This window comes from Leptodactylus fuscus, chromosome 1 (genome assembly GCF_031893055.1).
Source record: "Leptodactylus fuscus isolate aLepFus1 chromosome 1, aLepFus1.hap2, whole genome shotgun sequence".
Lineage (NCBI taxonomy): Eukaryota > Metazoa > Chordata > Amphibia > Anura > Leptodactylidae > Leptodactylus > Leptodactylus fuscus.
Window position 1 is genome coordinate 142,883,940 of NC_134265.1, and position 288,358 is coordinate 143,172,297.

General features: G+C 42.4%; 2 protein-coding genes across 2 annotated transcripts; one reads left to right on the forward strand and one right to left on the reverse strand.

Annotated features, from left to right (window-relative positions):
• Nucleotides 1-115,838: 115,838 nt before the first annotated feature.
• On the reverse strand, nt 115,839-243,172 carry LOC142208944 (growth arrest-specific protein 1-like). Its single transcript, XM_075277836.1, has 2 exons — nt 240,934-243,172; nt 115,839-115,848 (listed from the first exon to the last, which is right to left on the reverse strand). Exon 1 carries the CDS (start codon nt 242,773-242,775, stop codon nt 241,990-241,992), a length of 786 nt encoding a protein of 261 aa, XP_075133937.1. The 5' UTR covers nt 242,776-243,172; the 3' UTR covers nt 115,839-115,848; nt 240,934-241,989.
• Nucleotides 243,173-252,908: 9,736 nt separating this feature from the next.
• LOC142208835 (growth arrest-specific protein 1-like) lies at nt 252,909-254,777 on the forward strand. The gene has a single exon (XM_075277590.1). It carries the CDS (start codon nt 253,280-253,282, stop codon nt 254,063-254,065), a length of 786 nt encoding a protein of 261 aa, XP_075133691.1. The 5' UTR covers nt 252,909-253,279; the 3' UTR covers nt 254,066-254,777.
• Nucleotides 254,778-288,358: the final 33,581 nt, after the last annotated feature.

Consider the following 288,358-nt stretch of genomic DNA (forward strand, 5'->3'; position numbering starts at 1 on the left):
TAACCACTGAGCCACCGTGTGGCCCCTATCTTTGCCAGATATCTTTGGAAACTCTTGCAATCGTTTGAACAGAGCATTCTCTATTGCTTCGGAACTGCCGTAAGTTTTCTCCAGTCTTTCCCAAGCAGCAGTGAGGCCTGCTGTGGGGTTGTGAATGTGGACAGATCTGAGTCTTTTTACACGTTCTGCAGACTGTGGACCAAGCCACCGAATAAGCAAGGCTGCAGTAATGCCGAGGTCATTAGTTGTGGTTTTAAAGGTGCATTTCCATCCTCTGTAGTTCTCAGGTTGGTCATCAAACCTTATAAGTCCAGTTTTCGTAAGCTCACGGCGAGCCATGTACCTTGCAAACTCAGACATGTCTGTTCTCTCTGACTTTACATATTGAATCGCTGGCTGAGTAGCGGTGCTTACATTTTTAGTGGGGTTCTGGTTAACAGACATGGGTAGAAATGGTTCTGCATAGGCATTCAGCCTAGGAGCTAGCTTAAAGTCTATAGGTTTAGCCACATGTGGGTGTGAAACTGGATGGTTACTTACAGTCTGGTGGTATGGTAAGACATTGGTATTTGTCTGCGTATCAGTATATTGAATTTGCTGAGCTGTAGAGATTTGGGGATCCATGAAAGAAGAAGAAACTGTATGCTGGATAGGCAGGACATCATGTTGAGCTTGAATGCAGTGTGCTGCAGAAGATACTGTGCCCTGTTGCTCTGTGGAGATGTCATTCTTGACAGGAACATTTGTGGCAAATAAGGGTTCACTGTTTTGGCTTAGCACATAGTCTCTAGTGCGCTTGAGAGGATCCTCGGCCTCCACATCACTCAGACTGATGCTGTCGCTTTCACTTCCGCTGGCGGCCTGCTCAAAGACCTTTAACCTTGCCATGGCTGTAGCGTGTTCACACTGTTTTTCTAGAGCTTCTAACTGTGCCTTCTGCTTAGCTGCGTTAGCTTCCATCATTGCCTTCTCTTGCGCAAAGGCTGCCTGTATCTTAGTAGCTTCTGCCTCTGCACGTGCTTTTATAAGTTGCTCACTGAGTGTGGAGGATTTTGAGGATCGTGACTTAGATGTATGTTTAGAACGTCTGGTGGACTCAGAAACATGGGATGCCATTTCTTGTAGTTGCGCAATTCTTGACTCTGTCCTTAGCTTCATGCACTAGGTGGTCTCTTTCTGAACAGAGGTGTTGGAATCTTTGCAATTCTTCTAAAGCAGCGGTTCTCAACCTGTGGGTCGCGACCCCGACGGGGTCGAACGACCAAAACACAGGGGTCGCCTAAAGCCATCAGAAAATACATATTTCTGATGGCTTTAGCAGCTGAGAAGCCGCGCTACTTTTTGCAGCAGGGTAGATCCTAGTGGGCTGAAGGACCTGTGATGATGTCATGACCATGTGATCGGGCTTTGGTGTGGGCGGAGCTATTCAGTACAGTGCCGAGTTACACAGAAAGAGAAGGCTGCAGTGAATGGAGACTGGAAGGTAAGATGGAGAGAAGAGACAGCATGTGTAAGCAAGAGGGGGGGGGTGCAGGCTGTGTGTGAGTATGATAGTGGGGTTCAGGCTGTGTGTGAGCATGATAGGGGGGTTCAGGTTGTGTGTGAGCATGATAGGGGGGTTCAGGCTGTGTGTGAGTATGATAGTGGGGTTCAGGCTGTGTGTGAGCAAGATGGAGGGGTGTTTCAGGCTGTGTGTGAGTATGATAGAGGGGTGCAGACTGTGTGTGAGTATGATAGTGGGGTTCAGGCTGTGTGTGAGCACAATAGTGGGGTTCAGGCTGTGTGTGAGCATGATAGGGGGGGTTCAGGCTGTGTGTGAGCACAATAGTGGGGTTCAGGCTGTGTGTGAGCATGATAGGGGGGTTCAGGCTGTGTGTGAGCATGATAGGGGGGTTCAGGCTGTGTGTGAGCATGATAGGGGGGTTCAGGCTGTGTTTGAGCATAATAGTGGGGTTCAGGCTGTGTGTGAGCATAATAGTGGGGTTCAGGCTGTGTGTGAGCATGATAGGGGGGTTCAAGCTGTGTGTGAGCGTGATAGGGGGTTCAGGCTGGGTGTGAGCAAGGGGGGGGGTTCAGCAGATTTTGTGGAAGAGAGCTTTTATGATTAATCACTATGTTTAAATGATGTTTGATTTGTAGCAATGAGAATACATAATGCATATCAGGTATTTACATTCCGAATCCCAACTGTAGCAAAATTAAGGCCCGTTCACACGGGCACAGAGGGGGCAGATTATGGCGCGAAATCCACATCATAATCCACCCCCTCACAATGGAGGTCTATTTAGACCACCAGGCTTGTTTTTTGCGTGAGCTGCATGCTGCCGCTCATGGAAAAAAAAAAGCGGGCTGCCCTTCAGGCGGATTCCGCCGCTCGGTGAGCCGTGGCGTCCACCTGGCGGCAGCAACCTCCGGTGTCGGCCCATTAATTTGAGCCGACTCCGGGGGGAAAGCCGTGACAGTCGTGGCAAGCGTGTTTTGACCCGAGAGTGACGCGGCTCCCCGCATCACTCCCAGTGCCTAAATCCGCTATACCACCCCCTGTGTGAACTAGCCCTTACAGTTGTGAAGTAGCCACCAAAATTAATTTTTTGGTTTGGGGTCACCGCAACATGAGGAACTGTATTGCGGGGTCACGACATTAGAAAGGTTGAGAACCACTGTTCTAAAGAGTCGTCTGTAGCTAGTGCTTTCAATACACTTTGATATTCGCCAGCTATTTCCTCATAATGTCCATGCATAGCACACAGCTGTTGCAGAGCTCCCTCTAGTGGTGATGCACTGTGTGCAGGCAAGCACATTGCAGACATGTGAGACTGTATTTTCTGCCACCATTTTGAGAGTTCAGAGGAAAGTTCATGCTTTACACATTCTAGATTCTCTCTAACTTTCCAAGTAGGTTTAACAGGGCGTTTAGTCTTCACACTGGGCTGCAGATCCTTGTCCATGCTACTTTCAGGGTTGCCTTCAGCCATGATACAATACAGGATGAGCTATACTGGAGTGAATAGCTGCTTGCTAGAAAGTTCTATGGAGAGGGGATGCAGGTTACACACTGCTATTTCCTTCAGAATCTGCAGGTAACTTGCTGTGACTGTCTCTTGAAAGTTAGTGAACTGTCTCACAGCTGAATCTGGGAGTCTTTATACATCATTTTTTCACTATTCTGACTCAATAGCTTGACTGTAAGTGTGAGGTTGTTGTGAGAGTCCTGTAGTCCTCTGTATTAACCAGTACTCACATCAGATACGTTGTCAGACAGTGTTCAACTCAGCTGAATAGGCGTAGGTAAGATTCCAGATGTTTTATTCCAGATAAATCTTGTTAAATCCTTATTACAGCAGGTGAAAAAATGATGAATTTCCAGAAGCTTTCCTGTCTGCATGACTCGTGTGGACACCGCGCGGAAAGCACATGGACTCCATTATAGTCTATGGGATCCGTGTGCTTTCACTGCACACCACTTGTCAATGCATTCAGTATTCCGTTCGGGGGGTCCCCTTGCAGACTCACCGAATGGATTACCAAATGAGCTATAAATATGGCTCTGATAACATCCACTGTATTTCCAGAGATTTCTGCTTACAAAGGACCTTTTACTACCGCCATCAACTTGAACTATTTGCATCCTTTAATAGGTGTACCTTTACCGATTTCACTGCACCTAATAAGATCATGCTGATTTCAATTGGGCCAGCCAACCATCCCTAGATAATGATCATGCAGGTAGATTTAACTGCCAAAATCTCTTATTCTTGAGAAGAAAAGCTGCCACTAGAAGAGTCTGGCTATAACAGTATCCCCTTTTCTAATTGGACAATAAAAGACAATAGATCCTTAAAGCGATTCTACCATTGAACTGAATTTTTTTGGCGATCACACGTCGGAATAGCCTTTAGAAAGGCTATTCGTCTCTTACCTTTAGACGTGGCCCTTAGAAATACCGGTTTTTACCGGTATGCAAATTAGTTCTCTCGCAACGATGGGGGTGGGCCCCAGTGCTGAAAATGCGATGGGGCGTCCCCACTGCTGCTCGAAAACACGCTCCAGCGACGCCTCCATCTTCGACTGGATCCTGCCCTTCTTTTGTTGTCTTCCTTTGCGTCACCTCTGACACCTGCGCAGTTGGCTCTGCAGTTGGCACCCCTAAATAGAAGAGTGGCCAAAAGACATAGTAAAAAAAAAAAAGCATCATGTAATGTCCAATGCCATACAATAGGGCAAAAAGCACAATATACACACGTGGAAAAAAATTGTTGGTACCCCTCGTTTAATGAAAGTAAAACCCACAATGGTCACAGAAATAACTTGAATCTGACAGAAGTAATAATAAATAAACGTTCTATGAAAATTAACAAATGAAAGTCAGACATTGCTTTTCACTTCAACAGATTTAAAAAAATAAAAAAATAAAAATCATGAAACAGGCCAGGATAGAAATGATGGTTCCCGTAACTTAATATTTTGTTGCACAATCTTTTGAGGCAATCGCTGCAATCAAACGATTCCTGTAATGGTCAATGAGACTTCTGCACCTCTCAACAGGTATTTTGGCCCACTCCTCATGAGCAAACTGCTCCAGTTGTCTCGGGTTTGAAGGGTGCCTTTTCTAGACGGCATGTTTCAGCTCCTTCCAAAGATGAAAAAATAGGATAAAAAAATAGGATTTAGGTCAGGGCTCATAGAAAGCCACTTCAGAATAGTCCAATGTTTTCCTCTTAGCCATTCTTGGATGTTTTTAGTTGTGTGTTTTGGGTCCTGCTGTAAGAACCATGACCTGTGACTGAGACCAAGCTTTCTGACACTGGCAACACATTTCTCTCTAGAATCCCTTGATAGTCTTGTGATTTCATTGTACCCTGCACAAATTCAAGATACCTTGTGCCAGATGCAGCAAAGCAGCCCCAGAACATAACAGAGTCTCCCCCATGTTTCACAGTAGGGACAGTGTACTTTTCAAGATATGCTTCATCTTTCCATCTGTGAAATAGAGCTGATGTGCCTTGTCAAAAAGTTTGATTTTTGTCTCCTCTGCCCATAGGACATTCTCCCAGGAGCTTTGTGGCTTGCCAACATTTTTTACTTAATATTACTTTTGTCAGATTCTAGTTATTTCTGTGACCATTGTGGGGTTTTCTTTCATTAAACGAGGGGCACCAACAATTTTGTCCATGTGTTTATATATATCAAATTCTGCCTGCTGTCACTAGATGGATAATATAGTACAATGCATGAAAAATAATAGTAGCAATATATAAATCTAAACTACAATATAAACCAAACAAAGTACTTACATACATAGAGCCATGTTTAGAAGTCAAGGATGTAAGGACCGGAGTGCACACAGGGGGAGAATAGCGCAAACACCCTGACACATGTTTAACCAGACAGAAAATGGCTTCATCAGGAGATGACACAATACAGAGGAATTAGAGGGTATGTATATCCAAAATAAAACAGGTAAACACAGACACAAGTGTATATGTGTACATGTGTACACATGTGTCTCAAAAGAGCATAATGCAATATGCGACAACATCAGCACGTGCGCACCGTACCATCGTCATTATGTCAAGAAACTTTTTTTGGTTAGAGTTATGATATAATACTGCTAAACCGGGGAGAATTATTACTTCTTTACAGATCACTAACATACAAAACACATAATATAACGACTAGAGATGAGCGAGTACTGTTCGGATCAGCCGATCCGAACAGCACACTCACATAGAAATTAATGGACGTAGCCAGCACGCGGGGGGGTTAAGCGGCCGGCTGGCGTCAAAGCGGAAGTACCAGGTACATCCATTCATTTCTATGGTGCGTGCTGTTCGGATCGGCTGATCCAAACAGTACTCGCTCATCTCTAATAACGATCACTAGTACTAATAATATACAATATTTATAAGTCTCAGTAAAATACCTTGACACAGTGGATATCTCCATTACTGCTACATAGTGGCACAAAGACAATAGTATAGTACAACAAAGTTAAAAAAAAAAAAAAAAAAGGGAGTTGCAGGGCATATAAGCGTACTACAGAAGACAAATTTTGTCTGAGGGCTAGTTCACACAAGGCAAGAGGGGGTGGATTTTGTCACAGAATCCTCCTCAAAATCTGCCCCCTCACAATAGAAGTCTATGTAGACTGCTAGTGTTCTTTTTTCCAAAAAAGAAGCGAGCTGCCCTTTCTTCGTGGCGTCTGCCTCGCGACAGCACCCTCTGGACTATGCCCATTCTTTTTGTGACTGTCGGCTTCCCGCATCAAAATCAGGACAAAATATGCGGTCACTAGCCCCGTGTGAACTAGCCCTGAGAGTATCAATGCTAATTCAATAAGAGATACGCTTTAACCCTTTTCTGGCCAAGGACGTCAGCTCTACATCCTCCCAGAGAGGCACTTAAGTAGCAGAGGACGTAGCTAAAATGTCCTCCCTACTAATGCCAATATCTCTGGACTGCCTGAACATATCTTGATGTTTTAAAATTCATTTTAAAGATGAGAATCTCATCTTTAAAATGATACAAAGCACTTCATGAGAGAATTTATAGTTTTGGAGCAATTCACTGTTGGAAATGCTATTTGGCATTGAGATCCAACTGCAGATCTCAATTCCCGACTGCATTTCAACAGTGAATCGCTCCAAAACTTTAAATTCTATCATCAAGAGCTTGATATTATTTTAAAGATGATATTCTCCTCTTTAAAATGAATTTCAAAGCATCAAGCTATCTTCATGCAGTCCAGAGATATAGGGATTTAAATTGCCCACCCCCTTCTGTCTGGGGAAGCATTAGCGAACTGTAGCAGAAGGGGAGGAGGGAGGAGCAGCCCTGTAGCATGTACAGTGATGATGAATGATCATCATTATCTGTGCATAACCTGTATGTGACACCCGGGGGGGGGGGGGGGTGTTTATCAGGGTCTTACATCCTTCTTAACCCCTCTCATGCCAATCGGAGCACATACTATACTTTCGTACTCTCGCAATCTTTCGTACCTACCCAACACACATATAGGAACTTGCGTACTATCGACACCCAGCACCTCTCAGATACTCTACAGTCCTCTCTGTTCCCCATCTCTTCAATCTCCTGTCCCAATCTGGCCACCAGTCACTATAATGAAACCCTTAAAAATGCATTGGATGAGGTGGCTCCCCCCTCCACTCGTAAAGTCCCACACAGGAGGCAGCAACCCTGGCACACACCACAGACACGATTTCTTCAGGTCTAGGTCTGCCGAACGTCTCTGGAGAAAATCCCGTTCACCTGCAGATTTCCTCCACTTCAAATTTATGCTTAAAACATATTGCCACTTATTTCCATGATAAAATTGATAAGATCCGTCAGGAAATTACTGCCCAAGCCCCAGGTGGCATTGATCCACTCACCAACCGCACTTCAGATTGTCCATTCTCATCTTTTGAACCTGTTACAGAAGAGGAAGCCTCCCAACTACTTTCTTCATCTCGCCCTACAACCTGCAGTAGTGACCCCTTCCCCTCACACCTTCTCCAATCTCTGTTGCCTACTGTCACTACTTACCTTACTTAAATATTTAACCTCTCTCTCTCCTCTGTAATCTTCCCATCTTCCTTCATGCATGCTGTTATAACTCCGCTATTGAAAAAACCCTCCCTGGACCCATCCTGTGCTGCTAACTATCGACCCGTCTCTAACCTCCCCTTCATCTCTAAACTTTTGGAATGCCTGGTCTATTCTCGTTTAATCCGCTATCTCTCTGCTAACTCTCTGCTTGACCCCTTACAATCTGGTTTCCGTGCTCTGCACTCTACTGAAACGGCTCTCACAAAAGTCTCCAATGATCTCCTAATGGCTAAATCCAATGGTGACTTCTCTCTTCTTATTCTTCTGGACCTCTCTGCAGCTTTTGACACTGTTGACCATCAACTCCTCCTCACTATGCTCCGCTCAGTTGGCCTCAATGACACTGCACTCTCCTGGTTCTCCTCTTATCTCTCAGACCGCACTTTCAGTGTATCATTTGCGGGCTCTGTTTCCTCCCCTCTTTCCCTTGCTGTTGGGGTTCCTCAGGGCTTGGTCCTAGGCCCCCTGCCCTTCTCTCTCTACACAGCCCCATTGGACAAACCATCGCCAGATTTGGCTTCAGGTACCATCTTTATGCTGATGACACCCAATTATACACATCTTCCCATGACATCACCCCTGCACTCATACAGAACACCAGCAACTGTCTCTCTGCTGTCTCAAATATCATGTCCTCACTCTATCTGAAACTAAATCTCTAAGACTGAACTACTACTGTTTCTACCATCTAATAGATCTGTCCCTGATATATCCATTGTAGTCTCAGGCCTTGCTATAACTCCTAGGCAGCAGGCCCGCTGCCTCGGGGTCATGTTTGACGCAGACCTTTCCTTCACCCCTCATATTGAATCACTCGCACGTTCATGTCACCTCCACCTTAAAAACATCTCCAGAATACGCCCTTTCCTTACCAGAGATACACTAAAGACACTTATTGTCTCTCTGATTCATTCTCGCCTTGACTACTGTAACTCCTTACTAATCGGTCTTCATCTCCCTAAACTCTCCCCTCTACAATCTATTCTGAATGCAGTGACCAGGCTCATCTATCAGTCTAGACGCTACAGCGAGGCCTCTGGTCTGTGCCAGTCGCTACATTGATTGCCTATTCATTATAGAATAAAATATAAAGTTATCACCCTCATCCACAAGGCTCTCCATAATGCCGCACCTCCATACATTTCTTCCCTCATCTCTGTCTACCGCCCAACCCGTGCTCTCTGTTCACTCAATGACCTAACACTTACATCCTGTATTATCAGAACCTCCCACGCTCGTATACAAGACTTCTCCTGAGCTGCACCACTTCTCTGGAATGCTCTGCCCCGGACAATCAGATTAACTCCCAATTTCTACAGTTTCAAACGCAAACTAAAGACACATCTTTTCAGACAAGCCTATCACAATGTCTAACGTAAACCCTCAACCCTCCTCTGTCCCCGCTCCCACATTTCCCCACATGATATGATGTCATCTCATGCTAACTTTATAGGTCCAAGCTCCATCCACATGTTAAAGGGGTTGTCCCATCACAAGGATCCTATCTATACTGTTTGTTAATGTGAATGTAAGACTTTTCCTAAATACATTGCTTCAACAAAACTGCTTTGTTTGGCCGCTATATTACTTTATTCATTTTTTTGGGACACATCCCTTGACTTATCTGCTCATAAGTCAAGTGATGTATCTGCTGCTCTGAGGGGGGACGGAGGAGGGGCTAAGTGCACGGGAACGAGCCTGGAGGGGGGTGGTAGTTTACCCTTTGGGGGGAAGGGGCCGCCAATGCAGACCGGCAACCGCTGTAATAGAGAGGCGGATGCCGGGGAGGGTTAGAAGCTGGCACAGATGCACAGATGCCGGCACAGATGCCTGCAACATCGCTGTGCTTCTGCCCTGCATGAAGCCAGCAGCGGCAGGAGCGATGCTGCTATTCTGGGGGGCAGAGGAGTGGAATAACAGCATCGCTTCTGCCGCTGCTGGCTTCATGCAGGGCAGAAGTATAGCGATGTTGCAGGCATCTGTGCCGGCGTCTAACCCTCCCCGGCATCCGCCTCTCTATTACAGCAGATGCCGATCTGTATTCATGCATATGCGAGATGCCGCTGGCCCTGCGTGCACACTCATAGACCAGTCTAGCCTTCACAATGCGAATACAGACCCGACACCCACTGTAATAGAGAGAGGCGGATGTCGGGTCTGTATTCGCATTGTGAAGGCTAGACTGGTCTATGAGCGCGCACGCAGGGCCAGCGGCATCTCGCCGCTTGGCTTTGCATATGTGACCCCGCCCACCAATGACGCAACAAAGCCGGAAGACAGAAGATTTTTCAACAACGAAGACTGGTGAGTATGCGACATGGGACAACCCCTTTAAAGGACACGACTGTCGACGGCTCATAAAGTCTTATGCTTATGTAATGACAGTCACCTCTATTACAAAAGTGTCTGACCTATGCATAAGCAATAACGCCCCTGCTACCTCTTGTGTCACCCCCTCTACCTCATAGATTGTAAGCCCTCAGTCCCATTGTGTGAAATGACTTTCTTTGTAATGTATCGTTCTGTCTGTATTTGAACCCTACAAATTGTACAGCGCTGCGGAATATGTTGGCGCTATATAAATAAAATTTATTATTATTATTATTGTCACATACAGTTATAATGTAATTTCCCCCTGAGCTTTACTAGTGGGGTATTTTTATGTAATACCCTCTAAACATAACCAGGTAGTTTATTGGCTCTGTGACCCAGACGTTTACCATTGTCCAGGTAGCAGCGCCCAAACAAAGTCACACCAAACACTTACACAACACATACACAAAGTTGTGAATAAAGTTTACATTTCACCCAATCCCTGTCCTGTCCATACCTGAGCTTTCTAGAGTAAAATACGTCTCTAGTGATATCCGTTACACGCTAAAATAATAGTAATAACGATTATCACTAGAGATGAACGTATAGCTTGCTAAAATTTTTATAGGGGGATGGAAAATAACATTTTTATGTTAAGTCCTATTTAATTTGCATGCACAAAATGGGATGGCGCAGTTTTGCGATTTTGGCGTTTCTTTAACACCCGCCCCTGTAAATACATACATGTGTGGTATGTATGAACTCACATCTTGTAGATTTTTGGAAAGTACATTTTGTTTGCAGAAAGGGATTGCTTGAGCTGCACTTTCGTGACAAATTTGAATTTTTGTGAAAATTTTGCTTGCAATCTCTGTTTGCTGCAAAGTTGCATGAAGATTGTTGTATATATGAATTATTAAATTGTGTTTTTATATGCGGTATGCTGTGTAATATAAAAAAAGTTAGATTTTGTTATCACAGTCACAGTTTGGTAGGTGCAGTATAGATGTTTAACATATTAGTGAATAACAGCAAAATCCTGCCTGTTTTCTGTATTGGGGTTTTTGGGAGTCTGAGCTTTTGTTGTAGTTGATGTTTGCGGTACATATAGTATATATACGCATTGTATACACCATAAGCTATTATTTTAAATGTATTTTGTATATGAATCTGAGATTGAATATGAGTTGTAGGTGCAAATATGTGTTTGTATGCATTTTTTCAAAAAAATTATTGTGTTTGTCACAAAGTTGCATGAAGGTGGATGTGGCTATCGATGACCCATTAAGAAATTTGTAATCTTCAGGTTGTCTACTTTCAAAAAATATATAGGGTTTAGGGGTTCACTTACTTTTCATTTATAGGATAATACTTTTTTAACATTTCCAGCTTCAAAGCAGATTTTTGTTCCTTCCAGTTCTGGTGATTTTCTGAAGACTTGTGCATGCGGGTGTAGGCTATAGTGATATGAATGAACTCTGCACATGTTGAACTCTTATTTTTAGGATCCAAAAGGTAGAAAAAGCTGGGCACTCACTATTGGTAGAATGTAAAAAAGCGCTATCAAGCACGAAACGGCTGTCGCTCTCCTCTTCCAGGCGTGCCTCCTCCCGTACTGTAATTTAACATGGATGTTTGAAATAAAGATTTGAAATATTTTTACATTCTACTAATGGTGAGTGCCCAGATTTTTCTATCCTTTGGATTGTATATGGACTTTTTTACTTGCTGTGAGCACCACCAGTGAAGTATATGGAATTTATCCCTGATCTTTTGTAGCATATTCGTATACACACAGTAGTGCCACCTCATCTTTCACATTTTCTTATTTTTAGGATGTTTGGTGCATAGAATTTTTTGTTTGGTTTATGTTTTTAGCAACTAATATACATTTATTTGTATTTTTCATAAAACATTCACTTTAAATCAAAATTGCATGAAGGTGCCTGTTCATATACAGTACCAAGTGGCATTCTGACAATGCTGCAGGTGTCTACTTTAAGAAAATATATAGGTATGGGGGGGGTTGGATGCTTTTTTAATGTTGCAATTTAGGTTTGATTTGTCCATCTCAAAACTGTGAAAATTGCTCTGGCTACTGGAGGTGCAAAATTTCCAGAAACCCTTGGCAGTGAAAGGGTTAATATCCAACCTTAGACTATTAACAGTTCTATTTATAACAACCATTGGTAGATACCACATGGCATTCACCTTTAACGGGCAAGCAGTATAGATATAGATAATGTGAGTATTATTATTTTACTAGCTACTTATACATACATCTAATACGTACATTTTAGTATATCCTGAATAGCATAAAATATGAAAAAAACCATACATAAAATGTATATATTTTATTAGTGTCAAGTAAAAATACAATAGATACAAAGCAAGATGCAAAAAACAGCACAAAAGTGTCAAGCAAGTAACAGAGAACAGTATAATTTTCCTGATGTGTCAGTGTAAGTGTAAGGGCTCGTTCACATCTGCGCCCGGTGTCTCCGCTTTCAGGTTTCCGTTTCCTGCCTGAAACTGGGCAGGATACAGAGACCTGCTGGCATTTTTCAAACCCATTCATTTGAATGGGTTTGAAAAGTGTCCGGCCGTGAGCGCCGGTGAGCGTTTTGTGCTCTCTGCGGCGAAACCATTTTTTTTAACCGGACACAAAGTCGGACATGCAGGACTTTGTGTCCGGTTTTAAAAAAAAAACGGTTTCGCCGCGGAGAGCATAAAATGCTCACCAGCGCTCACGGCCGGACTTGGCATGCAGAAGACGGAAACTGAAAGCGTAGACCCGAACGCTGGTGTGAACCCAGCGTCAGTGTCAGTGAAAGTGTTCAGGAGAAATACTCACCTCCCAACTGCTGTTCTTTTATCACAGATACATTCCAATAGCGGCAGCCAGAATTGGTGTGTACATAATAATGTAGCCACGATACCCCCTTCATGATTACTTTATCAGCACTTCTCCCAATCATTAAGAAAGTGGCACCAATGAACCCCATTAACGTTGGACTATGTGGCACTGGCAATTATTAGCAAGTTTTTTCCTTGCTAAAAAGTGCATCTTATAGTCTCTGCAAACTATAGCAGCGCAGCACAGTACTACTATTCTTATCATGTATACTGCACATGGGCACTGCACAGTACCATTCCTCCAATTCTGTATACGGTATATTTATCACAGTACCATTCCTCTAATCCTGTATATGGGCACAGCACTTTTTCCTCTATGGTTTCGTCACACCACTTTTAGGTCAGTTGTCCTGATCCATAAGTGGATTACAACAATGGAAATTAAAAATGTCAGAATGCCAGATACATATGGTAGACTTTCCTTCTGAGTTTGTCATTATTTAATTAATAGTAAAATTAAAGTGGAAGAATCCTTCCATCAACTTTATGCTGGAAAAAAAGCACCGCCTGGAGTTTATGTAAAAAATTGAGGGCTGATGGAACAGACCCCTTTTTATCTATGAAGTAATATTTGTTCTGGCACTGTATCGGTAGTTCTGGTACGTAGTCACGAGGTAAGAGTCATATCCTCTCAAAAACTATACACAGGTTTATACCCACAATGGTCCATGGTAGCTTTAATTTACCCCTGTTACCTTAGTGTTCAGTTGGAACCACAGTTGTTAGTCTTTATTAGCCATCGTGCTAGCTATACAGTAGGTCATATTTCTACTGAGTCACAAAATATTTTTTGGGAAAAAACCACATATTTAAATATATAAAATCTTTATCACAATCTATTGAATACAATTAGAGATGAGCGAACACTAAAATGTTCGAGGTTCGAAATTCGAATCGAACAGCCGCTCACTGTTCGTGTGTTCGAACGGGTTTCGAACCCCATTATAGTCTATGGGGAACATATACTCGTTAAGGGGGAAACCAAAATCCGTGTCTGGAGGGTCACCAAGTCCACTATGACACCCCAGGAAATGATGCCAACACCTCTGGAATGACACTGGGACAGCAGGGGGAGCATGTCTGGGGGCATCTAACACACCAAAGACCCTCTATTACCCCACTATCACAGCCTAACAACTACACACTTTCCACATTCCAAAAAACCTCTATCAAAGTGGGAAAATACCTGGAAACCTTCTTTACTCCCCAAATGGATGGACACAAACCCCAATTTAAGCTCAACAAACAGTAACAACCACCCCTTTAAATCACGTTCCCCATGACAACCACGGATGGAATAGACAATGGGAAATCCAAAAGCCCTCACCCTTAACTGTCATTTTGAGTGTGTGTGTGTGTGTGTGATGTGGTAAGACCTTCCAAAATTCACTTTTCTAGCCCTTAACATGAGCCCTTCCAAACAAAATTACAGGACCTTAAGCTGAGCTACCAGCAGAGATTGAGGCCCTTGGCATGAGTAGAGCCTTGCACCAGCAGTGTTTTTGGCACTTAGGGTGAGTTGAGCCTTGTACCAGCGTGTGTCCCTTAACATCAGGCGGGCCCTAAGTTCTGCGCTTTGCACAAAGTTCCACATTAACTAGGCTGAATGGTACAAACCTTAGTAGGCCCGAGAACCAGGAACAGGTCTTGCAATGGCTGTCGGATAACGCTTAAAGCACATTGTCCACCAGCCAGTCAGCCTCTACCTCCTCTTACCCAACAGTCTTGTCCTCCTTCCACCCAAAATTCCCAATCTTCCCAGAACAATAACCCCAACTGTCCCTGCTCCCCAGAGCTGTTCTCCCTTCCTTTGACTGTACCGCAACCTGCCCCTCCATTTCGCGATTCCACGAACCTAACAGACGAGTATCTGTGTCCAGATGCTCAAACACTAGAGTCTCCTCCATCTCCGGTCGATATGGTGGCGGATGACCAGCAACCCACCCTCATCGACGACGATGAGACGCAGTTGCTGTCAGGGCAGCCAGTTGACATGCGCATTGTGCAGGAGGAGGAGGCGAGACAGGAGTTGGAAGAGGAGGTGGTGGACGACGAGGACACAGACCCCACCTGGACAAGGCGGATGTCAAGCTGGGAAAGTAGTGTGGTGTCGGCCAGGTATTCCCAGTCAGAAACTGGCACTATATGTCAGTGGCAGGACTTGAGTGTATTTGTAACCCCAATATATTCTTTGCATTCCCAGTCAGACAATGGCACTATATGGCAGTGGCAGGACTTGAAGGTATTTGTAACCCCAATATATTCTTTGCATTCCCAGTCAGACAATGGCACTATATGGCAGTAGCAAAAATAGTGGGTGTATATAGCCCCAATTCTATTGCTAGGGGACTTGCAGGGTATTTCTGGGGTGAAGGTGGGGGGGGCACACCGTTGGAACGGGGATTTGGGGTGTATATATAGGGTATACGGGAATACACTGTCAGTGTATTCCATTCAGGATCCTGGGAAAGCTGGGTTGCGGCGATTGAGCCCGTCAGTGCCACGTTACACTGACAAGCTTCTCCCTGGAATTGAAGTTATATGTAAGCCCAATATATTCTTTGAATTCCCAGTGAGACAATGGCACTATATGGCAGTAGCAAAAATAGTGGGTGTATATAGCCCCAATTCTATTGCTAGGGGACTTGCAGGGTATTTCTGGGGTGAAGGTGGTGGGGGGGGGGGCACACCGTTGGAACGGGGATTTGGGGTGTATATATAGGGTATACGGGAATACACTGTCAGTGTATTCCATTCAGGATCCTGGGAAAGCTGGGTTGCGGCGATTGAGCCCGTCAGTGCCACGTTACACTGACAAGCTTCTCCCTGGAATTTAGCTCTTACAAGAGCTGTTGGTTGTCTTCTCCTTCCTATCCTAGCCTGTCCCTGCCTACCCAGAATCTAAGCCCTAGCTAAATGGACGGAAACCTCCGTCCCCGGTGAATTGCAAGCTCAGAATGACGCGAACCTGGGCGGCGCTGTTCTTTTAAATTAGAGGTCACATGTTTTCGGCAGCCAATGGGTTTTTCCTACTTTTTTCAACGTCACCGGTGTCGTAGTTCCTGTCCCACCTACCCAGCGCTGTTATTGGAGCAAAAAAGGCGCCAGGGAAGGTGGGAGGGGAATCGAGTAATGGCGCACTTTACCACGCGGTGTTCGATTCGATTCGAACATGCCGAACAGCCTAATATCCGATCGAACATGAGTTCGATAGAACACTGTTCGCTCATCTCTAAATACAATGTAATGACTGAATAAGCAGTTGCTGTAATTGTAAAGATGTGACCAGTAGATGGTGCTCTTATACTGTATCGATCTGTAAAACACACAGTTCCATGAACATACCAACATACAACAGCTAACATTTGCAACATACAGTATGTGTTCTCCTTCACGTAAAAAGAGCAGTACCCATAACTTTTTCTAAAACATTCACCAAAAGTTCAGCTAAACTTTAAAAGAATTAAATGTATTACTTTATGATTTTATTTTCAGTCTCGTGTTTTTTTTTCCCATTTATTATGGTTGGTCATTTAAACAGCCCTTGGTGTGGCACAAACCCACTAGTTTACTCCAGTGAATCTGTATAATGCAAAACATGCACATTTTACTGGGGTTTTTAATCTTTGTATAGCTAATGTTATGATACTTGCATAAAACACGTTATTTACCAATTGCTGCACTGCCTACCAAGTGTCCCTCTTTTGGAGAAATAGTCCCTACTTTTGATGCAAGTTCCTTTGACCCGCTTTACCCCTTAAATGTCCCTCTATTTGATATTGGAACTAGATGTGCATTAATAAATGTAACTATATTGTTCCAGAAATGTATACAATATAAATAATATGGAGCATTTTATAATGTTCATATTCAGATATTATTTGTGATATATTTTAATAAAAACTATTTAAGTCTATAGATATGGAAATAAATGTTAAACCTACACCTACAGATGAGCCTCTTTGACAGTTATAACTTGTGACTGCTACTTTCATCCCGTGTATTTATTTATGTATTTGTCACACAGCAGTCACAAGAAAATGTAATGTGCATCGGACTGAACATATTGCGACACATAATCCTTGAATGTGGTATGAACCCAGGGACAGGTCATGTAACAACTGTTGTTGTTTGCTTCACCAGTAGCTGCTTTATGGGAATGTGGCATCTTGGCTATACTTAAAAGGAGTTCAGAGACTCTAAAATTAAAGAGATTGCTTAGTAAAACAGGGTCTGTTTTTCATCCCAGAAACAGGGCTACAACTGTGCAGATGTTGAGATTGAGACTGCATTTTAGTCCCATTCACTTAAATGGGGAAAAGCAGCAGTACCAAACATTACTCATGGACAAGAATGCTGCTGTTTCTGGAAAAAAAACCCAAACATTTTTACTAATCCTAAATATCCTTTTAAAAAGTGAATGGTTCAATGGTCTAGTGAGACCTAAATCTGAGTGTTTTTGGAATTAAAATACTGAAAAAAAAAAATTCAATAAATCATAATACCAAAAATACATCATTCTCACATAAGGCATGATTGTAATATCATCCAGCTGTGAGGATATGTAGAGTCCCACGCTTCTAACCATTCATTTGTATTGATGATAACTAGAGATGAGCGAACAGTGAAATATTCAAGATTCGATATTCGTTTCGAGTAGAGCCTCAATATTCGACTACTCGATCCAATATCGAATCCCATTATAGTCTATGGGAAAAAATGCTTGTTTCAGGGGAAACCACTATTCGACTAAAGGAGAGTCACCAAGTCCACGAGTAGCAGGAGGAGAGTGTGTAGGAGGAGCGCTGTGCAGTTAAAGTGCACGGACCCCATTATAGTCTATGGGGTCCGTGCGCTTTAACTGCACAGCGCTTGCAGTTGCGCTGATAAAAAGTCAGCTCCCTCGTAACAGCAAGCTGCCAGCTCTCCCGACTAGCAAAGACAAGCCTGTGGCAAATCAATGCTGGTTCTGCAGCAGGCTCGTCCTTGCTAGTCGGGAGAGCTGGCAGCTTGCTGTTACGAGGGAAATCAGACCACAATGGAGACTGCTGTGGTCCGATCTTAGACTCCACCTCCTCACAGACGAGCCTCCGGGAGAACCAGCGTTGATTGGCCGAATGCTGTACACTGGCCAATCAACGCTGATCAATTCATTCCTATGAGAAAAAGTCAGCTCACTCGTAACAGCAAGCTGCCAGATCTCCTGACTAGCAAGGATGAGCCTGCTGCAGAACCAGCGTTGATTTGCCAATCAACGCTGGTTCTGAATCTAATATTTACTGCGATTAGCTAGTAGTATTTGATCGAGTATGAATATTTTGAATACCGTAGTATTTGATCGAATACCTACTCGATCGAATACTACTTGCTCATCTCTAATGATAACCTATTTATAATGTAATGTGTGCACAATGTATATTGTATGTACTATATATAGAACATAGTTTTTCCCTTAAATGGGCTGTACCACTGCATACCTCTCAACTTTAAGGGTGCATTCACACAGAGGAAAATGGCACTGAATTTGGCACCATTTCCCTCCATGTTATTGCACTGTAAAACGATAGAAAGAGGGACAGAATGTGCAGGAAATTTTGCTCAACTCGCTTCTATATTGACTCCGCCCATTCACAGCCATTTTTATTTGTGCCCCCACACAGTATAATGTTCCTATAGTCACCCATTATATGCCCCCACATTATAATATTCCTCTCCAATTGCCCCACAATATGAAGTCATTCTCCTGGTGCCGCAGTTTAAACTGGGGGGAAATAGAGGGGGACATTAAACTGGGGCTGCTGGAGGGTGACATTAATCTATGGGAAGCTGGAGGGGGACATTAAACCGTGGGGGTAAACTTTTAGTTTTCCTCAAAGAATTGGTCTTTTAGATGAGTTTCACTGTATTAGTACATTCTGCAACCTGATCTTTACACTGTATTTACAAGCACTGCATACTGTAATATTTATGCATTTATTACACTGACATATGGAGAGAGCATTGAATTACTAACAATAATATTAAGTGTGCAGAGTTGATTTACAGTACTTCACTTTACTATAGCCAAAGTCAACAATAGGAAGTTAAATTTAACAAAGTGACCTTAGACAAGCAGCTGAATCTATTTACAGATATGTTGGTGAAAAGCAGATGTCCCGCTTGGGGGTATCACTGCAAGAATATACTCTAAGGGATGCACAATATTGGTTTAGGGAATATTTGCTTTAATGAAATAGGTGATGTTTCCACTTTTATATACAGTATGGATGTGTATATATACATTCAAAAAAATGAAACCTGAAATAGGTGATATCAATCTCATGTGGTAAGCTTTGTCATGTAAAACGTTTATTCTCAATAAAGAAACAACAAGCTTCAGAAAGCTCCATTGCGCCGTTTCTCTGCATTTCTCCTTGAACTGTATAAATAAATTAATAGTAACTGCAATGATTGAAGTAACTGTAAGGCTGAGTGCACACTGGGTATTTTAGTCAGGATTTTGAGGGCGTATTCGTTTCAAAATCCTGACCAAAAAGACAGCTCCCATTGAAATCAATGGGAACGGATCAGGTCTTTTTTCCGGGAGCTGGAATGGACATGCTCATTCATCAGGCCGATTTGCCTCACGAATTGGCCTTAAGAGACTCCCTCCTCCCGACTAGACCCATTCATTGGGCCTAATCCGGAGCAGAGTGCGTGACTAGATGCCGATGCAGTGCACCAGCATTCAATTGTGGCTACCGTTTTTCGGTCCAGAACCTGAGGCGGCCTCCACCTCAGGTTCCGGACCAAAAAACCCCGTGTGAACCCAGTCTAGTCCTTGTCATCGAACCCAGCCTAGTCCTTGTCAATGAAGATGTCCTCACATTTATCATGGTGCTGGCTAATTGGTCAGATCACAGGTAGACACCCTATCAATGAAAAGTAATGCCGTGTTGTCAGCTTATTCATATATTTCCAGGATATAAAACAGAGAAGGATAAGAACATTGAGACAAATGTAATGATGAGTTTATGTCAGATTTGCAACTTTTTAAATGCCATTTGCAACAAACATTGTCACAACTGGTATTTTTGCATCTATTGTACTACTTTGATGAAAGCTAAAACGGTGTTGTAGTTGTACTACATTTAGGATCATTTCCACCAATTTACTAGCGCAAATGATCAATAAGATCTAGATTCTCCTCACACCCCTTCTCACTACCCACCTCAAATACAGAAACAGCAGCAGGTAGAGAGTAAGAAGAGATGGAAGGTTCAGCGGCGTTAACCCTTTACCTGTGGTTAATAGTGACTGCACCTCTATAGGAGACTCCATCGCAGATTCCGTTTAAAATCAGCGGTGAGAAAATTCCTGCAAAGCAGTTACCCACGGAAATCCACAGAACCCATAGACTACAATGGGGTTGGCCAGGTATCCGCTGCTTTTATAATGAAACTGGAGGATACCTGGCGGACCCCATTATAGTCTATAAGGTTCAGGGGTTTCCATGGGTAACTGCTTTGTAAGTGGACAGGGTCTCTGTCTTTCAGGTCCCCAATGTGGATCCACATTGACAGAGAACCGAACGCTAGTGTGAAACTAGCATAACATGTTTCCATTTTGCAATATTTATTCCATTTAGATTGTACTTTTCATATACTATACTTATCACCAATCTATCAAAGTTATGTAAAATAGACAAATGTGTAAGCAGTCCGATAAAACCAAACTGAGATGATGTAAAGTCCATCATTCCCCTACTTCTAAAACGCCTCAGCCTGGAAAAATGTTTTCTGCATTATTGTCTGTGAATGCAAAATGAAATACATATCAGACAGCCTGTCTATTCTCTGTCCAGTGCTTGAGATTTAATTTCCTCCTGGTGACCTCTTACTGGGCCAGTAATGGAACATAGATTTTCTGTGTATTCAGCGTCCTATTTCTCAGTCCTTAAATGTCTCTGTCTGCAAAAGTAATATCCCTTGTCTGTGGTAGCATTTATTATTTTATCCCCACCGGGCTCCACTTCCTGTTTTCTGCAAACTGATGAAGTTCTTCTTCTAAAGCCAATTCTTTTTTTTCCTGAATATTTTGATAGGTCCAAGATTGCTGGAATTCTGCATGAGCACAGGACTATTTCCAGTCTCACACTATAGATATGTTTCCATAGAAAGTTTGCAACTTAAGGTTTTGGAGTAAAATGTTCCTGCAGGTCAAGAAGTCAAATCTTTTGAGCGTTATTCTACAGATGGTAACACTAAAGCTGCATTGCTGGGCCATAGCTAGCTAAAATATGGAGCCTAAAAACTCATTTTGTGATCTACATATTTAAACAAAATCAACTTGTTTGGGGGGTTGACTTATATTTAGTTCTATATGTGGGACCTAAAGGAGCCATTCCAGTTACTGATAACAGCAAACAGTAAGACAACGAAATAAACTAAATAAAAAGACAATTGTGAAAAATGTCCATGGTTCTAATAATGTGAAGGATGCATGCAAGTAAGGGAATATGTATGTTACCTGAGACATTTCTGCCTAAACACTTATGAGAAAATTAGCATATATGTACAGTACATACAGGTTTCCTCTGTGGACATCCGCTTCCATTACACCTATAGGGAAACTATCAGCGTTTCCATAGATATAATTGACATGCTGCAATTTTCAAAACCCCAACGGTTTTGGAAATCAGAGTGTGTCCGCAATGCATATCTTCCCAAAAAGTGGGGATGAGATTCGCTGTGACTGTAAAACGTTGCAGTTTTCTCCTGGTGTTTATGTTACGTGGGGCCCCAGCTTTCAACAGATTGAATAAAACAATAGTAGCGTCTGTGTGTACATTTTTGACCATTATATGCTCTGGTGCATAGCACACAATGCTGACTGTGTATGTAATTGAGGAGCCTGTCAGTATATCAGTATAATTTGGAGCAGCACACTGTGGGCTAGTGCGTAATATCATCTATTTGTGTGCAAATTTTGCCCTGAGGCTGTCTCTATAATATACCACTTTATGTGGGCAGATATATATCTTGATTTATTTTGGAAAAACCTGGGCAGAGATAAACTGATTTGTGAGGGTAGTATCTATCATCATTTTTTAACCTAGGACATTAGACCTGAAGGTAGCACCCAGCCTCACCCCCAGTGCAGTGAAATACTCTGGTGGTGGCACAGGTTACACATATACTCCCATTTAATTCTTGGTCATAAATTCCTAGTGCCTTGTCATCTCTGATAACTAAAACTCCTAAAAGCATATCATCTGTTTTAGCGAAGTACTCACTTATTGCTTCTGCCTTGATTTATTTCCTCTTACTGAACAGAGGGGATGGTCAGTACTATAGGAATCCAGAGTCCATACAGTTTTCACAGTACAGGAAAAATATTTTTATAAGTTTGTAGACGGGGTGTTTTGAGACACAAGTATACCTAATGTGTATGTGTTTCACAGTAATTTAATAGTTTTACAGGTATTCTAGGGAAATGGGGGTGATTTAGGGGCCTTGAACCTGCAATTGTTTGATTGCAAGTTCCATAGTCTGCAATACAACTGGATTACAGTCTATGGGAGATTCGCTACATTACTATTGAGGCTAGTCGTAGACCAACCTCAATAGTAAGATTCCTATGTCAAACCTGGCTCCAGAATGACAGGAACAGGTCGAGTCCCGCGATATCACCATGTGGGAGCAGCAAAGGTAAAGGGGCTGGTGAGGACTGGCCCTGTTTTTTTTTTTTTTTTTTTACTTTGGGAGGCCATAGTGCAGTGCAGTTATCATTATTTATTAAAAGTTACTTTTTAGATGTTTTTAGATGTCTGTGATGACAGAGTGCAAAAAGAGCCAATAATTTGGGATTGGCCATTCTGCGGAACATTTGTTTGCAATAATTTTTCCATGTAAATCCACTACCAGCATCTGATACTTTATTGGGTTATCCCATCTTTTATGCAACATAAAAGATGCTTATTTGCTGACAGCTCATTGTCATGTGTTATCTGGTCAATGTAATCTGTTTAATGTGTTTTCCCCATGCAGCAAATGAGTGGGCAGTGATTGGGAACAAATGTTTCTGGAAACTTGATCCCAATCATTATCCCACTAAATTGGCCAATGTGTGAAAGGGCCTTTAGATTATGCCATAAACTGGGGTAAACTGACTAGTAAATCCAATCAACAAACAACTTGTTCTTCCCCATATAACACGTGTTAACCTCATTGAACAGTTGCAGTATGCGGCGCTGTTTATATGTAACATTTATACTTTCCCTATTAATAATGTTCCAAGAATTCCTGAACTTGCCGTGGGATGATAGGTTCTGTTAAAACAATTTACGTATCTATGTTGAGATTTTGGAGATGATCTTGTGTTGTGAAATCCGTCTTGGCAGGTAGCCCAGCAGGTGGTAAAGTGTAGGCAGTGGTTGGTAGATTAAATGGGAATACAAAATAAACAGACCTCAGCTTTGTGTATATAGAAGCAAACCAGCCTGCATTATCTCATGCACTTGTCAGAGTCAATGCACACAATGAAACCTATGATATACATGTTGATAATCCATAAAAAAAGCTTGCTTGAATATATTTTTTATGGACGTAATGTAAAATGCACCTTTCTACACAAATGTAAATCAATATTATAAAATATATTATATAGTTATTATCAATCTATTTGGCTAACAGAATATATACTGTTCTAAATTCAGTGTAAAGTAAAGGGATTTGTGTTGAGTGAGGGAGAGAGTGTGTATAATAAGCAATGCACGTGTTACATGTGAAATTGTCTACATTAAATGGATTAAGCCAGGAAGAGTATTTATCCTCTATTAACAGCATGGACCAGTGGTCCCCAACCTTTTACGCTGGGTTCACACCATCGTCTGGACTCCATTATCAGGTTTCCATCTTCTGCATGCAGAAGACGGAAACCTGTCATGCCAAGTCCGGCTGTGAGCGCCGGTGAGCGTTTTACGCTCTCCGCGGTGAAACCAGTTTTTTAAAACCAGACACAGAGTACTGCATGTCCGACTCTGTCCGGTTTAAAAAAAACGGTTTCACCGTGGAGAGCATAGAACGCTCACTGGCGCTCACGGCCGGACACTTTTCAAACCCATTCAAATGAATGGGTTTGAAAGATGCCGGCAGGTTTCCGTCTCCTGGCCAGTTTTGTGTAGGAAACGGAAACCTGCAGAACGGTGTCCCGGGCGCAGATGTGAACAAGCCCTTACTCTACTAAGGACCACTTACATGTAGGTCAATTTTCTCGTGGCTAGGCAGGGGGCAGGGTTTTAGGGTGGGGTTCTGGCTGGGAGGGGGGATTGGCACTATTAGGGTTACTATAACTATAACTATAACCATTAATAACATTTCCCCCCACACAGATAATGTTATTAACTCGGGGGCACTATTTCTATATTATTATTGTTTATTTATATATATAGCACCATTAATTCCATGGTGCTTTACATTTTGGGGTTTACATACAGTACACAGAATATACAGGTAGATATAATACTAACAATGACCGAATAGCACAGTGGGGTAGAGGGCCCTGCCCGCGAGGGCTTACAATCTATGGGGGAAGGGGGGTAGAGACAGAAGGAGAGGGAGAGACAGTTCAGATGGTGGTGCGGTAATAGTGTTATTGGAGGTTGTAGGCCTTCCTGAATAGGTGAGTCTTCAGGGCCTTCTTGAATCCTGTGATTGTGGGGGTCAGTCTTATGTGCCGTCGTAAGGAGTTCCAGATTATGGGGGATGCACTGGAGAAATCTTGGAGACGGTTGTGTGAGGAGCGGATGAGAGCAGAGTGGAGTAGGAGGTCATTGGAGGATCTGAGGTTACGTGTGGGCAGGTAGTTGGAGATTAGGTCAGAGATATATGGAGGGGACAGGTTGTGGATCACTTTGTATGTTAACGTTAGTAGTTTGAACTCAATTCGCTGGGCTATGGGTAGCCAGTGGAGGGACTGGCAGAGGGGAGCAGCCGATGAAGATCGGGGGGAGAGGTGAATTAAGTGAGCAGCACAGTTTAAGGTGGACTGGAGGAGGGCCAGGGTGTTAAATGGGAGTCCATGGAGAAGGGTGTTGCAGTAATCTAGGTGGGAGAGGGCCTGGATGAGCGTCTTTCAGGGGTGAGGAAGGAGTGGATTCGATGGATGTTCTTGAGTTGGAGGCGGCAGGAAGCGTTGAGGGTTTGAACGTGTGACTTGAAGGATAGGTTGGAATCCAGGGTTATCCCAAGGCATCGGACCTGTGGGAGGGGGGTATGTGTGGTTGTGTTAATTTTGATAGATGGGTCAGGTGGAGGGGCCATACAGGGTGGGGCGAAAATGATGAACTCCGTTTTCTCCATATTGAGTTTGAGAAAGCGGGAGGAGAGGAAGGAGGCTACGGCCGCTAAACATTCTGGAACTCTGGCTAACAGAGAGGCAATATTCCCCGGCCTCAGCAGCACCATAGTGAAAGTGCCGGGATCAGCATAGACTATGCACACATCTTGTGTTTCAGAACAGATCTCGATATCTGCATTAATACTAGGTAAATGGAAAGTGTTCTACTGGTGTAGCTACACTAGCAAATCACTCTCTTAACCCCTTCCCGACCCATGTGGTACTATTACCACATGGATGTCTAGTGCTTCACGACCGATGTGGTAATAGTACCACATGGATGTAAACAATCCCCGCAGCGCAGTGCGGGCGTTCTAGGAGCGGGTGTTAGTTGTATCTGACACCTAACACCCTGCTCCATCACCCTCCATCGGACATGAGTGCCGATTTTGGGTTTTAACCCGTTGATTGCCGTGATCAAACATGATCACGGCAAACAACGGGTTGCCCGATCGTGTAGGGGTCCCCAGCACCCCCCGCTGCGAGATCGGGGGGTGCTGGTATCCCTACTAAGTGGCCAGGGGTCTGTTTAGTGACCCCAGCCAGCCCTGAGTCCCACTCACCTTTGTATCCTGGCCGGCGTCTTCTGGAAGTGAGTCTGTGCCGTCCGTACGACTCACTTCCTGTTTCTAGAGTGATAACACGCAGGCTGTCACTGCAGCCTGTGTCTCACTCTAAACTAGAGAATCAGTGATGCAATCATCACTGCTCTAAGTGTCCCATAGGGACACATGAAAAAGTTAAAAAAAAAAGTGGAAAAAAAAATAAAAGTGTTTTGAAACAATTAATAAAGTTATAAAGCCCAAAAACCCTTTTTCTCTATAGAAAATGAATTATATAGAAAAAAAACCTAAAAATTAATAAAAACAATACATATTTGGTATCACCGCGTCCGTAACAATCTGTACAATAAAACTGAAACAATATTTAATGTACACGGTGAACCACAGAAAAAAAAAACGGAAAAAACCCGCCGGAAGTAGTGATTTTTCGCCATCTCACCTTACAGAATGTGCTATAAAAAGTGATCAAAAAGTCAAATGCACCTCACAACAGTGCCAATAAAAAGCACACATTGTCCCGCAAAAAATAAGCCCTCAACCAACACTGTCAAAGAAAAAATAAAAATGTTACGCCTCTCAAAATATGGCGATGCAAAAAACATTGATTTATGTCTCCAAATGTGTTTTTATTCTGCAGAATTAGTATTGCATAAAAAAATAATATAAATGAGGTATCGCCGTAACCGTACCGACCCACAGAATAAAGATAATATGTTAGTTATACTGTACGCTGCATGGCGAAAAATTTAAAAGGTAAAACGCAATACCGGAATTGATTTTTTTTTTTAAATCCAGCAAAAAAAGAGTTAATAAATTGTATTCGGTAAGTTGTAGGCACTCAAAAATGGTGTCATTACAAAATGCATCGCATCCCGCAAACAACAAGCCCTTATATGGCCACGTCACCAGAAAAATAAAGAAAATACAGCATCTAGTAATGCAAGAACAAAAGCCCGCAAAAACCGCCAAATTATTAGAACACGACTGGCTGCATCAGGTAGAGAATATATAAGCTGTGCGAGCGTATATCAGGGGACACCCCAGATTTACAGCTTATGAACGAAAAGACACCAGAAGTGACCCCAAAGTGACCCCCCAGAGTGACTCCCCCAATCATAGGAGCTACTGGGACATAGTAGGCAATTTGGTGTTTGCAATGTTCTCCGCACTGCTTATATATTCCCTCTTCGCCATCCGCTGTGCAGTCACGTCTGGGATACTAATACTCACTACACCCCCTGATAAATTCTTTGAGGGGTGCAGTTTTCAAACTGGGGTCACTCCTTTGTGGAATCCACTTTTCCGGTACCTTACAGACTCTACAAACATGACATTGCATCCAGATACCAAACATCTGAATCTGTACTCCAAAAGCCTCATCGCGCTCCTTCTCTTCTGCGCCCTGCTGTGTGCCCAAACTGCAGTTTATGCCACATGTATGACACATGTATGACACTGGTGTACCCAGGATAATGCACGTAATGTCATATGTGGGAATAAACTGATATTAGGGCACAGCCAGACACAGAAGGGAAGAAGGGTTATTTGGTTTTTGTAGCACAGACTTAGACGGTTTGGGTTTTTTTTTTTGGATGCCATGACACTTTTGCAGAGACCCTAAAATTGCCCTTACAAAATGGGGTCACTTCTTGGGGAATTCCAGTTCACTGGCACCTCCAGGGCTCTGCAAAAACAACATGGCACCCAGAAAGTCCCTCTAAATCTGTACCCCAAAAGCTAAAAAGCTCAGTGCTCCTTCCCTTCTGAGCCCTGCTGTATGCCCAAGCAGCAGTTTACACCCACATATATAATTTTTTGCCCCTCGGGATCGCCCACTTAATAGTTTTAGGAGTGCAGGTCTCTGACAATACAAAGTGGGTGCAACGTATTGGGCACCGAAATGACATATTTCTTTAAAAATTAAAATTTTCATTTTGTACATTAATTTTTGGGAAGCATTTTTTAGGCTCAAAATGATAATACCCCTTGATTCATTCCTTGACAGGTGTAGTTTCTAAAATGGGGTAACTTTTGAGGGGTTTCCATTGTATTGGTACTTTAGGGGCTCAGCAAATGCGACATGGCACCTGAAAACTGCCCTCAAAAGCCAAATAGCCATCTTTCCATTCTGAGCCCCACCATTTACCCATACAGCAGATTATGGCCACATATGGGGTATTGCCATGTTCAGGAGAAATTGTGTAACAAACTGGGGGGGCTTTTAATTCTCTAACTACTTGCAAAAATTAAAAATATGGCGCTAAATGGACGATTTATTGGAAAAAAAGTAATTTTTCATTTTCACATCTCAATGGTAATAAAAATCTGTGAAACACCTGTAGGGTCCAAGTGCTCACTAAACCCCTTTATAAATTCCTTGAGGGGTCTAGTTTTCAAAATGGGGTCATTTTGGGGGGTTTCCACTGTTCTAGCACTTCAGGGGCTCTCCAAATGCAACATGGTGCCTGAAACAGATTTCAGCTAAATTTGCCCTCCAAAATCCCAATAGAGATCCTTCAGCTCTGGACCCTACAGTGTGCCCATACATCACTTTACATCCACATATGAGGCATTTCTGTAGTTGGGAGAAAATGCTTGACAATTTTTGGGGTGCATTTTCTCTTTTAACCCCTTGTGGAAATGCAAAATTTGAGGTTAAAGCAACATTTTATAGCAAAAAATGTCACTTTTCCTTTTGTTGGGCCAATTCTGTTACACTCCTGTAGGGTCCAAGTGCTCACTATACCCCTTGGTAAATTCCTTGAGGGGTCTAGTTTCCAAAATGGGGTGACATTTTGGGGGTTTCCACTGTTTTGGCACCTTGGGGGCTCTGCAAACAGGACATGGTGCCTGAAAAGTATTGTAGCAACATCTGGCCTACAAAATCCAATTAGCGCTCCATCCGCTCTGAGAGCGACCGTGTGCCCGTACATTAGGGTAACAGAACATATGTGGTATTGTCGTGTTCGGGAGAAACTGTGTAACAAAATTTGGGGAGCAATTTGTCCTTTAACCCCTTGTGAAGATGAAAAATTTGGGGCTACAGTGACATTTTATTATAAAAAGAGTAATTTTTCATTTTCACATCTCAACGGTAAAAAAATCTGTGAAACACCTGTAGGGTCAAAGGGCTCACTATACCCCTTGATAAATTCCTTAAGGGGTCTAGTTTCCAAAATGGGGTGACATTTTGGGGGTTTCCCCTGTTTTGGCACCTTGGGGGCTCTGCAAATGGGACATGGTGCCTGAAAAGTAGTCTAGCAAAATCTGGCCTACAAAATCCAATTAGCGCTCCATCCGTTCTGAGAGCGATTGTGTGCCCGTACATTAGGGTACCAGCACATATGGGGTATTGTCGTGTTCGGGAGAAATTGTGTAACAAAATGTGGGGTGCAGTTTCTCCTTTAACCCTTAGTAAATGTGTAAATTCTAGGGCTAAATGAATATATTAGTGACAGAAATTGAAAAATGTAAATTTGACCTCCATTTTGTTGTAATTGCTGTGAAATGCTGAAAGGGTTAAGAAACTTTCTAACTGCTGTTTTAGATTCTTTCAGGAGTGCAGTTTTTAGAATGGGGTGACTTTTGGGGGGTTTTATTAGAGAGGCCTTTCAATTTCCCTTCAGAACTGAACTAGTCCCTTGAAAAATGTGTTTTGGAAATTTTCTTGAAAATTTGGAAAATTACTGCTTGACTTGTAAGCCTTATAATTTCTGAAAAAAATGAAAGGGTGCTTAAAATTTGATTGCCACATAAATATGAGACATGGTTAATTATATTTATGAAAAAATTTGGGTAGTATGACTTTCTATTTGAAAGGCTTGCAATTTCAAAGTTTGAAAACTGCATTTTTTTCAAAATTTTCACCAAATTTCCTATTTTTTCATAATTAAAGACAAAACATATTGTCGAAAATTTACTACTGACATGAAGTACAATGTGTTACGAAAAAACAATCTCAGAATCACTTGTATAAGTTAAAGCGTCTCAAAGTTATTGACATTTAAAGTGACACATGTCAGTTTTGAAAAAAGAGGCCTGGTCCTTAAGTCACTTTTGGGCTGTGTCCCCGGCCTCAGCAGCACCATAGTGAAAGTGCCGGGATCAGCATAGATTATGCACACATCTTGTGTTTCAGAACAGATCTCGATATCTGCATTAATACTAGGTAAATGGAAAGTGTTCTACTGGTGTAGCTACACTAGCAAATCACTCTCTTAAACAGGTTCTGTACCCGGTGTCTGCCAATGCTCCTATGCTATGTATTACACGCAGCATAGGAGCTTCAGCGACACCTAGTAGCCAGACAGAGATTCCCAATGACCAGGCTGGTCCGGCACCAGGTGATAAACGCGGCCCCTGTCGTTGTGGACTTCTGGCATAGAGAATAAGTAGCTGATCAGTAGGGGGTCTGATTCCTAAGATTCCCACCAATCCTTAGAATAAAAGTGTTTTATCCCCATTGTGAATTCTGCCTGTCTGCAGCCAGACTGAATGCAAACATGGCAGAGCTGAACAGGATACAGCCACACTCCCATTTATTTCAATAAACTATATAGCCTCTGTCCTAAAATAGAGGATAAATATTCTTATAAGTTCAATAAGTTCCTATTGTGTGTTTGCTCAATATATGCAATTTTTAAAAGCAACAGGTCAACAGCAGGATATAATAGGTTAGACTATGCCTGCATATGGTACATTTTACTCTTACAAAATATGACAACCAGTGCTTGCCCTGCCCTGGCAAGTAGAAAACATGCGGGAGGAAGCACTAAAGCAATCACCCCGCCTGCAAATACTGCCATTGTATGGCAACAACAGAGCCCTTATTACACAGAGCAATATATTGGCAATAAATAATTATTTTTTTTCCCTATTGAAATGAGTCGATCACCAATATACCTGTATGAACACTTGTTTATTGGGTGACCGTTAGCACTATTAGAAAGACTGATTGGGAATGATCTAACTATAATACTGGGGCCCCACATGGCGGTATGTCAATTACCCTATAGGTGTAATAGAAGCAGAAAGTCTGCAGAGGTTTGCTTTCTTTGAAAAGCAATGTGAGAAAAACTGTGATGCATCTCTGCTGTGTTTTTTCCTGCATTGCCTTAGCCGAAAGCAGCATTTGTTTAAACTTTGTTGACTGTCAGAGCAGCCAGGAGGAGGTGAGGGCTGGTCCTGATCACCAGACAAGCCAGCACGTGGTTCACAGCAGTGTTTAGATTATGGGGATAATGTCACTCCTTAAGGAGAGACCACCTTTTCAGGTGTGTGGAAACTTATACAGCCATAGTTGCTCCACTGCAAGGGAACATGGGAAGAATATGCAAATCTGTCTCCCAAGATAACCCCACATTATGCAGTAAAGACTTCTGGGAAAGTTGGGCATGATGTTCAGGGTGCTTCCCATAGAGGGCAGCATAACAGAGGCACTGTCTCCTTGTTTACATCTTGGGAGACAGATTAGCAGTGTTTAGAGCAGCAGAAGTTAAACCACATGGATGGTACAAACACACAGAAAAGCTCTGTGGACTTTCTGTGACAAACGCTGCAAAAAAGACCACGGTGGAAATGCATTGCATTTTTTCCACAGCGTTTGTCACAAAAATTCCGTAGAGTGTTTTTCAGCTGCAACTCGCTATGTGGGGCTTTAACCTAAAACAGCTACTAGTTCAGCCTTTATTTAGAGTTAAAGTCAAACTTGGAAAAGATCAAGAATATTAAGTGCCTAAAATCATAAAAAAACGTGTTAGTCAAAACGAATGCAGATAACTTTTTGGAGAAATTTCCGCAACAATTCTGCCATATATAAATATATACCATATAAGCCCGCTATAGGACTTTGTTAGGCCACTGTGCAATAGCCAGCCATGACAAACACAATGCAGACACTAAGCTTTATATATGGGAAGCATTAATTTTAGTTCCCATGCTGACAAAGAGTACCAGATGTGTTTGACAGGCAACATATCCCAATCCCTTCTGAAACAGCGTACCAATTCAGTCAATACTGTGTTTCTGGGAGAATTGGGAGAGATAGTGAAACCCCTTTTACATAAGCCACTTATTGAACTAGTTATTGGGAAGAATCATTTGTAGGGGCGCTGATTTACGATGACTGGCTCCTGATCATGTGGCAAATGCTCCTCCATGTAGATCCCATTGTCCTATTTATAAGCCTGCTATATCATTTGCCCTCACAGCCCCTGGGCTGTCAATATTAGAGATATATTAGGGATATATTATATGTTTGGCCAGCTTTGACCCTGTGATTCATAAGTCGCTTGACATTAAATGAATATCAGAATGTAAAATGGTGCTACACAGTTACTATTGTATATCTCCTAGTTCACAGCGCATTCTGCCTGTCCATTCTTTGCCCTTTTGACTGACTTACAACCATTATGATGATGCGGATATAACCCTTCAAGGCCAACTAAAAGGTTAAGTAAACATGTCTGCTTAATTATACCGGTAACCTGAGCCAATTTCAGCTGGTAGTCAAGTCTTGCTTTAATGTTAGTAAAAATAGGGGCCTTCAATCAACCCCATGGCCATTACCTTTCTCTTACAGATTAGATTTCCAGAACCAGGCACTACGCATTTCTCACCAGCTGTACATTTCTGTCATTGATCTCAGAAGATGACATCACCAAGAACCAGATTTACATGTATGCCATAATTAGTCCGTGTACAGATGAATATTTCACAGTGCTTTCTGTATTACTAGTATTTACCTTCTCAAGCATTTTAGCTTAAAGTTTTAGGCTAAGTTCACACGTGAAAAAAGCTAGCTGATTTTGTCACTGATTTTTAAGCCTCGCTTTTTTTGGACGCTGTTTTTTGCATTGGACGCTGTTTTTGACGCTTTTTCGGTCGCTGTTTTTTTGAAGTTTTTTTTTCCCCCAGCCCATTTTTTAACTAGCCAGCCCACTGAGCATGGCCAAAACCAACCCCTTTTTGTCTGTAGGCGCCATTTTAGCACACATCTCCAACTGAGCAGAGCTCACTGCTACTTCATAGCAAGCTGCTATCTTTGATATCAAAAATGCTGCTGTATCCAGATGTGCTGTGCTGTGATGAGTACTGTCACAAAATGGCTGCAGGAAGCAGCCAACACCCATGGCCACTCCTCTGGGATGTCACTTCCAAAAGTGTGATAAAAAACAGCTAGCTGTTTCAGTCGCTGTTTTTGCCAAAACAGCTGCAAAAAAAAGCGACCAAAAACCGCTAGCTGTTTTTTCAGCGCCCAATAGACTCCAATTCATTTTTTCAGGCAGAAAACGCCTGAAGAAAGGTCATGTCGCTTCTTTTTCTGCTAGCAAAAAAAGCTAGCAATAAAAAAAGCTAGCAGAAAAAAAAAAGCTAGCAATTCACATAGGGCTCCATTTTATGGAGGCTGATTTGGCCGCGAAATCAGCTGTCAAAATCAGCGTCCATGTCCCCGTGTGAACTAGCCCTTAGGGAAACGTAACCACATGGCTGTGTTATACATAAAATACCTAGGGGAATGTGTCATGCAGAGTTCATACTATTGTAAACTACAGCTGTATTTCCATAGAAGCTCCTCAAATTAAAAAAAAAATCAAATAAACAACAATTAAAGTTCTCAACACTGAGATTCACATTTCACCGGCTGACTTGCTTAAAAAGGAAACACATAATCTTTCTCTGCATGTTATTCTTAGTTAATTCATTGCATCTTGCACCATTGGGTATACATATGTAATGTTTGGAATCAGCATCAGTTAACCCTTATTAGTACAGTCCTGGCCAAAAGTTAGGAGAGAAATCTTGTTTTTCACAAAGTTTGCTGTTTCAGTGTTTGTAGAACTTGAAGTAGAATTATAAACATTTCAGAAATTGTTAAACTTTTATTGATAAATACATCAAGTATATGCAAAAACTCATTATCTACAGGTTTCAGAACCATAGGTGACTTTTCCGTGTGGCTAGCTGCAACGGGATGCCGTCGCAGCATCCTGCTCCTGATTAGGCTCGAATGAATGGGCCCAATCAGGAGTGAGTCTCGAATTGGGGACGCCACTCCTGACTCATCCGTGGAATCCGCATGAAGATTGGGAATATTGCTTCCTTTTCCCACTAGCTGAAAAAAAAAAATCGCTAGCGGGAAAAAAACTGCTAGAGACTCTCATTGTAATGAATGGGAGTAGGATTTGCAGGTGGAATTTAAGGCAGATTCCATGTAAAATCCACCTGCAAAAACTCTGTGTGAACATACCCTAAAGATGCCTGACTAAAAGATCTAAAAATACAGAAAAAAATTTTGAAAACCAAAATGTGTGTCAGTCTCAAAATTTTTGGCCATGACTGTATGGTTCTGTATGGTAGGACTGTATTAGAAAGGTTGCTTTACTGCCACTTCAACAATTTTACACATAAAACATCTGAGAAATTAATTGAGAAAGTTTCAAATTTATCTTGATGTCCTCACAAGCCATGGATATTAGTTTAGTGAATCGGTCCACGCTGGCCATATAGGTAGCTAAACTGTGAGCCCTTCTTGAACCAGAGAGGGATAACCATATGGGTAAAGCGCTGTTGAATATGTTGGCACAGTATAAACTAGCAAAATAAATAAACTAGTCAATAATCAGCTACATCTGGTTGGACTTGGAAATGTGGTTCCTATTAAAATGCATTCCCATATCTGAAGATATTGGAATATTAGGGTATGCATAATTTTACATAACTATGCAGATCTTCCTAGTGTAGGAACACAGAGTAATAATTCTTTTTTGCAAGGTAAAATTGTAAGGAAACGAGTTAATCCCCTATTTGATCAGATTACCATGAATCTCAGTGATAGGATTAAGGACTGAAAGGATCATTGCAAGGAACTCAATGGCTATCTGTGTACTTAGGTTGGTAGAGATGATAATGTTCTAGCATACAGATATATGTTACGACCATGATATCTGTGCCCCAGGGCACAAAGCAAAGTTCTTAAGGGCATGGTTTGGTTGGTTTGAGGTGGAAGAACTTGAATTGGTCACACAGAACCCTAACTTCAATTCCTGTTCCTGAAGAAAAACATTTCCCCAGGCAGACTCTAAAATCTCGTAGCAAGCATTCACAGAAGAGTTGAAGCCGTTTTAAGTGCAAAAAGGGACCATCTCCATATTAATGCAAATTACGGAGGAGTGAACAAGATCATTTTGAGGCAGGTTCATTACAAATTCAAACAAATTAGAACATTATATGATTTAATTTATGTGAACCAACTAAACTTGGTGGTCACCATGTGAAAAGCATGAAAATGTAACCCCAGCTCTGAGCAGTCGTACTACTACTACCTCCAGCAGGCCTCGTCCCCAGTGGCGTAACTAAAGACTTGTGGGCCCTGGTGCAATCTTTTGTCCGGGGCCCCCTACCTTATCCCAAAAGGTATCCCAATTACCTTTAAGACAATTTGCATTTACAGTTCGTAACAAACCATTTTTAGTTTCAAAGATATTTATTGAATCATAAGACAAAAGGACAAGCATAACAGTATAAGTATATAGGAAAAGCTATGCTAGCTTTACAGGAAACTGTTATAAAGTAAGCATATTAACCAAAAACTGAGAACCTATGAAAAAGAAAAAGCAACAAAGCATTACAAATGTTTGTGAAGAACATATTGGAAGGGAATTTTTGAGAGCGCTATCTCCTGTGGCATGGACCTTGACATTATAGTGGAGTCAGAGTCACAAACTATGAAGTTAGGGTCTACATTATGCCAGACGTAGAAGGTTTGATCTATTGATCCAAGGGAACCCTATCTTATCAAAATGTTTCCTGGAATCTGTTATGATGCCATTAATCTTTTTGAACAACATAATAGTGACAATACGTCTAAGAACTTTGGCGATAATAAGGTTTGGTGTTCTCCACTTGGGGTCTATATGGATTTTCGCAGACATCAAAATATATTGAAGTAATTTGTAGGATGCATAACAGATTTTAAGATCAAGTAGAAAAAGACTGACGTATTAAGGACACGGATGGGTCGAAAGTCTAAGGAGCTGGCTCAGTTTATAATATTGCAGAGTTTCCTAGTATTATCTGAGCCTCGCCTGCTGGGGATAAAAAAAGCAGTGGGAAAAACACGGCGGAAATGCATCACGCTTTTTTCCATAGCATTTTTTGGCAGAAAGTCCACACTCTGCGGACTTTCTGCCCCTACAGCGTTTCTGTAGGTATGATTGACATGCCACAATTTTCTAAATCGCAGCATTGTTTACTGCAGTGTGTGGATGGGATTAACTAGAATCCCATCCACTTTGAAGATATTGTAAAACACAGGGTTTTTTGCAATGTGGGGCCCTGGTGTTAGAGTACATTGAAAGAAAATAACATATGAAATATATTAACCTTATGAATGATGAATTCTGCCATAATTGTGCTACAGATATTAGTATAAACCCTATCCTGAGGATCTAAGGTTTAGATAAGAGATTTTTCTACCTTTCTCTCTGCCTGCATGAATCTAAAAGATGGAATTAGTTTTACCTCCTCAGTGTTAGATGGCATGTGAAACATTGCTTGTCCACAGCACAGACATTAGTCTGATACTTCATTTCAGAATTTTTCATCTACCTAAACAAAAAGACATTTTTGCTCTTGTAATATTACACTTTCACTCCGAGGTCGTAATGCATTTTGAACTGAAAAGGAATTGTTTTTGAGATGATGAAGCCAGAAACCTGACAGCAGCAGATGGATAATGCGAGCTAATGGGATCATTCATCTTTAATAAAAGCAAACAAATGTCATTAGAGGTATTTTCTAATATTTTATAGGTAGAGTTATTATCATAGCGGTGGTCTGTACAACATAAGAGTGAGTGATGGTGTTTCTGTTTTAAAATTGCCAAGCAAACGACTCACATCTACAATCATTTCTGTAAAACGAGGAGGTGCCATGGACCTGTTAGGACCTCCAAAGCCTCAAGTCAAGACTTCCATTTCATAGCTCTTTTGTCATGATCTTTAATAGAGATAATATTTAGGATAAGAGTGCGTGATGATATGCTAAAAATTTAGTTTTTTAAAGTTCATGTTTAGGCTGATGCTAAAAAGTGGCATTTACTTCCGATTCCACTGATACACAAAAGTGCACGTGTCACCGCCCCTCTGTCTAGGCACTAGGCTTATGTCACCCCATGAGGGTCAATAGACACACAGAGTGGGACTGCCAACAGCAGCAACTGAATCTTGTATGGCTCTCAAAGATAACAGACCTTGACAAGTTATCGGTTTTTGGACTATAATGAAAAGGAGGACATATGTAGGATGTACAGAGCATACAAAGATTAGCTGTGAGTCTTAGCACCCAAGTGCTTCTCTTTGATAACTTTTCAGCAGAAGTGACATAAAACCGCAGAACCGACAATACGATTATGGTTCAGATGTAGTGCAGATAATAGAGTAGTGAGTATGCAAGAAAGAGATAGCAGGACCAGGCCAGACTACTATCAGTGATAAAAACCGCAACCAAAACGCACCACACCCAGAGTGAGTCAAAAGTAGCCTCCAGGCGCCCTCACCAGAGCTCCTAGTGGTGGAGTTGGACTTTGCAGAATCCTATGACTGGAATTGACACCACAGAGAAATGTACTGCAAATTGGTACACCACTAGCAGAAGTCAGATACCAGATCTACACAAGACTCATGGGAGAATAGTTGTCAAGCAAGTCAGCAAAAGAGCGGGCAGCAAGTTACAATAACGAGAGACAGAGACGTATCCACGGAGCGTAGCCAGAGGTCAGATGCCAAACGGGAGCAGGACAGCAGAATCACAACCCAAGCGGGAGGTCCAAGAAACATGCCAAAAGTTAAAAGCCAGTGACCAGTAATGAAGCAGGAAGAGGAGCCAAAACTAAGGGAAAACCTAATAGCCAGCAGAGAGTACAGAGATGGACAAGATTATGAAGACCAGCACATTGATTGAAGTACAATATTCTAAAGGGGCGTTTCTCCCTGCGGAATCAGCGGTCTTAAAGGGGTCATAGTAGAATTCACAATCTTAACAAATACAGTGTGCTCCACTTTGTAGTAGTGAAACATACACTTTCAACTGACATACTCAATATACTATAACATCACTGCAAAGGATAACCCCTTGAAAACATTTTCAGCTTGCTGAAAGAGTCAGCTGCCTTCTTTTCCATTGAAACAGATGACAGGGTGAGTAAGTGACCTTGCCGTCAAAATCACAAGTGACCACTTTGTCGACGGACAAATGCTCTTGGAAATCTGGGGAAGGCGAAGTCGAGTCCAGAATGTAGCACAGAGTGAACATTTGGTAAGTAACAGACAGAGCAAACCCTGGAGTAAAAGTAGAAATTAAAGTTGGTCGCTGACTTTATTACTTGAACCAGCTGTTGACAAATTAAGCGTGACTTTAGAAAGTTGAATACTACTTGGCGGTGACCACCTCAGACCATGAGTCCCTCTTCATACAAAAATACTCGGCTGATTACTAACCAACACTACTTTCTTAGTATGTTAATAATATCTTGGAATTTAACATTTCAAGATATTATTATCGTACTAAGAAAGTAGCGTTGGTTAGTAATCAGAACTGCAGTTACCCCCCAAAAAGAGGAATGGCTCTATGTCACCTTTAACTTTTGCAGGTAGAAATGCACCTGGATAAAGTGGCTTTTAATAGAATGTGGGTGGGTAAGGTATATGGTCCCCAACAAAGTTTTCCTATGCAGCCTTTCTGCCCCTATTATAAATATATGGAAAACTCCAGTTTTCCGCAGTGCGTGGATGTGATCACCTAGAATCCCATTTACTTTGCAGGTACTGTAAAATGCCACATTTTTGCCACAGCATTTCCGCTGTAGCCAAAACGCTGTGTTTTCGCAATGTGCGACCTCAATCTATGACTAAGTCAGGTGATAAATCCAATGCAATTAAAAAATGTTCTGCTGTGATCTTCTGTTGAACACAATACATGATAATAGCTGACCATTTTTATGTGTTTTATAAAATTGACAAGTGTTCAGTCCAGTTGTTTTTTTGTTTTTTTAATTTTGAAAGTGAAATATTCTGCAATGTTAACTTTGACTTTATTCTGGAATCCTTGGCATGCAATATACCAAATATTGTTTTATGTCTGGAAAACAGAAAGGTCATCCTTGTTTTGATGAAAGTAGTATTTTGCCTTGAGCATATGAAAAGCCCACATAAATAAAAAGAAAAAAACAAAAACTTGGATTGGTTCATACACAAAACACAAGGAAATATTTCTGCAAATGAAAATATTGAGATTTCTAGAATGCAGGTGAATAACCAAAACAACAGATTTCTGAAACAGATATGGGTAAGGTGATAGATGCCCTCATAAAAATATGCTAGAATGTAGAGCTGCATAAAATGGTGTACATGTTGTGAACTAAATGGTAAGTGTGCTCCAACAGACAGAAGAACAGCATATTAACTACTTCATAGAATGTTCCATTTGCTTGTATACATCTACAATAATATATGTCGCTTTTCAATTATGGTTATACATAACTTCCAATTAAGGCTGGGTTCACATCTTTGAGGGACTCTGTTGCAGCATCTGTCAAAGATAGCCAAAGGAAAACGTCTTGCAAGTTTTTTCGTTCAGTTTAAGGCTGAGTTCAGACGGAGTATTTTGGATCATAATTTGACACAGAGGCCGCTTCAGGTTTCAGTCCAAAATACGGGGCAGCCGCGACTGGATACCAGTGCAGTGCACTGGCAGCCAGTCGCGGCACTGTGATCCAGATTAGGCCCAAATGAATGGGCCTGTCGGGATTGTGCCTCACGAATCCGCCTGAAGAATGAGTATGTCCATTCTTTTTTTCGGGAGCCATTTGTTCTGAAATCAACGGGAGGCGGATACGGCCTCAAAATTCTGACCAATATACCCCGTGTGAACTCAGACTAAGGGTCCATACACACGGAAAAAAACAGTGAGGAATTTGTCGTGGAATTTCAGCGCTGAAAAAAAAGCCTTCCATTGACTTCAATGGGTTCCTTTTTCTGCTAGCAATGCGAGGCTTTTTTTTTTCAGCGCTGAAATTCCACGACAAATTCCTCACCATTTTCCTCCATGTGAATGGACCCTAAAAGAGCAGACACATGCTCCTGGTGCTCAGGCCTGGTCAATGTTGTACCCTGCACCGTGCTTAATGTAGCCATCAAGCCAGGGATTGTAGAGAAGCGCCATGCTGGCTGCCCCTCACCAGTAGCTATTGGATGTGCTGTAGCTTGACCGCAACCTTGCTCCCCAGCTGCATTTCCACGCCCCCGGCCTCGTCCCCATCCACGGTCTTTGCGCTAGCCTTGCACATTTGAGATGTATACAAATGTTAATTTTATTTTTTGTGAGTGAGTTGACAAACTGATGGATTGTAAACAAATTTATTTATTTTTGTATAAACAGAGGGTACATATATTGGGCCTATATACTGCCGTATACTGTATACTAGTATGACAGTATACAGAAATGAGTGAGTGAGTTGACAAACTGATGGATTGTATACAAATGTATCTTTTTGTATACAGAGGGTAGCTATATTGGGCTTATATACTGCCATGTATACCGGATGACAGTATACAGCTTTCTTATTACCCCTATGGGACAGGTATACAGAGTATACCATTGGTGGAGAATTTGAGCCCTAAAAAGGGCTTTTGTGAAATTTTAGGAGCTTAGTTTATGTAACTAGTGATGTATATACTCTGGTGAAGTAGTTTAGCTCTGAAAAGAGCTGTTGGTTTAAATTTTTCCTGCCTATCCAAACCTAAATTCTCTCTTGCCCTCAGCACAATGTCTCTCCCTATCTAACTCCAAACCACAAATGACACATATATGGCTGACACTATTCTTATAAATCGGAGGTCACCTGATTTCGCCAGCTAATGACTTTTTCCCATTTTTTTTCAATGCCTACGTTTTCCTGCTACCTGTCCCACCTTCCCTGCACAGTTATTGGTGCAAAAAAAGCGCCAGGGAAGGTGAGAGGGGATTCGAATTTTCACTGCGTTTACCACGTGGTATTCTATCGGAATCAAATATCTCGAATACCTTAATATTAAGGGTATTCATTCATCTATACCAGGGGTAGGGAACCTTTGGCTCTCCAGCTGCTGTGAAACTACAACTCCCAGCATGCTCCATTCACTTCCATGGGAGTTCCCAGAACAGCAGAGCCAGTATGCATGTTGGGAGTTGTAGTTTTGCAACAGCTGGAGAGCCGTACGTTCCCTACCCCTGATCTATACTCTTGAACAATATATGTTTGGGGTATAACTTCATCACCACATTGTCCTCTTTGCAGCCTATGTGCCGTGAATTAGCTTTTTTTGGGCGAACAAAAAGTTGGACATGCAGGACTTTGTGTCTGTCTAAAAAAAAGCTGATCCGTGGCGGAGAGGCTGCAAACGGACACCTGCGGATTGCTTTAAAAACCCATTGAAGTGAATGGGTTTTTAAATGGATCATTTGCAAACCATTTCCAATCTATTTTTCTGCAATTTTGGCAGATTCACGATGGATGGACAGCAGGTGCAAGTGTGAACACCCCCTAAGCCCAACCTGTATTGTAGTTGTTAATGAAGGGTTCCACAATAGCATTATGTCAAGGGACCAACTGTTTGTATTTGTCTCTCAAACAAGCTAACTTGATGACTCAGTCAAGAAATCCTTGTTTTCTCACTTGTAGACTTTACAGAAGGTATTCAACAGCATTTGGTCTGCACATCAAATTGCTACAAACTATAAGCTATTTTTATCTCCCCTTTAATAAAAGGGGAGATAAAAATAAAGTTCAAACCTTTAAAAAAAAACTTATAAGTAAATATATGAAATATTTCTGTGCCTGGAAATGGCCAAATATATATATTATTTATAGTATAGTATTTATCCCATTTGATGAACACTAGAGATGAGTGAACACCATTCGTTCTAATACATATTCGATCTAATATCAGGCCGTTCGAGGTATTTGATTCCAATCGAATACCACAAGGCAAACGCAGTAAAAATTCGTATCCCCTCCCACCTTCCCTGGCGCGTTTTTTGCACCAATAACTGTGCAGGGGAGGTGGGACAGGAAATACGACAATGGAAGCAAAAAGGAAAAAGGAATTGGTGGCCGAAATCAGGTGACCTCCAATTTAGACGAATGGTCGATTTAACATTCAATTAATTTTGGACTATGAGCTATGTGACTGTGAGACAGGGATAGATGTACAGGTAGGGTTAGCTAGGGATTACCTTTATTTAGGGGGGAATATTACTCACACAGCTCTTTGGGGCTCTATCTGGTCGGGATCCCTGTCAGCTTACAATGTGCGAGAGCTGACTTTTTCCCATAGGAATGCATTGACCAGCGTTGATTGGCCGAATGCCATACAGACTACAGCATTTGGCCAATCAACACTGGTTCTGCCGGAGGAGGCAGAGTCTGAGATCCGTCCACAGCAGTTTCCATTGTGGTCCAATTTCAGATGTAGCAGTGCTGACACAGCACTGCTACATGGAGAAGCGGCAGAGCTCAGCACACACAGAGATTTAGCAGAGCTGAGTGCGCAGCATGGTTCAGCGCACACTCAGCACTGCCACGTCAGATGCAGCAGAGCTGAGTGTGCAGCAGGTTCAGCTGAACCCTGCGGCACACTCAGCTCTGCTGCATAGGACTGCTACATCGGACACTGCTACACTGCTACATCGGGCCGTGTGCTCAGCTGGGCTACTCTGGAGATGCAGCCAAGCAGAGCGCACGCCCAGCACTGCTACTTTGGAGATGAAGCAGGAGCTGGCCGTTGGCTGAGCTCGGCTACTCCTGAGTAGCTGCGCTGAGCGCACGGCCCGTTGTAGCAGTGCTGGCCGATGTAGCAGTGTCTGATGTAGTAGAGCTGAGTGTGCAGCAGGGTTCAGCTGAACGGCCCGATGTAGCAGTGCTGGCCAATGTAGCAGTGTCCTATGTAGCAGTTCGATGCAGCAGAGCTGAGTGTGCAGCAGGTTCAGCTGAACCTTGCTGCACACTCAGCTCTACTACATTGGCCAGCACAGGTACATCGGGCCATGTGCTCAGCTTGGCTACTCTGGAGTAGCCGAGCTCAGCCAACGGCCAGCTCTGCTTCATCTCCGATGTAGCAGTGCTGGGCGTGCACTCTGCTTGGCTGCATCTCCGGAGTAGCCCAGCTGAGTGCATGGTTCGATGTAGCAATGCTGGCCGATGTAGCAGTGTCCGATGTAGCAGTCCTATGCAGCAGAGCTGAGTGTGCAGCAGGGTTCAGCGCACACTCAGCTCTGCTAAATCTCCGGTGTAGCAGTGCCAGCACTGCTACAACTCGGCATAGGAATGCATTGACCATCGTCAATGCTATAGCATTCGGCCAATCAATGCTGGTTCTGCCGGTGGAGGTGGAGTCTAAAAGCGGTCCACTGCAGTCTCCATTCTGGTCCAATCTTAGACTCCGCCTCCTCACAGACAAGCCTCTGGCAGAACCAGCGTTGATTGGCCGAATGCCGTACTCTGTATGGCATTCGGCCAATCAATGCTGGTCAATGCATTCCTATGGGAAAAAGTCAGCTCGCGCATATCGCAAGCTGACAGGGATCCCGACATAATACAGTGACTTGGGCATGTTAGATGCCCCCAGACATGCTTCCCCTGCTTTCCCAGTTGCATTCCAGGGTGTTGGCATCATTTCCTGGGGTGTCATAGTGGACTTGGTGACTCTACTGAGTTGAATGGTGGGATCCCCTGAAACTAAGCATTTTTCCCCATAGACAATAATGGGGTTCGATATTCGTTCGAATAGTTGAATATTGAGCGGCTATTTGAAACGAATATCGAATATTTTACTGTCCGCTCATCTCTAGTGAACACTAATGAAAAAATAATAAAAATGACTCATGACATACAGGAAGTGAGAAGAGCAAACTGCAGGCAAAACTGCTGAAACACTGAGATGGGAAAACTTTAATTTTAAATAAATAAATAAATCACTCCTCAGCAAGCTGTAGGTACAGATTTGATTCAGTGGAGTCAGAAATGCCATGTGTAATTTGGATATTTAAAGGTTTTCTACTTGCTCTTGTAAATGTCCTTTTTTTCCTCTAAGCTGACAGAGATGGAAGCGATGTAATGATAAAGATGTGCTACGCATTATATACACCACTCCTGTTTCCCCTTTATAGCAGGCCATTCAATAGTCAATGGTGAGCAGACACAACTCCAAAATGTGCCAGATACTGCATGATAGTCTGGGTTTCGACTACTGTCCCACTGTCTCAGGCAATGGGCAGAATGTCCTTCAACTTTGAGTCTTCAGAAGAATCAAGGAGCTGTACCTACAAGTTGAGCATTGGTTATTTTTTAAATATTTTAATAGGACATTTTGCTATTTGGAGGCAACTATAATAGATATATTATGGGGGGTATTATACCATGTGGAGGTAATCTGTGGAGACATTATACTATATTGGTGCCACTATAGGCATATTATAATGACTTAAGGGGCATTATCCTGTGTGAAGGCAGTAGAGACATACTGTGGGGTGGGATATTATACTATGTTGAAACTATTATGAGGACATCATACTGTATGATGAGACTATTGGGGAATTATATTTTGTTTCATAAATTTTAATTTAAACAAGTGAGTGTTACTCAGGTGGTATTATACTGCTCAGGGGCACTAGGTGAACTTTATACTCTGTGAGGGCAGTGAGGGGGTATTATACTGTGTGGGAGGCACTAAGAGGTCATTATACCTTTGTTACCAAAGTAACATTATACTGTGTGAGGGACTTTATGGGGACTCAATGTTATGCTAGGTGCACACAATTGTTTGGGTTTCCGTAATTGGGGACCCGAAAAACAGGAACCCAGTTGACTTAAAAAGCGGTTACCCACATAAAACCACGGACTCCATAGGCTATAATTGGGTTCGCCAGGTTTCCGCCTGAAAAACACAGAGGAAAAGTCCTGCTTGCATTTTTCAAGCAGATTCTAGGACGGAATCCCTGAATGGAGTGCAAGCGCTGGTGTGAGTCCACCCTTACACAGAGGATGGCACTACTGTTTTTTGGGGCGCAAATAGACCAGGAGAGATTGGGTAATCTCAAAGGGGCAATGGGCATGACTGGCTGGGGTTAGGAGTGTGGCTTCACAAAAAATTTGCTGTGACATGCTACAACAGTGGTCCCCAACCTTTTTTCCACCAGGGACCAGTTTCAGCAAGACATTTTTTCTATGACCCGGTGGGGGCGGGAAGGGGTGTGGATGGGGGCGGGAAGGGGTGTGGTTGGGGTGGGGTTAAGCATGGGGGTGTAGATTACAGATTACGGACACTGCAGGTTATGAAAATGGATACTGATGTTGGATATCACTCCTAATGCTGCTATTAACTTCACTACAGCCTCACTACAGCTACATTACACGTCACAGGGACAAGTGACGTGTAATGTAGTTGCCCAAAGTTTGGTAGGCGAGTGCGAGGTGGAGCCAAGACCCGCTGCATGTCCTGCATAGTACTAGAATCCTGGACATACAGCGGGTCCCGGCTCAACCTCGCACTTTGCTCACCTTATCCCGATGAGCAACAACCAAGTGTCAGTGTTGTGGAGCTGGTGGGTCCTGGCTCAACCCCGGGCACACAACAGCTGCTGACTCCTCACCACGGGTACATGGACCGGTGCAACATGCCCCGTGGCCCGGTACTTGTCCGCGGACTGGCGGTTGGGGACCCCTGAGTACCTTTCTGTCCTATGAAAGTTGTGAACTATGCGATAGAAGCAATTGCCGCAACACACTCCTTCCTCTTTTCTATTAACTGTTTTGCTCTAGACATAATTTCTAATCACTGAATAGGTTTCTGAACATTTCTATCAAAACAACAAGAAATGATCCACTTTTTATTCATAAACATTGGAGTGTTATCCTATCTTTTATTGAAGTGACCAAGTGGCTGTTGGTCTAAGGATGCGCACCCACTCCAGTTGTTAACTAGTACTGCTCTGTATCTAAAAAATATTACATAATATATATGCTTTTATTTTCCAAATTTCATATGAGTAATGTTGGGTCTTCTATGCTGTTTAAAGGGTTGCTCCAGGATTAGTATATTCAGGGCCAATCTTTTGAATAGACTATCTATATAAAAATCTTAGCACCCCTGAGAATCAGCTGCTTGAGATGGCTGTGGTACCCATGATGGCGCTGTAGCCTTTTTAACCCCTTCCTGACATCTGGAGTACATGTAAGGCAAATTTTGGAACTTCAAACTTGGCGATTGCTCAGTTGAGGGTCACTGCTCTTTCGCACTTGCTCTGTGCTGGTCTCTTCTGTGATGGATTTGTTGCAAAAACTGGACCTCAGACATCTCTGAGCAGGAAATCAGCTGATAAGCCACAACTCTATATTTGCTGCCCCTTCAAACAAATGTGAGTCTCTACTGATCTCTTGCTAATAGCCTTTCCTAAGGGTAGACCATCAATAGGTTTATCCTAGGACATCTCTTTAATGTATTGCTCATCCTTATTTAGAACACAAACTAAAAGTTTAATAAAATTTGGCCCTAATTCAAATGCGCTAGAGATTTAAGGCGAGATTATATTTGTGATTTACAATAGTGATTGAATTCAGCAGTTCTCCCAATAATTCCCAGCCGTGCCAAACCCCGGTGGAAGGTTGTATGCTTTTAGGGTGCGTTCACACGATATACCGTGCCACGTGATCTGGCACGTATACGGCGTGTGAGAGTTTGCGCGCTGTAAAAGCTCCCATTGATTTCAATGGGAGTTAGGATCGTATACGCCGCGTTATTTTGCGGCCGTGATTTTGCAGCCGAGTGATTTTACTTGCAGCCAGTGAGAACTTACTTTACTTTTTTTTTTTTTTTTCAAAATCCTGAGGGCCTCTAGATTGAGGAGTCACTGGACCATGAGTATGATGGCGGCTGCTGCACCCTGTTATGTCTGCACTAGTTTGAACATCTGCACCATCCTCTGGATGCACTGTGCTGGCTATATTGTCTCTGACTGTGCTAAGCGTTTGTCCTAGCTCTTGCTTTGTATTACACACCTCTGCTTTTTGGCTTGTGACTTCTCTTTGGATTTCGATTTGTTATTCTCTCTTGTTTGACCTTGGTTTGTTGACTCTTCTGTATTGTGTTGTTTTGTCTTATCCTGTTCTGTGTAACACGTATTCAGAGATAGGACTGTCGCCCAGTTGCTCTGCTACTTCCTAGGGTAGTTGAGGCAAGTAGATAGGGAAAGAGATTGGGTCAAGTTTAGATCTCACTTTCTCTGTCATTCCCTTCCTTCCAGATTTCAGTAGCAGCCACTGGGGAATTGCTCAACAGGCAATTCCCTAACAGCCAACCTGCTTTTAACTTTACTTACATAGGACTGCTTCCTTTACATGGAGGTAGAGGCAGAAGTCCTGTGTAAGTTACAGTTTAAGTCTGACATGAAAACTTACATAGGGCTGCTGCCTCTCCCTCCATGTAAAGTAAGCCTGTGCAAAATTGCTATACACAGGACTGCATTACATAGAGGAACTACTTCTGTTGGCCCAGCCTACTTGTATTGATTATGCCTATTTGCACTGAGCCTGCTTATAAAATAGCGCCACTTTTACATTTTTTTCCAAGGCCACTTTAAGGTCCCAATCTGCCCCTGGTTGGGGCTGATACTGACCACCCCACCAATAACTGCTACAAAGAGAATGTAGCAGGAAGCAGTGTTGTAAAAAAACGCATTGCAATTAGGGTCCCATGCAGCGCTGGAGTCCTAGGTTCAAATCCTGCCAAGGGCAACATCTGCAAGGAGTTTGTATGTTCTCTCCGTGTTTGCGTGGGTTTCCTCCGGGTACTCTGGTTTCCTCCCACATACCAAAGACATACTGATAGGGAATGTAGATTGTGAGCCCTATCTGGGACAGTGACTGACAATATCTATAAAGCGCTGCGGAATATGATGGTGCTATATAAGTAAGCATAATAAATAAATAATAAATAAATGAATGGTAGCTGATCTGTAGCACCTTCTCTGACCACTACACAGAGTTCATAACTGTTTTCTTCCTGCTCCATTCTCTGTGTATCAGCTGCTGAGAACAGCTGATGGGTGGTGATGTTGGCTGTTAGACCACCACTGATATTGAAAATTATCCTTGGGAGGAAGGGCAGCTGAAGGGACTAGATTGATAGATACAGTTAGGGCCAGAAATATTTGGACAGTGACACAATTTTCGCGAGTTGGGCTCTGCATGCCACCACATTGGTTTTGAAATGAAACCTCTACAACAGAATTCAAGTGCAGATTGTAACATTTAATTTGAAGGGTTGAACAAAAATATCTGATAGAAAATGTAGGAATTGTACACATTTCTTTACAAACACTCCACATTTTAGGAGCTCAAAAGTAATTGGACAAATAAACATAACCCAAACAAAATATTTTTATTTTCAATATTTTGTTGCGAATCCTTTGGAGGCAATCACTGCCTTAAGTCTGGAACCCATGGACATCACCAAACGCTGGGTTTCCTCCTCCTTAATGCTTTGCCACGCCTTTACAGCCGCAGCCTTCAGGTCTTGCTTGTTTGTGGGTCTTTCCGCCTTAAGTCTGGATTTGAGCAAGTGAAATGCATGCTCAATTGGGTTAAGATCTGGTGATTGACTTGGCCATTGCAGAATGTTCCACTTTTTTGCACTCATGAACTCCTGGGTAGCTTTGGCTGTATGCTTGGGGTCATTGTCCATCTGTACTATGAAGCGCCGTCCGATCAACTTGGCAGCATTTGGCTGAAAGTATATCCTGGTACACTTCAGAATTCATCCGGCTACTCGTCTGCTGTTATGTCATCAATAAACACAAGTGACCCAGTGCCATTGAAAGCCATGCATGCCCATGCCATCACGTTGCCTCCACCATGTTTTGCAGAGGATGTGGTGTGCCTTGGATCATGTGCCGTTCCCTTTCTTCTCCAACCTTTTTTCTTCCCATCATTCTGGTACAGGTTGATCTTTGTCTCATCTGTCCATAGAATACTTTTCCAGAACTGAGCTGGCTTGTTGAGGTGTTTTTCAGCAAATTTAACTCTGGCCTGTCTATTTTTGGAATTGATGAATGGTTTGCATCTAGATGTGAACCCTTTGTATTTACTTTCATGGAGTCTTCTCTTTACTGTTGACTTAGAGACAGATACACCTACTTCACTGAGAGTGTTCTGGACTTCAGTTGATGTTGTGAACGGGTTCTTCTTGACCAAAGAAAGTATGCGGCGATCATCCACCACTGTTGTCATCCGTGGACGCCCAGGCCTTTTTGAGTTCCCAAGCTCACCAGTCAATTCCTTTTTTCTTACAATGTACCCGACTGTTGATTTTGCTACTCCAAGCATGTCTGCTATCTCTCTGATGGATTTTTTCTTTTTTTTCAGCCTCAGGATGTTCTGCTTCACCTCAATTGAGAGTTCCTTTGACCACATGTTGTCTGGTCACAGCAACAGCTTCCAAATGCAAAACCACACACCTGGAATCAACCCCAGACCTTTTAACTACTTCATTGATTACAGGTTTACGAGGGAGACGCCTTCAGAGTTAATTGCAGCCCTTAGAGTCCATTGTCCAATTACTTTTGGTCCCTTGAAAAAGAGGAGGCTATGCATTACAGAGCTATGATTCCTAAACCCTTTCTCCGATTTGGATGTGGAAACTCTCATATTGCAGCTGGGAGTGTGCACTTTCAGCCCATATTATATATATAATTGTATTTCTGAACATGTTTTAGTAAACAGCTAAAATAACAAAACTTGTGTCACTGTCCAAATATTTCTGGCCCTAACTGTATGAAATACATGAACAGTCAACATTTGCCAGATTGTGAGATACAACTTCTTAGACTGCTTTGCCTTATAGAAAGGGGATCCAGTTTATAAACTCTATTAGGGCATATGGAGGATAAAGAAGGGGCTTTATATGCCCCAACACAGCATGTGGATAGGAGTTGTTTTGAAAGCACAACCCCTTAAGAGCAAACAACATCTAACCCATCAGATGAAATACAAAAAGTATAAAATATTATTTCTGCACCAAGAGAATTGACCTTGTAGGGAAAGGGCCACATCTGCCATGTGGCGACCTGAGATGCCAGCCTCAGACGGGTCCTCCTGGTATACACTGAGGGGCAGCATTTATTTAATCAGCTGCTACCTATTGGTTAATTCTAACAGGTAGAAGCTAATATTTTACTCGCTTATGTCTGCAAGACCAGAAGCAACAGGAGCAGAGATTGGGGAGTAAAACATTGGCAACTAACTGTGGGAAAAATTGAATAGGTAGCAGTTGAACTTGTGCAGAACCAGGAAGGTGAGTAAAACAGTCATACTCTTTTGAGAGTCCAGTGGTCCTCTGGCATCCTCTTCAAGCAACTTAATGTGCCCCAGGGTCAACAATGAGGTCTGTGATTAAGCCTCAGTGTTCACATGGGATGCACTGAGTATTGTGACATCATGACACTTGACAAGGCCCCCTTGACAACTGAGGTCCAATCAAAAGCCTTAGTGGTGGCCCCCACTGTGTATAATGCTAGATGGAGGCTTGAAAAGATGCCCAAGAGGTGAGGCAAGATGAGAATAAGTATTTCTTGTTTTTCCTCACCTCCCCCAGGGTTCCTCTTATTATACTCAAGGGTCTGAGGAGACCCAGAAATATAATAGTGCTTGGTGGGTCGAATCTAAAGCTAACATATCACTGTTTATGGGGGCCAAAAAGGGACAGTATACTGTGTGGAGGCTATAAAAAAGCAATACACTGCTTAGTGTCCAAAAGAACAAGGTAAAATTCTGTGTGGGGGCTAAAAAGGAACAATATTCTGTGTGAGAAATATACTGTAGGGAAACCAGTAAAGGGGCAATATACTGTGTGTGGACCAGTAAAGGGGGCGATATATACAGCGTGGGACCAGTAAAGAGGACAGTATAATGTGTGTGAACAAGTAAATGAGATATTACACTGTGGGGCAGTAAATGGGGTGTTATACTATAAGGGGGTCACTAAAGGAGATAATATAATGTGTGGGCCTGTAAAGGGGGTGTTATACTGTAAAGGTATTTTTTGATCTGTAAATGCGGAAGCGTGACCTACCATTTAATTAGGACCCTATTACGGAACCAAAGACTACTGAGTAGAGATGAGCGAACAGTGTTCTATCGAACACATGTTCGATCGGATATCAGGGTGTTCGCCATGTTCGAATCGAATCGAACACCGCGTGGTAAAGTGCGCCAAAATTCGATTCCCCTCCCACCTTCCCTGGCGCCTTTTTTGCACCAATAACAGCGAAGGGGAGGTGGGACAGGAACTACGACACCGGGGGCATTGAAAAAAATTGGAAAAAGTCATTGGCTGCCGAAATCAGGTGACCTCCATTTTAGACGAATAGTGGATTTCAAATCCGGGTCATATGAGAATGTGAACTTTGTGACTATGAGACAGGGATAGCTGTACAGGCAGGGATAGCTAGGGATAACCTTTATTTAGGGGGGAATGTTATTAAAAATAACTTTTTGGGGCTCTATCGGGTGTGTAATTGTGATTTTTGTGAGATAAACTTTTTCCCATAGGGATGCATTGGCCAGCGCTGATTGGCCGAATTCCGTACTCTGGCCAATCAGCGCTGGCCAATGCACTCTATTAGCTTGATGAAGCAGAGTGTGCACAAGGGTTCAAGCGCACCCTCGGCTCTGATGTAGCAGAGCCGAGGCTGCACAAGGGTTCAAGCGCACCCTCGGCTCTGATGTAGGAGAGCCGAGGGTGCACTTGAACCCTTGTGCACCCTCGGCTCTGCTACATCAGAGCCGAGGGTGCGCTTGAACCCTTGTGCGCACACTGCTTCATCAAGCTAATAGAATGCATTGGCCAGCGCTGATTGGCCAATGCATTCTATTAGCCCGATGAAGTAGAGCTGAATGTGTGTGCTAAGCACACACATTCAGCTCTACTTCATCGGGCTAATAGAATGCATTGGCCAGCGCTGATTGGCCAGAGTACGGAACTCGACCAATCAGCGCTGGCTCTGCTGGAGGAGGCGGAGTCTAAGATCGCTCCACACCAGTCTCCATTCAGGTCCGACCTTAGACTCCGCCTCCTCCAGCAGAGCCAGCGCTGATTGGCCGAATTCCGTACTCTGGCCAATCAGCACTGGCTAATGCATTGTATTGGCGTGATGAAGCAGTGCTGAATGTGTGTGCTTAGCACACACATTCAGCTCTACTTCATCGGGCTAATAGAATGCATTGGCCAGTGCTGATTGGCCAGAGTACGGAATTCGGCCAATCAGCGCTGGCTCTGCTGGAGGAGGCGGAGTCTAAGATCGCTCCACACCAGTCTCCATTCAGGTCCGACCTTAGACTCCGCCTCCTCCAGCAGAGCCAGCGCTGATTGGCCGAATTCCGTACTCTGGCCAATCAGCACTGGCTAATGCATTGTATTGGCTTGATGAAGCAGTGCTGAATGTGTGTGCTTAGCACACACATTCAGCTCTACTTCATCGGGCTAATAGAATGCATTGGCCAATCAGCGCTGGCCAATGCATTCTATTAGCGTGAACTGAGTTTGCACAGGGGTTCTAGTGCACCCTCGGCTCTGCTACATCAGATTGCTACATCTGATGTAGCAGTGCCGAGTGTGCATCAGATGTGTAGTTGAGCAAAACTGACTCAGCACTGCTAAGTCTCTGCATTCGCATAGGAATGCATTGGCCAGCCTTCGGCCAATCAGCGCTGGCTCTGCCGGAGGAGGCGGAGTCTAAGGTCGGACCTGAATGGAGACTGGTGTGGAGCGATCTTAGACTCCGCCTCCTCCAGCAGAGCCAGCGCTGATTGGTCGAGTTCCGTACTCTGGCCAATCAGCACTGGCTAATGCATTGTATTGGCGTGATGAAGCAGTGCTGAATGTGTGTGCTTAGCACACACATTCAGCTCTACTTCATCGGGCTAATAGAATGCATTGGCCAATCAGCGCTGGCCAATGCATTCTATTAGCGTGAACTGAGTTTGCACAGGGGTTCTAGTGCACCCTCGGCTCTGCTACATCAGATTGCTACATCTGATGTAGCAGTGCCGAGTGTGCATCAGATGTGTAGTTGAGCAAAACTGACTCAGCACTGCTAAGTCTCTGCATTCGCATAGGAATGCATTGGCCAGCCTTCGGCCAATCAGCGCTGGCTCTGCCGGAGGAGGCGGAGTCTAAGGTCGGCCCTGAATGGAGACTGGTGTGGAGCGATCTTAGACTCCGCCTCCTCCAGCAGAGCCAGCGCTGATTGGTCGAGTTCCGTACTCTGGCCAATCAGCACTGGCCAATGCATTTCTATGGGGAAAAGTTAGCTTGCGAAAATCGCAAACTGACAGGGATTTCCATGAAATAAAGTGACTTTTATGCCCCCAGACATGCTTCCCCTGCTGTCCCAGTGTCATTCCAGGGTGTTGGTATCATTTCCTGGGGTGTCATAGTGGACTTGGTGACCCTCCAGACACGAATTTGGGTTTCCCCCTTAACGAGTTTATGTTCCCCATAGACTATAATGGGGTTCGAAACCCATTCGAACACTCGAACAGTGAGCGGCTGTTCGAATCGAATTTCGAACCTCGAACATTTTAGTGTTCGCTCATCTCTACTACTGAGGTTTTTTTTTTTTTTTTTTTTGGGGGGGGGTAACTTTTTATAGGTTGTCTCAGGCAGCAAAGAGGCTAGGTTTACCCATGTACAGAGATTTAAATTTTCTATATTATTAAGCTGATTAGTTTAGTAACCGTCTATATATTTGGTAAAGCAACAACAAATCAAGTATAGCTAATCTATATGTTTCTACTGGAAAATTGGCAAATAATGTGAACAGAAGAAACGTGTGGTATGCAAAAGTTTGCAACTACTTCCTACAGATAATCTGGTAACATGAAAACAAGATTATATCTTTGCAGCTGCCATTTTGAGGTCTACAATCGAAGAAGCTATTTGGCTGCAAATTTCTAAGAAATGTTAATGTTATTAATGGTTCCCTTGTTTTCAGCAGTCCTGTTTTTTCCTATTTCTTTGATGGATATGGCTGAAATCTATCCCATGTTCTGAAACAGGATATCTTTGCAAACCTCTATCCCTGAGGAGCCATGTTTCTTTAGCAGTATCCAGAAATATCAGATATTACAGACACTTATTAGCTGTTTTCCCACCGCCAACACTGTCCACTGTGATTGATAAAGAATCAGGATACAGGAAACACATTCAAGTGAATTCAGTTTTAATCCTGTAAGTCCCCAAAAACTACATCTGGAAGCCATTCATTGTGTAGGCACACAGTGAGTGTAACGGTGCAGACTAGATCTAATAACGTCTGCAGTCTTAGATGGCCTAATAGGATAAGACCCATGAAAGTGAAAGTTTTTATGGGATTTCTACATTTTATAGTCAAGGCATGCATACTAGAGAAACAATGTTAGTTCCACTGTATTTTCCAAGATTAGGTTAATAAAACAGTGTGACATATGTAAGAATTCTCTAGCTGCTTCAGCTATAGTGCCTTCTTAAAGAGAATCTGTGAATGTGAAGAAAATCATGGGAGAAATATGCAAATCTGTCTCCCAAGATGTAAACAGGGAGACAGTGCCTCTGTTAATGCTGCCCTCTATGGGAAGCACCCTGAACATCATGCCCGACTTTCCCAGAAGCCTTTACTGCATAATGTGGGGTTTTTACCAAGTTAGTTTCTCAGCTATGGACGGCACCGTTTCTGTCTGGTTGGACCTCGTCAGCGCAGCCTAGAGAGAATTAACTTGGTAGAAGTGAGAGGCTGAGAGACCAGATGTTCGTATTGTGATTAAGCCAAGCTGAACAAAATGTTAGTGAATAATTTAAAATATCAATAAGGTGTAAGTAATATTTACACTATAAATAATGAGAAATAGATATAAAGAGATAAAAAATGTATTTTTATAATTATTATGCTAATTTATATGAATAAGAATGTCAATATGACTATATGATGATTTGAAGGGAGTATCCATCAAATCCTTAACTAAAGTCCAAAGGCATACCGTATATACTCGAGTATAAGCCGACCCGAATATAAGTTGTGGCCCCTAATTTTACCACAAAAAATTGGGAAAACTTATTGACTCGAGTATAAGCCGAGGGGGGGGGGGGGAATGCAGCAGCTACTGGAAAATATCAAAAATTAAAATGGTCGGAGTTTTTGGGTGTAGTAGTTGCTGGGTGCTGGGAAAGGGGAGGGGGTGTTTTGGTTGTCTGTCTGCCTCTTCCCTGAGCTTGAGGACTGGTTTTTTTTCCCCCACTTGGAATTCAGTCTGGCTGAATATAGAGTATCTGCAGTGCTCCTATTAACCCCTTCCCAACGGAACAGGAGCACTGCAGATCCCCTATATTCAGTAGACAGGACACTCTCAGACACAGGGATACCTAATGTGTATGTGTTTCACAGTAATTTTATACTTTTATATGTATTCTAGGGAAAGGAGTGATTTAGAACTTTTATTTTTTTAAAATCTTCTTTTCTTTTTTTATTTTTGCACTATTTTATGGGAGATTCTATACATTAATATTGTGGGTGGTCATAGACCCTCCCCTCCTAAAAAAAAAATAAAGTAAAAAAAAAACCCCAAACTTTTTTTTTTTTGCTGACTCGAGTATAAGCCGAGGAGAGCTTTTTCAGCACAAAGATTTGGCTGAAAAATTCGGCTTATACTCGAGTATATACGGTAAATTGGATTGGCATATTTTCTTAATCGAGAGAGGCCCCGAGAAGGAGGATAAATGAAGAAGTTGTGTACGTTAAGTGCAACTAGTTAATGGTGGTTGTTCCCACTCCATTCTGTTTTCTCATGCCGTTAAGGAGTTTGGCAAGGTGGAGTGGGGATACCTTTGGGATGTGATGTGGCAGTATGGTTGTAGAGAAAAGTGTATAAAACTGTGCTTTGAGACCATTATAAGCAGCACACATTAAAAATGGTTGTTGTTGTTGTTCAGTTTTTTATATAGACAACTTACAGCTAGTCTGACTATAAATGGGGCATGAGTGGGAACACGATGGCTCAGTGGTTAGCACTGCAGCCTCGCAGCAATGGAATCCTGAATTCGAATCCTGCCAAGGGCAACATCTGCAAGGAGTTTGTATGTTCGCCCCGTGTTTGCATAGATTTCCTCCCATATTCCAAAGATGTACTAATAGGAAAGAATGTAGGGTTCACAAGCTACATAAAATATATATATATACTGTATATTATATATATAAATAAATGGGGCATGCAACAGGGTTTACCCTTCTCCCCCTTGCTATTTGCTATAGTAATTAAACCTCTACACCAGGGGTAGGGAACGTACGGCTCTCCAGCTGTTGCAAAACTACAACTCCCAGCATGCATACTGGCTCTGCTGTTCTGGGAACTCCCATGGAAGTGAATGGAGCATGCTGGGAGTTGTAGTTTCACAGCAGCTGGAGAGCCAAAGGTTCCCTACCCCTGCTCTACACTTTCTAATGGATTACTATATGGAGGGCTTTCGGGATGAGGGAGGCACAATTCTTTATATGCTGATGATTTATTTTTTGTTAAAGTGAAGTTGAATCATGGAGTGATAAAATAGTTTTGGTGAATTCTGTTTTGTGCTAAGAACTACTATATGTATTTTAACATCCCCAATATATATTACACTTTTTGTAATATTTCGGAAAACCATCTAGTGGTAAAATTGACATTGACATTGACATTTTTGAACTTTTAGAGACAAGACAGCTGAGAGATATGAAAGCTTGGACTGCTCTGTAAATGGATAAATGCTGGAAGGTGTTGAGGAAAATATGGGATAGAAAATGTTTATTTGATTTGTCCTCTCCATGATGTAATTTTAAATTTGAAAGAACGTACCGTACTTTAATTAATAAAAAAAACGTGTTAAATGAATAATGGTAATGGAATTAACCCCTTCCCGCCGATGGCATTTTTTGATTTTCGTTTTTGACTCCCCTCCTTCTAAACCCCATAACTTTTTTATTTCTCTGCTCCCAGAGCCATATGAGGTCTTAATTTTTGCGGGACAAATTTTTCTTCATGATGCCACCATTAATTATTCTATATAATGTACTGGGAAGCAGGAAAAAAATTCAGAATGGGGTGGATTTGAATAAAAAATGCATTTCTGCAACTTTCTTACGGGCTTTGGTTTTACGGCATTCACTGTGCAGCCAAAATGACATGTCCCCTATATTCTGTGTTTCGGTACGGTTCCAGGGATACCAAATTTATATGGTTTTATTTACATTTTGACCCCTTAAAAAAAATCCAAAACTGAATTAAAATTTTTTTTTTCTAAAAGTCGCCATATTCCGACGGCTGTAACTTTTTTATACGTAAGTGTACGGGGATGCATTGGGCGTCTTTTTTTGCGGAGCCGGGTGTACTTTTTAGTTCTACCATTTTCGGGAAATGTTATTGCTTTGATCACTTTTTATTCAAATTTTTATCAGAATCAAAACAGTGAAAAAACGGCGGTTTGGCACTTTTGGCTATTTTTCCCGCTACGGCGGGAAAAATATTTTTATAGATTTGTAGAGCGGGCGATTTCAGATTCGGGGATACCTAACATGTATATGTTTCACAGTTTTAACTACTTTTATATGTGTTCTAGGGAACGGGGGGTGATTTGAACTTTTAATACTTTTTATATTTTTTTATATTTTTTTTACTTTTTTATTTTTTTATTTTTGCATTTATTAGACCCCCTAGGGGTGTTGAACCCCAGGGGGTCTGATCACTAATACAATGCATTACAATGCTAATGCATTGCAATGCATTGCAAAAATCATCCTTTCTTTTGCAGGCTGCATAGACCAGCCTGCAAAAGAGAGAATTTGCAGACAAGCCTGGGAGCCTTTTAAAGGCTCCCGGCTGTCATGGCAACGTGACGTCGGCCCTGGAGCATGCTCCAGGAGCCAGCAATCCCGGGAAAATGGCGCCTCCGGCGCCTTTGACCACGGCGCCGGAGGGGTTAATCCCCGGACCGATCGGAGGCATTAGAGCCGGTTGTCTACTGCTTAAAGCAGTAGACACCCGGCGGCTATGGCGGCCGCCCGGCTCCCGGGTGGTCGCCACAGTTACAGACCCGATATTCGCCGTACTATTACAGCGCACGTCGGGAAGGGGTTAAAGAAGGAGGAATTTAATTTAATGAACTCAGCAAATTTTCTTAATATACTGCATATATATATGCAGTATATTAAGAAAATTTGCTGAGTTCATTAAATATATATATATATATATATATATATATAAAGTAGCATGCAAAAGTTTGGGCACCCATAGTCAAAATGACTTATTGTGAACAGTTGAACAAGTTGAATATGAAATGTTCTTTAGAAGGCATAAAGTTAAACATTAAACACACTTGAGTATAATTTTAGGGTTATGGCTTGTTCATTATTGTTGTTAGGAAAGGCCAAGTGATGCAAACTTTACAGCTTTATAAATCCCCAGCCTCTCCTAACCTCGTGCCAATAGACAGCAGCCATGGGTTCTACTAAGCAGCTGCCTAGCACTCTGAAAATGACAATGGTGGAGGCCCACAAAAGAAGAGAAGACTATAAGAAGATAGCAAAGCATTTTCAATTTACTCTTTCCCCAGTTTGAAAGGTAATTAAGAAATGACAGGAACAGTGGAGGTCAAGATAAGGTCTGGAAAACCAAGAAAAATTTCAGAGACAGTTGCTTGTAGGACTGCCAGAGAGGCAAAACAGAACCCCGCGTGACTGCAAAAGACCTTCAGGAAAATTTAGCAGACCCTGGAGCTGTAGTACATTGTTCTACTGTTAAGAGATACCTCCACAAATATGGTCTTCATGGAAGAGTAATCAGAAGAAGTCTAAAGGTATGTGGATAAAGCTGTGGTAGTGAGATGTGTGTCCCTTCATTGAAGGTGGGTGTCGCCGATAGGTGCAAATGGCCACATTCCACTCCAGTGGGGGATCTGATAAACCGAGCATTTTTTGTCTTATTGTTGACTGAATATTCAATAATTTAGATTGCACTGCTATACCAATTGTAGATTTCTTATGAGGGATAGTGGCTGCCTGTAAAAACCACTTGGATGATTAGAGACTTGATAAATATTTAATAAATAAAATTTTGAAAAGTCTTTGCAGACAATTTGGAGCTCTATCAGATAACCAGAAAGCTGATCACTTTAAACACATATTAAAAAATGTATAAAAGCACAATTGCTGACCTAAAACTGATATGGTATTAAAAACTGGACATTTACTTTAAAGCGATTTTCCCATATTCCTCTATTACTAGTCTGCCTGCTATCTCTTCTGTGACCTTTCTGTATTCTTCAACAAGCTGATGGGTGGCTTTGACTGTTTGATGAACAGGACATTATGAAGTCCCTCAGTAAATAGTAAATATTGCCTCAATAGACATTGCTTTTGCCATGAAAGAGTACTTGTTATGATTACTAGTAATCTATAATAAGGCAGATCAAATAATATGCACAGTTAATATATATAATGTATAGTCAATGTCTATAATGTATATTACATTACACAGGTTTCGAGAGAAAAAATACTTATATGCTGCCAGGACTTGCAGTAAACTCAATATTATCATTGTATTTACATAGAGAGATACACACTGTCTGATCCTTTATCAGCAAACTGTAATTATCTGAACTGATTGCTGGGAACTCAGGAGGAGGAGATAACTCTGAAAGCAAGTTTGATCTAAAAAGATAACAGTTTAGGTAGGACCCATGAAATGGAAATATCACTTTAACCTTTATTTCTATTACATTATAAAATTCCTTTAATGTCCTTTAGAATTTGGTAGTGATGCCTTTTAAAATGTTATATCTGATCTTTATTTAGACAGCTACAGTCTGTTGCTTTGTTCTGCTACTAAAGTAGCATGGAAGCAGGTGTTGAATTGTAATCATAATTCCATACATCTCAAATTGGGTGTTTAAATTAAGATTTATTTTAGTTATGACTTGTTTTGTTCTAATTATTAAAAGCAAAAATGTTTATTATGCTTTCCCTTAACCAGGGGAGCCCATTTACTGTAGAGGATTAATGACTAACTTGCTTGAACAATGACATATTTGTGCAATGATAATCCTTTCTATCATGTTATAACAGAAACCTCAGAAGCTTATTATGGTATTAACATTCGGATGTATAAATACAGCATCTAGCCATCTTTATCCAAAAGCCCTATGGTCATAAACGCTGCATTCTGTGCCTTAGCAACAACTGGAGTGTAGCAAAGATGACTATGTATAGAAAAATATTACATTCTCTTACAGATGGAAGCATGAGTGTTATTTAAATAAAAATTTGGAATATAGCATTATTACTTTTTACGCTAGGTTCACACTAGCGTTCGTCAGTCCGTTCTGTGGTTTCCGTCTTCTGCATGCAGAAGATGGAAACCTGTCAGATTGGGTCCGTCCGTGAGCGGCGGTGAGCATTTTATGCTCTCCGCCGCGAAACCATTTTTTTTTTAAATCGGACACAGAGTACTGCATGTTCGACTCTGTGTCTGGTTTGAAAAAAAACAGTTTCGCGGCGGAGAGCATAAAACGCTCACCACTGCTCACGGCCGGACATCTTTCAAACCCATTCAAATGAATGGGTTTGAAAGACTCCTGCAGGTTTCCATCTCCTGCTTCTGTTTTGTGCAGGAAACGGAAACCTGCACAACGGAGAGGACAACGCAGATGTGAACGAGCCCTAAACAGTATTAATTACCATACATTAACACTGTTTCATATTTTCACATTCACACATTTCACTATTTCGCATTCACACTACGGATACGGTGACTGATTCTGAATATGAAAACACGTTCAGAATCAGCGCGTATAAAGCAGATTCCATTCATTTCAATGGGAGCCGGCATACGAGCGCTCCCCATTGAAATGAATGGGCTGCTTTTTACTCTACGAGCGCTCCCATTGAAGTGAATGGGAAGCGCTCGCGTGTATGGCTCGGACTGAGCCGAGCGCCGGGCCCCTTCACACGGCGAACCATAGATTTGCTGTCATTGAGTCCATAGATTTGCTGTCATTAATACCAGGTGTGAATATAGTCACCAAATAGGAGTATGTAGTACCTGTAGTACTAATGAGTATTCCATTTCCATCCTCTAAGAGTTCAAAACAATCTTCCAGTTTTGATGAAGCAATTCATTTATTCCAAAATGCGTAGGGACTTTTTGGTATGTACATACTCCTGTTTGGTGACAATATAGACATCTATAATTATGGTATATTTCTTTTGTTGCAATCTAGTAATTGAATGGTGACCTGCGTCCAACAGCGATTTATAATGCACGCAGTATCCTGTGTGTGTTTTAATATTTTCTGGCTATATCACATAAGTAGTTCTAAATAGTGGTAGTGGTACAAGGACAGTCTGATTTGTGGTCAACAGTAATATGAGCTCCTTATCACTGCTTGTTTTATTGGTAAACTTAATGGTCATTTAACATTAAGAAGAAATTTACATATATAACTTCATATTCCTGCTACGCCATCTTTACATCTTAAATCTGCAGTATAACACAGCGTGCAAGCCGGCCCTAATCTCCAGCAATCAGTGGGATATTTTGGCAGCATTTCTGGAACTCATAATCACCAAATAAATGGCATTGTCTAAGAGCCTCGACAATTACTTAATAACATAAATGACAAACTCATTTACTTCCATCTCCTGTAAAATACAACAGTCTTTCTCAAATGAAGCCCTGATTGCAATGGATTTCCTGAGGATGTGATTTCTTAAGAATGACTGTAATTTTCGAAGGATTCTTAAAGACACCAGCAATTGTGTCTCATCCAGGATATATTAACAGTCATTCTGACTGCACTTCTTAAGGCATATACATTAGATTTCATCTTATTCTTTATTTTTATCAATATGGCTCAAATTATTAAAACATTCTGTTTCCTGAAATGATTCACTTCTTTATAGAAAATATTCTTCCATTGAGTTAAATTAAATTAAAGCCTTACTGGTTTTCTGTGTGTCATGGCAATAAAGGAGGAAACTACAACCCCATCCAAAACGCTGATGTTTTAGTACAACAGTGCCCCATGACATCACTAGCCATATTGAACTAATGATACCAATAGCCACAGTATCCCATAACAATTGCAACTAAAGAGCCCCCAGAAGAGTCTCAGCCATGTCCTTTACAAATGTCAGTTTTTCCACTTTCTAATCATGTTTGTGAGTTTGTGGGTTTGTGTGTTTGGATGTTTGTTCCTCAATCACAGCCAAGCGGCTGAATGGATTTGGGTGAAATTTCACACACACCTACATATTTACCACGAAATTGCAATAGGCTACTTTAAATGTGGGTCACTCACCCCAAATCACCACCATCACCCTCCAAACACCCCTCCGGGCTCGGCTGTACAAGCTGGCATTCTGCCAGCGCTGGTCTGTCCATGCTCCACCTATTGGTGCAGGGCAGGCTGTGGGTGGGCTATGGAGCCAGGGCAGCAGCACCATAGGTTGGGGGCTGAATGTGGGCATGCCGATTCACCAGGGACACAATGAGGAAGATGGCGGCTGCCCACAGGGTCCTGGAGCCGCAGCTATACCACGCTGCCTACACACATCGTGGAGGAGAAGGAGAAGGCTGCTGCACCCTACACTACACATACAGGTCAGTGCAGCGGGGGAGGGGGTGTCCCGGGGGGAAGGGGGGTTCCGGGGGAGAGGGGGTCCCCGGGGGGAGGAGGAGGTGTCCCCAGGTCGGTGTTCACAGGTCCCCAGCTTCAGTTCCCCCCCTACATCGTCCCCTGTGTAGTAGCTCTCACCTTTGGCTCTCTCCTCTGCTCCTGTGTCTCCTCCGCTCCACACACTTCTCCTGCTGCCTGTCTGTCAGAGATGGGGGGGGGGGAGATACTGGGGGCAGAGATGGGGGGACAACATACTGGGTGAAGAGATGGGGGCGACAACATACTGGGGACAGAGATGGGGGGGACAACATACTGGGGGCCGAGATGGGGGGGGGACAAGATACTGTGGGCAGAGATGGGGGGGACAAGATACTGGGGGCAGGCCCGCTCTGGCCACAAGTAGAGGGGCATTGGGGCCCACGGGTCGCGCTGCAGGTGGTTTGCGCAGGCATCAGGGAGCCGCTGACGAAGTCGCGGGTTATAGCTAGTTTAGTAATAAGTTAGGTTATGTTCACACTGAGGTTTTTGCAGGGGAATTTTGACATGGAATCCGCCTCAAAATCTACCTGAAAAACTGTCTCCCATTCATTTTAATGGGAGTCACTAGCAGTTTTTTCCACTAGCGATTTTTTTCCGCTAGCGGAAAAAAATAGTAACATGCCCTATCTTCAGGTGGATTTCGGCGCTTGAGACTCTCTCCTGATTAGGCCCATTCATCCGGGCCTAATCAGGAGCGGGATGCCGTGACCGAATGCCGATGCACTGCATCGCCTTGCGGCTAGCTGCGTAAAAAAAACGACGGCGGAAAAGGTTTACGCCGTGTGAACTAGCCCTTAAAATAATGGAGCTGTATGTCCTTTATACCCCAGTATTCTTCATGAATCATCCCTTGAAGACAACTGCCATATATAAAAGAAAGGCCCCCATTCAGAACATTCTTTACTTGAGCCATAAATGAGAGCCATTCTAGATTGGCTACTGCTTTGGTAGACCTAAGACATCATTGTATGATATGTTACAATAAGTAAAACTAATATTACTGTCAGGAAACGGAGTCGCCGCGGTCTCCTTGCTGCGCGGCGTCTCCCTGGGAGACGTGTTAGGAGTTCTATTGGGTGTGCTTAGGTCATTAAGGGTTAATCTTTTCCTTGCCTTCAGTCTCCATGTCATTAGCCATCAGGTGTGTTCTCTGCTGCTATTTAAACCCCACCCAGGCATGGATCCTTGCCAGCCATTCACTTTGGGTTTCCTGGTCCCCCTGCTCAGTCCGTTTCCCTGTCTGTTTGTATTCGGTCTGTTCCTTGGTTATATACCCGGCTTGTATTTTTGACTATCCCTTTATTATATCTCCTGGCTTGACCTCTCGCTCGTCTGACCTCGCCTTCTCTTCTGTGTCTTGCTGGGACTTGTGGTCCTCCCTGGTTCCATGCTGTTTAGTCTTTTGTTTTGCATTGCAGTTACACTGTGCTTTCTGTTTAGGTGTGACCCCGTGACTCCAGTCCCTAGGACTTTCAGGGCCTCCTCTTCCCTTATCCTAGCCGCCGGGATAGAAGCGTAAGGAGTCGTGGTAGGCGCACTTCAATTAGGAAGTGCATTGGTCTGCCTCATCTCAGATATTACAGCATAGTTATAGCTGCAGGGCCTACGACCCCTTTTGTCATTAGTTGCACAGTGTTGCTTTCCCAGCTGTGTCACTTTGCACTGCCTGACCCTGACTCCAATCCTTACAATTACTAAGTACTGATAGTGGCAACCCTTGAAGTTTTTTTTCTTTTTTTTTTTTTTTTTTTTTTTGGGGGGGGGGGGGCACTTTTTTTGATACTTTTTCAGTATAATTAGTATTATATAATTTATAGTATAACTTCATGTGATGAACCAGGTTCACTTTTACTCAGTGTAAGAAATGGTAATTCTGAAAAGTGGGACACAATGTTGGAAAGGTGTGTCTACATGTGAAATTCATTATGGGAGTCCATTGTATAGGTACATGCAAATATGACTTTGCTGACTGGTTGTTCTCTTAAAAGAGGGTCCTATTATCTGTATATCCTTGGGATACAAGCTTAAACAGGTTGAGAATGTGAGGTTTGACCTGGTGTCAGAGGATACTGGTTGGCAGGGGCGGATCCAGGGCTGGGTGAACCGGGCAACCGCCCGAGGCCCCGCGCCCAGCGGGGCCCCACGGCACGGCACGGACCCAGCGCCGCACCTCTTTTTTTTTTACTTTTTTTTACTTTGAACCAGCGCACGAAGAGCTGCAGCGGCAGCGGCATCTACGTATCAGCATAGGCGGCATCATCATGTCTAACGTCTGCCGAGAGAAGAGGATCGCAGAGGCAGGTGGAGCAGCAGCAGCGCAATCGGTAAGTATAATAACATTTTTTTTGTTTTATAATAGGCCACTACCTGCTGGAGTATCTCCAGCAGGTAGCGGCCTATTTACCAACCTCCTGTTAAGTAACAATGTTACTTAACTCTCCGGGATCTGATGTTAATCCTAGCTGGCTTCGGGCCTATATGGTAATGCCCAGACGTCACGTGGTCTGGTATATTACCATATAGGCCCAAAGCCTGTGCTAGCAGTACCATATAGGCCCGAAGCCTGCTAGGATTAAAGAGGACCTTTCATGGGTTTGGGCAAAGGCAGTTCTATATACCGCTGGAAAGCCGACAGTGCGCTGAATTCGGCTTTCCAGCGGTATATAGAACTGCCTTTGCCCAAACCCATGAAAGGTCCTCTTTAACATCAGATCCCGGAGAGGTGAGTAACAGTGTTTATTATGTTCTCTCATCTCCCCTGGGGCTCCGATTATTATACTCGGGGCTCTGAAAAGACCCCTGAGCATAATAATAGAGCTTGAAGGGTCCACTGTGGCTCCTGTAACCTCTAAATAACGCGGCGTATACGATCCAGGCTCACATTGAAATCAATGGGAGCTTTTACAGTGCTCAAAGTCTCACACGCCGTATACGTGCCAGATCACATGGCACGTTACTCTGTGTGAATGGACCCTCAGAATGTAATGACAGAAAATTTGAATCACATTTGAAAAACGCACTTTTAGGGTTATTTTTTTCAAAAAATCCTGGGGGGGGGGGGGACCCTCAGACCCCCGGTAAGTAGGTCCCTGCCAAAGTCAATTGACCAGGGCCCCGCAAAGCCTGGATCCGCCACTGCTGGTTGGCCTGCCTCCGTGCCTAGATACACCTAGGTTTCATCTCAGCCACCCATTGTATCTATATAATAATAAACTGGTAGCTTGCTAAATAATCTATCATCTACATCTAAATGTATAAACTGGTTGAGATTATGTATGCTGCATATATGTATTTAGTATAGTTGGTATTATCATTGAAATAAAGTAGTAGTTGATAGAGTACTTAGAAAAGTCTGGTAGAGGAACCAGTAAAGGAGTGATTATGGGTGGCAATGGGTTTTAACAAAAAATATCAGATATATGACTGCCAGGACAGTCAAAAATTTTACATTGACTAGAAACTTTAACCTGTTGCCAGATATGTATTTTATAACCTAGAGTGTTTGAACGTCAGTGTGTACAAGAAAAATCAAAGTACCACTAAGCAGAATGCAATAAAAGTGTTAGACAGACACACAGTAGTGTGTGATTTATACTGTCCATGGAGAAAGAGAAAACAGAGGTCTTACCACACACAGCAGATCATCTGCTTAATGTCAGAAGACTCAAATATTTACTTTAGGTCCCCTCATAGAATGTGATCGGCCCTCTCTACATATTTATACCATCGATCAAAATGTTAATCCTCTGGGAATGTTCTGAAATGCCTGGAGAAAAGGTTTTCTTCCTGTAGAACATTTATCTAATGGACCTTGTTTATTCAATTTTACCTCCCAAATTCTTCTGCAAAACATTTTATGAAATCCCCACAAGATTGGCATCCTGCAGGCGCTTGATAATGTGGTTAAAATTGTCAGATCGTATGAAGGCAAAGAATCTGTATTATTCTACACATATAGTATAGCTAACCTGCAAAAAAAATAGTTGTGAAATCAGAATGACTGTTAATGCCAATTCAGATGGAGTGTTCGGTCTGAGAATCATACTCTAAGTAAACCTTACTGCATCATAGTATATTATAATGATGTGAGTTCCAGCCCACCAATGGTCTGCTGTCCCATATTCAAATGATACTGTGAGTACGGGACAGTAGAACAACGGACTGAAAGACTAATCACTAAGTTCAGACAAGTTGCAATTGGTCCAGGAAATGCAGCCATCATACAAATATCTGATTATATATATGGTTATTTGAATTGGTCTTTAAGTGGACACGCAAGTGCACGTATAGTTACAGAGACAGTATAGTTTATCAGATCTATGTCTTGCAAGAAGCTGTGTATCTTGAAGGCCTTTCAGAGTACAGCCCATTGTTTATCCCTATGGTGTTAGATTGAACTAATTGTTCAAGTCATCAGGGATCTGATTGAGGACTGCATATGTGATCGGGCATATGGGCATCTTCTGACACTATTAGGCTAAGGGGGCAGTGGGGCGAATTTTGGCACCAAGAGTGACGCGGGGAGCCGCGTGACTCTCGGGTCAAAACCCGCCTGCCATGACTGTCGTGGTCGTGGCTTCCCCCTCTGGAGTCGGCTCAAATGAATGGGCCAACTCCGGGGGTTGCTGCTGCCAGGTGGTCACCATGGCTCACCGAGTTGCGGAATCCGCCTGAAGAAAGGGCAGCTCGCTTCTTTTTTTCCGCTAGTGGCAACATGCCGCTAATGGAAAAAAGAACGCCAGCAGTCTCCATAGACCTCTATTGTGAAGGGGTGGATTATGACGTGGATTATGCGCCATAATCCGCCCCCTCTGTGCTCGTGTGAACAGGCCATTACCCCTCTCACTGACCCTCTGTTCTCCTAATCTGCAATATAGTCTTGCTCCTGATTCAGATATCATTATATAATGCAGACCCTTCCTGTAGTGACTGAGGGCATCAGGAAAGTTTCTAAACAGAGCAGTTTCCAATATCTTTGTTTTTTGCTATTTTTTAGATATAGACCCACAACTGTCCATCATATGTGAAAAGCTGGAACAAAAGTGAATTTGGTCACTGAGGATATGGATATACTGTAGCCAAGAGATGGTTCCACAACAGATCTTATGACAAGAGTGTGCCTACTTCAATAAACAAAAGTATATGGTGTATCATATATAATGAAACTGCAGTAACTGACATTATGGGAAATCCATAGTTAATTCTTAATATTTTAGATATTGATTTCTAGACAGATTACATTTTGGTTAAGTAAACTGCTTTTCTACTTGGTAAATACAGCATGAGTAGATGTGTGTAGACAAAGGAGCTGACAATATAGCAGCTTACAATAATAATAATAATAATAATAATAATAATAATTAATAATATAATAACAGACCTATGTAGATATCCAGACGCAACATAACAATGACTGTATGAAAAAGATCTGCTGATAACTTATTTTTACTGTGTCAAAAATGGAAATGTTTATTTGTGAATGTCTTAAGATTGCCTGTTTCCTCTAACACTTGAAAGGGTTAGTAGCCAAAATAAATAATTATACAATAACAGCTGTACTTCCTGCAGAAGACCTGCTGTTTATCCTAGGGCTACTCACTGCCACTGCTTGCCCCTAACATTTGGTTAACCTTGACCGCAGAAGATCATGCCAGATTTTTTTTACAATTACTCATTATCTGTTTGTACCCAGTAATCGTGGGTCATTGTTGCATCTATTAGCAATTCCATATCACTGCAAGTTGTAGTTTGATGCACAGACATAGTAATGATCACCCCATAAAATGCTTTTTCACATGAAATGCTATAAAATAGGTTGAAGGTGAGGGTAAGGACACATGTTCAGGTTTTGGTGATGGAATTACTGAAGCCAAAACTAGGTTCATAAAGGTTGTGAATCTATAAAGGACAGATGGTATACTCTTTTTCAAACTAACTCCTATTTTTGGTTTGAAAAACTGCATCAACAAAACCTGAACCCTATGGGCCCGTTCACACAGGCACAGAAGGGGCGGATTATGGCGCAGAATCCACGTCATAATCCGCCCCCTCACAATAGAGGTCTATGGAGACCACTAGCGTTCTTTTTTCCATTAGCGGCATGTTGCTGCTAGTGGTAAAAAGAAGTGAGCTGCCCTTTCTTAAAGCGGATTCCGCGGCTTAATTTGCCGCGGCGTCCGCCTCGCGGCAGCAACGTTCGGAGTCGGCCCATTTATTTGAGCCAACTCCGGAGGGGAAAGCCATGACTGTTGGAATCTGCGACAGTCGTGGCAGGCGGATTTTGGCTCGAGAGTGATGCGGCTCCCTGCGTCACTCTCGGTGCCAAAATCCGCCCTTCCGCTCCCCATGTGAACAGGGCCTAATGGGTCATTCCATCTATGAAATATGGTGCGTGTGCTGTCTACAGCTGTGTGAATGAAATTAAGTAAATAATAGTGAGCTAGGATGCAGTGAGCTCCTGACTGGCCGGAATGCTACTGTACCGAACTCACACCTTTATATCAATTCAGTACAGTAGCGCTCTGACCATTCAGGAGTTCACTGTATTATAACTCACTATGATGCAGTAAATTCCACGGCACACAGACTGTGTTTCACAGACAGATCACACTTGTGTGAATGGTCCCTAAGGGGTTGTGAGTTAACTATTGTGGGGAAGGTAGCTTGGTAGCAGCAAAGGTGCGGACCTAAACAGTCAAAGACAAGGACACGAAACATGCAGCAAACTGGTTTATTTAGAAAAAAATGGAAAATAAATAAACCTTGACTTCAGGCACAAAATGAGCAAAATAAAATAAAGCCTTAACTTCAGGCAAAAACAAAACTAAATCCTGCTCACTGAGCTACTAACTTAATAGAACTGATAACCTAACTAACTAACTATATGTGTGGCTTGCTACCAGCCACATGAACAAAACAGGCGCAATATTGTCTCACAAGACTCAGAGTTACTGGACAGACCCAGCCGCCTCCTCTCACTCTCTGGATCTACATTGAAGTGCAAGATCTGCAGCTTTTCTCTGGCCCAGTAATGAGCCAAGGACTCACAACTGGAGCTAAGGCCTCGAGACCCACACTGGACCGCACATAAGTTAAAAACCTAGGGAGATGTAGCGAGATTCCAGCACTCACTTTCTCACACTATATATAATTTATCTTAGATTAAATAGATTTGCTTGTAAAAATCAAACTTCTGACATTACCTGGCAGCCAGATATGCATATTATTTTCTATAGGAATCAAATGTGTTTGGGCTGGTACACTGTTATTTCACATCTTACAGAGAAAATGAATGATGTCATGTAATTTTAGTTACGGCAGGTATGTTATACTGCCTGACCAAGATAAGCAGCTCTTACCCTGGCAATGAAAGAATTGATAGCAACAGTGTGAAAAGTTTTGTATTGTAAATCTGACATCACTTTATAAACAACATGTATAAAATGCTCATATACATGTGCTTACTATGACAACTTCCTGCCTTGTAAGCTTACAACATCTAGAGGAGACCGTCATGGCATCTGTGTGCCACAAAGTTTTGCAACTGTGAACTGGTAGTGCCCCTGAGTCAACAAGACAGAGCGACACCCACTGCTTAAATTGGAAGATTTTTTTTAGGGGGAACCCCCCCCCATAGTGGCCCCTGCACATAGTATTATGCCCCATAGCGGCCCCTGAACACAGTATTATGCCCCATAGTGGCCCCTGCACACAGTATTATGCACCATAGTAGCCCCTGTACACAGTATTATGACCCATAGTGGCCCCTGCACACACAGTATTATGCCCCATAGTGGCCCCTGCACACAGTATTATGCACCATAGTAGCCCTTGTACACAGTATTATGCCCCATGGTGGCCCCTGCACACAGTATTATTCCCCATAGTGGCCCCTGCACATAGTATTATGCCCCATTGTGGACACCCATGAACAATTATTATACTCTGTGGTCTTTTCAGACCTCAGAGTATAATAATCAGCGACCCAGGGCCCGGGGAGGATACAAAAAACATTGTTACTTACTTCTCCCTAGCTCCAGCCCATTTCCTGCAGATGTTGGCCATTTTCAATGATGTACGGGATGCCAGACGTCACGTGAGCAGGGGCTTGCGTCACAATGCATAAGGATGCAAACCCCGGTCCATGTCACGTCTGAGACATCACCAAGTAGGCCCATAGCCTTCTGGAGCCAGAAGAGGTAAGTAACTGTTTTTTTTTTATGTTCCGGACATTCCACTTCAGACATATTTTTCCCAATAATTAGCATAAACTGGAACAAAATGTAAACAAGTCAAAAATATTTGACGCTTTCACACTATTATAGTACTGTTACAGTATGTCGCTTGGAGGATGGGACTTCTAGCAGCATAGATAACTGTATTGTTAGGAGACTCTCTCTCGCCATAGTGTTCAGGCCAGTATATCCAGCAAACCAACTGTCTGAATTTCAGGATTGTGTGAACACAGCTTTATAAAAAAAAATGTGAACTGTGAGTCATGTGTTTTCAATTAATGAGAATGAAGTGGACATGTTTTATTTAAAGATCAGGGAGTTATCAAAATCTGATCTCTGCAACATATGATAGTGAAAGTGTACTACATCATAATGCAAAGGATATTTCTGCTTCATGTATACCTATAAACGACAGTGTTTCCGTAGGTATAAGTGACATGCTGTGATTTACAAAAATGCATAGTTTTTGAAATCTCAGCATGTCCACTGCAGATTTTTGACCGCGGCTCGCTGCCTGGGGCCTTAGCCTCAAATAGTAATTTCACCAATACCCCAGTTGTACCTTGCATGCGCCATGAGGAATGTGATAGCAGCATTATATGATGTAATATAAAAATTTACATATAAATATATATTAGGTGCACAGGTATATATATTTACAAAATAATGTGCATGTAAAATTGTACAAAGAATATTATTAATTTATGAACCTTCATCTTTAGTTTTAATACTGTACTCTCCAAACACTCATTTTTCATTGACTCTGGATTTCTCATTATTGGTAACACCCATGGAAAGCAGACAGTTGTATACTGAAAGTATGCAAAGATTGCAAGAATAACTCCCAAATAACAGTCTGCCGTTATTGCTAAATTCCTCTATTTCTGCACAAATATTTTAACTCCTTCCACTGATCATAACCAGTCACATTCATGTCATAGGAACGTTTCTGTTAGGGCGAGTATCTCAGTCCACTAAATGTAATAATCTTAAGGGAATTTGGGGAATTAGTTTTACTTCCTTATTATTTACTAATAAGCTGACAATATTGTTATACCGTTATACCCACAAAGTATTCAATATTTCAAACAGCCCTAGGTCCCTAGACAGTGAGTTTTTGGTATCTAAAAGTGTTACCTTCAATGCTAAAATAACTTCTCGGTGACAAACCATGAACCACTCGTCCATTCCCCAGTTTGTCAGCAGATAGCAGACATGACCTTAATAGAATATGACCTTTAACCTACTTCTATTGGCCTCAAGTGTTTTGGTAACCCTGTTACCTGGCCTCCGCAGGCTTTGTGCCTGTTAGAACAAGAGGCTGGAGTAGATTTGCTTCTGTCACCAGACTCTTCATTGAAAAAATATGTTGCGTAAATTGAACAAATACAACAAAAAATATTCAAATTATCTTCCTTTTTTCTTTACAAGTTTCCAGTCCTGACAATGAAGTTGGTCTAAAAGTAAGTGCTTACCTAACTTTTCTATTATGGCTCTTCCTATCAGATTTATTTAAAGGCTGTTTGTATTTTTGATCTTAAAGGGAATGTGTCATCAGCAGTTCAGTTCAGCAGTGGGGGGCAGCTGGGGGGCAGCACTGGGAGGAGGAGGATGGGGGGGCATCTATGTACTGGCTACTGGGAGAGAACAGGGAATACAACAAACATGTATTGTGAGCAATCATTATTATACACATAGGTTTATATAACTGTATAATTATAATACCTGAGCAAAACAATAATGGCAATAAAATAGAGAAAGGAAATACCGTATTTTTCGGACTATAAGACGCACCTAGGTTTTAGAGGAGGAAAATAGGGAAAAAAAATTTTGAAGCAAAAAATGGTAAAATATTTAATATATAGGAGTTATAGTTTTGCAACAGCTGCAAGGCCACATTGACAGGTGACCCTGCAGCTGTACGGGGATGCATAGAGTGTTTTTTTTTTGCGGGGCCAGATGTACTTTTTAGTTATACCATTTTGAGGAATGTCTATTGCTTAGATCACCTTGTATTGAAAAAAAAACACGGTGGTTTAGCACTTGTGATTTTGACGTTCACCGTACAGGAAAACTATTAGTAGACCGGGCATTTTCGGACACAGGGATACCTAATGTGTATGTGTTTGACATATGATTTTCTACTTTTATATGTATTCTAGGGAAAGGAGGTGATTTAGAACTTTTATTTCATTTTTTTATTATATATTTTTAAAGCCGCAGACCCAGCCGCAATACTAATATAGCAGTGACAGGCCTGGGAGCCTTCATTAGGCTCCCGGCTGTCACCCGAACAGGTCGGCTCCTGCGATATCACCATGCAGGAGCTGGCCTGCAACTTTACAGGTATGTGGCCGGTGGGGACTGGCCCAGGGGGAGAAGGGGCCGCCAATACAGACCCTCTCTATTACAGCGGATGCCGGCGAGGGATAGACGCCGGCACAGGTGCCGGGGCCTGAGATATCGCTACGCTCCTCTGCCCTGCATGAAGCCAGCAGCAGCTGCTGGCTTCATGCAGGGCAGAGGAGCGTAGCGATATCTCAGGCCCCGGCACCTGTGCCGGCGTCTATCCCTCGCCGGCATCCGCCTCTCTATTACAGCGGATGCCGGGCGGCCACATTCGGACTATAAGACGCACCCTTCTTTTCCCCCCAAATATGGGGGAAAAAAAGTGCTTCTTGTAGTCCGAAAAATACGGTAGCTAGTCTATAATAATGGACAATTCAATTTTTTCCAGCTTCTCAGTGCATTGCACAGCATATTGAATGATGCCATTACAAAGTACGATTTGTCCTGCAAACAATAAACCATAAACAATAAACCATCATGTGACTCTGTGAAACAAAAAATGAAAAAGCAAAGGCTCTTGAAATGTGGGGAGGAAAAAATGAAAATGTGAAACCGAAAAATGGCCGGGTCCTTAAGGGGTTAAGAGGCTCCTCTGTCCTCCACTCATTACCTGTAGTAATGGCTCCTGTTTGAGGTTATCAGTATAAAAGACACCTGTCCACAACCCCAAACAGTCAGACTCCAAACTCCACTATGGTGAAGACCAAAGAGCTGTTGAAGGACACCAGATACAAAATTGTAGCCCTGCACCAGGCTGGGAAGACTGAATCTGCAATAGGCAAACAGCTTGGTGTGAAGAAATCAATGGTGGGAGCAATAATTAGAAAATGGAAGACATACAAGACCACTGATAATATCCATTGATCTGGGGCTTCACGCAACATCTCACCCCGTAGGGTCAAAATCCCAGAACCACACAGGGGGATCTAGTGAATGACCTACAGTACAGATAGCTGGGGACCAATTTAACAAAGGCTACCATCAGTAACACACTACGCCGCCAGGGACTCAGATCCTGCAGTGCCAGATGTGTCCTCCTGCTTAAGCTAATACATGTCCGGTCCCCGTCTGAAGTTTGCTAGAGAGCATTTGGATGATCCAGAAGAGTATTGGGAGAATGTCATATGGTCAGATGAAACCAAAGTAGAACTGTTTGGTAGAAACACAACTCGTGTTTGGAGGAGAAAGAATGCTGAGTTGCATCCAAAGAACACCATACCTACTGTGAAGCATAGGGGTGGCAACATCATGCTTTGGGACTGTTTCTCAGCAAAAAAAAAAAGGACGACTGATCCATGTACATGAAAGAATGAATGGGGCCATGTGTCATTTGAGTGCAATCCTCCTACCATCAGCAAGGGAATTGAAGATGAAACGTGGCTGGATGTTTCAGTATGACAATGATCCCAAGAACACCACCAGGGCAATGAAGGAGTGGCTTTGTAAGAATCATTTCAAGGTCCTGGAGTGGCCTAGCCAGTCTCCAGATCTCAACCCTATGGAAACCTTTTGGAGGGAGTTGAAAGTCCATGTTGCCCAGCAACAGTCCCAAAACATCACTGCTCTAGAGGAGATCTGCATGGAGGAATGGGCCAACATACCAACAACAGTGTGTGCCAACCTTGTGAAGACTTACAGAAAACGTTTGACCTCTGTCATTGCCAACAAAGGATATATAACAAAGTATTGAGATGAATTTTGGTATTGACCAAATACTTATTTTCTACCATAATTTGTAAATAAATTCTTTCCAAATCAGACAATGTGATTTTCTGGATTTGTTTTCTCATTTTGTCTCTCATAGTTGAGGTCTAGCTATGATGTAAATTACAGGCCGACCTCGTCTTTTTAAGTGGGAGGAACTTGCACAATTGGTGGCTGACTAAATACTTTTTTCCCCACTGTATATGCTAAATGTAGGGCTCAGACACATTCTGCACACAACCATACTTTATGAAGGCTATTGCAAGAAAAACTGTGGATAAGTTCTGAATTAATAGAAGTCAAATGTGTTGAAAACTGTCCAAATCAGTTTGGCCGAACCACACAAGCAAATTTACTGAGATCATATTTTAGCTGAATTGAGCAATTTTCCTCACCTTTATAATTTGTTTTATTGACTATGAGGATTTTTCCTCTCTACAGATTAGTTTACTTTGCTTAATCCATCAAAAGACTGGCTTGTGATGTCGAGCAGAGTCATAGAAAAAAACTATATATGGCTTGGTGGTTTCTCCTGGTTTGTTTAGATTTATAGAACATTTTAAAACAATTTGAGTTAGTCCATTAATATTCCGGACTTGTTCAGTGACAGATGGGATTTGTGACTGCTCTGGACATTGAGTCATTTTAAACACTGGTTCAATGCCAGCATTGTGAAGTATAACTAGAGCGCTTCAGTTGAATTGTGAAAAATGAAGGATTCTTTTTTGACTAATTGTACTTCCAACCACGAGCCAAGACATTGCACTCATGTACTAGGGTAGACGAGGACAGGGGTTGTAAGTCAGTATAGTGATAAAAGCAGATAAAAGTAATAATTCAGCCTTCTATAAATGAGAATGATTCCATGTTACTTACACATTTACTTAATGTAAAAATTCATTTATTTAACAAATGTCCCAATGTGTTAGGTGATTTCAAACACGAGTTATTTAAGTTGGCAGGTTATCGTACACAGGCTTAGCAACAGGATCAAAAATATTGCAATATCCTTTTTCTCTTCTGTCACATTGGAATAAATCAGGCGTGGTTCTGGGTGTATACTAGTGAAGTTACATCGGGGAAAAGGAGGTCACCAGGACTGGCTTAAGGAGCCTTGGTAGACTGTCCACTTAATGTTTATGGAATAGTTCAACCCATTCCACTGCAATAAACTTTATGTTCCCTTTGGCCAGTCAATTACATAGACAAGTATTATTTTTGGAAAAAGTCTCCTTAACTTTATTGCTTTAGACAGATTTTTCCACCGTACTGGAAAAAATATACAGAATTGTGAAAGAAAATAACTTGGTTATGGTATTTTGCACAGTATAAGATGTAAGATAAAAATTAAATTAAATAGCATAGGCATAGTTTTAATATTACCAGAACTAATGTTAGGCAGTCATTTCAAGGTTTTGAAGGGATAAAACGTTTTCCTATTATAGTATGTGGATTTGCACTATGTGGCAGTATTGTACCTGGAACTGGACCTTTTGTTTAGTTGTTCAGTTTTACTGCATTGACTGTTTTATAGGGTTGGAAGCCTTGCAAGTTGCTCAGGGACCCAATTTCCTACAGGAATGAAGATAGGAACCACAACAGTAAAGTACAATTAGTGGTGTATAGGACCCATATGGCAGTATTATGAGTATTATGTGGCTTTTTTCATTACTTAAATATTGTACAAAAATTGTGTACTGGTGGTATTATGTGGGTTAAAATTAGAGGAAACCATAGGTCATTGCAAGTGAGTGGCTTACTTTGTTTAACCCCTTCCTGCACTATGATATAGTAGTATGGCATAGTAAAACTTCCCACACCATGATGTGCTATTATTACCCCTTATATGCCATGGTTAGTCATGACCAGCGCCGCACCTCCCATGAGGCGACCTGAAGCGAGCGCTTCAGGCGGCGCTATGTCAGGACCCCAGGGAGGGCGGCATTTTTGATTACCTAAACCAGTCCAGGACAAGCTGTCCTGGACTGGCTTAGCACCGAGCGGTGGTTTGGGGAGGCCACTGGAGCAGCGCTGCTCCAGCAGCCTCCCCTCACGCTCAGGCAGAGAGCAGGTCATCTCCGTGCCTGCTCTCTGCCTGCGAACGGCACTAAGCCCCGCCCCCTTCACTAGGTCATGCCCCCTTCGCTCAGTCATGCCTCTTCACCCCGCCCCTCCACCCGGGGGGGGGGCTTTCTGTAGTTCGCCTCGGGCGGCGAAAGGGGAAGGTTCACCCCTGATCATGACCACTTTATCTAAGGGTTTCTCTGATGTATCTATACCACATCATCCCCAGTGCACCACCTCCAGGGGGCTGCGGTGTTTTTTCTGTAGCCTGTAGCCTGTAGTCTGGCCTGTCCCGCTATGCAATACATTGGAGTGAATAATTTTGAACCAGCAATCTTCTTAACGCTAGCGAGCCTTAAAAAACAAATAAAATAAAAAAGTTAAAGAAAATAATAAATTCAGAATTAACAAAAAATAAAATAAATAAATCATATCCATGTAGTTAACAACATTTAGTCAATAAGTATCTTGCAATGCAAAGCTGACTGTTCACAATGCCACAAGATGGCATGACATATTGAGCACTGCGATAGCATATATTTGGGAAAATTTTAATTTCCAATTTTCACCATGTGTTGGGCATTTCTTTTTGAAAAACATCTTTGGGGTCAAAATGTTTTTTGAGGGGTGCCGTTTCCAAAATAAGGTCACGTCTTGGTACTTTCGACTGCACTGAAATGAAAACATTTTTTTTTCTTGAATGGAAAAAATATTATAGGTTATGGGTTTTAGATTTTTAGTAAAGATCTAAGGTTTCATTCTAATTGTCAGATTTGGAGACAGAAAGGATTTTTTTCCTCTGACATGGGGCAATTGGCATCAGCCTCAGGGTTTTTTTTTGTCTTCCTCTCAATCAGCACAGTAGGGTAAGACTTGATGGATCTATGTCTTCATTCAACCTAATCTACTATACTGTGCAAGTCAATACTTGAAAAAAAGGGAATTTTTAACACAGGTGTTTTTTACTGCATGCAGTAGACTAGTAAAGAATGCAGTTAAAGGGATTGTCCAGGAATAGTTTTTATGGCTATCCTAAGGGCACAAAGTCAACTGCTTCCATCCCTATGTTGTGAATAGTTATATGGCCTGCCTGTGGGCCACCTCGACGGATCAGATATTTATGGTCTATCCTAAGGTTTGATCATATCAACATTATTCCTGGACAACTTGTGTAATAAACACTGTGGAATGACATGTCAGCAACATTGATAGTGCTAGCCTCTGTGATGTTTCATCCATAATAAAGTCACTGCAGTAGGCAGTAATTGATCACCTTGGATAGATAATACATCATAAACCATATGTCATCATGTAACATTGTCAAGAAACAGCAATGCAGAATTCAGGATACTAGATGTAAGAGAAGGGTGGAGGATAAGTAATCCAAGTATATAGAAAAACTAAATATTTAAAAAATTGTGCTTATGGTAACCTCATTGTAAAGTGACCAAACATTTCATCTTAATATGCTTTGTAAAACCACAAGTTGATATCATGGAACTCTATGAAATCGACAAACTCTTCTTTATTTAACCCCTTCCCGACATTCGCCGTAATAGTACGGCGCAGCCGGGAAGGGCTTCCCGCAAACCGCCGTACTATTACTGCGGATGCATGGTGCGCACACAAACTGTGTGCACACCATGCACAGCGGGTGACAGCCGTAATACACGGCTGACAATGCCCCGTGACACCCGCGGTCAGAACCGGGTCCGATCGCGGGTGTTAACCCCTGATATGCCGGCGGTCAACATGACCGCCGGCACCTCCGGGGTTTCGGTTCAAAATGGTGCCGATCGGCACCCCCCGCGCCGGTTTCGGGGGGTGCCGGTGTTCGTAGGGGGCAGCCCGGGGTCTGATCAGTGACCCCGGGTCTGCCCCATCACTTACCCCGTCCTCGCACCTGGCTGATCCTGCCGTAAATGAAGCTGTCAGCCTGTGCGTCTACACAGGCTGACAGCTTCCTATACAATGCAATACACGTGTAACACGTGTATTGCAGCGTATCTCTATTGAAGCAGTGATCAGCCGATCACTGCTTCAATCCCCCATGGGGATAGAAAAAAAAAGTTAGAAAAAAGTAAAAATAAAAAAGTTTAAATAAGTTTAAAATAAAATAGAAATAAATAAAGCCCCAAAAATCCCATTTTCCCCATATAAAATGTTTTATTATGTAAAATAAAGAAAAATAGAAAAAAACATTACATATTTGGTATTGCCACGTCCGTAATAACCTGAACAATAAAATTAAAACATTATTTAACCCGAACAGCGAACGGCGTAAAAAAAAAACGTAGAAAACCGCACACAATAATGATTATTCACCACCTTTCCCTTACAAAATGTTCAATAAAAAGTAATCAAATGGTCAGATGAAAACCAAAATGGTACCAATAAAAAGAAGAGGTCTTCCCGCAAAAAATAAGCCCTCAACCAGCTCTGTCTAAAATAAAAATGTTATGCCTTTCAGAAGATGGCGATGCAAAAAATGATTTTTTTTTTCCCTAAATTGAATTTTATTCTGCACAAATAGCAAAGCATTAAAAAATAATATAAATGAGATATCGCCGTAACCGTACCGACCCGCAGAATAAAGGTAACATGTTACTTATGCTGTACGCTGCGCGGGAAAAAAAAAAAATGCTAAAAAGCAATGCCAGAATTGATGTTTCCTTTTACATCCCACCCAGAAAGAGTTAATAAAATGTAGTCAATAAGTTACAGGGCCCAAAATGGTGGCATTGAAAAGCACATCTAATACCGCAAACACCAAGCCCTCATATGGTCACATTGCCAGAAAATAAAAATAAAAATCTAGCTTGTACAATGTGAAGACAAAAACCCTAAAAGTCGCCAAATCATTAGGACATAAGTGGCTGCGACTAGAAGGAAATGTGTAAGCGGTGCGAGTGTTTTCAGGGAACCCCCCATATTTAGAGCTTATGACAGATAATACAGCAGCGCTGATCCCCCAGAATGCCCCTCTTCCCCGTCCGCGTCATAGGAGCTGGTGGGAAAATAGAATGGGATTTGGTGTACCCAGTTTACTCCGCACAGCTTACACATTCACTTCGGGGTTAATAATGCTCACTACATCACTTGATAAATTCTTTGAGGGGTGTGGTTTTCAAAATGGGGTCACTTTCTAGAGGTTTCCACTGTTTTGACACCTCAAGGGCTTTGTAAATGCGACATGGCTCCTGAAACTGATCGCAGCCAGATCTGCCCTCTAAAAGCTCTTTGGCGCGCCTTCCCTTCTGCGTCTCAATGTGCGTCCATATATTAGTTTACACCCACAAGTGGGGTACTGTGGTAGTCGGGAGAACTTGCCTAACAAATTGTGGGATGTGTTTTCTCCTTTAACCCCTTGTGAATGTGCAAATTCTAGGGCTAAATGAAAATATTAGTAAATTAAATTCAAATTTGAAAATTTCACCTCCATTTTGTATTAATTCCTGTTAAGCACTTATAGGGTTAAACTACTAGGTATATGTTGTTTTGGCTTATTTAAGGGGTGAAGTTTTGAAAATGGGGTGATTTATGGGGGGCTTTAATACAAAGGTCTTTCAAAACCCCTTCATACCTGGATTAGGCCCTTTAAAAAATGGGTTTTGGAAATTTCTTGAAAATTTTGAATATTGTTCTTTCACTTGTAAATCTTATAATGTCCGTAAAAATTAAAAGGGCGCCTAAAATTTGATGCCGACATAAAGCAGAGATCTGGGACATGAGATTTATGATATAATTTTGGCGGTCTGACTATCTGTATGTAATGCACAACGGAAAAAGCTAAAGCCAACACACAATCAGATTTGTTAAAAAAAGTTTATAAATATTTATTAAATATTTTGGCACACAGTTGCCATTTAAAATTCAATAATATACAGCAGGGCAGATGGATTTAGCCAAAAACACAAAATAAACACATAGAACGGAAAAGCATAAGGTGTTTTTTTGCTGAATCATATAATGTGAATTCAGGTAAATCCAATATAAGTATAAGGAAAAGCAGGATTCTATTCAATTTACCATCAGGCAATATTCAAAAATGTGACCCATAAATGTAAATATACAATATTGTGTCAATACATAATAAATAACAATGGGAAACACACCAGAATGTGTATTACACAAAGTTGAGCATACAAATAGATAGCTATAAGAATACTAGTCTCATTGACAAAAATATGTGGCACCCATAAGATCACACATCAGTATGCCCAACTATCCTAAAGTGTAACATCCTGCTGCAAAAACCTGGCAAAAGTTCCAGTATAATGACAGATATATTAGTTACCTGATGTCATATTGAAAAATATTGAAGGTCAGCAAAGACACCCACAGACAATGTGCTGATAGGTAGAAGGACCACCTCTACGCGTTTCGCCACAGGACTGGCTTCCTCAGGAGGTGACAAATGCCATAGGGCAGATGGCGTCCTTATATAGAACGATGAGAATACATGGCGCGCTGCAGCTGTGATGACGTCCCGAGGAGTCGGACCCGTCCGTGCGCATGCGCCGGCAGCGTCAATGACGTGCCGGTCACATGACACACGGGGCGGGGCCAAATCACATGATCGGGAGGCCAGAGCGCAGCCGGAGCGCGCACCTCATCAAAAAAGGTAAGTATGGTAAGATACAGATGTAAGGGGGATACAAGCGAATCCTATCATGGCATAAAACGTGTGGAAAAGTGTCCAGTTATGAAATCTAACTAATATAAGTCTGCCTCATAATAAAAGCAAATGAAAATCCCATGATGACACAATAGATGAAATCAATAGGACGAGAATCCTAAAAAAGAGGTCAAATCTACCTCTCAGTCTATACAGTGACAACCTAATAGCAGATGCCACAGGAAATTCACATCTTGTGTGTAACCCTTAAAATACAATAATGTACCTCATTCACCCAAATATGTGATGAAAAAATACAAGTAATATTAAAACATGTGAAGAATTGTGGAAATGTGATACAACTTATAATACCCACATATGTACATATATAAGCACATGATGCCTACATGTATGTACCAGTGTAAAAGGATATATTATGTGAATAAATAATTATAAGTAAAAAATAAAACATAAAAAATAAAATAAAAATAAAAAGATGTATATATAAAAAAATATATATATATATATGTGAAAAATGTGTAAAAAGATATATAAGAGGGACAAGTCCCATATATAAGTGGAAATCACAAAAATTATGCAAACAAACATCAAGTGAAACAATCAGTCAGTAATGAGTGAAAAAAATTATCTAATGTGAATTTATTACACATCTGAACCTCACAATACATGTTATATGAGTTAGTTGGTATATTCTTCAAATCCCAAACGAGGAATAAGTTGGTATATTCATCGAATCCTAAACACATATATGGAATATCGCAGATGGATTTCTTAACGATCACTCCGAAAAACCACACAGTAAAGCCACTCGCTGAAGGAAAAATAGACACCGAAAAAACGATCCCCACATCTCACCATAATTCTGAAAAATAATTTGAATAATGTAAATAAACATAAACACAAACAAAGAACACAACAACAACTGCCGCATAAAAACTACCTATCAGTTATACATACTAAAGAAAAGAACCAAAATCCAGTTCCTCGTTCAATCCATGAGGAGACATAGTGTTCAAATTAACAATCCAGCGGGTCTCTTGTTGTAATAAAGCTTTCTTAAGGTTGCCACCTCTTGATCCCAATGACACATGGTCAATACCGCTGACCCTGAATCCACGAGGGTTACAGTTATGATACTTTTTAAAGTGTCTAGGGACACTTTGTAATCTTTCCAAATCAGAGGCTACAGCCGCAGCTCGGATTTTACTTACATGTTCAGATATGCGGACCTTGAGAGCCCTAGAGGTCATACCAATATAAGCCAAACCGCATGGGCATGTGGCCCTATAGATTACTGAGGTGGTATTACAGGTAATGTACTGTCGAATTGTGTAATTTTTCACCTGTTTGGAATCTGAAAAATTGGTGGCTCTTACCATGTGTATGCACATTGTGCAATTACCACATGGAAAGAAGCCACTACGGGATCCACGAGATCCAAAAGGATTAGCCACCGCTGCGATATAATGACTGTTTGTAAGAATATCTCTTAGATTTCTTGACCGTCTCCAAGTGATGCTTGGATATTTGGTCAGATGTAATGCTATATCGTCATCTGCCAATAAAATTGGCCAATGTTTTTGCATTACCTCTTGGACCTCCCGCCATCTGGAATTATATGAAGTGATAAATCGCAATTGCTGAGCACCCTGATCGTTCCTATCTTTCTTACTCCTTTTACTTACCAGCAGTGAGCTGCGTGATGTATTCCTAGCTCGTAAGTAACCTTTCTTGATAGTTTTATTATTGTAGCCCGTATCTTTAAAACGACTCCTCAAGTCAGCGGCCTGTTCTTCAAATTGGACATCATTGGAGCAAATACGTTTGAGTCGCAAAAATTGACCAGTCGGAATTGCCTGTTTAATTTTGTAGTAGTGAGAGGAAGTGGCATGGAGGAGGGCATTCGTAGATGTTTTCTTCCTAAAGACATTAGTAGAAATGATACCATCAGAATTGCAAGAGATGGTTAGATCTAAAAAATTGACTTTAATTTTACTGTATTCCCATGTTAATTTGATATTCAAATCATTTGAATTTAAGGTTTGCAAGAATTCATCCAACTGCGACGCCGAGCCCTGCCAGATGAAAAAAATATCGTCGATATACCTCGACCACTGGAGCACGGCATCAAAACCTGGGATAAAAGGAAGGACCTCCCGTTCCCACAGCCCCAGGAAAAGATTAGCGTACGAGGGGGCACAAGTGGCCCCCATAGCAGTTCCCTGGAGCTGTAGGAAGGGGCGGTCCTTAAATAAAAAATAATTATGGGTAAGGGCAAATGATAATAATTCCAAAATAAAGTTGACCAAAGAATGGTCTAAATTAGACATGGAAAGAAAAAATCTAGATGCCCGTACTCCGTGGTCGTGGCATATCGACGTATACAGGGACTCGACGTCGCAGGTCACCAATAAGGTATCAGGATCAAGATGTAACCCGTCCAAATGACGTAACATGTCTGATGTGTCTCGAATAAAAGATGGCAAAGTCTCGACACATTTTTGTAGATAGTGGTCCACAAATCTACAGACATTCTCACACAGACTCCCAATTCCGGACACAATAGGACGTCCGGGTGGGGTCTCACAATTTTTGTGTATCTTAGGTAAAAGATACAACGTAGCTATCCTAGGATAGTCAACCATCAAACCTTGCATAATATCTATGCTAATAATGCCCTGGGCACATGCATCTTGAAGTATTTGATCCAACTCTGCTTTAAAGCGTAATGTTGGATCAGCCGGGAGTCGTCTGTAACACACTTTATTATTCAATTGTTTAAATGCCTCCTGCTCATACATATGCGTCGGCCAGATCACAACATTCCCCCCCTTGTCTGCAGGTTTTATAACAATATCCTTCATCTCACGAAGCTCACGTAGCGCTAAGCGCTGTTGGTAATTGAGATTAGGCTCGGAAATATCTTCCGGTATCTTGGTGAGATCATTTTTAACTAGTTTCACAAAAATATCAACTGCAGGACAAAAAGACAAAGGGAGGGAACGTTGCGAGCGCCGACGCAAATGCAGAGGAGCTTCAATTACATCAAGTGCTGGAGTGTCAGAAGCACCAGAAAAACCGTGAATAACTGAGTCAGGCACCGTAGTAGCATTCTGTTCCTCAACAAGTACCTCAAGATCAGCAACTGCCTGCCTTTCACGAATGTTAATATCTGCATCATCATCTTGTTCTCTCAGTAAGTCCTCAAGGTCAATAGCAACCTGACTGTCAATGTTATTACTTTCCGAGAGACTAAAAACCTCGGAGATCCCAACCCCAGGATCAGTCAATGATCCATTTACCTGATTCGTATCATTAGTCTGAACTTGATCACGATTAGTCTGACTAAAAAAATTTTTCCATAGAACTTTACGTGCAAACAATTCTGTATCTTTAATTGCAGTAAAGCAATCAAATTTACCAGTAGGGGCAAATGTCAGCCCCTTTTGTAACACTTCAATTTGAAATTTGTTCAGTGTGTGTGAGGAAAGATTAATTACCTTTAAAACTTCCTTCGTTTCTCCCTCATGTTGTTTGCCAACACTTTGCGTTTGAATACAGGGGCTCTGGGGCTGTCGGATGTTCCATTTTGAGCATGTATATCTCCTTGCCCCGCCCGAACGCCTAAAAAAGAAGAGCCACTGCATTCTGCGTCCGATAATAGTGAAGAGACAGAGTTGGATCTTGAAATCGATCTAGAATTAGATCTCCGAGATCTATTAAGAGTATTCTTATGCCAACGATAGATTTTATTATTCTTGAAATCCTCCAAATCTCGAGAAAATTTTTTTGCTTTCGTGGCCTGAATTTCCTTTTCCAATTTCTCTATCTCCGCTTCAAGTTCTTTCTCGAATGCCAACACCTCCACTTCACCCAATGCTTGTTGAATTTTTTCTTTATGAGTCTCAATATCTTGCTCCAATGATTCCAAAGTCTTTCGATCTGCCCCAATCAATAATTCAATAAGTGTCTGTGAGCATTTGGAAAGCGTTTCTTCCCACCTGCCCACGGCACGGCATCAAAACATTCTTTGGTCAACTTTATTTTGGAATTATTATCATTTGCCCTTACCCATAATTATTTTTTATTTAAGGACCGCCCCTTCCTACAGCTCCAGGGAACTGCTATGGGGGCCACTTGTGCCCCCTCGTACGCTAATCTTTTCCTAGGGCTGTGGGAACGGGAGGTCCTTCCTTTTATCCCAGGTTTTGATGCCGTGCTCCAGTGGTCGAGGTATATCGACGATATTTTTTTCATCTGGCAGGGCTCGGCGTCGCAGTTGGATGAATTCTTGCAAACCTTAAATTCAAATGATTTGAATATCAAATTAACATAGGAATACAGTAAAATTAAAGTCAATTTTTTAGATCTAACCATCTCTTGCAATTCTGATGGTATCATTTCTACTAATGTCTTTAGGAAGAAAACATCTACGAATGCCCTCCTCCATGCCACTTCCTCTCACTACTACAAAATTAAACAGGCAATTCTGACTGGTCAATTTTTGCGACTCAAACGTATTTGCTCCAATGATGTCCAATTTGAAGAACAGGCCGCTGACTTGAGGAGTCGTTTTAAAGATAGGGGCTACAACAAAAAACTATCAAGAAAGGTTACTTACGAGCTAGGAATACATCACGCAGCTCACTGCTGGTAAGTAAAAGGAGTAAGAAAGATAGGAACGATCAGGGTGCTCAGCAATTGCGATTTATCACTTCATATAATTCCAGATGGCGGGAGGTCCAAGAGGTAATGCAAAAACATTGGCCAATTTTATTGGCAGATGACGATATAGCATTACATCTGACCAAATATCCAAGCATCACTTGGAGACGGTCAAGAAATCTAAGAGATATTCTTACAAACAGTCATTATATCGCAGCGGTGGCTAATCCTTTTGGATCTCGTGGATCCCGTAGTGGCTTCTTTCCATGTGGTAATTGCACAATGTGCATACACATGGTAAGAGCCACCAATTTTTCAGATTCCAAACAGGTGAAAAATTACACAATTCGACAGTACATTACCTGTAATACCACCTCAGTAATCTATAGGGCCACATGCCCATGCGGTTTGGCTTATATTGGTATGACCTCTAGGGCTCTCAAGGTCCGCATATCTGAACATGTAAGTAAAATCCGAGCTGCGGCTGTAGCCTCTGATTTGGAAAGATTACAAAGTGTCCCTAGACACTTTAAAAAGTATCATAACTGTAACCCTCGTGGATTCAGGGTCAGCGGTATTGACCATGTGTCACTGGGATCAAGAGGTGGCAACCTTAAGAAAGCTTTATTACAACGAGAGACCCGCTGGATTGTTAATTTGAACACTATGTCTCCTCATGGATTGAACGAGGAACTGGATTTTGGTTCTTTTCTTTAGTATGTATAACTGATAGGTAGTTTTTATGCGGCAGTTGTTGTTGTGTTCTTTGTTTGTGTTTATGTTTATTTACATTATTCAAATTATTTTTCAGAATTATGGTGAGATGTGGGGATCGTTTTTTCGGTGTCTATTTTTCCTTCAGCGAGTGGCTTTACTGTGTGGTTTTTCGGAGTGATCGTTAAGAAATCCATCTGCGATATTCCATATATGTGTTTAGGATTCAATGAATATACCAACTTATTCCTCGTTTGGGATTTGAAGAATATACCAACTAACTCATATAACATGTATTGTGAGGTTCAGATGTGTAATAAATTCACATTAGATAATTTTTTTCACTCATTACTGACTGATTGTTTCACTTGATGTTTGTTTGCATAATTTTTGTGATTTCTACTTATATATGGGACTTGTCCCTCTTATATATTTTTTTACACATTTTTCACATATATATATATATTTTTTTATATATACATCTTTTTATTTTTATTTTATTTTTTATGTTTTATTTTTTACTTATAATTATTTATTCACATAATATATCCTTTTACACTGGTACATACATGTAGGCATCATGTGCTTATATATGTACATATGTGGGTATTATAAGTTGTATCACATTTCCACAATTCTTCACATGTTTTAATATTACTTGTATTTTTTCATCACATATTTGGGTGAATGAGGTACATTATTGTATTTTAAGGGTTACACACAAGATGTGAATTTCCTGTGGCATCTGCTATTAGGTTGTCACTGTATAGACTGAGAGGTAGATTTGACCTCTTTTTTAGGATTCTCGTCCTATTGATTTCATCTATTGTGTCATCATGGGATTTTCATTTGCTTTTATTATGAGGCAGACTTATATTAGTTAGATTTCATAACTGGACACTTTTCCACACGTTTTATGCCATGATAGGATTCGCTTGTATCCCCCTTACATCTGTATCTTACCATACTTACCTTTTTTGATGAGGTGCGCGCTCCGGCTGCGCTCTGGCCTCCCGATCATGTGATTTGGCCCCGCCCCGTGTGTCATGTGACCGGCACGTCATTGACGCTGCCGGCGCATGCGCGCGGACGGGTCCGACTCCTCGGGACGTCATCACAGCTGCAGCGCGCCATGTATTCTCATCGTTCTATATAAGGACGCCATCTGCCCTATGGCATTTGTCACCTCCTGAGGAAGCCAGTCCTGTGGCGAAACGCGTAGAGGTGGTCCTTCTACCTATCAGCACATTGTCTGTGGGTGTCTTTGCTGACCTTCAATATTTTTCAATATGACATCAGGTAACTAATATATCTGTCATTATACTGGAACTTTTGCCAGGTTTTTGCAGCAGGATGTTACACTTTAGGATAGTTGGGCATACTGATGTGTGATCTTATGGGTGCCACATATTTTTGTCAATGAGACTAGTATTCTTATAGCTATCTATTTGTATGCTCAACTTTGTGTAATACACATTCTGGTGTGTTTCCCATTGTTATTTATTATGTATTGACACAATATTGTATATTTACATTTATGGGTCACATTTTTGAATATTGCCTGATGGTAAATTGAATAGAATCCTGCTTTTCCTTATACTTATATTGGATTTACCTGAATTCACATTATATGATTCAGCAAAAAAACACCTTATGCTTTTCCGTTCTATGTGTTTATTTTGTGTTTTTGGCTAAATCCATCTGCCCTGCTGTATATTATTGAATTTTAAATGGCAACTATGTGCCAAAATATTTAATAAATATTTATAAACTTTTTTTAACAAATCTGATTGTGTGTTGGCTTTAGCTTTTTCCGTTGTGTCTTGGATGATGCTTTTTACGGCCAATTTTGTGTTATTTGAGGTGCTTCTATATGAAATATCTGTATGTAATGTTCATCATTTCAAACTTTATAAAATGCATATTTTTCAAAATTTCCACCAAATTTCCAATTTTTTCATAATTAAACACAAAACATATCAACCAAAATTTACCACTAACATGAAGTACAATGTGTTACGAAAAAACAATCTTAAAATCACTTTGGTAAGTTAAAGAGTTCCAAAGTTATTGCCACATAAAGTGACACATGTCAGTTTTGAAAAATCGAGCTTGGTCAGGAAGTCAAAAAGTGCCATCGGCGGGAAGGGGTTAAGAGGTTTGGCTTGAACATGATGGATTGCAATAGATCTAGAAAATTTTCAAGAGTAGGAGAGTTTAGTCAGATCATATTAATAACAGGCAGATTATTGATCGAAATCATAGCATAGTTTCTCCAAAAATAAGCCCTACCCTGAAAATAAGTCCTAGCTTGTTTTTGAATGGTTCTTGTAGCAGGCTTTAAATATAAGCCCCACTCCAAAAATAAGCGCTAGTTACAGTCAGCACCTCAAGGTTATGTCACTGACGTCACGGAAAGTAGGCATACCATAGCTCTCATCTGTCCTGGATCATTGCCCTGATATCTCCCACCACAGCAAGGCAAAATCCTCTCAATCATGTTCCCGAGTCCTACCTTCTGCCTCTTGAGTCTTAAACATCTTACAGGATTTATAAGGAGCAAATCAGAAAAGACTCTGTTTCACTCTGGTGCTTGAAATATAAGACCTACCCTGAAAATAAGCCCTAGCCATTTTTTGGATGAAAAAATTCTAAAAGACACTGTCTTATTTTCAGAGAAACCTGGTAGTAAGAGGGAGAATATATGTGAGCCTGACTGAAGCAGCCTACAGTGATACAGAAAAAGGACAGTTAACCCTTTCATTGTCAATAATCTAATTTTGCCCTGCAGTCTGGTCCCTCATATCATTATTAATTCTAAATGAGGTGAGAGTCCAGAACAATATATTCCACTGCTCCTGCTCTATTACATGTCACAAGCTTGCTCTAAAACATACTGATACATTTTTTAATTTTTTTAGATTTTTTTTCCTGTTGCATCCTTAATGATAGGAAATGAGTTTTTAGTTTAAACTAGTTATTACAACTCACAGCATCTATTCAGAATTCAGAAACAATGTTAGGAATCTCATTTCTCTTTAGAAATTTGCATCTTTAAGTTTTGCACTGGCACAAAAAGTTCAGTAATGGTCCTAAAATCATAAAAAACCCAAAGATAAATATATTATTGTTAAAATACCATGTTCATTTTATATACATTTGTACCATGTTAGATTGGTGGCTTAATCCTCTGGTGACTGCTATTATTTTAGCGAAATTCCATCTAAACCAAGTAGGATATTTGTGGTTTTGGTTTGGCTGAGTTAAAGTGTAAGGCCGTACTTCATTTAGTCTTGCACTCAAACCATCCCTTGATAACATGGAGAAATATATTACACAGCTACGTGTTTCATGTGTATATAAGAACAGTAAATCACTCACATCTTATAATCTTACCTAGAATCAATAATACTTGTTTGCAAATCTAAAATTATGATAACTGTCTATTAAAACGTACTTATAAAGGATAAATCTTATTTAACACATGTGTGTTATGAGGTTACATGGAGACAGAATTTGTAGATTTTACCATTCAGTTCATAATGGCTTTACAATGGTTCAATGCAACACACTATCTGGAGATGTATTCCTATCTGTAATGAGGAGCGAATGTGTGGACTTATATGGTCACCCACCAGAGGGGTCTTGCTATAGGCGGCTGCTGACTGGGGTCCAGACAAATTATGGTATGAGGTACTAGAGGGTACAGGAAGAGCAAAGTATAGTCAGGAACAGGCCAAAGTTCAGTGGCAGGTGACACGGGTCATATACGGGTAGGTAGCAATACAGAATTAGAAACAGCATCAGAAGCATGGTCAATAAACAAGCTGAGGTAAATAAATGTTAATTCAGAGGCAATATAGTATGGAACCCTCGCAGAAGCAGCAGATTCAATGTTTCCTTGGCATGGTTCAGAGGGCTGAGCAGACTAATATAGGCAAAAGCCGTCAGGGATTGGCGCAGTCATAGCAGAGCATAGGAAGGTAGTGAGAAAAAAATGCTTAGTTGTGGTAATTGAATCCTCTTTTTCCCAGTCCAAAGCTTCTCCAGACAGCAAATATATTATGAAAGCTACCTTATCTCTATTAGATACAGATCAAAGTGGATGCTGCACTGATTTAGGAATCCATGGCAGGCCTTAGAACTTCCATCATAATGACAAGGCAGATGCAAGATAGCTTGCATCAGAACTTGCTGAGTTTCAGGTAGAGTCAATGACATATTGTCCAGGTGATCTGTAATCATCATGACATCATCCAGTCTTGGTGTTCTCTCAGGTCTCCTATAGATTGATACAGAATCTGCACATTTGGTTTCAGATTGTCTCCGGGGTCCAACGCCCAAGCAAACTATAACGTGTGACACATACCAAAGGGGTCCTAGAATAGATGGCTGCTGACCAGGGACCAAATGGACTCTGGTATGAGGCACCAGTGGGCACGTGCAACGCTAGCGTTAGTTGGTTATCCAGGAAGCAATTAATATTGTAACCTGAGAAAGTATTGTGGATGTAACAGATTGTAAGAAAATACAATGTATGCATATGGTGGTAATGATTATGATAATTGTAGTATAATGTTTGATCAATAATTTCAGAAATCAGGACCTTGCTGAACTGTACTGGGATTGATTTGGAACATATCTGAGTCTTAAATGCTTTCAGAATAAGGAAACCGGCATGACTTCCTTCTCTTGGAACATGCAGAGAAGCCAATTTACATTCTTCATAATGCTATGGAAGACAGCCACGCCATTATCGTTTGATGTCCAATCTATAATAAGCATTTAAAAGTTTAATATCACTTGGAATGGTATCATTAATGGTGTTACAAATTGTATTTCATATGAACAAAGAGAAAGTAACAGGAAATGCAGAGCTTTTTCTCTGTTCCTTCTGCCATTTGTGTTGGCAATTAAAACCAGCTGGCTTGACAAAAAGACTTCAGGAAAAGCTTCACATAAGAAAAACCATGCAAGCCAGCTGTATTATTTATGTCAGCAGCAAGTCGAGAACCCTGGCAGCTGTGCAGCATTGCACTTGTGTGCATCATTAAGAAAGCAAAGATCAAGCTCAAACAGGAAGAGCCCAAGATTTACTGTAGCGACTAGAGACTCAGATGTTTAAGGAAATGTAATTCAATTCAGAGGTTGTTAGCAAAGAAAGCTCATGTTTGCAATTTCATTCACAAAGACTCAATTGTTGATTTTTCGGCAGCACTCGAAAAAAGAACAAATGTTTAACAATGTGAAGACTTCAGAATATGGTGGGCGCTTTCTAAGCTTGGACCTGGTGGTACTGGTACCTTGTATAGTAACTACCAAGTTGCTATAAACACTTTGCTGATGGATAAATGGATAAAAATTCAATATGATAAACTTTCAATCTAAAAACATTTGAAATTCTGTAGAAAGAAGCAACAATAATAATGATAGTCTCATAATGAACTATATACAGTCCTATGAAAAAGTTTGGGCACCCCTATTAATCTTAATCATTTTTAGTTCTAAATATTTTGGTATTTGCAACAGCCATTTCAGTTTGATATATCTAATAACTGATGGACACAGTAATATTTCAGGATTGAAATGAGGTTTATTGTACTAACAGAAAATGCGCAATATGCATTAAACCAAAATTTGACCGGTGCAAAAGTATGGGCACCTCAACAGAAAAGTGACATTAATATTTAGTACATCCTCCTTTTGCAAAGATAACAGCCTCTAGTCGCTTCCTGTAGCTTTTAATCAGTTCCTGGATCCTGGATAAAGGTATTTTGGACAAACAATTCAAGTTCAGTTAAGTTAGATGGTCGCCGAGCATGGACAGCCCGCTTCAAATCATCCCACAGATGTTCAATGATATTCAGGTCTGGGGACTGGGATGGCCATTCCAGAACATTGTAATTGTTCCTCTGCATGAATGCCTGAGGATTTGGAGCGGTGTTTTGGATCATTGTCTTGCTGAAATATCCATCCCCGGCGTAACTTCAACTTCGTCATTGATTCTTGAACATTATTCTCAAGAATCTGCTGATACTGAGTGGAATCCATGCGACCCTCAACTTTAACAAGATTCCCGATGCCGGCATTGGCCACACTGCCCCAAAGCATGATGGAACCTCCACCAACTTTTACAGTGGGTAGCATGTGTTTTTATTGGAATGCTGTTTCTTTTTGGACGCCATGCATAACGCCTTTTTTTATAACCAAACAACTCAATTTTTGTTTCCAAAATGAAGCTGCCTTGTCCAAATGTGCTTTTTCATACCTCAGGCAACTCTATTTGTGGCGTACGTGCAGAAACGGCTTCTTTCTCATCACTCTCCCATACAGCTTCTATTTGTGCAAAGTGCGCTGTATAGTTGACCGATGCACAGTGACACCATCTGCAGCAAGATGATGCTGCAGTTCTTTGGAGGTGGTCTGTGGATTGTCCTTGACTGTTCTCACCATTCTTCTTCTCTGCCTTTCTGATATTTTTCTTGGCCTGCCACTTCTGGGCTTAACAAGAACTGTCCCTGTGGTCTTCCATTTCCTTACTATGTTCCTCACAGTGGAAACTGACAGGTTAAATCTCTGAGACAGCTTTTTGTATCCTTCCGCTGAACAACTATGTTGAACAATCTTTGTTTTCAGATCATTTGAGAGTTGTTTTGAGTAGCCCATGATGCCACTCTTCAGAGGAGATTCAAATAGGAGAACAACTTGCAATTGGCCACCTTAAATACCTTTTCTCATGATTGGATACACCTGGCTATGAAGTTCAAAGCTCACTGAGGTTACAAAACCAATTTTGTGCTTCAGTAAGTCAGTAAAAAGTAGTTAGGAGTATTCAAATCAATAAAATGATAAGGGTGCCCATACTTTTGCACCGGTCAAATTTTGGTTTAATGCATATTGCGCATTTTCTGTTAGTACAATAAACCTCATTTCAATCCTGAAATATTACTGTGTCCATCAGTTATTAGATATATCAAACTGAAATGGCTGTTGCAAACACCAAAATATTTAGAACTAAAAATGATTAAGATTAATAGGGGTGCCCAAACTTTTTCATAGGACTGTATATACCCAATAGTGACTTCAGAGAAGTATAACAATTAATCAACATATATAATAAAGGATGGATATTATTTATGGGAAATGGGTGTACAAAAAGGTCAAAAGTAGGGACAACACGGTGGCTCAGTGGATAGCACTGCAGCCTTGTAGTGCTGGAGTCCTGGGTTCGAATCCCACCAGGAATAACATCTGCAAGGAGTTTGTATGTTCTCCCTGTGTTTGCGTGGATTTCCTCCCATTCTACAAAGACTTACTGATAGGAAAAAAAAAAAACGTACATTGTGATCCCTAGATGGGTCTCACAATCTACATAAAAAAGGTCAAAAGTAAGGTATAAAATGCAAGGCCGTGAGCATATTCCAATGCCTTAGATAACAGACACTGTATGTGAATATCTGAATAACATAACTAATGGTGTTATTAATTTGAGCAGCATGGTGGCTCAGTAGTTAGCACTGAAGTCCTAGGTTTGAATTTGACCTAAGACCGCAAGGAGTTTGTATATTCTCCCTGTATTTGCATGGGTTTCCTCCCACACTCTAAAGACGTACTGATATGAAATGTAGATTGTGAGCCCTATATGGGACCGCGACTGTTGATGTCTGTAAAGCACTGTGAAATGTGAAGGTGCTATATTAATAAATAAAATAAATATTTTTAATTATGCCCTATCTTGGCATCTTGCGGCCTTTCTGTGAAAAATGCTGCAGAAAAAGCCGTGATACATTTCTTCCGAAGTTTACAGTACAGATGAAAACTAAAGCTCATCCCTCCAAAAATGTGCCCTTGCAAAGCTTGATTAATTTAAAACTCAAAAAGTGTTGCCTGTTAGAATATTATGATGTAAAGACATTTTGGGCGGAAATTCAGTGGACCCCATTATAGTCTTTTTTAAATGAGTTAGCTTTAGGTATCCCCAAACAGACCTGAAGATCAAAAAGCCGAATGCTAGGGTGAACCTAACGTAAATTGAGTAAGGGTGCATGCACACTACGTAATGCCGGGCGTGTATGAGAGCCGTACACGCCGGCGTTACAGCAGGGCTGCCGAACACTTCCCATTCACTTCAATGGGAGCGCTCGTAAACGCCGCTGTTGCGAGCGCTCCCATTGAAGTGAATGGGAAGTGTTCGGCAGTCTGCTGTAATGCCGGCGTGTACGGCTCTCATACACGCCTGGCGTTACGTAGTGTGCATGCACCCTAATGTTGCAATACTACTGACCCGCAGAATAAAGTTAACATGTCATTTATACTGTATGGTAAACAATAAAAAAAACAAAGCACAAAAAATAACCTTAAAATTTGATAACTTGTTCGGGTTTTTTGCTACCCCCTCAAAAAATAAGAATAAATATTTTTAATGCATTATATTTACTCCAAAATGATTCATTTTCAAAATATAACTTGTCTTGGAAAAATCAAGCCATCATATTGGTAAATAAATAGATGTCAATGGGAAAACAGAATAGCTATGGCTCACAAAAGACAGGGGTGACATAGGCAAAAAAGCATGCCTTGTCCTGAAGGCCAAAATTGTCTGTGTCATTAATACTGGGGCCCCACGTGACGTAAACACATGGCGTTTTAAAACTGCAGCATGTTACAGTCCCTTAAAAGTGAAAGGGATTCTAGTGAATCCCATCTACACATAGCAGAGAAATACATAGCGTTTTTGGAAATCGTAGTATGTCAATTATATGTATGGAAACACTGGCAGTTTCCCAATAGGTATAATGGAAGTGCTGTGGGAAAAACCATAATGCATTGCTGCTTCGGTTTCACCCACAGCATTTTTTTGCTGTGACTCGCTAATGGGGCCTTAGCCTAAGGGCCGTTCACACACAGAGAGGGCGGATTATGGCACGTAATCCACGTCATAATCCGCCCCCTCACAATGGTGGTCTATAGAGACTGCTAGCGTTCTTTTTTCCGCTAGTGGCATGTTGCTGCTCACGGAAAAAAAGAAGTGGGCTGCCCTTTTTTCAGGCGTATTCCCGCCTGGCGGCAGCAACCTCCAGAGTCGGCCAATTCATTTGAACCGACTCTGGAGGGGGAAGCCGCGACTGTCCGAAGCCGCGACAGTCGTGGCACGCAGGTTTTGACCCGAGAGTGACGTGGCTCCCTACTGCGCCACATGTGAACTAGCCCTAAGAGGCCTAAAGAAATTGCCCAGGCAAATGTTTTATATTTTATATAAGCAGGGGGAGGTGAACAAAATTAAAAAAAAAACATACTCACCTGTCGCGAGGCTCCTTTGTCCTCTCAGGATGGTCCAGTCCTGCTGCTCTGGTATCTTCTCAAAGTGAAACTGCTCGCAGTCTGGACTTCCTGGATCCTTTCCGCTGAAGCTGCTGAATGGCTTGAGCGGTCATGTGGCCGCTAAAGCCAATCAGTGGCCTTGGGAAGAGACCCAGGTAGAGACATCCCATGCCCTTTGATGAGGCCTCTGATTGACCTCAGCAGTCACATATGGCTGGAACTTCCGCCACAAGTCAATACTGGACCGAAAGGAGCGGACTGTACGAGGAGGCACCAGAGCACCAAGGAAAAGTGAGTATAATTTTTTTTTTTAACCTCCCCAGCCTATTTAAAAAATAAACTTAATGTCCATTTTGCCTGGACAACCCCTTTAAGGTGCAATTCTTACCAATTGTCCAATTTCATTAGTGCAAAATATGTCATGAATAATAATAAATCTATAGTAAGATTCCAGTGTTTTAATACTAAGCCATAATCTGCCCAGGGTTTCTTCTTAATCCAGAATGCCCTTTTTACATTTTTTTCTCTTACAAAGCAGAAGAAATAATTCATGTCACATGTGGACCCATAGAAGTTGCCTCATACTAATGACTACACCTGTGCCTTAGATATGAGAAGGAAAATGTGCTGTCTGGATATATTCAGCATGGCTGAGAAACAAAGCCTTGGGCTGCTAATATATGAATATTTTATAGCTGCCATATGTACAATTTGCGACATAATACATACATTGTATAAGCATGAAACAAAATGCAGGTGCAAAATTGAACATTGTGTCTATTCCCCAGACATAATTTCCACTGCTAATATTTTGTCATTTTAGATGTTATTAGTGGTATTTTTCTATACATACATACAATATGTATAATTTATCATTCCGTTTAGTTCAATACGCTGCCTATAAGATGTTGCCACCATTCAACTAAAAGTCTAATGTCACAAAATAGTTCTGTATGGATACTTATTCACACCAATCATTCAGGATTTAGTAGAGACACATTTGTCACCAATACAGGTGTCTAGTAAAAAGGATTTGGTAAAGAGAAATCACTACTAGTGGTGAGCAAACCTGTCGAAGTTTGAGTTTCGACGAGTTTGGCTGGACTTTGCCCAAAAGTTAGGTTTGGGTACCCGAAATTGACCCGAACTCCTTTGAGATCAATTGGAACCTGAACTTGGTGACTCAAAAATGGCTGCAAAATAAGGATAAGAACAGGGCAAATGCCCTGCAAAAAATGGGGTAGGGAAAGTACCTAAAATAATAACATAAAATAAAATAAAGCTTTTCTTGATGGTGATGACACCCCCTGTGGTGCTGCACACACGTTCTGATAGAACACTTGCTGCAGGGCAGGCCAGCACCTCCAAGGCATAGAGGGCAAGCTCTGGCCATGTGTCCAATTTACCAACCCAGAAATTGAATGCAGAGGGCCCTCAGTAATAGGAGACATATCGACAGATACTCATCCACCATGAGAGTGAAAGTCTGAGCTAGGAGACGGTATGGGCACACACACAGTTATTTTCAGTGTGCTAGATGATAGTATGTATATATAAATGCAGTTATTGTTACTGCGCTAGGAGACAGTATGAGTATACACATAGTTATTGTTACTTTATGGGTATACAGCCAGTTTACTGTCACTGCCCTGAAAAGGGCAAATATTATTACTAGGCTAACTGTCCCTCACAATATCATACTCCCCTCCCCACCTAGTTGCACTTCTCTGAAACGGTCAATTATTAAATTTAGCTAAGGCCCTCACTGTCCCTACCTCCAGCTGCAGCTTCTTCCTACCTAACCTAACTAGCTGGAATGGCGATGGGACCTGTGACCCTGCCTGCTATACAGAGGGGTCACATGCCATACTGGGCATGTCTGTGATGTCTGTTGGATTAAAGCTGGTTGCTTGGCTGCTCAGCAGTATACACCATGTACACAGTCTGCTCAGCAGTCAATCAACCAGCTTTAGGGATGAGCTAAACCCAAACCCAAACTTCAATGCCCAAACTTCTCTCATCACTAGTCACTACTGATAATTTGCCTCTTGTGTATTTTGTAGGTTGTGCTATCTGGCCAAATGGTTTCTTTGGTTCTTTGGTTGTTTTTCATTGCAGGTCCCTTAGTTCTATGGAAGGGAAATCTTAATGCTTCAGCATACGACAGCAATCTGGATAATTGTATTCTTTCAACTTTGTGGTAAAAGGTTGGGGGCAGCCCAAAGAAAGGCATGGCTAGGTGAGTTTTGTATGAAAGAATGTGACTGAGTCACACAGAGTCCTGATCTCAACCCTACTGAACACATTTGGGATTAAGTAGAATGGAGACTGTAAGCCAGGTCCTTTTGTTCAACATCGGTATCTGACTTCACAAATTCTCTAATGGATGGATGGGCAAAAATTCCCACATATACACTCCAAAGTCTTGTAGAAACTCTTCCCAGAACAGTGAAAGCTGAATACCTACTCGATCGAACACTACTCGCTCATCTCTAATAGACACCCCAATATTTTTGTCCATATTGAATGTTTATTGAATATTATATATGGTTTTAGAAAATTTTCAATGTCAGCCAAAACTGAACATGCATGTATGTAGAGAGATTTGCATAATTCAAGTTACCCTAAAACTTGAGAAAGCTACTGGACTAGAAAGACTGGTGGAGCAAAATCGTCACTAGCAAAATGTGCCAACTATGATGAACTTTTAAACTTACCTATTCCATTTTTAGATTAGGCATTCATTTATTTTATTTCACTCTTGTATTTTTTTCCCTTTATATAGATATATATGGCGTGTTTTTGCAGAATTAGTTCAATTATTTAAAGTAGTTCTGCCATCACACAGACACAGTGCTACATCCCCTTTATTTTCAGTATTAGTGGGGCATACTCTAAGAATATAGAATACCTTTCAAATAGAGCTAATTTGAAACACATCAATCTGAAATCATAAAGCTAAAAACATTGTTTTTAGAAGTTTTCATAGGGTAAATAAAAAAACTGGGTTTTTTTTCCAGTGTTTTTTACTCAATTACCTTTGCCGTATGAATTATGTGTTAACTTTATTCTGTAGGTTGTAACATTTCTGGGTATACCAAATATGTATACCAACATGTACATCTATGCTGTATATGCTGTATAACATGTGGATGAAATGTTTAATCACTTTTAATTAATATATTTTATGGTAAAATGTATAACATATTTGACCCACTAGGGCACACATTCTACATTACAAAACCTTTGAATTTCCAATGCATTGTTGGAATTTTTTAAGCCATGCCTAAGGCATAGCCTAGTAGTCAAATATTTATGGCAGCCATAGGAGTTTTTTGCTATACCCTTGACTATCATGTCTAACTTTAGGTAATGGAGATGTTACTATGGGTTTGAATTCCCACAATCTGATTTATCATCTATCATCCTCTAGCTGGCCTCCAACATTATTGCCACTAATGGGCTATAGATATTCAATGCAGAACCATATTCAGTTTTAGAATATAAATTTTATGATTTTAATGATTTTAAAGCTATAAGTAAGTGACTATTAAAAAAGAAAAAAATAAATAAATAAACCTTTGATATCTAAGATGTATTTATGATCTGAATTAACCCTACGCATCACTAGCTTAACTTGGCCATTCAATACTCAGTTGTATTCTGTAGCTTGATCCAACAACAAGGCAATAACCTGGCCTACTGGCATTATAAATACAATTATATATACATTATAAATACATTTTGCATGTGGTATTATTATGATTCTCTTCATGTTCCCAGTTGTACAGAGCTGTGATACAGCAATCTAAGACTTCTATGATATTTCTATAAAGTAGAGATAAACCTTTGTTTGGCTCTGATTTCATATGGACGCATATGACCTATTATACCATGTTTTATCAAATGCCTTATTATAGAGGTATTCTCCTCAGTGAGCATTCCTTCTCAGTGAGAATACCTCTGTAATATAGTGCTGTATAAAGGAACAATGCAACAATGTGATGAGTACCTACAGCCATTCTTGGGGCCAGTGTACAACAACTCTACATGCCAGTATTGTCTGACAACTATTCGCAAATACCTAAAACGGCATCAACACGGATTTTGTTTCTGTTTGGACCTTTTTGCCTAGTCCTTACCTTGACTGTTGTGTCCTATAGCTTGGCTGGTGCTTGCCAGATGTCATCTCAGCGTCCATACAATAATGAACTAGGTTGTTTTTGAAAACATCTGCCCAGTTAATTGTATGGATGCATAGTCAAGCTGACATGCTGTACGCTACCTATATGCATATAGGGCAGTGAGTGTACAGCGAGTCATGCACCGCTCGTGCAGGGGGCAGCTCCATAAAATCTATAGAGGTTGCTGGTTATTCTAATTAATTACAAAATAATATAAATAAAAATGTATACATAAAGTTTGAGGGGTTGAATTGTCTTCAGTCATATTACACCAGGAATGGCGTAAAAGTCTTTGGCTTTACTGTCAGATGGAATTAACCCTTATTATTGATATTCTGTGCTTGTGTTCATTACAGAATTACCAGTTTTTGCGTGCATGCATTTTAATGTCAGTAATTTGTTTTTAGTTCATTTAGAGTGGGTAAAACATCTTCCACATAATATTTCCAGTGATTTCACTTTTCATGCTTGTAATGGCAGCTGTCATGACTTCATAGCTGTGAAGCAGTAATGTGTTCATTTTAATAAGCTCCTGAGCCGCTGGAGGTGTTCTCAAGAGGCCTCGCGAGGCGGCTCACTCATTTTAGTATTCAAAGTCAAGTTTGTTCTGAAAATAGTTTTTATATAGAATCAATCTTTGAGGGAAACACTTCTTTATTCGTTTATGGGAAGTTATTGAACTTGTTTCCATATAGTTGTTGCCTTTTTTAAAATTAAAATTCACTATGAAATATTTATTAAATATTTGATAAAGAGAACATCTTTAATATTTTTTTTAATACCTGGACAATTGGGGGAGGTGAAAAAATAAAAAAAAAATCATACTCATTTGTATGATGCTCTGATGTCCTCTCGGGACGTTCCGGTCCTTTTACTCCGATGGCTTCTCATGGGTCTCTTCCTGAGTTCCGCTGAAGTCACTGATTGGCCTCAGCAGTCACATTGATGGTGGCAACACATCGTGATTTTTTCCTCAGTACTTTCCGTAGAAATTTCTGCTTCTGTTATACCTATAGGATAACCGCTGGTGTTTCTGTAAGTATAATTGACATGCTGCGATTTTCAAGACCGCAGGAGGGAATGTCTTCAGGTGGACGTCTGGCCGCGGCATCCGCCTGAAAAATGAGCATGTTGCTTCTTTTTTCCGGGAGCCGGAACAAACCACTTGCGTAAAAAAAGAAATGACCCGGCTCCCATTAATTTCAATAGGAGCTCTTTTTTTTTTTTTTTTTGGTCAGGATTTTGAGGCGGATTCCGCCTCAAAATCCTGACCAAAAAACCCTGTCTGAACTCAGCCTTACACTACATGGGGCCCCGGCCTAGAGGAGTTTTTCAGAACTATATGTTGGACTTTCAGATTATATACCATACAGCTGTAACCACTTAGTAACCATCAATATGCCTTTTTATAGAAGTCACTATGGAGCTTTATACCAATCCATCTTTAAACAGTGCATGTTTTGGAGACCAATCCAGAAGTTTTGTGCATGATGAAGCTGGTGCTTGACTGTGTATTCACCTGATCTTAAAGCTCGGGATTAGCAAAACTCCAATCCTGAACATTTAATCCAGTCAAGAGTAAATAGTGATGATGGCAATAAAATGTTTTTGGAGGGAGGGGGGCATCTCCTGTCAGACATTGGCACCCCCACAAACATAATCACGGGGTCATGATACTCGAAATTGCTTCCAAGCAGCTACATCACGGGAGTTGTTTGGTTGATATGGCAGCCGAGAGCCTACTGAAGACTCCCAGGCCTGCCATAGTAATATAACTATTGAGGCCTGACTGTAGCAGGATTCAATAATTATACAAGAATTTTAGCAAACTTCCACTCTTCTTATCCTCGGATGAGTCAGAGTAACTGTAGTGTAAAAATAGCCTAAAGTACAATAAACAAGAACAATAATTGTTACCCATTTTACTAATTCATGTAACTTATTATAAATAAGTAGCAATGTAATAAATAAGTACAGAATAAATGCAAACTTTAACAGTGTATATTATTAGAGCTCACAGTTTTGGCTTTTGACCTTTAGCCTTCAACAAATTCATACTTGTTATGTATACAAAGCCAATACCTCAGGCCTATCTGTTCTAGAGTTTGACAATTGGACAGTAGACATTTGCTAGGACCTACATCTTGTAGTAAACAGCAGAAGGAAATGCTTGAGTTATTGCCAGATTCTTTGCTAGCAGACTAATTCTGTGATTTTATTTTCCATAACTTACTGGAAGTGTTATTGCAAGAACCTCACAAGAAGCTAAAATTAAAAGAGAAGGCACAGAGAAAAGAGTCTAGTAATAGTCTAAAGTTTCATGTATATAACATATAAACTCTGAGTTATACCCCAACTATGCTTAAAATGAAATTCTTAAATTTTTATTTCTAAATATTTTTTTTTTAATCAATTACACTATATTCAAATATTGCAGTTTATGTCCCAATCCCAACTGGTTTCCTCATTTCTTGCTTTCTCCTCTTTGGGCCATTCTCAGAGAGCCATGGCTTAGAGCAGTGGTGCTGAGATCTCAGAGAATTGCTTGTTGTTAGGTAATGAAGTTTCCTATCACGTGGCCAATATGAAAAAAAAAATGTCTAAAGTGTAGCAGCCCATGGGATGAATCCTGTGGTACAGATGTGAGGGTGGCATATAAGAGGTGTCTGAGATATTGTGCAGTAAATAATTAAGTAACACGCCTCAGTGCTGAATTCAGCGCACTTTTTAGGACGTGAATGCTCTTCTGTCAGGAGCAGGGCCAGAGCTTCCACAGTGCTATGTCAAGTCTGACGGCCCTTTCCCTCCTGTGCTCCCAAGTCCCCTCCTTCTGAGCCTCGGGTGGTAGGCCGGAGCCTCTGCAGCTGGAAGTGGGGACTTCCAGTTTTTGGCCTAGTGGCTGGCCAAGGAGGGCTCTGTCTCTGGACTGCCGCTGGCAATTCAGTTGTACTTGATTGTCCTGGTAGTAAGCATTCTCTTGTCCTGTTTGCCTGTGCTTTGACCCGCTTGCCTTGACCTCTGTCCCTGCCTTTTGTTTCCTGATTTTTGTACTGCCTGATGTTTCCTTATGATTTCCCACTGTACTGCGTTGCCCTCTTGTTGACGACCTGGACTGTACGATTACACTTTGACTTTCTGTTGCCAGGTGCTGACCACCCGCAGCTGCCTTCTGGTTCCTTGGATCGCACCCTGAAGATCTGCTGGTAAGAGTTCCCGGTGTCTGCTTCTACTGTGATTTGTGGTGCACTGTGTGTTTGGCGTTTCCCGACCTGTACCTCTGCAGTGCAGCCAAGTCCATCCCCACCATCTGAGTCTCTGGTGAACACCATATTGGGGTTGGAGTTAATGCAGCCCAGGAATGTTGGACACAGTGCTGTGTTAACCATTTTGATCAGTGTATCTAGTACTGGTTCTCACTTTGGTTCAGAACTACATCTGTAATCCTAACATCTTCATTAATTGTTACAAGAATTTAAGGCTGAACAGTCAGTCCCCATACAATTTCACTTCACCAAATCTGGCACTCCTTGGAAAAAGTTTGTACAGCCCTGCTTTAGGGCATGTCCAGATGGGGTGTAATCTGCTTTGAGATTACAGATCTGCAGTGTTCACAGTAGCAGCTAAGCAACTAAAGCTAGGTATACATCTGTGTCCATAGGAGATTCCATTGATCGTCAGAGAAACTGCAATGAGGATTTTCTCTCTGTTGGTTTCAGTATAAAACTATTATAATATTTGGGATCAACAGGTAACCCCATGTGGTCCTAAATGACAGAGAGACCAACATTAGTGTGAATCTAGAGTAAGAGATTTGTGTAAAGAGTACCCTTCACCATCTCTGCCAACAAATAATTATTTAATTGGTGCCGCCCCTCTGATTTTGGCGCAATTGGAGTTTTTGTTTTCTAGCCTCTACCATTCCTGAGTAATCAGTGCAGTTAGTTTTTATGTCTACTTCTGCTGGGACAGTTTCAGAACTCTGAATCATGACCTTTGGCCTGCTCCTACCTGAGACCACCCAGTTGATAGTTGAAAGCCTAGTTAACATATTAATTAAAGGATGCCAAAAACTGTAGTTGGTTTTGATGCTGAACGGTCCTCTAAAAAGGTAATAGGTGTCAATCTATAGACCAAATCTTTATATTCTATATATTAATATACTAGTTTTGTACATAAAAATGGCACCTGACCTGTAGTAATAATATAACAATGGGACAGATTTATTATGCTTGTATACCTGTTTGATATTAAAAAGTTTACAGAATTCCCTGGTGACTTTAGACATAAACAAGGTACCCTGATCTGTGGGGATCTCCTTGGGTAGTCCCACTCGGCAAAACATGGCGAACAACTCTCTGGCTATCAATTTTGCTGACGTGTGCCATAGAGGGATGGCTTCAGGATATCGGGTAGCATAGTCCATGACTACAAGAATATGCTGATGCCCCCGAGCGGATTTAACTAAAGGATCTACCAAATCCATGGCAATCCTTTCAAAGGGCACCTCAATAATGGGCAGAGGTACCAGGGGGCTTCGAAAATGTGCCACTCTGGATATGTGACACAAAACAAATTAACCTCATGATATACCCCCGGCCAATAAAAACACTGCAATATGCAGTCCAGCGTTTTTGTGGCACCTAGGTGACCCCCTGCACATGTTTATGTGCCAACTCCAACACCGTCCGGCGATAAGGCTGGGGTACCAGTAATTGCTCTAAGGTCTCGCCTTGCACCCTGTCAACTCGGTATAACAACTCCTGGTTGACAACCATGCAGGGGAATACCTCATCAGCGCCTGGGCGCTGAGACACACCATTGATAACACTAACATTTTCCCAGGCCCTTTGCAGAGTGGGATCCTGGTGTTGTGCAGTACCAAAGTTATCATGAAACACTTTCAAATCTGACATCTGAAGTTCAGTACCAGCCTCCTCAGCTTCACCTGCCATTACCTCTAGGGGAGACATAGAGCCACAATCCTCTTTTAACATGGTCACCCCTACGGCAGGAACCCTAGAGTCCTGGTCATTAGGTTCAGGCTCAAGAACCTGACCAGACAACACTTGTGGTATTCTTGGGGTTGAATCCTCTGACCCTTGCTTTCCCTGCCACAGAGTCCAAAATAGGGGAAAGTCCCGTCCCAGAATGAGGTCATGGGGCAAGTTCTTAACAACCCCTACCTCATGTCGTCTCTCTCCACAGGGGGTCTTGATGGAGACAATCATGGTTGGGTAGTCCCTTATATCGCCATGTATGCACAGGACCCCGACTGTGCATCCAGTGACAGTCCTGTGGTCAACATAGCTCCCATTAACAAGGGTCACCTGACTGCCAGAATCCAGTAGTGCCACCACTAAGCACCCAGCCACAGTCACCTGGCACAGGTGGCGCTCATCAACAGTGTCTGAGGTGGCAGTAGTGTATACAGGTGCAGCATAGAGGGACACCCTCCAACCCAGGCTGCAGTCCATGGGTTCAGTGGCACAGGGACAATTAGCCGCAACATGGCCCGGTTCGTGGCATTCCCAGCAGATGACAGTCCTTCTACCCTGGGTCACTATCTTATCCTGTGGAGCCCGAGATAAATTGGCCCTCTGGGCCTTGGGAGTTTGTGGGATTTGGAGGCGCCCCTTCCCAAGGGACTGTGTAGCGCAATATCGCTCCACCAACCCCACCAATGCATTGGCATTTCTTGGGTCACCATGCCCCACCCACCTCTGGATCTTACCCGGAAAAGACCTCAGGTACCGGTCTATGACAACCCGCTCCACAATCTGCGCTGGGGTCAATGTCTTTGGCTGGTGCCACTTCCGGACAAGTTGTCCAAGGTGGTGCATTTGTGACTTTGGTGGTAAAGCCTCCTGGTATTCCCAATCATGGGCTCTTTGAACCCGGACATTCTGGTCCACACCCAGTTGGGCCAGGATCTCTGCCTTCACGTGCTGGTAATCACATGCATCTTGTTCACTCAGGTCAAAATAAGCTTGCTGCAACTCAGCAACTAAGAAAGAAGCCAACACCTCTGCCCAGAGCTGTGGTGGAAGCCTCTCACAGGAGCCCACTCTTTCAAACCCAGTCAGATAGGCCTCTACGTCGTCCTCTGACGTAATCTTGGTCAACGCTTTACGGACCTCTTTCCTGGCAATCCGCTCTGGCTTTGCTGGGTCGGCCTTTTGCTGAGCAGCCAGAAACATGGACATCTGCTTGGCCAAAAGATGATTGGTCTCCTGTTGTGCTGCATTAGTCTCTGCAAGTTTCTGATGCAACTGCTGGTTAGTCTCTCGCTGTACTGCAGTGGCCTCTGCATGTCTGTCTCCTGTTAGTCTGCATGTCTCTGCTGCAACAGCGTGTTAGTCTCTTGCTGCTGCTGATTAGCCAGTATCAGCTGTTTCACAATCTCTTCCATAGCTGTGGCTTTCTATTTCAACTTCTGTATGTCTCACAGTACTTATGCCCGCATCCGAAGCACCATATATGGGGGAATCGCTCAGGTAGATGCTTGTAGCAGTGCAGGAAACAGGGACACAGACACTAGATTGCACACGAGTTCAGGCTTTATTCACATGTAACACATACACTGCTTTTGCAAAGCCACAGGATAAACAAAACAAAACAAAACCCTTCTTGGCTGAGAAACTAACTTAAATGTAGGAAACTTTTCCCTGACTATACAGGAGACTGGCTACCAGTCTCCCACCTTGGTAACAACAACGGATGGCACAGTACCTACTTTGGAGGTCCGATCTGGACAGTTCAACTCTGTCAGTGTGGTGCCACACTCCTAGTCTTCACACTCAGACTGTTATTAGGGCCTGATTAGTCAGCTGACCTCCCTGGTGTGGGTCTCACAACACACCCCTTAGGTGCCTGGCTGGAATATACTTGTCTTCCCAGACTACACCCTTCACTCTCTCACACTAGCATAAGGCCAACAGTCAAAAAGTGCTGTGGGAAAAACCTTGGTGAAAATGCATCACTAGTTCATATATTCCCCAATTCCCCACAGTGCAGAAAAATAGGGTTTTTTTTGCAGATTTTGCTGCATTTTTTGATCCAAAGTCAATTATTTGCTTGAAAAGGGATGGGAAATATAAATGAAGTGCTTATAGTTTTCCATTCTGTTCATTATACTCCTGGCCTTGACTCAAAAAAAAAAGAAAAAAAAAAAAAAGAAAAAGAAATGCAGCAAAATCTCCAACAAAAAAAGCTGCTGCAATAGCTAATCTATACTGTGGATAGGTCATCAGTATACCTTTCATTTGGGCCTAACCCGGAGCAGAATGCCACGACTGAATGCTGCTGCACTGCATCAGCATCCAGTCACGGCTAGCTGCGGGAGGTGTTTTTTGGAGCAGATTCTGAGGCAGATTCCCACATCAAAATCCGGACCAAAGAACTCTGTGTGAACTCAGCTTTATAAGGGAAAGCACCTGTGGGCCCAGCACTGAATGCGGTTATAACTGTTTGGGGCACTCTTGGGCATCACACTAACTAAATCATGGAATCAAGGTGTGAAAGTAATAAATGAATAACCTTACCTTGCTATGTCAATAAACTGTACCATAAACTATTATGATGAGTTAGGGTCCTTTTATTTATGCTGACCGAGGATACAATGATTGGGAACAGATGGTCCTAGGCACATTCCCTTCCAATCATGACCAGCTTCTTTGCTGCATTCCTTGCTATATGGGGATGAAGAAATCACTCATCCAAATCATATAATTTTCATTTGTTGGCAGCGAATTGCCCCATTTCCACAAGGAAGTAATAATTACAATAATTTATGGTGACGCATAAAAGATATAGTCACACAATAAACTATTGTTTCCATATTTGTTGGGAGATTGCTGGCCCGTTTACATGACCGTTCCTGATAATGAGCCCAATTTTAAGCCCATGTAGAAGGGCCAATACATATGTAACTTGTAATCTCTCTTATATCGCCGTGCAGACAGCTGTTACTGCATAAGTTATCACACAGGAATCTATTCCATTTATCTCTGCTTCATCTCTATATGAATATTTCCAGGTAACAGACACATTTTACACTGCCTTTGTTTTTATGGTTTCTAGGTAACAATAATATTCTTTCAACCTCTTTAGCCTAGGACCCTAGAGAACATTTTCCCATCTGCAGTGCCAAGTAAAGAAATTGATTTTCCTTCTCTTAAAAAAGTTACTAGTATTATTGCAGCTGGCCAGTGAGCACTGCCAATAAAAGATGATAGGCTCTTGAAAAGTATGGAAAATATGTACATAGCAAACAAACATTTTCATTTACCAAAATATTGTTATGTTCTACATGTGTCAAGCATGGCAGCCAGACTGTAATGGGGTGCCAATAAAGGACACACATACAATTGCCTTAGTACCTTACAGCTCAGATACAAATGAAGATAGAAGCAGCATTTGACTTACTAGGCCCCTTAGTGCCTTCTCTGTGATAGAGACAGTGCAATGATGCCGTTGCACCATCTGTGTTGTCCACAATGAGAAATGTCAAGAGGTAAGTATTCTACGCTTTGGTGGAATGAGATTCTTTTACATGTAGAGCACAATAGGGGCAATTTAATCAGGGTTCACAGTGATTGCATTTTTTATAATCATTGGGGGCACAGTCAGTGGCGTAACTACCAGGATAGCAGCGGCAGCGGCTGCCACAGGGCCCAGGACATTAGGGGGCCCAAAAACAGCTGCTACTGCTGCGTTTCTGTTTTTTTTTTATAATAACTCCAGCCGGTAACGGGTCCTATTTACTTACCTCTCCTGGCTTCGGGCCTACTTGTGTGACGTCTCTCACATGACAAGGGCCTGCGTCGCAACGCATAAGGATTCATTGCCAGATACAATACAGTGGTATAGTAGTAGTTATAATGTATAATGTGTAATTACACAAATTTATTGCATAAACAAAATGTTCCTTATGAAATTATAAACAATTTGCTGATTACATATAATATATTGTTAACTTGCAAACAATAGATATCCATGTACATATCAGTCATCCATAACATTAAAGTGTACATCAAGTTATAAACAACTTTTCATATATGAATAGTACAGGTTAATATATGAAACTTTGTAATATATCTTATATAAGGCAATTTTCATGCAGTTAATTTATATATGTTATTCTATGATAAGGGGAGGGGTAGGATGAGGCTACTAAAAAAAGACATTCACATAATTGCTGCTTTTACATTCTGCTATTCTGAGCTCTTTTAACACTGTTAGGTTGTAGATATGAGGCTACTAGTACTAAGAATTGGGTAATAAATCATTTAACCATTAGGCACAAGCATACTACTTCACCCTTCTCTTCTCCATAGAGCTCTGTATGTGAAGCTGAACATGGAAATAAATCTATTGTAAACAAGCAGATTGAAAATAAGGAGCAGGAGAACAGATATTACTATTAATAAGATATATTATACAAAATTTATATTAACTGCTCTATTCATTTATGAAATGTTGCTTATAAGTGGAGGTACGCTTTAAACCCTACTGTATATATCCTTGAAAACAACTCCAAGCTATCAACACATGTATTCTACAAGACCTCGAAAGTGGTCTTGTGCTATCAGACACCAAGCTATTAGCAACAGATCCTTTTAATGGATTTTTCTGGCTAAAAATATTGCTGACCTATACTAAGGATAAGTTATCAGTACCAGAGCAATGGAGATCCAACACAAATTGACTGTTCTCAGCAGCTAATAGACAAAGGATAGGATGGAGCAGGAGGCAGATAGTCCTGTTCTCTGTGTAGTGGCCAGACAAGGTACTGTAGATCATGACCCATTCAAGCTAAGCTGCAGTGACTTCCTGCTCCATTATTTGTGTACCAGCTGTGGAGAACAGCTGATCGATGAGCATGACAGGTGTCAGACCCCCATAGATCTCCTATTAGTGACATATCCTTAGGATAGGTCTTCAATATTTTTAACCCACAAAACCCTTTAAACCCTATCATACAAAATGACATAATTATTAGAGATGAGCAAGTACTATTTGAAACTGCCGTTTCGAATAGCACGCTCCCATAGGAATGAATGTGCCGACGTCCGTCCGCTTAATCTCCTGCGCGGTGGCTGCGTCCATACATTCCTATGGGAGCGTGCTATTCAAAACAGCAGTTTCGAATAGTACTTGCTCATCTCTAGTAATTATACATTGAGTCTTTCTCATACACGGTGGATACCGGCTGTATAACATAGCCAGCACCTGCCACTAACAGCTGTGATCGGTGCCAACACTGATTGCAGCTGTCAATACTTTAGATGTCGTGGTAAAATGTGACCTCGGCATCTATAGTGCGCAGGCGCCATGGACACTGCATTTTTGATCAATCACTGCCCTCTGGCTTGTCATGGTAGAGAGCTGATCGGATGCCATGAAAGTCTGGGAGCCTTGTTCATCTACATACTGTCGTGGGCAGTTTTCCTATACACTGCAATATATTAGTATAATGAAGAAGATTTACTATTGCCCGCAGCAACTAGATTCTAGTTGACATTTTGTTAGTGTTTAATGGTGCCAGGTGAGGACACCTCTACCCAATGGGAAGATTAGGCTAGCCAGCTTCCCGCTACAACAGTGCTTCTCAAAATTATGGCTGAAAAGCAATCATTCCCAGGTCACGGTTTTAGAGATGAGCGAACAGTAAAATATTTGATATTCGATATTCGTTTCGATTAGCCCCTCAATATTCGACTATTTGAACGAATATCGAACCCCATTATAGTCTATGGGGAAAAAATGCTCGTTTCAGTGGATCCCACTCAGGAGAGTCACCAAGTCCACTATGACACCCCAGGAAATGATGCCAACACCCTGGAATGCAACTGGGACAGCAGGGGAAGCATGCCTGGGGGCATCTAACATGCCCAAGTCACTGTATTACGTCAGGATCCCTGTCAGCTTGCGATATGCGTGAGCTCACTTTTTCCCATAGGAATGCATTGACCAGTGTTGATTGGCCGAATGCCATACAGAGTACAGCATTCAATCAACGCTGGTTCTACCGGAGGCTCGTCTGTGAAGAGGTGGAGTCTAAGATTGGACCAGAATGGAGACTGCTGTGGACCAATCTTAGACTCTGCCTCATCTGGCAGAACCAGTGAGATGTAGCAGCTCTGGCCGTGCGCTCAGCTCGGATACACCGGAGATGCAGCCAAGCTGAGCGCATGGCCAGTACTGCTACACCGGAGATAAAGCAGAGCTGGCCGTGCGCTCAGCTTGGCTACTCCAGAGATGCAGTCGAGCTGAGCGCATGGCCAGCACTGCTACACCGGAGATGTGAACCCTACTGCACACTCAGCTCTGCTGCATCAGAGATGTAGCAGAGCTGAATGTGCGCTGAATCCTGCTGCACACTCAGCTTTGCTGCATCAGAGATGTGCTGAACCCTGCTGCACACTCAGCTCTGCTACATAAGAGATGTAGCAGAGCTGAGTGTGCGCTGAACCTTGCTGCATACTCAGCTCTGCTGCATCAGGAATGCGCTGAACCCTGCTGCACACTCAGCTCTGCTGCATCAGAGATGCGCTGAACCCTGCTGCACACTCAGCTCTACTGCATCAGAGATGTAGCAGAGCTGAGTGTGCGCTGAACCCTGCTGCACACTCAGTGTTGCTGCATCTCAGCAGAGTGTGCAGCAGGGTTCAGAGCATACTCAGCTCTGCTATATCTCTGATGCAGCAGAGCTGAGTGTGCCGCAAGGTTCAGCGCATCTCTGATGCAGCAGAGCTGAGTGTGCAGCAGGGTTCAGCGGTTCTCCGGTGTAGCAGTGGTTCTCCAGTGTAGCAGTGCTGGCCGTGCGCTCAGCTCGGCTGCATCTCCGGAGTAGACACGCTGCAATTTCCAATACCGCAGTGCTTTTTGAAATGCCTTGTGCATATTTGTTTCTACACACAAATATACTTGTTACCTTTTCACTAGTGGCTTTCCATTTTTCCACTAAAACTTGTGTCCAGTGGCGTAACCAGGAATGGCGGGGACCGTGGCGAACTTTTGACATGGGGCCCCCCCAAACCGACGCCGAAGACCTCAACCGACCCCCTCCTCAGAACTCTATTATGTCCATTAGTGTCCCCTGCACACAGTATTAACCCCAATAGTGTCCCCTGCACACAGTATTAACCCCAATAGTGTCCCCTGCACACAGTATTAACCCCAATAGTGTCCCCTGCACACAGTATTAACCCCAATAGTGTCCCCTGCACACACAGTATTAACCCCAATAGTGTCCCCTGCACACACAGTATTAACCCCAATAGCGTCCCCTGCACACAGTATTAACCCCAATAGTGGCTCCTGCACACAGTATTAACCCCAATAGTGGCCCCTGCACACAGTATTAACCCCAATAGTGACCCCTGCAAACAGTATTATCCCCAATAGTGACCCCTGCACCGTATTATGTCCCACTGTGGACATCCATAAACAATTATTATACTCAACCAGTTGCTTACCTGTGCCCGGCTCCTAGGCTGTCGGCTGCTGGCTGCCGCTCTTGTCCTGCATTAATGACGTTGGACGTCACATGACCCGGGAAGCAGACCCGGGTCATGTGACGTCAGAGACGTCAGACACGAATGAGGGAGGCCGGAGGCAGGATCGTGGAGAGGTAAGTAACAGTGTTTGTTATGTTCCTTACGTCTCCCGGTCTGCTGATCATTATACTCGGGGGTCTGTAAAGATGATAGTGTTTGTGGGGCCCGCGGTGTCACTTGCCGATCCCGGCCCAGCCAGGATCAGCAAGTGAATGGGGCCCGTAACGGACTATTTAAAAAAAACAAAAAAAACCCGCAGCGGTAGCGGCTGTCACCGGGCCCCCTAATGGCCCGGGCCCTGTGGCAGCTGCTACTGCTGCTACCACGGTAGTTACGCCCCTGCTTGTGTCCTGTTTCATTATTGGGTGGTGCTAATATTGCGGGGAAGAATGGTTGTTTGCGTCTTAAGGCTAAAGCCCCAAGTAGTGGACTGCAGCAAAAAAAGCGTGGTGAGAAAAACCATGGCGGCAACACATCACAGTTTTTCCCACAGCGCATTTCACAAAAAGTCTGCAGAAGTTTCGTCAGTGGACTTTCTGTTTCAATCATTAGATTGCTTGTTCTATATTTTGCAAAGCTACTCTTTTTGCAGTCTACTGGAAAATTGCTATGTTATTATTGAGAACTGCCACAAGCAGAGCTCAATAGTAATGTAGCAGTGGCAGGCCTGGGCACTTGCAGAAGCCTCCAGATACTATGACAAACACAATCTCACTGTGGGGGAGTGGATCAGCTGCCAAATCAAAAGTGAAAATATAAGCAAACCTCTCAGATGCTGTGGTTGCAGCATAGCATCTGAGGAGTTAATGGTTTGTGATCAGAGTTCTCTGTTCTTTGGGTCTGTGCTCTGCAAAGTAGCAGAGATCCCATAGCTATGGTGCATGCTCAGTTACTGAGTGGGTGCCATCTTTTTGGAATATCTGTGGCATATGGGATGTGCGGATGGAAGGATTAGCATTCAGAACCACAAAAAAGGTACATTTTACACCAAGAAGAACCTGCTTACTAAAAACTAAGGGGTGTGACTGAGCATAAATCGCATATATATTAATTGCAATATGCTGATAAATTGCCCCCATAAAGTTCCTTTCTTGGTGCACCGACAGTTTAATGTCCTCCTCCAGCTACACCCAGTATAAGGTCCCCCTCTAGTTGTCCTAATTTAGGCCGGGGCCCCACAGGATGTAAATGCTGCGATTTGCCCGCAACGCAGATGCTGCGGGAAAAATTGCAGCGTTTTACAGTGCAAGCAAAGGGGATGGGATTCCTGCGAATCCCATGCCCACTAGGCGGGAAAAAAACGCAGTGCGGAAACGTTGCGATTTGCAAAGCCGCTGCGGCTTTGCAAATCGCAGCATATCAATTATATCTACGGAAACGCCAGCGGCTTTCCCGTAGATATAATGGGTAGAGAAAGTCCGCAGAGGAAAACTCCGTGAACTTTCTCTTCAAAGCGCTGTGGAAAGAACCGCAATGCGATCACACAACGGTTCTTTCCGCATCGCTTTAGCGCTGCAATTATGGCCCGTGGGGCCTTAGCCTTTATGCCCCCCTCCAGCTGCCTCCAGTTTCAAGATTCTGCTCCTGGATGCTTCAGGGAGTTACAGACGTGATGTGAGTGACATCATCATATCGCACCTACAGCTTCCAGAGCACACAGGAGCTGAATGGTGAAGCAGGGAGCAGATGGCTCCTGTTTCACCATTGTATTTAACGCTGGATACAGATGACTTGAAGCTGTGACATGCCTCCCACCGACTGGGACACTGTTCAGGATCCAGGACCGTCCCACTGAATCTGGGATAGTTGAAAGGTATGTAACTGATATAATTGATGTAATGGGAGTAGAGGTAGAAATGAAATGTTTTAGATTTTAAGTGTTTGCAACATGTGTTACATCTAAGTCTCCTGCTTTCATATAACATGCTTCATGTTGGTCTAGTAAGATTATTAATCTTTAATATTGCATTTGCTGCTTCACTGGGGGATGGAAAAGGTTTTATTGGCTGCCTAGAAATTTCTTCTTTAATGAAGCCCTGTGGCATTTCCATGTGTGAACATGTCCATTCTTTTAGATTGAAATTGCAATTGTTCACCCATCTGTTCTCAATTTCTGAGGACAACAATGTAATCTTTATATGCCCCTTCTACATTCATGTTGGCAGAGTTGGCTCCTCATTTTAGAGTGTTTAACTTAAAACTGCTTTCTCGTGAATATTTATTTTTTCACTACACATTTATTTTACTATGGCATAGTAAAAAGGGTTAAATATATTTGAAATTGTATTTATTGCCTCTTAAAATTGCATTTTGTTCAGGCGCAGTCCGTGACAGTAATGGTTTTGTCATATGCGCAATTAAAACCGTAAAGTCAAAACTATTAGTTTCACAGGCAGGTTGAAAAAAAGGAAAAAAAAAAAGCATACAAGCATCAAAAATACACAAAATATGCACAAAAACACTGGCCTGAGAATTACGAAGAAATCTGCATTGTCTCATTATAATGACCCGCAGTTAGGTAATCTAAGCCTAACATCTAATTATCATAACCTCTGATCTCCTGGGTCATGAAAAGAAGGAGACGAAAATGTATTCAAGCTTGCAAAGTTCCCACAGCACAGACTTCAGACACACTGCTCCCTGAATCCAAAAGAGCATAACCCCAACTGGAAGAAAAGGTAAGAAAGGGGGGAAAAACCAAAATGATAGACTATGAACGATTGTTTAAAATATCTTTTTACTGACAATACACGTAAGGTACATATTTTCACACAGTTACATGTTCTGATTCTGATCAATTGTATAATATTAAAAGATCCTTTATTATTCTCTTACCCGCTGAACCTTTTCTTTCATATTGCAAACAAAACTGTGGAATTTTTTTTTAAAAATACTCAACATATCACCCATGTTTACCTCCATCTTTCTCCAACATTTTAGGCAACCTTGGCTGTGACTCCTGCCGCAAGACCAAAGACTGCCAAGTCAGCTTGTGACTCCTTCACTAATATAAGTGAATGGAGTCACATTGTGACCCTGATGGTTATGAGACTAACCTCTAGTCACAAAAAGATTGAGAAGTCAAAGCACCCTCACGGTTGAAATGTGACTCCATTCATTTACAGTATTGAATGAGTCCCAAAGTGACCCAGAAATCTTTGGTCACATATCAGGAGTGTAGCCCTAGCCTTAGATCAGACCCATCTCTGACTATAAAGCTGGTTGCGCATGACCGTGTACTTATCAGCTGCCATTAATAAACAGCATAGGCGACACGCAGACGACACACATATGTTATGAGTAGGAGCCACGGAAGCAAAATTGGACAGCAGTAGGACCTGTTCCATATTTTGTGGTGCGGACTGTCGGCCACACAGTCATGTGGATGGGCCCATAGAAATGAATGGGTTAGTTTGCTACCTGGGAAAAGCCCAGATAGCACACTGACCTAGCACACGGTCGTCTTTAAGGGGGCTAAGGCTAAGTCTAAATGGCAACATGTGTTGAGTGACAAAGAGCTGCAGAGAAGTTGTGCAAATAAAAATTCAATGAATCTCTATGGTGTCACATTGTGATATCATGCAACTTAGATGTGGCATTTGCACAAAATCTAAATCTGTTGGAGTTTGGTTGCATTTTTTCACAATAGAAAGATGGAAGAGTTTGAGACACAATGCTATATTCAGACATTTCACGTATGTATGCAATCAGTATTTTTTTGCAGACGGCATACATATGCATCTATTTATATGTCTTCATTCACACATCCATTTCTACATAATTATTTGATATACAACACATGTTGCCAGTGGTGAAAGTACCTTAAAGGGACCCCTGTTGCTTTTTTTCCAAAATAGGCCATTACCTTCTGACGTTACTGAAGAGCACCTGAACATTGCTGATATTGATGTGATATAGGACACATGGGACTCCCTGGGGGGCTGAAGGGGAAGCGGAGGCAGCCATTGGCATTAGCGGGGATTGGTAAGTAGGGCCGTGTAAGGATGAATCTCACAAAATTCACTTACAATTGGTCCAATGACCACCACTAACCTTCCTTGATGATATCCCCAAATAACCACGTGAAGCCAGGGATTGTCTACTGTGATCACAAGAGTAGACATCATTGCTGCAGAGTATCTTTGTTTACTGTTTTGCAGTATTTATGTGCCTGACTACCCAAGTAACCACTAAAATGGTCACTGCAGCACAGCATGAGAGAATCAGAGTAGTGGCAATGGCACAGCAGACTATTATTAATTATTATTATTATTATTATTATTATATATTTGATAGTCTCAGGAAGATCCCATTTAAGTGTAGGCGACTGCACTGTTCAAATAATTGAGGCTACACTATCCTGACATATGCTGGCAAAACAAATACCAAAAAGACAGTCTTTTGGAAAATGTTAAAAAAGTTTAGGTACACTGGATTATACAGTCTTTGCCATAAGTGTTGGTAACCCTGAAAGTTTTCCAGAAAATGAAGTATTTCTCCCAGATACATATGCTTTGTATAGTGCAAATGTACTGGTCTGGGATGGCATGGAACTTGAAGTTCCAAGCCATCCCAGGCCAGTACATTTGCAATTGATAAAAGACCTATGGGTCCGAAACACGTTGTGCTATTCCCTTTGAGTGTTGTTCAATAAAGAAGGTTCCTAATAATTGGGTGAGCGCTGTCCTTGACCTATCCGGTTGGTTGGTCCTTTTCCTGTTGCTACATGATATGTCCCTGTGACGTCCTCCAGCTGCTGCCCTCCATCTGGTTTACCTTCCCAGGATCAGATATTGATTGTGCTTTGGGTTGTTGTGACGCTCTCACAACCCTGTCAGGTGAGCAGACAATTGTTTGTCAATAATATTTCACTCTCAGCCTGATTTACTACACGAGGATCGGCTCGGTGTCCCCCCTTTTTTGTCTTTCTAATAATCCTTTAATAGTCTCACATGGGGAAATTCAGGTAGGGCCGCATATATATTTCTTTTACATTATTTTATTCTAATAAATCAAAGTTAGATTCCAGGGTTAGATGTTTCTAGTTTTAAGTTTCTAAATTTAAAGCATTATTAATAAATATGCTTCATTGTATTTTGCTGGTATTTTAATCAGATAGTTATATAATATTATTTACATGAGAACATATGTAATGGGCTTTGCAAGAAATATAGAAATTCCTCGTGTGAAAGCTCACAAAGCTTAAAATGCTTAAAGCTCTACATATATGGATATAGTTTTCATTGGAATAACAAAAAAGAATTTCACAAAATAGGAAGAAAGTCTCCGATGTTCTAAGAGTAAACAATGGCTTATACAGAGATTAGGTAAAACACACAAATACACGTGCAGAAAACCAAAAATCCTTTGAAGGAAACATTTTATTATGTGAAGCATATATTTGCAATTTGTGGTTTGTTGTAAACTAATTCAATGTAACTTGGTGTTGACTGAAAGGATTAAGTGAAGCAATAAAAAATTCAATTAACCCAAAGCAGTAACCAATTGAAACAATCCTTGGATCAGTTTACTGTAGGAAGAATGGGAATCAATGGGTGCCACTGAAAAATACAAGTTACAGAGTAAGTGTTCTACTTGACATATTTTTATTGTAATACTATGCTTAAAGATAAAAATCGTATACGCTACTGTACATGAATTCATTATAAAAAACATATATGTGTTTTATGAAAAAGAAGTACACAAGTTTACTATACAAAACGGTGGAGGTAATAAAACAAATATAAATTTCTATAATGAACAATTTTAGCCAGTTGTAGATTATTTATTTTTAAACATTGTACAGATTGACAAAAAAAATAATGCAACAAAGAGTTGCTGGAATCAAATGAAACCTTATAGTTTTGAATGTAATGTTGATATATGTAAGGACAGAGGCATATTATAGGGGATGCAGTGGTAGAAATGGGGTCCCCAATGGTGCCTCTGCCACATAAAATGTACCACTATCTTAAAGGGAGTCTATCACTGCTCCAGCTACTTTAAACTGTTCCCGTAGTGCTGTAGATGCTGTTAGGAGATTAAAAACTATACCTTTCTTATGTTTCAGAGTCCCAGGGATGTGGAGAAAAAGCACTTTTATTCTTTGATGCCCCAGATGTTGTAGTCCTCCCTGAAAAGATTTCAGATTTGACCTGTGTGTCTGCTCCAGCTGGAGAGCACAATTCTCAAGATAATCTTTACTCTTTACTCTGAGGTCATATCAGACACTAGAGGAATGAAGAAGGACAGTTAATGAATGGATGCTGGAAAATAAGATTCATTGTCTATCTTGAGGAGCAGCATAGTTGCTCTTGGAGCCTAAAAGTCATGCTGCTGGAGTCTTAAAGCAGAAAAACTCTTCTCTTCTGATTCAGCATTGGTGGAAGTCTCAGACCCAAGACTTAGATTAATCAAAACATCGGACATGTCACTCTAACAAGTCAGAACTTTTCTCAAATGACAATTACAGTTTAAGGCTAAGGCCACACATTAAGGTAACGCAGTGTTTTTTTGTTGTTGCAGATTTTACTGTATTTTTTGGAACCAAATCCAAGAACTAGAGATGAGCGAACAGTGAAATATTCGAGATTCGTTTAGAGTAGAGCTTCAATATTCGACTACTCGATCGAATATCGAATCCCATTATAGTCTATGGGAAAAAAATGCTTGTTTCAGGGGAAACCACTATTTGACTAAAGGAGAGTCACCAAGCCCACGAATAACAGGAGGAGAGTGTTTAGGAGGAGCGTAGTGCAGTTAAAGCTCACGGACCCCATTTTAGTCTATGGGGTCCATGCGCTTTAACTGCACAGCGCTTGCAGTTGCACTGATAAAAAATAAGCTCCCTCGTAACCACAAGCTGCCCGCTCTCCCAACTAGCAAAGACGAGCCTGCGGCAAATCAACGCTGGTTCTGCAGCAGGCTCATCCTTGCTAGTCGGGAGAGCTGGCAGCTTGCTGTTACGAGGGAGCTGACTTTTTTGTCATAGGAATGCATTGACCAGCATTGATTGGCCAGTGTACAGCATTTGGTCAATCAATGCTGGTTCTGCCGGAGGCTCGTCTGTGAGGAGGCGGAGTCTAAGTTCGGACCACAATGGAGACTGCTGTGGTCCGATCTTAGACTCCGCCTCCTCATAGATGAGCCTCTGGCAGACAAGGGAGACAGTGTATATTGTCTATATTGGGAGACAGTGTATATCATTGTACTAAATAGCTATGCTTTGAAGAGCCAAGTCCCTGCCTCCCTATGGCTGACATATACACTGTCTCCCTTGTCTGCTAGTCGGGAGAGATGGCAGCTTGCCAATGGAGACTGCTGTGATCCGATCTTATACTCCGCCTCCTCACAGAAGAGCCTCCGGCAGACAAGGGAGACAGTGTATATTGTCTATATTGTCTATATGTATATTTTCAATATTGTCTATATTGGGAGACAGTGTATATCGTTGTACTAAATAGCTATGCTTTCAGGAGCCAAGTCCCTGCCTCCCTATGGCTGACATATACACTGTCTCCCTTGTATGCCGGAGGCTCGTCTGTGAGGAGTCGGAGTCTAAGATCGGACCACAATGGAGACTGCTGTGGTCCGATCTTAGACTCTGCCTCCTCACAGACGAGCCTCCGGCAGAACCAGCGTTGATTGGCCGAATGTTGTACACTGGCCAATCAACGCTGGTCAATGCATTCCTATGAGAAAAAATAAGTTCCCTCGTAACAGCAAGCTGCCAGCTCTCCCAACTAGCAAAGATGAGCCTGCTGCAGAACCAGCGTTGATTTGCTGAATGCTATACACTGCATTTCAGCTGATCTACGCTGGTTCTGAATCGAATATTTACTGCGAATAGCTAGTAGTATTCGATCGAGTATGAATATTTTGAATATGGTAGTATTCGATCGAATACCTACTCGATCGAATACTACTCGCTCATCTCTACCAAGAACGGCTACAATAGGAATGGGAAATATATAGGAAGAATTTATACATCTGCCTTCTGCTCAATTCACTCCTAGCGTTGGTTAAAAAAAAAAAAACGCAGCAAAATCTGCAGCACAAAAAGCTGCTTTCATACAACATAGGGCCTCAACCATGCGATAGGTTCTCATCACATTTGGAATGTGTGGACTGCTATCAGTAGCTAGATGTATGCTATTTTGGCATACATTTTTATATAGTCCCAGAAAAAAATAGTGATTCAGCATCCAGTCTAGTGTAGACTTAAAAGATTTACATACTTTAATTGAGCCATTTAAAATTCCACAATCACCAGAAACCAGTAAAAAATAGCAAAAAGACACAGCACTTACATATAGTCGATACTTGGGTTACATAGGACAATGGATACACGAAAAAAACTTTAGCCGCCTACGTGTTTCAGGGTCAAAGCCCCTTCCTCGCCATGAGGAAGGGGCTTTGACCCTGAAACACGTAGGCAGCTAAAGTTTTTTTCGTGTATCCATTGTCCTATGTAACCCAAGTATCGACTATATGTAAGTGCTGTGTCTTTTTGCTATTTTTTACTGGTTTCTGGTGATTGTGGAATTTTAAATGGCTCAATTAAAGTATGTAAATCTTTTAAGTCTACACTAGACTGGATGCTGAATCACTATTTTTTTCTGGGACTGTCTAACAATACCTGTACCGGCAGGGTTTAGTTTTTCGTGCATCAGTACTAGTATATTACACAATGGGATCACACAAAACACCAAGGCTGTGATATACAATTTTTACAGTGTTCATACATTTTTATATGTTGGCATAGCTTTGCCTCAACTGTGTTGAAAAGTGTAGCCGATTATATAAAAGCCCTATATTGTGCAGTAGATGTATTTTATCATTACAGTGACTGGCAATCTATGCAACTGTAAAAGTACTTAGTTGCATGACTGTGGTATACACTAGGTCAGGGGTCCTGAAACTACGGCCAGCGGGTCACATACAGCCCACTGAGGACATTTTTCAGGCCAGCCGGCAGAGGCGCACCTATAATGACGCTCCTAGTGCTGTGATGGAAAACCTATGGCACACGTGCCAGAGAGGGCCCACACAGCCCTCTCTGCTGTGCTGTCGCCCAGATCACTCATTAACGGGAATCTGGTACAGGATTCCCTGTTAGTGAGCAATCCCTTCTTTCAGCTGTATGTGTAAATGCACATATAGCTGAAAGCTATCAGTGTAGGCCGCAGTCCGCGCGAACGCAGCTTACACTGACTGCAGAGTGTGACCTCTGCCCCGGTGTAGGTGCCATGATGTCATAGTCATCAGCGCCTGCAGTCTGAAGGAGGAGGATGCCCAGTCGCTCTTCATGGGACTTCAGGTAAGCATAATTGTGTGTGTATACTGTGTATATACCATGGGGGGAGGGGGGCTACTGTGGAGCATTCAATATTGTGTGGGGAGGGGGTCTACTGTGGAGAATTTAATACTGTGTGTGGAGAGGGCTACTGTGGAGCATTTAATACTGTGTGGGGAGGGGCTACTGTTGATCATTTAATACTGTGCTGGGAGGGAGATGCTGTGGAGCATTTTATATTGTGTGGGGAGGGTGTCTACTGTGGAGCATTTAATACTGTGTGAGGAGCGGGGCTACTGTGGAACATTTAATATTGTCTGGGGAGGGGGTCTACTGTGGAGCATTTAATACTGTGTGGGGAGAGGGGATACTGTGCAGCATTTAATACTGTGTGGGAAGGAATTTTTTCATAGTGTTTTTTTTTTAACTATATTGCGGCCCTCCAATGGTGTGAACTGGCCCCGTTTAAAAATTTTGAGGACCCCTGCACTATTTGGACGATGAAATGGTCCCACATATAAATATTGTCTTACTGCTGTAAATCCAAATTATTATAAAAATGATTTCAGATGCAGAATTGCTTCAAGCATTCAGTGACAATTTCAGCGACTAACCCAAAACCATTACTTTTGTTTGTTAATATCAGATTATGGTGTGAAATCCTGTGTAGTATTAAAGAAGACACTAAAAGATTGTTGTAATGTTTAAGAGGTTTCATTAACATTCAATGTCTTTAAAAAAAGAGCAATAAAATAACATAAACTGTTTATTAGTTCATCCATGATATGACTCTTATGAACAGTATCCCAATTCCCAATGAAGCAAAAAGAGGAAACTGTCATTTGTTACGGAAATTATTACTTACATGACAGGTTAGGATAAGGATCCTAAATCCTGTGATGAAAGGTGACCATGTTGTTCATTGAAAGCAACATTAAAGGAGAGCTGTATGCTAACATTCCTGTGGTGAGCTTCTTCTTGAGATAATCACTAAACAAACACAGCTAGTAGCTTTCTTTGTTATAATCTCTGTAATCTTAAATCATTTATACACTGAGGTTTTAGGGAGAATACCTGAATAAATATATATATATATATATATATATATATATATATATATATATATATATATAAAAAAAAACTTGATAGTCTTCAGTAGTTGATACCTTTTTAATGGCTAACTAATAATGATGACAGATTACAACGTTTCGGAACTCTCGGCTCCTTTCTCAAGTAAATTTAAAAACCAATATCTGAAGGTTGTATATTTATGTACAAAAGGACACATAGGGATAGAATTCCAGGAGGAAGGGGGATAGAGGGTCCTAGAATTCTATCCCTATGTGTCCTTTTGTACATAAATATGCATCCTTCAGAAATGGGTTTTTAAATTTACTTGAGAAAGGAGCCTAGACGTTCCGAAACATTGTAATCTGTCATCATTATTAGTTAGCCATTAAAAAGGTATCAACTACTGAAGACTATTAAGTTTTTTTTATATATGTATATATTTCCTACCCACTGGCTAACAGGGTACGAGAACAAACATTTTCCTTACCTGAATAAAGGACTTGATACATGTGTTTCTAGCCAAACAGAGCAAACACAGCTCAAGTATTCTGCCATCAAACTTTACCACTCAGGACGCAATATTTTTGTATTTGTGTTTTCGTTTTTTACTTCCCAGCTTCCAAAAACCATACATTTATTAATGTTTCATTCACTGAACCCTTTGAGGGTTTATTTTTTGTGAGACAAAATGTGGTTTATTATGGCATAATTTAATATTCTGTGCAACGTACTGTGAATCTAAAAAAAAAAAAAAAAAAAAAAAAAAAAAGCCTTTTAGAAAAGGCTGCAGTTACCCCTATTTTCTTCACAACGCTCACCATACGGTAAAAATGATGTTTCCTATATTCTATGGGTCTGTTTGATCAGTGATCACATTTATACAGTTTTTGATATGTTTTTTTTTTTTAATTCAAGTTGATCTCACAATATAACACAATGGGTATGCAGACCCTCAATATAATCACATTAAGGATAGTTTAGGTAGGGTGAGGTGGTATCGCCACGACGAAAAAATATAAAAAACAATACAAAAAAAAAAGTAACATATCTCTCCTATTCCAGAGCTAACATGGTAGGTACATCTTGCCATTCTTATTCCTATAACAAAAGTAACCAAATTGGAAAGGGTATGTGTGCAGTTAGCAATAGCAAAACAACTTAATTGTGGGATTTGAGTGCACACTAAAATATAACTTTTATTTGTTTCCTTGAAAATTTCTGAGTGTAAACAAATATCAATAAAAACATTCCTCACTGTGTGTGTGGTAATGTTTTCTATACCAAGGCCGGATACCTATACATGCAAAGCTAACCCAAAAGTATTAGCACACCATCTCCCCAGATTGTTGAAGGAGAGAACGATATTAGGTCACGCTAGCAATCAGGTACTTCCACACCTCCATACTTCCCTCTGCTGTTCAATAACCCCCTGATAGTTAGTCCATCAAGATATCCCTCACTGTAGTGAATTGATAGAGAAAACTACAAGCAGAGCCCTGGCTGTTTACAGTGTACAATTATACTCTGCAATTGGTTATGTAGATCTCTAATTCACTCATACTGTAGGTATAGAGTTGTAAAACCTACATACAAACAGCAAGTATACACATTGGGTAGGTGGCTAACAGGGAGGGGGAGGGAAATTACTATTCTCGGATTGGGACCCCTACGAAAGGTGATGTTGGGTCTGGTGCCAATAATTGATCGTACAATGGGGTCAGTTCTGAGGATATCCCAAGATGTATTAAGAATCCTTCTCACCGACACGGCTGCACTATCAAACGTAGCGACTATCCGAATCTCATACAACTCCTGTATACGTTTCCGCAGATTCAAAAGCTGTGTACGATCAGTAATGAGTGCATGTTGGTAGGCCTTATGTAAAACCCCTTCAGGGTAGCCTCTCCTGGTGAATCTGCCCCTTAAATCTCTGGACATAGACTGAAAATCCAAGAGATGGGAGCAGTTTCTCCGGACTCTGAGATATTGGCCTTTTGGTATCCCTGATGTAAGTGAACCTGGATGCTGACTTTCCCATTGCAACATTTTTTTTTTCCGGTGCACACGTACGTAGTCGACCCAATGACTCCTTGGAAATAACCAGGTCCAAAAAAACTCATTTTCTCCTCCTGGATATCAAACGTGAAGAATAATCCAAGGTCGTTGGTGTTTAATGACCGTACAAATAATGCGAACTCTTCCCTGGGCCCGTCCCACAAGATGAATACATCATCTATGAAACAGACCCAGAGGAGGATCCATCATGTCCAGGAGTCCATTGACTCGCAGAACACCCTTTCCCTCTCCCACCAGCCCAGGCAGAGATTTGCAAACGATGGGGCACAGGGGCTCCCCATCGCAACTCCCCTGAGCTGGTGGAAGAGTTTACCGTCAAATGAAAAGGTGTTCCGCTCAAGGATAAACCGCAGAAGTTGGAGAACGAAAGCATTGTGATGCTCAAAATGGCTGCCACGCGTTGCGAGGAAGGCCCTGAAAGCCCCACATCCCAATTGATGGGGTATGGAGCTGTACAGGGCTTCCACATCCAAGCTAGCCAACATCACACTGGGGGGCACCTGAATGTCCTCTAACCTACTTTTTAAGTACACGAATAAAAGTTATATTTTAGTGTGCATTCTCATTCCTATACCCTAATATTAGGAGCAAATTAAGGAGTGAATAGTCTCTTAGATCCTCTCTTGTCAACCCCTCTGTCCACCTCCCAAAAGTATAGTAATCAATTCGCAATCAGCCCTTTAACTGCTCCAAGAGGTACCATTGAGTGACAGTGAATGGAGCCATGAACTAGTTTTGTCTACTGACAAAAGAAATACAACATTAATTTTTTTGAAAAATTGTGCCATGTTGGTAGACTTCCGCTTGTATGTATCAAGTCTTTCTATATGCGTAAGGTGTTATAACTTATTAAAAATGTGTTCCATACATGGTACCTGCAGATAAAGCCATTACCACAGGATCTATCATTCAACTATCGACACAGTGTGGAACAGTTTGTGTAGATTCTACTTACAATCATCTGTTCTCCCTACTTCTCCCTAGTAGTGAAAAAGATATATCAAAGGTTTCAATGGGATGTCCCTTCTCTATATCATAAAAACAAATTGTTGTACCTGTTCACAAAGCTGTTGGATCTTACTACATGTCCACAGGTCATGGAACAGATCTGTTTTGTGTTCCTGAAATTTTGGGCGATGTGTGAGCCCGTCCGGATTTGAAAGTGCGGGGGAAAGTTGAAAGCATAAATGGCTTTATGGAAACATGGAAATGCGTCTCTCACCATACTTTATTCAAAACTGTCCCACATTAGAAATGCCACCCTTTCAATATTGTGACACCCACTTCTGCCTCCTGTAGTTGTCTTGGCCAAGATTCAAAGGATTTCCTTAGTTGCCAGTTCAACATTGGGATGTTTGGGCATGCTGATTGATTAAGTAAGATTTTGTCCAGTACATTCGGTGCTTTGAGATGGCATACTATAGACACAGCGTTTCATGTGTTTTCTCACACGGCAATTGTGTCTCTACATATTAATAATTTCTTAATGTGTTGGGGAAGGGCTTGCAGGGATGAATGGAGAATGTCCTGCAGAGTCTATGGCTGAGCAAATGCCCTCTCAAGAAGACTATCTGGTAACTTTCTTTTTATAAGCAGAAAGAGGATTCTCTTCATAGTTACATAGTTAGTATGGTTGAAAAAAGACATATGTCCATCAAGTTCATCCAGGGGATGAGAGAGGGCATGACATTCTATACATTTCCATAGCCATCAATACTATTTTGGTCTAAAAGGCATCTAATCCTTTTTTAGAAGCTCAGTTATGACTGCTGTGACCAGCTCTGGGGTAGGCTATTCCACAGATTCACAGTCCTTACACTGAAGAAGCCTTGTCAGCTCTTGAGATTAAACCTTTTTTTTTCCCAAGTGGAGGGAGTATCCCCTTGTATTTTGAGGGGATTTTACATGGAATAGCCTTTCCCCATATTTCTTGTATGGACCATTTATATATCTATACAGGTTTATCATATTTCCCCTTAAACGCCTCTTCTCCAGACTAAACAGATTCCTTTAGTCTCTCCTGTAACTGAGGTCCTGCATGCCCTTTATCAGTTTTGTGTTCATCTGTTGAACCTTTTCCAACTCTAGGACATCCTTTCTTTGTACTGGTGCCCAGAACCAAACTGCTTAATCCAGATGGGGTCATACCAATGACTTATAAGGTGGTAATATTCCATCCCTGGCCTGTGACATATTTTGCATGCATATTATTTTTACCCAGATGCATAACTTTTCATTTACCCACATTGAACCTCATTTGCCATGTGGATGCCCAAACTCTCAGTCTGTCCAAGCATGATTGACACCTATGTATATCCTCCATAGACATTGCTATTAATCCCATCTTCTATATCATTAATAAATAAGTTAAATAACAGTGGACCTAGCAATGCACCACTCACAGCAGAGGGCCAGTCCGAGCTGCAGTCAGTGACCACAATTCTGTGGATAGGATAATTTAACCAGTTTTCATTCCAATTACAAGCTATATTTTCCAAGCCGATGGACCTGATTTTATCCAATAAATGTATATGAAGGACAGTGATAAACATCCTTGCAATGTCCAGGAACACTATATCCAAAGCTTCCCTTCTGTCCAGACTTCTACTCACCTCTTCATAAAAGCAAATCATGTTAGTCTGACAACTTCTGTCTGTCATTTACAATGTTACGTATAGTCACATGCTCTTGTATATAGTTGCTTAAGAGCTCCTTTAACAGTTTCCCCACAATGGATGTTATGCTCACTGGTCTGTAATTACCTGGGGTACATCTAGAGCCCTTTGAAAATAGGCACCACATTATCCTTGCGCCAGTCCCTTGGCACTGTACCACTCACTAAAGAATCCCTAAAAATTTGAAATAGGAGTACAACAATGACTGGACTGAGTTCTTTAAGTATTTGTGGGTGTAATCCATCTGGATCTTGGCCTAGGCCATTTCTATGTTTATCCAGTTTAGTATATTGGTTGACCTATTACCAGCATTGCTGACATCTACATCAACTACTCCCTGTTGTTCTGTATACACAGAGATAAAGTACTCATGTAGGGCTCTGCTTTTGATTGATCTTTGGTGACCAACTCTCTATCACCATTGTTTAGTGGGCCTACTTGTTCTGTCCTTGTTTTTTTTCATTTATACAATTTTTTGGGCTTAGTTTTGCTTTCCATAGCCATCTGCCTTTCATTATATATTTTAGCTTATTTTATTTCCCTTTTACCGATTGTATTAAGGGCTTTATAATTCTCAAAGGCTAAAGCTGACCCTTCAGATTTATATTTTTTAAGTGCCCGATTTTTATTGTTTATTGCTCTTTTAACCAGAGCTGTAAGCCATGGAGGGGGTTAATTTAACACATTTATACTTGTTCCCTATGGGTATATATTTTGCTTTATATTTGCTCGATGTAGATTTAAATGTCTCCCACTTAACCTCTGTATCATTATATGACAACAACTGCCCCCAGTATACATTGTGAAGTGCAGCCCTTTACCTGGGAAAATTGGCCTTTTTAAAATGGGGATTAAAAAAGGGATTTTTTCCCTCTGAACTTGTGTTTGCTTTTACAAATTAAAGAGGACCTTTCACCATATCTGGGCACAGGCAGTGTTATATACTGCCAGAAAGCTGATGCTAATGCTCTTCTACGGACAAGCTGTGTGAGCAGAGGGAGGGGGCGTTCCTCCCCGCTCCACAGCACAGCGCGATTGGCGCCGTGAGGCAGAAGGACGTTCCTGGCTAATGGTCAGAAACGCCCTTCTGACCATAGAAGAGCTACGGTACCGGGCCGTAAGCTCTTCACACCGGGCACAGATCGGGAAAGCCGACAGTGCGCTGAATTCAGCGCACTGTCAGCTTTCTGGCAGTATATAGAACTGCCTGTGCCCAAAAGTGGTGAAAGGTCCTCTTTAAGTGGAATCTGATTACATTATGGTCACTATTACCAAAGTTTTCACCAACAGTGACATTCACAAATCGTCTTTATTATTAGATATGATCAGATACAGCAGAGCATCCTGTCTACTTGGATCTTCTACAAGTCAGACTATAAAATTGCCCTGCAACAAGTTGATGAATTTGCTCTCCTTTGCAGACAATGTGGTACCATGACCACTGTCAATAGCCAGGTAGTTGTAATATTTGTAATAGTTCCACCTACAAGGATTCCACATCCTCACAATTTTCACCCACATTTGCCTCTTTCACACTCACTTTCATGCTACTTGTGACATACATACTCTATCCTTCTTCCTTTTAGCCCTATCTTTGTAAAGAGTGTAAATCCCGGGACAGCCCAATCATGTAAGTAATCCTGCCACGTCTCAGCCACACCAACTATATATCAATGTTTTCCTCCTACCCCAGTTTGCTCACTAGGCTTCTGTCATTTGTACACTTTAAATTGTCATCCAAGTTCATGCATTCAGTACCAGAAATCTGTATTCTTGAAATGTTATGGCCAGATTTGTCTATAGTGTTCAGTTGTAATAAATGAATCTCCTTATTAACTATTCTAATCCTCCACACCACAATCCATTTTTCCACCCACCACAGCAGCCTGTCCCTTCTCTGACCTATCTACCCCTGTATCTGCCTGGCCCTCCTCTGAATTCCTAGATTAGATGCTCCACAACCCCCACTAGAATTCTTTTCCCCAGCACAGCATTCCATTCAGGTGCAAGTTATCTGTGGAAAATAGCTTGTACGTCAGTGAATGGTGAGATCAGTGCTATAGGAACCCAAACACTTCTTTCCTGCACCAAGACTTGAGCCATGCATTAAACTGCCTTAGCTCCCACTGCTTTTCCTGTGTGGTGTTTGGCAAAAGCCTTGGAGGTCCTTTCCTTCAGCTTGGATCCTAGTTCTTTAAACTTATTCTTAAGGCGCATCCACCTACCATTTATTCTATCATTGGTACCCGCATGGACTACGACAGCTGGGACCTGCCCAGCCCCACCCAGCAATTTGTCCACCTGTTCCACCCCATGCCGAAGCTTGGCACTATTTAGTTGAGGTGGTCCTTGCGACAATTTATTCTATCCATCTTCCTGATTATAGAATACCCTATAACCACTAACTGCCTTGCCTTACCTACACGACTGTCCCCCTCTCACTACTAGTTGGACTGTTCTCTCGGCTGTTAGGGGCTGCCATTTTTGACACTGATAGCCTCATGTGTCCATTTACCTCAGTGTTTAATTTTGCTTTTACAGATCTCTAATTTAAGCTTTCAGATGGGCAACATGCTCATATCTGCCACCCTGAACCTCTTGCGTCTATACTGCATACATATAATATACTGTGCACTGACATAAATAGCCAAGCTTGCTAGCCATTATCCAAAGCATGCAAAAAATGCATTGTAACATCTCTGCCTGTTTGGGTTTCTGCACCACCCTCTTCCACGCTGTGGCGCAAGAGGCATATTTAGTTATGATTCTTTGCTTTTGGTTCTCGTTGCACTCCCTGAACAATGCGTTATTCCCTCATCTCTGTACTTGATTTTCCACCACACCCATATCCTTCACCTTGGTTATCCTCTGCTCCTCTAATAGTTAATCTTAGCCTTACCTGTGTGATTGACAGCCTATCTGCCAATCAAATTTGGGGCGGGTTCTTGACTTCCTATAAACAGGTCATCAGCCCACACAGGTTTACTGGCTATTGTGACTTGTTCTGACAAAGCTGTTCTCTTGCTATTTTATTGTATTGTATTTCTGACTTCCCTTGTGACTACTCTTTAGGATTTCGATTTGCTACTGTTTGTCTCTCTGGTTTTGACTCTTGGCTTGCTGACTCTGTTTTGTGTTGTTTTGTCTTGCTCTGTTCTGTGTAACGCTTATTCAGAGGAGGGACTGTCGCCCAGTTGCCCTGCTATCGCCTAGGGTAGCTGAGACAAGTAGGCAGGGACAGGGGCTGGGTCCAATTTAGAACTTACTGTCTCTGTCTTCCTCTTCCTGGTTTCAGCAGCAGAACTGGGGAATTGCATAACTAGCAATTCCCGTGCATGCATAGGGGTTCAAATACCTTCTTATGGAATACCAACTTAATAGACAGTCTTTGTTCACATCTAATTGCATCAAATAACCCAAACAGCAAGTGGTTACAATTATAGTCTCCTAAGGGGTATAACTGAAATCTCTGGGGCCCAAAGCAAAATCTGTAATGGTGCCCTTGCCTACGCTGTGCTATTTAGAATAGTCTCTCACATTGGCGAAAACAGCGTGTCCATTCATCACATGGTGAGCTCATTGGTTTAAAAGGAAACTATGCAATGCTACATTTGTGGTGGCATTGCAGGGGAATTGAATACCTGCTGCCAGATTAACACACAGATAACAGAGGGGCACTGGGGGTCCCAGCAGTGGGGTATCTGGTGATCAGTTTATTGACCCTTATTAAAACAAATGTTTAAAGAAGTTATTAATTTTGATATACAAAGTTTACCAGTTTTAAGCCAAAAAATGTAGATTAAATTTTGTCACTGACACAGTAGTACTCTTTCATTAATTTCCATTAACTCATTTATGCTTATTAGAAAAACCTGCTCAGTCACATATTTTTTAAATGAGTCAAGCAAGTGCAAACAGATTGGGATTTAATTAATGTAGTTTTTTTTTTTTTTTTTTATGTCTGAGTGATTTTATTACATTGGTTGAAATTCACCTACAAAAAGAGCAATTTCCTGTTTAATGCCTGGAAAGTGTGAAATGCTTCAGGTGAGGCCTGTTTTATACTATCTCTCTCCATTTCTCCATTTTAGGGTGCATTCACACTGAGTAAACGCTAGCTTATTCTGTAGAGTAAAATTACACTTGTAAATTTTGCTATCCCATTGACTTCAATGACATTTTACAGGCGTATTTTTACAGGCGTATTTTTTACAGGCGTATTTTTTACAGGCGTATTTTTACACTTGTAAAAAAATATCATTGAAGTCAATGGGATAGCAAAATTTACAAGTGTAATTTTACTCTACAAAATAAGCTAGCGTTTACTCAGTGTGAATGCACCCTTACACCCTAAGGTCTGAGTAAACAATGCTAAAAAATGTTATATTACATTTTATTGTGTGCCTATAAGTAGAAGGATTCAGAAGCTTACTCTGGTAATTAATAAAACATATCATAGTGACTCTAGCCAAAATATTCCACACTACATTACATGTTTTTAACGGGATTCTATCATTAAATTGCTATTTTTTTCTCACTAACATGTAGGAATAGCCTTAAGAAAGGCTATTCTTCTCCTACCTTTAGTTGTCTTCTTCGCGCCACCGTTCGGTATAAATCCCAGTTCTCTTCGGTATGCAAATGAGTTCTCTCGCAGCACTGGGGGCATCCCCAATGCTGTGAGAGAAAATTCTAGCACCACCTTCATCTTCGTCTGGAACGGCCTCTTTCCGCGTCTTCTTCCGGTGCCGGCTACAAACTTCTAGACATGTGCAGTTGGCTCTGCTGTCGACAGCACATGCCCTCGGCCATTATTTTGTGGCCATGAGTGTAAGCTGGAGTGATGATTTGAAGAGCTATCACATATGATATATACAGCATATGTCAGTTAGTCACAGTCAACCCTAGAAGAGAGACGAGGTTCATGAGGATTGTGGGGCAGAGTCAATTGCAGAATATTTCCTCTAGCTGTTTTTCACATAGGTCATGATGCTTCTTTTGTCCTCTACCTTCAGGTGCACTCTGCCTTGCAAAAACCATTGAAATGAATGGAAGATCAAAAAAAATTATAGCTTTTTTGCTGAGGTTTTTTCAAAGTCATTTTTTTTTACCTCCATCTGAAGATATATCATGAAATTTATTTCTGCTAGAGGAAAAAAATCTTTGACTGCCATTGAAGTCAATGGGAAAGTTGGAAGGCAAGTTTTTTTTATCATGCAAAATGTGTGAACTTACCCTAACAGCTCAGTAATATATGCAGGATATCCCGTGGCCACATGTTGCCTGTCATAGATGGGCTTACAACTCAACTGGCATTTCTCAATGCTCACCCACATACAGCAAGGGTTTTCCAGAAATGTCTCAAACAGATTGCGGTGCTTCACTATTTTACTTTGATTAGGGAACTAGATAAGGGATCTTTTGATCCCTGATGCAATACACTCTAGAACTAATGTACTGTACTTTATGCTGGCTGCTACCATGTGCCTGACAGCCAGGCTACTTCAGTACGACCTGAGGCTGGACCTGATAGAGAAGTAAAGGTGGTGGAACCACAGTATAGCTTTGGCTCCCCTGATCACGGCAAAGTGATATACACATAACAGAAACCCATAAGTCAGACATTGCCTCCAGACAATCCCATCATGGCAATTCCACACAGTATAATGTCCCATAGTGGCCACTCCACAAGGTATAATGTCCCATAGTGGCCACTCCACAAGGTATTATGTGCCATTATATACTATTATTATACTCTGGGGTTCTTTCAGATGAGGGGACAAACTTAAAAACCAGTGTTATTCAACTCTGCGCTCTGCCAGGACTCTCTGTTGTTTTTGGCCCCCTTCAATAACAGACATTGCATTGCCAGTCTGACCACGTGGCCAAAACAGAGGCCCAAAGACAGGGGATCGAATCCCAGGAGAAGTGAGTAACACTGTTTTTTATGTACAGTACACTCACCTCCACTGGGCCTGCGATCATTATACTCTGGGGTCTGAAGAGACCTTATGCAGCATCCTAAAGTAAGCTGTTTTTTGTGTTTGTCTATTGTGCCTCCAGGATTTGTTGGTATGTCCTGTCTTATATGTTCTATGTTAAAGATAATTTGTATATTGTTTTCCCTGTTGTTTTTCCCCCCTCTGCAGTTCAAATCAGTGAATTGGTTCAGCCCTGGCCAATCACAGGCCACTGGGCGGGGTTGTGAGGAGACTGTAGTCTCCTGGTGGCAGTTGGGAATCTGAGTCTAGTGTTAGCAGCTACCCTGCACAGTTGGTATGGAGCTGTGTGGGGGAGAACCAAGACTGGGCCCCAATCATCACCTGCACAGCCTCTAGGAGGGATTCTTATCGCCCCAGGCTCATCCAGAGACAGCCCTGATACAGGCAATTCGTGCACGCATCTCTGAGTGACATTTGTCAGCCATGCCAGGAGGAGCAATGGAGGAAATGACAGGAGTAACTCATTCGGGCCTAGATTCCAGGTAGCCAGATCCCTGTCAGTGACTCCTTGCCCTACTATATTCCTCATCCTGCTAAGTTGGGAGTGGCATGAGAGGATGAGTAGCGGAGGACTTTCATGTTAGAGCCTGTAACATCCGTGAGCAGCCTCCTATGAACAAGGCAATGAGACTGAACTGCCCCTGTTACCTCATCTGCAAAGCTGCTGGTTGTACGAGACGGTTCCAGTTATTAAACAGTTACTTGGTTTCACTGCAACTCTGGACTCCTGAGTCATGCCTGCATCACCATCAGGGCCCTCCTGAACACCACCAACTAGGAGTGCCCCGTGGGAAATAATACCACTACCACCATCATCAGGTAGTGCTGCAAGACTCCTCCCCTTGACTGTGTCTGGCCCAGGAGTGGGATTGGAGTGTGTGAGGAGTGTCCCCAGCCTAGCAGGTGGCACAGCCACTGTCACTATTAATCCCATCCTCCGGTACCATCCACTGGGTTGCAACACCTAGACTTACCGATAACCACTTCTGCTCACTGCTGCATCCACTTCCCTTCATGGAGGTGACATGGGAGGGTCCCCTGGAGGGCAGAAGCGAAGGAGGTAGTGAGCAGGAATGGGGATCGGTAAGTAAATAGGGCCCGTTACCTGCTGGGGTTAGTTTAGCAGATAATGGTTAAGGTTGTGGGCCCTGTGGCAGCCACTACGGCTGCTACAGTGGTACTTACACCACTGGACCACAGGAAACAGCTACTAACATAACAGAAGCCCAAATGTCACAGGTAGTAGAAGTTCACAAGGACAGAGATACATGAAAGAAGTACAATAGTATCCACAGAATTACAGACATGACTTCAGCATCAAACAGAAACTCAGCAGATGTAACTACACCATACATACGTCTAATCAGTGGCATAACTATTGTAGAGGCAGTGGAGGCAGCTGCCACAGGGCCCGGGCCATTAGGGGGCCCGGTGACAGCCGCTATCGCTGCGTTTTTTGTTTTTTTTTTCTTTCAATAGGCCGTTACGGGCCCTATTCACTTGCCGATCCTGGCTGGGCCGGGATCGGCAAGTGAAACCGCGGGCCCCACAAGTACTATCATTATACTCGGGGGTCTTTGCAGACCCCCGAGCATAATGATCGGAGGCCCGGGAGAGGTAAGAAACATAACAAACAGTGTTACTTACCTCTCCACGATCCTGCCAGGCCTCATTCGTGTCTGATGTCTCTGACGTCACATGACCCAGGCCTGCTTCCCGGGTCATTTGACGTCCGACGTAATTAAAGCAGGACAAGAGCGGCGGCCGACAGGAACAGGTAAGCAACTGTTTCTGTTCTTTTAATGGTTTTAATCCCCGGGATCTCCGATTATTATAGTATAATAGCGTATAATAAATGTTTATAGGTGTCCACAGTGGGACATATGGGGACAGTATGGGGGATAATACTGTGTGAAGGGGACACTATTGGGGTTAATACTGTCAGTGTCGGACTGGGATGTCTAGGGCCCACCAGTGGAATTGTTTCTAGGGGCCCACCATCTAGACCCCTGCTGACCAGTGGTACCGAGACAGGGCAGCTAAAGGTAATAACAGGTCAGGAGCCATGCTGCTCACCCACTATACCATGTGGAACAACGCACTACCTAAACCTACTGCAACACCCTGGATGGCAAGTGGACAGTGTGACTCCTAGAACTGTTACCATTACCTGCTCTGTCCTGGAAAGCTGATCTGCAGAGGAGCAACCGATGTGGCAGGCATGAGGTGTAAAATAAATAAATAAAAAGCATACTCATCTGTCCCCGGCACACTGTTGTCCACTGCTAATGTCCATTCAGTCTTGTGCCAGCGCCTTCTTGCTGGGAGTCCTGCACCTCATGTAACTGTAAAGACCAATTAGGTACAGGATTTCCAGAAATGAGGCGTCGCCATGAGACTGAACATTAAAATGTGCAATGCATTTTAAAGGGGTTGTCCAAATTAATGTCAATCTTTTTTACATCCTTTGCTCAGTATAGGCCATAAATGCCTGATCAGTAGGGGGCTGACACATGGTCCCATCAGCTGTACGGAGCCACTTGGGACCCCTGTTCTTTACACAATGCAGGCCTAGAAGCAGAAAACTCCATCCGCTGTTTAGTCACCCAGTGCCTTCACTGCAGCTCAGCTCCCACTTTCTTCAATAAATGCTGAGATGCAGTGAAGGTGCTGGCTGATATACAGTAGACTGAACTTTCTGCTTCTGGCCCCGTTTTGTGTATAGGACTGGTGCCAGAAGTGGCTCTGTACAGCTCATCAGTCCAAGGGCTGGGTATCAGCCCTGTACAGATCAGGTATCTCTGGCCCATCCCGAGGATAAACCATAACAAACTATGACTGGACGACCCCTTTAATATACACCTGCTAATGTGCGACACTTTAAAGAGGTTGTCCAGTATAATCTTTTTCTTTTTTTTTTTTACAATTAGCCTAAGGGAGGCGAACCCATCCCACCCCCTCAAAAAACATACTAAACATACTCGCATAGCTCCAATGCTCCAATGTCCTCCCAGCACGGTCCGGTCCTTCAGCTCTGCTGTCTTCTTGAAATCCTCACAAAGGCTTTGATGTCCCAGGTCCCTTCCCTTAGGCTGCTGATTAGCCTTAGTTGTCACATGCAGAGGGAACTTCAGCTGGAAGAAAGGAGAGTTGGATGACCGAACCGCGCTGAGAAACACTGGGGACAGGAGAGAAAGTTTAGGGAGTTTTTTTCCACCTGTAATTAAAAAAAAAAAAAAAAAAAAAAATGTTATCCTGCACAACCCCTTTAATGTGCCCCAGGCTATTGGCTTCCATCACTGCAGGACATTAAACTGGGGGCAACTAGAGGTGGACAGGTCCCTACTTCCACGGTTTAATGTCCTCCTCCAGTGTCTTCCTCCATCCGCCCCCCTCCATCTCTTCCCCCAGTTTCATGTACCCCTCCATCTCTTTCTCCAGTTTCATATACCCCTCCATCTCTGCCCCCTTTCATCCGCCGACCTCCATCTCTTCCCCCAGTTTCATGTACCCCTCCATCTCTTTCCCCAGTTTCATATACCACTCCATCTCTGCCCCATTTCATCCGCCGACCTCCATCTCTTCCCCCAGTTTCATGTATCCCTCCATCTCTTTCCCCAGTTTCATGTGCCCCTCCATCTCTTTCTCCAGTTTCATATACCCCTCCATCTCTGCCCCCTTTCATCCGCCGACCTCCATCTCTTCCCCCAGTTTCATGTACCCATCCATCTCTACCCCCAGTTTCATACCCCCACACCTTCAGTATTATATGCTTCATAGTGCCCCCCCATGCAGTATTAAATGCTACATTTTGGGCCCCCACAGAGTATTATATGCACCACAGTAGGGGCCCCCACACACAATATTATATGCACCACAGTAGGGACCCCCACACACAGTATTATATGCATCACAGTAGGGGCCTCCACACACAGTATTGTTTGCCCCATAGTAGGGGCCCCCACACACAGTATTATATGCATCACAGTAGGGGCCCCCACACACAGTATTATATGCATCACAGTAGGGCCCCCACACCCCGCGTCGTCCTCCTCCATCTCCCGGCTGCAAGTACTGATGATGTCAGTCATCAGCGTCTGCGTCGGGGCAGAGGTCACTCTGCAGTCAGTGTAGGCTGTGGTCCGCGCGACCGCGGCCCGACTGACAGCTTTCAGCGGTAAGTACATTTGTACATACTGCTGAAAGCAGCTATCGCTCACTAACAAGGAATCCTGTACTGGATTCCCAGTTAGTGAGTGATGTGTGGCGCGGGAGGTATGCAGATGCATTGGTCAGGGCCCCTGACCAATGTATCTGAAAAAATGCACACCGGGAGTCGGGGCCCACCGGGGCCAGTCCGACCCTGAATACTGTGTGTGCAGGGGACACTATTGGGTTAATACTGTGTGTGCAGGGGACACTATTGGGGTTAATACTGTGTGCAGGGGACACTATTGGGGATAATACTGTGTGTGCAGGGGACACTATTGGGGATAATACTGTGTGTGCAGGGGACACTATTGGGATAATACTGTGTGCAGGGGACACTATTGGGATAATACTGTGTGCAGGGGACACTATTGGGGTTAATACTATATGTGCAGGGGACACTAATGGGATAATACTGTGTGCAGGGGACACTATTGGGGATAATACTGTGTGTGCAGGGGACACTATTGGGGATAATACTGTGTGTGCAGGGGACACTATTGGGGATAATACTGTGTGTGCAGGGGACACTATGGGGGATAATACTGTGTGCAGGGGCACTATGGGGGATAATACTGTGTGCAGGGGACACTATTGGGGATAATACTGTGTGCAGGAGCCACTATGGGGTATAATACTGTGTGTGCAGGGGACACTATTGGGGATAATACTGTGTGTGCAGGGGACACTATGGGGGATAATACTGTGTGCAGGAGACACTATGGGGTATAATACTGTGTGTGCAGGGGACACTATTGGGGATAATACTGTGTGCAGGGGACACTATTGGGGATAATACTGTGTGCAGGGGCCACTAAGGGACATAATACTGTGTGCAGGGGCCACTAAGGGACATAATACTGTGTGCAGGGCTTACTAAGGGACACAATAGAGTGTGGAGGAGGGGGTCGGTCGAGGTCTTCGGCGTTGGTTTGGGGAGGGGGGGGCCCATGTCAAAAGCTCGCCACCGGGCCCCGCCATTCCTAGTTATGCCACTGCGTCTAAACAACAGATAATAAAACGGACGTCTCAGACATAGCAAGAGCTAGGCTTTGGCTAGAGAGTCAAACTTATATGCAAACAGGCAAACCATACAGAAGGAAAAACAACTCCAATCAGAGGAGGTGTCGCCTGTGAGTCACTGGTTTTATAGAAGTGCTGTAGGCTCTCCTGACATGTCTGTTTTAGTAAATACTTGTACTGCACAGAATGTTCCTATGTGTCCCACGCCTAATTACAACCCAAGCCTATTTTCTCCTTGTAAATAAGGATGTATCTCAACATAGCCTGATCAGTGATGATGTGACACTGTGTCTGTAGGGGTGCAATCATTTGACAATAGAAACAAAATAGCTTACCTTTTTAATCTGAATGAAACCTTCATACTCAAAGTTGGTGTAGATAATAGACAAGCAGGTTGGTGGTGAAGAAGGGGTAAGCCTAGGTTTAGTTAACAGCCCAGGGCCTATGGTCAACCTAGTGAATCTGACACTGTATTCATTGCATATTAAAATAATGGGAAACTATCTAGAGTCAAATGAAAACTAACACATTGACATTTTTCTCTTGAATATTTTCCTAAACAACACAGAATCTTTAATTGGTTGACATTCCATTGCTAATCCCAGGAATCTCTTTGACCATGCCAACTAAGCAACACAACACTCAAGAAAATCTAATTGGCAACTAAATGTACAGAAAACTAAGGCTTTTGAGACTCTGTACCATTAAGACTATTAACAAATAATTCAACATTTGGAAATAATGAGAAATATTAATGGATTCCAACAAAACATTTTCCTAAGTAATATCCACTGATTCACCCATGATTAAAGAAACATGCCATGCCTTGGTAATTGTGGGATCATTGAATTAGCGATTGACAAAATAAGGCAAATATAATTTGCATCGCCCAGGGCTTAAAAAGTGCAAGGAAAAAATAATGGATTATACATTCTTATTTTAGAAAATAGATAGATAGATAGATAGATAGATAGATAGATAGATAGATAGATCTGAAACTAACTTGTTATCTCTAGAATACTTCCCTGTTTTAAATCTCTTATTATGTTAAACATATTTTATTTTAATTTTCCATGTTTCTACATTTATTATAAAAGTATTGAAATATGGCTGTATTCACACCAGCAACTGAACCTCGCAATAGATTTGAGTATTGAGATTGAGTAGATTCAATTAGAATTTTTTTTTTTTTTTTTTTTTTTTTTAGGTTAGGCCTAAATTGCACTGCCATATTGGAATGGATCACAACCATCACCAGGAGACAGCTGGGTGTCTAAAATGATAAATAAACAAATTCATTATCCCTGCATCTGAAAATGCCCTATGAAAACATAAAATATTAAACCCATATAGCGGGAAAACAAATATAATCCCATATAACCCCATTGTGGAAAATAAATAAAATTCGATTGCTGTATTTTTGCTGTTTTTACCTCCAAAAAGTTTCTTCAATAAAAGGTGTTGAAAGCATATTTCTCAAAATGGTAAAACTAAAAAGTACCACAAAAAAGAGCCCTTTCACAACTCCATAAATGGACATTTTAAAAAGTTCTGGATTTAACAATGTAATAACACAAGAAAAAAAATTTATTTTTCAAAGTTTTAAATTTTTTTATTGCTATTAAAACATGAGAAAATATTAAATTTTTTGCATTGCTGTGCTCATACTTACCCACAGACTATAGGTAACATGCTGTAAAGGTTAAACCTGTAAGATATTAGGGCAATTGGATTTTTTTTTTTGTACTCCATCCCATTTTGATTCTTTTTTCCAACTTCCCCCAGGACATTATATAATTGGTGGCATTATGAAGTACAATTTGTCACAAAAAACTCCTCAAACAATGCTGTGAATGGAAAAATATTAAAACTTAAGTTATGGATTTTGAAAGCTGGGAATAAAAGAAAAAAATTGTTCCGGGCCATACCATTCGGGCCATGTTATTACGGTAGATGTTGGGTATTTAAATAATGCGGCCGCTCAGGAGCCGACATAGCTGCCCAGTCTCTGCTGTATTATAAAGTGGAGATTCCACACGAATGCCCGCAGCATTAAGGTCCCCAGGGCCTCAGTCAAAGCTGACTGAGCCACCATTTTTCCAAAAATGGCGCATGGGTGCAGCCATTTTTGCGAAGAATCGCCATTCTCCGAAATTAGACCTATTCCCATGACAGCCAGGAGCTTGTTGAAGGCCCCCAGGCTTGTCTGGCATTAACTTCTATTACAGGCTGCCAATAATTTGCAAAGCATTGGAGTTTTAATCTGTTAGTAATCAAACCCGATGGGGTTGATGATCCCTATAGTGTCTGATACATACAGGAGAAAAAAAAAGCCAACAGGACAACAAAACATAACTGATTTGCTTTAACTGGAAAAGATCTTATACATATTTGTAATAGGGCTCTATACAAATAAAACATGGTAAGTCTTAAAGAGGATCTTGCATGTCTTCAGGCACATGTGGTGTTATATACTGCTTTAAAGCCGACAATGCGCTGAATTCAATGCACTGTTGGCTTTCCCGTTATGTGCTCCGGGGTTGGAGATATCGGTGCCATTACTGATCTTTGCTCACTGTCAGAAGGGCTTTCCTGACAGTCTAGCTGAGCTGTGAGGAACCCCCTCCAGAAAGTACTCATCCATAGATTAGTACTGGGGGGGGCGTTCTTCACAGCTTAACATCATCACTGGGCAGTAAGGAACCCCCTCTTCTGACAGTACAGAGCTATGGGCGAGTCATGTCAGGAGGGGCGTTCCTCACAGCCTAGCTAAACTGTCAGGAACGACCTTCTGACAATGGGGAGAGATTGGTGCCATTATATCTCCAGCCCCAGAGCACAAAATGGGAAAGCCAACAGTGCTCATTTGGCATTGTATAGAATGCCTAGGCAATGTGTGAAATGACGAATCGTTTCATACATTGTCGGCTAGTTTTAGGCATACCATACAATGCCTAGTCAATCTATAGAATGCTGGATTTCATACGTTGCCAGCAACATATACAAAAACAAGCCATGAAAATGTATAAAGTATGCCCATTCACTGCACAAAAAACAATGTTATCAAACAAGCAAATAGTTTTTACCAGTTTCCTACACTTTATGTTCTCGATATCAGTGTGTAGCATTCTTTATCACAGGTATTATTGTTAACTGATTTTAAGACACAAACCGTGGGTTCACATACTTTGACCAATTACGTGCACATTGTGTCAGTGTAATAGCTGGCTTTTATTAAAAATTAATACACAAGCTATGTGCTTGAATCCCATCTAATTGTGCTAGCCAGGGGTAATTGCCGCTATATAATACCTTCCTTTCTTTCATTCTAGATTAAAAGATTTCTAAACCAGCTTTGTTCCCAAGTAATATATCTGCTTTCACCTGCCAGGCATTGTACATGTGACCTTTCAAGAAATACTTTTGTGCAACTTCCTGTTTCCCCAGATAAACCACTGCTGATAACAATGGGCGACTGTTTAGATGATTTATGCCTCTCATTCTGAGAGCAGAAGCCCCTATGCCAAGAAAGCAAAACCCTTCACCAATGTCATATCTTGAGGTTCTAGGGCAGTGATGGCGAACCTTTTAGAGACCGAGTGCCCAAACTGCAACCCAAAACCCACAAAATTTTCGCGGAGTGCCAACACGACAATATAGACTTAATACTATGCGGATCCACAATTGCGGACAGTTACTGACCAAAAATTACAGTCATGTGGGGCTTTACAGAGCTTTCAATAATACAAACAACGTTGTACTGAAATGTAAAGGTCTCGGCATTTGGTACTTTGAACAATTAATTTTCACTATTTACATCGCACAGGATCTGTTTTATAGTTACCGTGTAATATTCTTACATCCTGTACTAATATCACGTCTGCTATAAAACAGATACTGTGTGATATAAATAGTGAGGGGACCCCAGACAGTATTATATGCTCTGCAGTGGGCCCACCACACAATATTATATTCTCCACAGTACCACAGTAGCCCCCCAGTGTTATATGCTCCGCAGTAGGTGTCCCCCCCCCCACAGGATTATATGCTCCACAGTGGCATCCACATACAGTATTGTGTGCTTATAAATAGCCCCCCCCAGTATTATATGCTCTTTAGTACACCCCCCAGTATTATAAGCCACCCCAGTATTATAAGCCCCCCCAGTATTATACACTCCCCCCAGTATTATAAGCCCCCTCAGTATTATACACTCCCCCCAGTATTATACACTCCCCCCAGTATTATACACCCCACCCAGTATTATAAGCCCCCCCAGTATTATACACTCCCCCCAGTATTATACACCCCACCCAGTATTATAAGCCCTCCCAGTATTATACACTCCCCCCCAGTATCATACACCCCACCAAGTATTATAAGCGCTCCCCCCAACATCATATACACAGTGAGCCACTCTCATACTCACCCCTGAAGAGCCGCCGGCATCCACCTTCTTGTCACTGGCGGCGCTGATGACGTCATCGCGCCCGCGTCGGGGCAGAGGTCAAACTCTGCAGCCAGTGTAGGCCGCGGTCGCGCGATCCGCGGCCTACCCTGACAGCTTTCAGCTGTATGTGCATTTGCACATACAACTGAAGGCAGTGATCGCTCATCAACGGGGAATCCTGTACCGGATTCCCTGTTGGTGAGCGATCCGGGCGACCGCACGCGTGCCAGCATGGAGGGCTCTGCGTGCCCTCTCTGGCACGCGTGCCATAGGTTCGCCATCACTGTTCTAGGGACTTGAGTCAAAGTCCAGAATAGGGTATAATGTGATTTGTAAAATATTTGTTATATGGTATAGAGGCTGTTAGATGCACTATGGCACTGCTTTGTACAAAGTAGTCTATAGACGCAATCAATATTTTTCTTCAGTACAACTATCTTTACAACTAGCAATATATTTCAGTAGGACTGGCATCAGTTTCAATGATGGAATTGATTTTCTCCTACGGCACCCTTTTCGGGGTAGAAGTGCACAACACTTTTACTAAGCCTTGCCCAACGTTGAGCATAGTTGTAATATTATTCACATTACATTGTCACATAGTTCACAGTGTCAAATTAACTGAGATGCAGCAGAGCTGAGTGTGCAGCAGGGTTCAGCGCACACTCAGTTCTGCTACATCTCTGATGCAGTAGAGCTGAGTGTGCAGCAGGGTTCACATCTCCGGTGTAGCAGTGCTGGCCATGTGCTCAGCACAGCTGCATCTCTGGAGTAGTCGAGCTGAGCGTACGGCCAGCACTGCTACATCTCAGCATAGGAATGCATTGACCAGCGTTGATTGGCCGAATGCCATACAGAGTACAGCATTCGGCCAATCAACGCTGGTTCTGCCGGAGGAGGCGGAGTCTAAGATCGGTCCACAGCAGTCTCCATTCTGGTCCGGTCTTAGACTCCGCCTCCTCACAGACGAGCCTCCATCAGAACCAGTGTTGATTGACCAAATGCTATACTCTGTATGGCATTTGACCAATCAACTCTAGTCAATGCATTCCTATGGGAAAAAGTCAGCTCCCGAATATCACAAGCTGACAGGATCCCGACCAGATAGAGCCCCAAAGAGCTGGGTGAGTAACATTCCCACCTAAATAAAGGTAATCCCTTGCTAACCCTGCCTGTAGATCTGTCCCTGTCTCACAGTCACATAGTTCACAGTGTCAAATTAACTGAATGTTAAATTCACCATTCATATAAATTGGAGGTCACCTGATTTAGCCAGCCAATTACTTTTTCCAATTTTTTTTTCGATGCCTCCATTGTCGTAGTTCCTGTCCTACCTCACCTGTGCAGTTATTGGTGCAAAAAAAGCGCCAGGGAAGGTGGGAGGGGATATGAATTTTTAGTGCGTTTGCCTTGTGGTATTCTATTGGAATCGAATACCTCGAACGGCCTGATATTCGATTAAATATTTATTCGATCGAACAGTTTTCGCTCATCTCTAGCAGGGACCATTTAGACCTTTTGATTGCACATATCTTCTAGGGAGTAAAATTATCCCACATGTTTCAGAAATTCACACAAATATCTGACCCTGGCATGTTTTCTAGATAGAGCAAATTCTTTGGTCTGATGTGTAAGCTTAGATATTTGAAACTTGGAATCTAATACTGGTGAATGTAAAATATGCACAACAGGTGCAGAAGCCCAATTAAGACATCTTACTGTTTAACCCTTGATCTGAGAACTGAGAATGCTACTTCCAAGTTTAATCCTTAAGCATTTGAGATGTTGTTGGATTGTGATACATTCCCTTCTCAGGCAGCTCTTTACACTCATAAATAGATGGAATGCTGAAGCTTATTTACTCTGGTCTAAACAGATACAAAATTATCCTTATTACAATTTTTATATATTTTAGGAAAAGGCAATGTACAAGTAATCAGCTCATGGATAATAAGTTCTGTAAAATGTGTACTAGAAATGAGCGAGTAGAATTCGATAGAATACCTCGCTGCCATAGGAATGCGTGTAAGCGGCCGAACACCAGGTGGTTAAATGCATCGAATATTCAATGCGCTTAAACCCCTTGGTGTTTGATTGAATACTACTCGCTCATCTCTAATGTGTACATAAAATCTGCAGCATATTAGCCCTTTGTAATAGCCTTTTTGCAGTGAATGCCAATACCTTTCAAGCATATGCCTACATTCACATTACTGAGGTGCAAAACAGCCATGAAAAACTTAATTTTTCATATTTGTTTTAAACCAAAAGGATGCCCAAGGAAGAATTTGTGAAAATGGACAAAAATAGAACATGACCTATATTTTTAATATTTTTAAGGTCCATTACAATGGACCCTCAAAATATAGGTCATGTGAATAGCCCCCATTCACAATTAAATTAATTTGTCTGAGTATATGGTGAGTCTATATTTACACGACTATATCCAAGGCTCAATAGTGGAAACCCCAAACAGTTATTTAATACCTTTGATCACGGAATAGGGAATAATCAATGGTTTCAGGTCACTAAAGGTCTGGCTGCTTGGACCTCAACTATTAGGAGAACGGGGGCATGGAAGTCCCTCTGCATTGTCCACGTGAATGAAACACCAGTGCGCTTGCCCAACTGGTGTTGCAGTCACTTCTATGAGTCTTCCAAAACCACTCCAAAAGCCCCAAAGAAGGGAAAGGAGTGCCGATTGGGCATGCCCACTAGTGTGCTGTGGGTCTCAGAGGTCGAATTCCGATTGATCTGACACTTATGGTTTATAGAATCTGTGGATAGGGGATAAGAGTCATTATTGACAAAACTCCTTTAACACCAATCCCTTCACTGGTTACCCATTGCCATCAAGAACAGTTTCAAATTTTAGCACTGACATGCAAAGCTATCCATAATCTGTCCCCTGCATAAATCTCTAACTTAATCTCCTGATACCTCCCTACACATAATCCCCAATCCTCATCAAAACCTCCTTCTTTGGTCTGTTTTTGTCTGCTCTTCTCCTAGATTTCTCCAGTGCATCTCCTATGGAACTCTCTACCATGATATATAAAACTATCCCTTGAAACTGCATTCTTCAACAGATACCTGAAAACCCACCTCTTCAGGAAGCCTACACCCTTCATTAACAATGCTGCCATTACACCTTTATTTTAACAGCTTGTACTTTTACTTTCAGGGACCCAAACACCCACTCACCACACAAGGAGTTGCGACTCTGCTTCTAAACTCACTTCCAAACTGCGTATGACACTAGGCTACAAAGGAGTGAAGTGACCCCTACATCTATACATCTTCATAAATAGCTTCCACCACCTGCTACTTACAGTAGACGATATACAGATATACTTGGAACACTCACAAATGCATTGCACATTTGGGTACCACACAGTGACCCTCTAGCATACTTGCATACAAAAAGGGTAAAAAAGCTAAACTGTTTTTTTTTTCCTATATTTTCGTGTATGGAGCTGTGTAAGGCGTTTTTATTTTGTGGAACAAGATGGGAAAGGTCTTGTCACTGCTCAGTTACTGACAAATCCTGGCATGTGCATGTTTTTTGGAAACTGCAATTGGCACATAGATAAATCATTTGTTATATATACATACATTTGCAGTTTTTAAAACATGGAACTGTAATGTGGTTTGTAACTACAAACTGACCAGAAGATATGATCCAATTTTCCCTTGCCATATGCTGATATTTTCCATTCTGTTTATTTACTGGGATATTCATTGATTGATGTATGAGTAAACAAGACAAGACAAGATAAATCAAAATCAATGAATAAATAATGCAACGATAAAATTGTCCAAAACTATGCCAAACTGATGAATATAAACATGGGTGAACAATGAACAAAAGCAGGCAATGAAAAGTTGTTGAATGCTGTATTTCACGTCTCTTCAGGATAACAATACCCCATTGCTTTTGCCCATGTACATAATTACTTCTCAATCATTTCCCAAATAGCTACAGTCTAATGTGATATGCCGACATTTATCCGGCTGTCATCACGGTCTATCATGATATTGTCAATGACTGACTTAATAGGTTGTTATCCCTAATAAAAAGGACTCTTTGTTCTTCCATGATCTTAGGAATCTTATAGATGGTACTTAGACTTCTGCAGCTGAGACAATGGACCCTGTATGACTATTTAAAGAATGTTAAAAGACTCAGATATCTACTTTGAGATTATTTTAATGTTGGATCATTTTTTATGATTTTTTTAATAGCATAATACAGGGCCGGTTTTAGACATAATGGGGCCCTGGGCAAAATTCAAAGTGGAGCCCCAAATAATGAAATATTGCACATACAATATAGACACATTCAGTTAATTCAACGTGCTGCAGTGTCTATCACTGGTACTTACAGGAGTGTTCTTAATGTCTTTTTAGTGGTTGTTTGTAAATTTGTAAGTTTTTTTGCCTAGGCAAACTAGTTGCTTAGGTGCCTTATCTTTAAAGATCAGGTGCAGAAGCAACAAGGCATGTGCCCTTCCCCACACTAATATATATATATATATATATATATATATATATATATATATATATATATATATATATATAGTGTTATCAAATAGGACCACAATACCAAGACTAAATACTGCCACATGACCCACTGACCGCTATAACCAGGACTGAATACCATCATGTTAGCCACTGACCGCTATACCAGTGCTAAATACTGTCACATCACCCGCTGACCACTAAACCAGGACTAAATACCATCACATCAGCCACTGACCGCTACACCAGGACTAAATACCATCACATCAGCCACTGACCGCTACACCAGGACTAAATACTGTCACCACAGCCACTAACTGCTATACCAGGACTAAATACTGTCATGCCAGCCACTGACAGCTACACCAGGACTACATACTGTCACGTCGGCCACTGACAGCTATACCAGGACTAAATACTGTCACATTAGCCACTTACTTCCAGATTCCCCTCTGCCCTCATAATACAATCCACAAATAGCTGTTTTTACTGTGTTCCTCTCACAGCACCAAACACTGCACAACTAATAGTTTCCTCCATTCCCAATATGAAGAACACAACCAGACACCTTTTGTTTGCAGATGCCCCCTCATAATGCCAACCAGCACTTAACCTCTTCCTGCTCTGCACTGTAATAGTACGCTGCAGTAAGCAGTTTGTTCCTAGGAGTCATGTACTCTTCACTTGTGAGTACCAGCCTCTTCCAATGACATACATGGCACCTCTGCAGGTTGGACAATGGTCCTGGACAGCAAGAAAACTGATGCAGGTGAAGAGTATTTAAAGAGAACCTTTCATGTCTTCAAACATGAAACACTGCAGTTTGCCAGTGGCGTTTTAGGCCTGGTTCACACCTGCATTTGGTATTCCTTTCGGGCGTCGACTTGGAGATCCCCCGAACAGAATACCGAATTCATTGAGAAGTGTTCAGCTTATGAAAGCACACGGACCCCTTAGACTATAATGGGTTCTGTGTGTTTTCCGCACGGCGTCCACACGAGTCATGCGGAGAGGAAAGTAGTTCATTCTCTCTGCATGATTTGTGCAGACACCATGCGGAAAACACGGACCCCATTATAGTCTATGGGGTCCACACGCTTTCAATAAGCTCAACGCTTGTCAATGTGTTCTGAAAAATGAAAGCTGCGTTGTGATTGGTTGCTATGGACAACAAAGACAGTTTCTCTTTCAGATGGTTTGATCAGTCGGCCTTATGTGTGTAGCTGTATATAGGAGTTTCTGACTATTAAACATATTAGGGGCAGATCTATCAAAATGGTCTAAAAGCAAAACTGTCTTAGTTGGCAAAGCAACCAATCACAGAGCCAGTTTCACTTTTCAGAAGATGAATACAAAATGTAAGCTGTGTTGTGATTGGTTGCTATGAGCAACAAAGACAGTTTTGCTTTTAGACTATAAATCTGCCCCATTGGGTTAAAAGTAAAATATACACAGAAAATTCCCCCACATTATGGGAATATAAACTGTGTCAGTAGGGGGGGATCAGTGAATTACTGTGATATTTCTATAGTTACACCATATGATAGATATACATTGTATATACACCATTATGGCATCACTAACCAATCAAAACAACACAACCATAGTGTGAATGCAGCCCAATATATAGATACTAAACACAGGACAGGAGAGATAAAAAAGGGTCGCCGGCTGTAATTAACCCTCTCCTTTCCATTTTATTAATACCACTCATCCCAATGTGGTAAACATGATACATAAACAGCAGTGGCAGTTATGGTGACACCACAAGGCCCCTGACATCACAGATTCTACATGACATCACGATCAGTATAGAATGTGTAAAGTTGTACACCGGCACCATCTTGGGTCACTTGAGCTTGATTGCTTGAAGAGGACGGTACGACCAGGTAGGTGGCTCTGCTCTCCTTGCTGAGGCTTCGTTCACACATGCTCTGACTGGGGGTTTGGTGAAGTACAGAACCATTTGCCCCCAAAAATTTCAGTAACAAGCCCTTTCTTCTTTCATTCAGAGATTGTCAGGATGATGTTACTTGACCTGATATTACACAAAATCTGCACATCTGGGCTCTGTATTTTGTTTCTCCAAAAAGCACAAAAAATTCCATGTGTGAACCCGGCCTTACACGGGTAGGGAGGCATGGAGACCTATAGACGAGTTATCATATTGTATAGCTATACACTGTGATACATCATAGTCTCCCATTAGAGGTACTGGATATCTGGGAACTTTTACCAATGCAAATGTCAAATGGAGGATAAAAATCATATTGGTTCTATCCTTGGCACAGTCTTCAGGAACGTTTTTCTGATTTTGTTGGGTAAATTCATACCCAAGATGTATTTTTGCCATGGAACCTGCAGCAGAAATCTGAGACCAATCTTTGGGTTTCTGCTGCAGTTTGTCGTTTTCACCTGATTATTGGGCTAATTTGTGTGCGATCACTTGCTGCGGTTTCAGCACTATTTTTGTTGCTGAATCTGCATGAAGATAGAACCGAACTGGCTGCTTTTTTCCCATGACAAAGGAATCAATTCTGTGCATGGAAAATCTACACCATATGATCATTGCCATGATTTCCGAAGTTTTTTCACACTGATACTGACACAGAAATTGTGCGGAAATCAGTGTGAAAACTTTTACAATCTATGGCTGTGTCATGTACATGAGGGTTTATAGTGTGGATCACTGCTGTATCCTCATCACCCCTGTACATGGATCTAATGGAAACTTGTTACTTATTATCAGACTCCATGCAATAAATTACCTGCCAGTCAACCTGTCCTTTCAGGTCCTCATACACATTAGATAAAGTTGATTGAACCTGACCTAGTGTGTATGACACATACAGTCCTATGAAAAAGTTTGGGCACCCCTATTAATCTTAATCATTTTTTGTTCTAAATATTTTGGTGTTTGCAACAGCCATTTCAGTTTGATATATCTAATAACTGATGGACACAGTAATATTTCAGGATTGAAATGAGGTTTATTGTACTAACAGAAAATGTGCAATATGCATTAAACCCAAATTTGACCGGTGCGAAAGTATGGGCACCCTTATCATTTTATTGATTTGAATTCCCCTAACTACTTTTTACTGACTTACTGAAGCACAAAATTGGTTTTGTAACCTCAGTGAGCTTTGACCTTCATAACCAGATGTATCCAATCATAAGAAAAGGTATTTAAGGTGGCCAATTGCAAGTTGTTCTCCTATTTGAATCTCCTCTGAATAGTGGCATCATGGGCTACTCAAAACAACTCTCAAATTATCTGAAAACAAAGATTGTTCAACATAGTTGTTCAGGGGAAGCATACAAAAAGTTGTCTCAGAGATTTAACCTGTCAGTTTCCACTGTGAGGAACATAGTAAGGAAATGGAAGACCACAGGGACAGTTCTTGTTAAGCCCAGAAGTGGCAGGCCAAGAAAAATATCAGAAAGGCAGAGAAGAAGAATGGTGAGAACAGTCAAGGACAATCCACAGACCACCTCCAAAGAGCTGCAGCATCATCTTGCTGCAGATGGTGTCACTGTGCATCGGTCAACTATACAGCGCACTTTGCACAAATAGAAGCTGTATGGGAGAGTGATGAGAAAGAAGCCGTTTCTGCACGTACGCCACAAATAGAGTTGCCTGAGGTATGAAAAAGCACATTTGGACAAGGCAGCTTCATTTTGGAAACAAAAATTGAGTTGTTTGGTTATAAAAAAAGGCGTTATGCATGGCGTCCAAAAAGAAACAGCATTCCAAGAAAAACACATGCTACCCACTGTAAAATTTGGTGGAGGTTCCATCATGCTTTGGGGCTGTGTGGCTAATGCCGGCATCGGGAATCTTGTTAAAGTTGAGGGTCGCATGGATTCCACTCAGTATCAGCAGATTCTTGAGAATAATGTTCAAGAATCAGTGACGAAGTTGAAGTTACGCCGGGGATGGATATTTCAGCAAGACAATGATCCAAAACACCGCTCCAAATCCTCAGGCATTCATGCAGAGGAACAATTACAATGTTCTGGAATGGCCATCCCAGTCCCCAGACCTGAATATCATTGAACATCTGTGGGATGATTTGAAGCGGGCTGTCCATGCTCGGCAACCATCTAACTTAACTGAACTTGAATTGTTTGTCCAAAATACCTTTATCCAGGATCCAGGAACTGATTAAAATCTACAGGAAGCGACTAGAGGCTGTTATCTTTGCAAAAGGAGGATCTACTAAATATTAATGTCACTTTTCTGTTGAGGTGCCCATACTTTTGCACCGGTCAAATTTTGGTTTAATGCATATTGCACATTTTCTGTTAGTACAATAAACCTCATTTCAATCCTGAAATATTACTGTGTCCATCAGTTATTAGATATATCAAACTGAAATGGCTGTTGCAAATACCAAAATATTTAGAACTAAAAATGATTAAGATTAATAGGGGTGCCCAAACTTTTTCATAGGACTGTATATAACTTTACCCTGACAGTAGACATCAGAGACATGCTGAATTTCTAGCGGGTAATAATTCACTGCCAGGTTAGAAAGCAGCTGACGCTGCGTTCACACCAGCGTTCGGGTCTCCGCTTTCAGTTTCCGTCTTCTGCATGTAGAAGACAGAAACCTGTCATGCCGAGTCCGGCCGTGAGCATCGGTGAGTGTTTTATGCTCTCCGCGGCGAAACCGTTTTTTTTAAAACCGGACACAAAGTCCTCCTTGTCCGACTCTGTGTCCGGTTAAAAAAAACGTTTTCTCCGTGGAGAGCATAAAACGCTCACCGGTGCTCACGGCGGGACACTTTTCAAACCCATTCAAATGAATGGGTTTGAAACATGCCTGCAGGTTTCCATCTCCTGCCCAGTTTCTGGCAGGAAATGGAAACCTGAAAGCGGAGACCCCGGGCGCAGATGTGAACGAGCCCTTACTCATTACTTACACTGAAAAAAAACATACACGCTCAACTGAGTGTGCATGTGTATAGTCAGTGTATGGGGCAGTCAGGAGGAATAGCTGTTGGCTGAGTAAATGTGTTCAGCTGATCTCTATATAAGGTATATTGGCAATCTTAGCATATGTTCACACAAAGCAAATTTTTCTTGTATCTGTAGTAGAATATGCAGAAAAAATTTCCATTCTGATGGGCTGCAGGTCCGCAAAGGGAACAGCTTTGTTAATAGAATCTGATCCTCATGTGGCTTCCTGTCCTGGTTTCTGCAAAATTTTCACATGGACTTTGGTACAGAATATGCCCCAAATTTCATGTGATATGTTCACTTTGTGAACATACCCTAAGTATTAGACTATCTATTGCATTATATTGTATCTATTGCTTAGGGGGCTCTCACACTTGTGCTCGTTCTCCAGTTTCTGCCAGGTTTCTGTCTTCAGCACCGGCAAAACTGAACAGGAGACGGAAATCCGGCGGTCAGCTTTAAAACCCATTCATTTGCATGGGTTTGTAAAGGTGATAGTCTGTGTCCACCTGCTGCCTGTCCTCGGGGAAACCATTTTATTTAGCCGGATACAAAGTCGGACATGCAGGACTTTGTGTCTGGCTAAAAAAACGTTTTCTTCGCGGACATGCAGCAGGCGGACACAGATGGCCACCATTACAAACCCATTCACTTACAAACCCATTCACAGTTTTAAAGCTGACCGCTGGGTTTCCGTCTCCTGTCCATTTTCGCTGGTGCTGAAGACAGAAACCCGGCAGAATGCACAAACTGGAAAATGAGCACAAGTGTGAAAACCCCCTTACTTGTACATTAGATTGCAAGCTCTTAGAGACAGGACATGTATTGTATAAGACTGTAAGCTCTTAAGGGCAGAATGTGCATTTGTATTAGATTGTAAGTTCTTAAGGGCAGAATGTGTATTGTATAAGATTGTAAGCTCTTAGGGGCAGAATGTGTATTGTATTACATTGTAAGCTCTTAAGGGCAGAATGTGTATTGTATTAGACTGTAAGCTCTTAGGGGCAGGTTGTCTCTTTCTTTCCTTACAGGTTCAGCTCTCCACAGCAAATAACAATATATAAAATATATAAGAGCAATATGCAGCAGGACAGTCAGGATCCTGGGAGAAATCTGATCGCCACATCTGGGGTCAGGAAGGAATTTTTGGCCCCCCTGAGGTATAACGCTCCGGGGAGTTTGTTTCGCCTTCCTCTGGATCTTTGGGTCGGGTGGCTTTCATCTCAGAACATGGTGATCAGAATGTAGCGAGTTCTGTAGTCTGCACCGGCCTGACCTGAGAGTCACTGTCACCCATTTTATTGTATATTAAAGGGCCAGTAATAATTTTATTACAATGTTGCTTATTGCTATTCAATAAAAAAAGAAAAATAATCTATATTGTGTTTTTTGTCTTTTGTCTGAATCTCTCCTTACACATTGGTCATAATGAGAATGATCGGTGCCCCTCAGTAATCCAGAACTAGACTCGGCTGCTAATCCAGTATATAATAAAGTGCATCATCTACATACATGGTAGCAGTTGCTGCATGGTTATGGACCATACGGGCGCCATATATCAAGAACAGATGACACATAACTCCATTTTACAATGTCGACTCTTGTCCTAAGTGTTATGGGGGTCAGTCTCTGTGATAGGGACAATAACATTGTGTGTCCTCACTTCTATAAACATCATACTACCTCAAAGAGAACTGAAGACTGGGTCACCAAGAACCACTGAATACCGTAGACACAGGGGCCTTGTATGAAAATAGGAATCAAACTAAAGAGGTGTCAAAGACTGAGGTGCAACCAGGGCCGGTTTTAGACAAAATGGGGCCCTGGGAAAAATTAAAAGTGGGGCCCCAAATAATGAAATATTGTACATACAATATAGTCACATTCAGTTAATTCGATGTGCATGCAGTGCCTATCACTGATACTTACAGGGGTGTTCTTAATGTCTTTTAAGTGTTTCTTTTGTAAATTCATAAGTTTTTTTGCCTAGGCAAACTAATTGCTTCTGTACCTTTTCTTTAAAGATCAGGTGCAGAAGCAACAAGGCATATGCCCTTCCCCACACTAAAAATATTTGTATACATACAGATTTATCAAATAGGACCGCTATACCAAGTCTAAATACTGCCACATCATCCACTGACCGCTATATCCAGGACTAAATACCATCACATCCGCCACTGACTGCTACACAGGACTAAATACTGTCACAATAGTCACTGACCGCTATACCAGGACTAAATACTGTCACGCCAGACACTGACAGCTATACCAGGACTAAATATTGTCATGTCAGCCACTGACCACTATACCAGGGCTAAATATTCTCATATCACCCGCTGACCGCTATACCAGGACTAAATATTTAGTTGTCATTCACTTACTTCCAGATTCCCCTCTGCCCTCATAACACAATCCACAAATAGCTGTTTTTACTGTATAATGTTCCCCTCGCAGCACCAAACACAACTATCAGGGTACATTCACACGGAGGAAACTGGTGCAGATTTTGATGCAAATCCGCGCGGAACCAGCATCAGAATCTGCACAGAAAAAAAGCCTCCCTATAGAGGAGCATTGAAGTTGGGTTGTGGCTGGGTCTTTCAGCATGACAATGACCTGAAACACACAGCCCAGAAAACTAAGGAGTGGCTCCATAAGAAGCATTTCAAGGTCCTTGAGTGGCCTTGCCAGTCTCTAGAATTGAACCCTATAGAAAATCTTTGGAAGGAGCAGAAACTCAGTGTAGCCCTGTGACAGCCCTGAAACCTGAAACATCTGGAGAAGATCTGTATGGAGGAATGGGTCAAAACCCCTGATGCAGTGTGTGCAAACTTGGTCAAGAACTACAGAATACATCTGACCTCTGTAATTGCAAATAACGGTTTCTGTACCAAATATTAAGTTCTCTTTTTCTATTCTATCAAATACTTATTTAGTGTAATAACATTTAAATCAATTTTTAAAAAATCATATAATGTGATTTTCTGGATTTTTTTTTTTATATTCTGTCTCACAGTTGAAGTATACCAACAATAAAAATTACAGACTTCTCTATTCTTTGTAGGTGGGAAAACTTGCACAATTACCAGTATCAAATACTTATTTTCCACACTGTACATGTTCAGTGAGAGTATGTTATATATAGTGAAATAACAGACGCGGTTTTCTTAGTATAATTGGATAACAGTCATGTAGTACCATAAAGTAGAGGTAGGCTACCCAGTTTAATAGAACATGGACGGAATAGCTAAATACTAGAGATGAGCGAACACTAAAATGTTCGAGGTTCGAAATTCGATTCGAACAGCCGCTCAATGTTCGTGTGTTCGAACGGGTTTCGAACCCCATTATAGTCTATGGGGAACAGATACTCGTTAAGGGGGAAACCCAAATCCGTGTCTGGAGGGTCACCAAGTCCACTATGACACCCCAGGAAATGATGCCAACACCTCTGGAATGACACTGGGACAGCAGGGGAAGCATGTCTGGGGGCATCTAACACACCAAAGACCCTCTATTACCCCAACATCACAGCCTAACAACTACACACTTTACACACTCAATACCACCTCTCTGACAGTAGGAAAACACCTTGAAACATGTGTATTTGGCACTTGCAGTGAGGAGAGCTTGTCACCAGCAGTGAATTTGGCCCTTGTAGTAAGTTGAGGTTGGCACCAACATTTGTTTTGAAAATCAGGGTGGATTGAGCCTCTAACCAGCAGAGTTTGGGCAAATTCATGGTGGAGGGAGCCTCTAAACACCCCAGTTTGGGCAAATTCATGGTGGAGGGAGCCTCTAAAAACCCCAGTTTGGACCAATTCATGGTGGAGGGAGCCTCTAACCAGCCCAGTTTGGGCAAATTCATGGTGGAGGGAGCCTCTAACCAGCCCAGTTTGGACCAATTAATGGTGGAGGGAGCCTCTAACCAGCCCAGTTTGGACCAATTAATGGTGGAGGGAGCCTCTAACCAGCCCAGTTTGGACCAATTAATGGTGGAGGGAGCCTCTAACCAGCCCAGTTTGGACCAATTAATGGTGGAGGGAGCCTCTAACCACCCCAGTTTGGACCAATTCATGGTGGAGGGAGCCTCTAAACAGCCAAGTTTGGACCAATTCATGGTGGAGGGAGCCTCTAAAAACCCCAGTTTGGACCAATTCATGGTGGAGGGAGCCTCTAACCAGCCCAGTTTGGGCAAATTCATGGTGGAGGGAGCCTCTAAACAGCCCAGTTTGGGCAAATTCATGGTGGAGGGAGCCTCTAACCAGCCCAGTTTGGACCAATTAATGGTGGAGGGAGCCGCTAAACAGCCCAGTTTGGGCAAATTCATGGTGGAGGGAGCCTCTAAACAGCCCAGTTTGGACCAATTCATGGTGGAGGGAGCCTCTAAAAAACCCAGTTTGGACCAATTCATGGTGGAGGGAGCCTCTAAACAGCCCAGTTTGGGCAAATTCATGGTGGAGGGAGCCTCTAAACAGCCCAGTTTGGGCAAATTCATGGTGGAGGGAGCCTCTAACCAGCCCAGTTTGGACCAATTAATGGTGGAGGGAGCCTCTAAACAGCCAAGTTTTGGGAAATTCATGGTGGAGGGAGCCTCTAACCAGCCCAGTTTGGACCAATTCATGGTGGAGGGAGCCTCTAAACAGCCCAGTTTGGGCAAATTCATGGTGGAGGGAGCCTCTAAAAAACCCAGTTTGGACCAATTCATGGTGGAGGGAGCCTCTAACCAGCCCAGTTTGGACCAATTAATGGTGGAGGGAGCCTCTAAACAGCCAAGTTTGGACCAATTCATGGTGGAGGGAGCCTCTAAAAACCCCAGTTTGGACCAATTCATGGTGGAGGGAGCCTCTAACCAGCCCAGTTTGGGCAAATTCATGGTGGAGGGAGCCTCTAAACAGCCCAGTTTGGGCAAATTCATGGTGGAGGGAGCCTCTAACCAGCCCAGTTTGGACCAATTAATGGTGGAGGGAGCCGCTAAACAGCCCAGTTTGGACCAATTCATGGTGGAGGGAGCCTCTAAAAACCCCAGTTTGAACCAATTCATGGTGGAGGGAGCCTCTAAAAAACCCAGTTTGGACCAATTCATGGTGGAGGGAGCCTCTAACCAGCCCAGTTTGGACCAATTAATGGTGGAGGGAGCCTCTAAACAGCCAAGTTTGGACCAATTCATGGTGGAGGGAGCCTCTAAAAACCCCAGTTTGGACCAATTCATGGTGGAGGGAGCCTCTAACCAGCCCAGTTTGGACCAATTAATGGTGGAGGGAGCCTCTAACCAGCCCAGTTTGGACCAATTAATGGTGGAGGGAGCCTCTAACCACCCCAGTTTGGACCAATTCATGGTGGAGGGAGCCTCTAAACAGCCAAGTTTGGACCAATTCATGGTGGAGGGAGCCTCTAAAAACCCCAGTTTGGACCAATTCATGGTGGAGGGAGCCTCTAACCAGCCCAGTTTGGGCAAATTCATGGTGGAGGGAGCCTCTAAACAGCCCAGTTTGGGCAAATTCATGGTGGAGGGAGCCTCTAACCAGCCCAGTTTGGACCAATTAATGGTGGAGGGAGCCGCTAAACAGCCCAGTTTGGGCAAATTCATGGTGGAGGGAGCCTCTAAACAGCCCAGTTTGGACCAATTCATGGTGGAGGGAGCCTCTAAAAAACCCAGTTTGGACCAATTCATGGTGGAGGGAGCCTCTAAACAGCCCAGTTTGGGCAAATTCATGGTGGAGGGAGCCTCTAACCAGCCCAGTTTGGACCAATTAATGGTGGAGGGAGCCTCTAAACAGCCCAGTTTGGACCAATTCATGGTGGAGGGAGCCTCTAAACAGCCCAGTTTGGGCAAATTCATGGTGGAGGGAGCCTCTAAAAAACCCAGTTTGGACCAATTCATGGTGGAGGGAGCCTCTAACCAGCCCAGTTTGGGCAAATTCATGGTGGAGGGAGCCTCTAAACAGCCCAGTTTGGGCAAATTCATGGTGGAGGGAGCCTCTAACCAGCCCAGTTTGGACCAATTAATGGTGGAGGGAGCCGCTAAACAGCCCAGTTTGGGCAAATTCATGGTGGAGGGAGCCTCTAAACAGCCCAGTTTGGACCAATTCATGGTGGAGGGAGCCTCTAAAAAACCCATTTTGGACCAATTCATGGTGGAGGGAGCCTCTAAACAGCCCAGTTTGGGCAAATTCATGGTGGAGGGAGCCTCTAACCAGCAGAGTTGTGGGAAAGCAGGGTGGAGGGAGCCTCTAACCAGCAGAGTTGGTGGAAATCAGGGTGGAGGGAGCCTCTAACCAGCAGAGTTGGGGGAAATCATGTTGGAGGGAGCCTAGTATTAGCAGAATTGTGCAACGCTTATGGTGGATGAGTATGAGGATGCGGAGGAATTGGAGAGGTTGAGTACAGACATGGAGTTTCATGTTGGGGTGCTTTACACAGGTGGGCACAAAAATGAAGGCTCTATCCAGTGGTGGTTCATTTTTATCAAAGTGAGCCGGTCGGCACTCTCAGCTGACAGACGGGTGCGCTTGTCAGTGATGATGCCACCGGCTGCACTGAACACCCTCTCAGATAGGACGCTGGCGGCAGGACAGGACAGCACCTCCAAGGCATATAGGGCAAGTTCAAGCCACAGGTCCAACTTCGACACCCAATACGTGTAGGGCGCAGAGGGGTCGGAGAGGACAGGGCTGTGGTCGGAAAGGTATTCCCGCAACATGCGCCTATACTTCTCACGCCTGGTGACACTAGGACCCTCCGTGGCGGCACTTTGGCGAGGGGGTGCCATCAAGGTGTCCCAGACCTTAGACAGTGTGCCCCTCGTTTGTGTGGACCGGTGAGAACTTGGTTGCCTACTGGAGGAACTGCCCTCCCTGCCGCCAACGTCACATGCTGGAAACATCTCCATCATATTCTGCACCAATTGCCTGTGGCAAGCATTGATGCGATTGGCCCTCCCCTCTACCGGAATAAAAGACGAGATGTTGTTTTTATACCGGGGGTCAAGGATAGCAAAGATCCAGTACTGGTTGTCCTCCATGATTTTGACAATACGCTTGTCGGTTGTAAAGCACCCCAACATGAACTCAGCCATGTCTGCCACAGTGTTAGTTGGCATGACTCCTCTGGCCCCACCGGAAAGTTCAATCTCCATTTCCTCCTCATCCTCCATGTCTACCCATCCGCGCTGCAACAATGGGACGATTCGAAGTTGCCCGGAAGCCTCCTGTATCACCATCACATCATCGGACAACTCTTCTTCCTCCTCCTCCTCCTCCTCCATTAAACGCAGTGAAGCGGACAGATGTGTGGACCTACTCTCCAGCTGTGATGGATCGGATGCTATCCCTAACTCCTCTGTGTGATCTGAGTTATCCCTGATGTCAATCAGGGATTCTCTCAGAACACACAAGAGCGGGATTGTAAGGCTCACCATCGCATCCTCAGAGCTCACCCTCCTTGTGGACTCCTCAAAGACCCGTAGGATGTCACAAAGGTCTCTCATCCATGGCCACTCATGGATGTGAAACTGAGGCAGCTGACTTTGTGGCACCCTAGGGTTTTGTAGCTGGTATTCCATCAAAGGTCTCTGCTGCTCAACCACTCTATTCAACATCTGAAACGTTGAGTTCCAGCGTGTGGGGACGTCGCACAAAAGCCGGTGTTGTGGCACATGCAGGCGTTGCTGGAGAGATTTTAAGCTAGCAGCGGCTACTGTCGACTTGCGAAAGTGGGCGCACATGCGCCGCACTTTCACCAGTAGCTCTGGAACATTGGGGTAGCTCTTTAGGAAACGTTGCACCACTAGGTTGAAGACGTGGGCCAGGCATGGAACATGTTGGAGTCCGGCAAGCTCCAGAGCTGCTACCAGGTTCCGGCCGTTATCACAAACGACCATGCCTGGGCCCAGGTGCAGCGGCTCAAACCATATTGCCGTCTCATCGAGGAGGGCATCCCTCACCTCGGAGGCAGTGTGCTGTCTGTCCCCCAAGCTGATCAGCTTCAGCACAGCCTGCTGACGTCTACCAACGCCAGTGCTGCAACGTTTCCAACTCGTAGCTGGGGTCAATCTAACAGCGGAGGAGGAGGCGGTGGCGGAGGAGGAGGCGGTGGCGGAGGAGGAGGCGGTAGAGGAGGAGGAGGAGGGGGGTGTTCTTCTCGTGTCCCTGCCAGGAATGTTAGGCGGGGAGACGAGGTACACCGGGCCAGTTTGGGAAGCAGTCCCAGCCTCAACTACATTCACCCAGTGTGCCGTCAGTGAAATGTAGCGTCCCTGTCCGCATGCACTTGTCCACGCGTCGGTGGTCAAGTGGACCTTTGTGCAAAGCGCGGAACTAAGGGCCCGCCTGATGTTGAGTGACACGTGCTGGTGCAAGGCGGGGACGGCACACCGGGAGAAGTAGTGACGGCTAGGGACGGCATAGCGAGGTGCCGCAGTTGCCATCAGGTCCAGGAAGGCGGGAGTTTCAACAAGCCGGAACGCCAACATCTCCTGGGCCAGCAGTTTAGCGATGTTGGCGTTCAAGGCTTGCGCGTGTGGGTGGTTAGCAGTGTATTTCTGCCGCCGCTCCAATGTCTGAGAGATGGTGGGTTGTTGTAAAGAAACGCCTGATGGTGCCTTTGATGGTGCAGGAGAAGGAGATAAGACAGGACCAGGGGAGGATGAGGTAGAAGTCAACAAAGTGGCGGAGGCAGATGAAGTGGTGTCCTGGCTCGTCCTCTGGAGTGCATCGCCAGCACAGTCAGCAGTGGCAGTGGCAGAGGCAGAGGCAGTGGCAGAGGCAGTGGCAGTGGCGTGAACGGCAGGCGGCCTTTGTCCTGCCGTTGCTGCCTGCCACTGATTCCAGTGCTTGGATTCCAAATGACGGCGCATTGAAGTGGTGGACAGGTTGCTCTTCTCAGAGCCCCTAATCAATTTCGAGAGGCAAATTGTGCAGACAACACTATATCTGTCCTCGGCGCATTCCTTGAAAAAACTCCACACCTTCGAGAAACGTGCCCTCGAGGTGGGAGTTTTTCGGGGCTGGGTACGAACTGGAACATCTTGGGAGATTCCGGGTGTGGCCTGGCTTCGCCTAAGCTGCTGACCTCTGCCTCTGCCTCTAGCTACCCTTTTTGGTGCTGCACCTGCCTCAACATCCACACTACTTTCCCCGCTTGACATCCCCCCTGTCCAGGTCGGGTCAGTGTCCTCATCATCCACCACTTCCTCTTCCAACTCCTGTCTCATCTCCTCCTCCCGCACAATGCGCCGGTCAACTGGATGCCCTGACGGCAACTGCGTCACATCATCGTCGATGAGGGTGGGTTGCTGGTCATCCACCACCAAATCGAACGGAGATGGAGGAGACTCTAGTGTTTGAGCATCTGGACACAGATGCTCCTCTGTTAGGTTCGTGGAATCGTGACGTGGAGAGGCAGGTTGAGGGACAATGAAAGGAGCGGAGAACAGCTCTGGGGAGCAGGGACAGTTTGGGTTATTGTTCTGTAAAGCTTCGGAATTTTGGGAGGAAGGAAGACAAGACTGTTGGGTAATAGGAGGAGAGGAGGCAGAGTCTGACTGGCTGCTGGACAATGTGCTGTAAGCGTTCTCTGACAGCCATTGCAAGACCTGTTCCTGGTTCTCGGGCCTACTAAGGTTTGTACCCTGCAGTTTAGTTAATGTGGCAAGCAACCCTGGCACTGTGGAGTGGCGCAATGCTTGCTGCCCCACAGGAGTAGGCACGGGACGCCCTGTGGCTTCACTGCTACCTTGCTCCCCAGAACCATTCCCCCGACCTCGCCCACGGCCTCGTCCACGTCCCTTTCCGGGAGCCTTGCGCATTTTGAATTCCTAGTTAGAAATTGGCACTGTATACCAGTAGTAAAAATTGTGGGTGCACGTAACCCCAATATATTCTTTGAATTCCCAGTCAGACACTGGCACTATATGGCAGTAGCAAGAAATGAGGGTATTTGTATTCCCAATATATTCTTTGAATTCCCAGTCAGACAATGGCACTGTATACCAGTAGTAAAAATTGTGGGTGCACGTAACCCCAATATATTCTTTGAATTACCAGTCAGAAACTGGCACTATATGGCAGTAGCAAGAAATGAGGGTATTTATAACCCCAATATATTCTTTGAATTCCCAGTCAGACAATGGCACTGTATACCAGTAGTAAAAATTGTGGGTGCACGTAACCCCAATATATTCTTTGAATTCCCAGTCAGACACTGGCACTATATGGCAGTAGCAAGAAATGAGGGTATTTGTATTCCCAATATACTCTTTGAATTCCCAGTCAGACAATGGCACTGTATACCAGTAGTAAAAATTGTGGGTGCACGTAACCCCAATATATTCTTTGAATTACCAGTCAGAAACTGGCACTATATGGCAGTAGCAAGAAATGAGGGTATTTATAACCCCAATATATTCTTTGAATTCCCAGTCAGACAATGGCACTGTATACCAGTAGTAAAACTTGTGGGTGCACGTAACCCCAATATATTCTTTGAATTACCAGTCAGAAACTGGCACTATATGGCAGTAGCAAGAAATGAGGGTATTTGTATTCCCAATATATTCTTTGAATTCCCAGTCAGACAATGGCACTGTATACCAGTAGTAAAAATTGTGAGTGCACGTAACCCCAATATATTCTTTGAATTACCAGTCAGAAACTGGCACTATATGGCAGTAGCAAGAAATGAGGGTATTTGTATTCCCAATATATTCTTTGAATTCCCAGTCAGACAATGGCACTGTATACCAGTAGTAAAAATTGTGGGTGCACGTAACCCCAATATATTCTTTGAATTACCAGTCAGAAACTGGCACTATATGGCAGTAGCAAGAAATGAGGGTATTTATAACCCCAATATATTCTTTGAATTCCCAGTCAGACAATGGCACTGTATACCAGTAGTAAAAATTGTGGGTGCACGTAACCACAATATATTCTTTGAATTACCAGTCAGAAACTGGCACTATATGGCAGTAGCAAGAAATGAGGGTATTTATAACCCCAATATATTCTTTGAATTCCCAGTCAGACAATGGCACTGTATACCAGTAGTAAAAATTGTGGGTGCACGTAACCCCAATATATTCTTTGAATTCCCAGTCAGACACTGGCACTATATGGCAGTAGCAAGAAATGAGGGTATTTGTATTCCCAATATACTCTTTGAATTCCCAGTCAGACAATGGCACTGTATACCAGTAGTAAAAATTGTGGGTGCACGTAACCACAATATATTCTTTGAATTACCAGTCAGAAACTGGCACTATATGGCAGTAGCAAGAAATGAGGGTATTTATAACCCCAATATATTCTTTGAATTCCCAGTCAGACAATGGCACTGTATACCAGTAGTAAAAATTGTGGGTGCATGTAACCCCAATATATTCTTTGAATTACCAGTCAAAAACTGGCACTATATGGCAGTAGCAAGAAATGAGGGTATTTGTATTCCCAATATATTCTTTGAATTCCCAGTCAGACACTGGCACTATATGGCAGTAGCAAGAAATGAGGGTATTTGTATTCCCAATATATTCTTTGAATTCCCAGTCAGACAATGGCACTGTATACCAGTAGTAAAAATTGTGGGTGCACGTAACCCCAATATATTCTTTGAATTACCAGTCAGAAACTGGCACTATATGGCAGTAGCAAGAAATGAGGGTATTTATAACCCCAATATATTCTTTGAATTCCCAGTCAGACAATGGCACTGTATACCAGTAGTAAAAATTGTGGGTGCACGTAACCCCAATATATTCTTTGAATTCCCAGTCAGACACTGGCACTATATGGCAGTAGCAAGAAATGAGGGTATTTGTATTCCCAATATACTCTTTGAATTCCCAGTCAGACAATGGCACTGTATACCAGTAGTAAAAATTGTGGGTGCACGTAACCACAATATATTCTTTGAATTACCAGTCAGAAACTGGCACTATATGGCAGTAGCAAGAAATGAGGGTATTTATAACCCCAATATATTCTTTGAATTCCCAGTCAGACAATGGCACTGTATACCAGTAGTAAAAATTGTGGGTGCACGTAACCCCAATATATTCTTTGAATTACCAGTCAGAAACTGGCACTATATGGCAGTAGCAAGAAATGAGGGTATTTGTATTCCCAATATATTCTTTGAATTCCCAGTCAGACACTGGCACTATATGGCAGTAGCAAGAAATGAGGGTATTTGTATTCCCAATATATTCTTTGAATTCCCAGTCAGACAATGGCACTGTATACCAGTAGTAAAAATTGTGGGTGCACGTAACCCCAATATATTCTTTGAATTACCAGTCAGAAACTGGCACTATATGGCAGTAGCAAGAAATGAGGGTATTTATAACCCCAATATATTCTTTGAATTCCCAGTCAGACAATGGCACTGTATACCAGTAGTAAAAATTGTGGGTGCACGTAACCCCAATATATTCTTTGAATTCCCAGTCAGACACTGGCACTATATGGCAGTAGCAAGAAATGAGGGTATTTGTATTCCCAATATATTCTTTGAATTCCCAGTCAGACAATGGCACTGTATACCAGTAGTAAAAATTGTGGGTGCACGTAACCCCAATATATTCTTTGAATTCCCAGTCAGACACTGGCACTATATGGCAGTAGCAAGAAATGAGGGTATTTGTATTCCCAATATATTCTTTGAATTCCCAGTCAGACAATGGCACTGTATACCAGTAGTAAAAATTGTGGGTGCACGTAACCCCAATATATTCTTTGAATTACCAGTCAGACACTGGCACTATATGGCAGTAGCAAGAAATGAGGGTATTTGTATTCCCAATATATTCCTTGAATTCCCAGTCAGACAATGGCACTGTATACCAGTAGTAAAAATTGTGGGTGCACGTAACCCCAATATATTCTTTGAATTCCCAGTCAGACACTGGCACTATATGGCAGTAGCAAGAAATGAGGGTATTTGTATTCCCAATATATTCTTTGAATTCCCAGTCAGACAATGGCACTGTATACCAGTAGTAAAAATTGTGGGTGCACGTAACCCCAATATATTCTTTGAATTACCAGTCAGAAACTGGCACTATATGGCAGTAGCAAGAAATGAGGGTATTTATAACCCCAATATATTCTTTGAATTCCCAGTCAGACAATGGCACTGTATACCAGTAGTAAAAATTGTGGGTGCACGTAACCACAATATATTCTTTGAATTACCAGTCAGAAACTGGCACTATATGGCAGTAGCAAGAAATGAGGGTATTTATAACCCCAATATATTCTTTGAATTCCCAGTCAGACAATGGCACTGTATACCAGTAGTAAAAATTGTGGGTGCACGTAACCCCAATATATTCTTTGAATTCCCAGTCAGACACTGGCACTATATGGCAGTAGCAAGAAATGAGGGTATTTGTATTCCCAATATACTCTTTGAATTCCCAGTCAGACAATGGCACTGTATACCAGTAGTAAAAATTGTGGGTGCACGTAACCACAATATATTCTTTGAATTACCAGTCAGAAACTGGCACTATATGGCAGTAGCAAGAAATGAGGGTATTTATAACCCCAATATATTCTTTGAATTCCCAGTCAGACAATGGCACTGTATACCAGTAGTAAAAATTGTGGGTGCATGTAACCCCAATATATTCTTTGAATTACCAGTCAAAAACTGGCACTATATGGCAGTAGCAAGAAATGAGGGTATTTGTATTCCCAATATATTCTTTGAATTCCCAGTCAGACACTGGCACTATATGGCAGTAGCAAGAAATGAGGGTATTTGTATTCCCAATATATTCTTTGAATTCCCAGTCAGACAATGGCACTGTATACCAGTAGTAAAAATTGTGGGTGCACGTAACCCCAATATATTCTTTGAATTACCAGTCAGAAACTGGCACTATATGGCAGTAGCAAGAAATGAGGGTATTTATAACCCCAATATATTCTTTGAATTCCCAGTCAGACAATGGCACTGTATACCAGTAGTAAAAATTGTGGGTGCACGTAACCCCAATATATTCTTTGAATTCCCAGTCAGACACTGGCACTATATGGCAGTAGCAAGAAATGAGGGTATTTGTATTCCCAATATACTCTTTGAATTCCCAGTCAGACAATGGCACTGTATACCAGTAGTAAAAATTGTGGGTGCACGTAACCCCAATATATTCTTTGAATTACCAGTCAGAAACTGGCACTATATGGCAGTAGCAAGAAATGAGGGTATTTATAACCCCAATATATTCTTTGAATTCCCAGTCAGACAATGGCACTGTATACCAGTAGTAAAAATTGTGGGTGCACGTAACCCCAATATATTCTTTGAATTACCAGTCAGAAACTGGCACTATATGGCAGTAGCAAGAAATGAGGGTATTTGTATTCCCAATATATTCTTTGAATTCCCAGTCAGACACTGGCACTATATGGCAGTAGCAAGAAATGAGGGTATTTGTATTCCCAATATATTCTTTGAATTCCCAGTCAGACAATGGCACTGTATACCAGTAGTAAAAATTGTGGGTGCACGTAACCCCAATATATTCTTTGAATTACCAGTCAGAAACTGGCACTATATGGCAGTAGCAAGAAATGAGGGTATTTATAACCCCAATATATTCTTTGAATTCCCAGTCAGACAATGGCACTGTATACCAGTAGTAAAAATTGTGGGTGCACGTAACCCCAATATATTCTTTGAATTCCCAGTCAGACACTGGCACTATATGGCAGTAGCAAGAAATGAGGGTATTTGTATTCCCAATATATTCTTTGAATTCCCAGTCAGACAATGGCACTGTATACCAGTAGTAAAAATTGTGGGTGCACGTAACCCCAATATATTCTTTGAATTCCCAGTCAGACACTGGCACTATATGGCAGTAGCAAGAAATGAGGGTATTTGTATTCCCAATATATTCTTTGAATTCCCAGTCAGACAATGGCACTGTATACCAGTAGTAAAAATTGTGGGTGCACGTAACCCCAATATATTCTTTGAATTACCAGTCAGACACTGGCACTATATGGCAGTAGCAAGAAATGAGGGTATTTGTATTCCCAATATATTCTTTGAATTCCCAGTCAGACAATGGCACTGTATACCAGTAGTAAAAATTGTGGGTGCACGTAACCCCAATATATTCTTTGAATTCCCAGTCAGACACTGGCACTATATGGCAGTAGCAAGAAATGAGGGTATTTGTATTCCCAATATATTCTTTGAATTCCCAGTCAGACAATGGCACTGTATACCAGTAGTAAAAATTGTGGGTGCACGTAACCCCAATATATTCTTTGAATTACCAGTCAGAAACTGGCACTATATGGCAGTAGCAAGAAATGAGGGTATTTATAACCCCAATATATTCTTTGAATTCCCAGTCAGACAATGGCACTGTATACCAGTAGTAAAAATTGTGGGTGCACGTAACCCCAATATATTCTTTGAATTCCCAGTCAGACACTGGCACTATATGGCAGTAGCAAGAAATGAGGGTATTTGTATTCCCAATATATTCTTTGAATTCCCAGTCAGACAATGGCACTGTATACCAGTAGTAAAAATTGTGGGTGCACGTAACCCCAATATATTCTTTGAATTACCAGTCAGAAACTGGCACTATATGGCAGTAGCAAGAAATGAGGGTATTTATAACCCCAATATATTCTTTGAATTCCCAGTCAGACAATGGCACTGTATACCAGTAGTAAAAATTGTGGGTGCACGTAACCCCAATATATTCTTTGAATTACCAGTCAGAAACTGGCACTATATGGCAGTAGCAAGAAATGAGGGTATTTGTATTCCCAATATATTCTTTGAATTCCCAGTCAGACAATGGCACTGTATACCAGTAGTAAAAATTGTGGGTGCACGTAACCACAATATATTCTTTGAATTACCAGTCAGAAACTGGCACTATATGGCAGTAGCAAGAAATGAGGGTATTTATAACCCCAATATATTCTTTGAATTCCCAGTCAGACAATGGCACTGTATACCAGTAGTAAAAATTGTGGGTGCACGTAACCCCAATATATTCTTTGAATTACCAGTCAGAAACTGGCACTATATGGCAGTAGCAAGAAATGAGGGTATTTGTATTCCCAATATATTCTTTGAATTCCCAGTCAGACAATGGCACTGTATACCAGTAGTAAAAATTGTGGGTGCACGTAACCCCAATATATTCTTTGAATTACCAGTCAGACACTGGCACTATATGGCAGTAGCAAGAAATGAGGGTATTTGTATTCCCAATATATTCTTTGAATTCCCAGTCAGACAATGGCACTGTATACCAGTAGTAAAAATTGTGGGTGCACGTAACCCCAATATATTCTTTGAATTCCCAGTCAGACACTGGCACTATATGGCAGTAGCAAGAAATGAGGGTATTTGTATTCCCAATATATTCTTTGAATTCCCAGTCAGACAATGGCACTGTATACCAGTAGTAAAAATTGTGGGTGCACGTAACCCCAATATATTCTTTGAATTCCCAGTCAGACACTGGCACTATATGGCAGTAGCAAGAAATGAGGGTATTTGTATTCCCAATATATTCTTTGAATTCCCAGTCAGACAATGGCACTGTATACCAGTAGTAAAAATTGTGGGTGCACGTAACCCCAATATATTCTTTGAATTCCCAGTCAGACACTGGCACTATATGGCAGTAGCAAGAAATGAGGGTATTTGTATTCCCAATATATTCTTTGAATTCCCAGTCAGACAATGGCACTGTATACCAGTAGTAAAAATTGTGGGTGTATATAGCCCCAATTCTATTGCTAGGGGACTTGCAGGGTATTTCTGGGGTGAAGGTGGGGGGGCACACCGTTGGAACGGGTATCGAGGTATATATCGGGTATACGGGAATACACTGACAGTGTATTCCATTCAGGATCCTGGGAAAGCTGGGTTGCGGCGATTGAGCCCGTCAGTGCCACGTTACACTGACAAGCTTCTCCCTGGAATTTAGCTCTTACAAGAGCTGTTGGTTGTCTTCTCCTTCCTATCCTAGCCTGTCCCTGCCTACCCAGAATCTAAGCCCTAGCTAGCTGGACGGAAACCTCCGTCCTCGGTGAATTGCAAGCTCAGAATGACGCGAACCTGGGCGGCGCTGTTCTTTTAAATTAGAGGTCACATGTTTTCGGCAGCCAATGGGTTTTGCCTACTTTTCTCAACGTCACCGGTGTCGTAGTTCCTGTCCCACCTACCCTGCGCTGTTATTGGAGCAAAAAAGGCGCCAGGGAAGGTGGGAGGGGAATCGAGTAATGGCGCACTTTACCACGCGGTGTTCGATTCGATTCGAACATGCCGAACAGCCTAATATCCGATCGAACATGAGTTCGATAGAACACTGTTCGCTCATCTCTACTAAATACGTGTGAGCAGAGTAAACAATGAATTTTCCCTAACTTCCTTGTGTTGAGAAAAAGAGTTGTCTTGGGATCTTTTTTTCTACATTGGACAAATTAGTTGGGCTACATAAGGAGCCCCTCTCAATATCTATATTTACCTATATATATAATACCTATATTTGAGGTGTTGCGATTAATCAGATCAATAAAGGCCTTTGGGAATGTGAACCTCATGGGGGGAAAAAAGGTACTTTTGGTTTTCAGACCAAAGTTTCTGATCGTGATGTGGGTTGCTACCCTCCAAGAGAGATCATTTGATCCAGTTGAATTTTCATCTCTAAGTTGAGCTTACAGTTAGATATTATAGAAAACCTTTGAAGGTCCTTCTCCAACTGAAAGTTCTTCCATCCTTAAAGGGGTATTCCCATGAACATAACCATATCTATATTTGTAGTTAATTAAAAGGTAAGTATTTTTGCAAAAAGAAGTAGTTAAAAATTTTACAGTTTTAAATATTTTCTTTCACTACATTAGTGGTAACTTTTGTTGTCTTGATCGGTTGCCACGACCACGAATGCAGAATCAATCTATCTATAGACTGGGGACTTTTCAGGAACCCAGCTATGATTTTCTTATTGTAGCTGGGTTAATAGGCAGGCAGATATATCAGAAGATATCCCGGCCACAATAAGGAAATCATGGCGGATTTTCTGACTTTAGAAAGGTCCATCATTTATGGTCGTATCCATTGGCAACCAAACAAGACAATAACTTGTGATCCCCAAGATAATTGGAGAAAATCTTTAAAACTCTGTAAAATCTTTATATTATATTGGCAAAAATGTTTAACTTTTAATTATCTACAAATTTAAAAATAGTTATGTTCGTTGGAATAATCCCTTTAAGAGGGGTATAATTAAAGTCCTTTCTTTAAAATGACAATTGCACAAGACTCAGGTTCTTGGACGAGATGTTGACAAATGATGTATATGCACCTGAGATCGAGTCATCTTCCTGGACCTGCTGTCCCTCGGCCTACTCTTGAGAGGAATCACTGACGTCTCCATTAAAAAGAAAAAGACATGGCCATTTGTGCATTTCGGAAATCACTGTTCAAACCAGATACTGAAAATTCTGGTGACAAGTTCTGAGGAAAAATTAAAATAAAAAAAAGTTTCAAAATAATTAAAAGTTAAAATATATATATTTTATTTAAAAATTAAAACAACAAGAACAAAAAAAAAACCAACAACATAAACTTTGGGTATCTCTGTTTCTGAAAAAGCCTGAACCATAAACATGTAAAGAAATCATAAGGTAAATGCTGTAGCAGAATGAAAATAAAAACGGCGAAATGCCATTTCAACAATTTACCTCCTATATAAAATATAAAAACATTATTTTTAAAATTTTTGAATTTTTGTAAACAATTACAAGGTATAAACCCCCCAGATATACTAGGCATTGCCGTGATTGCACTAACCCACAGAGTAAAGGTAACATGAAAACCATAAAAATAAAACCCATATGAAAATACCACTTTCCATCAATAATATCTAGGGTTGAGCGATTGGGATTGGAAAAGATTGGATTCCGATCGGCGATAGAGTAAATTTCATGATCGCGATCAGAATTTCGACCTGATCTTTTCCAGCGGGATCAAGATTGGAGGTTATCTCAAGATCGGCTCAACCCTATAAGTGACTTTTCCCATAGAGAAGCATTGACGAGGGTTGAGGATCAGAATCGGAAAAGATCGGATTCTGATTGGTGATCGAGCAAATTTCACAATCATGATCAGGATCGAGATCGGCTGGAAAATGATCGGAATTTGGATTTTAAAATCGGTCTTGAAATCTCAAGATTGGCTCAACCCTAATAATATCTCATTCCGATTTTTTCCTAGCTTTCCAGTAAATTATATGGGATATTAGATGATACCATTATGAAGTACAATTTAGTCTGAACATAGGCCGGGTGAGATAACTATAATGCTAAGAGTCCTTCTCATGGCTTGTGTTCAGTCTCGGAAATGTGGCTCACGCACGGACCAATTTTCACAGGTGAAACTCGGTCATGTGAATGTGCAGTTGGGTTCTATATACACAAAAGTGAAAAAATAGACATTAAAACTGAATGAAATTGTTAGTATTTAATGTCCATTTTCCATCAGTTTTTAATTGTCAGGGAATAAAGCGCTGAACATCATTTATCTAATGTCAATGGTTTCTTTACCCACACTCACCTGTTTTTTATGTCAGTGACATTGATATATTGGCTCCATAAACTTATATAGGGTCCGTCAAGCCTGACACAGATAGGACATACCCTAATGTTTTTGTAATAACAATATTCACTGTCTGTTAAAGCAACTGACATATGTACCGTGTTTCCCTGAAAATAAGACAGTCTTATATTAAATTTTGGTCCTAAAGATATGCTATGTCTTATTTTCAGGAGATGTCTTATTTTATTTTTGTGTGCTGCTGCCACCACTGTGCTACGCTGAGATGTGCTCGCTGCACAAAGATTGTGTAAAGAAAAACATTGCAGCCGGCTGAATGCTGTGTGCGGTGCTTTGTGTGTACAGGAAAGTTACATTGTATCCACTGTTCCTGCTGCTGTGGGATGAGCTGGGAGAGTGGACCCCCTGCCGCATACGATGCTTAGTGTATGCTCAGCGGGCAACTCTCAGCTCATCCTACAGCAGCAGAAACACTGGATACAACGTATCGCAGCGGCGTCAGCGGCTGCAATGTTTTTCTTCATACAATCTTTGTACAGAAAGATTATTATTGGGGGATGTCTTACTTTTGGGAGGTGCCTTATATTAGGCAATTCATCAAAACTTCTGCTATGTCTTACTTTCGGGGGATGACTTATTTTCGGGGACACAGGGTATGTACCCATTGACTTCCATTGTTCTATAGACAGACATGTAAAAAAAAATTTTAAAAAAATGTGTATTTGGTGCCTAGAACACGCTGGTGCTATCCGTCGTTCTACAGATCAGACTCTGAGCTGTGTTTTTGTGAACAGAGAACTATCAATACAATATGTTCAGTTAACCTATGCTATAACATTTGGAAAAATCATGGTTTACCAGGAAAATGTAAGGAAATTTTAGTTTCATATTGATTTGTATTAACATTTTCTGTTTCAAGCTTTAAGTATTGTTTATACTTCAATTTTTATCTATGTTGCAAACCGTGAATGACATATGCTTCCCAAGGGGTAGCTTGTCTTACGTTCTGACTGAATGTTACACATGGCTAAACTGTAAAGTACATAAAGATTATAATTTTAGTGCGGCTGCCTGAGCCTGTAGCATAGTGATGGATTAATGCTATAATTGCATGGCACCAGATTTATGCCAGTATAAAGTGAGAATGAGATCAAATTAATGTTTGCTGAATTTTCGGAAACTATATTAAAAATCTGTACAGTGACTCATTTCAGTTCATTAATTGGCAATTACGTATTTTATTTTCCAAATAAACATTATGTCATTATATTAATAGCATGGCTGTTGGTTACATTCATGTCTTTATGTAAAATAGGTAGACTTAGACCCAGAATTAGCCAATTATAGAATATACCCTACAAATAACACAGTTTAGGTTTATACCATACAAATAACATAGTTTAAGTTTTTGTGCCAATATACTGTATATTAAGTCAATTCAGTACTTAAATTGGAGAAAAAATTTAGGGGGATCATCCTCCCCCCTTCACCCCCGGAGACCCTGACCGGACAATCATAGTGGCCCCTGCACACAGTATTATGCCCCATAGTGACCCCTGCACACAGTATTATGACCCATAGTAGTCCCTTCACACAATATTATGCCCCATTGTGGCCCCTACACACAGTATTATGCCTCATTGTCTTTTCAGTCTTCAGAGTATAATAATTGGGGACCCAGTGGAGGATACAAACATAAAAATCACTGTTACTTAACTCTCCCTGGCTCCCCGCAGATGTCATCCATCTTCAATGACATATGGGACTTCACATGAGCAGGGGATTGCAATTGCAATGCATAAGGACACAAGCCCCGGCCCATGTGACATCTGGGATATCACCAAGTAAGCCCGAAGCCTTCTGGAACCAGGAGAGGTAAGTATCTGTGTTTTTTATGTTTTGTTTAATGAAGAGGCCACAGCCTCTTTATAAATCTCTTGGTCCCTACCCCAGTGAGGCCCTTTATTAAAACTGGCGTACCATACGCCAGTATTAATAAATTTTTCACAATGTATTGCATAATTTTTTTTATAATGAGAGCCACTAACATATTCCAGTATTTGCCTATAAAGTGACATACTCAGGGGCTTCCATCACATGTTCCTGACATTTACCTGTGATGGAAGCAAATACATTCTGTGGACTTAGATTTATAGCATTTGGCGTAGTACAGCCTGACATGTTTTGTATAACTTGCAGATTTCAGTTGGTTTCTTCCTCACTCAATATACTTACGATCTGGGTTTTTCATAGTTCTAAAGCTGCTGCTTTATGCCCACTACCTTTTGGATTTGATGATAAAATGATGGCTAAACTCAAAATTATAAAAGAAAAATCAGGTAAAAAATGGCAATGCCAATTAGCTTTTCATATACAGTTGTCAATGACCTCAGTGGGCCATAACTCATCCAAGAAGACTATGTAAAAGAAGGTATAATACACTTATTGACAAAACAAAATATCAAACCAAGATGGAGTTGTTGGAATCATATGAAACTTTATACGTGAATATAATGATGATATATGTAAGTGACTACAATACTAGAGCAAAAAGAAAAGCCCCTAGCCTGGATACAATATATGATACTGTTGGGCATGGAGGCCTACAGGTTCCATATGGTATCCTGAAACAAATATTTATCAACAGTTATATAAGATGGCTCCCAACATCATCACATCAGCAGTTAAGTTCTTACCACAAAGCCTCTATATCCAAACCTGACCATTGTCAGATCTGAAACACATCCTCCAAAGCCTCCATAGCCAAACCTGACCATTGTCAGACCTGAAACACATCCTGGATTTTCCACTAAAAGAGATATAGTTCCAGTCCAATAGCAGTCCGAGTTTTTCATACACAACACCACTGCAAATAAAGGCGATGGTCTAAATGGGCACGTAATGAGCCCATGACACCAAATTTCCTGGAAATGGTACAGGCATGTGTATGGATGGTGACCAATATAACTGTTGGAGCTGCTTGTCGGCAGGTCAAATTCTGTCTGCGCATTTGGAGCCTGTTCGCCATGTGTAAATGTCATTTCTAGAGATGAGCGAGTACTGTTCGGATCAGCCGATCCGAACAGCACGCACACATTGAAATGAATGGAAGCACCTGGTACTTCTGCTTTGACGCCGGGCGGCCGCTTAACCCCCCGCTTGTCGACTACGTCCATTCATTTCAATGCGTGCGTGCTGTTCGGATCGGCTGATCCGAACAGTACTCGCTCATCTCTAGTCATTTCCTAACAGCTAGGGCAGAATGGCCTAGATAGAAGGCATAAAATGTCTATGACCAAATCCTTCCAAATTCTACAGGAAAAGTAGAGTGGGAAAATAATCCGTACTTAGCAGAGATGTCTTCAAAGAGAGTGCCTTATTCAATAAAACCAGATTACAACGTTCTTACGTTTCGGAGCTCACAGATGTTCCTTCAGGAAGGAGCATAAAAAATTTGCGGTCTTCATAAATCTGCCCCAGTGTCTTTAAGTGCATCGTAGAGACATGTGCAGCAGTCAACCATCTCTCACCAAGTGGTACACTATCCAAAAGTAGCCTCTGAGAGTCTTTTTATAGTGCTGTGGATGGAGCAGTTTTACATCCTTTTGTTTAAGATCAGGGTTGTAACTAGCAAAGACTGGGCTCCATTTTAAACTTTTGACTTGGGGCCCTCATGGCATAGCGCCCGATGGCCTAGCCCCCCAAGGAGAGGTAAGTGGGGATTGCAAAGACCCCAGAATATAAAAAGAGAAGTATTTGTTGGGGTGTTCACTTTGTGTAAGTGCCTTCTTGCCACATGCCAGGAGCAGCTTTTTTTAGTATTTCGCATAACAATATTAGTCAGACAAAAATTAACATACTATAGCGATTATAATTAGAGAAAAATTGCATTTGTGCAACTTTCTTAGAGGCTTCGATTGCATAGGTCGATGTGATTCCACAGATACCGTATTTCTATACATATATATATATTTTTTACGTTTTAACCCTTTTTTTGAGAAGATATACAGTACTTTTTATTTTTACCATTTTAAGGATTGTTTGTTGCTTTAATCACTTTTTATAAAAAATTTTATGAGAGACAAAACAGTGGTAAAACGGCAGTCTGGCTCGATTGAGTTTTTTTCCCACTATAGCATTTACTGTATGGGAATTTTTTTTTTTTATAGGTTTGTAGACCCAGTATTTTAAAGGGATTCTACCATTAAACTACTTTTTTTTCTAATTACCACGTCGGAATAGCCTTAAGAAAGGCTATTCGTCTCCTACCTTTAGACGTGGTCTCCGCTGCGCCGTTCTGTAGAAATACCGGTTTTAACCGGTATGCAAATGAGCTCTCCCCAGCAATGAGGGCGGGCCCCAGCGCTGAAAGGCCGATGAGCGCATCCCCATTGCTGTCCGAGAGCTCTTTCCTGCGCCACCTCCTTCTTCTGCAGCAACTCCGCCTCTTCTGGCTTCTCTTGCTCTTGTAGTTCTATACAGGAGCATAGAGAGGCCACCCCAATGGCCGGCGGCCATTTTTGGGTAGCCGCTCTTGCAGTTCAATACAGGAGCTGGCCGGCGGCCATTTTGGGGTGGCCTCTCTATGCTCCTAGCACAAGGAAGTACAAGAAGCAATGGGATGAAACTAAAGGGAAAGAGATACAGATTAGACATTAGGAAAAACTTTCTGACAGTGAGGGTAGTGAGAGAGTGGAATAGGCTGCCACGGGAGGTGGTGGGCGCTCCATCAATGGAAATCTTCAAGCGGAATCTGGATAAACATATAGCTGGGATGATTTAGGAAAACCTGCACTCGCAGGGGGTTGGACCCGATGGCCCTTGAGGTCCCTTCCAACTCTACCAAAAGTAAAGTAAAGTAAAGACACAGACACTGGATTGCACACGAGTTCAGGCTTTATTCACATGTAATGCATACACTGCTTTTGCAAGGCCACAGGATAAATAAAAAAAAACCTTATCGGCTGAGAAACTAACTTAAACGTAAGGAAACTTTTCCCTGACTATTCAGGAGACTGGCTATCAGTCTCCCACCTTGGCAACAAAAACGGGTAGCACAGTACCTGCTTTGGAGGTCCGGTCTGGACCGTTCAACTCTGTCAGTGTGGTGCCACACTCCTAGTCTTTACACTCAGACTGTTATTAGGGCCTGATTAGTCAGCTGACCTCCCTGGTGTGAATCTTGGCTGGGATATACCTGTCTTCCCAGACTACACCCTTCACTCTCTCACAATATATATATATATATATATATATATATATATATATATATATATCTACAGCGGCGTAACTAGGAATGGCGGGGCCCCGTGGCGAACTTTTGACATGCCCCCCCCAACCGGCCCCCTCCTCCACACTCTATTATGTCACTTAGTGGCCCCTGCACACAGTATTTTGTCCCTTACTGGCCCCTGCACACAGTATCATCCCCAATAGTGTCCTCTTCACACAGTATTATACCCCATAGTGGACACAGATAAACAATTATTATACTCTGGGGTCTTTTCAGACCCCAGAGTATAATAATCGGAGACCCGGGGGAATAAAAACATAAAAAATTACTGTTACTTACCTGTCCCCCGGCTCCTACGCTGTCTTCTCCGCTGCCGTCCTTCTGAAATGATGTCAAAAGTCACATGACCCGGGACGCAGGCTGGGTTCATCTGACGTCAGAGACGTCAGGAAGGAGGCCTGGCAGGATCGTGGAGAGGTAAGTAACACTGTTTGTTATGTTCCCTTACCATTCCCGGTCCGCCGATCATTATAGTGAATAGGGCCCGTAACGGCCTATTAAAAAAAAACAAAAAAACATGCAGCGGTAGCGGCTGTCACTGGGCCCCCTAATGGCCCGGGTCCTGTGGCAGCTGCCTCCGCTGCCTCTATGGTGGTTATGCCCCCTGTATATATATATCTCTCTCTATCTATCTATCTATCTATCTATCTATCTATCTATCTATCTATCTATCGTGTATACATAGTCAGCTATACATTTTGTAAGGCATCTACCTGCCGCATATTTTTAAACCAGGTCATCATAAACAGAATCTTGAAAAACGTATTTTTAATAACAGTGCCTGGATGGAAAGTCGAGTCTTATTTCAGCCAGTATGCAACAGTAATAATTTTACATCAATAAATGGATTGTCCAGATGTCTTTAGTCTATTTAATCACATCCCCCAGCCTCACAAGTCTAGTTTCAGGTAATCTATCACAAAGTAATTGTAAATCAAGGCCTGAGAAAGAGCAGAATGTATTTAACTCATGCTCATTATCTGGAATCTAGCTTTAGTGATATATAGACAAAGACATAATGCATTTTGTCTGTGTTATATATTACATTTAAAAACTTGGCTTCTAGATAAAACCTGATTTATAACTTGAGTTGAACTTGAATTGCTAGAAAATGAATATTTGTAAAGAGAAATATTGTAAGAAAGTATATTCGTTGCAGTGCAACTCTAATGAGTTTGCTTAGATGTATCAGAAAGTAAGACTAATATAGGCTAAGGCTCCATGTGGTGTCCCGCAGCAAACAGCAACGCATCACAGTTCTTCCCACAGAGCTTTAGGCAGAAAGTTTGCAGAGGTTTCATCTGCGGACTTTCTGTTACAATTATACCAATGGGAGAAACTGCCGATGTTTCTGTAGGTATAATTGACATGCTGCGATTTCCAAAACTGCACCAGTTTTGGAAATTGCGGCGTGTCCGCTGCACTTTTTTTTTTTTTTACTGTAAAGTGGGCATGGGATTCACTACAATCCCATCCACTTTGCCCTGACTGTAAAAGCCGCAATTTTTTTCCGCAGTGTTTATGCCACGTGGGGCCCGACCATAAAAAGGTTTACATATAAAGAGTGTTTTAATTGAAACCTATGTGTCCAACCATATAGGTAGACAAGGTTGCTGCCTTGGTGGTCAGTGATAGAAAAGTTAGCCTCCTACCACTGGCCATGAATAGCACGGACCTACAAAGGGCTTGACTTCTTTCCTGGCCTTAAAAAAATACAGAAACATTAGGACTGCAGACTCACTGAATTTCTCTTCTATAATGTAAAGGAAGGAAAGGTACAAATGTCTGGATATTTGGGGTGTGATAGTGTCAATATAGACCAGACCACATATTGTATTTCTGAATTGAGATGTACATTATAGTTTTTCCATTTTGTACAATATTGTGTATTATAGGAATAGTCTTAGGTAAGGTTCACACTTAAGTTGGTGTCCGCTCAGAAGGTGTCCGTTTAAAGAAAAAAAAAACGGACACCTATCACAATGGACACAAACGGACAGTAACTAATGGCTATCAGTTACTCTCCGTTATATGTCTGTTGCCCATAGACCTCAATGTTAAAAAAACGGACATTTACTGTTTGTTTTTTCAAATGGACAGAAAAGTCCTGCATGTAGGACATGTTTGTAAATGGACACTAAAGGACATAAATGGACACTAAAGGACACAAGATAAAATCTAGAGATGAGCGAACAGTGTTCTATCGAACTCATGTTCGATCGGATATTAGGCTGTTCGGCATGTTCGAATCGAATCGAACACCGCGTGGTAAAGTGCGCCATTACTTGATTCCCCTCCCACCTTCCCTGGCGCCTTTTTTGCTCCAATAACAGCGCAGGGTAGGTGGGACAGTAACTACGACACCGGTGACGTTGAAAAAAGTAGGCAAAACCCATTGGCTGCCGAAAACATGTGACCTCTGATTTAGAAGAACAGCGACGCCCAGCTTCGCGTCATTCTGAGCTTGCAATTCACCGGGGACGGAGGTTTCCGTCCAGCTAGCTAGGGCTTAGATTCTGGGTAGGCAGGGACAGGCTAGGATAGGAAGGAGAAGACAACCAACAGCTCTTATGAGAGCTAAATTCCAGGGAGAAGCTTGTCAGTGTAACGTGGCACTGACGGGCTCAATCGCCGCAACCCAGCTTTCCCAGGATCCTGAATGGAATACACTGTCAGTGTATTCCCGTATACCCGATATATACCCCCGATACCCGTTCCAACGGTGTGCCCCCCCACCTTCACCCCAGAAATACCCTGCAAGTCCCCTAGCAATAGAATTGGGGCTATATACACCCACTATTTTTGCTACTGCCATATAGTGCCATTGTCTCACTGGGAATTCAATGAATATATTGGGCTTACATATAACTTCAATTCCAGGGAGAAGCTTGTCAGTGTAACGTGGCACTGACGGGCTCAATCGCCGCAACCCAGCTTTCCCAGGATCCTGAATGGAATACACTGACAGTGTATTCCCATATACCCGATATATACCCCCGATACCCGTTCCAACGGTGTGCCCCCCCACCTTCACCCCAGAAATACACTGCAAGTCCCCTAGCAATAGAATTGGGGCTATATACACCCACTATTTTTGCTACTGCCATATAGTGCCATTGTCTGACTGGGAATTCAAAGAATATATTGGGGTTACGTGCACCCACAATTTTTGCTACTGGTATATAGTGCCATTGTCTGACTGGGAATTCAAAGAATATATTAGGGTTATAAATACCCTCATTTCTTGCTACTGGTATATAGTGCCATTGTCTGACTGGGAATTCAAAGAATATATTGGGGTTACAAATACCCTCATTTCTTGCTACTGCCATATAGTGCCAGTTTCTGACTGGTAATTCAAAGAATATATTGGGGTTATAAATACCCTCATTTCTTGCTACTGGTATATAGTGCCATTGTCTGACTGGGAATTCAAAGAATATATTGGGGTTACAAATACCCTCATTTCTTGCTACTGCCATATAGTGCCATTGTCTGACTGGGAATTCAAAGAATATATTGGGGTTACGTGCACCCACAATTTTTGCTACTGGTATATAGTGCCATTGTCTGACTGGGAATTCAAAGAATATATTGGGGTTATAAATACCCTCATTTCTTGCTACTGGTATATAGTGCCATTGTCTGACTGGGAATTCAAAGAATATATTGGGGTTACAAATACCCTCATTTCTTGCTACTGCCATATAGTGCCAGTTTCTGACTGGTAATTCAAAGAATATATTGGGGTTACGTGCACCCACAATTTTTGCTACTGGTATATAGTGCCATTGTCTGACTGGGAATTCAAAGAATATATTGGGGTTACGTGCACCCACAATTTTTGCTACTGGTATATAGTGCCATTGTCTGACTGGGAATTCAAAGAATATATTGGGGTTATAAATACCCTCATTTCTTGCTACTGGTATATAGTGCCATTGTCTGACTGGGAATTCAAAGAATATATTGGGGTTACAAATACCCTCATTTCTTGCTACTGCCATATAGTGCCAGTTTCTGACTGGTAATTCAAAGAACATATTGGGGTTACGTGCACCCACAATTTTTGCTACTGGTATAAAGTGCCATTGTCTGACTGGGAATTCAAAGAATATATTGGGGTTACGTGCACCCACAATTTTTGCTACTGATATATAGTGCCATTGTCTGACTGGGAATTCAAAGAATATATTGGGGTTATAAATACCCTCATTTCTTGCTACTGGTATATAGTGCCATTGTCTGACTGGGAATTCAAAGAATATATTGGGGTTACAAATACCCTCATTTCTTGCTACTGCCATATAGTGCCATTGTCTGACTGGGAATTCAAAGAATATATTGGGGTTACAAATACCCTCATTTCTTGCTACTGCCATATAGTGCCAGTTTCTGACTGGTAATTCAAAGAATATATTGGGGTTACGTGCACCCACAATTTTTGCTACTGGTATATAGTGCCATTGTCTGACTGGGAATTCAAAGAATATATTGGGGTTACGTGCACCCACAATTTTTGCTACTGGTATATAGTGCCATTGTCTGACTGGGAATTCAAAGAATATATTGGGGTTATAAATACCCTCATTTCTTGCTACTGGTATATAGTGCCATTGTCTGACTGGGAATTCAAAGAATATATTGGGGTTACAAATACCCTCATTTCTTGCTACTGCCATATAGTGCCAGTTTCTGACTGGTAATTCAAAGAATATATTGGGGTTATAAATACCCTCATTTCTTGCTACTGGTATATAGTGCCATTGTCTGACTGGGAATTCAAAGAATATATTGGGGTTACAAATACCCTCATTTCTTGCTACTGCCATATAGTGCCAGTTTCTGACTGGTAATTCAAAGAATATATTGGGGTTATAAATACCCTCATTTCTTGCTACTGGTATATAGTGCCATTGTCTGACTGGGAATTCAAAGAATATATTGGGGTTACAAATACCCTCATTTCTTGCTACTGCCATATAGTGCCAGTTTCTGACTGGTAATTCAAAGAATATATTGGGGTTATAAATACCCTCATTTCTTGCTACTGGTATATAGTGCCATTGTCTGACTGGGAATTCAAAGAATATATTGGGGTTACAAATACCCTCATTTCTTGCTACTGGTATATAGTGCCATTGTCTGACTGGGAATTCAAAGAATATATTGGGGTTACAAATACCCTCATTTCTTGCTACTGCCATATAGTGCCAGTTTCTGACTGGTAATTCAAAGAATATATTGGGGTTACGTGCACCCACAATTTTTGCTACTGGTATATAGTACCATTGTCTGACTGGGAATTCAAAGAATATATTGGGGTTACGTGCACCCACAATTTTTGCTACTGGTATATAGTGCCATTGTCTGACTGGGAATTCAAAGAATATATTGGGGTTATAAATACCCTCATTTCTTGCTACTGGTACATAGTGCCATTGTCTGACTGGGAATTCAAAGAATATATTGGGGTTACAAATACCCTCATTTCTTGCTACTGCCATATAGTGCCAGTTTCTGACTGGTAATTCAAAGAATATATTGGGGTTACGTGCACCCACAATTTTTGCTACTGGTATATAGTGCCATTGTCTGACTGGGAATTCAAAGAATATATTGGGGTTATAAATACCCTCATTTCTTGCTACTGGTATATAGTGCCATTGTCTGACTGGGAATTCAAAGAATATATTGGGGTTACGTGCACCCACAATTTTTGCTACTGGTATATAGTGCCATTGTCTGACTGGAAATTCAAAGAATATATTGGGGTTATAAATACCCTCATTTCTTGCTACTGGTATATAGTGCCATTGTCTGACTGGGAATTCAAAGAATATATTGGGGTTACAAATACCCTCATTTCTTGCTACTGCCATATAGTGCAGTTTCTGACTGGTAATTCAAAGAATATATTGGGGTTACGTGCACCCACAATTTTTGCTACTGGTATATAGTGCCATTGTCTGACTGGGAATTCAAAGAATATATTGGGGTTATAAATACCCTCATTTCTTGCTACTGGTATATAGTGCCATTGTCTGACTGGGAATTCAAAGAATATATTGGGGTTACGTGCACCCACAATTTTTGCTACTGGTATATAGTGCCATTGTCTGACTGGAAATTCAAAGAATATATTGGGGTTATAAATACCCTCATTTCTTGCTACTGGTATATAGTGCCATTGTCTGACTGGGAATTCAAAGAATATATTGGGGTTACGTGCACCCACAATTTTTGCTACTGGTATATAGTGCCAATTTCTAACTGGGAATTCAAAATGCGCAAGGCTCCCGGAAAGGGACGTGGACGAGGCCGTGGGCGAGGTCGGGGGAATGGTTCTGGGGAGCAAGGTAGCAGTGAAGCCACAGGGCGTCCCGTGCCTACTCCTGTGGGGCAGCAAGCATTGCGCCACTCCACAGTGCCAGGGTTGCTTGCCACATTAACTAAACTGCAGGGTACAAACCTTAGTAGGCCCGAGAACCAGGAACAGGTCTTGCAATGGCTGTCAGAGAACGCTTACAGCACATTGTCCAGCAGCCAGTCAGACTCTGCCTCCTCTCCTCCTATTACCCAACAGTCTTGTCCTCCTTCCTCTCAAAATTCCCAAGCTTCACAGAACAATAACCCCAACTGTCCCTGCTCCCCAGAGCTGTTCTCCGCTCCTTTCATTGTCCCTCAACCTGCCTCTCCACGTCACGATTCCACGAACCTAACAGAGGAGCATCTGTGTCCAGATGCTCAAACACTAGAGTCTCCTCCATCTCCGTTCGATTTGGTGGTGGATGACCAGCAACCCACCCTCATCGACGATGATGTGACGCAGTTGCCGTCAGGGCATCCAGTTGACCGGCGCATTGTGCGGGAGGAGGAGATGAGACAGGAGTTGGAAGAGGAAGTGGTGGATGATGAGGACACTGACCCGACCTGGACAGGGGGGATGTCAAGCGGGGAAAGTAGTGTGGATGTTGAGGCAGGTGCAGCACCAAAAAGGGTAGCTAGAGGCAGAGGCAGAGGTCAGCAGCTTAGGCGAAGCCAGGCCACACCCGGAATCTCCCAAGATGTTCCAGTTCGTACCCAGCCCCGAAAAACTCCCACCTCGAGGGCACGTTTCTCGAAGGTGTGGAGTTTTTTCAAGGAATGCGCCGAGGACAGATATAGTGTTGTCTGCACAATTTGCCTCTCGAAATTGATTAGGGGCTCTGAGAAGAGCAACCTGTCCACCACTTCAATGCGCCGTCATTTGGAATCCAAGCACTGGAATCAGTGGCAGGCAGCAACGGCAGGACAAAGGCCGCCTGCCGTTCACGCCACTGCCACTGCCTCTGCCACTGCCTCTGCCTCTGCCACTGCCACTGCTGACTGTGCTGGCGATGCACTCCAGAGGACGAGCCAGGACACCACTTCATCTGCCTCCGCCACTTTGTTGACTTGTCCCTCATCCTCCCCTGTTCCTGTCTTATCTCCTTCTCCTGCACCATCAAAGGCACCATCAGGCGCTTCTTTACAACAACCCACCATCTCTCAGACATTGGAGCGGCGGCAGAAATACACTGCTAACCACCCACACGCGCAAGCCTTGAACGCCAACATCGCTAAACTGCTGGCCCAGGAGATGTTGGCGTTCCGGCTTGTTGAAACTCCCGCCTTCCTGGACCTGATGGCAACTGCGGCACCTCGCTATGCCGTCCCTAGCCGTCACTACTTCTCCCGGTGTGCCGTCCCCGCCTTGCACCAGCACGTGTCACTCAACATCAGGCGGGCCCTTAGTTCCGCGCTTTGCACAAAGGTCCACTTGACCACCGACGCGTGGACAAGTGCATGCGGACAGGGACGCTACATTTCACTGACGGCACACTGGGTGAATGTAGTTGAGGCTGGGACTGCTTCCCAAACTGGCCCGGTGTACCTCGTCTCCCCGCCTAACATTCCTGGCAGGGACACGAGAAGAACACCCCCCTCCTCCTCCTCCTCTACCGCCTCCTCCTCCGCCACCGCCTCCTCCTCCGCCACCACCTCCTCCTCCGCTGTTAGATTGACCCCAGCTACGAGTTGGAAACGTTGCAGCACTGGCGTTGGTAGACGTCAGCAGGCTGTGCTGAAGCTGATCAGCTTGGGGGACAGACAGCACACTGCCTCCGAGGTGAGGGATGCCCTCCTCGATGAGACGGCAATATGGTTTGAGCCGCTGCACCTGGGCCCAGGCATGGTCGTTTGTGATAACGGCCGGAACCTGGTAGCAGCTCTGGAGCTTGCCGGACTCCAACATGTTCCATGCCTGGCCCACGTCTTCAACCTAGTGGTGCAACGTTTCCTAAAGAGCTACCCCAATGTTCCAGAGCTACTGGTGAAAGTGCGGCGCATGTGCGCCCACTTTCGCAAGTCGACAGTAGCCGCTGCTAGCTTAAAATCTCTCCAGCAACGCCTGCATGTGCCACAACACCGGCTTTTGTGCGACGTCCCCACACGCTGGAACTCAACGTTTCAGATGTTGAATAGAGTGGTTGAGCAGCAGAGACCTTTGATGGAATACCAGCTACAAAACCCTAGGGTGCCACAAAGTCAGCTGCCTCAGTTTCACATCCATGAGTGGCCATGGATGAGAGACCTTTGTGACATCCTACGGGTCTTTGAGGAGTCCACAAGGAGGGTGAGCTCTGAGGATGCGATGGTGAGCCTTACAATCCCGCTCTTGTGTGTTCTGAGAGAATCCCTGATTGACATCAGGGATAACTCAGATCACACAGAGGAGTTAGGGATAGCATCCGATCCGTCACAGCTGGAGAGTAGGTCCACACATCTGTCCGCTTCACTGCATTTAATGGAGGAGGAGGAGGAGGAGGAGGAAGAAGAGTTGTCCGATGATGTGATGGTGATACAGGAGGCTTCCGGGCAACTTCGAATCGTCCCATTGTTGCAGCGCGGATGGGTAGACATGGAGGATGAGGAGGAAATGGAGATTGAACTTTCCGGTGGGGCCAGAGGAGTCATGCCAACTAACACTGTGGCAGACATGGCTGAGTTCATGTTGGGGTGCTTTACAACCGACAAGCGTATTGTCAAAATCATGGAGGACAACCAGTACTGGATCTTTGCTATCCTTGACCCCCGGTATAAAAACAACATCTCGTCTTTTATTCCGGTAGAGGGGAGGGCCAATCGCATCAATGCTTGCCACAGGCAATTGGTGCAGAATATGATGGAGATGTTTCCAGCATGTGACGTTGGCGGCAGGGAGGGCAGTTCCTCCAGTAGGCAACCAAGTTCTCACCGGTCCACACAAACGAGGGGCACACTGTCTAAGGTCTGGGACACCTTGATGGCACCCCCTCGCCAAAGTGCCGCCACGGAGGGTCCTAGTGTCACCAGGCGTGAGAAGTATAGGCGCATGTTGCAGGAATACCTTTCCGACCACAGCCCTGTCCTCTCCGACCCCTCTGCGCCCTACACGTATTGGGTGTCGAAGTTGGACCTGTGGCTTGAACTTGCCCTATATGCCTTGGAGGTGCTGTCCTGTCCTGCCGCCAGCGTCCTATCTGAGAGGGTGTTCAGTGCAGCCGGTGGCATCATCACTGACAAGCGCACCCGTCTGTCAGCTGAGAGTGCCGACCGGCTCACTTTGATAAAAATGAACCACCACTGGATAGAGCCTTCATTTTTGTGCCCACCTGTGTAAAGCACCCCAACATGAAACTCCATGTCTGTACTCAACCTCTCCAATTCCTCCGCATCCTCATACTCATCCACCATAAGCGTTGCACAATTCTGCTAATACTAGGCTCCCTCCACCCTGATTTCCCCCAACTCTGCTGGTTAGAGGCTCCCTCCACCCTGATTTCCACCAACTCTGCTGGTTAGAGGCTCCCTCCACCATGAATTGGTCCAAACTGGGCTGTTTAGAGGCTCCCTCCACCATGAATTGGTCCAAACTGGGGTTTTTAGAGGCTCCCTCCACCATGAATTGGTCCAAACTGGGGTTTTTAGAGGCTCCCTCCACCATGAATTGGTCCAAACTGGGGTTTTTAGAGGCTCCCTCCACCATGAATTTGCCCAAACTGGGGTTTTTAGAGGCTCCCTCCACCATGAATTTGCCCAAACTGGGCTGTTTAGAGGCTCCCTCCACCATGAATTGGTCCAAACTGGGGTTTTTAGAGGCTCCCTCCACCATGAATTGGTCCAAACTGGGCTGTTTAGAGGCTCCCTCCACCATGAATTGGTCCAAACTGGGGTTTTTAGAGGCTCCCTCCACCATGAATTGGTCCAAACTGGGGTTTTTAGAGGCTCCCTCCACCATGAATTGGTCCAAACTGGGGTTTTTAGAGGCTCCCTCCACCATGAATTGGTCCAAACTGGGGTTTTTAGAGGCTCCCTCCACCATGAATTTGCCCAAACTGGGCAGTTTAGAGGCTTCCTCCATCATGAATTGGTCCAAACTGGGCTGTTTAGAGGCTCCCTCCACCATGAATTGGTCCAAACTGGGGTTTTTAGAGGCTCCCTCCACCATGAATTGGTCCAAACTGGGGGTTTTTAGAGGCTCCCTCCACCATGAATTGGTCCAAACTGGGGTTTTTAGAGGCTCCCTCCACCCTGATTTCCCCCGACTCTGCTGGTTAGAGGCTCCCTCCACCCTGATTTCCACCAACTCTGCTGGTTAGAGGCTCCCTCCACCCTGCTTTCCCACAACTCTGCTGGTTAGAGGCTCCCTCCACCCTGCTTTCCCACAACTCTGCTGGTTAGAGGCTCCCTCCACCCTGCTTTCCCACAACTCTGCTGGTTAGAGGCTCCCTCCACCCTGATTTCCACCAACTCTGCTGGTTAGAGGCTCCCTCCACCCTGCTTTCCCACAACTCTGCTGGTTAGAGGCTCCCTCCACCCTGATTTCCACCAACTCTGCTGGTTAGAGGCTCCCTCCACCATGAATTGGTCCAAACTGGGCTGTTTAGAGGCTCCCTCCACCATGAATTGGTCCAAACTGGGGTTTTTAGAGGCTCCCTCCACCATGAATTTGCCCAAACTGGGGTTTTTAGAGGCTCCCTCCGCCATGAATTTGCCCAAACTGGGCTGTTTAGATGCTCCCTCCACCATGAATTGGTCCAAACTGGGGTTTTTAGAGGCTCCCTCCACCATGAATTGGTCCAAACTGGGCTGTTTAGAGGCTCCCTCCACCATGAATTGGTCCAAACTGGGGTTTTTAGAGGCTCCCTCCACCATGAATTGGTCCAAACTGGGGTTTTTAGAGGCTCCCTCCACCATGAATTGGTCCAAACTGGGGTTTTTAGAGGCTCCCTCCACCATGAATTGGTCCAAACTGGGGTTTTTAGAGGCTCCCTCCACCATGAATTTGCCCAAACTGGGCAGTTTAGAGGCTTCCTCCATCATGAATTGGTCCAAACTGGGCTGTTTAGAGGCTCCCTCCACCATGAATTGGTCCAAACTGGGGTTTTTAGAGGCTCCCTCCACCATGAATTGGTCCAAACTGGGGGTTTTTAGAGGCTCCCTCCACCATGAATTGGTCCAAACTGGGGTTTTTAGAGGCTCCCTCCACCATGAATTTGCCCAAACTGGGCTGTTTAGAGGCTCCCTCCACCATGAATTTGCCCAAACTGAGCTGTTTAGAGGCTCCCTCCACCATGAATTGGTCCAAACTGGGGTTTTTAGAGGCTCCCTCCACCATGAATTGGTCCAAACTGGGGGTTTTTAGAGGCTCCCTCCACCATGAATTTGCCCAAACTGGGCTGTTTAGAGGCTCCCTCCATCATGAATTGGTCCAAACTGGGGTTTTTAGAGGCTCCCTCCACCATGAATTGGTCCAAACTGGGGTTTTTAGAGGCTCCCTCCACCATGAATTTGCCCAAACTGGGCTGTTTAGAGGCTCCCTCCACCATGAATTGGTCCAAACTGGGGGTTTTTAGAGGCTCCCTCCACCATGAATTTGCCCAAACTGGGCTGTTTAGAGGCTCCCTCCACCATGAATTGGTCCAAACTGGGGTTTTTAGAGGCTCCCTCCACCATGAATTGGTCCAAACTGGGGGTTTTTAGAGGCTCCCTCCACCATGAATTTGCCCAAACTGGGCTGTTTAGAGGCTCCCTCCATCATGAATTGGTCCAAACTGGGGTTTTTAGAGGCTCCCTCCACCATGAATTGGTCCAAACTGGGGGGTTTTAGAGGCTCCCTCCACCATGAATTTGCCCAAACTGGGCTGTTTAGAGGCTCCCTCCATCATGAATTGGTCCAAACTGGGGTTTTTAGAGGCTCCCTCCACCATGAATTGGTCCAAACTGGGGTTTTTAGAGGCTCCCTCCACCATGAATTGGTCCAAACTGGGGTTTTTAGAGGCTCCCTCCACCATGAATTGGTCCAAACTGGGGTTTTTTAGAGGCTCCCTCCACCATGAATTTGCCCAAACTGGGCAGTTTAGAGGCTTCCTCCATCATGAATTGGTCCAAACTGGGCTGTTTAGAGGCTCCCTCCACCATGAATTGGTCCAAACTGGGCTTTTTAGAGGCTCCCTCCACCATGAATTGGTCCAAACTGGGCTGTTTAGAGGCTCCCTCCACCATGAATTGGTCCAAACTGGGGTTTTTAGAGGCTCCCTCCATCATGAATTGGTCCAAACTGGGGTTTTTAGAGGCTCCCTCCACCATGAATTTGCCCAAACTCTGCTGGTTAGAGGCTCAATCCACACTGATTTTCAAAACAAATGTTGGTGCCAACCTCAACTTACTACAAGGGCCAAATTCACTGCTGGTGACAAGCTCTCCTCACTGCAAGTGCCAAATACACATGTTTCAAGGTGTTTTCCTACTGTCAGAGAGGTGGTATTGAGTGTGTAAAGTGTGTAGTTGTTAGGCTGTGATGTTGGGGTAATAGAGGGTCTTTGGTGTGTTAGATGCCCCCAGACATGCTTCCCCTGCTGTCCCAGTGTCATTCCAGAGGTGTTGGCATCATTTCCTGGGGTGTCATAGTGGACTTGGTGACCCTCCAGACACGGATTTGGGTTTCCCCCTTAACGAGTATCTGTTCCCCATAGACTATAATGGGGTTCGAAACCCGTTCGAACACACGAACATTGAGCGGCTGTTCGAATCGAATTTCGAACCTCGAACATTTTAGTGTTCGCTCATCTCTAATAAAATCCCATTGAAATGAATGGAAATTGCAAACGGATCGGCAAGTGTCCGTTGCTAAAATCTTGTATGGACAATAGCCATGGACACTGCTGAGCGGACACCAACGGTAGTGTGAACACCCCTTTACAGAAACACATTAGCATAAAAACACATGCAGAAATAATAAGAATACATTTTATTAATATAACGTGGATTTATTCCACTGCACTTTACAATTTAATACTTACGATTTTCCCAGGTTCTAAAAAATAAAATCACATTTACAAAAAACTGCAAAATGCCCATATTTAACAGAAGTTATCCAAGTAATATTTCACAAACAAATCATCTTCACAACTGAACATTTGTATATGAACTGGAAATGAGTAAGATTCATTAGACCCTCCAAATTCTGGAACAGGTTTATGTCATGCTTAGTAATCTTGTCATTTAATAAATCTTCTGATGGCTACGCGTTCATGACGGTTGAATGTTATTACACTGGAGTGGCAATAAAAACACTGTAGCTAAGAGGAGTGTGCCAAACTCATTGGCACTGCATCACTGCAGTAACCTTGTTTGCTTGCTGCTGCTCCTGGCAACCCATACAGCTGTCAAACATGGCTTCAGGCTGTCTGACTCCCTTGGGAGAATTTATACGGGTTTTCAACTTCCTTTCCTTATTAGGAGGCAGGAATCTGTGACACCTATTAGAACAAGTATGCATAAAGGGTAATGACTCTACAATTTATGAGAGGTCTGTTCTTCTTCAAGTCAGCCATCAAATCCAGACTACATAGCACATGGGACTTAGCTGGCAGGAACTCTGTAGCTGGAATGGTCAGCTTGTGGTTGAGTCTCAGCTGCTAATATGAACTAACTGGGATGGCTCATTGCATTACCTTGGTCAGAAGGGGTAATGTATCTCATTAGGAGGAGACGGTATAAGGACTTAGACTATGCATGTCCCGCTAAGAATTCTGGATTAAGGAATATGCAAATAAGACTTCATTATATTCCTTACACTGCATTACCTTGGACATTGACTAGATCAGACGTGAAAGTAACAAATGAAAATGCAGTGTGTGATCTTTACTGCTGGACTGGAGTGGAAAACAAAATGTCAAGCTTTTTACTTTATAGACATCAATTAAATAAATTTAGTATAGACTAGTACAGATTCTGAAGGTATACTTGAAAAAAAAAATTAGAAAATAAAAACAATCTGGTTCCCTAGACATCACCGAAGTCAACTGATATTTGTATTGTGCCAACATATTTCATAGCCCATCAGATTTTTCTGGGAGTATACAGTCTATTTTCCCTGTTTCACATACACACTAGTAACAGTTTTATATGGAAAATACTGTTCACTCTGCAAGCGACATGTTAAAGACCAGGAGGACCTGAGCAGATGTCTATAAAATTTTGTTCATTTAAACCCAGTTCTTTGCATCTTCAGACTAGGATCTGGAGGCGACCCTATCAGTGATTGATAGATATCTCTGCATGCACAGTCAAATAGGGGAGACATCATTAACTAATAAAACTACCCCCATGACAACATAAAAGAGCAATTATTTCAGTGGACAATTTATACTGAACCTTTCACCACAAACTTATATACAGTCCTATGAAAAAGTTTGGGCACCCCTATTAATCTTAATCATTTTTAGTTCTAAATATTTTGGTATTTGCAACAGCCATTTCAGTTTGATATATCTAATAACTGATGGACACAGTAATATTTCAGGATTGAAATGAGGTTTATTGTACTAACAGAAAATGCGCAATATGCATTAAACCAAAATTTGACCGGTGCAAAAGTATGGGCACCTCAACAGAAAAGTGACATTAATATTTAATACATCCTCCTTTTGCAAAGATAACAGCCTCTAGTCGCTTCCTGTAGCTTTTAATCAGTTCCTGGATCCTGGATAAAGGTATTTTGGACAAACAATTCAAGTTCAGTTAAGTTAGATGGTCGCCGAGCATGGACAGCCCGCTTCAAATCATCCCACAGATGTTCAATGATATTCAGGTCTGGGGACTGGGATGGCCATTCCAGAACATTGTAATTGTTCCTCTGCATGAATGCCTGAGGATTTGGAGCGGTGTTTTGGATCATTGTCTTGCTGAAATATCCATCCCCGGCGTAACTTCAACTTCGTCACTGATTCTTGAACATTATTCTCAAGAATCTGCTGATACTGAGTGGAATCCATGCGACTCTCAACTTTAACAAGATTCCCGATGCCGGCATTGGCCACACAGCCCCAAAGCATGATGGAACCTCCACCAAATTTTACAGTGGGTAGCATGTGTTTTTCTTGGAATGCTGTTTCTTTTTGGACGCCATGCATAACGCCTTTTTTTATAACCAAACAACTCAATTTTTGTTTCCAAAATGAAGCTGCCTTGTCCAAATGTGCTTTTTCATACCTCAGGCAACTCTATTTGTGGCGTACGTGCAGAAACGGCTTCTTTCTCATCACTCTCCCATACAGCTTCTATTTGTGCAAAGTGCGCTGTATAGTTGACCGATGCACAGTGACACCATCTGCAGCAAGATGATGCTGCAGCTCTTTGGAGGTGGTCTGTGGATTGTCCTTGACTGTTCTCACCATTCTTCTTCTCTCCCTTTCTGATATTTTTCTTGGCCTGCCACTTCTGGGCTTAACAAGAACTGTCCCTGTGGTCTTCCATTTCCTTACTATGTTCCTCACAGTGGAAACTGACAGGTTAAATCTCTGAGACAACGTTTTGTATCCTTCCCCTGAACAACTATGTTGAACAATCTTTGTTTTCAGATCATTTGAGAGCGGGCTGTCCATGCTCGGCAACCATCAAACTTAACTGAACTTGAATTGTTTTGTAGAAAGAAATGGTCCAAAATATCTTCATCCAGGATCCAGGAACTGATTAAAAGCTACAGGAAGCGACTAGAGGCTGTTATCTTTGCAAAAGGAGGATGTACTAAATATTAATGTCACTTTTCTGTTGAGGTGCCCATATTTTTGCACCGGTCAAATTTTGGTTTAATGCATATTGCGCATTTTCTGTTAGTACAATAAACCTCATTTCAATCCTGAAATATTACTGTGTCCATCAGTTATTAGATATATCAAACTGAAATGGCTGTTGCAAACACCAAAATATTTAGAACTAAAAATGATTAAGATTAATAGGGGTGCCCAAACTTTTTCATAGGACTGTATCATGTTACTCAGCATCTTCTGCTCTATAACATACTATAAAGGGGAGGGCATACTATTGTTGCAGGTAGCTAAACTACACAGGCGTCCAGTAAGTCAAGGGGCCTTTACCCCTAACGACAGTTTTCTACTGTCTATTAGACTGTGAATAAATACCTAACTTTGTGGCTAAAGATTACTGTTAAACTGTTGGTTTGGAGAGAGACATAAGAAGTTTGATCCATTGTGTGATACTGGAAAAAGGAGGCCCATAACTGTTCTTGTTCAGTTGTTTGTGTCCACCCCAATGCTACTTACAGATAGGACAGCATTTTTCAAGTTACAAGTTTCCTTTAAATCATTCTGGATATAGCATCACCTTATATTCAATGTCAACCCTCACATTTTTAATTCTCTATGACCATTCTTGCAGCCAAAAGGCACCATTGTGACCACATTGGAAATTGTGTTTTGATACTCCTACTTTCCCTTGTGGCAATATTAGAAACAGGGAGTCTGAGTCTTGTTTTGGCACTCAACTTTATTGACTGCCAGAACAGCCAGGAGGAGGTGGTCCTGATCACCAGACAAGCCAGCACCTAGTTCAGAGCAGTGATTATAAGCCTATCTTAGGCAGTCTTCTGTGAGTTTTCAAAGGGGTTTATGGACACTGATGGGCATTGTAGAAGCATAGGGAGAATGAAGGAGATGAGCAACATGTGCAAAATATGTGAAAAGGGAAAAGCATGTGTGGGTTTCAAAAACCATACCCATTTTAAAAAAAAAACAAAAAAAACCCCCACATTTGGTTTCTGATAAAAAACACGTGTTTTTTTTTTTTTTAGCAAAACTGCATCGAATGAAGACAGCCTTACTGGAAAATACTGAATCATCGGACCAGATTGTGTGATTGTGCTCTACAGACATTCTCAGAGAAGATATATACTGATACACATACATATTGTTACATACTATATACACATACAATCGTATATATATATATATATATATATATATATATATATATATATATATATATATATGTACATACATATTGTTAGGGAATTGCTAGATGACAATTCCCCAGAGAACCCTGGAGGAAGGGGCACAAGAGACAGTGAGCCCTAAGCTGAAGCCTCCCACTGTCCCTTACTCTTGCCAGGCCCTATCCTATGTAATAGGCGGCAACTAGAAGACGATCCCTTCTTATATATGTGACACACAAAACGCAGACAAGACAAACAACAACAAAGGGAGGTCAGCTAGCCAGAGTTCGGTAACAGGAGAGCAATGCAGTGCCAAATCGAAGTCCAAAAGAATAGTCAATAGGAAAAGCCAAGGTCAGGATTAAGAATACAAGTAACCAAACAGCAAGAGAAAGCCAGCAAGAATGAGGCAATAACAGGCACCAGTGTGAATGTGAGCCAAGACTAAATAGGGGAGGATGAACCCGCCCTGGACCTGACAGGAAGGCAGGCTGTCAATCACAGGGCAAGACCAAATTTAACTACTTCATGGACAGAGGCAGACAAGGGCAGAAGACAGGTGTGGTACAAATTCAATTAAAGAACTAGAGCCGTGTTCACACAGTTCAACCAAAAGCTCTAAGCAAGGAACTAAACTGCACACGCCCCCTGCACCACCGCATGCAAGCAGAGGGTGGCGCAGTGACCTGAACAGGCAGAGATGTTACACATATACAGAGATAAACACACACACATATATATATATATATATATATATATACATATATATATGTAACTATATAATGTGTGTATAAATATATATGTATGTAAATCTGCACATACACAAGTTAGTATGATGTGCAGTGGGCAGATGCTAGTAGGGGCTGCCTGGAAAAGCACTGATACTCTCACAACCAGGAAGTACAAAACAGGAAGTATTGCATGAACTTGATAATATGAGGAATAGTGAAAAAGCTCTAAACATATACAAAGGTATGCAGTTATGTTTATTCATTCATATGACTAGTATTTCCTACCGTTAGTCACATTTTCTTAGTGGTGGGTCAGAAGAAGTGTTCATCATGAGACACAAGGAAGTTGTTTCAACCTACCAGTATGTATTTTAAGTGCAGAAGGAAAATGAAGCACCAAGAAAAAGGATGAGAAGAGATGAAATTATGCCATGATAAATAAACACTGTGCTCAGTCACCTCGATTTACCAAATAAAAATCTTCATTTGACAATAAGTTTGGGTTATGTATTCTTGTTTTGCATATATTTCTTAATGTACAATGTAAGAAAAAATTGCTATGTAAACACAATACCATGATTTTTAGCTATATTCTGTTTAATGGAGAAAAACAACTTTGGATATGTGTAAGCTTGTATTATTGTCTTTTTCTCACTGTGCTTCTGTCTGCCAATGCTTTTATACATGTACAATAGTGATGATAAGTTTGCCTTGGCTAGAGAGTTCACCACGACAGTGTGAAAACATTATGGGAAATGTATTTTTAGATGACTATGTATGCCAGTCTGTATTTTGAGCTTTGGCCTGCAGTCAATGTAAATATATACATTTTAAATTAGTAGGCTCCCTGGGTATTGCTGTAAAGCTTTTCGTAAGAGTGAGAAAAAACACACAAATGCAGAAATATACACAGCACTCGTATAGATTTTCACAAGGACATGCAGTTTGAAAAAGCAAAACCTCATGTTTGTGAGTTTGTATGAACTGTGAATATGTTGCTGATCTATAGGTAATGGCACAAATAAATTGGTAAAAAGTATGCTTCTTCTAATTTGAGAGGTATTTTGGGCCCTATAAACCAAATAGTGATTTCCATGCCAGTTAAAAATTGACTTTTTCTATTGCAGACAAGGCATAATTTTTCTACTACTCTTGCATACATAAGGGAAGGCAAAACTAATGCTATCTAAGTTTTAGACAGTGCAAACTTGCAGAATAGATACTCTTGGGTCCATTCACACAGAGTAACGCGAGGCGTTTTTTGTGCTTACTTTGTGCTTATTTTTACGGCCATAAAAAGACGTTTTTATTGAGTTCTATAGTAAAATATGCCTGTATTTTTACGTCCATAATTTTACGTCCGTTATTTTACGGACGTAAAATTACGGTCGTAAAAATACAGGCGTATTTTACTATAGAACTCAATGGAAACGTCTTTTTACGGCCGTAAAAATAAGCACAAAATAAGCACAAAAAATGTTTTGCGTTATTCCGTGTGAATGGACCCTAAGGCCCCACGGGCCGTATCCGCAGCACTAAAGGGCTGCAGGAAGAACCGCTGCGTGAACGCATTGCGGTTCTTTCCGCAGAGCTTTTAAGAGAAAGTTCACAGAGTTTTCCTCTGCGGACTTTCTCCTAACATTATATGTACGGGAAAGCCACTGGCGTTTCCGTAGATATAATTGACATGCTGCGATTTGCAAAGCCGCAACGGCTTTGCAAATCTCAGCGTGTCCGCACTGCGATCTTTTCCACAAAGTGGGAATGGGATTCGCATGAATCCCATACACTTTGCCTGCACTGTACAATGCCGCAATTTTTTCCGCAGAGTCTCCGCTGCGGGCAAATTGCGGCGTTTCCGATCCGTGGGGCCCCGGGCCTTAAAAAGGACTTTTCATGTTCTCGAGGCACATTTAGTGAACGCCTTCCCTACTCCTGATAGTACTTGTCCTTAGATTAGTACTGGGGGGGGGGGGGCATTCCTCACCGCTCAGCGTCATGGCTAGGCTGTAAGGAATGCCCCCTCTCACAGTATAGAGCAATAGACGCTACTGTGAAGAGGGGTGTTCCTGAAAGACTGTCAGGAACGCCCTTCTGACACCGAAGAGCTACGGTAACATACAGCGGGGGCACAGAACAGGAAAGCTTTCTAGCGGTGTATTACACCACATGTGCCTCAGAACGTGAAAGGTCTTCTTTAAACTGTTCCAGATATTTACTAAAATCTGGCATACTTGTAGACAGTCTAGTCTTACACCAATTATTAAATTACTCTAAGTTTTGGTCAATGTTTTTGACATTTTGTGTTACATATTAAGCCCCAACACATTCAACAATACTCACCCCTTTACCAACAAGCTCTAACCACTTATCACACAATACACAGAAATTGTTAGTAAGTGTGTAAAACACTTAGAAAATAAGGTATAAAATGTGTATGCCAGTTTTTTTTGTTTACAGGACTTTATTCTGGATATAGACTTTAATAGCATTGAAGGGATTCTACCATTAAACTACCTTTTTTTTCTAATTACCACGTCAGAATAGCCTTAAGAAAGGCTATTCGTCTCCTACCTTTAGCTTGGTCTCCGCTGCGCTGTTCCGTAGAAATACCGGTTTTAACCGGTATGCAAATGAGCTCTCCGCAGCAATGACAGCGGGCCCCAGCACTGAAAGGCCGATGAGCGCATCCCCATTTGCTACCCCAAAATGGCCGCCGGCCGGCTCCTGTATTGAACTGCAAGAGCGCTCTTGCAGTTTAATACAGGAGCCGGCCGGCGGCCATTTTGGGGTAGCCGCTCTTGCAGTTCAATACAGGAGCTGGCCGGTGGCCATTTTGGGGTGGCCTCTCTATGCTCCTGTATCAAACTACAAGAGCAAGAGAAGCCAGAAGAGGCGGAGTTGCTGCAGAAGAAGGAGGCGGCGCAGGAAAGAGCTCTCGGGCAGCAATGGGGATGAGCTCATCGGCCTTTCAGTGCTGGGGCCCGCCCTCATTGCTGCGGAGAGCTCATTTGCATACCGGTTAAAACTGGTATTTCTACGGAACGGCACGGCGGAGACCACGTCTAAAGGTAGGAGACGAATAACCTTTCTTAAGGCTATTCCAACGTGGTAATTGGAAAAAAAAGTAGTTTAATGGTAGAATCCCTTTAAAACCATTTCATTCCTACTGTGAAAAACATGTCTGGGTGATCAATTTTGCTAGAGCACCCTTATTTTTGCCCCAAGCTACCCCTTGTACTAGTACAGCATAACATTAACAGTAGTTATCACTATTATTTTTAAAGTGACAGTATACCGTAACGATTAAAGCATAATACAGAGTAACAAAAAATAATACTAAAGGCAAGCATGAAACAGTACACAGCACACAGTACAAGATAAAGCTCTGCAGTCTTTCTGTAGCTCTGTAAGAAAACAAAAACTATATATGGTGCAAAGATGCAGTGCACAATAACATAACCATTGCAATGTGACCTTAATAAGTCACAATTGCTATACATAACTGTTCTGGCCACACCTTGCCAGGCACAATAATTCTACAAATATTAAAATGTCTTTATCATTTAGACATCAAGCTCATCTATCTAAGGTTAGATGCACATGAAAGAGGTATAAAAGAGCCATGAAAAAAATCCATTTTTCAGAGCCGCCTTGCTCCAGAGGGGTACTCGTTTTCACGGATACCCTATAACCCTCTCCCACGGGTCCGTAGCCTTGGTATAACCCTGGACTCTGACCTATCCTTCAAGTCACATGTTCAAACCATCAACAACTCCTGCTGCCTACAACTCAAGAACATCCATCGAATCTGCTCCTTCCTCACCCCAGAAACTACAAAGGTACTAGACCATGCCCTCATAATCTCCCACTTAGATTACTGTAACACCCTTCTCCATGGCCTTCCAGCAAATATTTTCGCCCCCCTCCAGTCCACTTTAAACTGTGCTGCTTGCTTAATACACCTCTCCCCCGTTCTTCATCAGCTGCTCCCCTCTGCCAGTCCCTTCACTAGCTACCTATTGCCCAGCGAATAGAGTTCAAGCTACTAACACTAACATACAAAGCCATCCACAACCTGTCCCCTCCATATATCTCTGACCTAAACTCCCGCTACCTGCCCACACGTAACCTCAGATCCTCCAAAGACCTCCTACTCTGCTCTGCTCTGCTCTCATCCGCTCTTCACACAACCGTCTCCAAGATTTCTCTTGTGCATCCCCATAGTCTGGAACTCCTTACCAAGACACATAATCACCTATTCAGGAAGGCCTACCACCCCCAATAACACTACTGTCACCACATCACCATCTGAACAGTCTCTACCATCACCTTCTCTCTCTACCCCTCTCCCTCATAGATTGTAAGCCCTTGCGGGCAGGGCCCCTCTATCCCATTGTGCAAGTCGGTCACTGTTAGTAGTATATCTACCTGTATATTCTGTGTACTGTATGTAACCCCCAAATGTAAAGCACCATGGAATTAATGTTGTTATATAAATAAACAATAATAATAATAATAATAATAATAATAGTAATAATAATAATAATAATTTCCGTGTATGGAGGGATCTATAAAAAATGATCAAAAATAGGACATGATCTGTATTTTAACCATGACAATAGACTGTCAAAATAACGGTCATGTAAATAACCCCCATTCACTGACATTGATATTAATGCTGCAGTCTAATGTCTATTTAAAAAAAGTATGAATCATGTGAATGTGGTCTTACATTTTATGAACGTGTTTATCAGTTGGGACCATATATCAACTTACTATACAGTATAATGAGTATAGAAAATGTACTAATGTTTATACATCAGATTACAATATATCAATTTAAGAATAGTTACAGTAATAGTTACTATGTATAAGTATAAGGAAAAATATGTTTGTACCGCATTAGCCAGTAGATATGAAATATATAAAAAAAATTGTGTGTATAAGTATAAATGATATCTTAAATGCTACATAAAGCTTAGCATGTGCTTGGAAGATGAGTTTGGTTTTGCTTTCTTGTGTGCAGAATTCAGGTTGAACAAACATTCTATTCATGTCAGGAATGTGCTCCCAATAAATTCCCCTATCACAATGGGCTTTTCATGGACTTATGACAACGCACATTAGTGTGTGAGTGATTACCATCTATGATTGCGTTGTTCCATCTCATCCTGTAGAACTACAGCCATCCAAAGCTAGAAAGGCAGACATAGAGTTATATGGTATAGTATAATGGGAAACAGCAACCTTTACGTTGTAATTCAGAAGATATTGCCTTGGTTTATTTTATTTAAGTCGTATTCTGTATTTGACAGCGATAACCTCTGTATGAAATGAACAGCCTATGGAGATGCAGTATAGTTCTCTGTTGTTGCTGTTATATGACTCTATACATCTATAATAGGATGATTTGGCTCTACAAAAGCTTGCATCAAAGATAACATACAGTATGTGTTTGTTTGTTTTTCTTTATAGTAAAAAAAAATATGTATTTTCAATTTAAAAAAAAAAGCTGCATTTTCAAAATTGCCCTTGCTTTTGAAAATCGCAGCATGTCAACTACTCCTACAGAAACTCTACATTTTCCCTACAGGTTTAATAAAGGAAGAAAATCCTCAGAGAAAAACTCAACAAAACTTCAATGAAAAGCAATGCGTTTCTGCTGCGCTTTTCCCCGCAACATTATTTGCTGCGTTTTTTTTAATGCAGATTTAGTTGCTCTTTTTTTTTTTTAGCTAAAACCAAAAGTGACTACAAATTGAATGGGAAGGTTAAGAAAGCACTTGGGGACTCGAAAACCAAAACCCAATCCACTTAGAAAGCAGTTACCCATGGAAACAGACAATAATGGGGTCCACCGGGCATCCACCTGAAAATTGTGGAGAGAAAAATCCTGCTTGCAGGTCTTTTCTCTCTACATATTTCATGCAGAATGGAGGATGGACTCTATCAATAGAAAGTGAGCGCTGGTGTGAATCCTGCCTTATACTTCTCTCTTCTGTTCAATCCACTCCTGATTTTGGCTCAAAAAATGCAACAAAATCTGCAACAAAAAAGCTGCATTTCTGCAACGTGGAGCTTTATCCTTATGTAATGTATTGTTGTCAAATAACAAAAATTGAGTTAACAAAAGAAATCAGATGTGATTTCTCTTTTGCTCATACTCTTCATTTTATTAATTAAAATAATTTATTAACACTTCTATTTTTGGAAGCCTTCTTATCCTCATTCACAAATCTGCATTTCAGTTGCGCATGCTGTCAGCATTTTTCATGTACAACTTATATATACATTTGATGACTTCATTCACATAGAAGGATGTTCTTTTTTTCACTGATGCTGATGCATGATGGATGCATCACACCAATGAAAACTGTCTAAAAGCAAAACTGTCTTAGTTGCCCATGGCAACCAATCACAGCACAGCTTTCATTTTGTATTCTGCTCCTTAAATATGAAAGCTGCATTGTGATAGGTTGCTAAGGGCAACTTTGACAGTTTTTATTTTCGATTGTTTAATAAATTTATCCATTCTCTTTAACCTCTTCTGGACATTCGCCTTAAGGGTATGTTCAAATCACCCCCACAATATATAAAAAACTAAAAAAATTACAGGGATACACATAGACATTAGATATCCCTGTGTCTTAAAACACCAGGTCAACAAAATTAATATTTTTCCTTCTTCAGTGAACACTGTAGCAGCAAACAAAATCAAAATCAAAAGTGCCAAGCTGCCATTCTTTCACTGTTTTCACTTTTAAATTTTTTTTTTTTTTAAATTCCATCAAAGTAATAAACGAATTTCTCAAAATATATATAGTTCAAAAGTATACTTGGCCCCACAGAAAAATATGCCCTATGCATCCCCGTACACAGATGTCAGAAAAAGTGAACTTTAGAAAAAAAGGGGGTTTTTTTTGCAAAGTTTTAGATTTTTGTCATTTGTAAATAAAACTATATAAATTTGGAATCCCTAGAATCATACTGAAACAGAGAATAAAGGTGGCATGTAATTTTGGCTGCACATTGTTCGCCATAAAAATAAAGCCTGTAAGAAAGTTGCACAAATGCACATTTTCTCCAATTCTACCCCATTCAACATTTTTCCCAGCTTCCCAGCACATTGTACAGTATAATAGATGGCACCTTTATGAAGAACAGTTTGTCCCTCAAACATTAAAGAGGAACTTACATCTCCTGGGGCACATGCGATTTTATATACTGCTAGAAAGCTGCCAGAAAGCTTTCACCTTCTGTGCCCCCGGTGAAGAGCTATTGGTGCCGATACCGTAGATCTTCACTGTCAGAAGGGCGTTTCTGACAGTCAGTCAGGAACGCCGTCCCCCACAGTAGCACCTGTTGCGCAGTACTGTGAGAGTGGTAAGGAGCGCCTCCTCCCCTCCTGATAGTACTCATCCATAGACAATTACTGCGGAAGGGGGGGGGGGGGGCGTTCCTCACCGCTCAGTGTCATTGCTGGCCGGTAAGCAACGCCCCCTCTTACAGTACAGGTTATAGACGGTGCTGTGAGGAAGGGTGTTCCTGACTGACTGTCAGAAACGCCCTTCTGACAGTGAAGAGCTATGGTACCGGAATCGATAGCTCTTCACCAGCAGCACAGAACGTGAAAGCTGCGCACTGTCGGCTTTTTAGTGGTGTATTACACTGCATGTGCCCCAGGTGGTGTAAGGTTATGGGGTTTGGAAAGTCAAAAACAAAAATCGAAAAAGGCCACTGCTGGTAAGGGGTTATATATCTGAGGTAGGATGTTTGGGCATAACCTTATCATACTACAGCACAAAGGTCATGCTGTCCCCTTTCCATGCCCAGTATTCTCTGTGGGGAATGGATGAGGGAATAATATAATCTTTATGCACCATTTGAAGGACATACATATATTTAATAGTTTTTTTGCGAGAAGCAGAAAGGCCTAAGTCCTACCTGTACTGCACAGATGGGGGCCGTAATGCACAACTTTATACTATTTATAAACTGTAACAGGCCTATTGACAGAAGTCTATAAATTTCAATAACATTATAATATCATATATTAATGAACTGTTAGGCTAGGTTCACATCTGCGTTTGGGTTTTCATTCAGAGAGTCTGGTTGGGACCCCCCGAATGGAAACCTAATCCGCAAAAACCTTACGAAACCAGTGAACCCCATAGACTACAATGGGGTCCTTGTGGTTTCCATTTGGTTTCCATGTGAAAAATGTGGAGAGAAAAGTGCTGCTTGCAGCGCTTTTCTCTCTGCATTTTTCATACGGAAAGGGGAACGCAATCCCCAAATGTAAATGTGAAACGAGCATTAGGGTATGATTTTTCACACAACTTTGTAATTTTAGGACAAAATATGCATAGATGTGAGAGCTGGAAATTCACAGTACAGTTGACAGTATTAAAGTCCGTTGCTGTCATCCATCATACGATGACAGAAACGGACATAAACGTGAAAGCAGACATACTCCAGGCAGAGTGGGCACCATCTGCATCTGTCATTTAATATCTGTTGCTCTCATTATGTGACAAATGAGAGCAACATAACATAACAGCAGTATGAAGCAGGTTAAATGTTGTCCAAGAACTCATAAGCCAACGTCAACCTAGAAAAACTGACCAGCTTTATTTAGCACACTGGATGAATACTGGACAATAGTGGCTGTATCTGAGCTTACAACAGTGATATAATGCTTGAGGTCACAGGCTTGTATATAATACCTATGATGAGCAGAACTTGATAAAAACATAATTCACACATGATACAAAACATATACAAAAGGACTACCAATTATACTAAACCTAGCCATGGATTATTAAATGCTTTCAATCATTGTAAGAGTGGAAAGTGGGTGAGATGCCTCTACAAGAGACTGCAGAACATACCTGTCGATGGGGATTTTCCAGTAAAATGATATACGTAAAAAAAAATCTATTTTCAGCTATGACTACAAACAATGTACACAATGTACAAACTATATTAAGAAATCACTGTAGAAAATACAGTATAATAGCACATAATGTAATTTTATTAAATCGCAGTACTTATTGTGAGCCGGTATATTAAATTACATGCAGTGCTCTGTGTTTTCCTTTGAGAACAGCATTTTTTTCCATCATCTGGTTAGAATTTCTTTGCCAGTTACAAGCCCCTAGTCTTACCATTTCCTCTGCATGTGTTTTTGTAAAGCAGCAAGAGGACATACTCATTATTTTGCAGGAGTCAGGAATGAGTTGCAATTATGGGGCCTATGCACAAAAAAGACAGATAACATCTATTTTCCCCCATTCCCTCCCTCCAGCTTAACATAGAAGGCAGTCTGTACTTGCAAGGAGCTGATATGATGAAGTTCTTGAAAAGAACATTAACAGGCTGCTTCAGTTTGTTTATTTAGAAAGAAACCATTGTGTCATTTGGTTTTTCTAAGAAGGTCTGAGAAGCCACAGTTGGCTAAGATATGATGCATTTCAAACATACACAATTTGTGTTCATGTTAAGTGGCTTCACATTGTGCCTGCCTCCTTAAGAATGTATCAAATGCCGACTGCTTGCCAAGATCTTGCCTTCTTTGGACTTAATCTTGACATCTCAGTACAATTTATATCCAGACAGCCAGTGTGCTGGAATGTTTGAGCAATTTTGGTAATTTGCCTGAGTTCTGTATTTATGCTTTCCTTGGCATAATACATTAAACTGTGTTCTGTTCTTTGGATTGCTGGTGGGGGTTAATACTGTCTCACTAAATAAGTTACGCTAAATAATTCATTTACATATAAATGTAGAAATTTATTTCATACATTTATTTGTATGTTTACCTAATAATACATTTTACTACATATTTTGTTGAAAAGTAATATTGATTTATTCCACTGTTGAAAGCTTCTTTTACTGTATAAGGAAATGAAAATGTAAATACTTAAAAATATTTCGCAATGGGCCAAGATTCACAACTGTAAAATTCTAACAAATCACCATGAAAGCTCCATAATTGACTGTATATAGATGGTTCATATTGACACAGATTGTAAAGTGAATATAGTATACACATCCATATGGAGTTTGTATATTCTCCCAGTGTTTGTGTAGGTGTCATCCGGGTGCCTTGCTTCCACCCAACATGTCATAAATATAGTAATAGGTAATTGGCTACCTGTAAAAAAAACAACGGACCCTTCTGGGTGTTGGGGATGAGCACCTGTGTGTCAGCCACTAATTCCCCTACTCCACAGCACTCCCTGAGCTTTGAGCCCCTGTGATAAAATCACATTACAAATGTATGTCATTGCCAAAATAATCTTTACTAACAGGAAGAAAATCTGTACAGATTTAGTGCTGTTTAAACAGGACCTTTCACCACCTCCACCAATTCTAGTTCTTAGCATCTGTTAACAGGCACCACTCCACTGATTCCAGTACAGTTGGCATTTTCTCTCTAGGCCCCACCATTACCCAGCAGCAAGTGCAGTTAGTTTTGGTGCCTGAAGTGCTATTTACCCTCTATTATTTCAAAAGGTCAGTGTCAGGCAGGGGGTGTGATCCTAAGCTCCAGTCAGAGGCAGCCAATGTCAGCGCTCAGAATCACACCTCTTACCTACTCCTGCCTGTCACAGCTCTCTAGACAGTGCAGAGACTAAGTGGTATATCAGGCACCAAAGATAACAGCATTGATTGCTTGAGAACAGTGGGGGCTACAGAACTAATTCCTGGAATCAACGGAGCAACTACTATTAACCAGCGCCGTAGCTCCCATGAGGCGACCTGAAGCGACAGCTTCAGGCGGCGCTATGCCAGGGCCCCGGGGAGGGCGGCATTTTTGCTGACCTAAGCCAGTCCAGGACAAGCTGTCCTGGACTGGCTTAGCGTAACCGTCACTGAGCGGTGGATTGGGGAGGCCGCTGGAGCAGCGCTGCTCCAGCGGCCGCCCCTCACGCTCAGACAGAGAGCAGGTCCTCTCCCTGCCTGCTAAAGACGCTCGCTCCGCTCGGCCCCGCCCCCTCCCTCCTTGACGTCTGCCTCAGGCGGCAGAAACTCATGGTTCACTCCTGCTATTAACAGATGCTAAGAACTGGAGTTTATGGAGGTGGTGGAAGGTCCTCTTTAAATGAATATCAATTCACTACACAGTTTCTTATATTCACCAGCACTATTCATTTATGAAAAGTTGTGTCTGTAGGTAAGAAATTCTAACTCTAAGATGTAGCCTCAGTACTAACCTGAAGGATGTGTAATTGTAAGTTAGTGATAAATTTACTGCACAAAGAAAAAAATCCAGTGCTTTATAAAGGAATGTCCTTCAGCTCTATTCCAAATAAAGATTAAATATATAAATGTTGGGGTAAGACCTTAGAAGACCCTGGGAATGGTGAGCTGGATTGTCAGTGCTTACTTTATTATCGATAAACTTACCGACATCTACATTCTTCAGATGTCAGACTGAAGGAAGCCATGAGTATAATTAGATCAGTTCCATTTCAGACGTGTTTGGTCCAAACGAAACCGCTGAGCAGATCTCTAGAGATGAATCTTAAGTTCACATGGAGTTATTTGGACCAGATTTTGATGCGGAATCTGCCTCAGAATTTGGTTCCAAAAAACATCTCCCATTGACTTCAATGGGAGCCGTTCACTTCTTTTCTCCGCTAGCGTTTTTTCCCACTTGGGAAAAAAAGAAGCGAGCTGCCCTATCTTGCGTGGTTTCCGTATCCGCGGCGCAATACTCCCTCCCGACTAAGCCCATTCATTTGGGCCTAATCCAGAGCGGAATGCCGCGACTGGATGCCAATGCACTGCACCAGCATCCAGTCATGGCTAGCTGCGGGTGGCGTTTTTTGGAGCCGGATTCTGAAGCAGCTTCCTGTGTCAAAATTTGGTCCAAAGAACTCTATATGAACTTACCCTTATGAGATTCGCCCAACAAATTCTCTAAGTGTCGCCCACACTGAGGGCCATAAATGCATAGAGTGGTGGCTGCTGGGCTGCATTCTGTAGCACAAGTAATGGTAAGGGGTTTTGGGGCAGGTATCTTGTGAGCCGTGCAGCTCATATTCAATATCCCATCAGTTGTCCCACTGGGAATTTTCCCTGTGATATACAGTATATTGCAAATCCGCCCCTGTAGAGCAGGAAGAGTATAGCAGATTTACAGTTAGGGTCAGAAATATTTGGACAGTGACACAAGTTTTGTTATTTTAGCTGTTTACTAAAACATGTTCAGAAATACAATTATATATATAATATGGGCTGAAAGTGCACACTCCCAGCTGCAATATGAGAGTTTCCACATCCAAATCGGAGAAAGGGTTTAGGAATCATAGCTCTGTAATGCATAGCCTCCTCTTTTTCAAGGGACCAAAAGTAATTGGACAATGTACTCTAAGGGCTGCAATTAACTCTGAAGGCGTCTCCCTCGTAAACCTGTAATCAATGAAGTAGTTAAAAGGTCTGGGGTTGATTCCAGGTGTGTGGTTTTGCATTTGGAAGCTGTTGCTGTGACCAGACAACATGCGGTCAAAGGAACTCTCAATTGAGGTGAAGCAGAACATCCTGAGGCTGAAAAAAAAGAAAAAATCCAACAGAGAGATAGCAGACATGCTTGGAGTAGCAAAATCAACAGTCGGGTACATTCTAAGAAAAAAGGAATTGACTGGTGAGCTTGGGAACTCAAAAAGGCCTGGGCGTCCACGGATGACAACAGTGGTGGATGATCGCCGCATACTTTCTTTGGTCAAGAAGAACCCGTTCACAACATCAACTGAAGTCCAGAACACTCTCAGTGAAGTAGGTGTATCTGTCTCTAAGTCAACAGTAAAGAGAAGACTCCATGAAAGTAAATACAAAGGGTTCACATCTAGATGCAAACCATTCATCAATTCCAAAAATAGACAGGCCAGAGTTAAATTTGCTGAAGAACACCTCAAGAAGCCAGCTCAGTTCTGGAAAAGTATTCTATGGACAGATGAGACAAAGATCAACCTGTACCAGAATGATGGGAAGAAAAAAGGTTGGAGAAGAAAGGGAACGGCACATGATCCAAGGCACACCACATCCTCTGTAAAACATGGTGGAGGCAACGTGATGGCATGTGCATGCATGGCTTTCAATGGCACTGGGTCACTTGTGTTTATTGATGACATAACAGCAGACAAGAGTAGCCGGATGAATTCTGAAGTGTACCGGGATATACTTTCAGCCCAGATTCAGCCAAATGCTGCCAAGTTGATCGGACGGCGCTTCATAGTACAGATGGACAATGACCCCAAGCATACAGCCAAAGCTACCCAGGAGTTCATGAGTGCAAAAAAGTGGAACATTCTGCAATGGCCAAGTCAATCACCAGATCTTAACCCAATTGAGCATGCATTTCACTTGCTCAAATCTAGACTTAAGGCGGAAAGACCCACAAACAAGCAAGACCTGAAGGCTGCGGCTGTAAAGGCCTGGCAAAGTATTAAGAAGGAGGAAACCCAGCGTTTGGTGATGTCCATGGGTTCCAGACTTAAGGCAATGATTGCCTCCAAAGGATTCGCAACAAAATATTGAAAATAAAAACATTTTGTTTGGGTTATGTTTATTTGTCCAATTACTTTTGAGCTCTTAAAATGTGGAGTGTTTGTAAAGAAATGTGTACAATTCCTACATTTTCTATCAGATATTTATGTTCAACCCTTCAAATTAAATGTTACAATCTGCACTTGAATTCTGTTGTAGAGGTTTCATTTCAAAACCAATGTGGTGGCATGCAGAGCCCAACTCGCGAAAAATGTGTCACTGTCCAAATATTTCTGGCCCTAACTGTATGTATAGTGTTTTCAGAAAAAAATCAGTAAAACTTGTCTTTTATAAATTTATATATTTATAATTAAGTCAGGAGGGTATTCCTATCAGTACTTGTTTCTCCTTGCATGAGTGTGCAATACAGTGACTGCCCTCCTGATTCAAATATTGTTTTTAAGCATAGAAAACCAGATATAAATGAATACATAACAGATTATACTGAATCTTTTTCCTCAAACCTATATATCAATCTGCTCAGCTCTTCCAACTCTGTAACTTCCTGCCTCCAGATTACAAAGCATTTTCATGATGAAAGATTCCCTTTAACCACTTCCGGACCGCCCATAGACTATAAACATCCGGAAGGTGGTTGCTGTGTTCTGACAGGACGTACCAATCAGAACACAGCAGCTGCACGACACCGTGCAGCTGCTGAAACTGGGAGCCAGCTTTAACTTCAGCCAGAGCTCCCAGAGAGAAGGCAGGGAAGGTTTATTACCTTCCCTGCCTACTCAATCAATGTGTATACAGCACTCAATGTGCGTTGTATACACAGCTATGGGCGCCGCCCCAAAGGTCATGTAATCTGTTGGTGTCAGCGTCTTGCAGGAGCTGCTGGGTCATACAGGACCCAGATCAGCCCTGCAAGCTGTATATGCAATGTACAGGAGGCTGTATTCCTCCTGCAACTGGGGCTAAATGTACTAGCCCCAGTTGCAGGGGAAATATGGTCCTGACACACCTACGCCCTCTAGTTTGCTCTGCTCTGTACCCCCTCCAGTTTGCCTTTTGGCCGTGCATTGGGGTAGATGACGCCATCATCCACCTTCTTCACAGAGATCTCTCTCACCTGGAGAAACCCAGGAACACTGTGAGAATAATGTTCTTTGATTTCTCCAGTGCGTTCAACACCATTCAGCCAGGGCTAGGGAGAAGCTGAACCTTGGTGGAGTGGACCATCACCTGTCCAACTGTATACTAGACTACCTCAAAAACTGCCCTCAGTATGTGAGAGCCCGGGACTGTGTGTCTGACACTGTGATCTGTAGTACAGGGGCACCACAAGGTACAGTTCTTGCCCTATTTCTCTTCACACTGTACACTGCTGACTTTAGGCACAACTCATCCAGCTGTTACTTACAGAAGTTCTCCGATGACTCAGCTATAGTAGGCCTTATCACTGATGGCGACGATAGGGAATACAGAGACTTAAACCGGGATTTTGTTGAATGGTGCCAGCTGAACCACCTCAGGATTAATGCTGGGAAGACCAAGGAGATGGTGGTGGACTTTAGTAAATGGAGAAGTGCTCCGACCCCGGTGGAGATCCAAGGGACATGCATTGAGATAGTCAAGACCTATAAGTACCTGGGTGTGCTCCTTAATAATAAATTAGACTGGGCTGATCACCTGTAGGCACTGAACAGAAAGGGCCACAGCAGACCCTACCTGCTCAGGAGGCTGAGGGCCTTCGGAGTCCAGGGGCCACTTCTTAGGGATTTTTTCAACTCTGTGGTTGCTTCAGCCATCTTTTTTGGTGTGATCTGCTGGGGGAGCAGTCTATCAACTAGGGACAGAAATAAACTTGACAGGCTGATCAGAAGGGCCAGCTCTGTCCTGGGGAGCCCCCTGGACCCAGTACAGGTGGTGGGTGACAGAAGGATACTGTCTGTGGTGACCTCCATGCAGGAGAACAAATCTCACCTCATGTATGAGAACTTGATGACACTTGGCAGCACTGTAAGTGACCGTCTGCTTCACCCCAAGTGTGAGAAGGAGTGCTATCGCAGGTCCTTCCTTCCAACCGCGATCAGGCTGTATAATCTACATCAGACCAAGCGAAGATCACTCCGAACAGAGAACTAATGATTATGAATATGAAGTCTTCCTTCTTTCTTTCTTCTCTTCCTAAGCTGCTACAGACTCCTAGTATATCTTCTCTTCTCAGTATATGTGTGTCTGCTTCTGTAATATATTACTGTGTATTATCCTGTATCTGTATTACTATGCTGCTGTAACATACTGAAATCTCCCCACTGTGGGACTATTAAAGGATAATCTTATCTTATCTTAGGATATGAAAGGTCCTCGTTAATGAAAGCCATACATTTTTGATCAATGGATGCTGGACATATTCAGTGATACCTTTAGAAAAGGACAGTGACTGTATGGCCATGGTGTGCACAATTGTTTTCCTATATAACTGTATGATTATCCATGAAATAAAATGTATAGTATGCAGATGTCACATACGGGCCACTCTAGCATGTGACATATTGTAGGCGCGACTATCCAGGGTTAACTCACTCCATTCACTCAATCTTGCACTAACCCTTCACTCAAATTTAGTGTAAATCATACCCCAACACATTCCACACCCCAAATACATGCTGCTACAACTACTGGCTTACTAGGCTCAGTAAAAACCCTACACACATGCACACATCTCTCTGAGGGTGCATTCACACGGAGTAACGTGCCGCGTGACCTGGCACGTATACGCCGTGTGAGATTTTGAGCGCCGTATACACTCCCATTGATTTCAATGGGAGTTAGTCTCATATACGCCGTGTTATTTTGCGGCCGTGATTTTGCGGCCTATATGATCCAGGCTCCCATTGAAATCAATGGGAGCGTATACGGCGCTCAAACTCTCACACGACGTATACGTGCCACATCATGCGGCATATTACTCCGTGTGAATGCACCCTAAGGGTGCATTCACACAATGTAATGTGCAGCGTGATCTGGCACATATACGGCGGTGTATACGATCCTAACTCTCATTGGAATGAATGGGAGCTTTTACGCCGTATACGTGCCAGATCATGCTGCACGTTACATCGTGTGAATGCACCCTTACAGTCAGATGCAGATAGACTTTAAAGGTAATGGCGTCATAGAGCATACACAAAGTACCATTAAATGTACTAATACCAAAGGGGTTCAGTCTGTGATTTTTGGGCATTTCCAAAACACATCCAAAGGTGGGGCTGAGAATGTAATAACATGGCCTGACAGATTTATTTTAACTTGCATCAGTTTTCTTTTGCAAGTTATAGTAATGCTTAAGATATGAATACACAGCTTGGAGTTCACTGTTACGCCATGAGTTACTGAAACTGTAATAGTTGAGTGTGCCATGCCGTTTCTGTAATAGAAATAAAAGTACTACTAAACTCCATTGGGGATATAGACTGATGGGAAAGTAACAAATTTATATAGGGAGCTGGGTAATATGTTGGTGCAGTGTAAGCAACAGGAAATAAATACTACAACATAAATACCATACCTACAGATCCTATTAGACCAAAGATATTTCTGAACGAGTTCTAAATCGCCCTATCTAATAGGCCTTAATGTTACAAACAAAAATACCAGATAGTGAGTCCAGAGGGGAAATTACCAAGGGATTTAACTACTAGGTTGTACTAAGAACAAATATCACTATGTGAGGAAACGCTGGGAATTGCTACTTTTGTTATAATTTTATTACTTTGAAATCATGGCAACATCTGCAATAAGGTAGAAGACTTTCTCTACACTTCATAGCCATTTTTTAGCAGCTGTGCTCATACATCAGCAAATATTTACAAGAATTTACAGTTGTGCTGGCTAGCTCTTTTATAAACCATGTAAAGTCTTCTCATTTAAGACTCAGTTTGCAGTGGAAACTATGCACATACTTTTAAGCACTGCGGGAAAACACACAGTATGTTTTATCTCTCGTAACTAGACTTATTACAGTTAAGATTTATTTAATTTTGGCTATAAAATGGCAATACAGACACTGATATGAACTCAATGGATCAACAACATCTACAACGTGTTTGCGAATTTAGCTTGTCATAAAGTACACTATGGTAAAGGTAGAAAAGGAATTTTTTTGGTAAAAATATACATTGAATGGCCACCGTATTAGAGGTACCTGGACTTTCACAATTGAAGCTTCTGAGTATGGAAATTAGACATGTGCCCCAGAGTATGGTATAAAGTAAAGTAATTACATTTTCTATGGACTGGATTCTTTATGAATCCATATTAAGGCTGGGACCCAACGTTGCAGTGAAAACATGGCAAAAAACATTGCAAATATTGTAAAATGCAAAGTGGATGAGATTCTGGCTAATCCCATCCACACATTGCAGAAAAAAGATTGCAAAAAGTACCCCCCTGCAATGGGGCCTTTGCCTAAAATTGGAAAATCACACATTCAGAGCCACTATGCATAAAGAATGGTTGTTGGTGCTAGACTAGCGGGGCCAAAATTTTAAAAACTGCCAACCTTGCGGGCTTTTTTCATACAATAGTATGAAAATTATATTTGAAAGCGGTTCCACTCTTTTGAATTTTTTCCCCATTATGTTAACTATATGGGAAAAATATTTTTAGAGGTTTTCAGACAATGGGATACCTAATGTGTTTGTTTAACTCTATTAATTTTTTTAACTTTTATATGTGTTCTTTGGAAAGGGGGGGTGAATCTAATTTTTAATTCTGATAAGAATAAGGTTACATTGGAGAGCAACACAGCGGCTCGGTGGTTAACAGTGCAGCACTGGAGTCCTGGGTTTGAATCCTGCTTAGGAAAACATCTGCAAGGAGTTTGTATGTTCTCCCTGTGTTTGCGTGGATTTCTTCTCATATGCTAAAGGCATACAGATCAGGAAAATGTAGATTGTGAGCCCTATAAAAAAAAAGGTTACATTGTAAAAAAAAGGTTACATTGACATAACAGTAAATAATGGTCGAGTGACAGCCATTCTAACAGACTGTCAAAGTACAGGTCATGTCCTATTTTTGGCCATTTTTACAGATCCCCTCATTTTCTGGAATGTGTGGGGAATCCATGAAAATAGATGCCCTTTGGACATTTTCATGGCTGTTTTGCACCTCTTTTATGTGAATGTAGCTTAAGACAGTGCTACTCAAATAACCATTTCTCAGTATCTCTTGTGACAATCAAAGAAGATTCTGTAACATTATGCATAGATGTAGTGGCGTAACTAGGAATGGCGGGGCCCCGTGGTGAACTTTTGACATGGGGCCCCCCCTTCCTGACCGACACCGAAGACCTTGACCGACCGACCAACCCCCCCCCCCCACGCCGCATACCTGCGTGCTCTATTATGTCCCTCAGTGGCCCCTGCACACAGTATTACACCCAATTGTGGCCCCTGCACAAGGGATTATGCCCCATAATGAACACCCATGAACAATTATTATACTCTGGGGTATTTTCAGACCCCAAAGTATAATAATCGGAGACCCAGGGGAGATACAGACATAAAAAAAAGTTACTTACCTGTCTCCGGCTCCGCTGCAGTCTTTGGTGGTATTGGCCATCTTTAATAACGTACAGATGTCACATGACATTTCATGCCCTCCCTCCATCTGCCCCCAGTTTCATGTTCTCCCTCCATCTGCCCTAGTTTCATGCACCCCTCATCTCTACCCCCATTTTCATGTCCTCCCCTCCATCTCTGCCCCTAGGTTACTGTTGCTCCTCAATTGCTCCACACCACACATACATACACACTCACACAAAGACACACACACTCTCCATTCTGCATCTCACATTCCCCTCCCCTTCAATACAATACAATTCAATACACAGAGCGCCCCCTGACTACTATTAGACAGTCATTAGTAACAGCAATTGCAAGCAAGTCAGAATACAAACAATGTGTAGAGTACTGATCCATCTACTGACACTGACCTCCCCCTCCTCCTAATACACAGATATCAGGACACTGTCCTCTCCCCTCCTCCTAATACACAGATAGCAGGACACTGTCCTTTCCCCTCCTCCAGACCACACATACATACACACTCACACACAGACACACACACACACTCTCCATTCTACATCTCACACCCCCCCCTCCCCTTCAGTACCTAGCACCACATCTCTCCTTCTCTTCATCTCTTACAGGACTGCACGGGCTATAAAGACATGCCCACCTAGTCAAGTGATGGCTGACGTCACACAAGGTCTTTTAGCTACAGGTCCTACAAGCTTTCCCCCGATCTTATCGCAGTTACAACAGTTTGTCTGTGATAAGAGCGGGGATAGCAGGGGTAGCTGTCACCGGGCCCCTAATGTCCCAGGCCCTGTGGCAACTGCCTCTACTGCTATGGTGGTAGTTACGCCACTGCATAGATGGTGGATTGATAACAAGATTGATAACGGAGAGGTGGAGAGCTAAAATAACAGTAACATGTGGAATCTAACTGACCTCATTGACTATAATGAGGTTTGCATTTTTTGTGCTGGTGTCCCACAGTGCAACAGGAAATGACTGTTACTGTGGTAGAACAATAAAACTTATCAATAACTTGTATCAATAATAATTGACTTATTAATAACTTGTTTGAGAATAAAACCCAGGATCAGAGAGAGAGAGAGAGAGAGAAAGAGAGAGAGAGAGAGAGAGAGAGAGACAATTTTATCTCAACAGTATTTGGAGAGCCATCTATTATTTAGCTATCAGTCTTTTTCTAATTTTGTTAATACTACTATTCATGTTTTCTGCATAAAAGCTATGAAGGACCCAACAGGCTTCTTGCTTGTGTCCTCACATAATATTGGGATAAACAGAAATATAAAACCTAAAATATCAAATATATATGCTGGAACTTCCCATATGTCACCGTCTGGAAAAAGATGATATTCAAAGGTTTGCAAGTAGAAAAAAAAAGACCCATTTAAAATAAAAAAAAATAACATGAGCGTTGGTGACGGGATACAATTGCAGCGATTAGCTGATATTTCTGGCTAAAGGGATGCACTTTACCATTAGAAGGTTTCAGATTGCATCGCTGATGCTGATGGTTTTTGCAGGAAAGCAGAATCAATTCAGAATAACCTTATGGCAGTAGTATTATTGGCGGCAATACAACTGTTCTGTGAAAACATATCCTAAAATTGTATGGAAATATATAATAATTTTAACAACCAGTATTTTTTATAATGTTTATTTGCTGTCATTATTTAAAATAAAATAGACACAATCTCAGAAAGAAAAAAAGAATTTCTTTGTTTACATAGAATGTTTATGTGGCGAACTATTATGTTAATTTTAAGATAATGCAACTAAATGATTGCAGTGATATGTATTGTATAATATTAAGTAATACTATAAATATATATACTGTATATAGGTTTATATTGTGACTTAAAAAGAGAAAATGCAGAAGCTTGACAATAAATGGCTTCACCCAACCACTAACCAAGAGTGGAGAAAAAGTTTTTGTATTATCATTAGAGATGAGCGAACACCGTTCGATCGAATAGGTATTCAATCGAATATCAGGCCGTTTGAGGTATTTGATTCCAATCGAATACCACGCGGCAAACGCAGTAAAAATTTGTATCCCCTCCCACCTTCCCTGGCGCATTTTTTGCACCAATAACTGTGCAGAGGAGGTGGAACAGGAACTATGACAACGGAGGCATTGAAAAAAATTGAAAAAACCCATTGGCTACCGAAAACATGTGACCTCTGATTTATAAGAATAGCCAGCGCCATCTTCGTGACATTTGCAGTGAGAGATAGAGAGAGATCTGCTGAGGGCTAGATAGGTATTAGCCTCTAGTAGGCAGGGAATAACGGAAGAAAAATAACAGCTCTTTTCAGAGCTATACTGCAGGGAGAGGAGTCGAGCTTTCCATGGGGTGTACCCCCGAAAACTAACAGGGATACAGAGCAATTAGGTCCGGCTAGATACGCTCAACCCAGCTTTGCAGGTGGTGTCCCCATAAACACCTAAAAGGGATACAGAGCAATTCAGTCCAGAAATATACGCTCAACACAGCTTTGTAGGTGGTGATCCCCCTATAACAGGGATACAGAGCAATTCAGTCCAGAAATATATGCTCAACCCAGCTTTCCTCGGTGTATAGACCATTAAAAGGTGTAAGGCTAGCGCAAAGGGACGGGGACGAGGATGGGGGCGTGGAAATGCAGATGGGGAGCAAGGTTGCGGTCAACCAACAGCGTCTACTGTGCCTACTGTTCTGCGGCAGCAAGCATTGCGCTTCCCCACAGTCCCCGGTTTGATGGCCACATTAAGTAGGGTGCAGTGTACAAGACTAACCAGGCCCGAGCACCAGAAACAGGTGTTACAATGGCTGGAGGATAATGCTTCCAGCACATTCTCCACCAGTTTGGTCCTCTTTCCTCACAACATGCCCAATCTTCCCAGCAAAGTAATTCCACCTTTCCCACCTCCCAGGAGCTGTTTTCGGGTCCATTCACTGTCCCTCTCTCTGTCCCGCCACGTCCTGAATCACCGGAGGTACCAGATGAGTTTCTGTGTCCTGATGCTAAAACACTGGAGCATCCGCCATCTCCTGTTGTTGTTGACCAGTAATTGGCCCTCAGTGAGGATGATGACGAGACCCAGTTGCCATCAGGGCAGCCTGTTGCCATGGTAGGTGTGCAGGAGGAGGAAGAGCAGAGAGAGGAATTGGAAGAGGAAGTGGTGGACGACAAGGACACTGACCCGACTTGGACAGGGGGGATGTCAAGCGGGGAAAGCAGTGTAGATGTGGAGGGAAGTGCAGCACCAAAGAGGGTGGCTAGAGGCAGAGGCATGTCCAGAGGCAGAGGACAGCTGCTTCACCGAAGCCAGGCCACAGCCAGCAGGGCCCAAAATGTGTCAAATGTGTCTAGTGTCACCAGGAGGGACAAGTATAGGCGCATGTTGCCGGAGTACCTGGCTGACCCCAGCCTTGTCTTCTCTGATCCCTCTGCGCCAATACTTATTGGGTCTCCAAATTGGATTTGTGGCTGGAACTTGCGCTGTATGCATTGGAGGTCCTTTCCTGCCCTGCCAACAGCGTGCTTTCGGAAAGGGTCTTCAGCGCAGCCGGGGGCATAATTACTGATAAGTGCAGCCGGCTGTCAGCTGACAGTGCGGACCGGCTGACGCTGATCAAAATGAACAGCCACTGGATAGACCCATCATTTTCATGTCCACCGGTATCAAGCACCCTGACATGAAGTTTCATGTGTGTGCTCACCCTCTACAATTCCTCCTCCTCCTTCTCCACCATCAGCATTGCACAATTTGTCTCCTACTAGGCTCAATCCACCCTGATTCCCCCCAGTGTATAATATTGGCAGTTCTGTTCTTAATGTGTTCAGTCTGAACCACCACTGGAAGAACCACACCACCTGAGGCCTTATGGATGATGTGGTGCTGAGTCTGTTCCACTGTCCTAAGGCCCCCCACACACTACCATAGGGCCCAATGCAAATGCACCATTTGCCCTGTGTCCTGTGTAGATCAATGGCACCATGCCACTTGACACAGCAGTCACCATATTGCCTGCATGTAGAGTAATCCTGAAAGGACACAAATTATTCTAGCCATCTTTCTTCAGTCCCTAAAGTACAAGTAAATAAATATAAAAAGTAAAGGCAATCAATGTAAAACCAAAAGGTATAAATAAATAAAATATAAAGGAAAAAGAAAATCAGGCAACCTGTTCCCAGACTTGGTCTCAGTTTGTCTTCATTTTTGGCTTGCACTGTCACCTTGCATTAAACTGTGGTTTTGGGGCAATTTTAATGTGATAGTTGGTGTACTGCCATTTTCAATATAACTTTTGTAAACCATTCTTCACACTAGAAGAAAAACAGAAATTAATGTCCACACAAAAGTAAGAACTCTAGACATTAAAACCCTGCTTCCAAGATCTTCACATAAAAAGCTAAATAAGGGACCCTGTGAATTTAACCAATTACATCTTCTTAACTTGCTTTCTTCCTCAACTGCTGGAGGGCCCTACAATAGATTGCTTTTGCAAGTCAGTGCAAGTCAGTGCAGAAATGGAGAGGTTAAGTGGCATTCCCTGAGCTTATTTACACCCCTATGGAGAAAAAGAAAAATATATGTCCATATGTGTCCAAAGGAGAAATTTTAGGAGAAATTTAAGCATAATATAGTTCTTTTTCTCTCTGTAGTTGCTGATGTTGCTGATATTTTTGTGTTTATTTCATTTGTGCTAAGTCTATGAGCCAATAAATGAAAATATGCTATAACTTTATAACTGTGACCCCGAATAATGTCATTTTCCTTGGCACCAGTGTATACTAACACATTTTATTTCCTACCACAACTACTTGCTTGCATGCTTTGTCCTGCTTGTGCCACCTGACTGCTTATGGGAGAGTCAGATTTCTCTGCATCCATCAAACTACAACATTTTAATGTCAGGAGACCGGCAGCGCTCGCAACCTGCCCATCCATGACTGGATTTCAGAGCATTTTTCTTCAGTAGACTGAGTGGCTAGCCTAAAGGTACATTCCAGGCAATCTGTTTAGGACACAAGACCTTTTGTATGCTGTCTTTCTCACCCATTCCCCAGTATCACTGTAACCTCCATTACCACTAAGAGGCCTTTCAAGTATGAGCTTGCATGGTATCACTTTTCTGAAAATACTGGTCCAGAACTGTATGAATTCAGATACATGTAAAAAGATATGGCAGCAAAAAGCCAAACATAACAATTAATGTGTCAAAAAGCCCAAACCACATTCTGCAATAGTAGATCAAGTTACAGCTGATGTCAAAACCAACACGTTGCTAATCTAATAAAACTGGGCTGTCATTTATCTGCAGGCTTATATACGACTAGCTGAAAAGAAATGCAATCTACTTCCAGGGTTCTTGTACTATGTTATTAGCACTTCTCTCACCTAGAAACTTGTTATCTACCACAAATCTTCCCTTGCCACTGAGTTAATTGCGGTGACATCACAAGACAAGGAAATGATGAGCATTCCTTAAATTAAAGTCCTAAGGATTTTCTTTAGCTTACATGTTCTTCTTATTCTCAAAATACAGCATTACTAAGATGACACACCTATAATTATGAAGGCCTGAACTGCGCAGGTCACACCTTTTTACGATGTTTATTATACATTGTTAAAAACGTATTCCTTTTCGATAGAACTTTTTTTAAACACACTTTTGTATAAAGCTCACTACTATTTTATTTATATAATGTAATATTTTCATTTACTGTCATTATTATTATTATTATAAAGCGCCACATGCCCTGTTTCTGTTGTCACATGCCCTTTACCTTTTGTCTAGTCTTCCCTGGTGACTCAGTGGTAATCCCCACAATTACCAGGGGTGCACCCGTAATTCTTAGGAATCCGCTGTCAGAGTAAGGCCAGAAGCCTGCCCACAGGAAGTAAATGTAGACAAGGCTTATAGATGAAGTCCATTGGAAAATATGACATAATTTGAGATATTGTAGCTGATAGGTGGCAATGTGACTGTCATAGGAGGTATTGAGACTACCTTGAGGAAGGATGGCACAAGTAGCATTGTGCTATAATATGATAGTTTAAGCTTGACTAAAGAAGAAATGTCATAGATTGAAAGATTACTTGTTCCAGGGATTGAAACCATTTAATGTTATTAGAAATTTCTTAATTTCAGAAGGTAAAGAGGCATGATGGATGCAAAAACATACCAGGAATCACATTTTAGAATTTATTCTGCATCCATGTATAGGAATATATTTATATTGAAAAGAAAACAAAAAATAAAAAAAAATACAATGTTTGGCCAAGCCAATGAAGCTGTACATCTCTCCAAATCCCAAGCAGAATTGTGACTAGTCATTGTAAGAAAACCTATGCAGCACTACCACCACTGCCAGATGGCACAAGTAGCATTGTGGTTGCCACAGGGACAATACTGATGTCATAGTTGCTATTTTGACTGACATTGGAGCATTGTGATTGCCATAAGGGCATTAAGATTCTTATGGATGGCATTGTGGCTGTTGTAGAGGTTTATGATTACAGTCTGTGGAGAAGTTAGCTTGGTAGAAGCAGCGGTGCGGACCCGAACAGTCAAGACAGAGACACAAAACGTGCAGCAAACTGGTTTATTTAGAAAAAAAACCCAGGAAAATAAATAAACCTTGACTTCAGGCACAAAATGAGCAAAACAAAATACAGCTTTAACTTCAGGCAAAAACAAAATAAATACCTGCCCGTCTGAGCAACTAACAAACAGAACTGATAATCTAACTATACATGTGGCTTACTTCCAGCCACATGGACAAAATAGGAGCAATATTGTCTCACTGGACTCAGGGTTACAGGACAGAACCACACACCTCCTTACACCTCATGGAACTGCTATGAACTGCAGGCGCTGCAGCCTTTTCTGGCCCAGTAATGAACCAAGGATCTACACCTGGGCTGAGGCCTAATCCAGATCTGCGCTGGACCACACATGCGTCAGAAACCTGGGGCTGATATATCTGGACTCCAGCACTCTGCCTGTCACCTTCTCACAAGTCCTATATATCATCTCAGTTAAATCATGCTTAGTAGTATGCTATATACTGTATATTTACAGTAAGGCAAATTTATGGGGATGTGGGAGCTTAAAAGGAGCAAATTATTATATTGAAAAATTTTGTGCCACATACTTAGAGAAGTACTGCTTAGGTTTTCTTACAATGACTAGTCTCAATTCTGCTTGGGATTTGGAGAGACGTACAGCTTCATTGGCTTGGCCAAACATTGTATATTTTTTATTTTTTGTTTTCTTTTGAATATAAATATATTCTTATACATGGAGGTAGAATAAATTCTAAAATGTGATTCCTGATATGTTTTTGCATCCATCATGCCTCTTTACCTTCTGAAATTAAGAAATTTCTAATAACATTAAATGGTTTCAATCCCTGGAACAAGTAATCTTTCAATCTATGACATTTCTTCTTTGGTCAAGCTTAAACTATCATATTACTTTAAAGACATCTGTTTCCTTTTTAACACAGAGTCTTTTCCATCTACGCCCTTTATATATTTGTCTCTATCAGTTCCATCTCTAAGCAGTGCACTATTCCCACATGAAGTAAATACCATTATTTTTTTAGAGATCTATATCTTACATTTATGAAAAGCAACTGCATGTGAGTAAGAAGAGATAAAGGTGTTTTGCATTAATGACTTGTATAATTGAGCTTGTTATGTCTGCATTATTCACAGTACTTACTGCAAATAGTCCTCTGTATACGTCATCTGGGCTTGAAAAATACATGATTACAAAATATACAATGTAGGCAAAATTATCATAGGCAAAAATTCTAGATTACTTGGTAGGCTGCCCACTTGTGTCCAATGACTTCCAATGGAAGCTCACCAGGTAATATGAAACAGAAGTTCTGCAAATACATTATCCTCAGCAAATGTGCTGTCTTTATACTGATCCTCACTTTCAGGGCTCGTTCCCACAAAGTAACGTGGTGCTCATTCTGACATGTAAACACGTGTCAGAGTCAGCGCTTCAAAACAGAATCCCATTGACTTCAATGGGTTCCGTCTTACGCGCGCTACACATTGAAATCAATGGGAAGCTTTTTAACCCATTCATTTCAATGTGTTACGCGCGTTAAACAGAACCCATTGAAGTCAATGGGATTCTGTTTTGAAGCGCTGACTCTGACACGTGTTTATGTGTCAGAATGAGAGTCGCGTTACATCGTGGGAACAAACCCTTAGTCTGGACACCATTTGTCCCTCCAGTGGAGATCCCAATTTAGTTTATCTACCAAACACATTTAATGTACCATATAAAGCCAAATTACCTTTAAGTTATTTTTGTAGTGTAGAGACTAAGCCCTAAACCTACATAGCTTGATACAGTTGAAAAAAAAAAAAGACATATGTCCATCAGGCAACTAGGGGATGGGAAACTGGAAGAGGGGTGTTAACTGGAAATAGTTTCTATCTACATTTTCCATTTATTCCCTATAAGGCTGAAGCCACATTGCGAAAATGCAGCATTTTTGCCGCTTTCAAAACACCATGGCATAAAAACACTCATTTTTACAGTACCTGCAAAGTGAATGTGATTCTGGCTAATCCCATCCACACATTGCAGAGAAAAACTTGCAGTGAAAAGCTGCGTTTTCAAAAATGCCTCAATTATATAGGTCAATTATATCTGCGGAAATGCTGGCGTTTTCCCTATAGGTATAAAATGAGCAGAATGTTCGCAGAGGAAAACTCATGGAAAATGCTATGAAAAACGTTGCTGAAAAAAATGTGATGCATTCCGCTGTGGGGTTTTTTATTGCTTTTTGCTACGTGAGGCATGAGCTTTAATGTGTGATCCTGGGTACTAGAATTATGAATTTAATAAAAATGATAATCTCTACAATATATTACTGACATATCCACCTGTGTGACATTGTCTTAGAAATAGTAGGGACCACATGATGGCTCAGTGGTTAGCACTGCAGCCTTGCAGGGCTGGAGTCCTTGGTTCAAATCTTGCCAAGGGCAAAAAACCCATCTGCAAGGTGTTTGTATGTTCTCCCCGTGTTTGTGTAGATTTCCATCCCATATTCCAAAGACATACTGATAGGGAAAAAATATACACTATGAACCCTATGTGGGGTTCACAATCTTCAAAAAAAAAAAAAAAAGAAACAGTGCCAGCTCGAGGTGTATATGACCATTTCAGAAACAGAGTCACATTGACACTCTTTCTATACCCCCATCTGCATATTTAAACACATCACAATGAGCCTTTCATACCAGGGGGTTATATAATTTCCCCAGGCTTGACTTGTGGTGATACTAGGACAAGTAGCACCTTCCCTGTATATGCAGTACGTTATCTCCCTTGTATGGTCCATACCTGATTTTGCCTGCTTGAAAAACAGTATGCAAAAATCTGAATGTGGAAAGGCAACTTCAAAGTCAAATGTTCTAAAGCCTAAGTGAATATTATTAGTAGTGTTTACATTGTACAAACTAGATTACCCCACATAATATCTAATTTTCTACTGAAAACATTGTAGTCTAGAGTTTAGCATATTTGGATCTAATCTGTCTAGTAAAGGTCAGGCAAGGTATTTATTTAGGATAAATGGGCCTGTATGGTTGGGATTACACTTGGTAACATAGTCCTCCAGAAGTTACATTTAGTTAGCGATATCATACTTGGGATCATTGTTTTTTGTTCTTGATACTCTTAATCTAAGACATAACTTATGATATAGCTTGATTTAGCCATATAATTATTATTATAAAATATTTATTTAGAACATAAATATCGCTTTTATAGGTATCATTTATTTATTTAGGACCAATATATGCTACCTAAGCCCGGCGTCCCACTTGACGTTAAGTGGATGGGATTCTAATGAATTCTTTCCACACATTGCGGAAAAATATGCACAGAAGACATGCTGCAATTTCAAAAAACATTGCGGTTTTGGAAATCACAGCATGTCAATTATACCTATGGAAACTCTGGCGGTTTCCCTTTAGATATAATTGAAGCAGAAAGTCCGCAGCACTTTCTGTGACAGCGATATGGTTAAAGCCACGATGCGTTGCAGCTGCGTTTTTTTCTGCATCACTTTTTCTCTGTGGCCCGCAAAATGATTTATCATGAGGGGATGTTTTTAGCCACTTTTCTGACTTTGCTTACATTTTGCAAATTCTTTTTTTGCAACAAATTTTCATAATATAATAGGGGCCAGTTTATCCTGAATTATTCTTATGCTTCCTTCCATGCACAGAAAAGCAATTGGAGTGCTCCCCCAAAGGTACCGTATATACTCAAGTATAAGCCGAATTTTTCAGCACAGTTTTTGTGTTGAAAAAGCCCCCCTCGGCTTAAACTCGAATCAAGAAAAAAAAAAAATCATTTTATTTTTTTTTACTATTGCAATAGACCAGCCACAAAAGTAATGTATAGAATCTCCCATAAAATAGTGGAAAAAAAAGCTTTAAAAAATATATATAATAAAAAAATAAAGTAAATAAAAGCTCTAAATCACTCCTTTCCCTAGAATACATATAAAAGTAGAAAATGACTGTGAAACACATACACATTAGGTATCCCTGTATCTGGTCTACTGAATATAGGGGATCTGCAGTGCTCCTCTTCCATCGGGAAGGGGTTAATAGGAGTACTGCAGATACCCTATATTCAGCCAGGCTGAAATCCAAGTAGGAGAAAAAAAAAATCAGTCCTCAAGCTCAGAGAAGGGGCAGACAGACAACCAAAACACCCCCTCCCTTTCTCCAGCACCTACTGCACCCAAAAACAACGACCATTTACATTTTTGAAATTTTCCAGTAGCTGCTGCATTTCCCCCCCTCGGCTTATACGCGAGTCAATAAGTTTTCCCAGTTTTTTTGTGGTAAAATTAGGGGCCTCGGTTTATATTTGGGTCGGCTTATACTCGAGTATATATGGTAAATCCAAATTCAGAAACAGAAATTTCCAGCACAGAATGTCTTCCTTATAAAACTTTGCTTTTGTTCACATCATTAAAAAGACATCAGCAAGGAACTGAAGCTACTGCTAAGACTGTAAGGGCCCGTTCACACGGAGTAAATGCGCGTGTATTTTGGCAAAATACACGTGTAAAAATAAGACAACCATTGACTTCAATGACATTTTTTTTACAATATATGAAGAAAATAGGTCCGCATTCCTGTGTTTCTTAAAAGCTTCTTCTTTATTTCATCCATTTAACCCCTTCCCGCCGATGGCATTTTTTGATTTTCGTTTTTGACTCCCCTCCTTCTAAACCCCATTACTTTTTTATTTCTCCACTCCCAGAGCCATATGAGGTCTTCATTTTTGCGGGACAAATTTTTCTTCATGATGCCACCATTAATTATTCTATACTGGGAAGCAGGAAAAAAATTCAGAATGGGGTGGATTTGAAGAAAAAATGCATTTCTGTGACTTTTTTATGGGCTTTGGTTTTACGGCGTTCACTGTGCAGCCAAAATGAGATGTCCCCTATATTCTGTGTTTCGGTACGGTTCCAGGGATACTAAATTTATATGGTTTTATTTACATTTTGACCCCTTAAAAAAAATCCAAAACTGTGTTAAAAAATTTTTTTTCTAAAAGTTATTCCGACGGCCATAACTTTTATACGTAAGTGTACGGGGATGCATAGGGCGTCTTTTTTTGCGGGGCCAGGTGTACTTTTTAGTTCTACCATTTTCAGAAAATGTTATTGCTTTGATCACTTTTTATTCAAATTTTTATCAGAATCAAAACAGTGAAAAAAGCGGCGGTTTGGCACTTTTGACTATTTTTCCCGCTACGGCGTTTACCGAACAGGAAAAATCTTTTTATAGATTTGTAGAGCGGGCGATTTCGGATGCTGGGATAGCTAACATGTATGTGTTTCCCAGTTTTTAACTACTTTTATATGTGTTCTAGGGAAAGGGGGGTGATTTGAACTTTTAATACTTTTTATATTTTTTTATATTTTTTTTTAATTGTTTTTAATTTTTTTTTTTTGCATTTATTAGACCCCCTAGGGGTGTTGAACCCCAGGGGGTCTGATCAATAATGCAATGCATTACAATGCTAATGCATTGCAATAAATCATCCTTTCTTTTGCAGGCTGGATAGACCAGCCTGCAAAAGAGAGAATTTGCAGACAAGCCTGGGAGCCTTGTAAAGGCTCCGGCTGTCATGGCAACGTGACATGCTCCAGGGCCGACGATCACCGGCAAAATGGCGGCACCCATGCGCCTTTGACCGTGGCGTCGGAGGGGTTAATCCCCGGCCGATCGGAGGCATTAGAGCCGGTTATCTACTGCTTAAAGCAGTAGACACCCGGCGGCTATGGCGGCCGCCCGGCTCCCAGGCGGTCGCCATAGTTACAGACCCGACATGCACCGTACTATTATGGCGCATGTCGGGAAGGGGTTAAAATTCATCATTTTACAGGTACAAATGTAGTCGTCTGGGCTACGACTAAGGGGCTAGAGCACCCTGAAACGCGTCAGCCAGCTATGATGTTTTAGTCACTTTTTGGGGAGAGTTTTTCACTTGCACTTTTGTACCTGTAAAATGATGAATTTTAAAAGGATGAAATAAAGAAGAAGCTTTTAAGAAACACAGGAGTGCGGACCTATTTTCTTCATATATTGGACTAATCGAGCTCCAGGAGTCCGGAACCAACTGGCCGTGCACCCAGTGAATCACATATGTGAACCAACAGAAGCGGTGAGCTATAGTCTCTCCTTACTATTTTTCAAAAGTTACATTTTTTTACATGTGTAAAAAAACACGTCAAAATACATGTGCAAAATGTCATTGAAGTCAATGGGAGTCTTATTTTTACACGTGTATTCTTTACATGTGTATTTGCCAAAATGAGCACGCATTTACTCCGTGTGACTGGACCCTTCAGTTCCTTGCTGATATAATTTTAATGATGTGAGTAAAAGCAAAGTTTTACAGTCCTATGAAAAAGTTTGGGCACCCCTATTAATCTTAATCATTTTTAGTTCTAAATATTTTGGTGTTTGCAGCAGCCATTTCAGTTTAATATATCTAATAACTGATGGACACAGTAATATTTCAGGATTGAAATGAGGTTTATTGTACTAACAGAAAATGTGCAATATGCATTAAACCAAAATTTGACCGGTGCAAAAGTATGGGCACCTCACAGAAAAGTGACATTAATATTTAGTAGATCCTCCTTTTGCAAAGATAACAGCCTCTAGTCGCTTCCTGTAGCTTTTAATCAGTTCCTGGATCCTGGATGAAGGTATTTTGGACCATTCCTCTTTACAAAACAATTCAAGTTGACTTTGATGGTCGCCAAGCATGGACAGCTGCATTATTCATGAAATAGAGATGGGCAAACCTCTCAAGATTTGTTTTGCATCAGGTTCGTGTGGTTTGGGTCCCAGATTTGTTTCAGGTTGAACGACTTTGGTATGAACCAAAACATAAATTAGCTTAAACATAGTGTACAACACTTTCAGGGTTTTTAGGAATCTATCTATCGAACTTCTAGCTCTCTGAGGGCCAATTCACACGGAGGAAAATGTTAAGGAATTTGGTGTGGAATTTCAGCACTGAAAAAAAAGCCTCCCATTGACTTCAATGGGTTCCTTTTTCTGCTAGCAGAAATGAATGGGTTTTTAAACTGACCACCGGCAAGCCATCCCCAAGCATTTTTTTTTTTGGCTTTTTGGTGGAATCACAAAAGGCAGACAGCAGCTTATCTGGGAATGCCGCTTTACGACAGAACATATGTGGTTCTGTAGTGCTGGGTTATCCTATTGTGCTGTATTTATAAATGTGTTCATTGTTAGTAGATATTCTGCTATTAACCCCTTAGCGACCCTTGACGTAACTGTACGTCATGGGTCGCATGGGGATGTATGGAGCGAGCTCACACGCTGAGCTCGCTCCATACACGGCAGATGCCGGCTGTATCATACAGCCAGGACCTGCCAATAACAGCAGCGGTCGGTGCCCGAGCCGATCGCTGCTGTTAACCCTTTACACACTGCGGTCAAACGTGACCGCAGTGTGTAAACGGCGCCGGCGGCATGGGCGCCGCCATGTTTCGCCGATCACCGCCCTCCTGAACGTCACAAGAGGGCGGTGATCGGTTGCTATGACAGCCGGAAGCCTATTGAAGGCTTCCAGGCTTGTCTCTGCACTAGATCTATTAGACGATGCCAGAGGCATCGTCTAATAGAAGTGCTGGGATTCTGCTATTCACTGCAGTACTGTGGTATTGCAGTGAATAGTATGAGCGATCAGACTCCCTAGGTTTCAAGGTACCTAAGGGGTCTGATCATAAATGTAACAGAAGAAAAAAAAAAGTTTTTAAAAGTATTAAAAAAATTAAAAAAATATAAAAGTTCAAATCACCCCCCTTTCCCTAGATCAGCTATAAAAGTAATTAAAGAACATTAAACATAAACATATTAGGTATCCCTGCGCTCCAAAATGCCTGAACTATTAGAATATTAAAACATTTATCCCGTACTGCGAACGGCGTAGCGGCAAAAAAAATAAAAACAGCCAAAAAGCGTTTTTTTCAACACTTTGCCTCCTATAAAAAATTGAATAAAAAGTGATCAAACCATCGGATCGTTCCCCAAATGGTATCAATAGAAACGTCATCTTGTCCCGCATAAAAAGACACCACAACCAGCTCCATACATGGAAATATGAAAAAGTTACAGGTGTTAGAACATGATGACACAAATTTTTTTTTCTATTTTTGCAAAGTTTATCATTTTTTTAAAAGTATCAAAAAATTTCAAATACTATATAAATTTGGTATCACCGCGTTCGTACTGACACGTAGAACACAGGTAACATGTCATTTGTACCAAACAGTGAATGCTGTAAAAATTAAACCCATAAGAAAATGGCGCAAATGCATTTTTTCTCCAATTGCGCCTCATTCTGAATTTTTTTCCAGCTTCCCAGTACATTGCACAGCATATTGAATGATGCCATTACAAAGTACAATTTGTCCCACAAACAATAAGCTATCATGTGACTCTGTGAACTGAAAAATGAAAAAGTTATGGCTCTTGAAATGTGAGGAGGGAAAAACGAAAATGCGAAACCAAAAAATGGCCTGGTCCTTAAGGGGTTAAACAGTGAAGATAAACTGAGCATGCCTATCCTGAGACTGCAGGATGTCCCCATGGCAACGGGATAGTTTTTAAACCATTTTGGACCATCAATTTACTTTATACATCTGGGTGGTTCACTCTTATCCCTGCAAGGACATACCGGTACAGCCTTGCAGTGTTAAAGGGGTTTTCCCATCTCAGTGTTTCAGCAGGTTTGCCTGCAGTCTGTTCTTCTTACTTCCTGTTTTTTTCTCCCCGCTCCTCCCTCTTTCTGAATGGGAAACACAATACTTATGCAGATCAGATAATATGCAGATGCTTGTACAGAACCGAATCAGTGTTATCTGTGTGTTTACATAGAGAGATGACAGACCAGCTTTATTAGAAAAGTACAGTATCTTCAATATCTTCTTCTCAAGGACACAGAACTTGTACTTGGAAATGTCACCACTTACAGTTATCTATACTTTGTGAATATGCAATGAGGTAATTAGAGATCATCTATATATTTCGTCTTGTAAGGGTCCAAGATATCCTCTTCTCAATTCATCTGGCATCTCCTTTTTTCACATCTGGCAAATAAAAGTCTCCCACGATTATTTCTTTTCATTGCAAATCCTAACACTTGATAGCTTTGCTTCACCGCTTGTTTTGGTCTTACAATAATTCACACTATGTTACCAGATTTCTAGCTAACTTTTACTTTTCACTTGCCTCCTTGGCATCATGTAATGTTCTTGTTAGTCAGTATACAACATTTGCTGATAGCATCAAAGAAAAAATTTTTAGGCCAGGGACCCCTGGTTTGCGAAAACGCTGACTAATCTTATGTACACATTGCAGAAAAAAAATCTGTAGTGTAAATGCTGCAATTTTTATGTTTATGTAAATAGCAGCATGTCAATTATACCTATGGAAATGATGGCGTTTTCTGTATAGGTATAAGGGAATGGATTCCGTGTGTGAACATACTGTGCGGCTAGCCGCGACAGAATGCCGTTGCAGTGCACTGGCATCCCATCACAGCATTCCGCTCCGGATTTTGGCCCGAATTAATGGGCCAAATTAGGAGGGAGTCTTGCGTCGTGCCTGAGTCAGACGCGGAATCTACTAGCTAGCAGGAAAAAGAAGCGAGCGGCTCCCATTGAAGTCAATGGGAGCCGTATTGGCAGGCGGATTTTGGGGCGGATTCTGTGTCAAAATCCGCTGCCAAAAAACTCAGTGTGAACTAGCCCTAATAGAGGCAGAAAGTCCACTAAGAAAAACTCTGTGGACTTTCTGTGAAAAATACTGTAGAAAAATTGCAAATTCGCTAAGTGGGACCTTAGCCTTAAACTCTGTATTTGATCTGTTGATTATTTGTCATTTTACTTGTTTGCTCATCTAATAGTAAAACCCTGAGGATTATTTTGGGACTATAGAAATAAAGATCATTATCTTTACTGATTGCTTAGACGAAATCACTGCCACTATTATGTAAACCATGGGAGAAACATCTGTCTTCTTTTCAAGGAGGATGAGCAGCCTGCAGCATACATGACTATGGTAGTACAATGCTATAAAATAAAGATATAATTTGTTAATATGACATTTTAAAAAGTAAAAGTAAGCAAAACTTATAAAAAAAAAATCATAAAAAACAAACGCATGCATTATAGCCAGTGTGCTAACCAACTCCAGTGAATAAACAGCACAGGCAGCGCACAGGTGGCACATGGGGGACATCTGTGCGTGTGTCCCGTGCTTCCGCAGCCCCTTTCTTTCAATGAATAGGAGCCACAGAAGCAGAGCCACAAAATCGGACAGAAATAGGACCTGTTCCATATTTTGTGGCCCGCACATGCAGTGGCGGATCCAGGCTTTGCGGGGCCCTGGGCAATTGACTTTGGTGAGGCCCTACATACCGGGGGGTCTGGGGGTCCCCCCAGGATTTTTTTTTAAAACATTAGCCCAAAAAATGCATTTTTGAGGCGTTTTTTTTAACTACTTAGCTGTGCTTGACCAACTTATAAAACTGACCTTATTTGTGTACTATTAGTTGCATTGGGAGCGTGCACGCAAGGCCAGTGGCATAGAAGCACCACCAAGCCTCGTGCTTGTAACCCATACCTCCCTTTCGAAGATAAGAAAGAGGGAGAAAATGTGCGGTGCGGCAAGCGTGACTCCGCCCACTTTTATGTTGACTCCGCCCACTCATTCATTTTTCATGTGCTCCCACACAGTATAATCCTCCTACAGTCACCCATAAAGTATATGTCCCCCCTCCATCTCTCCCCCGGTTTCATATACACCCTTCATCTGCCCCTAGTTTCATGTCCCCCCCCTCCATCTCTGTCCCCAGTTTCATGTCCCCCCGTTTCTGCCCAGTTTCATGCCATTCACCCCCCTTCATCTGCCCCGTGTCATGCTGTTCTCCCCGCCCCCTTCATTTTCCCCAGTGTCATGCTGTTCTCTCCCCCTTCATCTGCCCCAGTGTCATGCTGTTCTCCCCCCTTCATCTGCCCCAGTGTCATGCCATTCTCCCTCCCCCTCATTTGCCCCAGTGTCATGCTGTTCTCTCTCCCTTCATCTGCCCCAATGTCATGCTGTTCTCTCTCCCTTCATCTGCCCCAGTGTCATGCTGTTCTCTCTCCCTTCATCTGCCCCAGTGTCAAGCTGTTCTCCCCCCTTCATCTGCCCCAGTGTCATGCCGTTCTCCCCCCTCCCACTTCATCTGCCCCCAGTTTCATGGGCCCCCTATATTATGTTCCATCTTAATGTTTAACACAAAAAAAAAAAAAAAAAAAACACACACTCTCCTTCCCTCGCTCCCCCGCCGCTCTCTCCGCAGTCTCACTCATACACATATTGTAGGCGCGATGTGACGTCATCACATCGCGGCTACAAATGCCGGAGCGCAGCATTAAAGCAGGAGCTGAACTTTGACAGCTCCTGCTTTAAACGCCTATGTATTCACCTCATGGCCAAGACCTATGTATTCACCTCAGGCCAAGACCCCATGTTATGAAATCAGCTAAAAAATGCTGCAGATAACACAGCATAAACACATTGTGCTTTTTTATGAAATGTTTTTCATAGTTTTTTCCTATGTTTTTCTTCCTTTATTAAATCTATAGGGAAACTGTGAGAGTTTCCACAGAAAACACTGACACGTTACATTTTTGTTGGTAGTATAAAGGTAAGTTCAGGCAGAGTATTTTGGTCAGGATTTTGAGGCCGGGTCCGCCTCAAAATCCTGACCAAAAAGACGGCTCCCATTGAAAGCAATGGGAGCCGGTCAGTTCTTTTTTCCGGGAGCTGGAACAAGAAGCCGGAAAAAGAACAGAGATGCTTATTCTTCAGGCCGTTTCGCCTCGCGATTCAGCCTGAAGACATTCTCTCCTCCCGACTAGGCCCATTCATTGGGCCTAATCCAGAGCGGAGTGTGTGACTATATGCCGGTGCAGTACCTGAGGCAGCCTCCACCTCAGGTTCTGGGCCAAAATACTCCATCTGAACTCACCCTAAGGGCAAGGACCCACGTTGCGAAAACACCACAATTTAGAAAACTCTGTGGACTTTCCGTGAAAAGCTCTGAAGGAGAAACGTGTGTCTTTCGGCAACACGTTTTTGCCTAAGCTCACTAAATGGGGCTTTAGCCTAAATATTATTCTCCATTTTATAGGCAGCGATTGCAGTGAAGATTGTGGGTTATGGGAGCAAGCCTGGGACTAGTTGAAGGTGATGTATTTACTTCTGTTGGAACAAGGTGTTTAGTTTTTGCAATGTTTCTCTAATCGATGTATGTGGGTTTGATGCTTGATTCCTGAGAGATAATTTCCAATCAATTACTACACTCAAGTTTTGCACACAATCTGAAAAGTTTCGTTTTCTGGGATAGAGATGGTGGATGGGCAAGTTGCCATTTGGCGCTGACCTCCATCCATGAGAATTTCACTTTTGTCTGGGCTTGGCTTTAACCAGCTGACATTCATCCATTCTTTTAGTTTAGCTAAACATGAATTTATGGCTGGGTCATTGACTCTGGGCTTGAAATTACACACTAATTTACACATGTACTCAAATAGTAAGACATAAGACAAAAAAATAGCAACAAAAAATGTATAGAAGTTGTCCCGGACCATGTAGTGTTTGCTTCCAAAGCAGGGAATATGATAAAATAGCATTTACAACTATTACTCACCAAGTAAATCCCCCTTTCTCCAGTAGTCCCACCAGTGTTTTTTTTTAACTGTCCTGAAGTAATGATATGGTGAAAGTTTATGATGTTAATCTGTTTTCCCTTAGTCCTAACAGCAGCACAATATGGGGTATTTCTGTCCCTGTGTGCTCGTAGGACAGGCAGAATTTTTAATTAGCATAATTAATTGCAGGACAACACCCCTATAAGGGTTCTCTCGCACTACAGTGCTTAAGACATTATAAATGTCAAAAGGGAGCCTCTGAGCTATGGATATTTAACCGATAGTGTTTAACAAAGGTCAGTTGGGAAGACCAAAAAGCAGCTGCACAAATCTGCTCAAAAGCCAAGACGGACTCTCAGCCCAGGAGTCCAATACAGCCCTGGTGTATTGTTATTTGAGATAGAACTATGTGCAGACACAATGGTTTTGAGTACTTGCGGTTTTTTCAGTAAAATATGGTGTTGGTGTTTTTCAAAGGATCTTTTATATGCAATGATAGAAGCCTGCTTTTATCTTTCTATTTCCATTTATATGGCATTTGATGCACTCTTATATAGATGTGGCTAGTTATATCTTGAAGCTTAAACCGCATACAACACTTATCCTTATATGGATATAACAATATATACGTGGGTATATCTTTATCAGCAAGTCCATTGCTTTGAGTCATTACCTTTTTGGACCATCTAGGCTTCCGTAGTAATCCTTTTGGTGCATAGTGATTATGGCTGCTGTGTTTGTTTCTTACTTGATACACACCTGCGGTAAGTCTTCTCTTATTGCCGGACTTCTATATAAGATTGCATTTGATACCTAGTAGTTGTCCCCTGACGAAACCTGTCAAGCACAGGTGAAACGCGCGTCGGGTCCCTTTACTGTTGGTATGTATGGAGGCTAATCTTGGATCAGCTTATGTGGGCAGTCTCATAGCTATCTGTGGGTTATTACACTGATTATTTGTTGTTTTCATTTACAACACTTTATTATTGGACACTTTCAGTCTTAGCTATGGTTGAGCCCTTTGTACCATGATATTAGTGTTGCCATCCAGTGTACATTCCATGGCTGACAAGTTGGTATTTGTAGCATTGTCTACCCCTATATGATTTTGTTTTATGTTTGTTTATATATTTTGTATGTATATATGTTGCTACACCTTTTTAGGAGCACTTAATAAAAGTTAAGGTACTATTCCGTTATCGGGCCAGCAGCAGCGCATTTCAGCACCAGCTTTCGGGACAGCAGTTCAGTTCAGCAGCGGGAATTACAATGACATCCGAGGACTGCTGGCCCGATGCTTGTGCCCAGTAGCCAGTACATCAATGACCCCCCCTCCATCTCCTCCTCCTTCCAGTGCTGCCCCCCAGCTCTCCTTACATCTACCCCGTACCCTCTCCCCGCCACATGACTAAGCCGATGCTGGCCCGATGATAGAGGCCGTGCTTGTGTGTAGTAGGCAGTACATCGATCGATGCCCTCATCCTCCTCTTCCTTCCAGTGCTGCCCCCCAGCTCTTCTTACATCTGCCCCGTACCCTCTCCCTGTAATAGGCCTCACCGTAAATCTTGAGCAATGAATGCTACTAGATAGCCGCCGGACGCTGCAGAAAGTTTGTCCCTCCGGCTCGCTGTAGCTCACCGTTCCTATAGTCGGCGTGTTTCTTGTCAGGGCCTGGATTGAGCCCCGGTGTCTTTCCTTTCGGTCTCGGTACTAGCGCTGAGGTGAGGCCTAGTCGTGTGGCGGGGAGAGGGTACGGGGAAGATGTAAGGAGAGCTGGGGGGCAGCACTGGCAGGAGGAGAAGGATGGGGGAGGGGGGTCATCGATGTACTGGTTACTGGGCACAAGCATCGGGCCAGCAGTCCTCGGATGTCATTGTAATTCCCGCTGCTGAACTGCTGTCCCGAAAGCTGCTGCTGAACTGCGCTGCTGCTGGCCCGATAACGGAATAGTACCAAAGTTAATTTTTATTCATATATTTTGTGTGGCTATTAAACTCAGGAATGAAAGATATGGCTCTTCAGAAGAAAAGCTTGCAACTGTCGTACACTTTACTGAGGTTATAGCAAACAAAATGTAGGTCTTGAAAGTCAAAAACTTAAGATCCACCTCTTCCAATGGTTCAAATGGCGGTCCGTAGAAGCCAGAAAGAGCTGTGGATAGATCCCAGTGTGGACCAGGAGTTGCCACACTGGCCTAAGTATCATAGCGAAAATAAATCAAAGAAAACGTACGTGTACAATAAATATATATCAGAAACAACTGAGGTGGGATTTCGTCCACACTAAAATATAACTTTTATTATTGTCTAATTAAAAGTTTCAATTGTAAACAAAGAACAATAAAAAACGTTCCTAACTATGTGTGTTGTCTTAGTTACACACGCATCCCAAAAATACCAAGTCAAAAACTATGACTGACCGAGTGTACTAAACCCAAAGCTCGTGCTTAACGCTGTACTAACAGCACGTTCTTACTAATTTGGTAGTGAGCCTCTGATGACACTGGCACCTCTAAAATCCAGTTGAAACCCATCACGTGGGGCAGATGCGGTGCATTTAAAACCTTGGTCAGCTCGGTATTTTTGGGATGGGCAGCCTGCACTAGATTCACTGTAATGCTAGACCTGGGATTCTTCAATAGGCTCCCAGCTGTCATGGAGGCTGAGTTCACACAAAGTTTTTTTTGGTCAGGAATTTGGTCAGGAAAAATCTGCTTCAGGAAAATTAATGAGGAGTTTTTGGAGGCGTCTTTGGAGGCGTTCTTTGAAGTGTTTCCGCCTGAAAAAATCAATGCAAGTCAATGGGAGGCGGAAAATTCGCCTTGCGTTTTTTTTTTTGCCAAAAAACACACTAAAAACTACTAGCGGTTTTTCTGTCTCCCATTGACTTGTATTGATTTTCTGAGGTGGAATCTGCCTGAAGAATGGACGTCGCTTCTTTTTTTCCACTAGTGGAAAACCCACTAGCGGATTTTTTTCTGCTAGAGGAAAACCCACTAGCAGAAATACAACAAAAAGATTACATGGGACTGTATGGTGAGGCGTTTTTTGGTCAGGATTTTTAGGCAGATTCCTGACCAAAAACTCTAAAACTCCAAAAACAGCCTAAGGGTGAGTTCACACTGAGTATATGCCAGCTTATTCTGAACGTAAAACACGTTCAGAATCAGCGGCGTATAAAGCAGTTCCCATTCATTTCTATGGGAGCCGGCATACGAGCGCTCCCCATAGAAATGAATGGGCTGTTTTTTTCACTACGAGCACTCCCATTGAAGTGAATGGAAAGTGCTCGCGTGTACGGCTAGCTCTGCTCATTCCGAGCCGTACACGCGAGCGCTTCCCATTCACTTCACAGAAATGAATGGGAACTGCTTTATACGCGCTGATTCTGAACGTGTTTTAACGTTCAGAATCAGGCAGCGTATCAGTAGTGTGAACTTTTTTGATCAGGAATTTGGTCAGGAAACTGACTCAAATTCCTTCTCTTAAAAAGCCTCACCATAGGACTGTATGGTAAAGCGTTTTTAGGAGGAATTTGAGTCAGTTTCCTCACCAAATTCCTGACCAAAAAAAACTCCAGGGTAAGTTCATACGGGTTTCTTGGTCCGGAACATGAGGCGGAGGCCGCCTCAGGTTCCAGACCAAAAACCGGGTAGCCGTGACTAGAGCTGCACTGGCATTCAGTTGCACACTCCGCTCCGGCCCAATGATTTGCGCATTTTTTTATATGTTTTTTAGACGTGTAAAAAATGTCCTTGAAGTCAATGGGAGTCTGATTTTTACAAGTGTATTCTTTACACGTTTATTATGCAAAAATGAGTGCGCGTTTACTCCGTGTGCACGGGCCCTTAAAGTATCAGTATCTGCTCCCAAAATGAGCTAGGTAAATGCTGAGTGTCCCTGGGTAACGCACTTGTGCTATGCTTTAAACAATACACATTTTTGGCAGCCTGCAGACACCACTGCCTCTTGTGGTTAATGCCTGAGTTGCTGTGGATATTAATGTGGCATTGCATGTAAGTTAAAGAAAAGCAAATATCTTTCTGGCCTCCCGTACCACAAGACCACATTAACCAGGATTATTACAGCAATGGACTGCTTTAAGGACAGTTCACTGTATGAGATGACTATGCCAGAGAAAATAGGTCTGAGTATTTTACAGAAGTCATTACCGTATATACGCGAGTATAAGCCGACCCGAATATAAGCCGACCCCCCTAATTTTACCACAAAAAACTGGGAAAACTTATTGACTCGAGTATAAGCCTAGGGGGGGGGGGGAAATGCAGCAGCTACTGGAAAATTTCGAAAATTAAAATGGTCAGAGTTTTTGGGTGCAGTAGGTGCTGGGTGCTGGGGAAGGGAGGGGGTGTTTTGGTCTGTCTGCCCCTTCCCTGAGCTTGGGGACTGTTTTTTCTTTCCCCACTTGGAATTCAGTCTGGCTGAATATAGGGTATCTGCAGTGCTCCTATTAACCGCTTCCTGACGGAACAGGAGCACTGCAGATCCCCTATATTCAGTAGACCGGGCACTTTCAGACACAGGGATACCTAATGTGTAGGTGTTTCACAGTAATTTTCTACTTTTATATGGATTCTAGGGAAAGGAGGGATTTAGAACTTTTTTTTTTTTTTTTTTTGCTGACTCGAGTATAAGCCGAGGGGGCTTTTTCAGCACAAAAACTGGGCTGAAAAATTCGGCTTATACTCGAGTATATACGGTACTTATTTATACATTGCTTAGATACACTTAGGGTATGTTCACACTGAGTTTTTTGCAGGCGGATTTTGACGCGGAATCCGCCTCAAAATCTGCCTGCAAAATCTTCTACCATTCACTTCAATGGAAGCTGCTCGCTTTTTTTCCCACTAGTGATTTTTTTCAACTAGCAGAAAAAAGAAGCGACATGCCCTATATTCCCGCAAATTCTGCGGCTGAGTCATCCGCAGCGTCTGCGGCTCGAGACTCACACCTGTTTAAGCCCATTCATTCGGGCCTAATCAGGAGCGGGTTACGGCTAGTCGCGTGGAAAAGTCACATTGCAGAAAAGGTTTCCGCTGTGTGAACATACCCTTAGGCTACAAAATAACATGATAAAAACTGTGTTAAAATGACACCCATAGACGCACGTTTTTCCAAAATATTCCTGTTATTTCATTTATAAAAATACAAAAGTGTAAGGCAGTCACAGAACAATAAAGGCAGTTATACACAATTTTACAAAGTCCATAAAATTCACTTTTCACTTCAGTAAATCTATAAAATAAACTGTACATTTGTGGGGCAGGGCAATGAACATATTTATGTACCATTGGTTGAGACATATAGAATTCACCTCTATATTCTATGGTAGTCTCTAACCTGTGACTCTCTCTCCATATGCATGAAGCTGGCAGGCCGCAGGTTAGAGACTACAGCTCTAAATAAATTATTCCTGGAATACAATTTATATAAAATCTGTACAGATATAAAGCCACTAACACATTCAGCTCATATAAATACACTATTTATAGTTCTTTGTAGGTCCTTCCAGTAACCATATTCTAAATGTGTTATTTACAGGTCTATGGTGGCAGTGCAGAGCTCTGGAACAGTTGGCACCTCGGTAGGGGGGTTAATGTACAGTGCCCAGGTGCATATACTTTCCACTATGGAACAGCAGCATCAAGATGGTATGGAGATGGACAAAAGGTTAAAATATACTATATACGGATAATAGCGCTGCCAGACTCCAGATTTATAAAAATAACGCATGCGATAGAAAATCTGTATTGTGTGTGTGTAAGATATGGCAGTATATACATCAATGTCTGTGTACAGGCACTATAAAGGCAGTCATTGTGACAGAACGTAATGACAACACTGTCACCACCGAGTCACACACAGTCTTCATACTAACAGAAAAGGAAACAGGCATTTGTGGTAGCTGAAGGCATTTCTGGTTACATTATTACACATACAGTAAGTAATATTTGGCAGTTGCTACTTCAAGGGGTCCTCCAGGAGGTGGCAAAAGTAGTGATAAGTTACTGTATGTAATTCAGCCCTGAAGGCAAATGGACTGTACTCCACATATAGATGGTATGCATATCGTGGAAAATAAAAGTGGACAAGCTGCCTACAACAACCAGACTTCAGCACCTTGGAAAATGGAAGATGCAATCTAGTTAGTTGCTAGAGGCATCGACCCTACTTAAATGTATGGACATCCAATCTCTGCAAGGAGTGATGGGCGAGAAGATATGCAATGTCTAACTTGTGGAGAACTCCTTCAATCAAATAATGTGTTCACCTTTGCAACCAATCATCTAAAATGAAAAATAAAGCAACTCGGCATATAGTTTTAATGACAAATATCCTATGAGCATGTGACTACAACTCCTATGCATAACTACATATCTCCATGGTTACAGACTACTAACAAACCCTTTACAGGCCAGTCCGGCAGTCATACTCTCCTATGTCTATCCTGTCTCTTGCTTATCTTCTAAAGTGACATGAGCAAGTAAGAGAGGAGAAATGGCATATGACAGCCGACCAGTATACAGAAGATTAGCTTGTTGTAGAGAAACACAGAAAGACATAGTCTTACATATGAGCTGTAAGACACAAAATGTCAGGATATTCCTAACCGAGAGTAGCAGAAAGGTTCCTTCCCTTTTATGTTCCATGCATTCTAACAATTTGGTTGCAAGGGTGACCAGACTATTTCACTACAATCTATAATTGTCACCCATAAAGGTAAGGTGAGGAGTGCTATAGATCAGCTGGTTAGGTGAAAGTTGCATAGCTTGTCTTAAGGGACCAGTACTGCATAGTATATAGGTCTATCTTTACTTTCATAGGCACCCTCTCTGGGTATATTCACATGCAGCAGAATTGTTGCTGAAATGTCTGTGATTGAAACTCTTTTCCATTCAACTGAATGGGTTATTTCTGCAGCATGTGCGTGTATTTCTGCAAACCCCATTCAGATGATTGGTCCAGTCACAAACCTGAAGTATGTGAATATAACCTTAGCGACAGCTGATGTGCATAATGTAAAGCTAGGGTGGAAAAGAGTCAAGCTGGCCATAATTCCTTCCATAGAAAAAAGCCACCATTAGCATATATGTCATTCCTGACTAGTCACAATCACAACCGACCCAATCCGATGGGCCAAAAATTATGGAGGTGACAACATCTATGGCCAGCTGAAGATCAGGCGCATTAGTTAAGGAGCACTTTGGGAAGAGGCACAGAAGAGGAGATGGCCAGCACACACATAGAAGCAAACTGGTGCTAGTGCACAGTACTGGGCCCCTGCCCAGTGTCACAGGATGATAGCTCCGCTGTCATGGAGCAGATAAGGCAACCATCAGATGAGTGCTAGTAGCACCATCAGCACAATATATGTCCACAGGGTAGATGTAGGGGCAGCAGAGAGGGCACCACTGTCCGCTGGGGTGGTGGGTCTAAAGAAGTCTTCATAATCTTCTTCCATGTCATCGTCTGGCTCCCCACCACTGCTGGGACCCCCGTAGCCCCCATCTAAGCCAAAGCACAGGCGAACCATGCTGTCCTTGACAGACTCGCAGATGGGCCGCTCCCTGCCATCACATACACAGTCACTGAGCAGCAGCGCTTTGGGCACCTTCATCATGTCCGATATGACTGCCATACATCTGCCCGGGCAGCTCAAGCCATTGAATAGCGGTCCACAGTTCCGCAGGTAGCTGGACAGCGATTCCGAGCAGCGGCTGTCCTTCTCGCAGAGCCTCCGAGCCTCTGTGCAGCCAATGACCGGCCCGCGTTTCGTGCTCCCGCCACCCACACTGGTCCTGGGCATGCACGGCTCAATAGCCTGTTTGGTGGCTTTACAAGTCTCATCGTTGACGCAGTCACAGTCCTCCAGCGCGGGCCCAGCCTTGGTGCTGTTCAGCTGGATGATGGCATTGATGCAGTGGCTGGGGCAGCGGCGCTGGTTCACCTCTTCCCCGTTAAGGACGGAGGCGCAAGCCTCATTATACTGGCGGAAGGCAAAGTTGCATTGCTGCTCCATCTGGCACGTTAGCATGGCCTGCCAGCAGATCATCTGGCCCAAGGACTGTCCCAGCAGGAGAGCCAGCAGCAGCACGTACGTCAGCCCACATCCAGCAGCCATGCCGAGTACAATGGAGTGCAGGTCCTAGTGGGGTCCCCTCACACCATGAAGTCCAGCAAGATGAAAAGTAGCTGCGAGCACCTTCAATAGTTCCACCATGCCCCCGGTGCCTGGAGGCTCATGTCTCTATGCTGGGTATTCTCATGCAGATGACATTGCTAGCCTCTGTAGTCTCTCCCTCCAAGGCAGTGTGAGGAGAACGGTCCCATGCACAGTGATGTACGCTGTCCTCAGGGGGAGGGGAACACTTGGTCTCCAGTGTCAGCAAAGTGCGGGAAATGTCTGCCAGGCTCTGCGCACACACGGTGCCCTCATTCTAACAAAACCATGCTTGGAGCTGCGGCTTTTCCCTTTTAGCCTGGCTTGTCTTGCTGCTGCTTTTCTCCTCATCTCCTCGCCCTTTGCTCAGCCCCTTTCCCGGGTCTCCCTCCTGCCATTGGCCCAGCTGCTTGTTGTTGAAACTTTTTTTTTGTGTGTGTGAGATCTTGGGCAGGGGGAGGGTGATGGATGGAGCACGGGGAGGGGGATATGAGGAGAAGATGGCAAAGTCCACCCATTCCTGCAGCTCTCATCATCTTTAGTGTTAGCTTCAGTCACTTTTACTCTTAGCATAGCTAAATCCTCTATATATTATCCTTCATTCTCCTCTAAATAATATATTGTGTGGAAAAGGTGGTTTAGAGGTACCTCCTCCCGCCACAGTGTAGCAGATACACTCACATGCTGCAGAAACTACCCATTCAGTTGACTGGAAAAGAGTTTCAATCACAGACAACAATTCTGCTGCATGTGAATATACCCAGAGAGGGTGCCTATGAAAGTAAAGATAGACCTATATACTATGCAGTACTGGTCCCTTAAGACAAGCTATGCAACTTTCACCTAACCAGCTGATCTATAGCACTCCTCACCTTACCTTTATGGGTGACAATTATAGATTGTAGTGAAATAGTCTGGTCACCCTTGCAACCAAATTGTTAGAATGCATGTAATATAAAAGTGACAGAACTTTTCTGCTAACTCTCGGTTAGGAATATCCTGACTTTATGTGTCTTACAGTTCATAAGACTATGTGTTTCTGTGTTTATATGCAACAAGCTAATCTTGTGTATACTGGTCGGCTGTCATATGCCATTTCTCCTGTCTCTTACTTGCTCATGTCACATCTGCGCCCGGTCGCTGGTTTTGCCAATCCAGCCGGTTTCTGTCTTCTGTCCCGTGAAACTGGACAGGGGACGGAAATCTGGCGGTCTGTTTTCAATCCCATTCATTTGAATGGGTTCATAAAGGTTACCGCCTGTGTGCGTCTTCTGCCTGTCTGTGGGAAAACCTTTTTTTTTTAACCGGACACAAAGTCCTGCATGTGGCCTCCAGTGGAAAGTCCTCCAGCTCTGACTTCTTCCCTGCACCTGGGCAAGGATGTCCATCTTGCTCTGGTTGTGTGCGGTCTGCTTCATCTCCAGCTAACCTGCAAGCTTCAGATGATGACGCCCCACTGGACCTTCTTCGGGTGGATTCGGGAATGATGGCTGGTGGGTTCATAACTTCTGCGCAGCCCAGTGAGTGTCTGTCGTTGTCATGTTCTGTGTCGGCGGTGTTTAGGTCTCAGGCGTCAGGGGTGGCATCATTTGTCGTATCCAAAGGGGGTTGGTGAGTGATGGGATTGACCCAGAGGTGAGTTCAGTTGTTTATATGTCGTTTGACGTGGCGGTTGCCTGGGTGTGCGAGTACAGTCGTGGTGCGCTGATGGCAAAGACGGATGTGGAGTTCAATTTTTGCCTTCTTCCGGGACACACTGAGAGTTTGTACCTCTTGGGGTGCTATTGGAATGGGGCACATTATGTAGATCAGTGCCTCCCTATGGGCTGATCGATCTCAGGTGCCTATTTTGAGGCCTTTAGTTCATTCCTGGAGTGGTGGTAAAAGACCTAGCTGGCACTGGGTCTGTCATTCACTACTTGGATGATTTTTTTGTGCCTCAGCCCAGCCAACTCATCTGTTTGCCTCAGTTTGCTTCGGACTCTTGAGTGGGTGGCGTCACGTTTTAGGGTCCCTTGGCAAGACGGAGGGGCTTTTTGGTTATCACTATTGATAACCTACGAATGTAGTTTAGCTTGCGGGATGACAAACTCAAGGTGTTGTGTCAGGGGTATGGGAGGGCCTGTAGACTGCGCTAAATTATCTAAGGGATTCTTTGACTTGCAGAATCATGCCTATGGACAGGGTTTTTTGCCAGTGCCTGGCTGGTGCTACATCCTCCCTGCGGCACTTTATTTGTTTAACAAGGGACCCAGGGACAACTTAGAGGTGTCGGCCAGATTTTTGGAGCAATACAACGGCCGCTCCTTAGTGATGTCTCCCATGGTCAATAATGTTGACTGGGATCTGTACACAAATGCGTCAAAGGCGGTCAGATTTGTGGCCTTTTGCAGTGGACAATGCGCGGAGCGATGGCCGGTGGCTTGGGATGAATGGGTTGGGCTAAGTATTCAGGGGGCTTCACTGGCTGGTGGTTGCAACTATAAACATCCTGACTGCCTCTTCCCTGACGGTTATTTGCTTGTTGCGGCATCTGGTTTTGCAGTGCTTGGCGCTGAATTCTTGGGTGGTAACCGTCCATGTTCCTGGGATGACTAATGTTATTGCTGATTCTCTTTCTCGGTTTCAGTGGGAGAGATCTTGGCAGGTGTCCCCGGGCACGGATGCTCAAGGTCTTCCATGCCTGGTTCATCTGTGAGACATGGTCTCACGGCAGCAGGTGACCTGATCAGGTCTTCGTTAGCAGAGAGTACTAGGTCGGCTTATGAATCGGCCTGGCAGGATTTTGAGTTGGTATTGGCTGAATTGGGGGGTTCCTCTGAGAGTAATAGGCGCACGGCAGTCCTGGTCATGGTAGTGCACGGGTCCCTGGATGGCTGGTCAGTGTCTAGGATCAATTGGGAGCTGGCAGGTTTGGCATTTGGAATTACGTTGTTGGAGTTTAAGGATGTGACTAAACATTTTTTAGTGGTGCAGGCTTTGCGGAGTTTTTCGAAGGGGTTGTTCTCGGGCCGGTCTCCTTCCAGTTGCTGGAGCAGTTTGGAGGGGTGTTGGGGTCGGTGTGCACTTCACCGTTTGAGTCTGCCTTGTTTAGATTGGCTTTTTCTTGGGCCTTTTTTGGCGCCCTCAGGATTGATGAGTTTTTGACACTGCAGGGCAACTGTCTGAGCAGGCTGGGTCTTGACCCTTCTGTCTATGTGCCTCATTCCTTCAGGATTTGTGCAGCAACAGAGGTGTCGGTCTGGGGGTTGAGACCGGAGGTGGTCATTCATATTGGGAGATGAGAGTTTTCTGTAATATGTTCACCTCCATCTGCTGTAAGCGGGGAGAAAGGGGGGAGCGTAGTGGTGCTGGCCCCATGGTGATGTGTGGAAACGTGGGGTGCTGTTGGGGGACAGGTCATGTTTTTTCCTTTTAATGGATGTTTTTTCTTTGGTTGTGCTCTATTTTAGGTATGGTGCCCTGGCTGTTGTGGATTTTAGGACACTCCTACAACCATTGGGGAGCGGTGTGGGCGGATATGCACCCAGATGACAGACAGCTCGGTTTTCCTAGATCCGTTGTGGTGGTTGGGTGTCTGCAGTATGCAGTGGGGACACATGTTGCAGGAGTTTACAAGGTATTCCCACCTGGTTTGTTCCCCAGAGGTATTGGTTCTGCATTTGGGGGGCAATGCCCTGGGTGCTCGCCCATTCTGGGAGTTGGTGAGGGACGTGAAGCATGATCTGCTTCGCTTGTGAGTGGCGAATTCATCGCTGGTGGTAGTGTGGTTCGACATCGTCCCTAGACATATGTGTTAATCTTTGGTCACGAAGATTAATAAAGCCAGGGCCAAAGTAAAAAGGGCAGTGAGCGTGTTCATTGCCTGTCATGGGGGAGTATTTGTACTGCATTTGGTGTTGGATGATCTTCAGGCTCCAAGAAGGTATTGAGTGTGCCCTATTGCTGTTTGGGGGTGAGCATATTTGAAGTGTTCAAAGTATGCTCACTGTGGCGGGGTGAGGGGTCCTTGGAGTTGGTGGAAATTTGCGGTGGTGGGGGAAACATGGTGGTCAGTTTTCCCATTGGATTTACTGCTGTTTTAGTGTAGCTGATTTTTGGGCTCCTACTGGGTGGTTTTATTTATGCTACTATTCTGTGTGGTATGGTGCCCCTGAGCATATGCTTGCGGTTGGGGGTAATTTGGTGAGGTGGAACAGATTAATGATAAGACTTTTGGAGCTTCAAGGACCTCCCCCTCATTAAGTATGTGTGTGTTGATTGTATCCGGAAAGTTAGGGTAGTTATTTAATTGGGGTGGTTATTTATTTAGTTAGTTAATTGATTATTTGAATTATTTTATTATTTATGGGGTTATATATATACTTAAGGTGGGATTTATTAATTTTGGGTGTATTGTTTCAACTTGTTTATACAAGCTATTCATGTAACAAATTCAACCCCTTTTAGTGTGTGTCATTATTTCTGGGGAGGATGGTCCTAGGGTGGTGTTTGGGTGAACGGGCCTATAGCAGTAACGGTAGGTATAGGTTTTTCACCGGAATTCCTCGGTGCCAATGTCATGGCTTAAAGTATCAGTATCAGCTTCCAAAATGATGTAAGCTAAGTAAATGCTGAGTGTCCCTGGGTAACGCACTTGTGCTATGCTTTAAACAATACACATTTTTTGGCAGCCTGCAGACACCACTGCCTCTTGTGGTTAATGCCTGAGTTGCTGTGGATATTAATGTGGCATTGCATGTTAGTTAAAGAAAAGCAAATATCTTTCTGGCCTCCCGTACCACAAGACCACATTAACCAGGATTATTACAGCAATGGATTGCTTTAAGGACAGTTCACTGTATGAGATGATTATGCCAGAGAAAATAGGTCTGAGTATCATATTACAGAAGTCATTACTTCTTTATACTTTACTCAGATACACTTAGTCTACAAAACAGTATGATAAAATCTGTATTAAAAAGACACCTATATTTATACAGTATTATGAATGGCTTGCTCTATTGCTAATCTGCATGAGCAGTTACGTGTGATTTGGGGCAGTCTGTATGGTGTGAATGAGTGGCTACTGAAATGGGCTAATGGCTATACTACAACCTATGTGATCAGTCCATTCTGTAAACTGTATTTCGGATAATTCAATATTTCCTACTGCCTTGTAAGCTTATTATAAGCATCAGCACAATGATAAGGGATTCATTTTATATTTTACAGAATTGCACGTTATGAACTTTCTAACATTGGTTTTACTGTGTGATGTGTTAGGGAGGAAACTACTATGTGTTATCTCACCCACTCATAAGGGAACCAGATAATCACAGCTAAATTCCTTATGCTGTTAAGCAATCTGACTTGTCTGTACTGAGCACAGACGATGCATCTACTATGACAAGACACTATTTTTTTTAAAAATATGGAGTCTAGATGGCTGCCCTGCTCATGCTTGAACTATAATAGCTGTTCATCACATACAGAAAAATGCAGTCAGTACATCTGAGCTGAGATATTTTACCGCCTCAGGCATTTAGCCTTGCCCCACAAGAATCCAGGCTCACACTTCAATCCACTGACTATCTGGAAGGAGCTTGCATGCTGTATGTACCATGGCTCAGCTCGTCCGCAAGTTATTATTTATTACATATAAGTATATTGTTTATGTAACGTTCAAAATGCTTTCTTCTCATACAACTAAAAATGTGAGATTTAGGCTGGGGCTCCACGTGGGGTAAACAATGCACTTTGGCCGCTGTGTTTTATAGTCCCTGCTCACAAATGCCATCCACACATTACAGAAAAATATGTGCAGGTGGACACGCTGCAATTTCCAAAACTGTTGCAGCATGTCAATTATAATTTAACTAGCCTCTGCCCGTGACTTCGACTGTATGTTGTTGGCGTCGATGATCTACCTATATTCAGCAAATTGTTGCTGTAGTTGCTCCGGCGTTTCGACAGCTGTCAAGCTGGCCTGCCGCTAAACTTGTTTCTCGTGATGTGCCCGTGATTATTGTGGCATCTCAGCAGCTGGGACGCCATCTAATGAGCGTATTGTTGGCGTTGATAATCCTCTGCTCCGGCTTTTTGGCAGCTATCAATTTGGCCTGCTGCTAAACTCGTTCCTCGCGCTGTGTTCCGGGATCTCAGCAGTTCGCTGGCATGCCATATGTGCCATGAGTGTTTTTTTGATGTTGATGATTGCCCTCGCTTGAGGAGAACTCTGTGACTTCTGGCTACCTTCATAGCTGTAGTTGTTTTAGAACTTTACGACAAATTAGATTTTCTTTTTCCCGGGATGTTTAAAAGTAGCAAACTGCCAATTTGGATTAAAGGTGTTTTCCTATCCAGTGTGTCAGTATGTTGCCTGGAGCACATCAGATAACATACAAATGCGTGTACAGAATCCACTGGGGGTTAGCTGAGTGTTCACATAGAGAGATAACAGACCTGTCTTTATCAGAACCTGAGATAAGCTGCTGCAAGAGCAGTGTAATATAGTATGTGAACATAAATTCATAACAGTTGTGAAGCCATGTCATTTACAGGGATAAAAAGTAGCCTATGTTTTAATCGAGGTTACAAACTATGTGCCAAATTTCATACAAATCCGTTCAGCCGTTTTTGCGTGATTGAGGAACAAACATCTAAACATCCAAACACACAAATATCCAAACACACAAACTTTCACATTTATAATATTAGTAAGATGATACACCAGCAGTTTCTCTATAGGTATAATCGAAACAGAAAGTCCACAAAGGAAACTTCCGCAGAGTTTCTGTAAAAAGCACTACGCGAAAAACCGCAATGCGTTCTCGAGGCGTTTTTTTCCCTCAACAATTTTTCCCGCAACGCTTTTTTCTGTGGCCCGCTATGTGGGGCCTTAGCCTTAAGGGAGTCTATATCAAGCTCAAAATTACAATGCGAGTTCACAGCCCATCTTAAATCAATTCTGGCATGAAAGTGCACGGACCAGTCCCCCGGGTCGGGACAGCAACACAGACAAGAAAAAAGAGATTGTAGTCCAGCATCATATGATGTAATGCTCTAAAACATAGCTTTTAATTAAATAAAAAATTTAAAAGCATTCCAAAAGCCAAACGGTACACAAAAAAAACATATATACTTTCTTCTAATTTGTCATATATATCTATAAATCTGCAAAAGCAAATGGACAAAAACGAGCATGAATGTGAAAAGAAAAACAAACCAAGTCCACGTTCACATGGTGGAAGATCTAACGCGTTTTGAGACTGTTGTCATGGCTACGACTAAGAGACAACAGTCTCAAAACACGTCAGATCTTCCACCATGTCTTTATCAAGCTCACCCAATTTGTAGGGCAGGTTCTACACTTTCCAAAGATATTTTTCTTATTCTGCATTGCAGCTCTATTTTCATGGAAATCAGGGGGTTATTTTTATGCAAATAAGCTGAAAAGGGCTTTAGGGGTGTTCATTCCCTTGCCAGGGCTTTGCTCTCCACTGTACATAACTGGCCAGTTCCTTCCCCCATTCCTTGGGTGGCATCTCACACTTTGCCTAATTTGCTAAATTGCATAAGAATAAAATTCTGATTTTAATGAAAATGGAGCTGCAGTGCAGAATAAGAAAGGCATCTTTGGAAGTGTAGAAGCCGCTCTATAAGGTAATGTCATTAGTTTGAAATAATGAGAATAATAATACATTTTATTTTTATTATGCAGCACTTTACAATTTGTAGGGTTTGAGTACAAACAAAGAGATACATTACAGGGTTAGGCCCAGTTCACATCTGTGCATGGATTTCCATTTAGGGAGTCCGCTTGCAGATTCCCGAATGGAAACCTAATCCGTATAAAAATATGGTTACATAAGGAAACCCACGGACCCCGTAGACTTTAATGGGGTCTGTGTGGTTTCCTCTAGGTTTCCACATGAAAAATGCGGAGAGAAAAGTGCTGTTTGTTTTAGGGGCTCTAACTGCGGAAGGGTTTACATTAGGAATTGTGATAGGATAGGCCTGTATGAAAAGATGTGGTTTTTAGTTTGTGCTTGAAGCTGTAGAAATTGTAAGTTAATTTATTTGTCCAGGATAGAGCATTCCTGAGAAGTGGCGCAACTCAGAAGTATTGTATACAAGCATGGGAGGTTCTGATAATAGAGGATGTAAGTCTTAGATCTTTGAGTGAATGGAGAGCACGGGTTGGGCGGTAGACAGTGATGAGGGAGTAAATGTAGGGAGCTGCGGCATTATGGAGAGCCTTGTGGATGAGGGTGATAACTTTATATTGTATTCTGTAATGAATAGGCAGCCAATGTAGTGACTGGCACAGACCAGAGGCATCGCTGTAGCGTCTAGACTGATAGATGAGCCTGGTCACTGCATTCAGAATAGATTGTAGAGGGGAGAGCTTAGTAAGGGGAAGACCGATTAGTAAGGAGTTACAATAGTTAAGGCGAGAATGAATCAGAGCGACAATAAGTGTCTTTAATGTATCTCTGGTAAGGAAAGGGCGTATTCTGGAGATGTTTTTGAGGTGAAAATGACATGAGTGTGCAAATGATAGTATATGGGTGGTAAAGGATGGTCTGAATCAAACATAACCCCATGCAGCGTGCATACTGCCTAGGGGTTATGGTAAGGCCGGACACTGAAGTGGAAATATCACATGGAGGAATTTGGAGCTGATTTTGAGATGGATTCCTCCTCACAGTCAGTTCCAAAGACTACTGGAATATATCCCCCATAATTTTCAATGTGATGTACAAGACAGCATTTCTTGCAGTTTCCAAAGTTGAAACCATGCTATGTAGCTGACGCTCATTAGCCCCTTTGTGTCTGAGGCTAGTCCCAGTGCAAACCTGCATCAGACAGTCTAAATTCTGCTCCTCAGGTTCCACAGGGCTGGAATTTAGAGAGGAATTTGAAGCAGAACACTTCAATTACTCACAAAATAAACAGAAAATCAGTTGCATTAATGGATGTGAACTTGCTCATATGGATTATTTCTATTGCTTTACATCCATGCCATCCCGTCTCATAGTGCTATAAGTGGAGAAAGTATAGGTCAGGAAAAAACAAAAGAATGACGTCCCAAGGAGCTGATCTACACATGCGCGCATGCACCGGCATCGTCGAATGACGTGCCGATCACATGACCGTTATACTGAGTCAGGTCACATGACCGGGAGGACAGCGCATCACCGAAGTACGCATCTCATCATGGATTATAGGTAAGTATATAGCGTGTAAGACTATTGCTGCATGTGCTATACACTGCTATCACAGTGCTATAAGGCCCGGATCATATCTACGTTCGGGTTTCCATTCGAGGAATCCACTTGGGGACCCTCCGAACAGAAAGCTATACGCATAAGAAAGCGGTTACCTGGGAAACCCACAGACCCCATAGACTATAATGGGGTCCGTGTGATTTCCACTCAGTTTCCGTATGCAACATGCAGAGAGAAAAGTGCCGCTTGCATCAGGCCTTACTTAAAGGATTTGTCACTAGCCAGTCAGGATTACTGATATATGATGCAATAGCCTAAATCAAAATTCAGCAGAATAGTGTGGCATATAAATAGGAGGTTTGACATGGAATAATGGGACTGTGCAAAGATAATTGTTTATTAATTGTAATCAAAGTAAATATTCAATTTATCAGAACTTTGCTAGGTGACATGACCCAATCCTACCTTAGACCATCCAAACTTTCCCAGAGTGTTGTGCTGCCACACCATACACACTATGGGAATTTCAGTGCTCCTATAATAGGTGCTACACTGTGGAGGGAGGGGGTACCTCTAAACCACCTTTTCCACACAATATATTATTTAGAGGAGAATGAAGGATAATATATAGAGGATTTAGCTATGCTAAGAGTAAAAGTGACTGAAGCTAACACTATAGATAATGAGAGCTGCAGGAATGGGTGGACTTTGCCATCTTCTCCTCATATCCCCCTCCCCGTGCTCCATCCATCACCCTCCCCCTGCCCAAGATCTCACACACACAAAAAAAAGTTTCAACAACAAGCAGCTGGGCCAATGGCAGGAGGGAGACCCGGGAAAGGGGCTGAGCAAAGGGCGAGGAGATGAGGAGAAAAGCAGCAGCAAGACAAGCCAGGCTAAAAGGGAAAAGCCGCAGCTCCAAGCATGGTTTTGTTAGAATGAGGGCACCGTGTGTGCGCAGAGCCTGGCAGACATTTCCCGCACTTTGCTGACACTGGAGACCAAGTGTTCCCCTCCCCCTGAGGACAGCGTACATCACTGTACATGGGACCGTTCTCCTCACACTGCCTTGGAGGGAGAGACTACAGAGGCCAGCAATGTCATCTGCATGAGAATACCCAGCGTAGAGACATGAGCCTCCAGGCATCGGGGGCATGGTGGAACTATTGAAGGTGCTCGCAGCTACTTTTCATCTTGCTGGACTTCATGGTGTGAGGGGACCCCACTAGGACCTGCACTCCATTGTACTCGGCATGGCTGCTGGATGTGGGCTGACGTACGTGCTGCTGCTGGCTCTCCTGCTGGGACAGTCCTTGGGCCAGATGATCTGCTGGCAGGCCATGCTAACGTGCCAGATGGAGCAGCAATGCAACTTTGCCTTCCGCCAGTATAATGAGGCTTGCGCCTCCGTCCTTAACGGGGAAGAGGTGAACCAGCGCCGCTGCCCCAGCCACTGCATCAATGCCATCATCCAGCTGAACAGCACCAAGGCTGGGCCCGCGCTGGAGGACTGTGACTGCGTCAACGATGAGGCTTGTAAAGCCACCAAACAGGCTATTGAGCCGTGCATGCCCAGGACCAGTGTGGGTGGCGGGAGCACGAAACGCGGGCCGGTCATTGGCTGCACAGAGGCTCGGAGGCTCTGCGAGAAGGACAGCCGCTGCTCGGAATCGCTGTCCAGCTACCTGCGGAACTGTGGACCGCTATTCAATGGCTTGAGCTGCCCGGGCAGATGTATGGCAGTCATATCGGACATGATGAAGGTGCCCAAAGCGCTGCTGCTCAGTGACTGTGTATGTGATGGCAGGGAGCGGCCCATCTGCGAGTCTGTCAAGGACAGCATGGTTCGCCTGTGCTTTGGCTTAGATGGGGGCTACGGGGGTCCCAGCAGTGGTGGGGAGCCAGACGATGACATGGAAGAAGATTATGAAGACTTCTTTAGACCCACCACCCCAGCGGACAGTGGTGCCCTCTCTGCTGCCCCTACATCTACCCTGTGGACATATATTGTGCTGATGGTGCTACTAGCACTCATCTGATGGTTGCCTTATCTGCTCCATGACAGCGGAGCTATCATCCTGTGACACTGGGCAGGGGCCCAGTACTGTGCACTAGCACCAGTTTGCTTCTATGTGTGTGCTGGCCATCTCCTCTTCTGTGCCTCTTCCCAAAGTGCTCCTTAACTAATGCGCCTGATCTTCAGCTGGCCATAGATGTTGTCACCTCCATAATTTTTGGCCCATCGGATTGGGTCGGTTGTGATTGTGACTAGTCAGGAATGACATATATGCTAATGGTGGCTTTTTTCTATGGAAGGAATTATGGCCAGCTTGACTCTTTTCCACCCTAGCTTTACATTATGCACATCAGCTGTCGCTAAGGTTATATTCACATACTTCAGGTTTGTGACTGGACCAATCATCTGAATGGGGTTTGCAGAAATACACGCACATGCTGCAGAAATAACCCATTCAGTTGAATGGAAAAGAGTTTCAATCACAGACATTTCAGCAACAATTCTGCTGCATGTGAATATACCCAGAGAGGGTGCCTATGAAAGTAAAGATAGACCTATATACTATGCAGTACTGGTCCCTTAAGACAAGCTATGCAACTTTCACCTAACCAGCTGATCTATAGCACTCCTCACCTTACCTTTATGGGTGACAATTATAGATTGTAGTGAAATAGTCTGGTCACCCTTGCAACCAAATTGTTAGAATGCATGGAACATAAAAGGGAAGGAACCTTTCTGCTACTCTCGGTTAGGAATATCCTGGCATTTTGTGTCTTACAGCTCATATGTAAGACTATGTCTTTCTGTGTTTCTCTACAACAAGCTAATCTTCTGTATACTGGTCGGCTGTCATATGCCATTTCTCCTCTCTTACTTGCTCATGTCACTTTAGAAGATAAGCAAGAGACAGGATAGACATAGGAGAGTATGACTGCCGGACTGGCCTGTAAAGGGTTTGTTAGTAGTCTGTAACCATGGAGATATGTAGTTATGCATAGGAGTTGTAGTCACATGCTCATAGGATATTTGTCATTAAAACTATATGCCGAGTTGCTTTATTTTTCATTTTAGATGATTGGTTGCAAAGGTGAACACATTATTTGATTGAAGGAGTTCTCCACAAGTTAGACATTGCATATCTTCTCGCCCATCACTCCTTGCAGAGATTGGATGTCCATACATTTAAGTAGGGTCGATGCCTCTAGCAACTAACTAGATTGCATCTTCCATTTTCCAAGGTGCTGAAGTCTGGTTGTTGTAGGCAGCTTGTCCACTTTTATTTTCCACGATATGCATACCATCTATATGTGGAGTACAGTCCATTTGCCTTCAGGGCTGAATTACATACAGTAACTTATCACTACTTTTGCCACCTCCTGGAGAACCCCTTGAAGTAGCAACTGCCAAATATTACTTACTGTATGTGTAATAATGTAACCAGAAATGCCTTCAGCTACCACAAATGCCTGTTTCCTTTTCTGTTAGTATGAAGACTGTGTGTGACTCGGTGGTGACAGTGTTGTCATTACGTTCTGCCACAATGACTGCCTTTATAGTGCCTGTACACAGACATTGATGTATATACTGCCATATCTTACACACACACAATACAGATTTTCTATCGCATGCGTTATTTTTATAAATCTGGAGTCTGGCAGCGCTATTATCCGTATATAGTATATTTTAACCTTTTGTCCATCTCCATACCATCTTGATGCTGCTGTTCCATAGTGGAAAGTATATGCACCTGGGCACTGTACATTAACCCCCTACCGAGGTGCCAACTGTTCCAGAGCTCTGCACTGCCACCATAGACCTGTAAATAACACATTTAGAATATGGTTACTGGAAGAACCTACAAAGAACTATAAATAGTGTATTTATATGAGCTGAATGTGTTAGTGGCTTTATATCTGTACAGATTTTATATAAATTGTATTCCAGGAATAATTTATTTAGAGCTGTAGTCTCTAACCTGTGGCCTGCCAGCTTCATGCATATGGAGAGAGAGTCACAGGTTAGAGACTACCATAGAATATAGAGGTGAATTCTATATGTCTCAACCAATGGTACATAAATATGTTCATTGCCCTGCCCCACAAATGTACAGTTTATTTTATAGATTTACTGAAGTGAAAAGAGAATTTTATGGACTTTGTAAAATTGTGTATAACTGCCTTTATTGTTCTGTGACTGCCTTACACTTTTGTATTTTTATAAATGAAATAACAGGAATATTTTGGAAACACGTGCGTCTATGGGTGTCATTTTTGCTGTGTTTGCTAGTAAATATTTTGGAAAGGAAGTATGTTGCTTTGTTTGGTTTATCAGTGCTGTACAAAGTCAAGTCACCTATAGTCAGAGTCTCTTGTGTTTGCTGATCCGATATTATGGCATCATCAGAGTTCGCCATAAAGCCGGTAAACAGATGATGAGACGACTAGAAGTTGTCATATTGTTTGCAGGGAGCTGGGGCGTTGGTTTGCTGCCAGTACTACTGATTTCCTCACAAACGCCCTTAGATAAATAATTGCGCTCCTAAGCTGTGTCGAGTGCTGCTCATACACTTGACCTTGTAAATAGCAATGTTTGCTGGAGGAATAAACTGGGCCATTTGAAGATTGTTCAAACATTTGACACAAAAGAAAGTGGGAGACCAAGTCCTGCGGGGAATTCAGCTTTGCCTGCTCCAAGTTAGACACACGGGACGTTTATTTATCCTCTTGAGCTAATGTTTATTTAACTGTATAGTAGTGCTGTACTTGAGAAAGCAGCCAGGCCTAGTCCTTACTGCATACCCTCCATGCCAGTGAACATAACTATCTCATTGCAAGTCTTTGGTGGAGCCATTCTGTGAAGAGTTAAATGGAAGCATTTGTTAAAAGCGACTTTTGATATGTCCCTCCTACTTGAGGAGTTAAAAAGACATTAGCAGCAGAAAGGAGAACATGCCGGCAGCTGGACTGATAATTAACTCCTACAATAAACCCAACACTTGATTCTACAGGCTGCAGGCTAAAGCATCTGCCCAGTATAAATCAACTGCTGGGGGAGGGGGCGCAGGGGGAATGCCTCCACTCCTCTCAATAAGAAATCTATACCAAGTGCTTATGAGAGCTGGATGGGATCTTCTAAGTATGTTTTTGTTAACTAATGCTGCGTGTAATCTTGTTTAAGTGACTTGTGTTTCAGAATATAGCATCACCTTCACCAAGGTGCCAATGACTGGTAATATATATATGTTATACCGGTATATATATGTATACTATATACTCAATTACTACAGTGTAATATATATATATATATATATATATATATATATATATATATATATATATATATATACACACACACACTATATACTCCGGAATATAGCATCATTCTCACCAAGGTGCCAATGACTGGTAATATATACATATTATACCAGTATATATATGCATACCATATACTCAACTCAACTAATATATTATATATATATATATATATACTCCAGAATATAGCCTCACTTTCATCAAGGTGCCAATGACTAGTAATATATATATATATATATATATATATATATATATATATATATATACTCAATTAATATTTGTTGGCTGGTTTAGGTTTTTTCCATTGCTGTGTTCTGGGCCTCTCTCATTCAGGTTGAAAAGTCATTGGCTCTGTTTAACTTAATGTAAAATTATCTAATGTGTCTTAGTCCTGTTTTCTTCTGCACACTTGCTTGCTTTGCATTCTGGGTGACAGTTTATTTGTCTTGAGAAGCACTTCAGTGACAAATGTTTAAGGGAGTGGAGGACAATAGTGGAGAACAAGGAGGCAGTTCATTGAACTGACAGTGACCATACAGTAAATAGAATGAGATTCAGGCTTCACTGGGCACCCAACCGCACAGAAAAGCTTTTGTACACAAATACAATAGACATACATAGGGGGCTCTGTTTTTATAAAACAATATATTGAAAACAGGCATCCATAAGTTGGCAAGAGGGACAAACCCAAAACCACTTTTATATTTAGAAGTTCTCATGAACTGGAAAACCCACAATAGACCTGGACAGGCGCAGAGAATATCTACCTTTTACACAAAGGTATTTCACAATGGAAGATGACAGAATAGCAGTGTCTATCTCTTTGTAAGTCTTTGTTATATTTCGTAGGTGGTATTGGTTCGATATCCGACCATTTTAGATTGATATTCGGAGTTATCCAGTTTCACCAAATAGATGTTATTGGTTGTATAATGATAAGTTATATCATTTTCCAGTATACATTCTATATGAATTTCTCACAGTTTTCTAGATCTCTGCTTGCTGTCATCCATTGTTTGCTGTGGATAAAAGTCAGTACACAGTCATGTGATGGATACACAGGTTGAGAATTTTTTTATTACATAAAGTGTATGATCGTATCTCAATATATTACTATTTGAGTTTACTTTATATGACGTTATGTTACTTCAAAACTTGTCTAGACAAGATAACATGTATAGTCCTATCAATGGTATGTGCCAGCTATTGCGAAACCAAGATGAGTTTTACAGGGGCTGTCCAAATTTTGATGGGGTTCTCGAAGACTAATGGTAACAAAATGTTGGATGAAGTGATATTATACAATCAGTAATACAGAATTTCTATATAAGTATAAAACTCACTTTCCGTTTAAATTTACAGAGTACAAAAGGTTATAGGAAAGCAAAATAAGTAGCTACTCTATGTATATGTTGTTATGTTAAGGCATGGACAGTGTACATTTACAGGAAGGGCTCACAGTCTATCATTCCTTCATACATGTGTTCACAGATCTAAGAGCAAGGGTAACATAAGAAGGACCTCTTAACTTGGAGCATTCCAATTGTGAATAAAACAATGGGAACAGCATGGAACCTAGGATCACAGCACAAAAAAGCCCTACTGCATAAAGGATATATACGCTTCACTTGTCCCCACTGACCTCTAGTAAAGCACTGCTAGCTTTGCTTCACTACACCAGTCCTGAATTCTATTAGGTCACTTGTGGCTCTTAAAGGTAATCTGTTTACACAATGTCTTAGATCCCCAAATACACATTTACACATTTATGCATGCTTTCTCTTCAGCAAATATTTGCTTACATCATGCTAAGAAGTTCTATATAAATGTATAAATAATAAATCAAATAAACCATAATAATAATATGCAAGAAGCTTATCTGTTAAAATATTATTTTAGCATATAAATGATAACAATCCTCCGCGTTTATGCCCAGTGTGAGCAATTTCATTGACAACTATTATGATATTATAACAAGGTATTTACAGATGAGTTCATGTACTTCAATGTGGGTTAGAATTGGTTAAACATGCCACCTAGCCTACCCCAGGAGGTGATTAAGGGGTACACTGTATGCTTAAGTCATGGCAGGAGAATTGAAGCGTTCTCTGCATAAATACTTCCCAGGACACTATTTAGGCTGTGCCTTTCTCTTCCTAAAAAATGATCAAGTACAAAATAGTGAACTGTATACACTATATATTGGCACAAAGATGGCCATTCTCCCAGTAGTAACCAAGGGCTCTAAATAAATGATTTCAACAATGTTTTATTAAAGGAGGACAAGAACCCTCAAGCTGCATTAATCGGTGAGAAGTCGAGTGGCACTTTTGTCATGGAAATGTTAAGTATATAATAGTTGAGGCAAACAATGTGTGGGCCACTTCATTCTTTCAGCTGTGCTGACACCTCTTAGTGAGGAGCTGCAGGGAAGGATGTGGGAAAAGACTGCTCTCTGGAGAAGCTCTTAGCTTATATTCAGAATGTGCTTCTCTGTGTGAGACACTGCTTGTTCTACAGCTCAAGTATGAAATCTATGCTCATATTTCTGATAGAAATGATAGAAATATTTTCATTTTTATCTTTACTTTATATATTTGTAGTATATAGTAGTATGAACTGTCTGTTCTGGGTTCTATATATGTTAATGGACATAGACTTCCATTATAACAGAAAACAACAGTGTCCTTTTGACTTTTGTTAGGTTGTTACGCCTTTTTTTTTACTGTACAAAAAGAAACATGTATAAGCCACACTTTTTTATGCATAATTTTTTTATTTTTTTACAGGGAAGCCTATGGGCTACGTTTGCAACTGTATACACCTTCTGTTGGGGGTACAGGATATTATGTCAGGAAATCCTTCTGACAAACAGTATATTTCCAATGGAAGGAGGGAACACAGTCTCAGAAGAACACTAAATGTGCTCTAAGTGTATGCCAAACTTAAAGGGTACCTAAGTTTTCATGAAAAGCTGAAATATCTGCAGAGTCTTGCTGGACAGGCTATTCTATGACTGTATAAACCTTCTGCTGCTAATAGCCCTATTTGAAGGTGGGTGTGTACAATAAGGGTTCATTCACATGGTGTAAAAACCCCATGTGAACTTACCCTTAGGAGCAGTCTGCCTCGTGCCCCTATTCATTACCACTACTGCTGGTTTTTATGCATGTAATAACTAAAATAGCAAACAAATAGCTGAGAAAAGCCCAAGTCCACTGCAAATACAGGACATGATGCAGCTTAAAGGATCCCTGACATAAAATGAGAGACCTGAGTGCAATCAGGAATGCTGCTTAATGTATATCATTAGCAATAACATAAAACAGACAGAAGTAGATACAAACACATTGTAACCTTTTCTTAGGGGGCATTCACATGGAGTAACACCGGGTGTGTATCACAGCCGTACACGCCGGCGTAACGGCAGACTGCCGAACACTTCCCATTCACTTCAATGGGAGCGCTCGTAACAGCGGCGTTTACGAGCGCTCCCATTGAAGTGAATGAGAAGTGTTCGGCAGTCTGCCGTAATGCCGGCGTGTACGGCTGTGATACACGCCCGGCGTTACTCCGTGTGAATGCCCCCTTACATTGTAAGACTGGGTTCAGACCTGCACCCGGTGACCTCCTTGGGATTCCGTCCTTCATTCTGCTTTAAAAATGCGGAGAAAAAAGTCCTGCAAGCAGTGCTTTTCTCTCTTCATTTTATGAATGGGCCTAGTCGGGAGGGAGTGTTGCGGCACAGCAAGAAAAGGCAGGTCGCTTCTTTTCAGCTCGCGAAAAAAGGAAGTGAACATCTCCCATTGAAGTCAATGGGAGGCAGATTTTTGAGCCGGATTCTGAGGCAGATTCCACGTCAAAATCCGGTCCAGAAAACCCCGTGTGAATTCAGCCTAAAGTGGATTTTCTGAAGATTTTCTAAACTATACCCCTCACTGAATTTATGAAGGGGTGCATTTCTAACTCTTAAGTGTTGCATTAATTTAGTTTCTTTAAATTAATATGCATCTGATTCCCAAGTGAAAAGTTAAAATTGGGTTTGCAATATGAGGCGTGTATTTTCAGTGCTTAATATTTTGTGCCAGCTTTTGTCAGCAGAAACACGCACTTCAAAAACTGTTAAGTGGGTTATCCCGGGTACAATAGCTTTTGGAGAATTCATCTCTGACACAGACAGGGCACAACATATTGTGCACTGAAATTACATATTTCTGGAAAAATTGCATTTTTCACACTTTTGAGGTGAAAAATAAGTAAATCCAACAAAACAGAGGTAAAAATGATTGATGGGTGCAGTTTCCAAAATGGGGTGACATGTCAGGAAATTCCATTTTACTGGCATGTTAGGGAGTTTACAAAAATAACATGGTGGCCAAAAACCAAACTATCTAAATATGTGCTCTAAAGACCAAATATTGCTCCCTCACTACTGTACCCAGCCGTCTGCCCAGACTGCAGTTTATACTCAGATATGACAATGGTAAGTGTGGAAGTCCAGGTACAACAATGGATATATACTGCAGTTTGGGCACACAGTAGAAGAAGCGCTATTTCACTTTGTTTTGTGGAGACCCTAAGGTACCAGTGAAGTGGAATTCCTGGTACAAATATGCCATTTTGAAAACTGCCCCTATCAAAGAATTTGTTAAGGGTGTAGTGAACATAATATTTCCCTGATCTGAATGCATGGTGGATGATAAAATATGGTGTACATTGGGTACACCAAATTGCCAACTATTTTCTCATTAGCTGCTAGGATAAACCTGAGATGCCCTGGTTTATCGGAACCCAGACTGGGTTCAATATTCTGATTGTCAAGGGTTATAATATATATATATATATATATATATATATATATATATATATCGTGAGCTCACAGAAGTGTACTTATGCCTATTTTTTCTTTATTTGGCGTACAGCATAAACCAGCAACATACAGTACATCATACAATCCTGAAAGGTTGTATCTATACCCTCCCCAGTCCTTAACTGCAAGCTAGTATTTTCTCTCTCTGTCTGGTGGGTTGCATGAGATCAGAATGCATGTGTTATGTTATTGTAATTATTATTATTTTTTATTAGTCCCTCCTCTGATCACTGGTTTAATAAAGAAGTATTGAAGTGTAATGGCTGTCAGCTTATGCAGGCAGGATAGCAGACTGGAGCAATGGATGGGAAACCTGGGGTGACAAAACAGACAGCTGCATGGACACTATGAGTCCTTTAGGAGACAGCCCTAACAACGCTTGATTGACTGTCTCATCTGCAATGCCCTGATTTGCATTCCGCGTGTGAACATTACTCCACTAGCATCCCGTCGCAGCATTCCGCTCCGGATCAGACCCAAATGAATGGAAGGAGCCTCGCGCTGTGGACGATTCAGCCACAGAATCCGTGGAAGAAGGGTCTTCTTGCTTCTTTTTTCCACTGCTCACTAGTGGGAAAAAGAACCAAGCGGCTCCCATTGAGGCGGATTCCGTGATAGAATCCGCTGCAGACGACACCTCCCTCTCGACTAGGCCCATTCATGTGGGCCTAATCCATAGCAGAATGCCGCGACTGGATGTCGGTGCACTGTATCCACTGCACCAGAATTCAGTCGTGGCTAGCCATTTTTTTGGACCGGATTCTGAGGTGGCCTCCGTGTCAAAATCCGGTCCAAAAAAACCCTGTGTGAACCTGGCTTTAGGGTTTCCAGCATCTTTCAGAAATGTTATACATGCAGAAAACTGTAAAACATTGAGAAAGAGACTTTAATTAGTAGAGTTATGGAGTTATGGAAGCTTGGCAAGAGAGCAGCACCATGTATACCTGGATGGTCTCTGACTTCCTTGGGGCAGTAGAACACTGTGGTAAGGAGGAGGAGGAGGGCTTGTGATGAAGGACATTTGGGGCATTTTTTGTGGTTAAAAGGACAATAGTGCTGATGCAAGATACCGAACTATCAGCTGTGAGCAGATCTCACCACCTACCAAAGGAACTGCCATATGTTATCATGATAGCTGCTTATGTCCCCCACCTCTGCAAAAATTTCTGCTTGTTATATCCACATGCTGTGACCCCCCTCCTCGTGTCCTACAACCAAGTCGGCTGTATTATTATTATTATAATTATTATTATTAACATCAATCTGCACAGAGAACTAAATGATCCTGCAGTATGTCTGTGTTTCTTTCTTTTTTAGTTGCTATGATTCCTAGGATTTCTCTATCTGCCATGAGCTTCTATGTGTTTCTCTCTTGTTATATACTACTGTACCATCTATGAAACTGTATCACTGAAATTTCCCCATTGTGGGACTATTAAAGGAATATCTTATCTTATTGAGACCCTCATGAACAGAAGGGGCAGAAGTGCTCTGCTGAGTTTTTGACTGCCTTTGTTTCTCCCTTTAGGTCGGGTTCACACTACCATTGGATGCCGTTCAGAAGGTGTCCGTTTAAAAATAAATAAATAAATTAAATAAAAAAGGACACCTATCATAACGCATACAAACACAGTAGCTAATGGCTATCAGTTACTGTCTATTAGAAGTCTGGCCCATAGACTTCAATGTTAAAAAAATAATGGACACTTGCTGTCTGTTTTTTCAAACTAATAGAAAAGTCATGCATGTAGGATTTTTTGTCCACTTGGAAAAACGGAAATGTGCGTAAACGGGCACTAATGGTCACAAGATAAAATCCCATTGAAATGAATGGAAATTTCAGACAGACTAGCTAGTGTCTGTTGCTAAAATATCCACGGACACTGCTGATGGAATCAAACGGTAGTGTGAACGCCCCCTTAGTAGAGCAGTGTACAAACTTATCTACTGTTTATGAAATTTTTGTGCTCTCTGCTCAACAAGCAGAGCTGAGCATAGCCCTCAAGTACTTGTCTACGGACGAGTACTGTCAGGAGGGGGGGGGGGGGTGTTCCTCAACGTCATGGCTGGGCAGTAAAGAACGCCCCCTCTGACAGTACAGCGCTAAAGACAGACTGTCAGCAGAGGTGTTCCCAGCTAGACTGTCTCTTCCCCCAATGCACATAACGGGAAAGCCGACAGTGTGCTGAATTCAACGCACTGTCAGCTTTCTAGCGGTATATACAGTCCTATGAAAAAGTTTGGGCACCCCTATTAATCTTAATCATTTTTAGTTCTAAATATTTTGGTATTTGCAACAGCCATTTCAGTTTGATATAGCTAATAACTGATGGACACAGTAATATCTCAGGATTGAAATGAGGTTTATTGTACTAACAGAAAATGTGCAATATGCATTAAACCAAAATTTGACCGGTGCAAAAGTATGGGCACCTCAACAGAAAAGTGACATTAATATTTAGTAGATCCTCCTTTTGCAAAGATAACAGCCTCTAGTCACTTCCTGTAGCTTTTAATCAGTTCCTGGATCCTGGATAAATGTATTTTGGACAAACAATTCAAGTTCAGTTAAGTTAGATGGTGGCCGAGCATGGACAGCCCGCTTCAAATCATCCCACAGATGTTCAATGATATTCAGGTCTGGGGACTGGAGTGGCCATTCCAGAACATTGTAATTGTTCCTCTGCATGAATGCCTGAGTCGATTTGGAGCAGTGTTTTGGATCATTGTCTTGCTGAAATATCCATCCCCGGCGTAACTTCAACTTTGTCACTGATTCTTGAACATTATTCTCAAGAATCTGCTGCTACTGAGTGGAATCCATGCGACCCTCAACTTTAACAAGATTCCCGGTGCCGGCATTGGCCACACAGCCCCAAAGCATGATGGAACCTCCACCAAATTTTACAGTGGGTAGCAAGTGTTTTTCTTGGAATGCTGTTTCTTTTTGGACGCCATGCATAATGCCTTTTTTTTATAACCAAACAACTCAATCTTTGTTTCCAAAATGAAGTTGGCTTCTCCAAATGTGCTTTTGCATACCTCAGGCAACTCTATTTGTGGCGTACGTGCAGAAACGGCTTCTTTCTCATCACTCTCCCATACAGCTTCTCCTTGTGCAAAGTGCGCTGTATTGCTGACTGATGCACAGTGACACCATCTGCAGCAAGATGATGCTGCAGCTCTTTGAAGGTGGTCTGTGGATTGTCCTTGACTGTTCTCACCATTCTTCTTCTCTGCCTTTCTGATATTTTTCTTGGCCTGCCACTTCTGGGCTTAACAAGAACTGTCCCTGTGGTCTTCCATTTCCTTACTATGTTCCTCACAGTGGAAACTGACAGGTTAAATCTCTGAGACAACGTTTTGTATCCTTCCCCTGAACAACTATGTTGAACAATCTTTGTTTTCAGATCATTTGAGAGCGGGCTGTCCATGCTCAGCAACCATCAAACTTAACTGAACTTGAATTGTTTTGTAGAAAGAAATGGTCCAAAATCCCTTCATCCAGGATCCAGGAACTGATTAAAAGCTACAGGAAGCGACTAGAGGCTGTTATCTTTGCAAAAGGAGGATCTACTAAATATTAATGTCACTTTTCTGTTGAGGTGCCCATACTTTTGCACCGGTCAAATTTTGGTTTAATGCATATTGCACATTTTCTGTTAGTACAATAAACCTCATTTCAATCCTGAAATATTACTGTGTCCATCAGTTATTAGATATATCAAACTGAAATGGCTGCTGCAAACACCAAAATATTTAGAACTAAAAATGATTAAGATTAATAGGGGTGCCCAAACTTTTTCATAGGACTGTAAAACTGCATGTGCCCAAAGATATGAAAGGTCCTCTTTAAAGATTTCAGATATGCATTTTACATGAAAGAATATGCAGAGCTCCCATTGCAATAAACTGTCTATTGACCTGTAAGATCTCCTGCCCTCCCTTTATGGCTTTCCCTCTCGTATAGGGTGTCTGAAGGTCATGGATATTTGTTCAAATTCTTTTCTAAGATATATTTTTAACTGTGCTAAATAGCTAACTCAGTGAAATTTCTGTCTGTGAGCTTTTTTCTTTAACTGTCTTCTGGTGACTGTAAAAGTGTAATTATTTTTCCAGATTCTCTGACATCCTTCCACCATTGTCAGCAGTATCGATGGATATGCATGCATCCATTTCACAGCTTATATTGTAGAGTAGAAATATCACACCACAGTTATTCTGACATGTTGGAAACCTTAGTGAGGCTGCTAAGGTTCAAAGCTTGAGTCCTTAAAACAGAATAATATTTGCTAGGAAATGAAATATTAGTATTAAGTAAGAAGTAGGTAAGTAATAACGACTGTATATTTAGAGAACAATGTATATTATAATATAAAACGAAAAAAAATAGCATACATGAATACAGGTTTTTGTTTGATTTCACAAGTATGATGTTATCGGTTTCCAATAAGTCGGTATGAAACAAGATTAGAACTTGATATATAATATACTCTCTATTCATTGTATTCTACATTTTCTAATAGTGTGCATAGTGCATTTAAAGACCCTGTCAGCAAAACACACTGCCGCTTTAAGAGGATCCAGTCGCTTCTATTAATAATTGCATTGCTGCCCTATTATTGTCTAAGAATAATGAGGGAATTAAAGTCCTAGCCCCCAACCTGAAGCTATCCTGAAATGTTTTCAATTAACTCTTGGCACTAACAGGAAAGCATCAAACCTTTCCCATGCTGAAATATGGAAAGTCTGCAGGGAACATCTCAGCAGGAGAGGAATTTCATTAAAACCAGCACATCATAATTCAACGACTTCTACTCTCACTGTGAGCTGCTCTATTGATAAGGACTCCAAGGCGATTTTATGGATTTGCAAAAAGAAATGATTTCATAAAATCTTTCCAGGCAGTTTGTTTTGGCATTTTGTCTCTGCTATCCAACCTAATGAAAAAAAGAAGAGAGAGAGCAAAAGAAAAATGACTTTTAAGGTCAACTTTCCAGCATGAAGATATTAAGAAAGAATTACAAACGTCAGGGCAGGGCAGATTCCACAGACGCCATTATCATTATGTTCCATTATTTTTTATGCTTTACTCTAATAATCATCCTTTATTAATAAGCTCAAGCTTTCCCGATTTTCCTTCTTATGGCTAATTTTCTGTTCTAATTGCTTCAAAGCAAAGTATATGCCTTGTCTTTTTTTCACAACAGTTATGGTTGACTTCAGGGCTTGGTCACATAAACTCAGTCATGCCAAGTGAAACATGCCATAGTAAAAGATTTTTTAATAGAATGATACAGAGGACTCCACGGACTCTATATCTGAAGCATTCACCTTACAGAATATTGTTATATTATGTATAGTAGATCATTGTTATAGATGCAGTGGCTGCTTATCTCTGGTAAGGCTGATTATTCTGAAATAAGAGTTATTTCTAATACTATACATGAAAGGAAACTTGACGTAATGAGGAAAAAATGGTTTATTATTAGAGATGAGCGAACACTAAAATGTTCGAGGTTCGAAATTCGATTCGAACAGCCGCTCAATGTTCGTGTGTTCGAACGGGTTTCGAACCCCATTATAGTCTATGGGGAACAGATACTCGTTAAGGGGGAAACCCAAATCCGTGTCTGGAGGGTCACCAAGTCCACTATGACACCCCAGGAAATGATGCCAACACCTCTGGAATGACACTGGGACAGCAGGGGAAGCATGTCTGGGGGCATCTAACACACCAAAGACCCTCTATTACCCCAACATCACAGCCTAACAACTACACACTTTACACACTCAATACCACCTCTCTGACAGTAGGAAAACACCTTGAAACATGTGTATTTGGCACTTGCAGTGAGGAGAGCTTGTCACCAGCAGTGAATTTGGCCCTTGTAGTAAGTTGAGGTTGGCACCAACATTTGTTTTGAAAATCAGGGTGGATTGAGCCTCTAACCAGCAGAGTTTGGGCAAATTCATGGTGGAGGGAGCCTCTAAAAACCCCAGTTTGGACCAATTCATGGTGGAGGGAGCCTCTAACCAGCCCAGTTTGGGCAAATTCATGGTGGAGGGAGCCTCTAAAAAACCCAGTTTGGACCAATTCATGGTGGAGGGAGCCTCTAACCAGCCCAGTTTGGACCAATTAATGGTGGAGGGAGCCTCTAAACAGCCAAGTTTGGACCAATTCATGGTGGAGGGAGCCTCTAAAAACCCCAGTTTGGACCAATTCATGGTGGAGGGAGCCTCTAACCAGCCCAGTTTGGACCAATTAATGGTGGAGGGAGCCTCTAACCAGCCCAGTTTGGACCAATTAATGGTGGAGGGAGCCTCTAACCACCCCAGTTTGGACCAATTCATGGTGGAGGGAGCCTCTAAACAGCCCAGTTTGGGCAAATTCATGGTGGAGGGAGCCTCTAAAAAACCCAGTTTGGACCAATTCATGGTGGAGGGAGCCTCTAACCAGCCCAGTTTGGACCAATTAATGGTGGAGGGAGCCTCTAAACAGCCAAGTTTGGACCAATTCATGGTGGAGGGAGCCTCTAAAAAACCCAGTTTGGACCAATTCATGGTGGAGGGAGCCTCTAAACAGCCCAGTTTGGGCAAATTCATGGTGGAGGGAGCCTCTAAAAAACCCAGTTTGGACCAATTCATGGTGGAGGGAGCCTCTAACCAGCCCAGTTTGGACCAATTAATGGTGGAGGGAGCCTCTAAACAGCCAAGTTTGGACCAATTCATGGTGGAGGGAGCCTCTAAAAACCCCAGTTTGGACCAATTCATGGTGGAGGGAGCCTCTAACCAGCCCAGTTTGGACCAATTAATGGTGGAGGGAGCCTCTAACCACCCCAGTTTGGACCAATTCATGGTGGAGGGAGCCTCTAAAAACCCCAGTTTGGACCAATTCATGGTGGAGGGAGCCTCTAACCAGCCCAGTTTGGGCAAATTCATGGTGGAGGGAGCCTCTAAACAGCCCAGTTTGGGCAAATTCATGGTGGAGGGAGCCTCTAACCAGCCCAGTTTGGACCAATTAATGGTGGAGGGAGCCTCTAACCAGCCCAGTTTGGACCAATTAATGGTGGAGGGAGCCTCTAACCACCCCAGTTTGGACCAATTCATGGTGGAGGGAGCCTCTAAAAACCCCAGTTTGGACCAATTCATGGTGGAGGGAGCCTCTAAAAACCCCAGTTTGGACCAATTCATGGTGGAGGGAGCCTCTAACCAGCCCAGTTTGGGCAAATTCATGGTGGAGGGAGCCTCTAAACAGCCCAGTTTGGGCAAATTCATGGTGGAGGGAGCCTCTAACCAGCCCAGTTTGGACCAATTAATGGTGGAGGGAGCCTCTAACCAGCCCAGTTTGGACCAATTAATGGTGGAGGGAGCCTCTAACCACCCCAGTTTGGACCAATTCATGGTGGAGGGAGCCTCTAACCAGCCCAGTTTGGGCAAATTCATGGTGGAGGGAGCCTCTAAACAGCCCAGTTTGGGCAAATTCATGGTGGAGGGAGCCTCTAACCAGCCCAGTTTGGACCAATTAATGGTGGAGGGAGCCTCTAACCAGCCCAGTTTGGACCAATTAATGGTGGAGGGAGCCTCTAACCAGCCCAGTTTGGACCAATTAATGGTGGAGGGAGCCTCTAACCACCCCAGTTTGGACCAATTCATGGTGGAGGGAGCCTCTAACCAGCCCAGTTTGGGCAAATTCATGGTGGAGGGAGCCTCTAACCAGCCCAGTTTGGACCAATTAATGGTGGAGGGAGCCTCTAACCAGCCCAGTTTGGACCAATTAATGGTGGAGGGAGCCTCTAACCACCCCAGTTTGGACCAATTCATGGTGGAGGGAGCCTCTAACCAGCCCAGTTTGGACCAATTCATGGTGGAGGGAGCCTCTAAAAAACCCAGTTTGGACCAATTCATGGTGGAGGGAGCCTCTAAACAGCCCAGTTTGGGCAAATTCATGGTGGAGGGAGCCTCTAAAAAACCCAGTTTGGACCAATTCATGGTGGAGGGAGCCTCTAACCAGCCCAGTTTGGACCAATTAATGGTGGAGGGAGCCTCTAAACAGCCAAGTTTGGACCAATTCATGGTGGAGGGAGCCTCTAAAAACCCCAGTTTGGACCAATTCATGGTGGAGGGAGCCTCTAACCAGCCCAGTTTGGACCAATTAATGGTGGAGGGAGCCTCTAACCAGCCCAGTTTGGACCAATTAATGGTGGAGGGAGCCTCTAACCACCCCAGTTTGGACCAATTCATGGTGGAGGGAGCCTCTAACCACCCCAGTTTGGACCAATTCATGGTGGAGGGAGCCTCTAAACAGCCAAGTTTGGACCAATTCATGGTGAAGGGAGCCTCTAAAAACCCGTTTGGACCAATTCATGGTGGAGGGAGCCTCTAACCAGCCCAGTTTGGGCAAATTCATGGTGGAGGGAGCCTCTAAACAGCCCAGTTTGGGCAAATTCATGGTGGAGGGAGCCTCTAACCAGCCCAGTTTGGACCAATTCATGGTGGAGGGAGCCTCTAAACAGCCAAGTTTTGGGAAATTCATGGTGGAGGGAGCCTCTAACCAGCCCAGTTTGGACCAATTCATGGTGGAGGGAGCCTCTAAAAAACCCAGTTTGGACCAATTCATGGTGGAGGGAGCCTCTAAACAGCCCAGTTTGGGCAAATTCATGGTGGAGGGAGCCTCTAACCAGCCCAGTTTGGGCAAATTCATGGTGGAGGGAGCCTCTAACCAGCCCAGTTTGGACCAATTAATGGTGGAGGGAGCCTCTAACCAGCCCAGTTTGGACCAATTCATGGTGGAGGGAGCCTCTAACCAGCCCAGTTTGGACCAATTAATGGTGGAGGGAGCCTCTAAACAGCCAAGTTTTGGGAAATTCATGGTGGAGGGAGCCTCTAACCAGCCCAGTTTGGACCAATTAATGGTGGAGGGAGCCTCTAACCAGCCCAGTTTGGACCAATTCATGGTGGAGGGAGCCTCTAAACAGCCCAGTTTGGGCAAATTCATGGTGGAAGGAGCCTCTAACCAGCAGAGTTGTGGGAAATCAGGGTGGAGGGAGCCTCTAACCAGCAGAGTTGGTGGAAATCAGGGTGGAGGGAGCCTCTAACCAGCAGAGTTGGGGGAAATCATGTTGGAGGGAGCCTAGTATTAGCAGAATTGTGCAACGCTTATGGTGGATGAGTATGAGGATGCGGAGGAATTGGAGAGGTTGAGTACAGACATGGAGTTTCATGTTGGGGTGCTTTACACAGGTGGGCACAAAAATGACGGCTCTACCCAGTGGTGGTTCATTTTTATCAAAGTGAGCCGGTCGGCACTCTCAGCTGACAGACGGGTGCGCTTGTCAGTGATGATGCCACCGGCTGCACTGAACACCCTCTCAGATAGGACGCTGGCGGCAGGACAGGACAGCACCTCCAAGGCATATAGGGCAAGTTCAAGCCACAGGTCCAACTTCGACACCCAATACGTGTAGGGCGCAGAGGGGTCGGAGAGGACAGGGCTGTGGTCGGAAAGGTATTCCCGCAACATGCGCCTATACTTCTCACGCCTGGTGACACTAGGACCCTCCGTGGCGGCACTTTGGCGAGGGGGTGCCATCAAGGTGTCCCAGACCTTAGACAGTGTGCCCCTCGTTTGTGTGGACCGGTGAGAACTTGGTTGCCTACTGGAGGAACTGCCCTCCCTGCCGCCAACGTCACATGCTGGAAACATCTCCATCATATTCTGCACCAATTGCCTGTGGCAAGCATTGATGCGATTGGCCCTCCCCTCTACCGGAATAAAAGACGAGATGTTGTTTTTATACCGGGGGTCAAGGATAGCAAAGATCCAGTACTGGTTGTCCTCCATGATTTTGACAATACGCTTGTCGGTTGTAAAGCACCCCAACATGAACTCAGCCATGTCTGCCACAGTGTTAGTTGGCATGACTCCTCTGGCCCCACCGGAAAGTTCAATCTCCATTTCCTCCTCATCCTCCATGTCTACCCATCCGCGCTGCAACAATGGGACGATTCGAAGTTGCCCGGAAGCCTCCTGTATCACCATCACATCATCGGACAACTCTTCTTCCTCCTCCTCCTCCTCCTCCTCCTCCTCCATTAAACGCAGTGAAGCGGACAGATGTGTGGACCTACTCTCCAGCTGTGACGGATCGGATGCTATCCCTAACTCCTCTGTGTGATCTGAGTTATCCCTGATGTCAATCAGGGATTCTCTCAGAACACACAAGAGCGGGATTGTAAGGCTCACCATCGCATCCTCAGAGCTCACCCTCCTTGTGGACTCCTCAAAGACCCGTAGGATGTCACAAAGGTCTCTCATCCATGGCCACTCATGGATGTGAAACTGAGGCAGCTGACTTTGTGGCACCCTAGGGTTTTGTAGCTGGTATTCCATCAAAGGTCTCTGCTGCTCAACCACTCTATTCAACATCTGAAACGTTGAGTTCCAGCGTGTGGGGACGTCGCACAAAAGCCGGTGTTGTGGCACATGCAGGCGTTGCTGGAGAGATTTTAAGCTAGCAGCGGCTACTGTCGACTTGCGAAAGTGGGCGCACATGCGCCGCACTTTCACCAGTAGCTCTGGAACATTGGGGTAGCTCTTTAGGAAACGTTGCACCACTAGGTTGAAGACGTGGGCCAGGCATGGAACATGTTGGAGTCCGGCAAGCTCCAGAGCTGCTACCAGGTTCCGGCCGTTATCACAAACGACCATGCCTGGGCCCAGGTGCAGCGGCTCAAACCATATTGCCGTCTCATCGAGGAGGGCATCCCTCACCTCGGAGGCAGTGTGCTGTCTGTCCCCCAAGCTGATCAGCTTCAGCACAGCCTGCTGACGTCTACCAACGCCAGTGCTGCAACGTTTCCAACTCGTAGCTGGGGTCAATCTAACAGCGGAGGAGGAGGCGGTGGTGGAGGAGGAGGCGGTGGCGGAGGAGGAGGCGGTAGAGGAGGAGGAGGAGGGGGGTGTTCTTCTCGTGTCCCTGCCAGGAATGTTAGGCGGGGAGACGAGGTACACCGGGCCAGTTTGGGAAGCAGTCCCAGCCTCAACTACATTCACCCAGTGTGCCGTCAGTGAAATGTAGCGTCCCTGTCCGCATGCACTTGTCCACGCGTCGGTGGTCAAGTGGACCTTTGTGCAAAGCGCGGAACTAAGGGCCCGCCTGATGTTGAGTGACACGTGCTGGTGCAAGGCGGGGACGGCACACCGGGAGAAGTAGTGACGGCTAGGGACGGCATAGCGAGGTGCCGCAGTTGCCATCAGGTCCAGGAAGGCGGGAGTTTCAACAAGCCGGAACGCCAACATCTCCTGGGCCAGCAGTTTAGCGATGTTGGCGTTCAAGGCTTGCGCGTGTGGGTGGTTAGCAGTGTATTTCTGCCGCCGCTCCAATGTCTGAGAGATGGTGGGTTGTTGTAAAGAAACGCCTGATGGTGCCTTTGATGGTGCAGGAGAAGGAGATAAGACAGGACCAGGGGAGGATGAGGTAGAAGTCAACAAAGTGGCGGAGGCAGATGAAGTGGTGTCCTGGCTCGTCCTCTGGAGTGCATCGCCAGCACAGTCAGCAGTGGCAGTGGCAGAGGCAGAGGCAGAGGCAGTGGCAGTGGCGTGAACGGCAGGCGGCCTTTGTCCTGCCGTTGCTGCCTGCCACTGATTCCAGTGCTTGGATTCCAAATGACGGCGCATTGAAGTGGTGGACAGGTTGCTCTTCTCAGAGCCCCTAATCAATTTCGAGAGGCAAATTGTGCAGACAACACTATATCTGTCCTCGGCGCATTCCTTGAAAAAACTCCACACCTTCGAGAAACGTGCCCTCGAGGTGGGAGTTTTTCGGGGCTGGGTACGAACTGGAACATCTTGGGAGATTCCGGGTGTGGCCTGGCTTCGCCTAAGCTGCTGACCTCTGCCTCTGCCTCTAGCTACCCTTTTTGGTGCTGCACCTGCCTCAACATCCACACTACTTTCCCCGCTTGACATCCCCCCTGTCCAGGTCGGGTCAGTGTCCTCATCATCCACCACTTCCTCTTCCAACTCCTGTCTCATCTCCTCCTCCCGCACAATGCGCCAGTCAACTGGATGCCCTGACGGCAACTGCGTCACATCATCGTCGATGAGGGTGGGTTGCTGGTCATCCACCACCAAATCGAACGGAGATGGAGGAGACTCTAGTGTTTGAGTATCTGGACACAGATGCTCCTCTGTTAGGTTCGTGGAATCGTGACGTGGAGAGGCAGGTTGAGGGACAATGAAAGGAGCGGAGAACAGCTCTGGGGAGCAGGGACAGTTTGGGTTATTGTTCTGTAAAGCTTCGGAATTTTGGGAGGAAGGAAGACAAGACTGTTGGGTAATAGGAGGAGAGGAGGCAGAGTCTGACTGGCTGCTGGACAATGTGCTGTAAGCGTTCTCTGACAGCCATTGCAAGACCTGTTCCTGGTTCTCGGGCCTACTAAGGTTTGTACCCTGCAGTTTAGTTAATGTGGCAAGCAACCCTGGCACTGTGGAGTGGCGCAATGCTTGCTGCCCCACAGGAGTAGGCACGGGACGCCCTGTGGCTTCACTGCTACCTTGCTCCCCAGAACCATTCCCCCGACCTCGCCCACGGCCTCGTCCACGTCCCTTTCCGGGAGCCTTGCGCATTTTGAATTCCTAGTTAGAAATTGGCACTGTATACCAGTAGTAAAAATTGTGGGTGCACGTAACCCCAATATATTCTTTGAATTCCCAGTCAGACACTGGCACTATATGGCAGTAGCAAGAAATGAGGGTATTTGTATTCCCAATATACTCTTTGAATTCCCAGTCAGACAATGGCACTGTATACCAGTAGTAAAAATTGTGGGTGCACGTAACCCCAATATATTCTTTGAATTCCCAGTCAGACACTGGCACTATATGGCAGTAGCAAGAAATGAGGGTATTTGTATTCCCAATATATTCTTTGAATTCCCAGTCAGACAATGGCACTGTATACCAGTAGTAAAAATTGTGGGTGCACGTAACCCCAATATATTCTTTGAATTACCAGTCAGAAACTGGCACTATATGGCAGTAGCAAGAAATGAGGGTATTTGTATTCCCAATATACTCTTTGAATTCCCAGTCAGACAATGGCACTGTATACCAGTAGTAAAAATTGTGGGTGCACGTAACCCCAATATATTCTTTGAATTACCAGTCAGAAACTGGCACTATATGGCAGTAGCAAGAAATGAGGGTATTTATAACCCCAATATATTCTTTGAATTCCCAGTCAGACAATGGCACTGTATACCAGTAGTAAAAATTGTGGGTGCACGTAACCCCAATATATTCTTTGAATTCCCAGTCAGACACTGGCACTATATGGCAGTAGCAAGAAATGAGGGTATTTGTATTCCCAATATATTCTTTGAATTCCCAGTCAGACAATGGCACTGTATACCAGTAGTAAAAATTGTGGGTGCACGTAACCCCAATATATTCTTTGAATTACCAGTCAGACACTGGCACTATATGGCAGTAGCAAGAAATGAGGGTATTTGTATTCCCAATATATTCTTTGAATTCCCAGTCAGACAATGGCACTGTATACCAGTAGTAAAAATTGTGGGTGCACGTAACCCCAATATATTCTTTGAATTACCAGTCAGAAACTGGCACTATATGGCAGTAGCAAGAAATGAGGGTATTTGTATTCCCAATATACTCTTTGAATTCCCAGTCAGACAATGGCACTGTATACCAGTAGTAAAAATTGTGGGTGCACGTAACCCCAATATATTCTTTGAATTACCAGTCAGAAACTGGCACTATATGGCAGTAGCAAGAAATGAGGGTATTTATAACCCCAATATATTCTTTGAATTCCCAGTCAGACAATGGCACTGTATACCAGTAGTAAAAATTGTGGGTGCACGTAACCCCAATATATTCTTTGAATTCCCAGTCAGACACTGGCACTATATGGCAGTAGCAAGAAATGAGGGTATTTGTATTCCCAATATATTCTTTGAATTCCCAGTCAGACAATGGCACTGTATACCAGTAGTAAAAATTGTGGGTGCACGTAACCCCAATATATTCTTTGAATTCCCAGTCAGACACTGGCACTATATGGCAGTAGCAAGAAATGAGGGTATTTGTATTCCCAATATATTCTTTGAATTCCCAGTCAGACAATGGCACTGTATACCAGTAGTAAAAATTGTGGGTGCACGTAACCCCAATATATTCTTTGAATTCCCAGTCAGACACTGGCACTATATGGCAGTAGCAAGAAATGAGGGTATTTGTATTCCCAATATATTCTTTGAATTCCCAGTCAGACAATGGCACTGTATACCAGTAGTAAAAATTGTGGGTGCACGTAACCCCAATATATTCTTTGAATTCCCAGTCAGACACTGGCACTATATGGCAGTAGCAAGAAATGAGGGTATTTGTATTCCCAATATATTCTTTGAATTCCCAGTCAGACAATGGCACTGTATACCAGTAGTAAAAATTGTGGGTGCACGTAACCCCAATATATTCTTTGAATTCCCAGTCAGACACTGGCACTATATGGCAGTAGCAAGAAATGAGGGTATTTGTATTCCCAATATATTCTTTGAATTCCCAGTCAGACAATGGCACTGTATACCAGTAGTAAAAATTGTGGGTGCACGTAACCCCAATATATTCTTTGAATTACCAGTCAGACACTGGCACTATATGGCAGTAGCAAGAAATGAGGGTATTTGTATTCCCAATATATTCTTTGAATTCCCAGTCAGACAATGGCACTGTATACCAGTAGTAAAAATTGTGGGTGCACGTAACCCCAATATATTCTTTGAATTACCAGTCAGAAACTGGCACTATATGGCAGTAGCAAGAAATGAGGGTATTTGTATTCCCAATATACTCTTTGAATTCCCAGTCAGACAATGGCACTGTATACCAGTAGTAAAAATTGTGGGTGCACGTAACCCCAATATATTCTTTGAATTACCAGTCAGAAACTGGCACTATATGGCAGTAGCAAGAAATGAGGGTATTTATAACCCCAATATATTCTTTGAATTCCCAGTCAGACAATGGCACTGTATACCAGTAGTAAAAATTGTGGGTGCACGTAACCCCAATATATTCTTTGAATTCCCAGTCAGACACTGGCACTATATTGCAGTAGCAAGAAATGAGGGTATTTGTATTCCCAATATATTCTTTGAATTCCCAGTCAGACAATGGCACTGTATACCAGTAGTAAAAATTGTGGGTGCACGTAACCCCAATATATTCTTTGAATTCCCAGTCAGACACTGGCACTATATGGCAGTAGCAAGAAATGAGGGTATTTGTATTCCCAATATATTCTTTGAATTCCCAGTCAGACAATGGCACTGTATACCAGTAGTAAAAATTGTGGGTGCACGTAACCCCAATATATTCTTTGAATTCCCAGTCAGACACTGGCACTATATGGCAGTAGCAAGAAATGAGGGTATTTGTATTCCCAATATATTCTTTGAATTCCCAGTCAGACAATGGCACTGTATACCAGTAGTAAAAATTGTGGGTGCACGTAACCCCAATATATTCTTTGAATTCCCAGTCAGACACTGGCACTATATGGCAGTAGCAAGAAATGAGGGTATTTGTATTCCCAATATATTCTTTGAATTCCCAGTCAGACAATGGCACTGTATACCAGTAGTAAAAATTGTGGGTGCACGTAACCCCAATATATTCTTTGAATTACCAGTCAGACACTGGCACTATATGGCAGTAGCAAGAAATGAGGGTATTTGTATTCCCAATATATTCTTTGAATTCCCAGTCAGACAATGGCACTGTATACCAGTAGTAAAAATTGTGGGTGCACGTAACCCCAATATATTCTTTGAATTACCAGTCAGACACTGGCACTATATGGCAGTAGCAAGAAATGAGGGTATTTGTATTCCCAATATATTCTTTGAATTCCCAGTCAGACAATGGCACTGTATACCAGTAGTAAAAATTGTGGGTGCACGTAACCCCAATATATTCTTTGATTTCCCAGTCAGACACTGGCACTATATGGCAGTAGCAAGAAATGAGGGTATTTGTATTCCCAATATATTCTTTGAATTCCCAGTCAGACAATGGCACTGTATACCAGTAGTAAAAATTGTGGGTGCACGTAACCCCAATATATTCTTTGAATTCCCAGTCAGACACTGGCCCTATATGGCAGTAGCAAGAAATGAGGGTATTTGTATTCCCAATATATTCTTTGAATTCCCAGTCAGACAATGGCACTGTATACCAGTAGTAAAAATTGTGGGTGCACGTAACCCCAATATATTCTTTGAATTCCCAGTCAGACACTGGCACTATATGGCAGTAGCAAGAAATGAGGGTATTTGTATTCCCAATATACTCTTTGAATTCCCAGTCAGACAATGGCACTGTATACCAGTAGTAAAAATTGTGGGTGCACGTAACCCCAATATATTCTTTGAATTACCAGTCAGAAACTGGCACTATATGGCAGTAGCAAGAAATGAGGGTATTTATAACCCCAATATATTCTTTGAATTCCCAGTCAGACAATGGCACTGTATACCAGTAGTAAAAATTGTGGGTGCACGTAACCCCAATATATTCTTTGAATTACCAGTCAGACACTGGCACTATATGGCAGTAGCAAGAAATGAGGGTATTTGTATTCCCAATATATTCTTTGAATTCCCAGTCAGACAATGGCACTGTATACCAGTAGTAAAAATTGTGGGTGCACGTAACCCCAATATATTCTTTGAATTCCCAGTCAGACACTGGCACTATATGGCAGTAGCAAGAAATGAGGGTATTTGTATTCCCAATATATTCTTTGAATTCCCAGTCAGACAATGGCACTGTATACCAGTAGTAAAAATTGTGGGTGCACGTAACCCCAATATATTCTTTGAATTCCCAGTCAGACACTGGCACTATATGGCAGTAGCAAGAAATGAGGGTATTTGTATTCCCAATATATTCTTTGAATTCCCAGTCAGACAATGGCACTGTATACCAGTAGTAAAAATTGTGGGTGCACGTAACCCCAATATATTCTTTGAATTCCCAGTCAGACACTGGCACTATATGGCAGTAGCAAGAAATGAGGGTATTTGTATTCCCAATATATTCTTTGAATTCCCAGTCAGACAATGGCACTATATGGCAGTAGCAAGAAATGAGGGTATTTGTATTCCCAATATATTCTTTGAATTCCCAGTCAGACAATGGCACTGTATACCAGTAGTAAAAATTGTGGGTGCACGTAACCCCAATATATTCTTTGAATTCCCAGTCAGACACTGGCACTATATGGCAGTAGCAAGAAATGAGGGTATTTGTATTCCCAATATATTCTTTGAATTCCCAGTCAGACAATGGCACTGTATACCAGTAGTAAAAATTGTGGGTGCACGTAACCCCAATATATTCTTTGAATTCCCAGTCAGACACTGGCACTATATGGCAGTAGCAAGAAATGAGGGTATTTGTATTCCCAATATATTCTTTGAATTCCCAGTCAGACAATGGCACTGTATACCAGTAGTAAAAATTGTGGGTGCACGTAACCCCAATATATTCTTTGAATTCCCAGTCAGACACTGGCACTATATGGCAGTAGCAAGAAATGAGGGTATTTGTATTCCCAATATATTCTTTGAATTCCCAGTCAGACAATGGCACTGTATACCAGTAGTAAAAATTGTGGGTGCACGTAACCCCAATATATTCTTTGAATTCCCAGTCAGACACTGGCACTATATGGCAGTAGCAAGAAATGAGGGTATTTGTATTCCCAATATATTCTTTGAATTCCCAGTCAGACAATGGCACTGTATACCAGTAGTAAAAATTGTGGGTGCACGTAACCCCAATATATTCTTTGAATTCCCAGTCAGACACTGGCACTATATGGCAGTAGCAAGAAATGAGGGTATTTGTATTCCCAATATATTCTTTGAATTCCCAGTCAGACAATGGCACTGTATACCAGTAGTAAAAATTGTGGGTGCACGTAACCCCAATATATTCTTTGAATTCCCAGTCAGACACTGGCACTATATGGCAGTAGCAAGAAATGAGGGTATTTGTATTCCCAATATATTCTTTGAATTCCCAGTCAGACAATGGCACTGTATACCAGTAGTAAAAATTGTGGGTGCACGTAACCCCAATATATTCTTTGAATTCCCAGTCAGACACTGGCACTATATGGCAGTAGCAAGAAATGAGGGTATTTGTATTCCCAATATATTCTTTGAATTCCCAGTCAGACAATGGCACTGTATACCAGTAGTAAAAATTGTGGGTGCACGTAACCCCAATATATTCTTTGAATTCCCAGTCAGACACTGGCACTATATGGCAGTAGCAAGAAATGAGGGTATTTGTATTCCCAATATATTCTTTGAATTCCCAGTCAGACAATGGCACTGTATACCAGTAGTAAAAATTGTGGGTGCACGTAACCCCAATATATTCTTTGAATTCCCAGTCAGACACTGGCACTATATGGCAGTAGCAAGAAATGAGGGTATTTGTATTCCCAATATATTCTTTGAATTCCCAGTCAGACAATGGCACTGTATACCAGTAGTAAAAATTGTGGGTGCACGTAACCCCAATATATTCTTTGAATTCCCAGTCAGACACTGGCACTATATGGCAGTAGCAAGAAATGAGGGTATTTGTATTCCCAATATATTCTTTGAATTCCCAGTCAGACAATGGCACTGTATACCAGTAGTAAAAATTGTGGGTGCACGTAACCCCAATATATTCTTTGAATTCCCAGTCAGACACTGGCACTATATGGCAGTAGCAAGAAATGAGGGTATTTGTATTCCCAATATATTCTTTGAATTCCCAGTCAGACAATGGCACTGTATACCAGTAGTAAAAATTGTGGGTGCACGTAACCCCAATATATTCTTTGAATTACCAGTCAGAAACTGGCACTATATGGCAGTAGCAAGAAATGAGGGTATTTGTATTCCCAATATATTCTTTGAATTCCCAGTCAGACAATGGCACTGTATACCAGTAGTAAAAATTGTGGGTGCACGTAACCCCAATATATTCTTTGAATTACCAGTCAGAAACTGGCACTATATGGCAGTAGCAAGAAATGAGGGTATTTGTATTCCCAATATATTCTTTGAATTCCCAGTCAGACAATGGCACTGTATACCAGTAGTAAAAATTGTGGGTGTATATAGCCCCAATTCTATTGCTAGGGGACTTGCAGGGTATTTCTGGGGTGAAGGTGGGGGGGCACACCGTTGGAACGGGTATCGGGGTATATATCGGGTATACGGGAATACACTGACAGTGTATTCCATTCAGGATCCTGGGAAAGCTGGGTTGCGGCGATTGAGCCCGTCAGTGCCACGTTACACTGACAAGCTTCTCCCTGGAATTTAGCTCTTACAAGAGCTGTTGGTTGTCTTCTCCTTCCTATCCTAGCCTGTCCCTGCCTACCCAGAATCTAAGCCCTAGCTAGCTGGACGGAAACCTCCGTCCTCGGTGAATTGCAAGCTCAGAATGACGCGAACCTGGGCGGCGCTGTTCTTTTAAATTAGAGGTCACATGTTTTCGGCAGCCAATGGGTTTTGCCTACTTTTCTCAACGTCACCGGTGTCGTAGTTCCTGTCCCACCTACCCTGCGCTGTTATTGGAGCAAAAAAGGCGCCAGGGAAGGTGGGAGGGGAATCGAGTAATGGCGCACTTTACCACGCGGTGTTCGATTCGATTCGAACATGCCGAACAGCCTAATATCCGATCAAACATGAGTTCGATAGAACACTGTTCGCTCATCTCTATTTATTATGTAAAATAATAATCAATAGTTAAGTGCATTAGTAGAGTACATTAAAAGAGACTATTTCAGACCTATTAAATACTGTTAAGCACCATCCCAACCAGCCTGTGTATTCATATAATAATCTGGGTAGGTTATTCAACATGCCCGATTTCTTATTAAAGAATATAGATACAGCGGCTGCCTGACATGATATCTTCCCTCCCTTCACAAAGTTACTTCTCAAAGTGCCCCCAATTAACAAACATCTTCCAATGTGTTGCTACTGACTGTACCCTCTGCATGTGCTCTGCACCATCCTGTGTGATAGTGAGCGCTGACCTGTTTTGTCTTTGATCAGCACTTAGGAAAAGTAAACTAGAAGAATAAAACTTTACGTCTAATACAGTCTTTAGGAACTTGATAATAGATTTGTGATACATTGTCAGTTTGAGTAAGCCTACAGAATGGCTGTGCCTTCCAGATGGTTACAGAGCAGGAGAATCACCTCTATGATGTCTAGGGGAGACAACTCATTCAGTATAAGTTTTATTGATTAATTGATTGATTTTAAGCTTTAGTTTTCATGAAAAGTTAAAATATGTGCACGGTCTTGCTGGGCAGTCTGTTCAATGACTATATAATCCTTCATACATGCTGTCCATAATATAGGAGAAACTCAAGTGACTATAATATAGGATACCCAGGAACACTATACTGCAAATACAGGGCAAATACATGCAACCAAGCAGATAAAAGACAAGAAAAAAAAAACCCAATCTATAAGCACAGTCAGTAAAATTGCTTGCTGTCTATGAATAATGTTCCATCTGTTATCACATAAGCAGCCAGAATTAGGTACAATTTACACAGAATCTGTGAGATTTGAAGATGCCACAGTCTTTTGCAGGCTGTGAAGAGAATCAACCCCTCCTCTCTGCATTCACTATGTGAAGAGAGAAAAAGAATGTCTCTTACACTCACTAAGATAAGAAAGATGGAGTGAAATGTATCTAGGGATGAACTTTGCTGGTAACAAACAGCAAATTAGCTAGGTGGGAGACACCCAGTGTCAGACACTCAGTGGGTTTTCAAGTAGAAACCAGCAACATTTTTAATTGAAGTGCAGTATTTGGTCCAGAATCACATGCTCTATGAAATGAGACTAAGTTGTCTGAAAAGTATGTGACCATTTCATTCTTCCCTTTCCCCTTACACAATAAATTGGCATATACCATTGAAGGATTAGCACTAATATTTGTTAATGCGTGCATAAAATGTTGCATTTTACAAAGTATTAGATTTCATATTATAATATTGACTAGGGTGCGCTTAAGGCTAAGGCCCCATGTAGCTGGCGCAGCGACATAGCCCTGCGGGACAAACTGTGGCTGAAATGCAGGTTTTTCCCACATCACTTTTCACAGAAAGTCCACAGAGTTTTTCTCTGCAGACTTTCTTCTCCAATTATACCTATAGGAAACTGCCAGATTTCCATAGGTATAATTGACAAGTTGCGACTTACAAAAATACGTTTTCTGCAAAGGACTGTAAAATGCCACACGGGGCTCTGGTTTAATACAGTTTTATTTTTACTGATAAGCAAAACATTTTTGTCTATCAAATGAAAACTTCAAAAATGTTAGTAAAAAGGCAGAACATCTGGTAGAAATTTTATATTATTTCCATATTTATTCCTTCTTTCCTGGTTATTTCTTTGCAGCATATGTTTTATATTATTAGGATAACAGGAAAAAAGCAACTGGCTTTCATTCAAGGTATGCATTATTCGTATAAATGGAATTTGCACAGTACAATGACTCATAGGCCATTTTTTATTTGCAGATGGGAGCAATACAATAGAATCTCTTGGGTCAGTAAAGCCCATTATATGGACCTTGCGATCACCTTGGAAAAAATGATACAAGGTAGAAATGCAAAACAAACTTACTACAAAAGTCTTTATATATATATATATATATATATATATATATTGCTATATCCAAGAGATTATTATGTTCACAGTGCATGTACCAAATTACGCTGGGTTCACACCAGCGTTCGGAGAAGACGGAAACCTGTCAGACCTGGTCTGGTCATGAGCGCCGGTGAGCGTTTTATGCTATCCGCAGCGAAACCGTTTTTTTTAAAGTCCAGCATGTCCAATTAAAAAAAAAAACGGTTTCGCCGCGGAGACCATAAAACACTCACCGGCAGTCTCGGCCGGACACTTTTCAGACACATTCAAATGAATGGATTTTCAAAAATGCCTGCAGGTTTCTGTTTCCTGCCCAGTTTCGTGGGAACCTGTATAAACGGAGACCGGGCGCAGATGTGAACGAGCCCTTATCTGGACATTGCATTCTCACATCTATCTATGGAGACATCCATTTGCTGCTCTGATAACCACCATTTTCAATTAAATAATATCCATTAGATTTGGAACATGACTGAATATATTTTCATCTATTACAATTTATCTGCATCTAGCAATAATGAATATAAGTTGTGAAATTCTAAATAATAATTATTGCTCTGTCTAAATAAAATAAAGTTTAATAATATTGTTACTTATCAGAACTGAATTACATTACCTACATAGGAATGATTGGTGAGAGTACTGGGTAATGTAAATTTTTCCAACATTTACATTCTTATACATAGTCGTAGAGGACAACAAAAAAGAACATAAGGCCTGGTTCACCTTTGCGTTTGAGTCCGCTTGGGGATCCTCCGAATGGAATACTGAAAGCATTAAAAATCGATCAGCAGAGAAGCCACACGGACTCCATAGACTATAATGGGGGTCTGTGTGTTTTCTGTGCGGTGTCCACACGAGTCATGCGGAGAGAAAAGTACTTCATGCAGCACTTTAATCTCTGCATGATTTGTTATAGTCTATCGGGTCCATGTGGCTTCTCTGCTAACTGCTTTTTAATGCATTCAGTATTCCATTAGGGGGGCCCCAAGCGGACTCCCTGAACGGAATACCGAATGCAGATGTGAACCAGGCCTTAGACCAAAATGGGTACAGATGTTATATAAAACAAACCAAACAATGCCTTTGCCATTATAAGGGGGCTTTCACAATACTTTGTTAGTGTCTGTTGCTAGCATCTATCAGAAAATGTTAACAGTGGACACTAAGGCTCCGTTCCCACGGAGTAACGCGCCGCGCATTCAGACACGTATACACGTGTCAGAGTGTGAGCGCTCAAAACAGATCCCATTCACTTCAATGTGTGCCGGCTCACGCGCGCTACACATTGAAATCAATGGGTTAAAAAGCCTCCCATTGATTTCAATGTGTAGCGCCCGTAAGTCGGCACACATTGAAGTGAATGGGATCTGTTTTGAGCGCTTCCACTCTAACACGTGTATACGTGTCTGAATGCGCGGCACGTTACTCCGTGGGAACGGAGCCTAACAGAACCGTCAAAAATCTGTTAAAAATCTCTGATTTCAATGGGCTTTTGCTCTGTTGCCGATAGTGTTTGCTACTAATGACAGATGTTAAGCGATTATTATCTTTTAACATTAATGTCTATGACTAACAGACAGTAACAGATGGACGTCCGTTATACTGTACGATATTACTGTAGGTTTTATTCTGTGCATACTCAAAAAAACAGAAAAAAATAAACAGATGGTCAGGAACGGATCCAGGGCCGGGCGAGCCGGGCAACCGCCCAGGGCCCCGCGGCGCGGCCGGGACCTAACAAAATGGTCCCGGTCGGCATGTCCCGACTCCAAGTGAGCTCAGCGTTAAAGCAGGAGCTGACAGCTCCTGCTTTAAACGCCTATGTATTTCAGCTCATCGGCGGTAGGACACCGATGAGCTGAATGCATAGGCGTTTAAAGCCGGAGCTGTCACAGCTCAGCTCCTGCTTTAACGCTGAGCTCCGGGCCTCCGGCATTTGTAGCCGCGATGTGATGACGTCATCACATCGCGGCTACAATATGTGTATGAGGGAGAGAGCTGCGAGGGAACGAGGAATGGTGAGTGTGTGTGTGAGTGTGTGTGAGTGAGAACGGCATGACACTGGGGCAGATGGAGGGGGAGAGAACAGTATGGCACTGGGGCAGATGGAGGGGGGAAGAACAGCATGACACTGGGGCAGATGGAGGGGGGAGAACGGCATGGCACTGGGGCAGATGGAGGGGGAGAACGGCATGACACTGGGGCAGATGGAGGAGGGAGAACGGCATGACACTGGGGCAGATGGAGGAGGGAGAACGGCATGACACTGGGGCAGATGGAGGAGGGAGAACGGCATGACACTGGGGCAGATGGAGGGGGGGAGAACGGCATGACACTGGGGCAGATGGAGGGGGGGAGAACGGCATGACACTGGGGCAGATGGAGGGGGGAGAACGGCATGGCACTGGGGCAGATGGAGGGGGAGAACGGCATGACACTGGGGCAGATGGAGGAGGGAGAACGGCATGACACTGGGGCAGATGGAGGAGGGAGAACGGCATGACACTGGGGCAGATGGAGGAGGGAGAACGGCATGACACTGGGGCAGATGGAGGGGGGAGAACAGCATGACACTGGGGCATATGGAGGGGGAGAACGGCATGACACTGGGGCAGATGGAGGGGGGAGAACGGCATGACACTGGGGCAGATGGAGGGGAAGAACGGCATGACACTGGGGCAGATGAAGGGTTGGGGGAATGGCATGACATTGGGACAGATGAAGGGGGGAGAACGGCATGACACTGGGGCAGATGAAGGGGGGAGAACGGCATGACACTGGGGCAGAGACGGGGGGGAAATGAAACTGTGGGCAGATAAAGGGGGAGAATGGCATGAAACTGGGGACAGAGATAGAGGGGGGGACATGAAACTAGGGGTAGATGAAGGGTGTATATGAAAATGGGGGGGAGATATAATTTACGGGTGACTGTAGGAGGATTATACTGTGTGGAATCGCATGAAAATTGAATGAGAATGGGTGGAGTCAACATAAAAGTGGGCGGGGCCTAATTTGCTGCGGCGCGCTGCGCGCGTCCACGTTTTGTTCCTCTTTCTAGTCCTCAACAGTTGGGAAGTACAAGTTAGAAGTGCGAGACCCCCAGTAAGTAGGGCCCCACCAAAGTCAATTGCCCAGGGCCCCACAAAACCTGGATCCGCCACTGCAGATGGTATAAACACAGGTATTAAGGCTCAGGCCCCATGTATTGGGCCACAGCCAAAAGCGCTGCAGGAAAAACCACGGCAGAAATGCATTGCAGTTTTTCCTGCGGCATTTATGCCACACGGGGCCCCAGCCTAACGGACACAAACTGATGTTAATGTGTCTGGTTTTTAAAGTAGCCCATCAAACGGATCAGTTAAATAAAAGGACACCCTAACATTAGTTAGTATCTGTTAATGTCCATTATGGTAATATTTTTTTGTAAGGGAACCTAACTGGTCCATCTTCTCACATTATGTTCTTTTGTTTTTTGTTGTGTGTCTGATTTTTAATGGTCTGTACTTTGGTCTGTACTTTGATTATTGTAATAAATCTTTGTATTTTTATGCCATCAGTTGCACACTCTTGTTTGACTTTATTTTCTAAAGTTAGCAAAGTACCAAAGAGTATACCTTTGGGCATGAGCATATTTTTAATAGATACTACATTCATTGTCAGTGCTACTACATCAAACTGACCCAACCATTCCTTTAAGGACTTTGAATTGTGCACAGGGGTACAGTCATACTGCAAATGAAATGGGCCTTTCTCAAAAGTTCCCACAAATTTGGAAGCATACAATTGTTCAAAATGTGTTAGAATGCAGAAAGCATTAAAGGGGTTGTCCAGGCAAATATAGAACTTTTAAAGGGAGTCTATCATTAGAAAATCAACCTTTTGAACTAATGGCACTTTGGAATAGCCTTTAAAAAGGCTATTCTACTCCTGCCTTGCATTCTCTTCTTCACCCCGCCAGTTCTGTAAAAATCTGTTTATTGTGATCTGCAACATAAGTTCACAGAGCACAGGGCGTTCCCCCTGTACTTCGACCACCCTCACGTCATAACATCTCGCCGCCCCATAGTTAATTCTGATCATGCCCCTCTTCAAGTCCTCCTGATGATCTGCCTTGCGTAGACATCCAATGCTGCACTATATGCCGACTGCGCATGCTCCGCCACCAAATTGTGGTGATCGGTTAGCAAAGGGGTGGTGAGGAGTTATGATGCGAGGGTGCATAGAGCACAGGGGGAATGCCTGTGAGTGTAATTTGCTTATCGCAATAAAAATGAGTTTTTACAGAAATGGTGGGGAGAAGAGGAGAATGGAAGGTAGGAGTAGAATAGCCTTTTTAAAGGCTATTCCAACATGC

What these genes read in the sequence shown, in the direction of transcription:
- LOC142208835 (XM_075277590.1), top strand. Translation starts at nt 253,280, where the DNA reads ATGGCTGCTGGATGTGGGCTGACGTACGTGCTGCTGCTGGCTCTCCTG.
- LOC142208944 (XM_075277836.1), bottom strand. Translation starts at nt 242,775, where the DNA reads ATGGCTGCTGGATGTGGGCTGACGTACGTGCTGCTGCTGGCTCTCCTG.